This window comes from Mixophyes fleayi, chromosome 6 (assembly GCF_038048845.1).
Source record: "Mixophyes fleayi isolate aMixFle1 chromosome 6, aMixFle1.hap1, whole genome shotgun sequence".
Lineage (NCBI taxonomy): Eukaryota > Metazoa > Chordata > Amphibia > Anura > Limnodynastidae > Mixophyes > Mixophyes fleayi.
In genome coordinates this window covers 15241185-15529542 of record NC_134407.1, presented here as the reverse complement: position 1 = coordinate 15529542, position 288358 = coordinate 15241185, and the positions used below count along the sequence as shown (strand labels likewise).

At 41.0% G+C, this 288358-nt stretch overlaps 3 protein-coding genes across 11 annotated transcripts; 1 reads left to right on the top strand and 2 right to left on the bottom strand.

Annotated features, from left to right (window-relative positions):
* Positions 1–17995: 17995 nt before the first annotated feature.
* Positions 17996–42510, bottom strand: LOC142160859 (peroxisome proliferator-activated receptor gamma coactivator-related protein 1-like). The gene is made up of 13 exons (XM_075215895.1): positions 42380–42510; positions 36424–36573; positions 36014–36166; positions 31291–34336; positions 31135–31188; positions 29982–30039; positions 28745–28809; positions 27709–28534; positions 22932–23099; positions 22588–22645; positions 21472–21593; positions 19175–19326; positions 17996–18383 (listed from the first exon to the last, which is right to left on the bottom strand). The coding sequence occupies exons 1-13, from the start codon at positions 42458–42460 to the stop codon at positions 18280–18282; spliced, it is 5037 nt and encodes a 1678-aa protein (XP_075071996.1). The 5' UTR covers positions 42461–42510; the 3' UTR covers positions 17996–18279.
* A 14085-nt stretch (positions 42511–56595) lies between these two features.
* Positions 56596–74103, bottom strand: LOC142160860 (peroxisome proliferator-activated receptor gamma coactivator-related protein 1-like). Its single transcript, XM_075215896.1, has 13 exons — positions 73993–74103; positions 70813–70962; positions 70470–70622; positions 66010–69052; positions 65856–65909; positions 64727–64784; positions 63486–63550; positions 62450–63275; positions 59441–59608; positions 58976–59033; positions 58590–58711; positions 57059–57210; positions 56596–56866 (listed from the first exon to the last, which is right to left on the bottom strand). Exons 1-13 carry the CDS (start codon positions 74071–74073, stop codon positions 56763–56765), a joined length of 5034 nt encoding a protein of 1677 aa, XP_075071997.1. The 5' UTR covers positions 74074–74103; the 3' UTR covers positions 56596–56762.
* Positions 74104–74191: 88 nt separating this feature from the next.
* LDB1 (LIM domain binding 1) lies at positions 74192–273817 on the top strand. Of its 9 annotated transcripts, none has more exons than XM_075215901.1 (12): positions 74192–74396; positions 76814–76903; positions 255780–255882; positions 257622–257666; positions 259171–259246; positions 259517–259619; positions 260545–260717; positions 261834–261956; positions 263615–263698; positions 264149–264272; positions 264359–264507; positions 268466–273817. In XM_075215901.1, the coding sequence occupies exons 3-12, from the start codon at positions 255863–255865 to the stop codon at positions 268694–268696; spliced, it is 1128 nt and encodes a 375-aa protein (XP_075072002.1). In that variant the 5' UTR covers positions 74192–74396; positions 76814–76903; positions 255780–255862; the 3' UTR covers positions 268697–273817. The 9 variants fall into 9 exon arrangements, with proteins under 9 accessions (XP_075072002.1, XP_075072004.1, XP_075072003.1 ...); XM_075215903.1 differs by lacking the exons at positions 74192–74396; positions 76814–76903 and adding exons at positions 124313–124575; positions 267290–267338 and having other exon boundaries at positions 264359–264501; positions 268466–268588; XM_075215902.1 differs by lacking the exons at positions 74192–74396; positions 76814–76903 and adding exons at positions 124313–124575; positions 267290–267338 and having other exon boundaries at positions 268466–268588.
* The last annotated feature ends 14541 nt before the right edge of the window (positions 273818–288358 follow it).

Sequence of the window (288358 nt, the reverse complement as noted above, 5' to 3'; positions counted from 1 at the left end):
GCGGTATTTGGAGAGTGAGATAGGGTCAAGATTGGGTTTCTTGAGAATGGGTGAGATGAGAGCATGTTTAAAAGAAGAGGAGAAGATGCCAGTGGAGAGGGACAGGTTAAAGAGGTGAGCGAGCTGGGAGCAGGTGGAGGGGGAAAGGGAGTGAAGGAGGTGAGAAGGGATCGGGTACTGGGGACAGGTAGAAGGGGGGAGGATAAAATGAGAGCGTGGACTTCCCCGCCCGTTGTAGGGTGGAAGGACTAAAGGAGTTGGTGGCTGAGGGGACAGGGGGGTGAGTGGTGGGGGGTAGAAGACTGATGATGATGACCATTGGCAACATGTAGGACAGGTTTTGGGGAAAATTCAGCGGACAGGTCTGACAATCCAAGCAGACAAGGGCCAAAGGGGGATGTTCGAGGTACAGTACCTGGGGCATTGCATGGAGTAGCAAGGATTGGGTCCAAACCAGCAAAGGTAGAGACTATCCAAAACTGGCCACAACCCAAAAATAACTACTGGCCTTTTTAGAGACTGCAGACTTCTAAAGACATTTTGTCCCAAATTTTAGTACTGTAGTGAAGCCTTGACAGATCTCACTAAAAAACAACTCCCCAAGACAGTAAACTTGTTACCCGCTTGTGAGCTGGCATTCCAGTCATTGAAAGAGACCCTGGTGCAAGCCCCAGTACTGATTGCGCCAAATTATGAAAAGGATTTTATTGTTCAAACTGATGCACAACAGTACGTACTTGGGAGTAGTACTCAGCCAGGTGGGGACAGATGAGCAAGAGCTTCCTGTCATTTGAGCAGGAGACTGCTGAATCGAGAGGTGGGGTATGCCACGATTGAAAAAAGAGTGTTTGGTAATTGTATGGACTTCAGCCCTACTTGTATGGCTGGCATTTCACTGTGGTGATGATCACAATCCATTAAAGTGGCTACAACACACCTGAGTGGAGAATGGCAGACCGTTGTGTTGGAGCTTTGCACTTCACATTTATGACTTTCATAATATTCGCAAGGAAAAGCCCACAGAAATGCAGACGGACTGTCTCGACAGAAAGAGCTGGATCCTCCAGGGTCACTCCCGCTATACCCAAATGACTGCATGACCAGGAGCCATTTTGTGGGCCCGCATGGACAAAGGGGAAGGGAGGGGGGGGGGTGTGGGAGTGTGGCTGGATCACTTAGAAATAACTTATTTTATAAATTTATTTCAATTAGTGGTGCAGTGTGCCAACATATATCATTGCAAATCTACAGATTTTTGTATTGAAATGTATTGATTTCTGAGGTAGTATGCAATTTTGGAGGCAACTTGTTTTTGTAAAATGTTTGAAGACAGAAAACCCATGTTAATTAAGCTTTTGTTCTAAAAGTGATCAACACACTTGTAGCTGAATGCACAGCAGGGGATCGTTATACTTTTCATCCATTGTGTCCTGTTAGAGAGATAGAGGAACTATCTGAATAGTGAAACCACAAGTTGGTATCCAGTACTACTTGCTTTTCAGCTAATCCTGGTATCAAGTATCCCTTTCTATTCAGCAGATCCTGGTATCCTGTTCTGTTTGCTTCTCAGCTTATCCTGGTACCTATTTCGGTCACTCCTGTCAGTCTCACTTGTACTAACACAGAGGACCGCGACCTGTGGGGTGAAGCAACAAAGCCCAAAACTTCCTTGCGGGTGTCCCTGGTGAAAACCTTCATCTTGTTAGACTCCGTGCCTTCATGGTAGGTGGAGTCAACCCAAGCAGACTGCAAGAGTCCAAGCCGTCCCTGTGAATTTCGTGACAGACATGTTGATTTGCTAATGATCACTTATCTGTGGGCTATATTAGGCATCCTCCCAACCGGCATGAAAACATTCAAGGACACAAAAAAAACAACTACTAGCCGTATAGGCAAATTAAATCATTCTCCAAACCTTTTTCAGTGTTCAGAGAAAACTTTCTTTATATTTTCCAAATGGATTTACTGGAAGCAACAGTAAGAAAAAACACTCACACAAATTCTTTGAAATGTGGGAACGGTCAATTCACATTCTTCCATCTCTAAAGAAGAATGGTCTATAGGTACTTTTGACACACCACTTGGTTTATGCACACAAGATCCCCCTATATCTTGTAATGTAATCTGAATGGCATTCACTCATTTGGTCTCCCTAATGCCAGATAATTTTGTTACGCTCAAATGGTTTGATATGGGACACCTATATCCTAGCATTATATTCTACTGGTTTCTTTACCAGGTGTATAGATGTACACATATGTCTGCAATGTAATAACCTAGGTAACCTAGCGTTCAACGTATATTATTTTGTATGTGTGGTCTCCTGTAAAGCTTCCTATGACACATCTAGCATTCTCAAGAAAGAATATATGCCCCCTCCTCTTTGTGCTATATATATGTGTCAAACCTTGTGGATTGTGAATTGAACACTCGCTTCAATAAATAAGGACATTCTAAACATGAAGATAAAATGTACTTTTATTTTCTTTTACAACAGGTGAAATGCGGCGATACACTTATTTAAATACCTCTCTTTTTCTTTTTTTTTTTGAAGAATTGCAAAATCCTGACTTATTAAAAAAAAAGTTTGACAAAGAAAAAAATAAATAAGAAAACCTAAGAGTGCAGGGTACACACACACACACGCACACACAACGAATACTTCTCAAGTGCAAAAGCAGCTAATAAACCATCACAACAGTAGTTCAATCACTACCCAGTGTTCTATATGCTGTTCATTTTCCCGCCACAAGTGTAATTTGTTACTGTGGCAGCCATTATTTCAGAAATAAGGGTTTATGGACAGCATCCATCCTAATTACAAAAGATTTAAATGGGATCTCAACAGATAACCAATGAACTGTTATGTGTCACTTAGTTGACACATAACAGTAATATTTGAGAAAAGTTTCCTGTCTGATTTAATAGGTATCTTTTGTGGTCAACCTAAAAGCACAAACAATGGAATATCGAAACAAATCAGAACTTCATTTAAAAAAATGTTTCCAAAAACAATAAACTATTGGACTCCAAAAACACACTGGTAGGTTAATTGGCTGCTAACATATTGACCCTAGTATGTCTGTGTGTGTGTTAAGGAATTTAGACTGTAAGCCCCAATGGGGCAGGGACTGATGTGAGTGAGTTCTCTGTACAATGCTGTGGAATTAGTGGCGCTATATAAATAAATGATGATGATGAGTGGACATATCAAACAATTGTTTCCTAAAATATAATGGAAAAACAGTCTTATTATATGTATTTACCTTATCTGGGGTGTTATATTTGGCAATATACTTTTACAACTAAAGTAATGTGAAAAAACCACTTGAATCAATCACAAATAGCCCCATTACTGTATATTTTTAACTGTTTTATGTGGCTAAATATACCCTGCATGGCGCTGAGAGTACTCTTATGCTACTAATACATGTAATGGACTCCAATTTGCAGTGATCAGTGAAGCTGTCAACCACTTTTCTTCTTAAAGGCACATTTCCAAAATATCTGTTGTATGTGTTATCCTGGAAAGACAGATCTTTAAAAAAAACAAGACAGAAAAAGAACTTTAAATAAAAGAAATGAGTTAATCAGCATTGCAGGATCGGGCTTGGCACACCTTTCACAGAGGTAAAGACAGTAAATTATATTTTTTTGCCATTATATCACATACAAAACTTGTTATTTTTGCTTTTACAATAAGACAATTTAGTGGCAGAGAGGAAGCAGGGTTTAGGGTCTAGACCTACTAATCTGACAGATCACAGAAACACAGCTGTTAATTTGCCCAGCTGAAGGCATAATAGAGGGGAGGAATGTACACATTGGCTATCTCCTTAATACAGGCAAATATTGGAGGAGGAATTTCTGCAGAGCTGACTGGTGCTCTGTCTATGTAGATTAGTCATGTTAATGTGCAAATTGAAAATAATGTGCTCCTGCCGAATCTAGCAGTTGGATGATTGGACAACTCATGACATTCTCCTTAGATGCTGAGAAGAACATTAAATCCTTATTTAAAATGCAGGTATTGTGTAATTCACTTTTATTGGCATATCTATAAAGCCAAGCACAGTAATGAATTTCATTGCACACTGGTCAATTTGTGAAATTATTCCGCACAATATCTGCATAACTGATTTGTAGGAATACTCAATGTCAAGGCTGCTTTAAAGGTAATGTTACCACTGCTCTGGAATTTATTCACAACCATTTCATAGTCTCTCTGTAGTGTCAGACTTCTCCACAGGCAGCAATGTAGGCAATGGTTGAGGAATAGGGCATGCCTTGTGGAATTTCACACATTCACCAGAAAGGACGGCAGGATCATTTCTGACCTTTATTACGGCACATTGCACTTGAGAGATGGGATTCTGCCCAGAGTCTGTTATAAAATGAAGATAATAATCATTTACTAGAATGCAAAACATGCAGGAGGAAGGCATATTTTCAGTTGCACAAATAAGCTAGTTTGTCCCCTTTGCGCATATACAGATGCACACCCGCATTCCAGTTTCGGAAACTGCCTGATATCTACTCTTACAGGATTACCAGACCGACTGGAAACACTTGTGGTAGACAGAAAGAAAATGTCACTTCAATGTCCATCCTATCAACACTTTTGGACCACCTCCGTCATAAATGTAACCTTTACAGTTTTTTTCCTAAAATAATACTTGACATAGCTTTGTTTGTATCGTAGATTAATCATGACAGTAACAAGACATCAGGACTTTCTTTATTAAGTGTTATTTTTTAGTTAAAATTTTCTATACATTTTTCCTATATAAAGTGCAGTTTTACATTGCAAAAAGCATCAATTTGATTGTATAAGCTACAGCAAGGACATGGAAAAGTCCTTTTGCAAGCATAAGAATTCTCTGCTGCCTCCTACTAAATAAGTTACATCAGCTAACAATATACACAACATACACTGTTGCATGCAGTCAGTCTGGTTGCATTTGCTGACCATCCCAACTAACATGCGTTTTTTGGGGGTTTTTTGGATGTTGATCAGGATATGCAAGATAAGCTTGTACACGTTGTAATTTGTGGCCAAGTTGGGCATCAAAATCGCAGCATATAGAGGCACCTCTAGACCACCAATTGCTGCATCTGTGGAACCAAAATGACTAGCAACCCCAATCAACATCTGATGTGTACCATTCAAATGTTGACTGGAACTGACTAAAAATGTTGTTGGGAGATGACTAACAGCACATGCTGTCATTGGCTGACTGCACCAATTGTACATAGGATAATAGCTCAACTTTGCCATTATACCCTTTTTTTCATTTAGAGTGCATTAACAAACAAATAGGTAGTTATGCTAGATACAGTATTGTGGATCAGGGGTAGGAAGCACAGATTATTTTTGCTTCTCTTCAGATTCTGTTGATAGCTGAGGTTTGATGTCTGAATTCTCCATTCTGTGCGTTAACACACATTGATAGGAAGGCTTTTGGAGTAATAAGGTATTATGAGACAAAGATAAACTTGAGACTAAAGCAAATTGTGTGTGTATATATATATATATATATATATATATATATATATATATATATATATATATATATATATATATATACATATACATACATACATACATACATACATACACACACACATATACGATCAGCCACATTAAAGCCACCTGTCTAATATTGTGTTGGTCCCCCTCATGACGACAAAACAGCTCTGAAGGTGTCCTGTGATATCTGGCATCAAGACGTCAGCAGCAGGTCCTTTAAGTCCTTTAAGTTGCAAGGTGGGGTCTCCATGGCTCAGACTTATTTTTCCAGAACATTTCACAGATACTCGATCGGGTTGAGATCTGGGGAATTTGGAGGCCAAGTCCACACCTTTGTCATGTTCTTCAAACCATTCCTGAACAATTTTTGCAGTGTGGCAGGGTGCAATATCCTGCTGAAAGAGGCCACTGCCATCAGAAATACCATTACCATGAAGAGGTGTACTTGGTCTGCAACAGTGTTAGGTAGATGGTACGTGTCAAAGTAACATCCACATGTATGCCAGGACCCAAGATTTCCCAGCAGAACATTGCCCAGAGCATCACACTGCTGCTGCCAGCTTGCCTTCTTCCCATAGTACATCCTGGTGCCATCTCTTCCCCAGGTAAATGATGCACACTCACCCGACCATCCACGTGATGTAAAAGAAAATGTGATTCATCAGACTAACCCATCTTCTTCCATTGCTCCATGGTCCAGTTCTGGTGCTCATTGTAGGCATCTTTGGCAATGGACAGGGGTTAACATGGGTACTCTGACCGGTCAGCGGCTACGCAGCTCCATATGTAGCAAGCTGCGATGCAGTGTTTTGTGACACTTTTCTATCATCCGAATTAACTTTTTTTAGCAATTTGTACTACAGCAACTCTTCTGTGGAATCTGACCAAACTGGCTAACCTTTGCTCTCTATGCCCATCAAGGAGCCTTGGGCGCCCATGACTGTCACTGGTTCACCCATTGTCCTTCCTTGGACCACTTTTGGTAAGTACTAACCACTGCATACTGGGAACACCTCACAAGACCGGCCATTTTGGAGATGCTCTGACCCAGTCTAGCCTCAAAATTTGGCCCTTGCAATGTCACTCAGATCCATTTTTCCTGTTTTTCAAAATATCACCTTCAAGAACTGACTATTCACTTGCTGCTTGATATATTTCATCCCTTGCTAGGTTCCATTGTAATAATAAGAAAATCAATGTTATTCACTTCACTTGTCAGTGGTTTTAGTGTTGTGGCTGATCAGTGTAGATATAGCAGGTGTTGGGAACGTCCGTGCGGTGGGCCGTATAAGGCCAGCAAAATGAATTGATGTGGCCCTCTGCCATCCCTGCCTTCTCCGCCCCAAAAGAAGTAAAAAATAAATAAATAAATAAATAATAGAAAACGATCTGATAGACCGGACCGGTGCACTCTTCTCCCTGCGCGCAGAATGTTGGGCGTGATGTCATCATGCTCTACAGTTGCAGTGAGGAACCGTGGTCTGCGAAGAACACCGAGGAGAAGGAAGAGCTTGAAGAAAAGAAAACAGAAGAGAATAAAGAAAGCAATCGAAAGGAAAGTGAAGGGGGGGGAAAAAGCATGAAAAAGGGGTAGACAAGGGGGAGGAAAAAAAATCATAAAGCACACAGCATGAAAGAGGGGAAGACAAGGGGGAGAAAAAGCAGTATGATGGGTGCAGCATGAAAGAGGGGAGACAAAGGGGGGAAAAACAATGTAAAGAGCACAGCCTGACTGCTGCATAGTTTGCCATATTCCAGAGCCCACATTTATTTATTGTCTTCTACAACTCCAATCCAACCTTTATCCACACATCCACGATCAACAATCCTCGCTGGTTAGTTTTTAAAACTTAAGTGGTGTGACATCCTACAAATGGTGACTACAAAGAAAAGTTGCAGTGTCGATCTTTTCAAGAGAAATGGACAAATAATTACTTTTTTTGTTGAAGTCAAAGGCAAACCTGTGAGCCTAGTTTGTGGCGATGCGTTAGCAGTAATGGTAATAAAAAAAATCTCAAGTGCCATTATGGCTCAAAACATGCTAAACTCAATAAATTAGGAGGCCAAATCGCAAAGAGCCAACTGCGCTCCAGACTCACCAGTGCAAAACTGGAAAAGCAGTTGTGAGTAGCATCAGCATGAATACCAGCTAACATCGCACACCTCACCCAAGAGAGGCAGTTCCTGCCATCACATTAGGGGTACGTTAATTGTTTGAACAAATATAGCAGGCTAATTTTTAAGTTGACAAATTTGTATGGCACCCAAATGATATTATAAATATCCAAATGGCCCTTGACAGAAAAAAAAAGGTTACCTACCCCCGATTTATACCTATATAAATTGCTTTCTGTTATAAAGAGAATTACTTAAATTCAGGGAAAGCACAATTAATAACTATTACTAACAAATGTATACGTTCGATGTAAACAGTTAATTTTACACCCTTAACTGCTCACTGTTTTTCCTATGGTGGGGAGACATGGGCCTTAAACCCAAATGCGATCAAACCATTAGAACCGGTCTGTCAGTAGCGGATGATGTCAGCGCTGGTTTGCAGGGAGGCAGCCAGCAACTGTTACAAATGGTTTCTAAACACTTGACCATTTCTGCACAACATTCAGTATAATGTTGTGCAGTGTGTACAAGATGCGGTAGGGGACAAGACACTCAAAAATGAAGAGCCGACAAACCTCCCCCTTCCTCCCTGTAGCTTTTCAAGCACCTTGACTCCGCTTGTCATGTTCTCTTCCTAATGTTAGGTCTTGTGACAGAAGAATCACATTCACCTGTGCAAGAGTTATCAGTCTTTTAATGCTTTGAAATATTTCCCATATGTCAGAATCATGAGGAATGTACAGATTCCATATCCAGGATAATCAGATGAGTGACAAATACATGAGAATCATTACATGTGATATTTAAGGAATAAAACCTGGTGATAATTTTACTCCCTGATTTCATAGAACCTCCATAGAACAAGCCATGCAATTACAATTAAGCTTAACTGTAGCACTTGTGTTATAAAGAAAAGCAGCATTAACAGGGAGAGAGAAGTGTTAGAAGGGATTATCGCCACCAAACATTTTCACTCATAAAATTCTTACTTCAAATAATGTTTGCACAGTGATGTAGGCTTGGTCAATTACACAAAAGGGATAAGAAGACAGAATAATAAGCTGCCCCTCCCAAATTTCTTGGATATACAAACAATAAAAACACAAGAATAACAGCAGTCACAGGAGTCACCTTGTGAAACTAGAAAGCAGGTTTTGTGAAAAAGTGGTGCTCCCCTTGTTTTGTTTTTATCTCTAAATCTGCAGTCAGAGGTTGCTTAGGTTTGTAACAGGACACAGGTGGATAATCGCAGCAGCTATAATCTTTTGGCGCAGTCTGCAATTTTGTTCATTTACTTATTTTTTTTAAACACAAAGACTAATGAATTTTAGTAACCGATTTCTTACAAAAATCTATACATTTTTTTTTTCTAATGTGGACCACATAACACACACACACCATAAATCTAATATCCTTTAGCTCAGAGAAAACACTTGAAATTTGGTGGTTTGTGTAACCATGGAAACTAGCATGGTTCCAGAGGTCTGACACCTTGTTGCGCACTGTGTGTGAACCTAAAAGTCATTTACAAATTTCTTCCCAACCAATATGAATTCTGTCAGAAACAAAGCTGGAGCTAAACCTTAAAATAATAATAGATACTATTACTGATACACCGTACTTCAAGGTTAAACTACAGTCTCTACTTTAACATTTGTTTGAAAATTATTCAGAAATTACTCTGTGCACACTGCTATATTTCAGTTAAAGTTCATCCACATCCCAAGTCGCTCCAAGAAATATATTAAAACATGGGGAAAATTTGCATTATACCATAAAAACAGATGTTTGCTTTCGTTTTTCAAAGTGTACTACAAATATGACACCTAGAAATTGAATGTTTATGGGATACAATACCTTTTTATGTGCACCAGTAAGATGTGCTCAGACTTCCTATTGAAAAGCAGATTGTTATTACAAATTCCATTTACTTACAGTGTCACCCACTTTAAGACGGCACCATTTTAGTTACGTTGCCATGTTAGCTAGCAAATGCTGCCCACTGTGGGTTTTCTTTTGCGCCCAATATAATTTCAGATAGCTGTCTGTATTTACTTTACTGTCTGAAGCCGGCTTTCTTTCACACAAAAGCAGCATTCTTGCCTTTGCCGTCTTTATTAAATGCATATCAAGGTTGCGTGCTATGAATACTCTGAGTTTCTATGGCGAACCAGTTTTTAATATCAGTGAACACATTTTCCTTGAGTTTTCTGAGCATTTCGGCAAATCACAAAAGGTCAGGAATATTTTGATAACTGTATATTGTGAAGGTTTCTACATACCTACCACAGAATAATGGAACAGGGAGAGGGGGGAGAAAACCAGATAGATGCATTTCACTTTTGTCTAAATCAGTGGAAATTAAATAGTATGTATGCATATTGTACATGTACAGAAGTACACTATAATGATCCCTTTCTTCTGATCTGTGCAACTCATTTTCACACATCATGTACTGATTTAAAGTGTACATATTGAGATACACTGGAGGCAGCCATTTTGTATTGTGGACCACTCTTTATGACCTCGTTAGGATCTAGCAACATCACCAAACTCAGGACTCCATGGTTCAACAGATCCCCATTACCTGGTCTAATGTACCCTGGAGCCAGGAGGGGGGGGGGGGGGGTGGTTTTTGTCTGTTCAAGTCTAAGGGTCACTATTCCGTAATCACCCTCCTGGACCTCTTTGCAGCATTTGACACAGTTTATTGCCTTCTCAACACCACCGCGCTTTTATCCATTTCAAAACTAATATTAAAAAAAAACCACAAAACACTTGATCACATCCACTTAGTAATAACTCTGATCTGTGCTTCACCGTTTGTGACAATCATCTCTCATTCTCACCTACACAACTTATCCTGTGCAACTACACTCCCTAAACCTTCAAATCCTCTGAAAACTCACCTCTTCTATTAGAGTCTACTGTACTCCCACCCATACTGTTCACACTGGTACACCTCCTGTCCCATTATCACATCTGAGCCACACTCTCGCTACTTATTTCAGCTGTACCCTATACCCAATATTGCATTTATTTTGTGTGGCTTGTATATCCATTTTATGTATGCTCCTTTTTCCCCACTGCCCTGTGGAACCTTACAAAACAATAGGTGCGTTTTGTCTTAAAAATTTCCATTTGCCAAAACAGTTTCATCTATGTGCAAGTAGCAAATTGACTAAATGATCAGATTAAAAGCAGGGCATTCAATCTATTCAATGCTGCCTTAAAGCAGTGATGGGCAACCATATATTTTTTTTATGAAATACACTAATCTGTAGTAACATAGCAGGCACTCTAATGTAGAAGTGTTAAAAGCTATAACAAACAATTCTGACAATAAAATGTGTTCTCGGTGACCATATTTGCCATCAGCTTTTGAAAGTTAAGTGTAAGCCAGGAACGGGCACTATGTAATTCCGCAAGGTTTCAGTCGGTCAACTTATTACGCTTATTTTTAATGTGCCCCATGACAGACAATGTGTATGGAACCACAATATGGACAACTCTGCGGGGCCTGCCTAAAATTCCTTACCTGGCTGTAATGACATAAGCAGGAAGGATGCAGCTCTTCAGGAGGAAGATCAGGTGGTGCAGATAACACATCCCTCGGTATGTGCTGCTGGCACTGGGTGACCTCACTGTGTTCTGTTTAGGAGGTCACTGGAAGTTGGCTGCTCCAGGCAAGGAATAAGATGAAGTTCATTCGCTGTTTAATGATCCGCCAAACTACACCAACCACCACACAGTAACAGCTTGGGCTGTGTGTGAAGCACATACCAGGAGACAGGAACAGGTCATAAATCAGGAATGAGCTGAGGGCCACCTGTTGCCCAACCTGGTCTTAAAGCTTACCTGTAACCAACACAGTGGAGGCCATAATCAATATCCATGAGAACGCAGCCTAGCAATTCACTAGGAACTAGTGCGCTCTCTAAATTCCTCAGCGAGGGCACTAAGCTTGCAATTAGCTGTTTACTACAATCTTCAGTAAAGCACTAGTTGTATAACTAGGAGTGTCGGAAACCCCGGTATGAATGCAATGAACCAATTTTCACCAAAACATAAGAAAAAAAAAAAAGGGAAATATATTGATATCACTCATGAGGTCTGTCCTCAAGTCAAGTAATTCCATGACCAAATGTAGAAATACCTGAATATACAATATATACTAAAAGATTTTATCCAACTTCCTTTTTCCTTTCTCCCAGAGATTAGTTTCCACCTCCTCTCCAACAAACGGCTCTGGTTCTTGCAGGTAGTAGAATAGGACTCCGGCACAGAATCAAGCATTGATATTATAATGCACTGACAGTACATACCGTTGCAGAGAACCAATTTATATTTTACTGTAAGGAGTAAGCCAAGTTCCATGTTGTCGCAAGGGGCAAGTAAAAACAACAAGACAGGGGGTACCTGCTGCGATAATGTGTAAATTATGATGTTACGATGTTCTCGGTTGGAATGTTATAAGATTTTCAGAGAACTGTATGTTTATAAGCATTGCCATGTTACATGTCCCTTTAAGAGGTTTTTCTACTTTGAAATCCCATTCCTGCAAATTGTACAAAGTAGATTTGTATCATCATAGCTACCTCCAGTGTTTTGAGTTGTGTCCCAGATAAATAACTGTCTGATATAATGGTGGAAGCTAGAAAATTGTATTTAGTGAGAGCTGTACAAACCAATAAATACATGGTCTACAGGTGAATAATTACCTTTACAAAGATGTCTCATGTACCAGAAGTCCACCAGAGACCCCACTTCAATATGTACAGAGCACTGAAATGCAGTTAGACCGGGGTCATGTCCTTCCTCTACAGACCTGTGCAACACTGAGCAGGAAGCAAACTGTTGGAGACTACAAATGACCTATGTGATTATACAGCAGTAATTATTACAGTAGATCTTTGTTGCATGGCCAACATTGAATTCTGTCATTAGACATTTGCACCATTCTGCACATATCTACATAGTGGGAGACATTTCTTAATATTATCCAAACGACCCACTGCTGCCTGTAATAGTTATGAATATTGATCTTTAGAGTAATAGTATTAATTAGTCCAAGTACCAGCAGGAATAACAGTACATTAAGGTTGAAGTATGAAAGATGCTAATCACCCTTAGCTATTTTAAAATATGGCTATTATACATCAGGTTGATAAGCACATGATCTAAATTTCCTAGAATGTGCTCATTTATAGTGGAATAATGAACACGTTTTACACAAAATAAAAATCAAACCAAGACATTACAAAGACAACTAAGCTATAAGAAGCTGCTTCACTGACTGTTCTCCGGCGCCACCTAGTGATTCTAAAGTGGTAGTGTTCCCATAGAATATTTCAGTACTTAAGTCATGGAATGCACCCCCAGTGAAATCTGTTTTGTTCATTTTTTTCTCTAAATAACACCCCTCAATGTGGTCTTCTCATCACCACAAAAAACAACAAGTGTTTCTTAGATATATGGAACTAGAGTAACATGGGTACACGGATTTCATGTCATCGTGCTGGTAGCTTTCATACCACAGCAGTATCCATGGTTAGCTACCTTTCATTAATATATTCACCACCTTTCAGCCACATCCCTTACTGTTACAACACTAAACAAATGAAGTAGAAGCGCTCACTGCTTATTCTCACACTGTACACACCGTGATCTGTGACCTGGGGACTACTGACTCCAATGGTGACCCTATTCCCCATTCCAGCTACAACTGCATTAATGCTGGGCTGCAAAGTGGCCAACTTCAGTTACATAACTACATTTCAGCAAACATACCCGCTATTCATAGGAGTTCATTATACGAAATGTCCATTTCCTAATAAGCATTTGTCCGTTAGCTATGCACTAATATTTTTACCAATTGCTGTTAGTTGCTCTGGTCACAAAAGCCGAACGTATAGAAAATGTACTTGCACAATTACATTTCAGAAAGTACTTCTATAGAGAGAACAGTGCCCTCCAGTGGGCAAAGTTTACTTTGCGTTTCCAATGACAGCTTCCACACATTTCTGTTCCGATTCGCAAAATATTCTCCAAATGGTGTAATTTTTCTTTTTTGCATAAAGTTCTAGCGTGGTTATGTTCTGTATCTACAATCTTTTATACGTTTTAAGACATGAACCTTCATATACCGACATAATGATAAAACATTGTATAAAAGCAATCAACATTTGTTTATATTGCACCAGCAGATTATGTAGTGCTTTACAATTGGGAATAAACCGTAATAAAATAATACTGGGTAATACATACAGAGGTAAGAGGGCCCTGCTCGCAAACTTACAATCTATGGGACAATGGTTTGATACCCAAGGGTAAATGCTACATCATATTGAATATTTGTCCAGCTAGAATGCAAAGTTTACAAAGTATTTAGTGGGCTGTATGCTCAGTCACACAGCAATGTTGGTCAGAGGGTTGTTGTCTTGTGTTAGCTGTGAAGAGGGTGGTAATAGGGGTAACCTAGAAAGATTAAGAGGGTGGTAGAGGAATACTATAAGCTTGTCTGAAGAGGTGGGTTTTAAGAGAACGCTTGAAGGTTTGAAGACTGGAGGAAAGTCTTGTGGTGCAAAGGAGCGAGTTTCATAAAGTGGAAGCAGCCCCCCCAAAAAGTACTGTAACCGAGAATGGGAGGATGTGATGAGATTAGGAGAGACAGATCTTGTGCAGAACGGAGGAGTCGAGTTGGGAGATATTCTGCAACAAGTGAGAGGATGTATATTAGTGCAATTTTGCTGATGGCCATGTTAGAAGAATTTTATATTGGATTCGTTGAAAAACAGGGATCCAATGTAGAGACTGAGAGTGACTCAGCAGATGTAAAATGATCTGCAAGGAAAATCAATCTAGCCGCTGCATGCAAAATAGATTGTAGGGCTCAAATGATTTTGGGAAGACCAGTAAGGAGGAAATTACAATAGTCGATGCTGGAGATAAGTGCAGGAATTAAAGTTTTTGCAGTGTCTTGTGTGAGATATCTACATATTCTGGAAATGTTTTTTTAGATGTATGCAGCGTGATGTAAATATAGAGTTGATATGGAAAACAAAGGATAGCTGCGAGTCAAGGATTACACCTAGGCAGCGAGCAAAGTGATACAATATCACCAACTTTACAACTCACTTGTTAATTATAAAGGGTGCCTTAGTCAGCCATCTATAAAAGGAATATATACAAAAAGTGAATCCTTCCAGTGATCAGTTCATTACTGTATTTTCAGGGTCTTCATTTTGTATACTATTTAAAATTGTGAACAAGTGTGTTGTAAAGTTGGTGATATTGAATTACTTTCCATTCTTATTTAAAAACAAAGTTTGTGTTTTTATACAATGTTTTAGTGTCATTGTGTCAGTATCTGAAAGTTTATATCCTAAAACATATACAAGTCTGTAGATACATAACTACACTAAAACTGTAGCTCTACCTTATTGTGCCAAGGACTTCTGAACATCTATAACTTAACCTTGATGAGATGGGGACCCACAAGGAACCCACAGAAGGGACTACATAAACAAGAGGAAGCGTAGCTCTCTCCATCTACTAAATTCTTACAACTTAAACAGAAAAAACAAAAATCAACCTTTCATCAAGCTGTGTCATTGTACCCACTCATTACGTAGTAGAGCACAATGTTTTGTTTGGGATTTTTTAGGCACATTTAACAAATGGTGTTCCTCCATGAATCTGTATATCCAGAAGAGAGTATGTAATAGAGCGCACTCTCCTAGGTCATCTCCTGAACTTGCTACCTCTATACTGCTGAGAAACAGAGGAGCCGGCTCAGGATAAATGCACACACAACTCAATGTGGAAGTTGGGTTGTCATCTAAGAACACACTATATGAAATGCTCTCCGCCATGAAACCGAGGAACACCTTTCTTGCTTATAACAAGACAAATAAATATCACATGTAGAACTAAGGCAACAAGTTCTCTTTAATATATAAAGGTCATTTTTTTTCATCCAACTTCCACTCATAACATTCAAATAAAGTTATTTATAAAAAAGGGCATAGAAGGGAAGGGGTCTCACACTGGGGGCAGTCAAAGATTCACTGTAGTAATTCAATTTTAACATTTTCACTTTTTAAAAAAACATTTTAATTCCCACATTAGTCTTAAGTCTAGCAAAATATTAATATAAAAAGTTGTGAAAATATTTAGTGACTTAAAAATTACTACACAAGATCATGTAGGTGCATATTAAATACACTATATGGATAAAAGTATTTGGCCACACCTGACAATTATTGAATTGAGGTGTTTCAATCAGACTAGTTGCCAAAGGTGTATAAAATCAAGCATCTATCCATGCAGACTCCATTTGCAAACTTTTGCGATACAAAATAGGTCAAAGAACTGTGACTTCAAGCGTGGTACTGTGATATGATGCCACCTTTGCAATAAGACGGTTTGTGAAATTTCATCCCTGGTAGATATTCCACAGTCAACTGCAAGTGATATTAGAAAGTGAGTGTTTAGGAACAGCAGCAACCCGGCCACAAAGCGAAGACCACGTAAAATCACAGAGCGGGGTCAATGACTGCTAAGGCACATGGTGTGTAAAAGTTCCAAAGCTCTGCCGATTCCATAGCTGAAGAGTTCCTAACTTCCACTGGAATTAATTTAAGCACAAAAACTGTGCAGTGGGAGCTTAATGGGTTTCCATGGCTGAGCAGCTGCATGCAAGCCTCACATCACCAAGATCAATGCGAAGTATCAGATATGTGGTATAAAGCACAACAGTGGACTGTGGAAACATGTTCTGTGGAGTGATGAATCGGGCTTCATTGTTTGACAGTCAGATGGACAAGTCTGGGTTTGGTGGATGCCAGGAGAACGTTACCCACCTGACTGCATTATGCCAACTGTGAAGTTTGGTGGAGGAGGGATAATAGTATGGGGCTGTTTTTCAGGGTTTGGGCCCCTTATCTCCAGTGAAGGGCAATCTTAATGCTTCAACATACCAAGTCATTTTGAACAATGCTATGCTTCCAACTTTGTGGCAACCGTTTGGGGAAGACCCTTTTCTATTCCAACATGACTGTGCCCCAGTGCACAAAGCAAGGACTACAAAGACATGGTTTGATGAGTTTGGTATTGAAGATCTTGACTGGCCCGCACAGAGCTCTGTTCCAGGTCATCCCAGAGGTGTTTGATGGGTCTGAGGTCAGAGATTGCGAGCCAGACCTTCTTGTCCAACATCAGTATCTGACCTCATAAATGCTCTACAGAATGAATGGGCACAAATTCCCACAGAAACACTCCAACATCTTGTGGAAAACCTCCCAAGAAGAGTGGAAGCTGCTATCGCTGCAAAAGGGGACTAGCTCCATATTAAAGTATATGTATGTGAATACAATGTCATTACAGTCCCTGTTGATGTAATCGTTAAGCGTCCGAATACTTTTGTCCATAAAGTATATAATACATCATGGCAAAAGTATTTCAAACCCGAAACTTTTAGCAGCCCTCCTATGTATAATATCAATTATTTCTTGAGCTTTAAAATTAGACACTTTATGATCTTACTTTAGACAGGTAATTATTAATAGTACTGTGTATTATTCAAGATGTTAGTATCTTAAATTAAAGGTCTATGTCTCAAGTCAGTAGGTACATAGATTGCAGGGACTGACAGTCTCTCCCATTTAACACAGTCTGCACTAAGTTAGTTTCCAACAGACAATGCTTATGCTGTTAAAGCTGTCAGCTCACTTATCCTAGGACACAGACCTTAGCATGTGTATGTTGACTTCCAATTCACACTGTCTGCAGTCTATTTTTCACATGCACACGCTGACCAATAGCAGTCTTCTACATTAGTGTCCTTATACTAGCATACTGAATGAACAAGTGTAGCGCACATAGGAGACTCAGCACATATTACTTTCATTATCCTTGTTTATTGTCAATGTATAGCACTATATTACCGATCATGTTATAAACTGCTTCCACAATAGTGAGATATTTCTAATACCTTAAATGCTACTATCTGGTACACAGACTGACTTTCTGGTAGCTTTTACAGTCTGTAATGCAGGTAGACGTGCATTCTAGCACCTGTCCTACACACTACGGTCAGTACACTGTTAGTACTGCGCATATAAAGATTCATACAGTCTATCTCAATGCATAGCACATATGAACGGCAGTGATCATGATTTGTATTACTCTCATCTGACCATGTTATGCACCACTGCTAATAGGATATTCATACAGCTTCTGGTGAAGCTTTGCTTTGTCAAAGTGTCAAGTCATTTCTAACAAAGAAAAAAAGGGGGAGGAAAAAAAACAATCAGATTTTTTTTTTTTATATAGATTTTATTTAGATCTGCAATAATTTTTATCAGATCTGTGCAAATTATAGCAGAATGCAAATTATGAGCTTTTAAATAGGTTAGAAAAACAAGTGTCATTAAAAAAATTCTAACTGTCTTTAAACCTTTTTATAATTTTTTTTGCTTATTTTCAAAAAAATAAATAAAATCCAGCACTTCCCCGTTGCAGGGACTCGTGCTTGTCATTACTGAATGGCCTTTTCCAGTGTTCTGAGGTAAATTCATTGGGACATACATAATTTGAATCTAATTTTGATCTGACGCTTGGGCGTAGTGTTACCTCCTGAGACTTTTCTGCGCCTCTCTCAATAATGTTTCAAAGTCTAGAGTTTCAAGTTTACTTCTAACGGGCACTGGGTCAAAGTCCTCACGGTTTGGATCTGGAGAAAAGAAATGAAGATTTAAAAAAACAAAAAAAACAAACAAATTACATTGAAAATGTTCCAGACCAATTTCATATACACTTCACAGTATTTGTCATGGAAAACAGTGGGATAGTTCTTAATGAATTGAAATGAAGCAGAAGTAGGCAAAGTGAAAACTACCTCCCAAGTAGTATTTTTCAAGTCTAGGTAGGTATAAATCGGGGTGGCACAGTGGTTAGCATTGCTGTCTCAGTGCCGAGGCCATGGTTCTGACCAGGGCACTATCGGTGGAGTTTGCATGTTCTACCCATGTTTACATGGGTCTGCTCTGCGTGTTAAATTTTCCTCACTCTGACCAAAAACATACTGTTAAGTGAACTAGCTGCTGACAAAATGGACCCTAGAGGGTGCAGTTGTGTAGTAGGGAATTTAGACAGTTCCAATGGGGCAGGAACTTCCAACGTAGACAAGATAATAGTAGACATGACAACAAAGGGTAGTGAGGGCCCAGCTCATGAGAGAGATTACAAGAGTGGAGATTGGAACAGGTTTGAGGGTGTACCAGTGTGAGTAGGGTAAGCGCTAACAAAGAGATGGGGTTTCAGAGTGTGGGAGAGAGATTGGGCGTGGTAAGGATTGCATAAGTGAGTACCCGCCACAAGAGAAGTCTTGCAGGCGGGAGTGAGAAGGTTACCAGGGACAAAGTGAGGCGCAGGTTAGAGAGGTAGACGTATGAAGAGGTGTTGTTGAAATAAATAATATACACAAACACGAAAAAACAAAAAAATAAAAAAAATAAAAATTACCAAGATCTGCATAATTTCTTTTACAGAACTGTCTCCTGCCCCCAAAGCAGAGGTCAAAGGGCAGCTCATCCGGAAGACGCAGCTTGTGTCCGTTTTCTATAGCAGCAAAAGCTTCCCCAGTACAACGGTAGGTCACAAAGCCATAGTTATCCCTGTAAACAGTCAAACCAAACAGATTCATGTGTCTTTAATATTAGTTTAGTAGCTCTTTAAACAAAAAAGTAAAATACTGACATTTGCGCACAATGCTGCAGTGATTATTAATTTGAACTTCGGATAAACCATATGGGAGGTTTTGATCTATATAACGTTATTGAGCCAATGTGGTAATTTATTACTAAAATTGGTCAACTGTGGTGTGTGGCCCCATCCTAAGATAGCAGACTTCCATGAAACATCAGGCTGGCCAATGACAGTCATTTGTGAGATCAGTTGCGGGAAACGTGCTGCCAAATATACCGGAAACAGTGGCTCCAACACACATTCATTTTTCTTTGATTTGATCAATGATCGTAATAATATTGTGTGACCAATGGTCTGAGAATATCAAAAGCAATGAAAATAAGTGTAAGCCTTTCTTAAACAGCTGTACTGGGCTCAGGTTTGTGTAAGGGCAGGTCATTCCTATTTCATCTGAGAATTTATAAGTGTAAGATATGTTAATTGTCGTCCTGTAAGCGCCACTGCAGCCCCGTACAGCCACAATAGTGGGGAGGTCAGTTAAGCATCTACAGTGTCAGCAGGGATGCGAGTGTCTCCTGAACACCTTATTTTTCCGCTACTGAACCCACAAAAAATATCAAAATGCTCCGAGGCCCACTCTGCACCTGCATGGAAATTGGTAACATTTCAGATAAACATTCAAAATAGTGTTCAAAGAGTTAACACAGACAAATCAGCACTGCACAACTATGCTGGGTAAAGAAAACTATATTTTTAACCCCAACAATTCAAAAAAAACTTAAGGGGAGGGACTACAAATTCACAAAACAGTTTCCCATCTGTCTCTGCACGTAGTTACACTGCAGACATGTTCTGGGCACTCAGCGCTTACAGTCACTTATTTTACATATTTAAACATTAATAAATCCCTCAAGCAACTTTCTTAAAACTGGTTTAGCAACATGAGTTGCACAATGCTTACACTAATCCAGCCAATCTGCACGTAATTGGATGTCTACACACTATTTGAGATTTTATAGGAGTGTGTATACAGCACGTTGGCGAGACTGAAGATACAGCAACTATCTTAAAAACACATTAATAGTTATTTCCTCAAGTAGTAGAGAACAAACATTTTTTTTGCAAAGATATTGGGAAAGATACAACCTTGAAAAGGCATGTACCAGTTACCAGAACTATTCTACCTCTGCACTTGGCAGGGGATACACAAGTTACCAGAACTATTATACCTCTGCACAAGGCAGGGGATACACAAGTTACCAGTACTATTCTACCTCTGCACAAGGCAGGGGATACACCAGTTACCAGTACTATTCTACCTCTGCACAAGGCAGGAGATACACCAGTTACCAGTACTATTCTACCTCTGCACAAGGCAGGAGATACACCAGTTACCAGTACTATTATACCTCTGCACAAGGCAGGGGATACACCAGTTACCAGTACTATTCTACCTCTGCACAAGGCAGGGGATACACCAGTTACCAGAACTATTATACCTCTGCACAAGGCAGGGGATACACCAGTTACCAGTACTATTATACCTCTGCACAGGGCAGGGGATGCACCAGTTACCAGAACTATTCTACCTCTGCACAAGGCAGGAGATACACCAGTTACCAGAACTATTCTACCTCTGCACAAGGCAGGAGATACACCAGTTACCAGTACTATTATACCTCTGCACAAGGCAGGGGATACACCAGTTACCAGTACTATTCTACCTCTGCACAAGGCAGGGGATACACCAGTTACCAGAACTATTATACCTCTGCACAAGGCAGGGGATACACCAGTTACCAGTACTATTATACCTCTGCACAGGGCAGGGGATGCACCAGTTACCAGAACTATTCTACCTCTGCACAAGGCAGGGGATACACCAGTTACCAGAACTATTATACCTCTGCACAGGGCAGGGGATGCACCAGTTACCAGAACTATTCTACCTCTGCACAAGGCAGGAGATACACCAGTTACCAGAACTATTCTACCTCTGCACAAGGCAGGGGATACACCAGTTACCAGAACTATTATACCTCTGCACAGGGCAGGGGATGTAGTTCTGTAGTAATCAGCTTTATCGTCTGCATGGAAATCAAAGTTATCCTCACCCCTTTTCTCTAAAGTGAAGGGTGCATTCCTCTACCTCCCCGAAAACAGAAAAGCGCCGACTCAGCTCCGACCTGGTCATCCGACCGTTGATCTTACCGATGTAGACAACTCTTCTCTCCTCCTGAAAAGACGAAGATTCATTATAATCACAATCCGAATGTGCGGCAGAGTTTATGTCAATAAGGGTGAGAAATCTATAAATATAGGGGAAGCAGAGCGTGGAGGCAAATTATCTCCATATTCTATAAATACATTTACTTCTGTTTTAAAAAGCTGCAATGACTGATGCACAACGTAATATACTGCCTCCACGTATATACACCAACTATAGTCACTGATACAAAGTAACTCTGAGCCAAAAGCCACTTTATCAAATTATGTAAACAAGACTGAGCCAGGTTACAGGTATTTATTTTAGATTTGTCTGTAAGAGCATATGCCCAGACATGTATGTGTAATCTAGTATTTATACCCAAATACACTTGTCCCACTGCTACTGAACAGAGAGACCTCATAGGGTACATAGTCCAGTGAAACAAAGACCATTATTGTGACTGAAGAGATATATGTGTCTATAAAGGAATATGGCATCCTCCAAGTATATCTAGCTTCATGTGAGGGCATTCAGTAACTGGTAGGACATGGTAATGCCACACAAGACCTTGATGGCTCTGTGCTATTTTTCAGACAAGTCCATGAGAGCTCAATAGCTCCTGTGATGACAATGTTGGAGGTGGACGGGGGGCACCACAACCCCCCCCTCCAGATCACATGGGAGTGACCGAGAGCTGAAGACGCTGCATGCAACATTTTCCCAGCAGAAACACTTGTGACAGACAAGGAAACATTCTTCCATCACGTCAATGTGTCACAGCAGCACTTTAATAACTAAATAAGCGCCTATGGGGCTGCTTCTCAGATTTTTTTTCTTGTGTGATGGAAAATAGAAATAACTGGTAAGGAGAAGAATGGAGAAACAGGATGCAGGTCTGAACGGAGAGTAGAAGTCTTGCGGCTACAACGTAAGCAGCAGTAACATTAAGGGGTAGTGTGACTCTTTACCCCAACACATAATACAGCTAAATGTCAAATAGAAAGGTGCAGAGAATAATTACTATAGCTTGTTCTTTGCGATCATTCTTCTGCCTGTGATAACTGTCCCGGGACTTGCACCTGTCAAACAAAAGCAGCATCTTAATGGTCTGTAGGCAAAGTTTGAGAAATTGAAGCTATTTAGACAAGAATAAAATTGATGCATTTATCTCCAGTTGTGGAACTACAAGTTCCAACAAAACTACAGCCATCTCTGAAGGAAGTGGGGAGCTCCCATGTCAGCCCACATGCAGAAAGCTGGGCAGTCATGATTTAGATTAACCCAATTAACTTGGGATAGAACCATACAAATCAGGTCTGTATTTACACAGATATACCAACCCATGTGCTCCTAATACTCGCTTACCTCCTGCTGCGGTATCCCTGCCGATACGGTGATCTGGACCGTGATCTAGACCGGCTGGACGATGGAGAACATGACCGAGATGAACAAGAGGAAGATCTAGAGGAGCAACTTGTATCACAACTAGACCTGGAGGACGACCGTGATCTATGACGACTTCTAGATCTGCATCTGGGAACAGAATTTAGAGAACAGAGATAAGACCATGTACTGCAGTGCAGGAGATGAATGCTTCAACCGTATAATAGTCTCCAACTGTGAAACTTACATGCTGCCTGGCTGCGTAGGAATAGGATCACTTAGGCATACAGCTGGCAACTACATGTATTCCCATGCAACATGCAAACTGCGCTTTTCAGATTTGGGCAATGCATGTGATAATGTGTATATTTAAGTGGATAAATTGTATAATAAAGTATATATTTAAGAGATAGCATTTTTTTTTTTCATTATTAACGTTTGTTTTCTTTTGTATTTTTCCCCCCAAATTGCAAGAGCATTAGGCACTAAATTTATATCCTCTAAACTAAATGCCAACAGATAACTCTATAAAACAGATGTGCTAAATAAATTCAGTTTCTATAAGTCTGTTTGCAGAGTTGGCTATTAGTATAGTTGCATTGTTTACTTTCTATGAAACCCTTTAGCTCCTCCCAGAGCGCTCCTGTGATCTTCTTATAAAACAAGATCATGGGTGCACAGCCTATCAGCAAGGGATGTCTGACATGAATGTGACGGGTGCCATTGGGATCATGGCTGGGTCCAAAAAAGTCCCAAAATCTGACAGCAGAGAAAGATCTAGAAGTCCCCATTACCTGTACAGACTGATAACAAAACTAAGTGGGTAATTTAATGAAAGGTGAAAACTGGCATTTTGTGCGTGCGGAACGCCCCATTATCTGCTGCTGCTGAGCACTACGGCACCTTACAAATCAACAATATAATACAACTGGCACAATATGCCTGGAAGACCAGACAAGGTCTGTGCAGCCATCCTCATGGGCCTGTAACAGACCCAGCTGTACCAGACACTAAGCCCCAATTAGCAGACCTGCCAATTAACTATATATAATAAAATTGTTTATTTGTATAGCACCATGAGCAAGAAAAAAAAAAATAGATCATATAAACACAGATGAGCCAATTAGATTTTTTTGGTCATAACCACCATATTTCTGGCCATTCCCTGAGCTGATAAACCTCAGTCTTGGGGAGACCATGCAACATGTAATGTTTCTCTTGACGTCATCATTCACACGCCCAGAGATCAGTCAGCCATACAGTACGGCTGTATAGAGGGTGTTACGAGAGAGATATTACTAAAGTGTTCTTGCAAAAGAATGGCAAAGAACCACCGCAAAGAGCATAATGAAGTATCTTTTAAGAACATGTAAAGGGGGCTCATTTCAGGGTTCTCATTTCATAGTAAGAATCCAGAAGATGAGGGATCAGATCTGGACTTACTTGGGCAGAGCATAGCTATAAGTAACACATTTCAAGCAGTGTCCACTTATTGTAAATGATGGAGCAAAAATGTTTTACAAAACATAAAATTTTCTACAGACAAATATGCCATGCCTGTACGCCCAACACAGAAGGAGCTTAATATTATATGTGGAGGCCATATTTTAGACATTATTGATCGATTCCGATAGGGAATCCTTGGGGGCAATCATTGAGGAGATTGTGGAAGCCAGCTCTTCTTCCTTCCCAAAAAGAAAGACCACCAATTAGGATGGCTTGCATCTAAACCGTTATAAGATTTATAGACAATTGGACCCCAAAAAATTAATTCCAAAACGACATTGTGAGGGCTACACCAATATTCTATACTTGCCTATAACCCACTAGGAACCAGACCATCATAACACACTGGCATAACAATTCATCAAATAAAACATTGCCTTATCTTAGTCATGAAATAAGTAGTCAATGGCTCCTAGTAAATGGATAGTGTTCTCACCCAAGTTGATTCAGTCCTCAACATGGCTACTGCCACTGTGTGTATGTTCCTAACCCTCTCCACATCTACCAGTCGACATAATCACACATCTGTTCCTCGCGCACGCTGTCAGCCTCACCATTCACATCCAGTCCTGTGTCTTCCTCCTATCCAGATCCTCTCTACCCTACGTCTCAAACATCCAACCCTGATGTCATGTCTTACGTCAGACCTGCTACTTGTTCACTCGCATGGAATTCATACCTATATCCATGCTAGCTATAAGTGCTAGCTCGTGACTATCCAGGCATGCGTTTTTACACAACTATTCATGTATCTTATTATGTTTTTGTATTTATCCATGTTATATCTAAGATTGTTCAGTGCTACAGAATCTGTGGTGCCCTATAAACAAACACTGATCAGCTATTTTCATTCAGCCGTAACTGCTGTGAATACTGTAACCATATCGCAGGCAAATTCAACATATAGCACAAATAACGCAAGTCATCTCTAGGCAAAACACACATTTACGTAACATAGTAAAAAGATTCCAATATAAAAACTAACAAGAACTATATCATAACATGTAATTTATCGTCTAACATAATCAGCATTGTGTGGCACTAATAACCAGGCAGTAAACATGCCCTCTCTCCACTTAATCTGGGACGTTTGCCAGCACAAATTCACTCCAAGCTACTTCCTATTAAACAACATCTGCATTGCCCTACACTGAGACAAGTTCAATACATTGTGCACATGGCAAAAACAATGCATGCCAGGCTCCAAACACGGTTATTGGTTTCATCAAAGTGTAGAGCAAGGTACAAACAATTCTCTTTTAGAGAGTGTTTTCAGGTAAGGTAACGTCAGAGGTTTAATTATTTAAGTATGTCACTTTAATATTTGGCTAAGTATTCTACTTACATTGCTACTATTCTATAGGGGTAAGTGGCTGGCATTTCATTTCACTATACCTATCTAAAAATTAAGTTTGTGTGTTGCCTGCTTATGTAATAACCTGTTCGTTTTGGAAGCCAAATTAATCAAGCTACCTCAATGAAATGCTCACCCACAAGACCACCACTTGTTCTTGTCTCTGTGGGTTAATGTTAAGCCATTTGTAGAGAGAACAAGTTCCTACTAATGCATTAAATAAACAACCACTCTACCCAGTTTCTAGTGTTATTTTGTGTTTTGGAAATGATCATTCATTTCCGAAACACAAAATAACACTAGAAACTGGGTAGAGTGCAAAGAGATAGAAAGACATTTGTTCACCACGCCAACAATTTCATGTATAATAAAGCATGTTAATGATTCCTACTGCAAATTACTGAATGCTTTAAAAATAAAACATTGTTACAGATACAATGTAATCACATTACCCTTCTCTAAACCTATTAATACAAATACTTGTGTGTAGAACAGACCTTGAGTCCCCCAAAGACGTTAATGGGCAAAATATTGTGACAATATCAATAAATAGCAAGCACATAAAATTGAGTCACCTAGGTAAATGAGAACCAAACGTATACTTTTAAAGGGCCACAACAATACAGCCTGAATGACAATTAGGCTATTCTAATCAAAAGTTAATTGCGTGCTGTAATTTTGTTGGCATATTGTCTACCTGGCTCCTGGTATCTGCTGAGCCGTGGTACAGATGACTGATGATCAATGTCTATATGGACGTTATCCCAGTAACAGTTATCCAGACTTTTGTCACCCTCCTACAACTCTCCCATACAAGGAAAATACCCCCAAAAATCCATAAAATTTATGGTGGCTCTATCAAAAATGCAGCAGTGTCTAAAGCAATGTTTCATTTACGTTACAAACTTAAAAAAAAAGTCAACAGTGGTCCAATATGCATACCATAACAAATGGGGGGGGGGGGGGGGGTTATATCTGCGCAGGTACCCAGTGTAAATAGGTGATGACTGCCTGGATCCCTGATGAAGCCCTTTACCGGGCGAAATGCGTAGGATACCCATTCCAATCGGATTAACAGACACTCAGCAGCGCTCATACTTCTCATCGTCAAGCCGGCTGTAAGCTTACACAGACTGGACAACTACCGCATGCGCGAACTTCCAACTTTCACTCGGCAGCTGGATTCCCTTCAGCGCGGACAGAGATTCACACAGCGGCTCCCCCGAACGGACGTCTGTGAGATAGATTCTGCAGAAGTGGGGTGAGTCTACTCCGCTTATTGTTCCTTTGCCCTCATGTGGTGAATCGGAGCCGCTTGTATTTTCATTCTACCCATATTGACTTTCTCTTGGTGCAATATACACAGAGACTGTTTGTTTGCCATTTAAGTGACTACAACACCCATTGTTGTTTTGGGCCTATGCACATGGCTATTGTACCATTGTTTGGAACTCTGCAAATACTTTTGACTTTATGATCCATTCAGCATACTGCAGCCTATTCTCTTGGGAGCTTTACTTATCAGCAAGACTGCTGAAAGTTTGTTGTGTTTTCTCATTTTTTGTATATATATGTTTTTTTTATCATCGCAGCCATAGAAGGTAATATATTCTATGCCTTAATTTCATTACTATGAATTCATTTAAATAAATACCTATTTCGCCTACCAACCTCTATTGTTTTTATGTATAGGCGCCTGGGGACTACCCCAAGTTTTACTTGTGGTCCTTTGAGATGCATACCATAACGCTTAACGCCTTTACATGGACTCAAATAATGATCAATTCCCTGCAGATCATCAAGGTTACCTCCTTTACAACAAAGCAGAGCGAAGCATGAAAAAATATTTTATGTTGTATTTAACATTAATGAGAGTAAAAAGCCAAACCGGTGACTTACGTTCTTCTCCTCCTCTTGGATGGAGGCGATCTTGAGCGAGATCTTGAAGAGGATGCTGAATCAGAACGGCTACCACTAGACCCCTCGCTCCATGTGGCTTTCTGGGGACTGGGAGAACTGCTGTGCTTCCTATAGCAGCGCAAAGACCTCCGTGACACAGAGGCATTTTCCCTTTTTACATCAGTTCTGCTCTCTCCACGTTCATTGTGATCAGGCAAGGAGTCCGAGGACCTTAATGCTGAACCAGGTTGACTGTTAACCGCAGATTCTGGTACAACAGGAGTCCTGTGGTCGAGAGGATCATTACTATCTTTTTGGATACTATTACAAGGTGCCACTGGCTTCACCAAGCCACAGTCAGTACTTGGGGCAACAACTGAAGGTGCATTTGCTAGGGGCAGCTTTGGGGACACTATGTTTTGTGGTGTGTTGAATTGCACAATGGGTTTTATGGTAATATTCTGATGGTGCTTGACATTCCAGCGAGACCCTTCCTCGCACTGAGATGGTGCGCTCAGCATTACAGTAGCTGCCCTGTTTCCAGCAGTGGCAGGATCCTGCGCAGGGCGGGAGGATGAAAGGATGCAATAATCATGCTCGCCCGATGCCACGTGGACAGGAGGCAATGCCACAGGTGGAACAGACCCATGGTTCCGGTTTCTCAGTCTGCTCTGTGGTAACGGTTTTGCTTCAATGAGTTTTGCAGTCTTCAAGGGAGAAGAGCAGGTTCTGTCCTGTCCAAGCAAAGACTTGGATTTCCCCATCCAGGGCCCAGAAATAATGGTCTTGCACAGCTGATGCGGTGGAGCTGCAGAGTGGGAGACACCTTGAAGACAAAATGACATTTGCATCACAATCTGCTACATTATTTCCAAATCACTGTACATTATTTAGAACAGAGGCAATCTGACTCGTCAGCTGCTGCACAAAGAGCCCAAAACAATTACCCATCTCATATTACTGCACGGAATTACTGCAACAAACTCATTAATCAGCAGAACGTTGTGTATCGATATATAGGACACCGTCTACTTACCAGATGTAGTAACCATTTCAGGTGTCAGTTTATCATGTATCTTTTTCTCTACATGTGTTATGGACCTGTGAAAAGACAAATATTCATATCTAATCCTATTCACAGAACAAATGACACAAGCCTACACAAGCAGTTACGAGATAAATATAAACAAGGGACTAATAAATTGCAACATACAAGAGCAGTCTAGATTTTACCCTAATCCGTACAGACACAGGTCACGGTTGATGTATTTAAAGTTTTTCCCCATATGAATAAAAATACATTATTCAACAACTCCAAGAGTTTAGCGTAGTTTCCAAAAGCAGAAACCAGAATACAAAGTTAAAGTTTAGGATGCATAGATTTATATAACTTGCTGTATCTTCAAGTGCTTTATTTACAGGACATTAAACAGCATTTTATTTAGATACAGGCATTCAGCACATTCAAGGTAGTTGCAAACCTTTCCCATCCCTGACCTAAACAGTCCGAAAGAATGGTTGGTAATAGTAAGACTAAGTGGACCCCATAAAGACAATTCAGGGAAGCGCAGTTCACCAAGTCCTTATATTAGGACCAAGGAGTTCAAAAACATTAAGTTTTACTCTCTGTGCACAGACACAAGGATTTTGGGAACGCTCATTGAAACCACAAAAGACCAAAAACATTCATTGAAGTGCTCATCCCCTCCACACAGTCCAGGCAGCAATTTTATGAGCAAAAAAACATTATCCAGCCTAGCAATTCCCTGGGAACTAGAGACATCCGAGGCATGAGGTAAGAAGGGCCTCATGCCTCTGAGCTTCAGTGATGTCTCTAGGAATAAGTGAAGAGATGCGTTTCATTCTCATGAATGATGATTTATTCCAGACAATGGCAACCTCTTGTATATTCCATTAAGGAACAGAATCTGACATATCAATATTCTAAAATTAGAAGTAATCTGTGCTGCAAGTTTTCCCACCAAAACACTAATACGTAAACATAAGAGATTAAGACTACAAGCCATGTCTGCTTAAAGGGAACGCTCGACCTTCACTGAATTCTGATGTCCAGGCAGATTTATTTCACTCTTGCCAAAGATGCCAAACAAATCTACCAGGACAAGAGGTCCATGAAGGCGGAATGTCCCTGTAAATATGACACTGAACTAAAAAGTTACTTTTCTACATAAATAAATCCCACAAACATGTAAGTACATGGGAACACTTTCTGCCATACACAGTAGTTGGCAGCTGTAGAGTAACTCACTTACCCAGAGGCTCCTACAGCCAATTTATCAGGACCGTGAGGGAGGCATTCCTCATCTTTAGCTGAAAAGAACCACATGTGATGAAATACTGTATGTAATGTACAGAACACAAATAGATCACTTCCCACTGCAGGTCAGATACCTGTGCATAGCACTAGCAGATTGCTTCATATTACTCTATGCTACGACCCTGTGTCTGCAACAGTCGTGAATCTATCACGTATTTAAATAAATCCCACATAACACTAGAGTTGCCCAACACCCCGAGGCATCAATGAACAGGAAATAAAAAGTTGTTTATATGGAACAGCTAAATAAAAAATCAAAAACAAGCAGAAGTTACAGGTGTTTGATGGATGTAAACATGGTAGGAGTGAGTGATTGCTGATGGAGATTGTAGTGCTGCCACACACTGACATTTCACAAATAAGTCAGGTAAGCATTAATGCTTATGATATACACTTGTGGTCCTTTAAGACCAACTGGTCTTCTCACCCTTGAGGTCTCCTCTTGCAACATGAAGATGGAAGAAATGAATAGGTGACCTAACTCAGATCTCAAGACCTACCAACACTTAATGTTTTCAGGATTTCTTTAATCATGCACCAGCAAGATCAGAATCCTGAAAACATGACATGTTGGTAGCTCTTGAAAACTGGGTTTGAGCACAGGTGCCTCAAAGATACGTGCATACTAGGTAAAATGAGAGCACAGTTATAACCTGAGACGTCCAGGGGTACCATACACCCCCCAACACTTCTGCTATAGTGATCAATGATCTCTAGTTATGGAGAAGTGACGTCCATACTAACAGAGCGAGACACACCCGAAATGCAATATGTAATATTTTAGGTGCATCAATTAACCAGAGAGATCAAGAATCCACTTTTGCGGTTTCCACAGTGCAGTGGTTGCAGCTTATTTTACCCAGCCTGTACAAAATATGAATTTATGTGGTTTTCTGTAATTTAGAAACATGGAGAACAGCTAGGTGTTGGGGTATGTACACCAATAAGACACTGCAGCCCTATCTGTACATGTTGCAAGGCTAGCAATTCCCAGTAAGACGGGCCAGTACAAATATAGCATACTCTCCCCTGGTCACATGGTACACTTCCTGAAATCAGAACAAAGAAAAATCATGTCATTTGCTTACCCTCATATTTTTCAAACTGCTCCAGCAAGCTGGTTAGGTCTGATGCCTCAATACCTGAATAAATGAGAAAAAAAATACAACATATGGGTATAAAAGCACACACATAACATTACAAGTTACACTTTCCCCAAACACTGTATCCATCCTCAAACTTACCAGATTCACCAGTAAACCTCTCCTCTGGTTCTTTGTGATCAGGCACGGGTGGCAATACAGGCTGAATGCTTTCCCCTGATGTACAGTGATCTTCTCTAGGTGAAGGAAGGACAGGCTCTTGGGCTTTTTGGTTAGCGACAATACATGCCGTTAAAGGTCCATCTTCCACAGCCTCTTTTGAAGGGACACATTCAGTGGCTGGAAGTTTATCATCAAGCTTTGGTTTCACAGCAGGAACAATGGAAGGTATCACTGCTACAGGTATCTGAACATCCTGGGTGTTGACAGCAGCAAGAATAGTCTGCTTGGCTTCAGCTGATTTTAATGTAGCTGGGAGAGACGATTTCTCACCTGGAGGTGTAGTGGACAAAGAAACAGAAGACACAAGGGGTGGTTTTATCTGAAAACCAAGCTTCTGAGCCCTTTTTAAAATGTCCATTATTTTGAAGACAACCTGGTTTGCAGATTTCTGGTCAGGAGCAGTAACATTTGCCTTCATGGAATCTGCTAGAGGTTTAGACTGAGCCTTCTCAACAGTTCTGCTTGGTGACGACTGTAGATCGGACTTATCAAGGTTGGGACAGACTTGTGGACCAACATTTGAGGTTGCATTATCTAAACACTGAAATGCAGATTTGTCATGACCGACACTTTCTATGGTTTCAGCTATTTTGGACTCCTTTGTACCAATACCACTATGCTCAGGCTTCTGCACTTGTTTTTGGTTTGTTTGAATCTTAGCAAGGACAGCATCCTGTATATTGTATTCTATAGGTGGAAGAGGGTTATATTTGGGCATCTGCTCCTCAGGCAGTGTATTAAGACTTGCTGGACAAAAGGGAACAGAGTTTTCGACAGAGCTTTGCATACATCTGTTATCAGGAATCCTTTGGGAAATTTGAGGATTAGGCCAGTAAGGTGGCGGTGGTCCAGAGACCCAACCAGAAGGATGCACTGGCCCCACAGCAATAGGTGGTGGGGGAAATGAAGGCCATCTCGGCACTGGGGGAGGTGGTTGCATTGGTATTATAGGTGGCATGCAGTTTGGAAAATGAGGAACTACTGGCAAAGGTGGCATGCCAGGGTAATAAGCAGGATATGAAGAGACAGTAGGCCAAGTGGGTGGATAGAAAGGTGGTGGTGCATTTATCTGGGAAGCCATCATAGGAGGTGGAGGAATATCTGCAATAGTGGTGCATGGTCTTTCAATTGGTTTGAGTTGCGGAGCCTCATGACCAGACAGAGGTGGTAATGCCACTTTTGATGGAACAGAACCTAAACTTACAGGAACATCTAGCCCAGAGGAGGAGTTCTCAGCCTTATTTGGAATACATGTTTTTTCTTCCACAGACGTTTTATTTGATTTTGTTGGTACAATCAAACAAGGGAGTTCTGCTAACTCTGTTGGGGGCTCGAGGAGAGACGGCCATTTACTACAGGACACATTTTCATGTTCTTGCTCAGGGTTTGGTTTGCGGTGTTGAAGCCGCTTCCTATATTCACTTAGGCTGAGTGACTTGGGCTTGGTCTCTTTAGTACATTGTGTAGAATCACAATTTGTCACATCCTCACTTTTCAAGGGACTCATTTCTTCCATATTTGAAGTCTCCTTTTCATGGGTATCAGAGGCTGCGGAAACCATCAGGTCCTGGCCACTTGCCCTATCGGGCTGCATATCATCATCTACAACAGACCCTGGAGTCGCATCAGATTTTGCGCTCTGATCTCCGTCCAGTTTTGGGTTAATTTGTCCTAACCCACAATCCATTTCAGCAACATCTGCTATACACTTTGGCTGCTCTTCTTCCATAGAAGTAAATTTACCCTTTTTACAGGTGTCGGTTGTCATTTTCCTTTCTAGGTTAGAGCGGTCCAAGCTCGCTCGAGTTCTCCCTTTGGTGCGACTTAACTTCAATGAACGAAGCTCCATCTGGGAATCCTTTTTCACCTGGTCCAATGTTTTTACTAAAAAGTCAGACTCCTGTAATGAAGGGTTACTTACACGGCTTGTGGCAGGTTGGATAACACTTTCCTGTGTTACTGTATCCGCCACATCTTGCAATTTGTCTTCACTAGCGCCTTTATTTTTGCTTTTAACTTTTGATTTAGAGGCGATGGCTTGCTTATCTTTCCTAGATTTCTTTCCCTTCAATTGCACCGTTTCCTTAATGGTAACCGGTACACTGATCCCTGGTTGGTTATTTTTCTGACAATCAGGAACCATTCCCTCCAAGTTTGGATCACTATCATCAGTGATGCTTTTAGCATCCAAAGTTGTATCAACAGTTTTATCACTAATCAAAGGTTTAGTTGATATTTCCTCCAGTCCAGGCACATGGGTGAATGCCTTGTTCAAACACTCATTTTCCTTCATAGGGTCAAGATCTTCATCTATTGAATCTTCTTTACTAGAAACATGGCTTTCATTATTAATATCACATTTAGGAACACACTGCTCCGGTGAGGATTTAATTGCAGGCAATGACTGGGTTTCCACATCCAGTTCCTCAGAAGAGTCGAGTGTAGGAGGATTGTCTTCTGAAGACACTGCACTCGGCACATCCCCTGGGTATTCCACGACTACAGGTACTTTTATACATTCGCCTTGGTCGGATACGATCTCAAGAAACACAGCTTCGTTCAGAAGGCTTTCACTGTCTTCTGGCTCTAGGCACACAGTTATAGAAGGTAGGCAGTAAGGGTGCATGTACTTCACCAAGTCATGAAGGGTAACATTTTCTGTATTAATGATACAAGGAGTGCCCTGCTTCGAGAACTGCTCATGATCCAGTTCATCAATGTCCGCCCCAGTTTCAACGGAACAGCCTTTGTCAAAAGCTAGTAAACCGGGATTTGTCTCGATTTTTTTCTCTGGGCTCTGAACCTCGTCATCTTCTCCATCACTTCGCTGTCGGGTTGGCTCTTTTCGTCGCTCTCTGCGAGGTAAACATCCTCTTATACTTTTATGTCTGTTATGTCTTTTTGTTATAGAGCTCATACAGTCTGGAAAAAGATCCCAGTTTGGCCCAGAGTAGCGCCCATCAGTCTATAAAGGAAAGACACAAGATATCAATCAATGCTACTCTACAAACTTACAGGTGTCATATGAAGACGACCCATTCATACAGGAAACAAGATACTTATGGATCCTGTTAATCACACAATAATTCAACAGATATTAAGGAATCAGAAGACAGGGGAAGACAAATCAAAAAGATATGGGCAAAATATTTGGTACATTTAACCTCATTTCCTAGTGTGTTTGAATTCTACTTTAAATGAGCAGCCATATATTGGTCTCTGATGTTAGAGAACATCTCCAAATTAAAGGACTAGTGTGCGCAGATGAGTAGATATAAAAGTAAGTACTAGTCACACACAGGAGCTCCTGCATATTAAATAGACAAAAAAAAAAAACCACACAGTACCCATTCTCATTTTGATTTTTGTGCAGTTAATACTGTATAGTAACTACGCAGGATTTGGATAAACAATTGGGGAGTTAAACAAATAGATGAGGGATAACCAACGAAACCAAAGGATATCCAGGTCCCACAGAACTATATAAAGACTGGAGACCCTATGTGATTGAATTTTTTGAACCTTACCACTGATCTGACCTGGAGAAACATTGTTGACAATAGATCTTATAAAATATGAGAATCACACGAAAGTGGAATAGACTTTTTCCTGAATATAGCGCTTTAAGCTTATCTGTACCTATTGATGTTTTTGACAGAAGCCATCAGGAATAGAACACTACTGACTGTTATGCTGTATAAATAGTAACTGCACCGCCTGCTATAACAGGCTCATCACTGAAGAGATAGCAGGATGCTGTGGGTGGTGGCACATGCTCTTGCTTGCTACACTCCTGTTTATACAGGTAACCCCCCCCCCCCTCCAAAGACCAAAACCCAAATATTAAAATGTAAATTTTGGGTGGATTTACAGGTCAACTGAAGTATTATCTATAGAAAATATGCCAGGAACAGTGACAGAACATGTTGAGTTGTAGCTTAAATAACTTCACCAAGTACTAAAATTATACCTCCACTCCTTCCATCCCATAGACCCACAGAGAGATACCCAACACCTGACTAAAGGTTAAATCCCATGATGAATGAAACCAGGATAACTTTGAGGTCCAAATTCTAAGAACGTTAATATTCTCGCTTCTGATTCACCAAGGGCAACAGATTTAGTGAGAACACGTTGCTGTAATGGATTGATTGCATTTGCTGAACAAATTAAGCATTGGGAGTTTTGTATGAGTTGGACAAACAACGTCTCATGGTTGTCCTAGTTTCCCCAGTTCTATTGTACGAGCCGTAAAGCTTGCCGTAAGTGCTGCAATATCAGTCAATATTGGGCAATAGGTCACATATGAGTGTGCCCGGTAATGAATCTACCAAAATAAATAGGATCATTATTGGGCACTGCAGTATGAGCAGCCAGAAGGGGATTGTTATTTGCCTGTCACAATCGTTTCCCATCCACATAAACAGTGGCACCAATTGAATGGTCCTTCATCTCCGCTTCCAGACCAGGCGCTAGACCAGCCTGTGGGCGCACCATAAGAAAGGACATTTTATTTCAGTCATGCTAGACAATCAAGAGTGGAATTACATTTGGACTAAATTAAGGAGATACATTTAGTTTTCTTTACAGCTTGAAACTACTGTATGAACAGCAATAAGAATAGAAAGCAAGACAGACTTACTGAGCTAAGATTACGATCCTTTGGTGACACCAGCAGTTCTGTATCTGGAATCGTGTCAAACGGGGACATATTCTCATCATCCGCGTTGTCCAGAATCTCCGTTAGAGCAGTTAGGAGAGACAATTCATTCTCCTCATCAAAGTGGCCAATGTTCTTCAAAAAGGAAAATTACTTTTACGAATGTGAGCTGACACAGAATCCTTCTAAGACTGATTAAAAAGCTACTAGAAGACCACTTGCCTTCACGCGACATTATAACTCATCTATATTCAAGCAGTGTTCATGAACATAACTCAAGTTTACTGTGCTACAGCAGGGATATAGATAAATCTGACTTGCTATCTGTTTGAGGTATAAATTGAACCATCCAATCAGATGTTTCCATTGCTCATGGAGTGTGGGGGTCATACCTCAGCCCGTGCACCAGTATCATCAATGATGGAAATTAAGGAGTTATCAATGTATCCTTGAAAGGTTCCCAGTATTCCTCCTGCGTCCAGGGATGACAGAGCAAGGTCTGAGAGGCCATCATAGTTCTCCTCTTCCTCCAGGTCATGACACTGCAATAAAATAGATCATGTAATCAATAGCAGCCCGACTTAATGTACAACATCTGAACTCGCTCCAAACACAGGATAACCAGTATGTTGTACAGTGGCTTTGATCAAGTCCTAAGATAACAAGTCTTAGCAAGTTTCAGCAAACGTAATGCACTTATTTAAGCTTAATGCCTTGTACACACTGGAGCTAATAGGATGTTAAGGTATCCTTGATGCAGGAATGACTTTCAACATACTATGAATGTCAAGTGGCGGTGTTTCACAGACCGCCCCCACGTGCACAAGTGCCCATGCCTAGAGGGAGCATTACCCTACAGGTTCAAGACACCTCATTTTCTAAGTGTCTCCAACATGTTAAGTTCTCCCTCAGCTCCATGTCCCGCGGATGCTTCATTGTTGCTTATTTGTACATGGCTTTAAACCACCCAAATCTTAAAACTAAAATAGATTGTTCAGTGTTACCCTGTCATTTCACCGCATCTGTTTAGAAATTGAGACCGTCTCACTGTTACATACGGCTTAAGCCTCTTCTACTCTAGGACACTGTAATATTGGGGTTGAATACAGGTCATTAAGGGGAGTTTTTTAGATCGCATTTGGGCAACCCTTTTACGCAATAGCAGACAGATGCCAAGTCATCTAAATATGGCAACCTGATACAAAGGGGTGAGAGTGTCTGCACATACAGGGGCTCATTTAGCATCAGACAAAAATTCACTATGAAACTACAGAGTAAGCTTTTCAGTTCTGCACAAGCATAGTACAAAGGAAGTACATCTGTGTCTGCATGAGGACAGACGCATCAGTCCGTTGCTCCTGTACGTGAAGAGGTGGAACGGGGAAAGGGGAATGCAGCCAGTGTACAGCGAGGGTGTGTTAATATACATTACATAGTAAGTGCATATACACTTAGTAAGCATATCTGGAGCAAGATCCATGGCGATGATAATCCGCTAAGAGCTTGCCCAGCACGTTAAAGAAAAAAAAGAAGAAAATGAACCCCTCACCCCCAAAAGTAAAAGCAGCTCTAATGCTGATAGTCTACCCTGGTAATAGCAAAATCAGGGGAACCGAAAGTGTGATACCAGCACTGGGCTATGTCAGCCAGACCTGGTGAAGCTATATCAGGAAAATGCAGTTTGGTGTTCCTCTCTGCCATAGTAGGGGGGGAAGGAGGTTTCCAGGTTTGTGCAGTCAAACAGCTAAGACCGGAAATACAGGTCATGCATGAGACACCTGAATTTATGAACCAAATAAATTGCATGTAGAAGCTTCAAAATCCTAGCAGCTAATAGACATTTATAATCAAACAGAGGAATACAGTGGTTGACAATCACACTAGATTAATGTACATTTAAACTTTAGAAAGAAATAATGATAGAAACAGTTCTTTAATCAGAAGGATTTTACAATAGTATCTACAGCTACAAAAGCATCCCAGCATTCCTGGGAAAGCTCTGATTCAAATAGGAGGGATTTAATAACAAGTTAGTATATACAATAAGGCTAGTAGTCAAGGAGGAAATATATAGACATTATTTCTACTTGCAAGGCACTGCACCCTAGCATATCAGATGTTTAAAAATGCTGTGTTGGCAGGCTCACCCTGATTTTTCTCTGAAGGTTTATTAAGTGTAATGGAGTCATTCCTCCCAACACTAACAGCTAAAGTCTCTGCCCACCAATTTCACACAATGACCATGTACAAAATTCTCAATTTCCTAAACATGCTAAATAGGAGACTGTATACAACTCATTCACCCTAGTATCAAAACTTCTGAGTGATGGGGAGGGGGAACTCTTCTCGTTTTAATCACGACAAATGTCAAAAGGATGGGGGCAAACAACATGCTGGATATATTAAATCTATAATCTTCACTTTTTAGGAGTATATTTTAAAATTCCACAATATACAGCTCTGGCAAGGAGTGACATGGTAAAGCCCTAACTGCTAACATGATGTACAGGAGCACTGGAATACAAAATAAGACTAGAACCAATTCTGAAACTGAAAAGTGAGCTGACCCGATTTGCACATTATTCAACAAAATTATGCAGCAAATAATTTATTCACGATTCTATGACTACAAAGCAATCTAAGACATCTATACAGATGAGCAACTTTAAACTCCCTTTGTTAAACTGTTACAAAAAAACACAAAAAAAACACCATTCCAGAAAGCTGGAAAAAAACATTACGACCACACTGCAGGTGGACAAATATGTGCCCGTCTACACATTACAATAAGGCTTTTGATTAAGCTACCATTGAGTAGAAGAGATCAGTTTTATACTATTTGCTGTAACAACAAAAATGCCACGAGGTAAAAAAAAATAAAATAAAAAATATATTTCCAACACTGTAGTCCGACAGATGTTCACAGCAGGTATGGTGCAATTGGTATTAATTGCAAACGGATACAAAGTATTTTTATTTTAAGATTCTAATTATGAATTCTCTTTAAAACTATAATATGTTTCTAATATTACACTTACTGGTCTCACTGCAAAACTAAACAGACAATAATCAAGCACAGGTCTAGGTCACTAGGATTTTGGGTTACTTAATAGCCAAAGCCTATGCAAAATATGAACATATTAAGTGTGAGCTCTCCATGGCATGGACATGTGGGTTCCACAGTTTTTTGTTGTTTTTTTTTTTGCATCCACCATGCCAGACCAAGGCAAAAGTTTCCATCTGGATGCAAAAGACGCACATAATAGGCCAAGATATGGGAAGGTTTTGGAATAAACCTTATACTGCAGGTTTAGGAGAGCATGCATGGGGAGGTTGTCCCCAGTCCAGCTTTCTCCATAATCTCATAATTTCAGGGTAATACAGCCAAATATGCAGGGATATGCCATAACACCAAGTTCTAGATTGTCTGAATTTTTCAGCACAAGCCCAAATAACCTCAAACTGCATGTGGTTGAGGTATATTCTGACAGTCCTGTATTGGACCCCATATTCAAAAGAATATTAGATATGGGACAAGCATTAACTATAATCCGTTTATACTGAGCTATGAGCTTCCCTTTGGTAACATGAAAGTTTGACTCGATCATACACACAAGCACTGTGTGCATGGTAGAGCAGCATTAAAATAATTGGCAAAGGAGAGTTACCCACAAAAAAAAAAAAAAAAAAAAAAAAAAAAGACACCCCCCCAACCCAAAAAAAAATTCACCAATTGCTTTTTTTGATAAACAGTACAAACTTCTCCAGTTGCCAAGACAACACACAAAGCTTGCAGTCATGGCATCCACACCATGATTAAGGAGTCTGATCACACCAGTGACTCCCAGGCAATGTTTTGACAAGATTGTATTCTACAAGGATTTAGAAGTATTAGGTGAGAAGGCTTAAAAGAAAAACAAAAAGCCAAAATATACTATGGGGATGATGTGTGAAATATTTTGACAGTGAACAGCTAAATATTCCATTTGGTTCCTCATTTTCAACGATTTTAGTTTTATGAGCAGGACGGAATCAATTTCTGTAAAGTCAAAAAAAAATTTGGGTTGCAACTATGGCTATACCATATACTTACAAGGAACATGTAATATCCATTATTATATAGCAAACTGAAGAACATCCTGCATCCAAACACATATCACAATCTTCACACACACAATAGAACACCCTGGGTCCTCACTATACACAACCAGCATGTTCCCTCGATCACTCACTTCTACTCCACCTCCAAAAGCATAAGATTTAACTTGAAAAGTGTGATTCAATTATTACACATTTAATTAGTTCATAGTTTCATGAAGGGCACTGAACTATTAAAAGGAAATGACTCAAGAAAAGGAATACACATTAAAAAGGAGAAGCATATTTTTTTCTATCAAATAGAAGGCAGAAGATGATGATGGCATTTAGTGTCTGTTTAACACTGGCATATTTTTATAGTAATCTTCTGATATGGAGGTTGCCCTATAAAAATTATTTATCCGCCTCTAGGTGGCTGTTGTGTGCACTCAAATCTAGACGTTGTTGAAAAGTGAAAGTGGCACAGGCCACTTAAAGACTAGACAATAGGAAAAGATAATTACAAAATAGTTTAAGCTGGGTACACACTACTGATTATTCGTCGTCATATATCGCGCCACTAATTCCGCATTATGGTGTCAATCACATGATGAACGACTGTTAGGTCCGAAATTGCATTAGTGTGTACACTCCCACAATCATGTTTCATCATGCCAAAGCTCACAAGTTTAATTTGATAAACTGCCAAAAAATCACTATCAACGATGGAACAACATTGGGCAAACGGGGAGGTGTGGTATGCAGTCACATTGTAGGCAGATCTCTGTACAGTGTGCAGAGTTACAATCTTTTCAGCCGATGGTTAGGAGATGATGGTAACTGGTGTAGGTGTGTACACATGAATCGGCATGGTAATCAGGACTGTCAGTCATTGGTAAAAATGTTACAGAAATCACATGTACAGTATTTTTCTTAGGTTTATATCCAGCTTTACAGAGACACCAGTCTGGTTCTTCCAAAAATCCATCGATTAGTGTGCACTGGCGAAACTAGAGGCACAGATAAGATACACAGTAGCAAAATAATTTATAACCCTCACAAAGGGTTTATGTTTTTATCTTTCACAAACACATGGCACAAAATGTGGAACTTGCCGTTTGTTCTTCTGCACAATAAGGCCAGGTAGCCACAAGCAGTATACTCTTGCCAGAAAAACAAAACAAAACTTGTAGATAGGGCTATGTTACCTTAGGAACAAGTTTCTTTGATCAAACCTGTTTACTTGATGTACTGATGTTAAAAACAAACTATTAACACCACTGCACCAGTATAACTAAGTAATCAAAATGGAACTCTATATTTAAGGGAGAGATTTGTGGAAGTTTATAAAATGTGCAAAATATTTTCACTGCATGAACATTTTAATGGGACTTAAAAGTGCATCAGATAGCACATGGGCTCTCATTTGTTAAACCAAACCTTACTTATTACTATATGACTAATGTGAATAGGAGGCATGGGAGAAACTCACCTACCACCATGTGTCTCACTAAACCCTTTACACAGCTGTCCAGCAGTGTATGCATAAGGCCTGGGATACTCCCCACCCTGTGCATTCATGTGGCAGACTAATACCGCACATAAAGAGAAAATCTATACATCAGCAGTCTGCAGCTTGGAATGAAGCTTGCACTGAACACGTGGATAACACTCCCAGGACACCAATAGACAGGAAACCGGATAATATACATGGAAAAGCCGCTGATCTCCCCTCCAGCACAATCCCATGTGTCCCCCGACATGCATGAAATATGCAGAGACCCGAATAATAAGTGCAGCATGAAATCCCTGGTACCAATAATACAAACACAGCCTGCTGCACAGTGCTGTAATCCTGCACCATGACATCACTAGCCCCTGACTGCTCCCTGATATACACTGCCAGAAGTCACAGGGCTAGGAAGGCACTACATAGAGGAATGATCAATACAGATAACAGTTAGAGGCTATGAGGGGATGAAGGGAGAGCTCGGAGGAAGTTACAGGAGTTACTCAGTAACCACATGTTGCAGATACTTTGGGGGTCTCCTGTATCTGGGGTACCCTGTGTGGGGGTAGAGAGGAGGCTCCACATGTCGGGGGACCCCAGGAGAGGTGTCAGGACGAGTACACGGGCGGCTCCTACAGACACGCGTGTCTCTGCTATCCACGTGTCACCGGCAGCTGCAGCATACAGCGTGTCTGAGAGCCCCCGGTGCCCACTCCGGGTCTCGCCCGACAGTGCCGGAGATGGGGCTGCTGGTCCGGTACCTGGTGGCGGCCGCCGGCGGTGAAGAACTCCATCCCTCCGATGGTTAATGTCTCCTCTCCCGTTCCCCACCGCGCCGCCATCTTGGTCCTCGGCTCTGATACTTTGCCGGCTGAGACATCCGAGAACACGTGGTGCTCGCCGCATGGGAGGGGGCGGAGTTACCTGTACCAGAAATAGAGCGAGGTAGGGTGGCGCCGCCATCTTGGGAGTGGCAAACAGCCCCAGACCGCTCTAAGTTTGTATTTATATAATTCATCAACCATATTATTACGTTACTAACACCTTTTGCAGCGCGTATCACTAATAGACTACTGCAATTCAGGACATCGCGTCTTCCAGAAGCTTAGTGATTCTTTATCATACTCCTGCCCAGTTAGCTACATGTAGGTGTGAATCCTGCAATGCTGAATACCAGAAGTTACTTTTTGTTTTGAAACAATGTCGATTAACCATATACAGGCAGCTTGCGTGCTTCTAATTACAAGTTTAGGTTCATGAACAAAGTGATTTTATAAGAAAATGTTTGCATTTGTGGAATACTAGAATTCTGCATTTGTTACATAGCAGTGATATGTATTTAGCCGGGTAACGGTACATTGTTATATGTAAAGCACTTTATTTCCCAGTTGCACAACACTGTGACGGGGCAGCAGCTAAACCAGTCCAGATGGCGCGAAACCTGAGACATTGGCTTTTCCCGGAATGAAGTGTAGCGAGCGCTGATTGGCTGCCGCCCTCTGGCCACGCCCCGACGCTGGCTTTCCCGCGAGTCTGAGTGACTGTGTTTTCCAGGGTTTGTTTTCAGCGTGGTCACTGCAGCAGCGGAGGAAGTGACTGATGACGTAATGACAGGGTGATTGGAAACTTAAACATGAGCTTTCATGTGTTATTGATTTAGGTTGTGAAGTTTAGCGCTCAGTAACCGCAGATTCCCTGTAGGGCTCAAATAAGGCAAAAAATAGTTCCATGAATCAATTCCAACGTTTTGGGTGCATCTGGATTTATATTTATGAGAAAATCTGCATAGTCAGGTAAAGATTTCTAATGGGAAAAGGTTATAAAGGCCAGTTTACACTTTTTTTTTTTTTTTTTAAATTACAGTCATTTCCAAGGACAAATCCGGAAAGTTTATTGTCAATAAGTATGATTAATTGTTTGGCTAAGTTTGATTATATAAAAGATTGCAGACTAGCCTAAGAAACTGGGACACAGGAGCCCTATGTTAAACAGAAAACTGTAACTTTCCTTAATAAAATCAATATTATTTTGATAGAATTATATACGTCCACTTTATGTGAGAAGTAAAATATTAAAGAGTATTGCTAAAAACAAATATTGAAAGCATAATAATAACAAAGATATGTTTTGGGCGAGTTAAATAATATAATGAAGATGAATGTATTTTGTCAGAGTAAATTTTTTTTCTCTTTTGCATGTGACTGTAATATGTTTCTATCACTGATCTCAGACACCTGTCTGCATATACTCTCTGAATAATCTGCTTTGTTATGGGCAATAATACATATAATATAGTTATCTACATTGCTGGAGAGTCACAGAATATTGGGAGACCTTCCAGGAAAATATGCTAACCATCTTGCTGCTGTTTGCTACTAGAAAATGTCAGAGATTCAGCTCTAGATCTATGCTGTATACAGGATATTTCTTTTAGATGGAGTAGTACTACAAGAATATGGCCGCCTCTATAGAGCAGTGCTTCTCAATCGGTTTGCCACAAGATGTTGCTAACTGTGCCACGGCACAATGCCTCTATGAACCCTATTCTATTGAGTACTTGTGATGTTTCCGTAAGTGGTAAATCCTGCTTTTTTGCTTTTTTTTTTTTTTTTTTTTTTTTGTATATTTTTACTATAATGTAATTTCCCAACTCTAAATCACCAGGAACTGATAGGCTACCAACACAGTGGTACAAATCGCAAATAGCCAAATGTTTTGTGAATGACACAAATATTATTTTTCACAAAGTCTGCTGCCTCAGTTTTTATGATGGCAATTTGCATATACTCCAGAATGTCATGAAAAGTGTTTAGAGGAATTGCAATTCTTTTAAAAGTCCCTCTTTGCTATGACAATGAATTTTATCCCAAAAATATTTCCACTGCATTTCAGCCATGCCACAAAAAGACCAGCTGACATCAGGCTAGTGATTCTCTTGTTAACACAGGTGATAGTGTTGATGAGGACAAGGCTGGAGATCACTCTGTCATGCTGATTGAGTTAGAATAACAAACTGTAGGGTGGTGCTTGAAATCCTTTTTATTCCTCTGTTAACCATGGTTATTGCAAGGAAACACATGCAGTCATCATTGCTTTGCACAAAAAGGGCTTCACAGGCAAAGATTGCTGGTAGTAAGATTGCATCTAAATCAACCATTTATCGGATCATCGAGAACTTCAAGGAGAGAGGTTCGATGGTTGTGAAGAAGGCTTCAGGGTGCCCAAGAATGTCCAGCAAGTGCCAGGACCGTCTCCTAAACTTGATTCATCTGCGGTATCGGGGCAAAACCAGTGCAGAGCTTGCTCAGGAACGGCAGCAGGCAGGTGTGAGTACATCTGCACGCACAGTGAGGTGAAGACTTTTGGAGGATGTCCTGGTGTCAAGAAGACCAGCAGGGGCAGCACGGTGGCTAAATGGTTAGCACTTCTGCCTCACAGCGCTGGGGTCATGAGTTCAATTCCAGACCATGGCCTTATCTGTGTGGAGTTTGTATTTTCCCCCCGTGTTTGCATGGGTTTCCTCCAGATGCTCCGGTTTCCTCCCACATTCCAAAAACATACTAGTAGGTTAATTGGTTGCTATCAAAATTGACCCTATTCTCTCTCTCTGTCTGTGTGTGTATGTTAGGGAATTTAGACTGTAAGCTCCAATGGGGCAGGGACTGATGTGAATGAGTTCTCTGTACAGCGCTGCAGAATCAGTGGTGCTATAAAAGTAAATGGTGATGGTGATGCTGTGTGTTACCTATGATCTGGTAAATCCTGTAAACAAATATGCAGCAATGAGCATAATACCATTGGTAGAGCAACTTGTAGGCATTCTCCTTGATAGGTTTTCGCAATTCCTTCATGCATATCAGCCCAATAGTTCTTCATCATAGAGAGTGGTCTGCTCAAGAGGACGCTCTTAATAGAGTGTAAGAAATGCCGGAACTGCAGGATTTGGTGGGACTGCTGGGCAAATCCCCAATGTTTGAAAATTGAGGGAAAAGCCCCATTCTGGAAAGGTTGTGCAAGAGCAAAATACATACTCTGGTCCATACGGAGAACATGGCTAATAAGAACCCAGGGGGGAAAGCCGAAGTTACCCCAAAGGGAAATAATGGGAAAAGGGGAGGTGCCAAATTAGCCATCCTGCTACAACAAATCCAGATGGCCAGGGAGAGGTAAAGGGTTAATACGAGCAGGAAAAGGTCTCTGTGTTAGAGGCTACTATGATTTGGATTTGCCAACACTGACCTCATAAGAGACTGACAATGTTTTTTTTCTTGCTTATGTCAGATTGTTGAAGGGATGTATCAGGCTGTTCAGTAGGAACAGCTGTTCACAGACATATTTACAGTCAGTACCCTTCTCACTTCAGGTCAGGTATGATAAGCCTGTATTAAATCAGATGGTTCCTTGATAAATATGTACAAGGGAGATGGTGTGGAGCAATGTTTGGCAGGGTGTGATGTGAGTCAGGTATTATGAGACTTCAGCCACACCCAGGCTGAGTAATCTATTCAACCTGTTCTGAAAATGTCAATTTCTTTTCTATTTGGGTAACCACAACAGTGGTGAATATGAATTACAGAGGGCCACTTTACCACCTATATCACATCACCACTTTCCTTAAACAATAAATTGTGCACACTTAGTACCAGTCCTGGGTACACAGAGTAAACCACATGGGAGCACTGTAGCCAAAAGTAGTTTGTAAATAAAAGTAATGGGTGTGATTATACACAGGTCAGGGCAAACACAGGATTTCTAGAGAGGGGGTTTCACACCATGCTATTGGGAATGACCAGTATGCAAGGAACATGGCTTACATTTTAGACAGTGCTAGGCTATTCTCCAACCCCTTCCAATACTCGGGCAATGCTGCATGCACTAGTGTTATTTACCTAGAGCTCCCCGAGAGCAGAGCAGTGTGAAGAAGGACATACTTCCCAAACTTCATAGAAACATTTATTTTTCTTTTCTGTTTTTCAATTCTGTGAATGATCCATTTTTTCATTTAATATCAGTTTTACTTTTTTATTTTCATTTTATTTAATTTCTCTACCTTTTCTTTCCCACTTCCATTTGCGCCATTTTCCGTCTGTTATTTCATATTGTTGTTTTTTTCAGGGAATTTTAGACGTACTCACCAAGGACTTGTGGCTGCATTCCATTCTTTTTCCCCCCTTTTTTCCCTAGGAGCGCCTTCTGCTAAATTATTTGTACAGGACTGCAAAATGCAGGTGACCCAGGAAGCAGCCAGCAACAAACCAGTCATAAGCAAAACACACTGGCATGGATGGAATAACCAAGACATACTGGTAGAGGAGCCATATATGTACTGGAGGCAATAGGGTGGCGTGAAATGCGGGTGGAGTACAATTTTCCGATGTCGGTAATTCTGACATCAGTTACATCTACAAAAAAACCCCGAATTAAACAATGCCTACAAAACTAAAATATTGACTTACAACGAAAATGACAGTGCACATCCTCAGCATGCTTACACTGCATACCAATTTCTTTGAAATTACGGCACTCTCCATATCCAAACACATATCTCAGTATTTAAAGCAGCAATGCCTAAACCCACAACTCTCTGATATACACATTTGGGGGCTGATGTTGAGTGAGTACTATGCCAGTTTGCACAGCGTATACTGCGTAAAATCACTCTGTGAAATCTATCCTGGCCTTTCCAACTTGTGTTGGAAGTGTGGTGTAGTGGTGGACACACCTCCTTATATTTGGTGGGTTCTTCTAAATTACGCAACTTTTGGAGTAAAATTTCTCCCCACAAAAAAACTATATTAGGAGGGGAAATCCCAAAATCTCCATTTTTTTGGTGTTTCTACAAAAGACCGGTACACCAATACCGCAATACCAAAAAATATTTTCTAATTTGACTTACATTCGGCTTAACTGTGCTGCTAAGGCAGTAATCCCAGTTCATTGGCTGTCTCCTACACCTACTATAAAGGAATGGTTTACTAGGATAGAGTACTATCGGAGTATGAACGAAATTATCTCCTTCTCAAACAACAAATTATATACATATTGTACTACGTGGTGCTGCTGGTTAGAACGTACTGACTCGGCATTGTATAAGTCATTGCAATCTTCTTCATCTTAAACTGCTTGAAAGTCACATGTGTCATTGTTTGACTATGCAGGGCCTCAAGATAAGACAGCCGAGGCTTCGGTTCCGTTATTCATTCCTTCCTCCCTCTTTCCTTATGTCTCTCCCGCCCTTTTGATTCTAATACCGTTTTTTTTTTAAAGTGGATATCTTGCAGTGGCTGACTTCAAGTAGTATTTACTCCCCTGAGATCACTGGGGCTCATTCTAGCCAGTTTTGATATAGGGCCATTCAGCAACCCATTCACTTTGAACTTAACTCCAGCATTTATTCTACACTGCCTTTGTATTCTGTATTTTTATAATTGACTGCGATTTTTCAGAGTTCACCCACAATGTTATGATTTGATTTTGAATTTTATTTGAGCGTCTCTCAATAAAAAATGATGGGCATGTCCAGAAAGTGGGTGCACTTATATGTGATGAGAAAGCCATATTATTTGCAGATGGTCAGGGCAGGTGCAAATTGCGGATGATGATGATCTCTGGCACTAGCAAACCACTTGTGATTGACTGTGATGGCACAGCTGACACAAATTGGTGCTTTCTATGGAGCGCTGGCCTATTTATGCTTTTGTTTGCAATATTTTTAAAATGTATCATCATATTTATTCCTGTTCATTCTTTTCAGTTCTCATCGCCTTAACTTGGTTAGTGTGATCAGTTCAGACTCCATGCCAACTTATTATTTTTTGCTACCTGCATGCCACTCCTGACTCTTCACTCATATTTTTGCTTTTTTTTATAGCTCATACATCTTTCTCCATTGTTTCTCTCCCATGCCTCTCCTTGTCTCTTCACCACCCTTTCCCTCACCTACTCCTGCCCTATGGTTCCCTTTGCCTAATATATATTATATATATATACTCTCACACTTGACTCTACTGCCACCGCATCCTAGTCTGCCAATTCCTCTTTGTCTAACCTCCTCACTGGTTCTACCGCTCTCCACATATATCCACTTCCCTTATCCTCTCCCTCAACTCCTCATTGTGGTTACTAGGGGACATCACCTCCAATTCTAGGCTACATCCAATCCCTACTGTCATCCCCTCCCCCAGCCGCAAAGCCTCCCACTCATTTCGCACCTCCAACCTCATACTCGACCCTGCTCTCGCCCACCACCCGTTTTTCTGTGCTCTCTGGAACTCAAGATCCGTCTGCAACAAACTCACTCACAACCTTTTCCAATCGCCACATCCTCTGCTGCACTCGTCTATTGTTGTCTCTCCTTCACCCACACTGCTCATTTTAGTGACTGTCATGTTGGTGGAGTAAGCATTATGCTGTCTCCCACCTACATTATCATCCCCCCATGAACTCTCTCCCTTCGATATTCACCCCTTCTGGCTGTTCTTTCCTCTTTATCTCCGCAACCCGTCATCTACTGTCCCTCTGGTCCACCCTCCCAATTCCAAGCAACTTTGCTGCATGACTTTTCCACTTCCTCTGCACTGACCTACATATTTTTATTTTCTTGCGATTTCACCATCTCCGCTGAAACTCCTATAAGTTCTTCAGTCTCTACACTCCTAACGCACACCTTCCTCTTCAGTCTCTCCCAATAGACAATGTCTTTCACCCATTGCAATGCACTGCCTCAACTTCTCCCACCATTGTGAGGTCTCTCTTAATTTCTCCAATTCAGTCTTCTACCTCTGTTCACCATCTCCGTTCTTTCATCTTTTCCCTACCTTTGGCCACCCCACCCAAAGTGGCATGCATTCAATCATACCTTAATGCCCTAGACTCTATCCTCTTCTCAACCTCTCTAGTATCCCTCTTCACTCTTATTTCTTCTCTGTCCTGCCCAAACATTACCTTCTTTTTACATAACCACACTCTCTCTAATGCCCTTAATTCTGCAGCACCAGCCATCCCATTTTTTCTCCATCAATCCAAATCTGAATCCTAAAACCCCCCAAAGACATGCAATCTCCAAAAGTGCTACACCTCTGCTGATTGTCAATAGAGAAATTACCACTCAGATGCTAACCACATCCACTTTAATCCATTCTTCGTATTACACCGACCTCTCTAATGCTAAGCAAACCTACTTTGAATTTCTCATCTCCATCCTATCCAGCAACATCCACTGCCTCTTCACAAATTCGTTTCTCTGTCCTCACCACTTATCCCCTCCTCACAGCTCAAGACAAATTTTGCATTATATACCATGAAATCCCTCCAGATTTCTAAATCCACCTCCCTCTCTCCCTGCTGCCCTCAGTTCCTTCTCTCCTGTAATTGAGCCTGAAATCCTCACTTTCCTCTCTTCTTCTCCTTAACCTGCTCTCTCAACCCAGTTCCCACTGAGCTCCACAGCTCCCTCTCCTTGCTTGCCTGCACTATATTCACCTCTTTAACATTTCCCTTTCCACCAGTATCTTCCCCTCAACCTTCAAACATGCTCTTATCTCCACAATTCTCAAGAAACCCACTCTTGACCCTTACTCTCTATCCAACTACTACCCAATTTCTCTTCTCTCCTTTTGTGTACAAAATTATTTTTGTCTTCAATCTGAGCCACTTTCTCTCCTCCATCTCTCTTATTGGCAGTCTTCAGGCTGGCTCCTGCCCTCTTGACCCCACTGACAAAGGATCGCCAAATGCCTACTTTTACTAAATGATAATATAATTAGGCTAATCTTCCTCTCCTCACTCGCAACCCACTCTGTGTCACTGGCTCAACATTCCCTGCAGAATTCAGTTCAAGCTGCTCACCCTCACCTACAAGGCCCTCACTAACACTTTCCTTCCATACACCTCTGACCTTGACACGATACACCCCAGCTCAACCACTCTGCTACCCTCTGACCTTTTAACTCTCTTCCTGTTTTATAAACTCTTCCCACTAAAAGATGTCTGTCTCCCTTGCCACTCCCCACCATAGAAAGTCTTGTCTCGCCACAGAAGACTCTTCACTACACACTCACTCAAAACTTAACTCTAACTGTTGCCTACCCTACCTTCCCCTAGACTTTCATGAACATACATTTTCTCTGTCCAGCACATTAAATTGTATTCCATTTGCATCTACATTACTTCAGTTGTGGATCCAGTGGGGGATAGGGGGCAGCCCTGCATTACCCCTTCTCATGGAAAGGGTGCTCTCTACCCTATGTTACGTCAGTCTACCTTGTATGTCCTTGTATAGTGCTGAATGTTGCTTGCTGTTTATTTACTTATGTGCATGTGATTCATACCTGTATCCATGAATTATTATGCTTAACTGTATTCATGTATCGATTATGTTTTTTGTGTTCATGTATGTGTCACGATCTGCATCCTGTAGCTCCTGTCTGCCACGAACTATGTTGGACCTTTGTACAGTATATTGATGTATCCTGCCTGTAGTACCATGTTCCACCAAAGGGGCCACTGTGGTACTCAGTGCTCTCTCATGTGCCAGAGCTGACTTGTTATTCCTGGAAGTCTAAACACCTGCCTCTGGCCTATAAAGGCCTGCTTGTCCCAGCAACCTTTGCCAGATCATCTGTTGCATTTCCTGTGTTGTGTTGCTGTGCCTGTTCCCATGTCTTATCCTGATTGATCTTCAGGTCTACTCTCCTGTTCAGATGTCCTGTTCCCTGGCTCCTGCTTCCTATCTGTTCACATCTATCCGCAGATCATCTCAGCCACTGTGTCTACTCCACTATCCTGTGGTGACACTCTGTAGATTATTGCTACCTGTTCTCTGAGGCTCCAGCACATCTATCCGCAGATCATCACCATCGCATCCTGTGGCCGTTATCTTCAGTGCCATGCTCCGCAGACTCACACCTAGTGCATCATCTCCACGACCTCGTGGTAAAGTCCTGCAGATCATCGCATCCTGTGGCCGCTATCTTCAGTGCTTTGCTCCGCAGACCATCACACCTAGTGTGTCATCTCCACTACCTTGTGGTAAAGTCCTGCAAACCATCACCTTCTGCACTGAGTTCCTTCGCCATTTCTGCCATACCCCACCGTACTGCATCTTGAAACCTTTGTAACCGATGTTTAAAAAAAACACTTCATTCATTATGCTCTTTCCATGGTTTTATATTTGGAACCCTAACAGTATGTCATTTATGTACAATGATTGCCCAGCGCAAGTAAAATGTGTGACACCCTCCTAAACATTGTTGATGGGAAAATATGCTGCTCTGGAGAAGATCACACACTCTTCTACCAAACATCACATCTGCTGAAGTTTGATCATCAATATGATAATGCTTAAACAAAGTATGTACAGAGGACAATCCTGCTGCTTTGCACAATATTTCAGTAGAGGTAAATCTTCTCTGCCTAAGATGTTGCCTTGCTGCGGCTGAAAGTGCACTTATAAGCCTTCTAAATGCAAGATTTAACCCATCTAACAATAGTGACTATGGAGGCATATTGTCCCTTCTTTTTAATTGTCAAAATAAGCAATAGTTTTGTCTTCCTGTACCTTTCAGTTTGAGACCAATACATTTGTATCCTAACCAAGTTGGGGGCTTGGGCCCCAGGAAGAAAGAACAATGTCCTGATTTAAATTGAATTCTTACACTACTTTAGGAAGAAAAATAATTTTGTCCTAAGAACTACTTGATCTTGAAATAGATTAAGAAAAGGTTCTTCTACCCAAAGCGCTTGACGTACCGACACACTAATAATAAAAATAGTTGGAGATATTTTTTCTCAAAGTCCAAATGGGATTTCCATAAGGGCATATAAGACTAAGTTCAAAACCCGTGGTACAAGAGGATGACAAAATACTGGTCTTGACTTGTATGCCGCCTGCATGAATTTCATAACAAATTCATCTGCCACTAAGTTTGTGTGTAGTAATGCCCCTAGGGCAAAAAATCTCTACCTTGAGCATATTAACTACCAAGTTCCTTATCTAAACCATTTTGTAGGAACTATAAGACGTGCCTGATAAGAGGAATTTGTTGGTGGTGTTTTTCTCGTAACGCAACAATTACTCAGTTTACAAAATAGTATAATACACCTTTTGAGGTAGACTGGTTTCTAGCTTTCAGTAAACTGGAAATCACTCTGGTTAAGAACCCCACTCTATCGCAGGAGACTCCGTTCAGTAGTCAGTCTCCAGGAATCTGGACTCGGGTGCTGTGTTTGTCCTAGATGAAGAAGATTCATGCAAACATGAAGGTACCATGGCTACTTTATTGCTAAACTAAATTACCTCTGCAAACCATGGGCTGTATGGCCAAAAAGGTAGGATAGCAATTCCATTTATTCTGTTCTTTTGATATTGCTTAGGACTGTGGAAATCATGAGGATTGCAGGAAAAACATATCCTACATTGAGAGAGTATTTATTTCTTATGCTCCGCTGTCCAAATTCCATGTATAAAATGACTATACTTTATAGTTCTCTGCTGTTGACATGAGGTCTATTTGTGGGCATCCCAATTTGCTCACTAGTTGAAAATTGTTTAGTTTAGAGACCACTCTACCGGGCACAGTGTGCAATGTCTGAGAAAATCTACTTTCATATTGTCTTAGCTGGCTATGTAATTTTCCGGTAAATCCCCCAGGATGTTTTCTGGCCATTGCATTAATAGTCAAACTGCCCTCATGATAGCTTGTCTTTTTGTACCAACCTTGGTAATTGATGAATGCAACTATTGCTTGGTTGTTGGAATGTTGCAATGGTTTCCTGGAACTGGAAAAAAAGCTTTGAATGCTGCCAGCATCTCTGACATTTGATGGTAGCATGGCTGTGCATTACTGCCACAATCCTTGAGCTGTCAGATAAACACAAGGGCACCCCAGCAAGTCTTATTGGCACCTGTGGTAAAGAACTAATCATGGTCTGCAAAATATTTTGCTATGGTCAGCATGCCACCCATTAACCAAGACTACAGATTTTATCTTTCATCTCTTGTCAATGAAATCGGTTGATATGGGTTTTATACATCTCTTTTTCAATTGGCAAGAAACCAGTTTTGTAGATGCAACCAGTTTCTAACTTATTTCTAGTGGGAAAAAAAAGTTCTACTCTAACATATCTGTAAGGCGCTACCCATTGGTAAAGCAGGTGCAGGATACCGGGACCCACAGCTCACTAGTTCCGCCTCTGCCTGCAGCATTATAGTAAGCCACACCCCCTGACTGCATGCGGGAGTCAGAGTGCGTAGCAGGGAGGGCCTCTTAAGAGACCAACTCAAGCTGCTATGTCAACAAAACACATAAGTCTGCTACAAAGCTAGAGAAGGGGGAGGAGTCCCCAAACCCAGAGAGGGGAAGAACCCCACATCAATCAAGAGAACCCTGAGAGGGGAGGGGAACATTTGCATGGAAGACCGCTCAGGAATCATTGTGCATAGAGGAGGAGCTGAGAGAACACAGTGAAGAAAATGTCAGAGCCCAAGAGAAAAATCACCTCCGCAGAGTAAGGCTAAGAGTACTCGAGAGGAAGCGTCAGAGTCCCACCCAGGTGAAGTATTACCCCTACAGAGGAGGGGTGCGATGCAGTTGGGAGTACATAGAAATTGTGTCCGAACTGCAGAATGAGAGAAGATGCTCTAGATGTGGGAAAACCATTAAGAACTGTGCAGGATGAGACAATAGATGTATATATAAACTGTACATGTTTACTACATTGATGACCGTTTAAGAATGTGCTGGACTGAAGAGAAATGTATATAGTTTATTTTGAGAGACTTTACACCCATGAGCTAGCCAGGGGTAGAGACGACGGTGCACTGCCCAACCTGTGGCACAGTAACACAGTGGTAAGGGGGTTACATATCTCTGGGATGTGTAAGGGACGTCCCTTGTTGACAATCCAATCATGTTTTCCAGTATGTGTAAAACTCACTGCTGCTTGTGTTGACTCCTGTCTAATCTCTTTCCTTTATCAGAACGTCTTGCAGATAACATAGCTAAATACCTTCCTGTCTTAGTTTTGCAAGTACCACAGCCAAGTCCTCTGTGAAAGTCCTTATAGATCTTGACAAAGGAATGCTCCTGAACTGGAAATGTTAAATACAAATCAGAATCCTGAAGAATCTTTGATGTAGGCGAGTGATAAAGAGGGTGAATGAGGGTAGTGTAGGGGTGTTAATTTGTTGCAATTAAAATAATTTTTAAATAGGTATTTTATTTACATTTTTACATTTTACTAGGTGCACTACAGGCCCAGAGGGCCCTGGGTGCCAGGGCATACTGGCACTTGAAGCACTACTTTAATGGCACCCTGGACATGCGGAGACCCATTTGCTTATAAGCCAATATCACATATACCTTCTTTCCTCCAGCTTCACCTTACCTCACCCCTCCGCCCTGTACCCAAATACACACAGCGAACAAGAATCCTTATCCCAATCCACTTCTCATTTTCACTAAAACAGCTACATTCTCCTACAACTCCATTGTCATGCCCTGATCAGACTGCCTCTTTCTACAACAAAACATTCACTTCAGCCATAGACAATGCAGATCCAGCTACCACAGTCTCCAATGATCCAAAACCCAACCAGGGCACAAATAAAGCTCAATGGGGCAAATTGAAATGGGTGCGGGCATTGCGGTAACGCGCAGAGTGCGCATTACAGAGGGTAATACGATACTGCAATATCTGATTTTCCTTCGCAACCCCATGGGGTGCAAACGAAAATCAGCGTTATTGCGTGCCTCATTTGTGGTCCGTTCCAGCACGTAGCTGCGATGCCCGCACCTAATTGAATATGTCCAAAATAGAGCTCATCTTCACCTGCCCTCAAATCTCCCTCACTGTCAATAACACCACAACTTACTCAGTCTCCCAAGCCCGCTGCCTTGGTATCACACTTGACACTGTTCTCTGCTTTATTCCTCACATCCAGACTCTCTCCCAGTCCTGTCAACTCCCCTGAAAGAGCATTGTCAGAATACGCCCTTTTCTTACTCAACAAAACTCTTATCCATTCTCTCATCTCCAGTCTTGACTACTGCAATCTTCTGCTATCTGGCATTCCCAACAAAGATATATCCACACTTCGATCCATACTAAATGCTGCTGCAAGACTGATCTTCCTCTCTCACCGCTCCACAGGTGTGTCCTCCAGAATCAAATTCAAATTACTCTCTTACCTACAAAGCCCTCAACAAAATACATCTCAAATCTCATATCAAAATACTCTCCATCCTGCCCTCTTAAGATCTGTCTCTGATCTGCACCTTGTCTCGTCCCTGGTAACCACCTCTCTCACTCCCGCCTACAAGATTTCTCCTGTGCTGCTCCCCACTTATGGAATTCCCTACCAAGCTCAGACTTTCCCAGTCTTCAAATCTTCAGACGTTCTCTAAAAACCCATCTCTTTATTAGAGCTCATCTTATGCATCATAATACTACTCACACTAATGCACCCTGACAACTGTCCCAAACTCGCTCCTCTTGTTTCAGCTGTGCCGTCTTCAACTGACCATGTAAGCTCTCTAATGAGCCAGGTCCCCTCTATCCTTTGTTTTCATATCTGCATTTATTTTGTCTATTTTGTATGCCCGTTTTCCCTACCGTACAGCACTGTAGGACCCTACAAATCTACAACATATAGAACTCGGCAACAATTGATCTTTAATATATAAAGGTCAGGGCAACAGTGTACAGATTGCCAGTCCAGCTAATCTCAGATTATTTTAACATCAAAGTCTAATCGTAAACTATAACTCAAAAGTAATTTCTAAGAACGAGAAAAAAAAATAAAAATTTTCTTGTATATATACTTTATTTAGATCTGCAGTGATTTTTCTCCTAAGATCTGTGCAATTGATTCCAGAATACACATACTGAGCTGTTAAATAGGTTAGAAAAACAAGTGTCATTAAAAAAAATTCTAAATGTCTTTAAACCTTTTTTGGATTTTTTGCTTCTTTAATAAAAAACAAAATGAAAATAAAAATAAAAATAAAAAATAACTCCGCATTGTCCCCCGTTGCAGGGACTCGTGCTTGTCATTACTGAATGGCCTTTTCCAGTGTTCTGAGGTAAAGTCATTGGGATATACATAATTTGAATCTAATTTTGATCTGACGCTTGGGCGTAGTGTTACCTCCTGAGACTTTTCTGCGCCTCTCTCAATAATGTTTCAAAGTCTAGAGTTTCAAGTTTACTTCTAACGGGCACTGGGTCAAAGTCCTCACGGTTTGGATCTGGAGAAAAGAAATGAAGATTTAAAAAAACAAAAAACTAAGTTACATTGAACAAGTTCCTGACCAATTATAATTTGCACTGAGCTATTTCCAAGTCACAGTATGTATATGTGCTCAGCAAAATGTGGGTCCTCATACTGCCCAGTGTAAGAAAACAATACTATCTTTCTAAAAACATTATATTGAACTCACCAAGATCTGCATAATTTCTTTTACAGAACTGTCTCCTGCCCCCAAAGCAGAGGTCAAAGGGCAGCTCATCCGGAAGACGCAGCTTGTGTCCGTTTTCTATAGCGGCATAGGCCTCCCCAGTACAACGGTATGTCACAAAGCCATAGTTATCTCTGTAAACAAAGTTACAATATGACACAAACCATACAGATTCATTGTCAAATGCTGGTCAGCTCATCATTTTACATCTAAAGAGCAATGGAAATAATAGTCCGATCCAATACAAATAAGCTATTCTGGCAAAAAAATAAAAAAAATAATTATAAAAACAAATAAAAATAAAGTCCAAATCAGGAAAGAACTTGAGGTTATATTTCAGACAAGTACAAGCTATTGCTCCTGACATTTAAAACAGAAGGTTCGATGTCTGCCATTCAGGTTTAAAGACAGGAAATCTGCTGTACATAGAAAAATATATTTCCCCAAGGAACACAATTCTTTAATATAGAATAAGGATAGTCTTACATTTGTTGTGATATATATTATATATCACAACAAATGTACGACTTATAAATTTGTACTTCGGATAAACCTGGGAGATCTAAATCTTCAAGACGTTTCTACTTGGCCAAATGGGTCAATTGTTTACTAAATTGATCAACTGTAGTGTGTGGCCCCAACCTAAAATACCACATTCCATGAAACAACCAGCAGGACAGAAGATCAGTCTGGCCGCTGACTGTGTGCAAATTCTGTGATATCACAGCAAAGAAAATTCAGGCCCATTGGAAACAGATGGAAGCTTTCCTCACAGTGGCTTTACTGCGCTCATAAAACGTGGTTTGTGTAAGGTCAGTTCGTTTCTACAGTGTAAGATATGTTGAATAAAGCCAACGTTTGCATCATTACTGTAATGCTGTCCCTTAAATTTGAGCCCACAAAGAAACAGGAGGCAGCTCCATACCAACTGTATTGAATAGTTTTATGTGCACACAAGAGAAAATCTGCGCTGCTTAACTATGCTGGGAGAAGAAAAGAAGCTGCAACTTTTCATTCAAAATAATTTCAGGGAGGTAAAAGTCTAACACAGTCACAGAATCATCTCCCATCTGTATCTGCACTACATACACTGCAGAGATGTTCTGGGCATTCAGCACTTAGACACTTATTTTACATAATGTTTAAACTATAATGGATCATTTCACACTTTCAAACTGAGGAAAACTGCTCTAGCAACATGAAAGTTGTACGAACCTTACACTAATCCAGCCAATCTCGCAACTAGACATTTACACACTAGTGGGGATTTTATAGGAGTGTATACAACACGTTGGCGAGACTGACGATATGTCTACAACTATTTTAAAAAACATTATAGTGTTTTTGTCCAGTGGTAGAGAATGAACATTTCATTGCAAAGATATTGGCGAAGTTACAACCCTTAAAGGGCATGTACCAGTTACCAGAACTATTATACCTCTGCACAGGGCAGGGGATGTAGTTCTGTAGTAATCAGCTTTATCGTCTGCATGGAAATCAAAGTTATCCTCACCCCTTTTCTCTAAAGTGAAGGGTGCATTCCTCTACCTCTCCGAAGACAGAAAAGCGCCGACTCAGCTCTGATCTGGTCATCCGACCATTGATCTTACCGATGTAGACAACTCTTCTCTCCTCCTGAAAAGTCAAAGATTCATTATAATCACAATCCGAATGTGCGGCAGAGTTTATGTCAATAAGCGCGGGAACTGTATACAAATAGGGGAAGCAGAGTGTGGAGACAAATGGAGAAACAGGATGCAGGTCTGAACGGACAGTAGAAGTCTTGTGACTACAACCTTACCTGCAGCTTCTTTATGTAACATTACGGTCTACTGTGACTCTTTACCCCAACATACTATACAGCTAAATGTTAAATAGAAAAGTGCAGGGAATACTTACTATAGCTTGCTCTTTGCGATAATTCTTCTGCCTGTGATAACTGTCCCGGGACTTGCGCCTGTCAAACAAACATAATTTAGCATATATCCTGGTAAGTGCAAGACACTGGATATTACTAGGCCTCCAAACAGAGCTACATCATGGATACAGAACACTGCTGGCTGATCCCAGACAGATCTCGAGAAATTAAACGCTCAAGTGCAACTTTGCAAACAAAAGGTTTGAGAAATAAAGCTATTCAGTAAATGTAAAATTAGTTACACATCTTAAGGTGTTGTGGAACTACAAGTTCCAGCAAAACTACAGCCATCTCTAAAAGAAGTGAGGAGCTCCCATGTCAGCCCACATGCAGAAAGCTGGGCAGTCATGATTTAGATTAACCCAATTAACTTGGGATAGAACTATACAAATCAGGTCTGTATTTACACAGATATACCAACCCATGTGCTCCTAATAGTCGCTTACCTCCTGCTCCGGTATCCCTGCCGGTACGGTGATCTGGACCGTGATCTAGACCGGCTGGACGATGGAGAACATGACCGGGATGAACAAGAGGAGGATCTAGAGGAGCAACTTGTATCACAACTAGACCTGGAGGACGACCGTGATCTATGACGACTTCTAGATCTGTATCTGGGAACAGAATTTAGAGAACAGAGATAAGACCATGTACTGCAGTGCAGGAGATGAATGCTTCAACCTCACTACAAGTCTCAACACCCCTCCACCCAAGACACACAGTGCTTTCTTTTGGTACCATAGGTCAGTTAATATTTAAGTTTACAGGAAAGTATAAGAAAAAGACATTACAATCATTTACTTTTCGTTATTTCTAATGGTAAGGTTTTTGTTTTTTTTACAAAATCCATAAAATATACCCCGAATTTTATTTTATAAACTACAAAAGGTGTACTCTAGACTTGGCTGATGCATTTGGTCCATAATAAAGTCTATATTTAAAAGATAGTCTTAAGGTTATCGCTTTCTTTATTTTTATTTCGTATGTCTACATCTAAAACTGCTAGAGACTGGTATATTTTTATTTTCCATATAGAAAACTAAGGGTTAAATGTCTACAAAATATTTACTTGTCAAAATAGCTCAGTCCCATTGTTTGCTTTCTCTTACCTAAAAAAAAAATCTGTCATTCTGAGGTGTGATGTCCCAATAAGTAATACAAAAGCTGGTGTGCTATTGCTTTTTTTTTTTTGGGCAGCGATTTTTGTGAGTTTCCTATGCAATTGAAACTATAAAATAACCTGCAGAACGCTAGTAAACACACATGAAACGTCCTTCGGACACATGGTTTAATAGCTTTGTTATATAATGAAACGCTCCGCAATCTTTTCTCACCCTCGGCAAACCTTAGCCCTTCTCAGGATTCCGTGGCACACCAAAAGCAAAAATTATATATATATATATATATATATATATATATATATATAAAAAAAAGCAGGAATTATCGCCTGCGGGAACAACACACATTTGCGATATATTCATAAGGGTCACCCCCGTAGCACAACAACAAAAAAAACCTCCTTACTTCACTAAAATATTAAGAAACGATATGGAACAAATGATGAAATTATTTCCTTAGGTCCAGTTGACCATAGTATAACGCATCTACCGCCATAAATCTTGTGCTTTTTAGCATTGCGCTGCGGCACACTTAGCAACATCTCGTGGCACACTGGTTGAGGACCACTGCTATAGGGGGGGAAAAAAGCAGCATCTCAAACTCCAGTGGTATAAAACCTGAAGCACTGCCCAAGTAATAAGCGCTTGTTTTCAATAAACAACTTTGCTGTTGTCTTCATACATCATTTAGTCATTTCAGGACACATTACAGTGCCCCCTAGTACAGAATGCAAGCCCTTCCATCCACATAATGTAATCACACAAGAGTCTAAGACAAAGGGCAAGTTTAAGAAATAAAATGAACACAAATAAATTAAAGCTTTCATTATAAACACATAGGGGCATATTCAATGTCCGCGCAGGATTACTGTTATTACGGTAATCCTGCACGGAAAAAACGTTAATACGGTAATTTATTCGCTGGATTTCAGCTCGCAGCTCAGGGGCTCAGCTCGCAACTACTTAGTGGGGAGTAATGGAAGTCTCGTACCATGTCGTTTCTGGAAACGTTGCTTTGTCTCCTGCTACTGCTAAAACTTTATGGAGAATGAGACCTTGATCTCTGCTCTTCAATGTTTTACTGTTCAACCAAGCTCTAGTTCCTTACACATACTTTTTGCTAAAAATGCCAAAAATCTGTAACACAACCAAAACCTCTTCCAATACATGATAAAACAACCACAGTGCTTAAAATATTAAAATAATCAAAACCTTTTGAAGCTCTTGACCAGCCCTGCAAAGGCCATGATACCGGTGTGATGGAAAGCAAACAAAGCGCCTTCTGGTTCAGGTTTTGTAGGATAGATTTCTATAGGACAATGGAGGATCCTATCCTTTCCTCACAAGACAAGTTCACCTCTATTTGGTAGCTAGAGTTCAAAGACTCAGACAGATCTCTTACTTAAACAGTAGAAGGCATTTAATTTTGGGCAGGAGGGATTTAACTAGCCTTAATATGCCAACAATGCATAGTTAAGTGGATATTAATGTGTCACACACTTTTCCCCTCAAGAATTCGGTTCTATTGACTCAGCAGAATCCTGACCCAGTTTCCCGACCTTTCCTTCCCTTCCCCAACCTCGTTTAAAACGGCATAGTTTGTTACTGTGGTTCATTCATATATATGTTTCATGATGAAATCTATCAATTTTTTTGGGCGCAATAAATATAGAATACATAAAATAAATATTAAAATCACCACCTTATGGATAGAGCCAGCACCCATAGCCTTGTTAGTTCTTCTTTTGAATGGCTCACCCCTTTGCCCCTTCTTACACCTAATTACTGCTTGCGCCCTTTTGTACTTTCTGCCAATTTTAGCACCTGGATTATTACAAATGACTGATTTATTGTGGCTGTTACAACTGATAGTCATCCATGTGAACTGTTTGAGGTTTGATACCTGTATTCTCTTCCTAAACTGTGACTGTGTATAATGTCATGGTTTACATTCCTATCCCTTGTTTTAAAACAAATAAATAATAATTTTAAGGAGTAATTTTGTTGTCGTATCGGTCATCCATGGTGTAGATGATATATCTGAGCAACATCTATATGAATGTTTTTTTGGCTTTGTTGGACAGTAACAATTATGCAAACATTTTCCTTCCTCCAACACACGACCATTCAATGTTAAGATGTACAAAAAACATCCACGTTGGATGTAAGGTGGCTTTGTGCAGATATCAAAAAGCTGAAATGAAGCTGGATTCATTTTTATGGATTCAAATACAGATCAAGCCACTGCACAATGTCCTGTACAACACAAAGCAGAGCAAAGCACAGAAAAACATTTAGTTGCATTTAACAGAGTAAAAAGCCAAACCGGTGACTTACGTTCTTCTCCTCCTCTTGGATGGAGGCGATCTTGAGCGAGATCTTGAAGAGGATGCTGAATCAGAACGGCTACCACTAGACCGCTCGCTGCATGTGGCTTTCTGGGGACTGGGAGAACTGCTGTGCTTCCTATAGCAGCGCAAAGACCTCCGTGACACAGAGGCATTTTCCCTTTTTACATCAGTTCTGCTCTCTCCACGTTCATTGTGATCAGGCAAGGAGTCCGAGGACCTTAATACTGAACCAGTTGGACTGGTAACCGCAGATTCTGCTACAACAGGAGTCCTGTGGTCGAGAGGATCATTACTATCTTTTTGGATACTATTACAAGGTGCCACTGGCTTCACCAAGCCACAGTCAGTACTTGGGGCAACAACTGAAGGTGCATTTGCTAGGGGCAGCTTTGGGGACACTATGTTTTGTGGTGTGTTGAATTGCACAATGGGTTTTATGGTAATATTCTGATGGTGCTTGACATTCCAGCGAGACCCTTCCTCGCACTGAGATGGTGCGCTCAGCGTTACAGTAGCTGCCCTGTTTCCAGCAGTGGCAGGATCCTGCGCAGGGCGGGAGGATGAAAGGATGCAATAATCATGCTCGCCAAATGCCACGTGGACAGGAGGCAATGCCACAGGTGGAACAGACCCATGGTTCCGGTTTCTCAGTCTGCTCTGTGGTAACGGTTTTGCTTCAATGAGTTTTGCAGTCTTCAAGGGAGAAGAGCAGGTTCTGTCCTGTCCAAGCAAAGACTTGGATTTCCCCATCCAGGGCCCAGAAATAATGGTCTTGCACAGCTGATGCGGTGGAGCTGCAGAGTGGGAGACACCTTGAAGACAAAATGACATTTGCATCACAATCTGCTACATTATTTCCAAATCACTGTACATTATTTAGAACAGAGGCAATCTGACTCGTCAGCTGCTGCACAAAGAGCCCAAAACAATTACCCATCTCATATTACTGCACGGAATTACTGCAACAAACTCATTAATCAGCAGAACGTTGTGTATCGATATATAGGACAGTGTCTACTTACCAGATGTAGTAACCATTTCAGGTGTCAGTTTATCATGTATCTTTTTCTCTACATGCTTTACAGATCTGTGAAAGAAACAAATATTCATTTCTAATCCTATTCACAGAACAAATGACACAAGCCTACACAAGCCATTTATATTAGTCTCAAACTCCCAACAAAGAACTAATAAACCACAATGTATAAAAGCGTAAAAGCAGTCTAGATTTTACCTTAATCCCTTTAGAGGATACAGGTCACGGATTTCGCATTTTATTGTTATCCCAAGCAAAACATTATTTAACAACTGCAGGAATTAGTACGTTTTCAAAACCAAAACCACAGCCAAAAAAGTTAAAGTGTTACAGTCATTTCTATATCTTCAAGTGGTTTCATATTTATAAAAAAGAAACTTTCCCATCCCTGACCTATATATATATATATATATATATGAGAATGGATGGCAACAGTAAAAGTGCAATCTCTAAACCTTTATATTAAGACTGCGAAAATCACTGTAGACCATAAATGTTTTTGAAGTGCCTGTCACCCCCTAACACAGCGCTGGCAGCAATTTAATGACCAGAACCGATATCCATCCTATCAATTCACTAGGAACTAGAGGCCTGAGGCAAGCGATGGCCTACTGGTTACGGGAGATGGAGAGGAACAGGTCATTATTACTTTTGGAATGGGGTCAAGTACCAGCCTCCTATGCACTGTGGGATTCACATGCACTGGGTGTACAGCAAGCACGCATCACAGGCTTTCAATCAACAAAAATAAAAAAATAAGGATCTAGTGATCAGATGCGCTTCATACTTATGAATGGTTTAACCCAGACAATGGCTGCCATCACTGTGTAGATGACAGGTACAACACGTTCCATCCCGGAACAGAATCTTTGACATATCAATAATCTATGTGCAGAAGTAATCTACTACAAGCCATGCCTGCTTAAATAGAAGACTCAACCTTCACTGAACTCTGATGTCCAGGCGGATGTATCTTACCCTTGGATATGACAATGAGCACAGGTAGAAACCATTTTATCCAAGCAGATCTGTTGTTGTATTCAAAGATGCCAAACAAACAAATCTACCAGGACAAGAGGTCCATGAAGGCGGAATGTCCCTGTAAAGATGACACTGAACTAAAAAGTTACTTTTCTACATAAATAAAACCCACAAAGATGTAAGTACATGGGAACACTTTGTGCCATACTCAGTTGTTGGCAGCTGTAGTGTAACTATCACACTTACCCAGAGGCTCCTTCAGCCAATTTATCAGGACCGTGAGGGAGGCATTCCTCATCTTTAGCTGCAAAGAACCACATGTGATGAAATACTGTATGTAATGTACAGAACACAAATAGATCACTTCCCACTGCAGGTCAGATACCTGTGCATAGCACTAGCAGATTGCTTCATATTACTCTATACTACGACCCTGTGTGTACAACAGTCATGAATCTATCGGATATTTAAATAAATCACACAGAACCCTGGAGCTGCCGACGCCCTGAGGCATCAATAAACAGGAAATTTAATAAAAAGATGAATTACAAATGGGGGGGGGAGGGGGGCAGGGCTCTTGTAGGAGAGGGTGGCTGTACAGATATTTCTGGGGGGCACTACAAGGGTTTGCCCTGCAGATTAAACAATTGTCCTGACATTGGAAGGTGTCAGGCCGTCATTCGGCACCCTATGTGTCAGATATCCCAGGCTATGACCGCAAAACCACAATACCGGATGATCATCCTTTCAACATACATGGGCATAGCAGAAAATATGTTCAGAAGACGACCATTACCAGCCTAAGTGTGTGGTCACTTTACAGCCAAATTAACAGGCTGTAAGGATAGTCAGAAGTGATCATGAATGTTCTTTTGCTATATGACCCTCGTGTGTGACTAACTTAATGGCCTTGTCATTCGGTTCTCTGGACAGCAGAAGGTGAACACAATTAGAAAAGCTATCACTAGCGATCATTGACCACCATGGTAGAAGTGGCCTCCATACTCACCAAGAGCAGGACGCTCCTGAAAGGCAATATGTACTATTATAGGTGAATCCTGTTCAGCATAGAGGTCAATTAATCATTCTGGTAGCTTTCACCGGGTGGTGATTGCAACTGACTGCACCAGTGGGAAAATGCTAATTTTACCCAGACTATATAAGACCTGAATTGACATGGTTCTCTTTCATTCAGAAGCATGGAGAACAGCTAGGTGTATGGACATTAATAAGACACTGCAGCCCTCTAGGTACATGTGGCTGAGCAAACAATCCCAGTAAGAGGGGCCAGTACAAATATAGCATACTCTCCCCCAGTCACATGGTACACTTCCTGAAATCAGAATAACGAAGAAAAAAAATGTTGTACATTTACCCTCATATTTTTCAAACTGCTCCAGCAAGCTGGTTAGGTCTGATGCCTCAATACCTGAATGAATGAGAAAAAATTCCAATGCATGGGTATAAAGCACACACATAACATTACAAGTTACACTTTACCCAAACACTGTATCCATCCTCAAACTTACCAGATTCACCAGTAAACCTCTCCTCTGGTTCTTTGCGATCGGACACAGGTGGCAATACAGGCTGAATGCTTTCCCCTGATGTACGGAGATCTTCTCCAGGTGAAGGAAGGACAGACTCTTCGGCTTTTTGGTTAGCGACAATACATGCCGTTAAAGGTCCATCTTCCACAGCCTCTTTTGAAGTGACACATTCAGTGGCTGGAAGTTTATCATCAAGCTTTGGTTTCACAGCAGGAACAATAGAAGGTATCACTGCTACAGGTGTCTGAACATCCTCAGTGTTGACAGAAGCAAGAATAGTCTGCTTGGCTTCAGCTGATTTTAATGTAGCTGGGAGAGGCGATTTCTCACCTGGAGGAGTACTGGGCACAGAAACAGAAGACACAAGGGGTGGTTTTATCTGAAAACCAAGCTTCTGAGCCCTTTTTAAAATGTCCATTATTTTGAAGACAACCTGGTTTGCAGATTTCTGGTCAGGAGCAGTAACATTTGCCTTCATGGAATCTGCTAGAGGTTTAGACTGAGCCTTCTCAACAGTTCTGCTTGGTGACGACTGTAGATTGGACTTTTCAAGGTTGGGACAGACTTGTGGACCAACTTTTGAGGATGCATTATTTAAACACTGAATAGCAGATTTGTCATGACCGACACTTTCTATGGTTTCAGCTATTTTGGACTCCTTTGTACCAATACCACTATGCTCAGGCTTCTGCACTTGTTTTTGGTTTGTTTGAATCTTAGCAAGGACAGCATTCTGTATATTGTATTCTATAGGTGGAAGCGGGTTATATTTGGGCATCTGCTCCTCAGGCAGTGTATTAAGACTTGCTGGACAAAAGGGAACAGAGTTTTCGACAGAGCTTTGCATACATCTGTTATCAGGAATCCTTTGGGAAACTTGAGGATTAGGCCAGTAAGGTGGCAGTGGTCCAGGGACCCAAACAGAAGGATGCACTGGCCCCACAGCAATAGGCGGTGGGGGAAATGAAGGCCATCTCGGAACTGGGGGAGGTGGTTGCATTGGTATTATAGGCGGCATGCAGTTTGGAAAATGAGGAACTACTGGCAAAGGTGGCATGCCAGGGTAATAAGCAGGATATGAAGAGACAGTAGGCCAAGTGGGTGGATAGAAAGGTGGTGGTGCATTTATCTGGGAAGCCATCATAGGAGGTGGAGGAATATCTGCAATAGTGGTGCATGGTCTTTCAACTGGTTTGAGTTGCGGAGCCTCATGACCAGACAGAGGTGGCAATGCCACTTTTGATGGAACAGAACCTAACCTTACAGGAACATCTAGCCCAGAGGAGGAGTTCTCAGCCTTATTTGGAATACATGTTTTTTCTTCCACAGACGTTTTATTTGATTTTGTTGGTACAATCAAACAAGGTAGTTCTGCTAACTCTGTTGGGGGCTCGAGGAGAGACGGCCATTTACTACAGGACACATTTTCATGTTCTTGCTCAGGGTTTGGTTTGCGGTGTTGAAGCCGCTTCCTATATTCACTTAGGCTGAGTGACTTGGACTTGGTCTCTTTAGTACATTGTGTAGAATCACAATCTGTCACATCCTCACTTTTCGAGGGACTCATTTCTTCCATATTTGAAGTCTCCTTTTCATGGGTATCAGAGGCTGCAGAAACCATCAGGTCCTGGCCACTTGCCCTATCGGACTGCATATCATCATCTACAACAGACCCTGGAGTCGCATCAGATTTTGTGCTCTGATCTCCGTCCAGTTTTGGGTTAATTTGTCCTAACCCACAATCCATTTCAGCAACATCTGCTATACACTTTGACTGCTCTTTTTCCATAGAAGTAAATTTGCCCTTTTTACAGGTGTCAGTTGTCATTTTCCTTTCTAGGTTAGAGCGGTCCAAGCTCGCTCGAGTTCTCCCTTTGGTGCGACTTAACTTCAATGAGCGAAGCTCCATCTGGGAATCCTTTTTCACCTGGTCCAATGTTTTTACTAAAAAGTCAGACTCCTGTAACGAAGGGTTACTTACACGGCTTGTGGCAGGTTGGATAACACTTTGCTGTGTTACTGTATCCGCCACATCTTGCAATTTGTCTTCACTAGCGCCTTTATTTTTGCTTTTAACTTTTGATTTAGAGGCGATGGCTTGCTTATCTTTCCTAGATTTCTTTCCCTTCAATTGCACCGTTTCCTTAATGGTAACCGGTACACTGATCCCTGGTTGGTTATTTTTCTGACAATCAGGAACCATTCCCTCCAAGTTTGGATCACTATCATCAGTGATGCTTTTATCATCCAAAATTGTATCAACAGTTTTATCACTAATCAAAGGTTTAGTTGATATTTCCTCCAGTCCAGGCACATGGGTGAATGCCTTGTTCAAACACTCATTTTCCTTCATAGGGTCAAGATCTTCATCTATTGAATCTTCTTTACTAGACACATGGTTTTCATTATTAATATCACATTTAGGAACACACTGCTCCGGTGAGGATTTAATTGCAGGCAATGACTGGGTTTCCACATCCAGTTCCTCAGAAGAGTCGAGTGTAGGAGGATTGTCTTCTGAAGACACTGCACTCGGCACATCCCCTGGGTGTTCCACGACTACAGGTACTTTTATACATTCGCCTTGGTCGGATACGATCTCAAGAAACACAGCTTCGTTCAGAAGGCTTTCACTGTCTTCTGGCTCTAGGCACACAGTTATAGAAGGTAGGCAGTAAGGGTGCATGTACTTCACCAAGTCATGAAGGGTAACATTTTCTGTATTAATGATACAAGGAGTGCGCTGCTTTGAGAACCGCTCATGATCCAGTTCATCAATCTCCGCCCCAGTCTCAATGGAACAGCCTTTGTCAAAAGCTAGTAAACCGGGATTTGTCTCTTTTTTCTCTGGGCTCTGAACCTCGTCATCTTCTCCATCACTTCGCTGTCGGGTTGGCTCTGTTGGTCGCTCTCTGCGAGGTAAACATCCTCTTATACTTTTACGTCTGCTATGTCTTTTTGTTATAGAGCTCATACAGTCTGGAAAAAGATCCCAGTTTGGCCCAGAGTAGCGCCCATCAGTCTATAAAGGAAAGACACAAGATATCAATCAATGCTGCTCTACAAACTTACAGGTGCCATATGAAGACGACCCATTCATACAGCAAACAAAATACTTACAGCTCCAGTTAATCACACAATAACTAAAATCTGTTTTTTTTAGCAAGGAGCAAATTAGCAGTTAAGCTTTAATGCAGTGTTTTCCAAATCTGTTCCTCAAGTCCCCTTTCCTAACCATCTAGATTTTAAAAAGAATAGGTTTTAGTAAAGGTGACCTAATTATTGGCCAAGTTATATTGATTCAACAACCCGTGCTCAAGGGTTGCTATCCTTGAGATCCTTACTTCTAGGGGAGTTTGAGGACTGGAGTTGGAAACCACTATTTTAATGTGAATCACTTTGCCACATGTAGCCCAAAGCTGAACATTTACTGAAGAAGCCTCTCGATCATGTGGTGTCCTGGACAGACTAGAACAGTGTTAGCTAACCTGTGACATTCCAGGTGTTGTGAAACTACAAGTCCCAGCATAAACTTACGCAATAAACTGCTATATATTGGCAAAGCATGCTGGGACTTGTAGTTTCACAATACCTGGAGTGTCACAGGTTAGCCAACACTAACGAGGGCATTGTAGGAGGGCAAACTTAGTTGCCCTCCTACAATGACTATAAGCTGCCACCCTGTCAGGTGCTCACAGATGTTTTTTTGAGATTTAACAGAGTCAGTAACTTGCCTTTACTGATCATTATTACTGATGCCACTTGGCCAAACCAGGCACTCACTGCAAGTGGCCTATTACTTTACTTAATTCAGACTTAAAATGTATAGCTAAATTGATTACTAATGAAATCAACTGCCTTCTCTGCTACCTTAATAAGTATGCTAACATTTGGGAAGCTGCTTAATCGGGTAATCCCCAGACCTGGTCAATACGCCCTACATACTTCTAGCCTTAAGCTTGAAAAGGGCCTTTGGCAGGCTCTATTAGTCCTCAAATTCGGGGTTTGTATCACATCTTGGCACTCTTTACAACTCTGGCCATCTGTTTGTTAAAGGTTGGCTTTTAAAACATCTGTCAATACTGGATACCTCTCTAGATATTAGACAGTGGGGTCAAAAACCACAGATTAATATGAAATTCAAATATGAATCTAACAAAATAAATCAGATCATTGTTGGGCATTGCAGAAACCCCAGCAGGAAGACGACTTACTTTTCTTTGTCACAGTCTTCTATCCACCACACTACCAGGCTATGATGAAGCCAAGTCTGTGTGTGGAACCTTTAATATTCAGTCATATTGACAATTTCGCTTAAATTATGATGGAAGTTCAAGAGTAGAATTACATTTGGAATATAACATTGTGAATTAAATGCTCTTTACAGCTTCAACTACTGTACGAACCGCAATACAAGTCTAAAAGCAATACAAACTTACTGAGCTAGTATCTCGACCCTTTGATGATACAAGCAGTTCTGTATCGGGAATTGTATCAAACGGGGACATATTCTCATCGTCTGCATTGTCCAGTATCTCCGTTAGAGCCGTTAGGAGAGACAATTCATTCGCCTCATCAAGGTGGCCTTTGTTCTGGAAAAAGAAAAAATTCTTTAACATGTACGACTGGATGCTGAATTCTTAAGAAAATTATTAAAAACTAGTCTTTAAAGAACATAACTCATCTGTATTTAAGCAGAGGACATAACAAGCCATCAGTGATATAGATAAAGCTGAACCACCCAATCAAATTGTCCCACTGATGGAGCGCGTGTGGTCATACCTCCGCCTGTGCACCAGTATCACCGATGATGGAAATGATAGAGTTATCTATGTATCCCTGGACAGTTCCCAGTATTCCTCCCGCATCCAGGGTTGACAGAGCGAGGTCTGAGAGGCCCTCATAGGTGTCCTCTTCATCCAGGTCATGGCACTGCAATACAATACATGATATCTGAAATGACTCGGAACGAGACAACCAGAATGTGGTATGGAAGATTTGATCTAGTGACAAAACAGCAAATTTTAGCAAGTTTCATCAAATTAATTATACATTAAAGCCTTGTAACCACAGGAGCCAATAAGTCATCTGCGGCATGCAGTGGGCGATTTCAAATCACTGAACATTCACCAGTACCAATGTGTACTGACATTGAGGTGTACTGACTGCGCATTCAACAAGGGGCTCAAAAACAGATTGGGCCCTGGTCGGAATCAAACCAATGATGGCAGCTCTGATGGAGCAATAGCACCCTAGTGGCTAAGAAATGTTGTGTTTAAGCAGCCCCATCATGACTCTTAGCTGCAGCTTTATGAAGTGTAATGAAGCCTTTCATCTCACCACTAGCAGCAAAAGTCACTTCCCACAGCTTAACATAATGACCAAGTGAACAAAAAACCCTAATTCCATACTACAAGTCATTCAGCCCTAGCTTCTGAACTTCTGAGTGTTGGGGGAACTCTGCCTTGTGTTTTAAAGCTGACAATTGTCAAAAAGGATGGGTCAAACAGCATGTTGGATTTAGATCTGCGTTAAAGAGAAACTATACTTATTATTGGTATATTAGTAAGCACTAGAATATACAGAAACTGAAATGCCAAACATACTGTGAGCCAATATAAGCAAAGGTGATGAGTGAATGGCCGCGTACCAAAGTGAAATGAATGAGGCTTATCTGATAATAAAGTAGGTGTACGTCACCGTCTTCCTCAGCAATGATCCATATATGAAGAAATCATATAATAGCGCACTGAAACGCAAGCAAATAGAAATGCCATAGTGTAGTATATTATTTAAGAACCAGGTATATCTCAAATGTTAAAAAATAGTATATAATAATAAAAGATCAAGTAAAAATATGTCCGTACATCAAATAAATATAAAACAGGTTCCAATAAGTTGTCTCCACATCCAGCTGATGTGGAGACCACATCTTTTAAAAAAAAATAAAAAAATAACCCTTTTGAAAAAGTCATTCGACGAAAACGCGTCAAGGGGACTATGTGGAAGTCTTGTGCCCATTAGCTGGATGTGAGACCACTTCATATTAGAGTTTTTCAACTGAGACTTTGTTTCCAGATAACCTGTTTTATATTTATTTAATGTACGGGTATATTTTTGCTTGACTTTTTAGTATTAAATACTATTTAACATTTCAGATATATCTGGTTTTTAAATAATATACTATACTATGGCATTCCTATTTGTTTGAGTTTCAGTGCGCTATTATGATTTCTTCATATATGAATCATTGCTGAGGAAGACCGTAATGTACACCAACCTTACCTCATTCATTTCACTTTGGATCCCAGCTTATACATTACAAGAAAGCAAAGCTCTGTTGGTTTGTAATACAGGACTATAGCAGTTAAATATGAAATGTTTATGAGCTAGCAATGATGTTGTTTTAGAATATCTTTACATAAAAAGCAGTGGATATGCTGATCGCTGTTTAAATGTACAAAAGGAGGGTTATCCAAAGCTCCAAAACATGCACGTGTAAATCTAACAAACCCATGGCTTCAGACATATTTGCCATGGAATGGAACAGTCACACACCAAGTAAGAATGTCTGTATTTAAAATGAAAACCACCCACACAGATCTTCTCATTCATTAGTGGTGTGTGCATCAGTAATCTGGAATCCCCACCCATTAGCAGGTACACGCAGCTCATGGCTCACGTTACTAATAAATATATTTAAGCCAGGTGTCAAATGCAGTTTTTTTTTTTTTTGTTTCTTTCTTTTTTTATATTCATTTGTTGAGGGAGAGCACATGGAGAGAAAAACTATGTATCAGCAATCTACAGCTTTGATTGTAGCTTGCATTGATCATGTGGACAACATTCCCCTGCACCACCCTGGAGACCAATAGACCATTCTTCCTCAAAGTACCAAACGGAGAGTTGCCAGATATCCCCTACAGCACAATTCCATAAGTGTCATAGATGACATAACAACAAGCCCTGAAATATACAATGATCTGGACATTAACTGTAACATGCATTCCCTGTGATCAACAACACAAACAGCAATGCTGGGTAGTGTTCTAATCCTGTGCCATAACATCAATAACCAGAATGCTACCTGGATATGTAATGCTAGAAGTTACAGTAGTGATATAAAGAAGCTAAAGAGCAAATAACAGCTTTATTTCATAATTTACATCAAAAGCTGCATATCACTGAGCAGTGCATACACATCAAATAACAGGTGTGCTTAAACTTAACTATGTCCACCATGCTCACTATGTTGCAGATAGTAATACTGGGAGGGATGTGCTTCTCCAACTCAGTGGACACACAGTGAATGACAGCTGAGCAGACTTTCTTTGCACAAATGCACTATGTGGATTCACACAATGGGGTACAGCCACTCTAATGACCAGAATCTCAGTAACTTGACCTGCATGAGATCCCACCAGGACAATGTCCTAAGGTGGTGGGAGGAGTTGCAGATGTCTGCAATGGGGAGGGGAGATTAACACTATTTCCCTACACAGCTGCAGAGGAATCTTCATGGTAACCCTGAACACCTTGATGACATATGAAAGTTTCAGTTTTGAGGTTTAGTTGACACTAAAGTAACATTAGGGTGAAGTTACTTTGGTAGGAAGACATTAAATAAAAGAGGTGATATTTAATAAGTACAGATAACAGGCTGAGGGGATTAAGGGAGAGCTCGGAGGAAGTTACAGGAGTTACTCAGTAACCACATGTTGCAGATACTTTGGGGGTCTCCTGTATCTGGGGTACCCTGTGTGGGGGTAGAGAGGAAGCTCCACATGTCGGGGGACCCCAGGAGAGGTGTCAGGACGAGTACACGGGCGGCTCCTACAGACACGCGTGTCTCTGCTATCCACGTGTCACCGGCAGCTGCAGCATACAGCGTGTCTGAGAGCCCCCGGTGCCCACTCCGGGCCTCGCCCGACAGTGCCGGAGATGGGGCTGCTGGTCCGGTACCTGGTGGCGGCCGCCGGCGGTGAAGAACTCCATCCCTCCGATGGTTAATATCTCCTCTCCCGTTCCCCACCGCGCCGCCATCTTGGTCCTCGGCTCTGATACTTTGCCGGCTGAGAACACGTGGTGCTCGCCGCATGGGAGGGGGCGGAGCTACCTGTACCAGAAATAGAGCGAGGTAGGGTGGCGCCGCCATCTTGGGAGTGGCAAATCAGCTAAAGTATTACAAGTTTATATATCGTCTCAAAAGGAGTTCATTTGTATAAACAGGATAAGAACATTACTATTCCATCATTCCATAGTTGCCAGTCGTTCCTACGTTAAAGGGAGAGTCCCAGCTTTTCAAGTTATGTCCTCAGTTGTCAATATTGACAAAGTGTATAGTAACATTCTCTTTTTTTCTGCAGGTAAGGTGTAAATCTTAACACATATTTGTTATTAGGGATTTATAAATTGATATTTAAAATACAAAAACAGTATGTTATCATCACATTCAGGGAACATGGCACCAAGGGGGTTTGTACATTGTAGAGGTCCATACACTACCTGGAAAACATTTTGAGAGGTTGGCAAATATGTTGTTCACTATCAGTGCAATGCCCTTACAACAGGATTGAAATATATAGACTGACAGGGATTCCAAGTTTCGGTATACATAGTAACATTGGTCTACAAAAAGAAGCGTGTGTTGGGTACACACTACAGATTTGTTACCCGATTATCGTGACAATCACACAAAAAACGACTTTTAGGTCAGAAATTGCATTAGTGTGTACACTCGTTTTATCGCACCAAACCACATTGTATAGTTTGATTTGATTTTATAAACTGAGTAAAAATCACTATGAACGATGGAACAATGACGGTCAAATTCTGCAGTGTGTATGCACTCAGGACCAGCAGTGTAGGCAGATCTCTATGGAGTGCGCAGATTCATGATCTTTTCAGCAGATGGTTATAATAGATGAAAAACAATATATTGGGCGCTATACACCTTAATAATAATAAACAGTGCTAATCTCAGCTGCAGCTCTCACAAACAGGCTATGTAACCTGTAACAATCAAACATTAGCAGGAAAGCGCTAAGCTTTGAAGAAATATAAAAAAATTAATACATTATATTAATATTAATAAAAACATAAACAACAATAGCATTACTTATGGAGTTGAATCAATGTAAACTTCAGGTGCAGCAATAAATATTGTAAATATCTCAGACACTGTATAAAACACGGTCCTGATTAATGCATGAGATGGTCCCATATGATCACCACTGGTTTAGGGTCTGTGTATACAGTTCTCCTAGGCTGAAGCTACACTTTTCTCACAGCTGTGTGTGAATAAACTTTCCAGTGAATGAAAACACAGCACAATGCGCATAATCACCTGTGATGGACGGCATACTTGGTGGAGTTTGGTGCATTTCTAAACCCTGTGGTTATTTTCTCATTTTCTGCCAGGAGATTTTGCTTCATACCACTGGATCTGTTGTGGGACAGATCTCTACGTTTTCTCTATATATTGTTGGCTGAAGAAACGGATGAGTATTGTCTTTATTACTTGCAATATCTGCCCTATGCGCATTATGCTATGTTTTCATTAATTGGAAAGTTTATTCACACACAGCTGTGGGAAAAATGTCGCTTCAGCCTAGGAGAACTGTATACACAGACCCTAAACCAGTTGTGATCATATTATTATTTTTCTCTGGATAGTAGCATTTGAAGGTTTGCGACAATCTCATGCAATAATCTGGATCGTGTTTTACACAGTGTCTGAGATATTTACAATATTTATTGCTGCACCTGAAGTTTACATTGATCCAACTCCATAAGTAATGTCATTGATGTTTTATGTTTTTATTAATATTAATATAATGTATTACATTTTTATATTACATTTTTTATATTACATTTTTATAGTTCTCCTTCTTTTTTTTTTTTGCTATTGTTTAGTTATGAGAGGACGAGCACAGATCTGAAGGTAAAGCATGTAAAATCGTGTAAGTCTGTACGTGTGAATCGGCATGCTGATCGGGACTTTCAGTCATTGGTAAAATCGTTAAAGAGATCGGGAGAAATATTCTGTAGTGTGTTACAGCTTATTTCTGTCTTGCCTATGGTCAGGTTAAAAATTAGAATAGGGAATCATGTTGGTTCAAACAGAAGTGTAACATACTGAAATGTTTGTAATTAAAAACTTCAGACAGTTGTTCTGTACTGATCTATGCAGTCACATATAACAATCCACTTATAATCCAGGAATACAATATTGACTTCTTTTTTCAAGCACAAAGATTAAAAATGATAAATAATCTATACAATAAAATCAAAAATGATTTGACATTTGAAAGGTAGATGATAGGCCATGTGCAAAATGTTAAGTCATGTAATTAAACCATTTGTTACAGAACCTCTCTACACTTAGAGGTGTCAATCACTATCTCAGTTAATGTCAAACAGAACTGACTATTGCAATTGTATCCAAGAAGGTTTGCAGCAGCTGTGGTCTTCAGCTTCTCAGGCTGTCATGGGCATCTGTTAAATATTGTAACAGGTTGCCAAGATTACTGTCCTGAAATACTAGCACAAAGAAAAAATAGCAAACTGAAAGATATGTAGGAAAATACTTTAATTAGCTTAAAAAAATAAGGTTGGCAAAAATAAATGATTCCTTCGATTTATTGCATGGAGACCCTAATGAACTCTGCAGTCTTCAGTTTAAACCGTGTATCGTAGAATCTTTATTGAGGAGACTGGCACAACTTTTCTTCATCCATCAGAAAGATCCAAATGAATTTCTCTCTTTGTATTCCTTCTATAGCTTCTTCAGTCTCAGTAAGAAATAATTGATTCCTCCTTCTCAAGTCTCAGAAACCAAAACTAACTTTAGACCGTAGATGGCAGTAGTACTGTAAGTATAAAATGTGAATTATATGTGCTCTTAAATATGCATTATGATAGATATATTGTGCATTTCATATAGTACAACTATAAACAAAGCATAGCCTATTTCAGTCTGAGGCCATTCCATATCAAATCAGTACAGTTTTATAAAAAAAATTCTACCTTACATTCTCTAATTTCAATTAAATTTGGTATAACACATGCTGTCATTGGTATAAAGAAAACTCCCAAAATATTAGGCTGATATGTACACTGGTTTTGAAGTTATGTGCCTTTAAAGCTGAATTTTTTATTTTTTTAAAGTTTTGTCGCTTGACCAAAACAGACACTTTTGAACTGTGCCAACCTCAGTGGTTGAATAACACTAAGGGGTAAATGTATCAGTCGGAGGTTATCTAAAACAACTGATTTTCTGTGTTTTGCTGGCGTTATTTAAAACAACAATTTTATTAAAGGCCTTCATCATCATCATCATCATCACCATTTATTTATATAGCGCCACTAATTCCGCAGCGCTGTACAGAGAACTCACTCACATCAGTCCCTGCCCCATTGGGGCTTACAGTCTAAATTCCCTAACACAGACAGACAGACAGACACACACATTAGGGTCAATTTGATAGCAGTCAATTAACCTACCAATATGTTTTTGGAATGTGGGAGGAAACTGGAGCACCCGGAGGAAACCCACGCAAACACGGGGAGAACATGCAAACTCCTTACAGATAAGGCCATGGTTGGGAATTGAACTCATGACCTCTGTGCTGTGAGGCAGAAGTGCTAACCACTGAGCCACCGTGCTGCCTTTAATACAATTACGTTATAAATACCGGTGGAAAGACGCCAGTTTTAAATAATCACAGATACATGCACACACATACATTTACCCCTGGTTTTCAATTGTGTAAGTGATCATAACAATCCTTCTATTATATAAAAGCATAATATGAAAATATAACATAATATGTTTTGGAGCCATCAAACGCAGTCATTATGTATTTAAGATGGCTCCCTAAATATCAACAAACAGCAGATTAGTGGTCAAAGTGGAAATTTAGAAGTGCTGGTATGGAACTTCCACTTTGAAATTAATGGCTAGGGGGGGCGCCCAGGCCCCCTCGAAGGTTTAGGGATTTTGATAAAGTGAAATTAATTTTAGATGCATTTTAACACTATAAAGTATAGTATAAAACATACTAAATGATGCAAGGCTATCCACCCTGTGTCCCCCACCTCCCTGTGTCATATTACCTTTCCTTTGTGTCTCTCCACCTCTCACCTCTTCGTTAATTGATTAGCTAGGGCTAATCAATCAACAGACTTAATGCCTCTGCCTCACTCTCTGCCGCTGCGTCTATTATTTTGTTAATAAGTTTGACAGTCAGGGCGTGGGCAGCTACTCCTAATTAATCAACAGCCTTGTGCGGCTGATTAGGGGAGCTGATTGGTCCCTTTCAGTATTTAAGGCAGGAATAGCTTAGCCTCCCTATCGGTCATAGCATTTGTGCCACCACACTTGCTGAGCCGCTCCTAGATTCCAGTGGATACACTGCTTGTTCTAATTTATTTCTGTTGTGACCCTTGGCTTGTTTCTGGACCCTGCTTGAACTCTGCTTGCCCTTGACCTTTGCTTCTGTCTCCTGGATTTCCCTTACCTGATGCCATCGCCGATCCATATGGACTGTCTGTGACTACTCTGTTGACCCACGACATCTGGCTTGTCCCTGGTTATCCGTGTGCTGTGTCGCTATTTCCACTGCCTCCTACCACCATGCTACAGAGACAGTACTTTTACTACATTACAGTTAAGTCCTGGGGGCATCCGAGTACCTGCGAGTGCATCTAACTCTTAGGGAAAGTCGGCTACTATACGTGAAGACCTCTATGATCAGTTTTAAAAGGTCATGTCGGTTGCTGGTAAGTCATAACAGTCTCAAAGATATGTAGTTTTTGATTCATTATATTAACCATTATATTCAAATAACATTTTAAACACAAATATAATTATTTGACAACATATATTATAAAACAATATGGCATTTGAAAACCTAGTGTTTCAATTAACAATGCTATGCCCAAGAGGTGTCCTAAAATATTAAGACAGCATCTTACATAATGTGTTCATTATGATCAAAAATTTCCTTGAATTATCAGGGATACAGGTGTAAAATCTTCTTACCCGTTGTGTACATGTCCCTTTGCTGCTTGGCAGTAGAAAATACATAGACCGGGGCATAGATAAATATACTTATTATTTAAGGGTAATCACAGGCCGGTGCAAATGTCGATGGTAGTGATGACTGTCACCAGCAATAGTGAACTGCTTGTGATTGGCTGTTTGCGAACGCTCTGCTGATTTGTGTTCTTGTTTCATATAAACTTGTTTGTTAGCAATTGCTGTCTACATTTGGGAGCGGCACAGCTGGTGGTGAAAGTAGCAAAGGCGCAGGGAGAGCATCTACAGATCACAAGTAAGCCTCTATAGGATGCCTGACCCAGAGGTGAGAAGTCAGTTCAGGCTTCCGCCTGACATCCTGGAAAGTCTGAAGATTATGCAGAGTGACCTTGTGTATATGATAGGCATCTGTACAGCAATACCACCACTGACCTGTTTGTTGTCTTTGTTGCATTTCTGTGCATCTGGGTTATTGCAGACCGCTGTAGCTGTGGCGGCAGGGATGTCACAGCCTGCTTTTATTAGTGTACTAAAGTATTACACGTCATAAGGGCATTCCTGCCACACATCAACCAATTTTACAATTTTGCTCATTTACTACATGTAATAGGGGCAGTTGATGTAAGACATGTAGCCCTTGTACCACCAGTAAGAAATTAATCAATCTTTCATAACTGCAGATGTTGCCATTCTATCAAAGTGCAAATTATATGCGTCTGTCCTCATCCTTAGCCTAGTTCGGCGGGTTCCAAAGTGTGTGCCAGCCCTAGAAAAAAGAGAGCAAACAGAAACTTACCAATCCGCCGGGCGCCGGGACCCAGCAGCCTCCTCTCTCCCGCAGCTGTCACTGAATATCGACGTCAGTGACAGCTGCGCGAGAGAGGAGGCTGCAGGGTCCTAGCGCCGCGCGGATTGGTAAGTTTCTGTTTGCTCTCTTTTGTTCTATAGCTGGCTCCTGGCACGGGGCAGAGGAGAGGAGCAGATGGCAGAGGAGGGGGACAGATGGCAGAGGAGGCGGACATCTGGCAGAGGAGGCGGACATCTGGCAGAGGAGGCGGGCAGATGGCAGAGGAGGGGGACAGATGGCAGAGGAGGGGGACAGATGGCAGAGGAGGAGGGCAGATGGCAGAGGAGGCGGGCAGATGGCAGAGGAGGGGGACAGAGGGCAGAGGAGGGGGACAGATGGCAGAGGAGGAGGACAGAGAGCAGAGGGGGAGGACAGAGAGCAGAGGAGGGGGACAGATGGCAGTGTAGGGGGACAGAAAGCAGAGGAGGGGGACAGAGAGCAGAGGAGGGGGACAAAGAGCAGAGGAGGGGGACAGATGGCAGAGGAGGGAGACAGATGGCAGAGGAGGGGGACAGATGGCAGAGGAGGAGGGCAGATGGCAGAGGAGGGGGACAAGTGGCAGAGGAGGGGGACAGGTGGCAGAGGAGGGGGACAGATGGCAGAGGAGGAGGGCAGATGGCAGAGGAGGGGGACAGAGAGCAGAGGAGGAGGGCAGATGGCAAAGGAGGGGGACAGATGGCAGAGGAGGGGGACAGATGGCAGAGGAGGAGGGCAGGTGGCAGAGGAGGATGACAGTGTGAGAGAGGGCAGAGGAGGGTGACAGCGTGAGAGAGGGCAGAGGAGGGTGACAGCGTGAGAGAGGGCAGAGGAGGGTGACAGCGTGAGAGAGGGCATAGGAGGGTGAGAGAGGGCAGAGGAGGGTGACAGCGTGAGAGAAGGCAGAGGAGGAGGGCAGAGGAGGGGGCAGAGGGGGCAACGTGAGAGGGGGCAGTGTGCCTGGTTGCAGAGGGGGCAGTGTGCCTGGATGCAGAGGGGGCAGAGGGGCATTTTTGCATACAACTAAATAAGTATTTCTGTCATGACCTAAATACTTATTACAATTTTTTTACCCAACTACATCTAAAACAGGACTGCTCAGTAATTATTTTGGAGGGGTGCCTTGAAAAAATTTGGAGACTCTAAGGGTGCCGCAAACTGCAAAAGTTTTGGAACCACTGGCCTAGTTGTTAAATTTACTGGGAGTACCCAAGACTTGTTCATAATGAGACATTCAGAGATATGGCAAATATTATCTGAGTCAAGGTGCACATGAGTGGCTGTTAGATAAGTGGAGAAGATTCTATCACCTATAGAAGAGATAAGTGGAGAAGATTCTATCTCCTATAGAAGAGAACCAGTATATCATGATTCTGAACTATGGAAAAAGGCCGGATGATGAGGGACGATGTTATCCAACCATATTTCAGTTAAATAAAACATACTACTACTTTGTAGGTGATGTGTATCCAATATGTGTGTGCATAACAGTTCATAGATATTATATATCTTCCTACTAGGACCATGAATGTGTAGCAATGCCAGGGTTACCAATGTGAGTAATACATTCAGCCCGCACAATACATGCTGCCTACAAATACTGGCCAGCTGTGATTTAATACCTAATAGGTCAATAGGCTTAGATATTGTCACCCTCAAAAAAATTTAAAGGACGCACCACATCTGCCCCCCTGCAGCCTAATATTTAGTGTAAAATCCCAGATATTTGATGTGCACCTCATACTTTATGACCTCTATTATTTCAGTATATTTGTTTCTTCTATAGACTCTATAGATTGAAGAAGACATATTTTCTGGCTTACAACAGATTTTTTCTAAAGTAAAACAGAAAAAAAAATTATATATAGAGTCTTCGCAATTAGTAGGTGTCACCATGACGCGGTGTTGCTTTTTAAGTAAGACTGTCTTATATTTATGCCAGTTTTATAGTCATTTATGAGCTCGGAAACCATACCCAATCTGAAATTTCACAAACCGTCTTATTGCAAAGGTGGCATCCAATCACAGTACCACGCTTGAAGTCACTGAACTCTTCAGAACAACCCATTTTGTATTAGAAATGTTTGCAAATGGAAACTGCATGTCTAGTTGCTTGATTTTATACACCTCTGGCAACGGGTCTGATTGAAACACCTCAAATCAATAATTAACTGGTGTGGCCTGTCATGAACATAGAGAACTTAGTTATTTATAAGGGTTAACCAGTCACATAATTGTGGGGAATAAGGGATAAATCATAACTGCAGTGTAAATATGTTATGTCAAATGAATCCATTGAGAAGTTTAGCTACTAAAGTGTAAAATGTGAAGACAGAATGTCTGATGTAAATGATGGCTTTGCACATTCCAGTGTGAGAAGATAGGAGTGTCACCTGTGACAGCTTCAAAGAGCTCCTGCTGAGAGATATAGCCTGGCCAGGGAGGGAGTTGTGACACCTGAATAGACTCTTAGGAACAACTCAGCATGTTGTCCGGCTCAAAGTGGCCATGTGCTGACGTTGGCTATATGTGATATAGTATATATATAATTCTGTTTTAAAATATGCCACTTAAAATCAATAAAAGTAGTGATCAACCATATATTCCTCCATAGCAGGATGAAGAGCAGCTCATATATTAATTTAAGAATTCTGCCCCACAGAGAACTTAAGGAATTGAGTATAGTATATGATTACACTGTATCTGTGTTTGATATCAAAAGATGGACCAGTTCATATGGGATTTATTAATGATAAAATTGGATCTGTGTGATGCTCCACAGAAAAGTTAGGTCACATAGTAGAATTGGTTAGTAAATCAGGCAACATGCAAATGGTGATTGAAAAAAAGTGTCACAGGCCACAACCCCCTGGGGTTAGAAAGAGGTGTGGAAGTGTCTGTAAAAGGCTGAAACCGGATACAGCAAATTGTCAGACTTGTGGGAAATTAATTCACATTGATAAGCTGTCCATCTTCCAAACCAATTTCCCTTGGCCATAAAAAGAATGCAACTCATGTAAGTGCTACTCTGAATGTAACCTCTTTTATTTTTAACTGCTTTGCTTGTGTATGTTATCTCAATCTATTAAATGTTTATTAATTATTTTTACATCTGAATGCCCTGTACTTTTGTATATTAAATCTATAATTTAATATGTTGCGTCCTTGATACTCTAACAAATCCATTAGCCTGTTAAGAAGAAATAGCTCGACCAAGTTAACCCTTTGAATGCAGTGTGTGATTTGTGATACATTTGATTAACATGCAGTGTGTGCTTACATTTACATTTGTTTAACAGTCTGGACTCGTGAAGAGTTAACCCTTTGTTTGCTGGTGTGGGTCTTGCTAGTCTATGGGCAGCTAAAAGCCTTGTGTACCAGTGTGGGACAGTATATTGGAGTCCTCTTGTCTTGCTTAAAAAGTTGCTATGTTTGACTGTTCACAACCCGGTTTTTAAAGCAACCTTTCTTTACATTCTACAGTTGTTTTGTAAACTTCACAAACTGCTAAAATCTGGTGTTATACATGTCTCCACTAGGTGGCAACAAACACAACAAAAATCCTATAGCAGAGTTTCTCTACTTTTTGGATCACTCCCTCACTCAGCAGGAAGGGGGTGGTGATCATGTGTGGAACTGTTGTTGTGTTCTCTCACCTTCGTACATCTCTGATGCAGTAACTCCAACTGAATAGACGCTGGTGTTGAAGGATTCAGAAGGAATTCTGGGGTTGACTCGAGAGATGCTTAAAGCCTGTGACCAAGCTGTAGATCCACACACAGGCAACAATATATAACACCCACCAGGGCACAGTTATTAAAGAGATATAAGAGTAAGGCTGGGTGTTTTTGTCCAATTTCGGGCAAATCATCCGACATACGACCGTTTGGTCGGAAGTCGGGTTAGTGTGTATAGTGACACAATGGTCTAAAGTCGTGCCAAAGTGTCGATTATCGGTTCATTTGGTTGGTCGTACTGTTTAATATTTTTCAACCAATCTACCTAACGATCATGTAGTGTATATAATTTTTCAATCGATCCGCGACCAAGTTCCTTCGAGCTGCGACTCATTTGGGGGCGTGTGTATGTTCATTTCTGATACCTGTACCAGTCCCACGTGGTGCGGTGTCCGCACGTCACTCATTTGGTAATTAGGTGCTTCTAGCGGTAAAGCAATAGCAGGTGTCTATCGCATTAATGCGTATCGCATATGTCTGCCAGCTTAATTATAAACCTTTGTCAGTGTAGTCTTATAACAAACAGCGTTTTATTTGTACGTGTATTGCTTATGTCTGCCTCCTTAATTATAGCTATGTGTCACTTTATTGTACACTCAATACACATTGATAAAAAGGTTAAATATGTGTATTACATTTGTCTGACTGCATAATTATATACAGTTTTGTATATAACACTCGTTTGTGTGTCCCTATAGGTGTGTATTTTATATATGTCTGGTTGCATATTAGTACACCTGTGTAAATTGTTCTGCTTCTTGCACCTGTGTTCTGTAAAACCCTTTACATGTACATTTAAGTTGTTTTGTAATCGTACCTTTGTTTACTTGTTAATGTATATATTTGTAAAATACACAGAATAAACCACACATTGTACATCCAACACATTTATTGTTGAATTATGCTTCAAAAGTAAAGTGATAAATAAAACATATTTGTATTATTAGTATAACATTTGACTGTTTAATGCTGAGAGTGGCTAGTGCTTTGTGGCATAAGCTCCTGAAAAAAACTGAAACATCTCCATGAAGTTTCTTTTCTATTTTTTTTATTTTTTTTACATCATTGATGTTTGTCCTCAATTCTTTAAAATATTTGTCAAGCTTTTCCATCTTCTCTACCACACCATGCAAAGGACTACCAGCATTCTTTTCTCCCTCAGAACTTTCGTCTCATATGACGATTGTATCTACGACAAAAGGAAAAAAAAAAGTTTAGCATTTAACTTCTCGATCCGTAATAAAGTTTAGTTCTTTTCTAAGACCAAGTAAAGTCGCAATGTGCTCACCTTCTACACTGCTCGTAATAACTTTATGTTGTGGCCCTTCTTGCTGCATCTCTGCGAAGGTGCCGTTTACCTTCATAGGTTGTGTAAAACAGGTGTCATTTTGGTTATTATAACGGTATACGTTTCTCGCCAAAACATTTTACAGTTTCCACATGTGACTTCAAATACCTTCTTTTAAAACATCTTTTTTTTCTTCTAATTCTGTATCTTTTTTTAACTTTCATAATTACGTGTTCAGCAGTTACATTTTCGGTACCTATGTAGCACATTTTTAATATACTATATACTATTGTCAGTTGTTTATCTACAAATTCACCTACAAGTCCTTCAAGCAGTCAAACTCACTTTTTTTTAATGTTTCTACGGATTCGCTTCAGTCTCCGTTGTTCTTTATTTTTTAGATCTGACCAACGCTTCTGTACTTGAAATTTATTTGTTTTCTTTCCAAGTTTCACCTTAATTTGTTTTAGTAATTTCTGAATTATTATTTAATTCCTGGTATTAACTCTCCGGTATTTTCTCTTTTGGCAGTCATAGTCGTACTGGTCCAGTACTTTTACCATCATCTCCACCTTTCATGGGCTCATTACCTTTGCTCTTTTCATGCCCGTTAATGGTGTTTCTTCTTCTTCTCCATCCCCTTCCACTACTTCTACAAATTTTTTTCCTTACTTCTGGGACCCCCACCGACACCTGCTCCTCTCCCGCCATCTTCTTACGTCCCTCGGTAATTTTATACACTCAGACATGGGCGTTCGTTTCAGTTGTGGACCAATCAGTGGTGGTACCTCTACAGAATGGAGCATTGTGGGTGAAGGTCAGTCGTGTATAATAACCTTGTGTTTAGCGAATATATCAATATATTTAACCCCTAGTGGTCCGAGAAAAACAAACGGATACTACGAGCATTTTACACCTTACATCCATTGCCATACAAGGTAAGTTGTGATTATTAATTTTTTCTTGTACCAGTGTGGTTATCATAACAACTGCATAAATATATATTTTGTGACTGTTAATATGTGTATATGCAAAATACTTTTGTTAGACTTACTAGTATTTATGATACACTAGTACTAGTACATAAAATTATGCTGAAAATATTTTATAAATATAGTACCATATATTGAATCGTTTTTTGATATTATCAGTGGACAAAAGATGGCCATGACTCTTTCTTTTTATTTTTAAACAGAACCTGAAAATGTCATATGACCGCAATGTGGAGCTCATGAGGGATTTCATTGAGACTTATATTGCGCACGCTTGTTTGTGGAAATTTAAATCAAAGGAATATTGTAACAGAATGCTCTGTAATGTGGCTATGCAAGAACTTGTGAAAGTGTGCCTGCGACATTACCCTGGAGCAATGTGGAATGGACAAAGAGCAAAATACAGAACCTTCGGATTGTATACAAGAAAAGAACTAAATAAGGTTAAGGCCTAAAAAAATCAGTGGCAGGTGCAGATGATGTTTATGTGCCAAAGCTGTGGTACTTTGACCTTCTACACTTCATTCGTGAAAATGAAATTACACGCCAGTCCAACTGCAGCCTGGATACAGACAGTAGTCTCATCATCATCATCACCATTTATTTATATAGCGCCACTAATTCCGCAGCGCTGTACAGAGAACTCATTCACATCAGTCCCTGCCCCATTGGGGCTTACAGTCTAAATTCCCTAATATATACAGACAGACAGAGAGACACAAACACAGACAGAGAGACGCACAGACACAGACTAGGGTAAATTTGTTAGCAGCCAATTAACCTACTAGTATGTTTTTGGAGTGTGGGAGGAAACCGGAGAACCCGGAGCAGTACAAATACATAACAATAAAGTTTGCACACATAACATGCTTATGCACAACTGTTACACACAATCATTCTGCCGTGGCACAGCACCTTCCCCATTAAACTTGAAGGTTTGCCTCCCTGTTTAATTTTGCACTGGCACTTGCATTTCTAAGGTGGTCTGATTCTAGAGGTGTCAAGCCAACTACCTCCATTTCCTCAACATTGTTGTCCTCATAAGTATGTGAACTGTGTACGCAGGAGGTTTTACATCTTAGAAAGTTATGCAGAAGACAACAGGCCATCACCACTTTGTCTATATTGTCCAAACGCAGATTAATAGCAGAAAACTCTGAATCTGTTACTGAGAATTCCAAATGCATTTTCTACAACACGCCTGGCTCGTGACAGTCTATAATTAAATATATACGCCTTTCTGTAGACAGATTGCGTTGCGGGTAAGGTATCAATACGTTGTTGTGCAATGCAAAAGCTTCATCCACCACAAACACAAAATGTAGTCCATATTTTGTATTACTTCCAATTGGAATATTAAGCTCATAGTTTTTTAATTTAGCATGAAAGGGAGTCTTCTCCAATGCACCACCATGAGACACTGTACCATTTTTTCCAATGTCCACAAATAAGAATTCATAATTCACATCCATTATGGCCATTAGAATGATGCTGAAAAAACCTTTATAATTATAATAAAAATATCCACTGTTGGATAGAGGCATAATTCTGACATGTTTCCCATCAATGGCACCACCACAGTTTGGAAAATTCAAGTGCTTATCAAATTCGTCCACAGTAATTTGCCATTGTTCTACCATTGCAGGAAACTGAAACATAAAGATAAGTGAAAGAGTTTAATTACATGCACTTAATATTTTACTTTTTTTTGTTCTCATTTCTCGAGTACTCAGCCAGCTGTCCTGTCACAAGAACTCATGATGGAACTTAATGACCAAGAAGAGACAACTACAACTATTGTACAGGGAACCCGGGTGACAGTCAACAACCAGGATGTACCTGAGGTTGTAATTCCACCACAAATGCAACAAAAGAGGTAAAAAAAATCCTCCGTGAGGTTGATGAAAGTGAAGCGCTAACTACAAAGATGGTGGAATGCGCAAACACTTTGATGGCCAAAAAACCTGAACCGCACACTTTTGAACTACTTGGAAAAACGCTAGCAGGCAAAATGAAAAGTGCTAGTAGACTAATACAAGTGGAAATGGAGCGTTTGGTGTGCGACCTCTTGTGTAGGGCTACCAAGGAAGATTTGTACCCGGATACAATTCTAACGCCAGCAAACCACAGCCAGACACCATCGTACACATTATGGCAAACAGAGATGCAGCATGGTAGTATGGGAGGACAATATTTAATACCAAAACCATTCCTGACTTCTACCCCTATACCCAGCTCAAACATGCAACACTTCAGTGGAAGTTCCTCACAAATGGATAATAGCGAATTGTTGCAATATGAACAACTATAAACTGTTTATTTGGCTGCTTTTATTGGTTTGTACTTTATAAATTTAATATAGTAACTTTTATGTATGTAAATAAAATTATACATTTATATCTAAAAAAGACTATTTATGTTTACCAGCCTTCATATACTGTTCATGGAGAACTTCAGTGATAGCATCACAGGTCTCAGGTATTATCAAACCCAGAGCTTGCGGGTGACATTGCTGTGCTGTATTTCAGATCAGCCAGTGTCCTTCCTGTTGCCAGAAATTTTAGGGTAGCAACTAGTCTCTGCTCAGCAGATATAGGTCTCCTGAAACGGGTGTCCTCCTTCTGGATGATGGAGGTGACTAGTTGGAGCAGTTCCTGGAATGTTGGTTCATTCATTCTCAGGAAATTCCTGAAGTCATCGGGGTTGTTGTCCCGTATCTCCTGCACCAGGGGCATACAAGAGAATGAGTCTCTCCTCTTGAACCAGTCTTTGGTCCAACACGATCTATTCTTTCTCCTTCATTCCCTTTGGGTCTGTACTTGCAATCTTCTTGCCACAGTGAGCAGAAAAAGAGAAGTTGCTTGTTGTTCTTCAAAAGTATCCATATTAGTAAAAATATTTTTTTTATGTGCGGTTGACAACGAACGTACAATGTACACGTGGTAGCGAATGTATGAAGAAAACGTGTCATCTTCACTTTTTTATGAGGTTTGAGGTGGTTACTATTGAACATGCTCTGCCCCTTATTTCAATTTCTTGGGGAAATCGTTACGTAGTCGTTTAAGTAAGTACAAATTTCTAAGCTTAATATGGCCGTGAGAAATCGCCTCCCGGAAAGTCAGTCTTTTGTTAATTGTCTAAAACGTGACTAGTGTGTACGCATTAATCGTTCAAGAGATCGGACCTTCGGTCGAAGGGAAAGTCATTGTAGACAACACGTTGGTCCAAAAATTCTTCAGTGTGTACCTAGACTAATGGTGGACTGATAGTAAAAAGCAATTGTCAAAAGTTAAGTGTAAATTGGCTGTAAATAATGCAGATTGTAATTAATAAAATGGTAATCGCAACAAGTAAATGGGATTATTGGTTTCACAGGTCTCTATGTCAAACACCTTGTCTATCACAGCAGCAGGCACATTAACAATATGTAAATACAGTCCTAACTAAACAATTTGAATAAAATCCTATGTATACAGTGAAAATAGTTGGTACCATTGGTGCACTCAATAGTCGGTAACTCGGCTTACAAATTTCATATTGTTAGACTGGGTACACAATACAGAAAATTTCACCTTTTATCCTCTTTAACGATTTTACCAACGACAGAAAATGGTGAGTTCTATGGAATGATCTATTGTAGTGGATTGGAGATGGCGGAGATGACATGCAGTTGAAGCAGAGAGAAAAGGTGGCTGGATTTAGGTACCATTGGGAAGGTAGGCAGCTGTGTAGATATTTTATACACTCTCAGATGTGCATTCTGTGTCCTTCATCCCTGTCCGCCATGGAGGGAGGAAACCTGTGTAATGTGAAGCTTGAGCAGAGGCTGCATATGGTCTCTGCACTATATGGCTATCGCTAATTGCATTGTATTGTTGTTTCTTGGATATACTCTGTATTGTATACCGATCACTAGAATGCTCCCTGTATTGTATATTGGTCACTTGGTGTCAGGCGCTGTCCCTGTGTTTCCACTTCCACAGAGGGAATGGCGCCTGCCTCCGGTGACATCATCATCATCATTTATTTATATAGCGCCAGCAAATTCCGTAGCGCTTTACAATTGGGAACAAACAGTAATTAAACAATTCTGCGTAATACATACAGAGAGGTAAGAGAACCCTGCTCGCAAAGCTTACAATCTATGGTTCACATCAGGCAACCAAATGCATAACTTCCGGCAGATTACCGGGTGATTCTGCACATGCGCGTCCCGTTGCTAGGCAACGGGACCCTATTCCTGACTCTGGCGGCGCTGATCCACGGCACCACCGTCGGTAATTACGTCCCCTCTCTCCTGTATTTATTCTCAGCTCTGGCACGTATTGGGTCCCCTTATTCCAGCACTTCCTGTGTTTTCCATTCTGACTGCTCCTGTGTTTGACCTCAGCTTTATACCCGACCTGCTCCTGGTTCTCCCTCCTGGCTTTGGTGATATACATATATTCTGATTCCTGTGTTTGACCTCGGACCTCGGACCGTCTGACTACGCTTTGGATATTCCCTCGGTACCTCTCTTTCTTGCGTCTGTCTGTCCCGGATTGCCTGACACCCTCTTCCATATAATTGTTTCTCTGATTACTCACTTTGAGGACCGCAACCTGCGTGTCTCCCGCAGCTAAGCCCAAACATCCTTGCGGGGGTCCCTGGCGAAGAACAGAGACACGTTAGACTCCACACCTCTCTGCTTAGTAGTGTCAAAATCAGCAAGCATTCCTCCAATTTCCTGAATAACGTGACACTAGGATGCTCTCTGTATTGTATATCGGTCAGTAGGATGCTCTCTGAATTGTATATCGGTCACTAGGATGCTCTCTGTATTGTCTATTGGTCACCAGGATGCTCTTTGTATTGTATATAGGTCACTAGGATGCTCTCTGTAGTGTATATCGGTCACTAGGATGCTCTCGTTTATATATATATATATATATATATATATATATATATATATATATATATGTGTGTGTATAGAGAGAGAGAGAGTTATCTAGTACAGGGCACATTATTATGTAGAAAAGTATAACACCTGCTTTGTCTTACTTGCAATACATCCCTGTTATTTTTTCTTGAGGATGCTATATGCAGTCTCCTATCTATATTGATATAATTTACTCCTCCCTAATTTGATTGACACCATTTTTATATACAGTCTCTTGTCTATATTGACTGATACCATTTATATGCAACTTATATGCGTCATTTAGGGTCAGTAAAATAACATAACTTTACCTCTTAACTGCAATGATTCCACCAGAATAGTCACAATTTTGGAGGACTGTCCTGCTCAGCTAAGAACTCCAGGAACAGTTTCCTTAAATGTTGTCTGAACCGGTTAATGGTGTGTGCATCATGTAAGGAGGGGGGGATGGGGGTGGGTGAGAGAGGCGTTATCCATGCCCTCCATTGTGCTGGCTACGCCCCCTCCGATGACTTGGTGCTGCTCACAATAGGCTCTTCATAATTTCAGCTCCAGGCCCATGTGGCCATGATCTAGGTCCTGACATGTCAGTGTTAGTAGTGATAATATTGCTCTGTTCCCGACATTAGAGCAAATAAACCCCTGTACTAGGAAAATGTTTGAGTTACATATAGAAGTAAAGTGGTAAAATGCATTAGAGAAATCTCCAATGCCGGCTGTTATATTACTCACATGGAGCAGCCTGGTAACAGAGTTATGTAATGCGCTTTCATGTAACACTGGTGTTTACCCAAAACAAGCATTGACACTTTATTGTAGTAGGAGTAATAGCACTGAAGGCAATTGGCTTACCGGGATCTGCAGGACGTACGCTGCCCAGCTGCCATCACGGCACAGCATCATGTCCCATCAGATTATTGTGGCCTGTGACTGGGTGAAGATTGGCACTCCACAGTGGGGAACCGGTTATTTGGAAAATAAAATATTAGTGTTAACCTGTCTTCCAATGTATTGTATTAGTAGGATTGGTAGGTAAAATGAGACACGTGAGGCAGTCATCCTGAGGAATCATTTATAATGCACCCACATATTAATAGGCCTGTTTAAAAAGACACTATGATCCAAACTGTGTATAATGACCAGCGATAAAGCCTTAGGCTGGATACACACTGCAGGGTTTTTAGCCGATTATCAGGCAAAACACAAACACACGATAAACAACCGTTCAGTCCGATATCACAGTAGTGTGTACACTTCAACGATGAACGTTTATTGTTCCATAGCTCATCGTATCGTTTTTATTTGAATTTTAAACCGGACTAAAAATCTCGTTCAACAATGGAACTATGTCGTTCCAATCCTGCAGTGTGTAAGCACTCAGGACCGGCAGTGTCCATAGATCTCTATGGAGTGTGCAGAGTCACCATCTTTTCAGCTGATGGTTATGACAGATCTGATAATAAATCGTGTAAAACGTATATATTGTGTACTCAGGAATCGGCATGCTGATCGGGACTTTTTTTTTTGTTGTTGATAAAATCGTTAAAGATGTTTCATCGGGAAAGAAATTCTGTAGTGTGTGCCCAGCCTCAGTCTCAATGTATATGACTTTTCACTTTACTGCAAAAAATAAGTACTTACTATTATCTCTAACTGATTCCGTTGTCTGTATCCCAGCCCGAGCTACGTACATGAGTGACTGGAGTAAGAGATCTCATAGAATGACACCCAGCTTACACAGTGATCCCAAATCAATACAACAGAGAGAAAACATCAACTTTAAATCTTATTGATAAAACAATGACAGCAAATTGTGCCATAAAAAGCATAAAAGATGAACAATTTACAAACGTCCCTGGTGCTTGTAGCAAAAAAGATACTGTAACCCTCAGCAACCAATTCATTGCCTGTTTTGCAGTAGACTAAAGCCTGTAACACAGCAACTAAAAATCTAGTATCAATAGTTTCATGGTGCCTTGTAGTCAGTCCTCTACTGGCTAGTCACATATTGTCTCTGTGGGCCCACCAAGCATACAGATACCACTTATACTAATAGATAATGAACTGTCATGGTATTGGGGCTTCCTAGAGACTTCTCAAAACACAGCTTCTGCTGTTTTGTAATTTATGTAAATTAACACATATATTTAAATGTATTTTATTCCTGCTGTGCGATTTTAATATAATAAAAGTGTTTGCATTCCTATCAAGGCTGATAACCACTAAACATAGATTTAATGGCATGTTTCCATACCTTCAGTTAACTGACATTATATAATTAGGCAAATCAAATTTTTAAATAGTAGTAGAAGAATAGAAAGTCTTATAATAAGTATCTATTAGAGGTATCGTTTATCTGGCTTTCTGTTACAGCATTGCTGCTGGTTTGCACGATGTGACACTTCCTAATCCATTAGGAAAGATGTCTCTCTACTGTCGGCAGTTCCCATTGATCATGTAACCGTTTTCTTACACACACTGCATGCTGCTCTAGTAATTTATTAATATAAAACCTGACAGTTCCTCTTTAAGAAAGAGGAGCCCGACCATGCATGCAATCGCATAACATCATGTTTTTGTAAACAACAGACAAGGTCACCTACAAGTAGGAACTATGCATATGGATAACATTGTTAGCAATTTTGGGAATATTTACAAATAACATGCATAGTCATTTTTTTTCAGTTTCTGAAAACAAAGTTGGTTGTAACAGAGAAATAGATATATATTGAAAAAAGATTGGAATAATATTTTGTGAATTACAGAAAATATGACTGATCCGGTACATTGTAAGTTCTTGAGAAGACTAGTGGTAATACCAATCTCTTCCTAGAGGTGGCAGCTCAGATAGTTACATTTTATTGTGATCTGCTCAAAGTATTTATGGGAAACCCATTTACAAAAAATTACCTGCCCAATATCTTCTGTCTAACTTTACCGAGCACTAATCTTCAAATATTTTGTTTTTACATATTTTCTGAAATTGGAGGTCCATTTACAAAAGTGTAAGCATGCAGGCCCATAGCAGAAATGTTTCTTTATAAATAAGGCTGGAATGAGAAGTATTGGAACAATAAAAGAACAACATTGCATTGAACAAAGAGGGGCTTCTATAGTGCTAGTAGGACTTTTGAAGTGACGTTTTTTTTTACGCTTTTCACTGTGTGCATTTCCAGCAAAACCAGCAATCCTGTAAATGTGGATGTGCAGCTTTGTATGAACAAAGGGCATTAATAGTGCACAAATACAAATATGTTCCAGAGCACATTTCTTTAGCTTTGTAATGGGACCTAAATAGTCTTGAAAGATTGAAATTATATTCAACTCAACCAATAAAAGGTTTCAATTCTAATACAGTTGTCCCAGTTCTTTTACAATGACATACTGTTATGACCAATGTAGCACAAATAATATGTATGGTTAATAACATAATATGGACAATCGTATGTCCATATGTATCACAGACAAAGAATAGTAGTTCCAGTCCTTTACGTAAGGTGTTATACCGCAGAGAGACTGCATAGATATTGACTGATTGTTCTCAGTCCAGAGGAACCTTCTCTTGTGTGTGGAGGTAGCTGTTTAATACTGGTTTCTTACTTATTTTTATCATGCACTCCCTTACGCCTTTAACTTATGCCTGTAAATGTTTAACAAGTATTTCCATGTGTCCACAGTTATTTTATGTTACTACTCCGACATTTGCATTTTCGACAAATAATCCTCTAATTTTATGGATATTGGTGAGGAGGGCAGAGACCGATTCAGGACATGGAAGTATAGGAACACCTAACAATAACAGAGGAATAAGAGGGTGGAGGGTAAGAGACGAGCGTGAAGGGACTATGTACAATGTAAACACTATTTACACCAGCAGAGGGCAGCTCAGAGTGACACAACATAGTACACACAGAGGTGAGCTTGGCCAGTGGGAATAGTGACATTTATCCGTTGGGTTGGTTGTATATTAGATTGTTTGGGCCAGTCATTAAAAACAGGGAGGATTCGGGTGTCCTAGGCATTGTTGAGGGGGTATTAATGTTATGTGGGAACTAGTATGTGTGTGGGAATAATGTTGTATGGGGAGCATTAATGTTATGTGGAGGGTAATAATATGTTGGGAGTGGTCTGTAGGGGGTTAATATTATTTGGGGACTAGTATGTGTGAGGGGTTAATGTGGAACTGGGGTGTGGGGAATTAATGTTATGTAGGGACAGGTGTGTGTTGGTAATGTTATTTTGTTAATTTATTGTTCTTATTCTATGTATGTGTAAATTCATTATTTACACAATATAGACATTTAGCCAGGGTCTGATTTAGGGCTGAATTTTTAAATTAGTTTACTCAAATTTAATTAACGAATTAACATACCTTATACAGGTAGGGTGCATGCTGGGGTTGGTTTTAAAGATGCAATGATAGAAAATTGGGATATGGGGCAGCACAATAAAAGTCTCTTGGGGACAAGTAATATAAATCGGGGCTGTTTTAGCTTTAGTTAATACAGGAAACATATTGTTTTTAGCACGATAAAGTACCCTTTGAATTGTGTGAGGTATTCCTGAGGGGTACACGTACCACACAACTAAAAACCCAAACCCAAAGCAGTTATTTTGTGGTAAGAGGTCTGAAAATTTCTCAAACAGCTGAACCGATCTCTTTCCGACTATGAAACCAGAATTCAAATATTACATATTAAAAGTGTTACCATTGGCTATGACACTGCTATCGCAGCTGTACTTCCTGATGAATTTCGCATGGGGAATTATCTCGGACGGTCAGATAAAAATAATTTTTTCCAAGGTTTTTTATTATTATTTCTTCTTTTATTTATTTTTTAATCTATTTTTCAACTTTTTTTAACAAGTGGAACAAGAAGCCCAAATTCCACTGCACATATCTGTAGAGACTGACCCAGCGAATCAGCAAGTGATCCCTTACCGCACCGGGCCAGTATCACTCTGCAGCCCAGCGATATGCTTTTGATCAGTTGTGGCGATAAGGAAAATGATGCCTTATCACATCAATCAGGGAGCCATGAATAGATAGGGCCCACAGTCACAGCGTAGCAGTGATAATCAACTAGATACACTTCGGGGACAGCACGGTTGATTATAGGCTCCCGTCACTTACCCAGATCATCTTGTATTTAATCCATGGCCCCAAAAATCTGGTGAAGTTGGAATATAACTAACCATGTTCTCAGCAAAGATACCTTTATTTTAACACAGGAAAACATTAAATTGTCATCTAAAATATATTCAAGTATCAATCCCATTAAAAAAAATCAGGTATGTTTATTATAACAGAATCACTCTGGCAGGCTGTAAGAAGAATGTTTCCCTTGTTTTTTATCTTCAGGTTGCTATTAATGATTTATGATTTTAGTCTAGCATAGCAACCACAGTCACATGGCATGTGATGTAGTGAGCAGAGAGGCTTTGGAACACCTCTGAGCACTGTCTGCACTCCTTCTCCTCCCTCTTTTGTCACATGATATGCCAAGAGCTATGAGCCTGTGTCTGTGTAGCAGAATGGCAGTGTCTGGCAGACGTTTTTGTTATCCAACCAGAGAGCTTTTGAAAAGACGATAATGATTTGTAGGAGGATAGCTAAGAAAATTACTCTCAGATGCATGCTTAAAAAGTGTACTTTTAAAGTACACTTAAGTTTTAAAAAGTTCTATGTAGGATGGCCGGTTTTATATTCTGTTATCAAACAAGCCATCTATAAAGCTAATAATACTGCCTTGTAAATATGTGCATGGTAGTTTCACTGTTATATTTACCAGACTCTTACTTTTACAAGACTTCTTATAATTGTGCATTTTTTCTGATGTCATAAATGGAGCTAAAGTAACATTTATAGTTGACTTAGAATATAAGTTGGGAATGCAGCAGACCTGGGATGGGCAAGGGGTAGCGTGGGGTTATCAAATTATCACCTTCTAGCCAGTGATGTTATCCTAAAATAATCCGGAACAATAGTCACAAAGGTCAGCATTTTGTTACAGGTAGAGCGTGTGTCATGCAGAAGAGCTGTGCCTATGATAAATAGTGTGTGTGGCTACAACAAATTGTGGATTTGGCTTAGTTGAAGACTTTAGTGGACCCAGAAAAACCATACTTGCCAACGTTTTTCTATCCCTCTCCGAGTGATCCCAGAGGGGAGGTTGGGTGTGAGGATGGAGGGAGGTTGTCAGGCGCCGTCTCCGCACTGACACTTGGGGCAGAAGACGGACGCCTGCACCTGTTGCCTAGCAGCAGGACGCTATCTCTGCTCACCTGTCTGCAGCCAGCATGTGTTACCGCCAAAATCTCCCTAACCCTATCAGGAGGCACCTTAGGGTATATAAAGCAGCCTCTGACACATGTCTAGTGCCAGAGTATTTAGTGTCTAGTGCCCCTCCCACATTCTATCACAGTGTCCCAAGAGACCGGGAAACGCCAGATCCTAGTCGGTGCCGGGAAGGCCGGTCTAGGGCTGAGTACATCTTCCCCCAATTCTCCAGACAAAACTGACTTTTTGATGCCCATCATCATCCATGCTTCCCAGGGTCCGGTCTCCCTTCAGGCCTTCGTGGATTCGGGGGCAGCTGGAAACTTTATTTCTGCATCCTTAGCAGCTAACCTTCATCTACCCCTGGAATCATTATTGCAACCCTTGGTTCTGACAGCAGTGGATGGTAACAGAGTGGCCAATGGATCTATCTCTCAGGCCACCCGGCTAATCTGTCTACAAGTTGGTCTCCTCCATTTTGAATGGATCTCATTTCTAGTCCTTCCACAGACTGTTAATTCAGTAATATTAGGACTATCCTGGTTAAGGGACAATTCACCCCAATTTGATTGGCAACTTGCTCAAGTTACTTCCTGGGGTCCGCTCTGCACTGATCGATGCCTCAAGACCCTGCCTATTAGGTGTCACGCTCTCACACCGTCTTGGGTTGCCATCTGAATACACTGCCTTCGTTGATGTCTTCAGTAAAACTGCCGCTGAGACGCTTCCACCCCACCGTCCTTGTGATTGTTCCATTGAACTTATTCCTGAAGAGAAGATTCCTCTTGGTAGAACGTACTCTCTTTCCGTTCCTGAGACTCGAGCCATGACCGAGTATGTATCTGAAAACCTCGAACAAGGATTTATTAGAAAAACGTTCTCACCTGCCGGTGCAGGATTTTTTTTTGTAAAGAAGAAGGATGGTTCTCTAAGACCATGCATCGACTACAGACTGCTCAATGCCATTACCGTGAAGAACAGGTACCCCATACCCCTGGTTTCCGAGTTATTCGATCTGATCAAAGGTGCCACGATTTTCACCAAACTAGACCTCAGGGGCGCCTATAATTTGATTAGGATTCGTGAGGGCGATGAATGGAAGACTGCTTTTAACACTCGGGATGGCCACTATGAATACCTGGTGATGCCTTTTGGCCTTTGCAATGCCCCAGCGGTCTTCCAGGAGTTCATTAATGACATCTTCCGAGCCCTACTCTATCTCTCAGTCGTTGTCTATCTGGATGACATACTTATATTCTCCAGGGACTTAGAATCCCATCGAGGTCACGTCAAGGAGGTTCTCTCTCGACTACGTTCCAACCACCTTTACTGCAAGCTGGAGAAGTGTGTCTTTGAAGCATCTCAGGTCCACTTCCTGGGATATATTGTGTCCGATGCTGGTCTTTCCATGGATCCTGGGAAAGTGGCTGCCATTCTCAATTGGCCACAACCATTGGGTCTCAAGGCTATCCAACATTTTATTGGCTTCGCCAATTATTATCGGCACTTTATCCAGGACTTCTCGACTCTCATTTCTCCGATTACTGCTCTCACCCGCAAGGGAGCAGCAAAATCATGGTCTGCCGAAGCCCTCAGTGCCTTTCAGTCATTAAAGAGGGCATTATCCTCCGCCCCTATTTTGCTACAACCTGACTTGTCTCGGCCGTTCTTTGTTGAAGTTGATGCATTCCTCCATTGGCATAGGAGCCATTCTTTCACAGAAAGATTCTGATGGAAAGTTTCATCCCTGTGATTTCTGCTCCAGAAGATTTTCCCCCAGTGAATTAAACTACGGTATCGGGAATTATTGTCTCCGCACTGACACTTGGGGCAGGAGACGGACGCCTGCACCTTCAAAGCAACCACACCCTGTTGCCTAGCAGCAGGACGCTATCTCTGCTCACCTGTCTGCAGCCAGCATGTGTTACCGCCAAAATCTCCCTAACCCTATCAGGAGGCACCTTAGGGTAAATAAAGCAGCCTCTGACACATATCTAGTGCCAGAGTATTTGGTCTTCAGCCTTGCTCCAGCATTTGTTCCTGTGTTGCTGTTACTTGGATTCTGACCCGGCTTGTTCCTGACTTCTCCTTCGGTTCCTGATTCTGGCTTAGACTGATATTTGGTATTGACCCAGCTTCCTGACCATTCTCCTGCTTCTGATTTGGCTATATCCGTTCCTCTGGTTGTGACCCGGCTTGTTGACTACTCTTCCATCCTGCATCCTGGTGGGCTGTCACCGCTGCCTCAATTGTTACCTCGCCAGCTGACTGATACTGAGTGCCGGGACCTGCGCGTCCCTTGCAGCGAAGTCCATACCTCCTTGCGGGGGTTCCTGGTGAAAACCAGGGGCGTGTTAGACTCCGCGCCTCAGTACTCAGTAGCGCCAACTGCTGGCAGGTATCATCAATTCCACAGAGTAATTCTGACAGAGGTGAAGTGCGGCGAATATTGTTATTTTACCACGGGGGCAGGGCCAAAATGACTCGCAGAGAATTGTGTCTTAGAAATTTCCATCCTGCCCGCTTCCCTAGGAAGTGGACAGGACGCGGGAGAATGGCCTGCTCCCCTGGGAGTCCGGAAGACCTACCCATGTTTAGTAGTCTCCTGGAAATTTCGGTAGAATGGGCAAGTATGATTTAAACCAGGAGATCTTGGTGGGACGTATAATGGCGGTCCTGGTAGTCCCAAAACGAATGCAATAAAGTGTTACAAATATACTCTCAGCTGCTTACCTGGCCTTTGCCTTGGCACAATTAAATTAGTGATTCTAACTTCGTTATAAATTCGAGCATAACTAAATAAAGTATCCACAACTGCTGTAGAACTCTGTCCAGAAAATGCTGATGAAGGTTCTGCATACTTACCAATAGGCATGTTTACATGCAAGGGCAGTACTACTAGGGTGCAGCTGCCTTCCCCTCCGAGACCCCCTCTTGGCTCTCAAAAGAGCAGTGCAAATTCCTCTTCTGCAGTCGGCTATGCTCTTTTGAGGCTAGAAAGTGCCGTCAAATTTTCCTAAGGGCCCGGCAATGCACTGTTCTGCCCCTGTTTATACGGATTGCAAAATGCTGTGACCAGGCAGATCAGGGTGTGGCTTAGGTACACCAGGGGGGCATGGAGAGGTGTTTCCTGATTTAAAAATCAGGTATGTTAGGCACCACGGCTCAGTGGTAAGCACTTCTGCCTCACAGCACTGGGGTTATGAGTTCAATTCTTGACCATGGCTTTATCTGTGTGGAGTTTGTATGTTGTCCCCGTGTTTGCGTGGGTTTCCTCAGGGTGCTTTGGTTTCCTCCCACACTCCAAAAACATACTGGTAGGTTATTTGGCTGCTATCAAAATTGACCCTAGTCTCTCTCTGTGTGTGTGTGTGTGTGTGTGTGTGTGTGTGTGTGTGTGTGTGTGTGTGTGTGTGTATGTTAGAGAATTTAGACTGTAAGCTCCAATGGGGCAGGGACTGATGTGAGTGAGTTCTCTGTGCTGCGGAATCAGTGGCGCTATATAAATAGATGATGATGATACACTATATGTGATTTTACATAGTCTTCCGCTTCGTGGCTGAGTTGCTGTTGTTCCTAACCGCTTCCACTTTCTATTGATATCACTCGTAGTTGATCGTGGAATATCCAGCAATGATGAAATTTCACGAACCGTCTTATTACAAAGGTGGCATCCTATCACAGTACCACACTTGAAGTCACTGAGCTCTTCAGAACGACCCATTGTGTATCACAAATGTTTGCAGATGGAGACTCCATGGCTAGGTGCTTGATTTTATACACCTCTGGCAACGGGTCTGATTGAAACACCTCAGTTCAATAATTAACAGGTGTGGCCAAATACTTTTGTCCATAAAGTATATATATATGTATATGTATATGGTATTCAAAGGCTTTTACTTTACAAGTTGCATTATTAATCCCTAAATGAAGCCATAACACATACAACACTTAGGTATCTTACAATACTGAACAGGTTACTGTCGGTATGCGAGAAGCATAATGCACAGCACAATATATTTGTACCTCCTGCTGAGACCTATTATGCTTCTAATTCATTATTTAGGATTCTATCAGCTTCATTTCTGTTTATCTCTTTCCCATCCAGATTTATTCTCACAATTTGTGTCTTTACAGATCGCACTGCCAGTCAGTGCTGCATTATTTGAATGTTTATTTCACAATGTCTGGTATAGGTGTTCTTCTACTATAATCCACAAGTAATGACAATATGTGTACAAATGCTGTAAATCATACTTTGTAGTCCAGCCCTCCAGCAGATGCAGAAGAGGGATTGTCAGCGTTGGCTGGTTGGGATGATGCGTATTGTGTCATCATGTCCCAGCTCTCTGTGGGTCATGTGATACACAACAATAGGCTGCGATGGGACATGTCACCATGTTGTGGTCATCATGTCTTCGTCCCCGTCTGCTTCTCCTGTCATCTGGAAGAACTGCAGACATTGTAAGCTGTAAATAATATCTGTAAAAATGGTGAGGTCTGATGTCATCACTGCTGTTCATTAGGAAAATGTGTGTATTATAAGGAATAGTGCACCACCTACTGTAATTATCTTGGATATTAGAAGTCACATTGGATTTATGTGACCTGTATAAAAGTACTTGGCCTATAGCCGTGTACTTTTATATGGTTTATAGAACTTCTAATATCCATATAATTTACAGTAAGATGTTCATTATACCATACTGTATATAATCAGTAATTTCTGATGTTGTCTTCATTCTGAAAGCTTGTCTATTATAAGGAATAATGCACCCAATGCTGTAAACCATTATGGATATTAGAAGTCACCTGAGATTCCTATGACATGGAACTCCTTAGTGACATCTAATGTTCTTATAATTTACAGAAGGGGGCCTGCCCCCTACCCTCACCCCGCCATGTAGTCTGTCGGAAGGAAAGAAGGATCACTGCCCAAGTCACCTCACCTGATTCTGCTTTCCTTCTATCACATTGTGGGACAGAAAAATCACTCAGGTAACCCAGGCAGTGAATCTTTTTTCCTTCCGACATACTACACCGTGGGAGAGGGGCAGGGCCCTCAGGCAGTGGGGCCCACCAGGGATTTTGATCCAGATTTTTTTTTTTAGAATTTCATCTGTCTCTTCCTTGCTGTCTTTCACTGCAAGCTTCTCTTTAGAAGGAGAGAGACAGATTCAGTTGTGTTTTAGCAGTTTAAAAATGATTGTTTGCCTACTGTGAACACACTGAAGGTGGCAATTTTGTGGGTTGAATCAATATCCATTAGAATGAAAAATATCAGTTCACTAGGATCCAGCTCATCATTGAGACACTTTGGGTTCCAGTGACTAGTTACCCGTAATGTCACCTATCATCAATGGTACAGCCTAATTAAAATGACTTTGCATGGGGAAGACTATTTAACAAGTTTTTTGGTGGTAATTGTACCGCCACAGTACCTGTTCAGTTAGTGCCATCGAAGGACGACGATAACCGATTTTATATATATATATACACAATATTTATATATTTTTTTATTTTTGAAGACTATATTTATTAAGTTTTGTCACAAACAATACAAACAACTGACATGGTCAAAAGGTAATATAAACAGGTGATATCTATCAGTAAAGGCAAGGTGAGGTGACCAAATTTGATTAGAATGATTGCATGGTGTGAACATATATAGTAGGTACAGTAGCACAACATTGAAAATAGACCTAGGAGAGGAGCATAGACGTTTTTGAATAGTTTAAAAAAAAAAAATGTAAAGAAATTTTTTTAGAAACTTTTTTTTTTCTACATTGATTCAACTGTAAGCTTAAATCTTGGATTCCAATTCTACTGTGCAAATCGGCTCACACATAAGCACATCTGCTAGGACAGGCCCAATGATGAAGTAATGATATGTTGAGTTAACCCTTAACAGCTCTGAACCAGTATCTTCGAGTCGGCTCATTGTCGTTCAGCTGCCCTATTTTTTTGTTAAATTACGGGGCATTAAAAAAACCAACCTAATCGTAGTAGGATTGTTAGTTCTTAAAAATGTATCTGTAAAGCCAATCAAAAATGTTTGCTTCTGTGGCCTTCTGTGCATCCTGTTTCTAGTGAATTGATCTACGTATTCATGGATATTGGTACTATTTCTGCTTTATGATGTGTGAGGTGCTCATACTCATACTAACCAGCTGTCTGCTTTTGTTTTCTGAAATATACTAGAAAAAAACATCAGAATGTGATTCATTGATTTATAATATACGAATATAGTCAAGAGCAGACAGACATAAATTGCATTCTAGATCTGACAATTGTAACTTTTCCAGGACATGTAATCCATATTATTTTACTTAAGCGTACACGTGTTATATTTCCCCTGTGAGAATATTGATTATTAGTGAAAGGGTTTGCTATCAGCAAATGGATGTTTATATGCTGTTGGTATGAAAGATCACACCAACCTCCACCGATTAGCTTGTGGGCAGGTTATCAACAAGACAGCTGGGAGCAGTTCTGTGGTGTAATTATACATCTGACGTCTATAAGATAAATCAAATATCTTAGATCCAGGAACCTTGGATAAGAGCACAGTTCAGGAGCCAATATTAGGCTTCCCTATCCCTAAAGTTTTACCATAGGATTTATCTAACAGAGTTATAAAGAATTTTATTCAATATACAGAAATGCTTTCTGCACATGTAAACAAACAGCCCATTTCAAGCAAAAGGGATCAATATAATAATAATATGAATATTACTCTATAAATAATAAAAAATAAGTTGATTTCTAAGATGATCACAAAAGTTCAAACTACGATGTTATACAACTTTTCTAATCTATAATATAAATGTCTAGTGGCGTGTGTTAGTCTGTCTGTGTGTGTGTGGCAAAATTAAAACCAAGCTGCAGCGCCACCTGCTGGGCGGAGTTATACACTGAACTACTAAATTCTTAGTGTGTGTGGGAAAAAAAATTCAGAAAGGGCTGAAATTTGGTATACTAAGATGTTTTTAATTTGTTAATTTAATTTGTTAATTGTTAAAAGTGTTTATAAAGATTTAAAAAAAATATATATATATTTCTTGAAGGAGAAGTGACAGTTGGGAGTGGTTGGTGGTTGCCGGGGGTGACAGTGGGGAGTGGTTGGTGGTTGAGGCCTGGGCTATGGCCCAAATGCATGACAAGAACCTTTTTAACACCTTAAGTAGCTTGATTTGACTAGAATGCATCAGTATCATGCACGGGTTAACTTGTAGTATTATCAATGTCTAAGTGGCATGAGTCTTCAGTATTAAGGATGCAGTACTCTTATTTCTATTCGCAGTCCTACACAATATGCATTCAGAACCACAGGTCCTCTGATAGTCCTCAATTAGGTTCTGAGTATCACAGTTTTGTTTGAAGTCATGGACCCTCATTATTGAGTCGAGTCTCTATATGTGGTGCAGTTTTTACTAATATCGGTGGTCTCTCCTTGGCTGCTATGTGTACACTGAGAATATTTTCTCCTGGCCAGGGCTCATATGTACAACTTAAGATCTTTGGAAGTCTTTGAGTGTTGCCACTTGTCTCTCTAGCGAGGTATAAATGATCCCCAGGTATTGGCACCCTTTTTCCTGTATCTCTCTGTAGCTGTTGTACCTGTAGTTGTTATCTCTTCATGAGATATCTGTATGTATTGTTCAAGGAGTGATTACAGCACAGCCACGTTCTACAGATCTGTAGGACTACTTGTAAAATAACAATCGGCAGGTTGCTAGCACAAAAGTAGAAGACTGCAAACAAACAAAGACTATGGCATAAGAAGTTAATAGTTAATTTTACATTCATTTTAGAGAAACCGGAACTTGCAGCTCTGCAAGTGATGTATGGCATAAAGTTATAACAGCAATATGCTCTATGATTATTTATTTTGAATGTGCTTGTTTTATACATCCCAACATTTTCCCATGCAAAATCAAGACAAAATAAACTTACCCGCCATGATCTGCATAAGTGGCACCCCCAATTCACACAAACGCCACCCCAATCTGTACAATCATGCCCATTTTCCAAACAACCTTGTCCACTTCCTGAGGAAGCTCTTGGCAGACCCTGCCTCTTTCAAGGCCCATGAATTGGGATGGTCCTGTAGAAATCGGCTCGGTTACCGGGATTTTTCCCCCTTTGAGCATTGATCAACCTCTGGAGAAGATTGACGATCACTGTTTTTTCCAGGAACCTGGCACATATTCAGACTGAGGACCAGAACCTGTATTTGATATAACATCATGAATATATTCTGTGATCAGCACCCTCTTTCACCTAGAATACCCTGTTGTTTTCAGGCAGTGTGTCCTGCCCATAGCGCTAGAAAATAAAGTGATAACTAGTTTGTTTCAGGGAGTGGTTCATCTCTTTTAAGACAGTGAAATATTTTGGATGCGGTCACAATTCCGACAGTGGAAATGACAGCAATTAACCTGACAACACGAATAGCCGCCAGCATTGATCTTTTAATGTTAGCATTATGATTGTCGACATTGTGAATGTTGCCAATCACACTGTTGACATTTTCAAGCTGTCCCCACAATGGAAGTGTCTGCATTTAGCCTGCCGAAATTTTCACGTCAACAGGTTAGCTGCCGACATTTCCACTGTCGAAATTTCGGTCCCTACCCAAATATTTTAGGAAATATGTGCTAGATCCCGTATTGATTCATATTAATTTGATTTTTCTAGTTATTATTGAATCTGGCGGTTTCAATGTCCAACATTTCTGCGTGTGTGGTATAAACTACACACCCTGCAGTGACAAGTCTCTAGCGCCCAGGGGAAGAGTGCGTGCCAGACAGAGAATGTTCTACGGTCATTCTGGGGATTTTTACGAGTTTTCAGATTTCCTGCACAGAAAGAATTTTGTCTCTAGACATAAACTAATTTCAATGGCAGCGATTGAAGCCTTTCTCAGTAACCCATATAAAATGATGGCACACTGCAACGCAGCTTCAGGAAACAATGCACACTTAATTTACTTCAGCATTAATGTGAATTGTTGCTGTTCAGTACTCTTACCTCCCGTTGGCTCTTGATAAATGACCCCCCACTATGTGTTTTACCTGCAGTCCCTTCTTTCCTCGGCATCCCAGTCTCCATGGTTACTGGGATCTGATACCCACAAGGCGCTTGCTGTAATTGTTAACACTTTCTGTCCCGATGGACCCGATGTCTTTTTATCTTTTACTCCCAACTTAATTCTTGCTACAGCCATACAATGAAGAGACTCACCTGACAGCAAAAGGGTTAATACATGCATTTGCTTATTAGTATAGAAAACAATATAGCTTATATGTGTTTTATATTTTTGTTTGTATAAGTACGGAAACAAGTTTTAAAGCGGTAATAATCTGTTAGTACATTAGGACTTCTGTAAATACATTAGGGTCTCCTTACCCATTGTGGGCACCTCTGTAGCCTATCCCACGAAATGGTTTACTATACTCAAATCAAAAGTTTAAATTCTTGGATACTGAGCATTCCAATGGGGAAAAAAATCAGAAGTGTCCTAGAAGCACCGCATTGGGACCCTTTAATTCTGTTTATTAGAAATAATAATAATGTTTAGTGGACCTGTCACGACTGAGTGTAGCGTACCTGCTATCGTTGACACTACTCGGAGGAAGGTGCGGAGTCTAACGTGCCCCTGGTATTCACCAGGGACCCCCGCAAGGAGGTATGGACTCAGCTGCAGGGAACACGCAGGTCGCGGTCCTTCCACGAGTCAGATAACGAAGCACGAGAGGAATGTCAGCCAGACCGGTTCGGCAATGGTGCGGGCAATGCAGGTACACAAGGAGAATCCGAAGGGGCGATGAGTCTAGCCGGGTCGGTAAAGTTCTGACAGCGAGGTACAAAAGGGAGATCCAAAAAGTAGTCAAGGCAATCCGGGTCACAAAGGTCACAGGCAAACAACAATAATCAGGAGGAAGGCAAAGGTCAGGAAATGGGCAATCACAGGAATACACTAGAAACGCTGGAGGACAGGAGGACCTGAAACTCTGGCACTGGAGGGTGGACCATGGAAGGCTTAAATACCTCTGATGCCCAATCAGCTTCAGCGCCGCATCGCTGTCATCAAATTAGCGCCGTAGCGCTTCCTGAATGCAGCGTCCTGTTGCCTAGCAACGGGAACACTTTCAGTGCTGTGGCCGAGCGCGGCAGAGGTGACGGGTCTGGTTGCTAGGCAACCAGATGCGCTGAGCAGCACAGCGGGACATCCGTCCCGATCTCACAGGCGGCGCCTGACAGGACCACAACGGGAGAAAACCAAGTAATAAGTTATGCAGTGCCATAGTCCTCGTTTAGATATATTTTGACATAACCACTATGACACTAATCTTTTTAAATGATCTGGAAGTTGCACACATTTATGTCCATGTTCAAGTACAAGCGGATCGCAAGACTCTGGTTATACGTTACTTGCCATATGTAGACAGACAGCACACAGGATACACACACATGCATATGTGCAATATAGTCCTATCTGAATGCATGGATAAAAAATATATCCCTTAATTCTATAATCATTAAGAAAAATACTTTTATAAAAAATTTTTTTTTACATGAAATACATAAATCTGGATGTTATTAATATGTACAGTACATACAATGCATTTTTACAGTTTTTCTTACTTGCAAACACACGTTCTGGCATGAATAGGTATTAGTCGGCACTTACACCTGCCCCTGTAGCTGGTATAAGTGTGACGGCTAAAAAACACGTATCTAAGATTTCCCAGGAGCTTGAATTGGACAAACGTCCACCCTACGTGTGGCGCTCCTTCCCTCTTAGGCAGTCGGAAGTGTCATTTGCGTTTGGTGATGGAAAGGATGTAATTGCGTTCACTGGTGTAAGGTCTGTTCCTGAGCGATTTCATGACAAGTTATGGCACGCAATGGGATTTACGTCCGAAAATGAATGGTCATCTCATTCTCTTGTGCATAAATAGTGACTAAGGGTTGCAACTAGAAAGTGCTGGGTTCCAGAGCAATCTATAGCACTATTGATCTTATTCTTGGTTCCCCCTAGACACTGCATTGTGAGCTAGGCTACAGTTATAAGAACTTCACAGATGACACCAGGATTACAGCAAGATAAAAGTGGTGTGTTTGGTGCCCCCATCCTTCACAGTGGCCAAACAACTTTCTCTACTGCTGAAGATTACTCTCAGCTTTGACAACTACCTGTAGTATCAACTACATTTTCTAGGAATTGCACTGTGAGTTGCCAAATGCACACCTAAAAAAAGTCAACAAAAAAATAGTTTACATTATGTTTCTCTTAAACAAAACAAAAGTTGCATGTCAGTGCTAGACCTTTGCCCCATGCCTCCTCTGCTAATAATCCTTAGTTCAAGTTCTTATAATCATCTATAGCTCTATATTATCTTCGTAGCTATTTGGGTTTGTGTAAGATAAGTAAGTTCTGATAAACGTTTGGGTAGGGAAAACCTGTTGCACCACCTGGAATTAGATAATGAAACGTTAAAAATAAGCACAGAATCAAAAAGGTAAGAGTGGGAGTTTAAGTCTGTCCTAAAAGCCATATAACATAGATGTCAGCTATACAAATACATGTGGTGGCTCTTAAATTTATTAAGTAGATCCTGATGCTTTCAACAAATTTGAACATTACAAAAGTAAGTCCATGCAACAGGAATAGTCCTAAAATTTAGCTCCAATTTCTGCCCTATTTGGCAATATAGTCTTCTTTTACTTAGTTAAGAAAAAGTACATGAACTCAAAATACCACATTAAAAATAACTGCTTGTTCCCTCTCTCAGCCCCTGTAAGAGACTTACCTGATCCTCGTTCCGGCTCTCGATTTCAAATTCCCCTCTGTTAACATTCGGATGGGTGGCTTGGTGCTGTGGTCATGTGACTCTGGGGCGGGTAATTTGAATTCCCCTATCCTATATAAGAAGCACTCACACACTTCCTGTGTCAGAGCAGCAGGTTTTCAGCCTCACTGTCGGGCTCCCCTTATGTCCTGCTACTGCATGCATTCCTGTCTCTCCGTGTATGACTCCTGCTTTGTCTGACTCTGCTTTTGGGTATCCCTTGTGCTGCTTGACTCCTGTGTACCTTTATCCATTTTTGGCTAGATTTCTGGGGGTAAATGTATTAAAGTGGGATTTTCACAAATCGCTGATATTCGGCGACATTTAAAGTGGCAATGTGATTAAGGGCAAGTTTTTCCTTTAATCACATTACCGCTTTAAATTTGGCCATCAATGTTGCAGAATATCAGCGATTTGTGAAAATCGCACTTTAATACATTTACCCCCTGGACTTTCCCTCTGTGCTGCGCTACTTCTGTGTACCAAACCCAGCTTTTCCATATAGGCAACGGCTTTGGATCTCTCTGTGTACACTGCTACTCCTGTGTACCAGACCTGGCTTTCCTTCTGGCCATGTCCCTGTGTTCCTGTACTTATTTGACCTGCATCTGCTCTGTTGCCACTACCATCCATCTCTCACCTATCGCATCAGTGGGCTAACCTAGGGTTGGCGACCTGTGAGCCTCCAGCAGCAAAATCCATCCTGTGTTGCAATGGTTCTTGGTAGAGACTGGGGGGTTTGTTAGACTCCATGCTTTAGGAAGGCTAATACTAACCCTGACTGATAGAAATCTCCTGGTGACTGTAACAGCTCCTCTCTTACATTCTACTGCAAAGGTTGTCACCACTCGGCCTGATGGTCAGTCTGATGTTGGCAACCAGGGTCATAGGGAAAGCTCATAGTAGCAACGACGCTGCTTCAGCAGTGGACCCCAGGATGTCCACTCTCTCTGCAGCAATGGGTATGTTGCTGACCTTCTTTGGCTCATATCATCACCACTGCTTTCTTCTTATAGTTTTATACCTAGTTCACAACTGTATCTTCACGTGACACTGACCATTGTCTCATTTTCAGTCTTTTAACCTGCCCTGCTTGTCCTCACTTCTGGCCTGTCTCTGACATCATATGAGTCATGTTCCTGGTTCCCTTTTCCTTTCTGTGTCAGCAGCTGTTTAGCTGGGCAAACCAAAGTGCCAACAGTGGGTTAGCTCATTGCAAAATCTATAACCATTTTGAAGTGGCCCTTGATGAAGATCAAACACCCATTAGATTATGTGCCTTACAGCGTGTGACTACATTATTCAGTTCTTGAAGGTCTGTCTACCTACATGGACTCATTTCAGGCTTTACTTGCCAGTAGCACCACCATTCCAAGTGCTAGCTCTAGTGTTGCACCTGCCCAGCCAGTACTGTACCACCGGTCTCTACAGCATGCAATTCAATTGGGTCCTCTAAGCGGGCCTGCATCTTCTCTTTATTTACAGGTGAAGATTGTAGATTTTTTTTTTAACATACTTTTCATTAATAGTAGCTTCCATCACAGTACTTATTAGAAAAGAAGAAAATCCTTGAGACTGGTCATGAAGCAGTTGAGGTCTTCCAAACCTTGAAAGAATCTTTTAGCTGAGCCCTAATTCTAATTCTTCCAGATCCCTAACATTCTTTCTTTGTATAGATAATGCCACAGAGGTAGGAGAGGAAGCGATACTCTGACAGATATCCTTTGTCTACAATTAAGTACATCCCTGCCCCTATTTCACCCAGAAGTACTTCCCCACTGAATTCATATATGTCATAGAAAAGAGAAAACCGTTCTCCATTAAATAGAATTTTGAGGAATGGAGACATTGAATAGAAGGGACAGTTCGTTAAATCGCAGATCATACGGATATGGAGTTCATTGAATGAGCAAAAAGATGCAGTTCCACAGATTGGTTATATTCTTTATTTGTTTCAATGTTGTTATCACTTTTCGGTACTAATGATACCTTGTCTGATATTTTTTCACAAGAACACTATGATCCTCCTCAAATTATTCCGTTAATTCTGAAAAATTAGATCATGGCCAATTCTATAAAATGTGTTGGAACATCCAAAAGCCTATTTGTTGCTACCAGTCTCTGGCAGGTATGTCCAAGGCACAAAATTAGAAAATGGCAGGACATTCAAGCATTAGAAAGACTATTGAAATTCTTAGCAGATCGGATTGATGGCCAACTCTTCAAACAGATATCAAGACCTTCGTTCAATCTGACACATATGGTATAAGAATTAAATCTTTAAAGAAGCTCTTTTGGGTTATCTACTTCCTTTGTTCATTGAAAACAAGCTTTCGACTCATTTTTTTCATGGATTTTATTATAGACAATCTAAAGCTGGGTACACACTACAGAAATTTCGACCAACTTTTTATGCCCAGCGATTTTACATGCGATCGATGGTCCGATCGCTCGGTCCATGGACTGCATACACACTAGCCTTGTTTAGGACGATAAAGGGAAGAGCGGACGTCCCTTTAGCGACTTTTTACAGCCATGTTGTCGTGAGCAATGACTGTAATTTCGTACTCACTGTTGTGGATCGGTCAGAAGTTTATACACACTACACAGCGGAAACGAGATTGGAACGAAAATATTAAATGGTACGACCAACCAAATGAGGCAATAATCGTCCATTTGGGCAGACTTTCGACCATCGTGTCACTGCACACACTGACCCGACTTTTGAACGAGCGGTCGTATGTCGGCTGTTTGAGCCGATTATTGGACGAAAACAGTGTAGTGTGTACCCAGCTTAAGTCAGTGATATGAAGATAATGAAAAATGTTTACATTTAGACCGGATTTACCACTAAACGCGTGTCTTTACAGGATGCCGATATATAGGCCTGAGACACATGCTGGGTTTCCTGGGTGTGCTGTTACTTGTGGTTCTATGATGTTTTAAATACATGGTAAGCAGCACTGGTATGCATAACACTATTCATATTATAGAACAATAACTTAATCTCCAATAACCAATCTAAAATATTAATATATTAAGATAGTGGTTTGATAATATAATTACATTTATTAATATAACATACCAAATATGAATTAGAAATAGAATAGTTAATTATTGGCAATTAGGTTTGTCAGAATATTCATTCATATACCATTACAAAAATATCTGGCTAAATATATTTTAACATATAAAATTCATGGGGGTAAATGTATTAAGCTCCAGTTTGTGCAAATTGACGATGTCAGCAAAATTTAAAATGGTAATGTCTTTAAAGGCAAGTTTAAATTCTGCTGACAAAGTCGTTGAATATTGGCGATTTGCAAACATTGGAGCTTAATTCCCTTCCCTTATGGAGTGATTTTGTTCCCCAACAATAATATTAGTTCTTATATCATGGAGTAGTTATATTCCCACATATAGCAAAACCTGTAAAGCCATGTTCATAACATTCAGAGGAACAGAATCCTCTGAACTGATATATCCAACTTTGGATATAATGTGATTGATTAATATCGGAAGGTGGTTTGGTTGTTTCTTGCATGGAATGTAACATACTCTGATTCAAATGGGGATCCAAGGGGCTCGGGAAAACCTGTTAACATTCAAAATCCAATTAGCCAGCAGTAGTAACATAACACAGTGACGAGTGATATAAATGGGATAACAATGTTGCTGATGCAACACTATTACCAAAGTGTCCCCAAATAAATCACTTAAAGCCAGATTAATAGAAAAAATGTCCAACAAACACAGCCTTATGCGTTTCTCCTTGTGAATCGTGTTTTTTTTCAGAGGCGAGAAATCTTCGCGTCAGCTTTGGACTATTATCCTAGTTACTGTTTTGATGCTGCATCTGTCTGACTGTTGCTGAACTTGGCCTGAACTTGGTCTTGTCTTCTGTGTTTTTTTATTTAAATCCTGCTATTTCCTTGTGGTTTCTTAAGTGTGGTACCCTGTATCCCTGGGGGCAACTGAGAACCAGTAAATAGATCTTGTGTTAAGGGAACATGACTGCTGTAGATGAAGAGCATGGTAGCCTGATCACTGATGTTAATTGACAGGGTGTGGGCCCAGACATGACATGAACCCTTGCGATTGAATCAATTTTATCTATCTGAAGTTGAATGCATTCATAAATGATTCTTAGACCCGGCTTGAGATGCAGACACATTTTTATCATTCATTTCTTGCCTGTTAAGTTATCTAAAGTTGAAGTATTTTCCCCGACATATTTTGCAGACAAAGTCTGCCTTGATGCCGACCACCATGTATTGAACCTCACTTTTTGCCATGACCTGTTATCTGGATATGGTTACCGATTCTTGTTGCCATCCCTGAAATTGGCCTGTCTCTTGACCTCCTCTACCAGTCTTGCACAGCCCTTAGTGTAAGTGTTATCCAATCTGTCCCCTTTTCTTCCTTGCCGGGACCTCTGGTTTTCAGTTGTTCCATGGTCCCTAGTATTCTCTTGCCATTGTCCTGTCCTCTGTCTCTTGGCCTTGTCTCCATCTACTTCCTAGTGTCTAAGGCTGGGTAAACTCTACAGGGTTTTCAGCTGATAAACAACCGTTTGCCCCAATATCACATTAGTGTGTCCGCTCCAACGATGAACATTTATCGTTCCAAAGCCCATTGTATCACATCAAAGCACCACATCATATTGTTTCGTTTCATTTTTAAATTGGACTAAAATGTTATTCATCGATGGAACAATGTTGTTCCAATTCTGCAGTGTGTATGCACTCATGACTGGCAGTGACCATAGCTTTCAATCTTTTCAGCCGATGGTTATGACAGATGAAGAGCACAGATCTGAAGGTAAATTGTGTAAAACATGTATAGTGTGTACACATGAATCGACATGCTGATCAGGCCTTTTTTGTTGTTGTTGTTAGTAAAATCATTAAAGATGTTGCATCGGGAGAAATTTTCTGCCTAATGCTCTCTGCTGAAGTCCTGGGGCAATAAAGTATCTACTGCAAGGGAGAGGGGACTGCTATGGGTGCATTGCACTAGTAGCCTGGGTGTTAGGTGTTCAGCTTAGGGTTCAAGTGTTCAGCATTATTCTGTTATACAAAGGGTAACCTTGCCAAAGCCTAGATGGTTCTGGGGAGGACATTGTAGGCAATGCTAGCAGCTCTCCAATCAATGTGTCATCTAAACGGATCCTTCCTGTTTTGATCTTACACTGAAGTGTCTTTTCATTCTGTTGCTTTCCTGGATTCAGGAGCACATTGTACTTTCATTTAGCATTGATCTGGTACAAAAGTTACTTGTTGCTCTTGAGAAGTTCCTGTTCATTATTGCTATTGATGGAAATGTGATCCTCAGGGTAGCGGTGTCACGACTCTGAATGGTTTTGTAGATCCCTTGCCTCTGTCTATATAGGACTTGCCCAGGAGTGCGGAGTCTAACGGATAGGAGGTATTCACCAGGCATCCCCGCAAGGGAATATGGACTCCACTGCTCCTATTCCGCAGGTCGCGGCCTCCCAGACAAGACTTAACAGAGGCTACTGGAGGCAACACACAATGAAGCAGAGGATGTTGATATCACAGGATTAAAAGTTCACGGCTCACAGGCTTAAGTAATAATAGTAATAAAACACTGGAGATAGTAGTAATGCTGCAGAATAATGTATTGACTGATGGTACAATAGAAATGGAAGAATATATATATATCGGCAGATACTAAACACACGGCAATTTGGACAACAGGCAGAATGCAGATCACATTATGCTACTTCATAGTTGGTAACTCTTGACAACTGCATGGGATGAGTAAAACGATAGTTCAAACGTAAAGATGATAAACGGAGAATGCGTGGATCCAATAACAAAACAAACAGCAAGTAAATGTAAATCACTGGTACAGCAATAGTCCCGACAGAATGATAATGTAGAACTGCTGATCCAAAGACAGAGATGATTCTACGTAGCAGGTGGGTTACAGGTATCACAATGATTCTCAGGATGGAAAAGCAATAATTGTTGAACTAGTTGGTTCTACAGATAACAATCCCAAATGATGAAAATGAACAGAAGAAACATCAAACAGTTCGTTACCTAGAAGTAGCAGAGGAACGAAGAGTATCCAAGCCGTGCGTAGAACTACAGATGACAGGTATCTTCAGTAATAGAATTATCAATGAAGAAATAGCAATGTTGAATCAGCCGAGTAGACATAGAAACTTGGGCCGTAGAACTAGCCACAGATGCAGCAGACAACTCACAGAAGAAGTTCAGCATGCAGGTAACAGCGGAGAGGAGTATCCGATGAGCCCAGTGTGGAACTGCAAGTGACAGGCACCCTTGACAGCAGACCGTAGTAATTCAGCGTGCAGATTAACAACGGGGAAGAGTCTCAATTGAACCCAGCATGGAAGTACAAACGACAGGTGTGAAGGAATAGCCACAGTTGCAGCAATCAACTCACAGTGGAAGTTCAGCGTGTAGGTTTGACAGCAGCGAGGAGTATCAGATGAGACCAGCGTGGAACTACAAGTAACAGGTACTTCGGCCGTAGATAGTGGTAGTCCAGCGAGCAGGTAACAGCAGCGAGAAGTTCAGCAGACCAGCGTGGAACTACAAGTAACAGGTACTTCAGCCATAGATAGCAGTAGTCCAGCGAGCAGGTAACAGCAGCGAGGAGTATCAGATGAGACCAGCGTGGAACTACAAGTAACAGGTACTTCGGCCGTAGATAGTGGTAGTCCAGCGAGCAGGTAACAGCAGCGAGAAGTTCAGCAGACCAGCGTGGAACTACAAGTAACAGGTACTTCGGCCATAGATAGCAGTAGTCCAGCGAGCAGGTAACAGCAGCGAGAAGTTCAGCAGAGGACAAACGGGAGGTCAAGTAATGGCAGCCAGAACCTAATGCAGACTGAGTAACACAAAGAACAGGCAATGAGCCAAGGACCATGGATAGTTTAAATAATACTCCAGATCCAATGAGAATCGGGAGGAGATCCAGAACAAGGTAGCAAGGAACACCTGTGTAAAAGTAGTGTCTCAGTAACAGGAGTAGACTCAATCACAGTTCCTAGAGGAAAGTCACAGTGCCGGCACCTGTCTATGGGACCGGCGTGTGACAAGCAGTCAATCTGTTTTCAAAATAGTTTCCTTTAACTTTTTATATGCCATTTGAAAGTGTCTATATCCAATTCTACTATGGCTACCATGGCCCCAATAACACTTTTCACTCATAGATTAGAAGTACAGTAAAGTCCTTTGTTGCTGTTCTTTGTGTTTTGATAAGATACACCCTGTTACATCCATGTTCTTTGCAGTTTTGGGTCTTTAGTGCTCCCCTCCTTTACAATTTAAAGTTTCCTGAGCTTTTTCTTTATAAATGCAAGACTGAAGCCCATGTGTATTCTTTCTGCTGGAGCTGAGTTATTCGTTTTAGGATAAAGACCATTCTCTGAGATCTTATGTTGACAACAGGAGCCTAAACAAAATCACCAAAATTATTGAATTTGTGAAGTCACTGTCTTTTCAAAAATCTATTTACGGGCCTGTATACGAGGTGTATACAATATTATCTGACAAGTGGAAAATTGTGTTCAACACAAATGATGGCCAATACTAATATCTCACCATGACTTGTAGTGCAGTGGATGTTTTTCAACATTGTATTAATGCAATTTTACTTGTTAGCGTTTATCTAAATGATATCTTGATTTACTTCCCAGATCTGGTTTCACATCTTAGTAATGGCATTTTTTCCCTGAATGCCTCAGGAGAACGGTTTATATGCCAAACATTTAAAGTGTGTTTTGAGCAATCACAAGATCCATTCTCAAGTCGACCCATGAAAAGAATCTTCGTTTTGGAACTGGCCACAACCCATGTGTGACGGCTAAGCACCGTTTTCTTTGCCAACTACTGCTGATAGGTATTCAAAACTACTATCCCATTATTTTCCACTATTCCATTATTATCATCATCATCATCATTTATTTATATTCCCACTACAACTCTTAGTTTAGGGTAAATCTTAAGTGCAGCCTCCAGAAACCATATCTTTCTTGCAAACTCACATGGATTTTTTTCCCCAAGAAATTATACGTTATTGAAAATAGCTACTCCACTGGAGAGAGAACTTTTGACTGTTAAACTTGCCTTAGAGACATGGAGACATCTCTCGGAAGGGGCACATTATCTTATTACAATATTCATAGATCATTGAAATCTCCAGTATTCCAATGGACATCGTCTTTTCATGGTTCGACCTTATGTTAAAACGGAAGCTCCCTCACAAGTCTTTGATCTGCTGGACCAAGAGAGCCGTTGCATGTCATAGATCCTTCTTGTCTTGTATTCTGCTACATCCGTAAGTATCCCAACAATTGGCTACATTGGTATTTTAACAATTCACTAGCTGCTGCAAATCTTTCTTCTTCTCATCTGGGCTCGCAACTCTCAAGTTTTGGGGTCATCCTGACATTAATACAACTGCGGGATTGATCACCTGCACTTATTGGTGGCCCTGTCTAAAATAAGATGATAGATTTAGTCTCAGTCTGTTATAAAGTTACAAAACTTGAAAATGGACATCAACAGACACCACTTTTACATCCAGATAATTTTTTATGGGGATTTTCTGTCATTTATATTTTAGCTTTGGGGTTAGTCAAGAATTGGGAGGTGCCTGCTTCCCGTTCTTTTATTGTTTATTACAAATTGCAAGTGCTTTGTAAATGTGAATCTCTGCTGAGCAGGTCTGTTTAAAAGTATTGGCTTAAGATGGAGAGAGTAAATTTGTAGGCATACACTAAACGATGTCATAAAAAGCTTCACACATAAAGTTACACATAAGGACAGTCTCAATGTCCCCTCACTTTCAGGCCAAACCAAGCAGTATTTCAGGAGAAAAAGTAAAAACATAATTCACTTGAAAGAGGTGGTATCAGGGGTGTAACTCCCCTTCTGAGCAGACTTTAATTGTTGAGCCCCAAGAATACTGACTTGCAGGAAGGCTCCAATGAATGAAAGGTCTGAAAGTACAAAACTCATTTTTGACATGAAGTAAAGATTTGTCTCATTGTGCTGTAAGGACAGAAAGACGTCCGTCTCAGGCAGCAGGTGTTCAGGGGCAGCAAAATGTATAAATTAGTTTAATAATTCTTGCTAATAATGCCTGCACTTTGGAATTAATGTAGCAACAGATATAACAAATAATGACACTTCGGGGCTGATGCAGAGTTGGGTGCAAAATAGAAGTAAATTACTCTTAAAAAAGGAGCACAGAAAACAAGCGTATGTCCGCCCCTATGCTTCCATAGCATCGGCATCATATGCACCTGGCTTATCATAAGTCATCACCGGCTAGGTTCAGAAGATACGCTCATAACCGGTATATTTGTGTGTCTCAGCAGGTCTGTATGAGTTACATTTATGTAAATGTCTTTAATGTACTTACCTACATTAGAATTCCCCTGTTCTGCCATTACAGATAGAATCGTGCAGGTCTGCCTAGGCGCATATGCGTGCGCCTGCTCTCTGAAGAGCGATTTATACTGTGCATCCTTGCATACATCCCACTCTGCATCAGTCCCTTTGTGTTTTACTTTAATACAAAAATTTTCTGTTGATTTGTATGAGTGATGGGATGGGCACAATCCTGCTTCTTTCTTTTTACGCTTCTATAATGACTACTTGTCTGGTTATCACTTCTGATTTGCCTACAGTGTTAGTGGCACTGGAGGCTGTCAGCAAATTATTAACTATTATGGTTTTGCTTTTAAACTACTAAACATATAATAAGGAGTAATTAAAATTTGTATTTCTTCTATTTAAAAAAATGCTACATAAATGGAAGAGTTGTTCTTGGTCGGATGTGTCACTGAGTGCTTGAATGTGAGGATGCATACTGTGACTTCACTTGCAAGTTGTACCTTGCTCTCTATACATCATTGATCCAATTCTTACTTGTAGTGTAGAGCGGATGCTCACAATCAGCAATGTTCATCAAAGCAACATGTACTCATGTTAAAGTCATAGAGAGGTAATTTTTTACTCTTAGATTTCTTATTTATCCCCAGTATGAGACTTGCGTGTCTTTGGTTGCAAGTCGTTTAGGTTTAACTTGTCCTTGTTAATGCTAGCTTGGGGGTTGGGGCTAGAGTTGACATACTGGGCTTGATTCATCAAGGCGCATATCTGCCAATTTTGAGTGTATCGTGCGCCAAAATCACTTTACGCATGCCTAGAACCAGGAGGTACGTCCGTCAACGCAGCCCTGTCTGCTCCGTCTTCGAACACAAAGAACACTTACTTCAGCCTATGATTTCAGGGAGAGAACAGGGCAGAGAAGGGGTGTTTTGCTGTAGTCCATAAACAGTAGGAATGTGCCAAACTCAAGTGCACGCAGCCACGTCTGAATCAAGCTTTCGGCATCTCAAAGTTACTTGTATTTGGTCAATCAGATGTCCAACAAGACTGAAGGGAAATCTACACAAATCAGGGCTGTTTTAATAAAGGGGATTAAAGAGCATTTGCCTTCAGCCTACAATGACAAGGGGACCACCACTACATTTTCAATAATGAAGCTTCATTATATGTCTGGCCCTGTTTTCCTAAGAAAACAAAAGACCTTGCAAGAGGAAATCCCCTCTGTAAGATGCATGACCTAGGTGATCCTAAGAGATCCTTGATTGAGTCATAAAATACAATGATTTACACCTAATCCATGTGATTTTAGCAGTAAACCTAGATCAACCTCCAAAACTAGTCTTTAGTAGAACGTACAGGAAACACATGTTGGTCCAGGGAATAATCTAATCGCCAGTAAGGGATCCAGAAGAATTTTCTCCTTCTGAATGTAATTTGGACTATAGGGCTTTGTTTTCCTTACTCAGGATCAACTTTGGATCAACTGGCTTTTTTTCAGGATAAAAGGTTGAACTGGACGGACCCATGTGTTTTTTCCCCAACCTAAACAACTATGTAACTATATGTAACTAACACGACTCTGAACTTCTCCGAGGCAGCTGTGAAAAGGTACAAAACCCTCACACAGTATAACTTGTACCAGTAGAACACAATAGAAAATGTAATTTGTATTGTCTTGTGTTCCTCCCGCAGAAAATATGATGCACTTTTCATTACAGATCGAGTTGGCCATAAAGGGTTTGTGAACCCACATATGTACGGCGCTACGTAACCCTTGTGGCACCTTATAAATAAAAGATAATAATAATAATTTAATCTTTGCCCTGGTCCTACTTATAACTTACAGCAGGCTTAATACTAACAGACCCCCATGTGATCCGATCGGTCCTTCCTGGGCTTGCTAGAATTTGTAGTTCTTACAACCACTGGAAAAGCAAAGGTTGTATTCACCTGATATATACTGCATAAAATCATCCAAATCACCCCTATGGTGTATGACTGTTTTGCTACACAAATAATGCACCAGCTACCGCGTACACTAATAACTTTTTATTTGCATTTTGGAAGCACCTGTTTATGAAGCCCATTGTGCACATAGCAGCATCTGCTTTAAGACATATGTGCTCTTCATCTATAAGTACTGACTTATGCTGCATCAATGAACATCTTCTGATGCCCGCTCCATGTCTGCACATTCCCCCCCTTCTAATCGCCGTTGCAAGAATGACAAGAGCTCCTGTCTTTTGTGTCAGCAAGCTCTCTCCACTGTGTTCTTCTACTGCTCCTCTCTATCAGATCTTTCCGTGCTTTATGCCAGTTAAAACAGGTCATTGGACAGAGTTTTGCTCTAATTCTCTCAATCTTCCGCAAACCCTTTACTGTCAGATGCAAACCACTAACGGATTGCAGTGCAGTCTTCTCTGACAACAAAGGGTTCATTTTCAGGCAACAACAAAACCTGTATATCTAATTTAATAAGTGCTTAGCATTTTCCATCCCAGACCCCCTGATTTAAAATCCACAGCATGCCGATGAGGATGACTAATTATGGCAGAATTTGGACACTACTGTCCTTGTCGGGAGACACTGGGTTCTGAATGTTTTAATGCCATTGATGACAAATAAAAAGCAAATGCTGTATACTTATATGACAGATTGACAGATAAATGTAACTGCATTTCTCTTGTTCCTATAATTGCTCTCATGAGAGGAAGGAGGGGAAAACATGGCCCAGAAGATCTCATTGGTTTCAAGCAGTAACCTCACCTCTAAGCTGTTCCCTCTGTCTCAGAGAAGCAGCGGGGGAGTTAGAAAATAATTAGCCCTGCCTTTTCCCAATGAGATAGCAAGGCAGAGGGTGCCTTTAGGGATTTACTGAGGTGGCTGAATAACACAAAGCCTTGGCAGCCTAGTGCAGATGTTCAGAGTTATCAGTCCAGCCAGTTTTTGTGCTTGCACAGTCCATCTATATGCAGTTTGTGCAGGAATGTAATGTTTTCAGCAGCTCAGCACGCAGATTCATTCCTGTAGCCAGATCTGCTCAAATATGTAGCCACGAAGGAGTCGGATTTCAAGAGTTTAGGAACTGGGAGGTTCACTGAGTCAGGATCTAACTATTTTTTTCAATTATTTTTTTTTATAAGAACTAAGTAGAGTCAGTTGGGTTGATCTTCGAAATCCATGCAACACTATTGGTATACTTACTACACACTTCATAAACACACAGAATGCCATTTTGTATAGTAGATCAGTGAAGAGTGGATATTGTAAGATGCTAAGGCTGCACTAAGTAGACAAAGGACTAGTTATGGCAGTAACTGGATCTGACATTATAACATTATTGCAGATAAGTGTTCGCCCTTCCTCCGAACCAGGTGTAGATATTAACATAGGTGCAGTAACGCATAGCAACTAGTCAGGCACTTTGTTTCATAAGTCAGTTACCTTGCAGTAGAATGGACAAAGCTAATTTTTGATTTGCTTCTATGAATTTTTGCACAGTTTATGTCTGTATGAACTTACTAGAATAGCTCCTGATACTTGAAATAGGACTTCTGTCTGGAATCGCCTGCTAAAAATGAAGTAACACACTATTGCTGCCATTTGACAGAAAGGTTATTAAGGACTAATGCTCCTAAACAAGCTCAGCAACCATGGAAACCATCAGGGTGGGCCACAGTTTGTTTCCATGGTTACACATGTTGCTAAGGACTGTCAGTCTAGCAACCGCTCTATCAAGTGGCAGCAACAGTGTGTTTCTTCATTTTTAGCAAGTGATTTCAGGCAGAAGTCCTATTTCAAGTATCAGGAATTCTTCTAGTACATTTTAGTAACCATCATAATGACTTATAATTTGCCCATTTACATGTGTGGACAAACTAGCAACAGATGCAATCATTAGGTGTTCCAAGCATGTGCCAAGATGTGAGGGTAAATGTATCAATCTGAACACTCTACAAGTCGCCAAAACTTGTCTTTAAAGACACTGCTGTTTTAAATCTGCCCCGCAGATTGATACATTTACCCCCTGGTCTGCTACCTAAGCATAATGTGGGTCTTTATCAAATTGGTTACTTAAAAACAATGAAACACTTGAAGAGATGGAGTGAAATTCAGATTTTCTATTTAAAAAAAGATTTTCTATTTAATGTTATAAATAATTTTACTGTGCTTGAGGTATGGACAAAATAGTTGTAGCTGCAAGGTAATGCCACTGTGTGTAAATGATTGTATTTGACGAGAATGAATCCCAGCCATAGTATATGTATTGGAAGTACAGTGATGGTTAAAGCTACAGAGAAGACTGATTTGGGGGTTCAATATCAGACAATTGTATGTATATCATTGAGTCAGCAGCAGGTAAGACTAGCAGAATTCCTGGCTGCATAGGCAGGAGGATTAAAAGGATGGAGGCTTTGGTTCACTGTTTAGATAATTATCTAGATCTCTCTTAGAATATTTTGTTCAGTTTTGCAGACCTCACTGTAGAAAGTAATTGGTAAAATTGAAAAAAATCCAGATAAGGGCTACATATATGATGAATGATCTTAAAGGGTAACTCTACCCACAACTGAAATTCAGTTTTGGGGCAAGACCACAAGTGATATACTGTGACAGAATGTTACTTATCTGGGTCTGTCATTCCAGCCTACCTGGCTGCTCCCTCATTATATTTCTCGATCTAGCGATCTCTTATACAGCAATCTCGGTCTTATTTTTGATTTACAACATGCTGTTTGTCCGAAAATGTCCTCCTAGGCAGGAGCTAGGACATCATCGCTGGAATTCAGAAGACATCAGGGGAACTGCGGGATGGGGTGGAATGTCCAAGCCTAGACAAAAATAGAATGCTCCGAAATTCCTATAGGGATGAAAAATAGAATGCTTTGAAATTAAAAAAGAAAATACATTTTGCCCGGTTAGGCTGTAGATATTTCAATAAGTTTTTTAAGAAACAAAAAAACACCACATAATGTGCATACAATAGTATTGTGCTGTGGGATGACATAACAATACCACGCGGGGATCGTGACCTAGGTTTACCAAGACTGGAGATATGTATCCAGCTTCTACAAGCCTGCACTGAGTAACATCCTATGCTCTGGAGAAGCGTTCGTGTCCCCATGAAGACTAGTTCTCAGAGTTCATCTGCATCTCCTGCGCCAGGCAACAAAGTCACTTTGCTGCAATGCACGTGACCACCTCAGGAGATAAACATTTTGGTGATGCCGTAGATGACGAAATTAACTGACGTCAACCTGCTCCTTTGGGTGCGATTGGGAGAAGAGGGAAAAGATGAGGAACAAGTTGACATTAGCCCTGAGTGCTGTGTTTGAGGAGTTTTTGGTGTAGCACACCTTGGGCACCATTTATGTGCTTAGAATCCTTAATGTCTGTCTACACTACTGACGTGCACTGCCACAAAGTCTAAATGCCATCAGAGCAGCCAAAAAAATGACATGGCACAAGTATGGCTTGTCGAATATATATATATATATAAGTGGTTCATGAAGCACTGTTGCATGTATACTATCTACAGCGGTGCTTCTCTTTTCTCTCATTGCTGCTGCGTGTGTACTGCCTGTCTGTGTCTGTCAGCCTCTATTACAACACAATATGGAACTGAGGAGAACACAGTCTGATGCAGTATGCCTTGTCTCATTGCAGGACACCCTCATCCACTTCTCCCTCTGTTTCTCTCCCTGTCTCTCTTCCGTCCTCTCCCAAGTCTCTCCAATCAAACATGTCTTGGTTATCAAAGGGGTAATCAGCATGTCAAAGGGGTTTTTTCCCCCCCTCTATTTTTTCAGTATCATTATATATATCTGCGTCACATACTTGTTATTCAGTGCACCCATTCTATTTTCCTCTCTCTCTTCCTTCTCTCTCCCTCTCTCTTTCACTCAGGTCACTTTGACAAGCTCTTTCTCCTCCCACTAGCATTGCAATTAGCATATTAATAAACCACAGTACTGCCAGCAGTGAGAGAGAGAGGGAGACACACATACACACACGCACACATACAGACAGAATAAAATTCCTTCTGCCTGCTTCCTCTGAGGCCCAATTTCTGCCTTTTAGGGGGGCTTGTTTTGTTCTTAGAGATTTCACAAGGGCATTTTATGCCAGGAGCCTTAGCTGTGGACAACCAGTACCTGCACGTCTCCAGACCAGGCATGTGAAGATGTCAGTGGGTTGCGCATGTCCTGGTAAGTGCTTCTTTTTTTCCCCTGTTAATTAACTTGAAATCAATTAGCTAAAGATACGTCGGGGTTTGGTGCAGGAGACTGGGCCTTTGTATCTTCTTGGCATGGAGTCAATTTATTTTGCTGCTTCAAAATTTGAGCAAAACAAAAGTACCTGCTTTTTGTTTAGTTTTTATTTATTTTATTTTTGGACTAGAAGAGGGTTGGTGGGGGGGAAACGAAAAATTCCCAGAGTTCCTAAATAGGAGCCAATCAGAAGTGCCTCTGGACTTTTGACCTTAGGTCATAGGTTATAGCAATTGACTCATTAAAAGAACTTGACAATGGTTATTATTTAGTGTGAACAAAAAATTGTCATAGTGCTTGTTGTAGCCTTGACTGACGCACATGATTATGTCTCAGTGTTGCATTTGTCTGGTCATATAACCGTACAAGCGCAGGTCATATTTCCCCCAAATCCTGTGCCCCACTGGAGGTTACTAAAGGTTGTTGCTGTTCCTAGAGCCAGTGAAAGACCCATTTTGGACCTGGTTTGAATGACATGCTTGTACGTTCCCTTGATCTCTCCTGTTCCTACTTAACTCTTACTGTGCTGGAGAGGCAAGGTACCACCAAGTTATCCAAGTGCTGGACTGCCTGTTGATCGCCACCGTGCTCAAAACCCTAAAATGTTATTAATACAGGGGTTACTCTAAGGCTGACATTTGTTTGGAAGAACACTAAAGATACATTTTCAAGTCCCTTTAGCCGCCTGGCTGTTTGAGTTATAGCAGACCGGGGCACACTGTGTGCGGGTAAACATATTTCTTACCACGATTAGTAACAAGGACACCTTTCCAGCGTGGCATGTGCTGTGCTTGTGTCTGCAGGGACCCATTATCCACCTCTGAAGGAAAGACAAGGAGACATTATCAGGTTATTTAACGCTGTGGCTGCTGGGTTATCTGAGCAGCTAACTAGGTATCCTACACACCTCCTGGGAAAGGATTTTTCAGCAGTTTGCATTAACAAATTTTCTGTATGTTTGTTTGGGGAGTCAGTGTGTAGATTGTGCTAACTAAGGTTTTCTAAAAGGGTGATGCATATTGTACCAAAATATTTTATTAATCTATATTTCAATTGTTTACTTTGTGTAAGGCACCTGTGTAAACAAACACAAATTGTTGCCATTCCCAGTGTGTTACTTTAGTTCAGACCAAAAAACTGTGACTTATACCGTAGTGTTACTATATCGCTTAACTACAATACCTGCGTCTACGGGAAGTGTTAGTTTACAGTGTTACGGCGTGATCCAGAAGAAATGTGCTCACACCGCTCACACATACTATTACCTCCTTGGTGCTCTAATAACATAGTATCTTACTAAATAAGGGAAATCATGTTTCATTTGTAGGGGGGGGGGGGGTTGTTTCCTGATAAAGTGCTGTAACTGTGGATTAATAATCAGGGTCAGTGCTCTCCTAGTAACACAAAGGCATTGCCTAATATACACACAATTTATTACATATTTAATGAAACAAAGATTCATTATGTTGTGTTAATTTCACAACAATATGCTGCTTGGCACCTTTCAGTGAGAATGTTTGTGTAAGTGTTTATTTAAAATAGGAAGGATTAAGTAAATAAATGGTTATTTTGCTGCTGCGGTGCAGGTACTGAAAGCAAAGGATTTATTTATGTGTGTATAGTCAGAGTAGTGTTGTTTATTACATAGTAATGGGACAAATGTAAAGAAGTATGTGAAATACTGATTCAATGAAATCATGTACGATGTGATGTGTTGAATAGAAGTTATAATATGTAGTGATTGCTGTAAACAAGGAAGTGGGATCTTCAGTGAAAGCAATAAGAAGGTTTGTTTGCTTTGCTCGCTGTCATGTGCGCAGATATTAAACCTCCATAAGTAAACACTGGCTCTGTGTTCCTGCCCGCTATTGGGGAGTACAAGTTTAAGAATCCTGCAGGCACTAGATTCTTGTGTTGTGTTTACTATGGAGAGCTGTGGCTGATTACTGATAAATAATGACATGTTTGTGTTCTGCGGGGATGTCCAGCCTGTGAGCGTGTGGGTTTACTCTGGGTATGGATCTGGTCAGGCTGTGGGTTAAACATCACCTGCCTTCCAAACTCATGACATAGGTATTCTACATTCAGGTGACTTTAACGCAATGACTTGTACGTGTCCTCTCAGATCTCACTAAATACGCTGCTTTTCTAGCTGCCTTCTGTGCATCTCAATCATGCACTTATATCATCTGTATAATCTGAGTTGTTTATTCTTTGTTGACCCATGATACGACACAAAGCTGCTCTCTGGCTATAATTATATCCAATGTAGAGACTTATGTTATATCCCAGGGCAACACAAATAAACAGCACTGCCTGATATAAATGCATGGCCAAAAGGCACAGAGGGAAGCTAAAGCTGTACATTTAGTTAAAGTTGCACGAGGGCATATGCAAGGCAACACATGAAAGGCATCAGAAGGTGAAAAAACAGTTGGAATAATCCTGCAAAGTTTTGTTGGCAATATATAATTTGGGGATTAGACCGTACTGTCCGTGGTTATATAAAGAACTGTCACTGCCTGATGGTTTGTGACATTGCAGCAGCCAGTCATACACCACAGACTCACCCGTGCCGCTGTACACGTCAGAGATGTGTTCACACCAAAGAAGTGGGCGGAGTCAGTTTATTGCGTACAGACAATTCCAGCTAAAAATTGCCAAAAGGATATTCTCATGTCAAAACACAAAAAGTGATATATTATCTTTGTAAGGCAATATATATTTAGAGTAACATTTATTTGCACTGTATCCCTGTGCATATTTACATCTGATAACAAGAGAGAGCATCTATGCTCCTTTCCTGGCTTCAGAGAAATAATGTATCAGCCATAGACTTCATCGGAACTACCCCTAACAGCCAATCAGAGCATTGGGTTTACCAGGATGTAACTTTTCAATAGAACATCTCTCAGAAGTGGGAATACTATTGTTTTATTCCAGAGATAACCGAGCTCTGTCTTGTTCTCAGCATAACAGTTAGGTAACACTACCTAATATCTTGTAGAAGTGGTGTTGTATCTTTATATAAATTAACACGAATAGTAGAAAAATGTAAAACAGGCTGTTTTTAGAAACAAGACTTGGCTGATAGAGGCCTGTACATTGTCATCTGGATGGTTAATCTATGGCAGGGCCCACAGACGCCTCTCTTCTCACTGTCCCTCATACACACTGGGCTTTGCTTCACTTGCAGTTCTGGCGGAAGCTTTTATGGATCCTATTTTAACTTGTGCTTACAATGTCATCCTTCAAGGATGTTGTGTTTCAGTCATTTCTTTTACAAAAACACTGTGCATCCAACTAGACTAACAACAGTCCCGATACAGAAATAACGTGCATTATCTATGGTAGGATAGATTTTAAGAAACTTATTTATCTTCAGATTTACAGACACCAGCGTGAGCTGCCAGATTCCTGGGTGTAATTAGAATTTAGGGTCAGCGGCTGTTTTTCTATTCATGAGCGATTTTTGAGCAATTTTTTACAGCAATTTTTCTGCAGCTGAAAATAAGTACTCTAAATACAGAGGGGTATATTTACTAAACTGCGGGTTTGAGAAAGTGGAGATGTTGCCTATAGCAACCAATCAGATTCTAGTTATCATTTATTTAGTACATTCTACAAAGTGACAACTAGAATCTGATTGGTTGCTATAGGCAACTTCTCCACTTTTTCAAACCCGCAGTTTAGTAAATATACCCCCGAGTGTCTTTCAGGTGATTGTGAGGTTTGACGTGCAGTTACAGATGGCTGCTGAACAGTTGTGGATGTCTGTGCTCCCGGTAATAGTCAGATATCATTGGTTTCAATGCAGCTGCATTTTCCAGTAGAGTTTTATCTGCTGGGCTAAATCGCTGTCATCAGCAGCAGCCAGCAGATCGCTACAAGAGAATCGCAACTGTAACCTCCTTCTATAACAATAAATGGATAGCTATGGGAACATATTTGCTGCAATTGGCAGCTGTGATTGTTACCAGTGTGGTATTACACTAACTCTGCAAGGTCTGCTCCATTACAGAACATTATTATTATTGTTTATATAGCTCCAGTCATATTATACAGAGCTGTACAGAGAATATGTAATCACTCACATCAGTCCTTGTCCCATTGGAGCTTACAGCTAGATTCCCTAACACACACAGAAGTGAGTTACCCTTACCAGTATGTTGTGGACTGTGGGAGGAAACCAGAGCACCTGGAGGAAACCCACGCAAACATGGGGAGAACACACAAACTCAACACAGATAGGGCTCTTGTCGGAATCAAATACATGACCCAAGCACTGTTAGGTAGCAATGCTAACCACTGTGCCAATGGTATACAACATTGCAACGCATTTGTACCACTCGGCACAATTGTCTGTAACACATACATTTATTATAATCTGCTGCTGAATCCCCTAATACGGAGGTAGGGGTGTAGCCGGTGCCAGAACTAGCAGTACTGCAGGGGCTACTGTCGTTATAGGGCCTGGAGGATAGGGGCAATGCCAGTCTACCCGTTCCTATGGTCCCTGCTCTTCTCAACATGTGTGTGGGGGTCTGCACCTGCTCAGTGGTCTCTCCCTTGGAAGGATGAATCCCCAAAATACATTGTCTTCAGCTATTGTGAAACTATAAATGCCAGCATAAAAATCCACCGGCTTCTGGTCAGTCACATGGGCTAATATGGCTATTGTTTGCCCTTGTTGTTTACTCTTTGAAGGTAAAACTAAGTTTTATGTCGCATTAAACCTTTTTTTTTTATTTGTTGCAAAACCAGAATCCCCAGAACCAACAGGACTGGAAAAAAAAGAGATTTTGTGTTGTAAAAAATTAACTATTTAACTTCCCAATTATGAAGGAATTAATAAGCAACTACAAATGTGCAGCAACCAATCAGCAAAAAGGTTGATCCATCTAGTTCCAAGTTAGGCAATGAAAGCCAATGTTTGGTTGTTAAGCTTTTGTATTTTTATATTTACACATTTTCACTTTTTTAGATTATTAAATAGCCACCAGTATTTTCATCCACATCTCTTCAGGGGAAAATTATCTTTGATTGGAAGAGGAATTTAATTTTCTTCTTTTTTCTAACATATATTATTATTCCATTCTGCATACAATAAACATTAGGGGCCTGATTCATTAAGGATCTTATCTTAAGAAACTTCTTATTTAAGTCTCCTGGACAAAACCATGTTACAATGCAAGAGGTGCAAATTAGTATTCTGTTTTGCACATAACTTAAATACTGACTGTTTTTTCATGTAACACACAAATACTTGATAGCTTATTTGTACACTGAAATTTAAAGTTGATATTTGTGTGAATACATGTAAAAACATGCACACACGTATCAGAGTGAGACCTTGTAACTCATAATAATAATCAGTATAATAATACTTTTATTTTTTTAGGTGGTGGTATGGGGGTTTATTTACTAAAATCTAAATAATTTCAAATGATCATATCAAACCTGCCTCACAGCGCTGGAGTCATGAGTTCAATTCCCGACCATGGCCTTATCTGTGAGGAGTTTGTATGTTCTCCCCGTGTTTGTGTGGGTTTCCTCCGGGTGCTCCGGTTTCCTCTCACACTCCAAAAACATACTGGTAGGTTAATTAACTGCTATTGAATTGACCTTAGTCTCTCACTGTCTGTGTGTATGTTAGGGAATTTAGACTGAAAGCTCCAATGGGGCAGGAACTGATGTGAGTGAGTTCTCTGTACAGCGCTGCGGAATTAGTGGCGCTATATAAATAAATAGTGATGATATCTAATTGTAGGCTCAGTGTCCGAGTCTGGGACAGAACATTCCTGACAACTATTGCACAAGTCAAAAACATAGAGTATGGGGTTGTACAAGGAAGACTCGGTAAATACGTCTATTTCAGGTGGTCACGCATTGCACATTCTATGGGCCTCATGTAGAGTTGGGTACAAGTGCAAAAAGCGAAGGATCCGTCATAGTCTGCACTCAGACTGAGGCGGATCTCGCCCTTGCAGCTCTCTGCGCTTGGAGAGGTGGAACGAGGAAGTTAGTGGGTGAGCCTAGCAATGTAAAGTGAAAGAGAGTTGAAAGCAGCCACAGATAGGACTCTAGGAGATGTATCTTTTGCAGGGGCTTTCTCCTGGTGCATCAGACCTTGCTGTATTAAAAGAAAGTTAAAAAATAATTCAATTTTTTTTAAAAAAAAAGCGTGTACCCCTCCTAAACAGCTTAACCAACCCGTGTGCTGTTTGGTGGGGAGAAGCACAATATTTTTTACATTAATTCATTCATTTATCTGCTTTACAGGGCCGCTGTGACTAAGTTTATAATGCACACCGGACCATAAGGCAGATGAAGAGGTGTGTCTGTGCAATTTGCAAATCCTGTGTTAATTATGGGATGCAATTTACACTTACGATTTCAGTGTAAATTGCAACCAACTCTACATCAGGTCCTATGTATTTATTTCATGCTGTGTTCCAGTCTTTCCATAGCTCAATGTGTTAAACTCAGGGAGGGGGGGAAGAGCAATTTTACTAAGCAACCTTTTCATAACACACCCATCCACTTTATATTGAACTCCATAACTTTATTAAGCTAAATGAAGCCAAACAAAAAACAATTTAAATAAATAAATTTCCCACTATCGGCGGTACGTCCGGTAAGACAAAGTCTTCATTTCCAGTTTATTGTGATTCCTCTTGAAAGTAGGGAGGTGGAGGAGAGCAAATAGCCGCTGCCAATTTAGCACTGAAATTCTTTTCTGTGAAAGACAAAAAAACAAGCTGATCCAGTAGAAATTCCACGAAAATCACACACTAATCAATCCCACCGGGACACAACATTCAAAGAGACTCACGTCATAGACTTTTCCTCGCATATTGCTTTAAATCACATTTTGTCTACGAGCAGTAACTAATCTCTGATGTTTGAAACAAAAAAAACTTTGACTCTCAGGATGGTCTTTACAAAAATGCAATTTTTTTTTTAATTATTCATTTGGAAGATGAATACGGTATTAGACTACATCTGGTATCAGGCATCTTGGAATGGCTCGGCCAACAGAGAATAGTTTGTCATTCCAGTCCAGCAATTTAAGAGCAGCTCAGCCTGGCAGCCATGCTGTTTTATCCCCAGACATCTGCACTGTCGCCAAGTTAACATTTTTTTTTTTATTGTCTAAAAAAGATATTATTAAAGAGACATGCAGGTGTCCCCACCTTCACACATCTTTAATTTAATGGTTTGCAGACAACTAGTAGGTATAAAGGCTTTGGCAAAAACTCAAAGGCTCGGCAGGTAAAGCAATGTATTTAATAAAAGTTTCAGGAGGACGCACATGTAATATGGAAAGTCCTCAGATATTACATGAGGATAATCAAGTAAACTGAAAAAATATATTTATTATCTTTATTTAAGACAAGCAAGTATGTGTCATATATTATGACAGGGATATCTTATCACTACTATGCTGTTAACATTTAGCTGCTCTGATTGGCCACTGGTTGGCCTAGCCCCTCCCACTGTCTCTACACAATGACAACCAGAAGTTGAGCTGAAATATTTCTTGTTGCTCTTAACATTCTAATGCTCTGATTGGCTGCTTGTTCTTACTCCACCCATTTCACCTTCTGCATATCTACGTGTCCTCTGTTTTGCAGAATGATTACAATAGGTGTTCTGATCCTAGTTATATGCACCTAAAATTTAAACAAGCTTTAAAAGCAAAAAGGATAGGTGACATGTTTGTTCTATAGGGTAACTTTTTTTTTTGGTTGATAAAACAGTTTTGTTAACACGTAATGTCCCTATTTCCTAGTAAATTAATAGGCCACATTCTTGTCAATAATTTTACAGTCCACAAAGGGCTGCCTCCTCTGTGTGTAGGTGATAGCTTCACGTTAAATGTGGTTTTCTCTGTTGTCAGCACTGATCAATTTCTCACAGTCACGGCTATTTGATGTTTGAGGTCAGATTATCTATACCGGTAGTCTTTTCAGTTCTAGCATTCTCAATACACTGAATAGGAAAGGGGGAACTCAGTTCCAAGTATCTATATATATCTCATCAGCTGATGGTGAGTGAAAAGAGAATCGAGACGTTCCGTCTGATGTCCCGCTTGGCATATCTGTAGCACAGAACTACAATATACTGTTGGAATTGATTTAAATCTATGGCAAATTCGGTTAACATTTAAGACAGAGGAGAGATGCTAGAAACTGTTCTGTGTCTCGCTCTTTTCTATAGTAGCTTGCTCTTCTGTGTAACTTTGCAGCCATTGTTAAGGTAGACTCATCGCCTACAAACCGGACACAATTTGTGGCTAAATCAGTAGTCATGAGAATGCAGCCTGTAATTCAGTAGGAATTAGTGACATCACAGAGGTTTGAGGCCACTAGGTCCTAGGGAATTAAAACTGAAGAGTAGTTATGACCCTTAGATGTCTGACTCCTTTGTGTGCAGGCGACAAGTCTACATTAATTATTCTGTTATCAGCTGGCGAATGTTTTAAATGGATTAATCTTAAAGTGGCTAAAACAAAGCCTGCATTTCATAACAGTCTTTATGATATGGAAATACATTTGTTACCTCTCATCCTCAGGCCATTGGAGGTAAGAACTGGATTACATTGTTGGTTTTCCTAGGTAGCACAGTATTGTTGAGCTGATGACAACACAGCATGATATGCTAACATAGTCCTTTAAGGATTCCCATATAAGTTACATGTGCCCCATGTAATATTCTGATTATTTACCACTGGAAATCATAGCTACCTAAGAATGAATTTTATTGATTAGTCTGGATTAATAGGATTACTGGGAATGTTCTGCACCCAGAACCAACTGAACATTTAAATATCAGTCACATGAGTCTTCTGGCTCTCGTTCATTGCCCAAAATTATATCTGACCTCTCTACTTTTCTTATTATGGAAAGATGGCCAATCCTTTGGAGTGTCAATTACTATCATGTAAAGGACCAAATCCAGTGTTCATGTATTTTGTGTATAAGCTTCTATCACTGTAGGTTTGTGAGATGCATATTTAAATGGGGTTTCAATTTATATTTCATTTCCTAGTATACTCTGTGGCATTAGTTGAAAGGCAGGATAGTTACACTACTTGGGACTGCTAATCACCCTCTTCTCCTACACACCTTTCACTCCGTTGGCCTACCTAACATAGTACTTTTCTGTTTCATTAATACCTATCCATTTATTCCTTCAGTGTCGCTACCTCTGACACATCCTCCCCTCCACTCCCACTGTTTGTTGGAGTCCCACAAGCCTCTGTTCTCGGCCCTCTGCTTTTCTCACTATACACCATTTCTCTTGGGGAACTAGCTTATTCTGCCTCCAGTACCACCTCTGCATTGACTTCGACCTCTACTTTAATCCTCACATCCAGTCTGTCTCCTAATCTTGTCGCCTTCCTCTGACAAATATTGCAAGAACATACCCTTTTCTTACCCCAGATGCAATCACAACCTGTATTCATGCTCTCATCTACTTTGACTATAGCAACCTTCCCCTAGTTGGCATCTACCTTACCTACCTTAAGTGTAGCAGTAAAGCTGATCTTCCGCTCTTGTTGCTCCCTCCACATTAGTTGCACCGCTCTGCAAATCTCTGCACTGACTCTCCGTGTCCTCCAGATTCCAATTCATATTTCCCTCACCTACAAAGTCCTCAACAACGTACCTGCCAAACCTTATCTCAAATCCCCAATTGTCCGGTGCTGCGGAGCTCTTTGGAGACTTAATAATTAGCAATATATTTACTAGATGGTTTCTTATGGGGAAAACTGCATTTCAATTGGAGTTCTTCTCTAAACCTAACATTGTATCCACTGTAAATATTGCAGACATTTCATCTGACAATAAAACACTGCTTTGTGTGACAGATGTATGAGCCCTGGCAGATCATCCATGTAAATACACAGTGTGGTTGTATTGTTATGCTTTTTAACCATGTAAGACACACGCTACCGGATCTCATATATCTGAAGTCTGATGTACCACCTGTCATCTCAATGCGAGCTAAGGGGATTATCAAATTCTGCAAACCATGCCAGCTCCCTTTCCTCCTTTTATCTGTCTGAAACTGAGCCAGCACGTATCGGTTGGAATTAAGTTTAGAAGTTTTGTGTGGTCCAGATTGACGTGTGTGTGATATGACCACAGCTTTGTTATATGTAAATATAAAATGTATCAGTTCTATTCATTTCCTGAAACGGATAAAAATAGTCTAGTGTCGATCGGGGAGCTGTGCCGGGAATACACTATATACTTTAGGAAACCATTGGCTATGAAAGAGCCTGCAACAATTTATACCGAGTAAACCTGACGGTGACTAACATAGATAAATAGGGACACAGAATAACATCCATATACATAAAAGAAATAAGCAACAATGAAATCAATACATATGTGTAGTAGAAAACAAATCACACCTAGGAGACCTATAACTGGGTACCACTGAATAGTACAAAGAGGTTTAAAAAGGAAGGCACTCTCTCTGGCCAGGTATGTGCCAATGCTGCCTAGTCCCCCAGCCAAGTGCTTTAAATACTGCAATCCATCCCCTTCAGAACAGTGTAGTAAAGTGTATATATCGTTGTAGGTAGGGTGTGAGTGCCTGCTGTGTTCTGTATATTTGTGTGCAATCTAGTTTGTGTGTATTGGGGGGAAGCGGGTAGTATCAGTCTGTACCAAATCACAGTATAGCTTTCAGCTACAGACAACTGCATGATTTTATTATATTGGATTAAACAGCTAGCAGGTTTGGATGGGCTTTGTAAGTGCTTGTACCCATGGGCAATTTTACACCCAGCCATGGAACCTTTTCAAGAGTTCTATTTCACCCTTCTTTTTGTCAAATGCCACATGCCATCTTTTATATATAGTTATCAAACATATAATATATACACGTTTATGGTATATTTGAATCCTGCCCTTGTCAAGTCTGCTAACTACATTGTAAAATAGATATATGGTTTGATGGGCTTTGCTTTGCCCCCTTGTGGTCATACACTGCACTGTTTGTTTATTACTGTGGATAATATTTATTGCAGGATCCCAGACACATGTGATTACCACCTCCCTCTTCTAAGGACAGCAGTGCAGTACTCAGTGTTTACATAACGTATAAATCTCATTCAGCATATAAAGAGCGACACGAGATTCATAGATTCAGCTCGTTATCGTTTTACTGCTTACGCCTTGTAAAATGTTAAAATATAAATTGGTGATAAAGAATTCAATGGCACAGGTGAGGTTTATAAAAGGAAAGCTTTCAATGTTGTGTAGGGGGTTGACTATGTTATTGAACATTGTGATGGTCATTTACTAGCATTGCAAATTTGCGCTAAATCATAGGAACCAGAGTTAATGTAGTTTAGTGCATCTTTTTTTAACCGCCTGCTGACTTATAGCGTAGGGGTGGCGGCCTGTTATCTCTGCACTGCCATCATTAAACAGCATGCATAAGATGTCTGCAGTTCATCTGCCAATGACAGTAGTCGGATCCAGTAAGGCTGCCAGGACCTTAACTGGTACCTCGAGTCCCAACCGGAGGACAAACAATGTACTGCTTTGTATGAACATGCTGTGATGTCACTGCAGTGATGTTACAAGGACACGCCCCCACAGAGGGCAGACCTAGAGCAACGTGTATCCAGGGGTGGGCAAACCTGTCCTCAAGGGCCATATCCAGTTCATGTTTTTAGGATTTCTTTAATCATGTACAGCTGAGTTAATCTATTTGGCTGGGTCAGTAATTATCCCACCTGTTTCTACAGACAGAAATCCTAAAAACATGAACTGGATATGGCCCTTGAGGACAGGTTTGCCCACCCCTGTACTGTATACTGTCCACATCTCACTTTAACCAAGCAACATAAGCCCCTCCCCTATCCATGCAAGTCACACCCCTAGTTCACCCAGTCGCACCATCCTTTCTACCAAAAATGCTCACTTTCATGAATAGCCCCCCTGCTTCCCCAAAGCCACACCTTTTTCAACGTCCACGATTCGCGACAACTGGCTGAAATTGTTACAGTTGAGAGGTTTACATTCATATAAAGTGGATCTAACAAAATCACCTATTACATCCAGTTTACATTGAATCCTTAGGGTAGACGTATCAAACAAGCCATGGTCTCCCCAGCTTAAAAATAAGTTGATTTTTAAAAATATTAAAAATAATTTGCATTCTTATCACCAAATCTAAAGTAAACTACACATATTATATATGGCTACAAATGATACTTATTCCAATATACTAGCAAAAGGAACATATATCTCCTGAGAAAAACATTATAACATTTATTTTGCTAAATTAATAAAAAAACAAACAAGTAAATCCAGAAGAAATGGACACTCTCCAAATCTGAAAATTGGTTTACGCGGGGTACACACTGTACAAAATTTCTGTTGATGCGATATCCTTAACGATTTTACCTTTAAGCAACAATTTAAAAAAAAAAAAGTCCCAATCAGCAGCTGATTCATGTGTACAAATTAAACACATTTTACAACATTTACCTTCAGATCTGTCAGGACCATCAGCTGAAAAGATGGTGACTCTGCACACTCCATAGAGATCTATGGACACTTTCGGTCCTGAGTGTATACACACTGCAGGATTGGAACGACACTGTTCCATCGCTGAACGAGATTTTTAGTTCACTTTAAAATTCAAATGAAACCATACAATGTGCTTTGGAACGATAATCGTTCAACGTTGGAGCATATACACTAATGTGATATCGGGCCGAACGGTCGTTTATCGTGTGATTGGCCCGTTAATAGTCTGAAAACACTGTAGTGTGCACCCAACCTTAGGAAGGGTGGGGTCACAAACTTAGAAATGTCTGTCCCGCAGAGCTTGTAATTTAATCAAAACTAGGATGTCGCACAGGCAAGACAGAAAGGTTGATCAATCTGTGAAATATATGCCTGTGTAAGATAATAATGAATTGTCACTGTCTGTTAAATAGGGAGATAAAATTTACTTCAAGGTCAGCAGGAGAAGCCGTTAGTACACATCCTGCACACTAATGACATCAAGCGCTCCTAAATGGCTGGGAAGATAGGACTGTCAGATTTAGTCATTCCTATGGATATTTACAGTCCCTCTGAACAATGGACACTGGTCTTTAATCTTTGCTTGCTATCGGCTTGCAGTACAGCCGCAGACTGTATGTAGTGTTAGCATGAAGGTTGCAGCCTGTTCGTAGCTAGTGTACCTGATGTGATACGATTGTGAAGTCTGCTGAGGTCCAGCGGAAACATCATATTGCATATCAGATGACATTATCAAAAGTGTCTATCTGTACGAAACACTTGGAGCTGCGCAGCAATAAGCAGAGAGAGTTAGCATGATCCCAACGATTAGGAGATCCTGAATTGAGTCTCGACAGAGCTCGGCATCCAAAACCCATTTGTCATTCATGGAATTATTTGAAAGCATTAAAATACACATATGCAATGCAGGATCATTTGTGAGTCATGGATAAGTATGAAAGTAATAAAACTAAAACACGGAAGAAAATATGGCTCATTAAATCAGCAAATTGTGCGATTGAGGATGTTCAGCTGGGGGGCCTGATGCAGCTCTCCGGGGCTTGTTCCTGCTCCTATCATTGTGCACAACATACATGGACTTTATTTTATGACATTTGGCCCAGGAGCATATGATTATAACATATATGCAACCATCTAGAAATAACTTATTGCATCACTAGTATAATTTATCCTGCTGTGCTGTTCTTGTTCTTTGCTGCAGTCTTTGTCGGGAATTTAAAGGGACATTTTACCTATTGTGAACATAACACATATTTTGTAGAGCTGCTCATAGGTGCCTAGCAAGTGCTGGGGTGTGACCATGGCAGGCATTGTGCAGCGAAGGTGGGGACATGAGGATGAGAATCGTGTAGTCAGGACCCGCCTGACAATGCAAATCACATCATCAAAGCCCCGCCCACTACTGCAAAAGATTCCATGCATGTTATTTACATAGATTGACAGCTCAGTGTGTAAGCCCCACTCATAGTAATATATAGGTCACCTGTGCAAAAACTGAATGAAAACATTCTAAAAATATTCACTTGTTGGTTACTGGTCAGATTTACCCCAGTGCTTTAGTGCAGGCACAGTAAAACAACTACTTACAGTTAGAGTTTTATAGACTGGCTGGCTGGAGAAGGTAAGACCATACTTGCCAACTTTTCCTCGTTGGCTTCAGGGAGATCCCAGGGGAGATGGGTGTACGGGGGCGGGGCTTGATGAAGTGCATCATTTTGGCCCCACCCCTAAACTAATATTTGTGTCATTAAGCCCCCCCCCCCATCGCCACTTATCTATTGTGGAGGCGAGAAGCAGGAGGTTGCCCTACTCTCCCGGGAGCCCAGGAGGTCTCCCAGAAGCCCAGGAGGTCTCCCAGAAACGTGGGAGTCTCACAGACATTCCAGGAGAGTAGGCAACTATGTGTTAAAGAAAAACAGCTAATGAATCTCTAGAGACTGAAGTGTCTTTTACATTTCTGTCTCCATTACTGAAGTCATGTTGTCTTACCTGTCAGTCCTTCATTAAATCTTGGTCTTCATGAAAATGACCACCTCCATAGGCATCAATACATGGAGATAGGACACAATTTCTGAACTGTGTCATCATGCCACAGATGGCGAAGCCAACCACGTCTTGTACTGGCTCAGCATCCGGGAGAATGCCAGACTCTTCAGGGAGTGAGGGAGATTACTCCTATTTCAGGGAGTCTCCCTGACATTCAGGGAGAGTTGGCAAGTATGGGTAAGACTCAGTCATATATAGAATTATATGTTACTACAAAAGAATTGTATACAAATCCACAGGATTTTATGGGGTTTATTAACCTTGAATTAATAATTTATAATTCACAGGGCTAGTAAAAGATCACTGAACCTTAAATACTAGTTATTTTATGTAAAAGAGCTACTAGTAACATTCATATATAATATATATGTAAAAGTCACCATACCTTGCAGTTGTGGGAAATGCATTCCCCTTGATTACCTGACATTTTCTGCCAAAGTCAGCTAAAATAGGCTGCTGCATTGATTACTGGACAGGAAGTCTTCTGTGTGTAGGAAAATAGCTTCCCCCATGAGCCCTTTAGATATCTTCAGTTTTGATAAGCTTAGATCTTTAAGCATAAATCAAACACCAGTAAGTATAAAGCCTTGTATAAAGAAACCTGTACCCAAACAGACATCTTGGGTAGATGTTGGTGAGAAGAAGTCTCAGAAACTCTGCTATATATGGCTGAACATATACAGTATGCTCAGTATGACACATGTACATTATTCACTATGAAATAGACCAGAGTTGTTTGCTCTCCCGGAGACTCCAGAATTTCTGGGAGTCCTCCCAGACTCCTGGGAGAGCGAGGCAACCTCCTGGATCCCTGCCAGTTGACTAATTTGAATGGAGGGGGTGTGACTTAGTGACGCAATTAACGCATAAATGTGGCCAAATAACGCAAATCTCTGAGCCCCATCCTCATTCGTCCATCTGTCCCCCGGACCTCCCGGAACAATAATTTACAATGTTGGCAAGTATGAAATAGACCCCCATACAGAGGATTTCTACCACAAATCTCTACCACTGGAAGCTTCAACAATTCCCAGAGAATCACATTAGTCAGATAATTGTTTGATCACAAATTGTTCCTCTTGTTTCAGCTGTGCCCTCTTCCACTTAGAATGTAAGCTCTCTAATGAGCAGGGTCCTTCATACACTTTGTTATCATGTCTGTGTTTATTTTGTCTGCTTTGTATGTCCCTATATTATGTATGTTCTGTTTTCCTACTGTACGGCGCTGCGGAGCACTGTGGTGCCTTACAAATCAACGATAATAGTAATAATAAGAAGCACACATACATACATAATCAACTACAAAATAATCTCCTATCTGGGAACTGAAGGTCAAGTGGCAGGTGCCAGGGAAGTAGTGTAACAAATTTGGGTATTTCAAGTCAGCTCCCTGCGGTGAAATGCTGTGATCGTGTCAATAATTACGTGACTTGCAGTAAATTGCATCATTGAGGACCTTGTCCCCCCCTCTTCAGAAAATGGTCAGGATCCGGAAGATATCCCTGCTGTCCTGGGGTTCCAGGGGAACTACCCACAATTTATGGGTCTCCAGAAGAGTTGGATATTCTGGGAGGGTTCGCTAGTATGCAAAGCAGAAGGCTTTAAGTGTGCGTCTGCACTACATTTAGGGCTCTATTAATCCTTACTCCAGCTTTGAGTAGGATCTTTCTATCGCCACTTGCTACAGCGATCAAAAAATAAGTTGTTGCCACAATTTCTAAAAAATATCTCACCGGGCAGCTGAGAGATAGTGCAGTACTGACGCAGAGCAATAAGAGTTATCACACCTCTGCATGGGGCCAGTTGCTGCACACCTTAAACATTAACCTTACAAAATCCTTTATTCACATAACACAACATTGTTTAAATGACATTAATCTAAGATGGCGATAACAAAACAAGTACCACTAAAATTTATTGACCTTTTAGAAATCTACGAATGATCAATATAAAAGTCTCCTGCAGACGTTTTCATTAGCAATGTTTAAACTAAAGGCGATGTCTTTTAGATCTGAAGATATCAAGATTTTGACTTGAACATAAAGGGTTGTTTACTGTAAAGCTGGCCAAACAGACTGAAAACCAGGGGCCAGTTTGGTCACAGACGTAAGGGCCAGATTGTCAGAGATAAGCCTGGCGGGTTTCACACGATGGTCACTTATGTCTAGCTCGGTCAATTCTTCCAATCTGATTAGACTGTTTGGGGAGGGGGGTACACAATGCAGTTTCAGACTGATTTTGTCTAAAGCGACGCAATGGATGGATAAAATTGGCGCATATGTGCGCATCTGAACAGTGAAGGTGGCAGCGACTGATGCGGCAGTTTCCAAAAGCTTTATATAACTGTTTTACTAAATACAATATATAATGCTAATACTATGGGGGAGATTCAATTTGACGCAGTGTGTCTCCGGAACGCCCACGGAGAAGCATTGCACCAATGTTCTAGAGGGATTCCTTAATGTAATGGCCGGCATTGTGCGCAGTCGGACATCGCGGTGTTGTGTCCGGCTGCACATCGACGGCAATTGAATTCCCCCTTGCCCCCCCCCCCAATGTATGCTACATTGGAATCTCGGATCGAAACCAGTTTTGGAATCTTGAAGGATATGAATATAGTTTGTTTTCTTTCTTCTAGATCAACAGAATTAGGATTAGTAGAAAGTAAACATTTGAAAGTGGTGGACTAGTTCAGGGTCAGTTACCGCGTGTAAGAGCTTTGGCGTGTAACCTTTGCCATTGAATCTGAATGCTATCATTGAGGGAATTTAATTATGGTTTTGATTTTTGGGGGCATAGACTTGCAGTGACCATGTTAACAGATTACAAAGTGTATGTAAAACAGGTGACTGTCATTCATAGACATTGACAGCTCTTCATCACTTATTCGCCGCTCTTACTAATTTGCACCGAGTGATGGTTTTTTAACCGTTTAGTGTATGTTCTAATATTTATGTTTCCACTTGTCACTTTACCCTGAGTGATGCTTTTTTTGTAACCGGTTACTGTTTGTGCTGATATTTATATATCCCCTTGTCACTCCACTCCATTTATAACTTAGCCACCAAAACTGCATTTGTAATTGAGGCAAAATTAGAATTATGTATCACAGTGATTGTCAGCCTGCCAACACCAATGGCACTGCGTTCATTTTGTTGTTGTTGGTATAAAATAAAGTCATAAATAAAACTGAGTCATGAATAAATATGAGTATGTCTGAAAACTAAAGTGAATTGCAGCTAATTTATGTTGTTAACAATTAAGATATAGTTCATACATAATCCCCATAGCATAATGTCAACCTATTGTAATGGTTTATCAATTAAAGGTTAACGGTTAACTCCGCCCAAAATGAAACAACTAGGGGGGATTCAAATTCCGGGAATGTGGCGCGTGAAAATCCCGCAGCGCACATTGCAATCAATTATGGTAGAAACTTCCACTGGTTTTTTGAGGTGCGTTAAATAAAATCCTCAGTTTTTACTTACCTGTATTCCGTGTCCATGTAGGAAATTGTCTCTCATGCTGGGTAGGGCTTCCTTTGGGTTGGCAAAGACCCTATCCCATGACCCACCCATTTAGAAGCAACAGGTGACATGGCAGATCTGAGTTCAGGTAATTAAGACTTAGAAAGCACAAAATTGTCCCGGTACACTGTTTGGGAATCATTAATGTGTCAGCATTATCTGTCTATAAACTAAGGATACCTCATACTTGTCAATTTTCCTTGTTGGCTTCAGGGAGATACCGGGGGAGGTGGGCGTGCAGGGGCAGGGCTTGACAAATCACATGATTTTGGCCCCGTCCCTAAACAATTGTCACAATGTAGGCCAATTACAGCAGGGGCGGGGCTAAAATGTTGCAATATTTGCATCATTAAGCCCCCCCGCCCTACTTATCTATCGCGGGGGCGAGAACCGTGAGGTTTCCCTGTTCTCCCGGGAGGTCTTCCAGAATGCGGGAGTCTCCCGGACATTCTGGGAGTGTGGGCAACTATGCGTTAAAGAAAAACAGCTAATGAATCTCTAGAGACTGAAGTGTCTGTTACATTTCTGTCTCCATTACTGAAGTCATGTTGTCTTACCTGTCAGTCTTTGATTAAAATCTTGGTCTCCATGAAAATGGCCACCTCCATAGGGATCAATACATCGACATAGGACACAATTTCTGAACTGTGTCATCATGCCACAGATGGCGAAGCCAACCACGTCTTGTACTGGCTCAGCATCAGGGAGAATGCCAGACTCTTCTGGGAGTGAGGGAGATCACCCCTAGTTCAGGGAGTCTCCCTGACATTCAGGGAGAGTTGGCAAATATGAAATACGTTATAGCTGTGTTTGGGCTTATTACTAACCCAGATCACAGATCACAGAGGCCTCTCCTTGTAGCTAGCACTCCGAGAACACCTGTCTCACGCCATTCACCTGGAGCTCTCTCTCCTTGTGATTCTCACTAAACACTTTATAGTATATGAAAAGGTTGCTAGTAATATTAACAAATATACATGCATCCTTTCAAGAACTTGTCAGTAAATATTTGATACTGCATAGAGCATTTGAGATTTTATTTCTACTCTAAAACGGTTTTATTTTTATAATAAACTGTTCCAGAGGCATCTATTAAAACTCCTGCTCCAGAAAACAAGTGTAAAAATGCCGCATACAACACAAGACATATTTATAATGGCAGATACTTATTTTTTTCCTTGCTTTGTAACTGACGTGGCTTTTTTCAGCTTTCAACATTTTCCTTTACTACAATTTTTATTGGAATTTTCAATAGGAAGGAGGCTCTGCGAAGCCCGCAGTACAAACCCTACTGTTACATAAAAGGAGGTACTCTCAGGAGAGGTGTGCAACATTTAACACAAAATCCGTGCTGCATTTTTGACCCACAATTAATGCCATTATAAACCTGGTGGAAAGCAGGGGAGCTTTAATCAGAAAAAAATGTCAAATCTATAGAAAGTGTTTGACATTTCTATAAATGGCATGCCGGTTTTAGTTCTTTACATGTAGTCATTTTTTCTAATAATTTATAAACGGATAAAATAGCCATAGAAGGTTTTACACAGAGCATGTTTTTTCACTTAGGAAAGCCTTTCCTTGACTCACAGAGGAAGATTATATACAGGATCTACTCCAGGGTTTTTTAACCTTTTTGTTGCCATGCAGTTAGTCTGGGGAAGCCTTTGTACCCCTTCTGGTAGCCCGCACATCTATCCCCGTTACATACAGATATGATGTGACATTATCTGTGATAAAGTCACAGGGACTACTTAAACTACTGTGGTGTTGCCTACATTCATAATTGATGGGAATGCAGCATTTCAGTTACAAGTTAGTGAAAATAAAGATGTCTTTTTTTTATCCCCATCCAAGTTCACGGACCCTTTGAAATCTATCCGTGGGCTAAGAACCCCTAACTATTGCAACGTTCTCCATCATCGGAATTTTTGGGAACAGTGAATGTCCCAAACATGGAACTATTATTGTTCTGTTAATTGCACAACAATTCACCTCCCAAGTCCCTAATGAAGTGCATACATTTATTACAGTTTGTGCTATAATGATAAATGTTCAGATACATTTATTACTAAGATGTGGTTGTGTTTTCTTATGTTTTTTTTCGGGTGATTTTAGGTTTTTATGCACAGGATCCCAGTAAGGCTGGGTACACTCTACAGAAAACTTCTCCCAATACTGTATTGTTAATGATTTTACCAATGGCTGAAAGCTCCGATCAACATGTTGATTCATGTGTACACACTTTACGCGTTTTACACAATTTACCTTCAGATCTGTGCTCTTCATCTGTCATAATCATCAGGCGCGGGCTGGCAAAGATCAGCCCGGGGGGGCGCACAGGCGGCCGCATGACATGACACGTGATGCATGACGCGGCCGCATCGTGGGTCATGTGATGCGGCCACCTGTGTGCTGACTCGGCCGCATTGCGTGTCTTGTGATGCGGCCGCCGGTAATATTCAGGAAATATTGTATCCAGGGGGGGGCGGCCGGCCCACACAGCTGTCAGACTGAGCGGCCCGGGGGGCCTATGCCCCCCTGCCCCCCGGCCCAGCCCGCCCCTGATAACCATCATCTGAAAAGATTGTGATTCTGTAAACTCTATTTAGATCTGGTTGTGAATGCTTACACACTGCAGAATTGGAACAACATTGTTCCGTCGTTGAACGAGATTTTTAGTCTGGTTTAAAAATCAAATGAAACAATACCATGTGTTTTGGAACAATAATCGTTCATTGTGGGAGCGTATACACTAATGTGATATTGGGCTCAAAATTCATATATTGTATGATTAGCCTGATAATTGGTTTAAAAACCTGTAGTGTTTACCCAGCCTTAGGCAGAATTTATGTTTTCTCATTAATTGACTAATCTCTGTGGTTGATATTTACAAGGACTTTACACCTTCAGGTTACTTTAATATAAAGCCTATACACACTTTCAAGCAACTTTTACTAAATACATTTCCCTATCTTACTAGCATCCCTCTAAGTTCTATAGCTTCTGTTTATTCAGGCAGGGGTTCTTACTACAGGACATGGCACAGCCCTGCAGAGACTAATGCTTTGGATATAGTTGTACCTAGACAGCAGCTATTTGGCGTATCCACGGGTAGCAAAAATAGCCAGCACTGATGATATAAATATATGACGGAAAACCACAGAAGACAAATAGAAGGATAACATAATGTACTTAGTAAAAGTCGCAAGAAGACATGTACAGACCAACAAGTAAAACACTGTTAATGGTGTTGATGAGTTTCCTTTGTGCATGACTTACATTGTCCGTGTGGATGAGCGCTGCTAGTAATCCCTGTGTAGCACTGTGCTCATGTTGTACAGATCAGGTGAATGGAATGTAACAGGCCTGTATGCTGTGAGCACTCTGCACATGGTCCAGCCACTGTTCGTCATAGTAAACGTTGGTCAGATGGAGTGCAGATGTCTTGTAACGTTTCTGGGGATCTGTACCTATATCATTAAACATGAGCAACAAACTTTAGAAATGCAGATGTGTTTTAGTCATAATATACTAGAGATGTTCACTGAACCCCATGTTTTGGTTTTGGTTTTGTATCTGGATTAACTTCAAAACCGCCCTTGTGTATTTTGGTTTTGGTTTTGGATCCCTATTTTGTTTTTTCTAAAATCACATAATTTGGCTCTTGTTTTGTTCCTACATTATTATTATTAACCTCAATAACATTAATTTCCAGTCATTTCCAGTCAATTTTTGTCAAGTGACAAGAACACTGCTACCCCTCCTGTTTCTGTATGAGCAGTGGCACTGAGAAATGTCACTGTAGACTGGGATAGTGTAAGGTCTAATATTAATACTATCATGGTAAGAATGAGCTAAGTAACTTTTTAAAATTTAACCCATGGGATACTGGGATCACATTTTCGAGCTCCCAATTGAAATAAATGGTTCCTAGAAGTGAAGGGGCTTCAATAAAAATTAATTTAGGGTCTCTTTTGAGTCCTTTTTGTTAAGTATACTTATTTTATTTTTGCGTGTTGAAAAGCCATCATTTCCTCATTTTGATCGCCTGTACTTGGCGTGTTTTTACAAAAACTGTTCGTAGGAGTTTGTCAGCATTTGTTTTAGAATCCGTCCTGAATGCCGAGACTAACCTTCCTCTCCCATCTCCACATCCACTGCACCATTCTGCAAATCACTTCACTGGCTCCCGTTCCCTCCAGAATTCAATTGAAGCTGCTCTCCTTCACCTAGAAAGTCCTCACCAGCACCTCCCCTTTATAGATCTGTGACCTCATCACAAGATGCACCCCAGCACGACCACGTCATTCCACCTCTGACCTACGCATCTTCTCCTCTCTAATAACTTCCTCTCACTCCTGCCTCCAAGACTTCTCCTGCGCTGCTCCACACTTATGGAACTCCCTGCCCCGCCTGAACAGCTTCTCTCCCAACCTCCAATCTTTCAAGCACTATCGCAAAACTCATCTGTAACCTACCTAAACCCCTCCTAGACTACTCCCCCTATATGCCTTTCCAGCACATCCACTACTGTCTCTGATTTCCCCCTCCATATAGACTGTAAGCTCTTATGATTAGGGCCTATCTCTTCTATGTCTTAAGTCTGCATGTCCTTTCTATACCTCAAATGTACTTGTTATGTTTTTATGTGTAACTTGTATTTGAGTGATTTTTAGTTTTAAGTTGTACTTGTATATTTGCTACTTATAATTGTATTTGTATGCTTTACATTTGTACTTTGTACTTGTTTGACCTGCTATTAAGTTTAATTTGTATTTGTGTGATTTGTGAGCTGACTGTCCGGTGCAGTGTAATTTGTGGCGTCTTCCAAATTAATGATGACGATGATGAAAGGGAACGGAGATGCATTTTAGCAGACTATGTAAAGCGCCAAAGCACTTCAGATACACTCTAAGAAAAGCATGTACCCAAAGATAATCCTTAACCCTTTGGCTGTCAGCACTGTAGGATTCTATGTTAAGTGGTAGCATGAGGTTATTGTTCCTGAGTACTGTCAGTGGTCTGAGGGGATGGGACCTGGCTGACATACAAGGAAGACACCCAATCCCTTCCACAGACACAGTGATCTGTATTATAGGGAGTCCCCTCAGAGGTCAGCAATAACTCCAGTGACATCATCACCAGAGTTTTCCTGCAGTAGGGTTACACCCTGGATCTTATAACACCAAAAACAGCTCTTCGACCGTGCCGCTATTGTCAGTGATATCTAAGAATATTTTCCATATAAGTTTGTACTTATGTACACCAAGGGTCTGATTCACGTTCAGACGTTCATCCGTTTGCATAGCTTATCTCTGCACGTGCTCAGAAAATGGATGATATGCCAATGAGTGCAAATGCAGGCAATTCATGGCCGCACGCTACTGACACTTACGACTGTTTATGACTTGAGAGATGGAATGGGGGAGAGAAGGGGAGACTAACATAGACAATAAGTGCGTTCCAACGCAGATGCAGCTGATTCAGGTCCTGTGTTTATCATAAGTACTCTTGGTTTCAGCTGTATCCTTTGCCCCAGTGTAAATGCTGACTGATAGTGATGACTGTCACAGCATAGACTTTGAATTAAAAGTTATATGTATGCGTGCCACTAGTGATCACAGAACAGCTGTATGTAACTAGACAGGCTATATAAACATATGTAAATATAAAAAAGTTGTGTTTGAGAATAAATGTTTATAGAATTTATTATACTGCAAGTAATTGTTATTTTAATTTATGGTAAAATTAAAGTTTTTCTCGTTCTGATGGGAACTTTTAATGTACAAACGCTTGTGTGTATACTGCAGTCTGTTCTGTCTGTCTACTTACAGCAAGTATCGTTTACACAGAGCCAATTTCCACACAGGTTCAAATTGTAACGTATCTCATATTTGCCAACTTTGGCATATTCTTCTCCGGGAGGTCCAGGGGGCGGGGCCCGGCAAATTGCATCATTTGGCTTCGCCCCCTAGACGTGCATCACATATTATGGGCAATTACAGAGGGGGTGGGGCCACTATGCCCCGCCTCGTCAATTAACTACTGCAGTGAACGGGAACCGGGAGGTTGCCCTGCTCTCCCAGGAGTCCTGGAGGATTCCCAGAAATTTGTGACATTGCGGAATAGTAGGCAACTATGACGTATCTTAAGATATGCTAGGATTTGAATATGGGCGGATCTGTGCACAACTTGCATGCTCTTTTTAAACATGTAAATTATGGCCAAGTTGTATTCGGACTTGAATCAGGCACCAAATCTCTAATAACGTACCCATATTTTGTGTCCCTATAAACATTAGAATACAGAGAATAAAATTAGGGGTTGAACTGAAATAATTCATATTTGCCAACTCTCCCAGAATGTCCAGGCAACTCCCAAATTCCAGGTAGGTCTCCTGGACTCCTGGGAAATTAGGGCATTCCCTCACATCTGCCCACTTCACTAGGATTCGGTGCCTCCATGATGTGATTCACCGAGCCCTGTCCGCACACACCCACCTCCCCCTGAGATCTCCCGGAGGCCAACATTCTACAGTTGGAAGGTATGAATTAATTGAAGCAACTTAGTTAAGAGTAATAAGCTGACATGTCAAGGGTCTTTCCTCAGTTGACATACATGCTTAACAACACGGTCAAGCCCCCCCCAAATGTTGCATTTACATTTGGACAATTATTGTGGGACTTTTGGAATTCTTCTCTCCTATATAATGGGCAGAAATGAAAAGCACTTGATTACTGTATTAAAAAAAAGCCCTGTTTGTCCTGAAAAAATAAAAATAAAGTTCTTTTGGGCAGAGGATGAAGTAAAAAACCCTTCCTGGCAAAACTGGCGCAGCACTAATAAGTGGCAATGGTCTGGTGACCTGAGGTACAGGGTAGACGTACGTCTCTGGCAGCTATAGGGTTAGAGTTATGTCCTCAATATAATACAGACACTGTCGACTGATAATCAGGTTGTTGTGAATCGAGGTTGGTTCCTCAAGGCTGCGATGACTTGTATACACACTGTTATCCAACAGTAAAGCTGTAGATTGATGTATGCTGCTGTCCCTGCAGATATCTGTAGTAAAACTTTGCTTAGTCTATCGTCATTGCTTCTTCCACAACCCCCGCACTGTACTTGTACGGCCATCCTCCCACAGGTCAGAGTAAATTCAATTTCTCTGCTGCACAATCTGCCCAACTCCCTCCCTGAAGCGCCTGTCGCACTGAGTTATGTGCGGCCAAGCCTGAGCAGTGGATAAAGCACCAGGGACATCTAGCATAGACTGGACTGGAAGCAGCCATGACCTCACCTTAACCCATTGTTTTCAGCAGTCTGTGATTTCAGCATACTGTACTGAGAAGTGTCTTCACTTTTCTGACTGTTGCTGTGTCTTCAGTGCACCTGCTCTCAGGTCTGTTATCACATTAATGTGTGGTTTGTCAGCTTCAAGAAGGATCTGAGAGAGCTGTTGTTGACAAGGACCTCTCAAGCCTGTCCTCATGCATTATCAACAAGGTATGTTTTGCGGATAATCTCCCAGAAGCACCGGCGGATGTATCATGTTAGTTTAACTAGTGATTAATTCACTTGTACTTCTGGGAGGAGATTCACAATACATGTCCTGTTGTAGAGACTGAAGGATGGGCCTGGAAACCCCTGTGTACTGATTGTGTTTGTGTATAATATTCCTTATAGCAATGAGGGGCAACATGAAATAACATGAGCGGACCTCCAGCCTTCAAAGAGGCCACAGAGAGGAGGAAGGGAGAGCACAGGGCACTTCCTACCCATCCTCCGGCTATGCTGCTTGACCTCCCTGCACAGTGTAGAGGAGGTCACGTGAGACGGAAGTCGTTCTGATAAGATCGGAAGCAGTCGGCTGGTGGGCCGCAGTCAAAGGCTCGACTGATAATATCGGAAGCAGTCGGCTGGTGGGCCGCAGTCGTAGGCTCGGCTGGCCGCCTGTTGGCCACCACAGCCTTAAAGCAACTAACATAGCTCTCTTTATGTTCTCAGTGATGTCACTGGTTCCTGGTAAATTGATTGGCTGATGAATATTGGTTCAGCCCACAACATGGCTGCCTTTACTATATGTAAGTGACAGAAATACTAAACCATAGGACGCAGCTCTCTGAGTGTTTGTGCTGCTACCCATGTTTATACATGACGTTTTTCATTTACTTGGAGGGAATAAAGTGAACACCTGCAATACTTTTTAAAAGTTGGCTCCTATGTACTGAACTCCATTGAATACCTACCCAGTGTGCATAGTGATTATGTAAAATGAAATAATATTTCATTGGTATTACAAGTAAATCCAGTCCAGCTTTTAGTGCAGGCCAAAGGGAGTGTGGATAATTAGTGTAAGGGTGTGACCTACACAGCAAGTGGCAAATTGGAGTTTTAAATCATGATCTTTGGTAGGTATGCAATAACGTTTAATAAAAGCAACTCACAGGCATGGGGGTATCATTCTTTTAATAAGTATAAGATAATTCCACAGTGGATGGAGAATGCATACTGAACAGAGAGCAGTGAGGCAATGGGTACACTTTAAGTTCTTATTCCACTACAAATTAATAAAAATCATTTGGGGGGATAATTCATCTTTAAAGAGTCTGTCCTCATTTCACCAACCTCCCAAGTTAGATAGTCCTATCCATGTGGCCCTAAAGTGGCGGTGAGTCGGTGATACTCTTTTTCTTTTCCTGTATAAATATATCTTTGTTACTCCACCGGCCACCCTCCATGACAAAAAAATATTTATTCAAAGCCATTATGTAAAACGGCAAACATGTACGTACCTAGCATGCGTATGACGCACTGCACAGTGAAGAAATAAATGCTTATTGTGCATGCCGTGACAAGTGTACAGACCCAGCTGTTCAGGATTGTATATAGCATCATGTGTAGTATATTAACACAGCGTGGAGCTCATTCTATGCGGCCCCAAGTGCACCGTACACAGTCCCATTCCAGCATAGCAGCTTTATTAAATAGCCGATTGTTTTCCATCCACCCTGTATAGTCTTTTTAGTGGCAAATATAGAAAGCAGAGCCAATTCCAGTGGTATTGTGTGTAAAGTGCAGAGCACATTGTGATGGCTGGCATACAGTGCAGAGCACATTGTGATGGCTAGCATACAGTCCAGAGCACATTGTGATGCCTAGCATACAGTGCAGAGCACATTGTGATGGCTGGCATACAGTGCAGAGCACATTGTGATGGCTGGCATACAGTCCAGAGCACATTGTGATGGCTGGCATACAGTGCAGAGCACATTGTGATGGCTAGCATACAGTGCAGAGCACATTGTGATGGCTAGCATACAGTGCAGAGCACATTGTGATGGCTGGCATACAGTGCAGAGCACATTGTGATGGCTGGCATACAGTGCAGAGCACATTGTGATGGCTAGCATACAGTGCAGAGCACATTGTGATGGCTGGCATACAGTGCAGAGCACATTGTGATGGCTGGCATACAGTGCAGAGCACATTGTGATGGCTAGCATACAGTGCAGAGCACATTGTGATGGCTGGCATACAGTGCAGAGCACATTGTGATGGCTAGCATACAGTGCAGAGCACATTGTGATGGCTGGCATACATAGCAGAACACATGTTACAGTGACTCACCCTCCTGATATATGATAACCAACATTATTTATTTGTCTAAGCCCGCAATAAACTCTTATTGAGAAGAAGCAGCAGCACATTAACAGTCAATGATGGCCCAGGATTCTAGATGTCCCTACACCTACTGACAGACATAATTTGTCCTGCCCTGTGCCAGAGCAGTGAGGTCAGCAGTGACACTAGCTGGCAATGTGGTCAGTAACATGCCCAACAGTAGTAATATGAACGATAATATGCCCAATAACTGGTCCAGCCAGTGAGGGAACGACCATTGGTGTGGCAGGTGCCGTGCATCGGGGCCCATGGAGATAAAGGGGCCCGTGGCAGATGCAGAGGGTCGGGGGCCCCAGTTTCACCCTCCCTGCACCGGGGCCCACAGCTCACTAGTTCCACTTCTGGGTTCAGCTATACTACTATGGCCAGTAATTGCCCATAAACAGTAATATACCTACTAGCTGTAATGCCACTCAGTGGTAATAACATGGTCAGTAATATACCCAACAGCTGACACATTGCTAGTAATGGGCCCAGCAGTAGGTATGGGGTCAGTAATATTCCCAGCAGAGGCCAGATGCTACCTTCTCCTGGCTCTCACAATTAACACAGTAGCACGGCCCTGTCAGCATAGAGTGTTACACATTACATCAATTATAGGGCAGAATAAACCACACAATGAATTACCTGCAGGTGTTTATATGGTGGCCATTCACAAAATGATAAGGTAATTGATAACAGAGAACAGTAGAAGCTTGTGTACACAAACTCTTTATTTAAACACTGTTCATTCTCTCCATTAACACAGCTAAACTTTGGGATCATTGATCCCCTTAGAAACTATTGTGGAATGTACATAGGTTCTCAGGAATGCAGCATGCACAACGTTTTTGTGTTCTTGATCCGTTATCCATGTATTGAGAATATTACACATTGGACATCTACATGCTTAGCGCTGTGTAGTAGAGTTCATACCTATGAGCCCTAAATAACACTCATCCAGATAATAGAGGTACATGCAATTTAAAGGATCTTGGGTGCAATCAGTACAAGAAATGATCCAGATACTATTCTGTATGCCGCAAGATTCCTCTTCAGATTCCACCAATTTGCATTTTTGAAGTTTAGTAGCTCTTTAAAGTGTAGTGATTCCAGTCTTTCCCCTGAACCCCCTGAGAACCACCTCCTCTCGGACACTACCAGACATCGGTGCCTTTTGCTTGTCTACAGATCGGTCCACTATATTGGGACAGTGTAAGATGGATGTATCATCGTGGCCGTTCCATCCGGTATATGAGAACCCCTTCACAGCGTCACTATGCTCCCACTTATTTCCTATTTATATCCTTCAGGTGGGATATTTATTTTTAGAAGATACCTTAACCCCATCCTGGCCATGTAGCTTCTGGCATAGAACAATTTAGCTTGTCAAGACTCTATAGTGTTATCATTCATTCCATGTCCTGCGTGTTGGTGTACTTCATCCGTCAGGGGTATTGCAGGGGCCATCAATATGGTTTTAACGTTCAAACTATACTGCACAGAAATTCCAAAACCTTGTGTTTATAAGATAATGCAATCATGTATCAGCCATGCAAAACAAATCTGCTTTAATCAGGCCATGCGTCAAGAACCTTATACCACAGCTGCCATTCCCATGGCTCATAGCCTCTCTACCTCTGTATATGTGCAAGTCGTGCCCTCTCACCTGGACCCCCACCACCTTGGATCTTGCTGTACAGCTAACCCCAATACAAGACCATGGGGAGTAGAGCATTAGCTTCTGTTATTGACCCTCTGACACCCAATGTGTTCCTGACAAGGTTCTGTGGAGCACTGCTATGATTCAGCATCCCTATCCATAACAGAAAGGGTTTTTTTTCTCTCTCTCTCTGCTCTGCTCCCATTAAGCTTAAGCTGCCCCCTTCCCCCACCTTCCTCCTACTTCTTTCTCCCTCTGGAAGCTGCCAGCTCTCTGCTTCCTCAAGCAGAAAGTCACGTGACATTTCTCGTGAGCCAGGCCAAAATTTTAAAGCGCAAGCATCAGCCAAAGGAAAATAAGATAGATGGCGCTGAATTCAGTGTTTGTTTGTTTGTTTGACTCGACATCCAATTTTATCTCCTTCTTTGTGACGAACAAATGATACATTAAAGGCAGCAGGAAAATAATAATTGTAACCGGTCGTTATACATAGGAGTGTTGGCATTCCCGGCGACAGGGCCTCCTCTGGGAGGCAAAGGGTTAAAGCCGAGTCCCACATGCAGCCCTTATTTTAGTTTTTGGGAAGGCGGTAGAGGCGGGCTGTTGTTTTTGTCTTAGTATCTGAGCTAGGAGTTTAATTACTGCTGATGCAGGTAGGATTTCTGGTTCTCATCCTCAGTACAAGGGACTTACAGAACTATGGTTGGACAGGACTGTATAGCATATTCCATATGTGTCCTGTATTCATGGCAATATCTGACCCAACTAGGTGGCCAGCCGTGGCTTGTGTATTATCAGAATTGGTAATAAGAGCAGGGTTGCCAACCCTTGGAAATATTCTCCGGTGACAATTTTATTTGAATAAATTACACAAGCATTTTACTGAAAGTAGAAGCAGCATGTACAATAAAAGGGGTACACAAAACCTACACAATCTCAAAATCAGTGCTGTGTGTTCATTACTGCGTAATTTTCCTCAATCACGGGTGAAAATTTTCTGGTTTTTTTTACTGACTCTCAGTAAATTTACTGGCAACCCTCTACATAAGCCTGATGTGTCACCGGGAATTACCCAAACTTATACAGTATACAGTGTGTAGTTTATGTGTCAGAAAGAAAGCCACAAATGTATTTATTTTGTATTCAGTCTACTTAATATGTAAAAGCTGGTACACTATCAATATGAATTTACTGTCATTTAGAACTGAGGGTGCCTGACATGGGCATACAGTCTGCATTATTCCTCCACTTCAACTGGTTCCATTCAACTGCTATTAACAGAATTTAAAAAGCGATTATTGTGCCCTATCTTGATCGCAAGAGCCATTTACAGCCACTTAGGGTAAAGGGGGGAATGTGTGACGTGGCATAGGCGCATCTTTGGTATTTTTTCCTGCCTAGCATTCACCGTATTTTGCCCCAAGTTTCCCTGTTAATGGTTCCATTTGAGCTGCACTCTGTTCCGTCAATAGCAGTAGAGCGGAGTACAGCTGTGGGCAATGCCCAGCTAGATCTATCCTTAGAATTCTGTGGGTAGATGAAATTCCCATCTAGTCTTTCCTAGGAAGTGTTTTATTCTCAGGACTGACCTATATTTTATTCTGAGTTTTCTGAACTGCATTCATTGGACGTTTGTTCCATGTACCTACTTTTGTCTCCGTAACATAGTCATTTTTAATGTTTCTCCTAATCTTTCTTTCCAAGACCAATTATAAGTAATAAAAGTAAATTATTAATTAGCCCAAATACGCCCAGGGCTACCATCAGAAATCTTGGGGTCCTGTGGATTTTCTAAGCAGTTCTTGCTCAGGGATAGTCTACAAAGCAGACCCCAATCTAGTGCTTAGTGTATAAACAGACATCCCATCTGGTGGCCATTGTATGGTAGGACCTACAATCTGACAACATTAGCAAATCAGAGTGCTGGCAGGTAAGTGATGAGAGGTGGTCCCAGAACTACCTTCCATTGTCATTGTTTCTGGCCTGTATGCTACGCTATCCTGACTACAGTTCTGAACATGTCTCCACATTTCAATTATAATTTAGTGCCCCTATTGTGCCTATTATTTTTGCAAGATGCATTTGTTTTTACATGAAGCAATTGGACCCGCAGTTTAAGTAGGTGGTGTCTGCAGACGGTGCAGCGTGTTTTATCTTCTCATGGGTGGAGCTGTGTGAGGTGTTCCTAGCTAAATGGTGGATAGGGACAGGGGCACCAATGAGTTGAGCAGGTACAAAGTACTGGGGCCGTGGCCTATCTTGTGGCCGTAGCTTGTCTGTGTAGTGGGTGGAGCCACAAGGCTGGTGTGACCACGCCTGCTTTGGTGGCTATGGAAAGGGCACCAAGAAGTTGCTGTATCGGGGCCCAAAATTCCTCTTTGGCGGCCCTGGTCAGGGACACTTGTGCCACATAATAGACAAGATTTTATTTTGTGTGGTATTCCTACTCAGTGTTGTCATTAGTTCCTAGTGATTTGCTAGGCTGAATAGTGATTCAGTATAAAACACTGTGACAGGTACAGCTTAAATGGATATTCTACCTTTATTGAATTCCACTGTCCAGGAATATTTGCTTATTTTCATTACCATTTGATACAACAGTTAATCTGTGAATTTAAATGTATCTACACAGAAGAGATGTTGTTATGTGAAGACCCCCTTTAATGGAGCTGGTTATTGTGTTCCCAAATAATGAGATGCCCGGTATTCACAGACATAGGTTGGCATTGTCATTAGGAGCTGGAGTCAGTTCTCTGCTGATCTGCTGGGTATGTTTCCCTTACATCTTGTCCTACTGTCTGTAACATTTCTTTTCCACTTCCACCTCCTATGATTTAATGATTTTCTGCCTATGACCTCACAACTCTGTTGCTGTGGAAATGGTGCCGTTATGGGGCCGTGCTTGAACTTCTCGTAGCCCCAATGCTGTCCTTCACAGCAAGTAGTTTAGTGTCTATTTATAGTCTGACTAAACACAGGTTGAATATTTTCATACTGCTCTCCCCAGACAGAGCTTATCATCTAAAGGATTCTAGTCTGACCCTTCCTACACAATAAAACTGAGCTGGTAACTGTCAGCCGTTGAGGCAAGAACAGCCAACTTGCCTTTATCAAATCAAAATCACTGCAAAACTGTTCCCCCTAAAAAGATCAATCTATAGCTGAGAGATAAAAGATTCATTTATTATCACTCTGAAAGGCTGCATCGTGAATCTGCTGTTTAGTGCAACACCGCACAATCTGTTTTCCTTAGTGTGTACTATTCTATTTCTTTTTAGATTTAGATTGAACATTGCTGGTCAATGTCCTTTTAATTAGTCCAGCCTATGGCAACTGTCCTTATAACTCTGCATTGACCTCCCCAACAGATTCTTACAAGGTGCACATAGAAACATAATAACTTACATTAAGAAAATCCTATTCCTGTATAAATAGGCAGTCAGGTGATTTCTTAGTTATATATTATAACCCTTACAATAGTGTTGATATAGATAGATATGCACTGTGCGTATGTATGTGTGTGTGTGTGTATATATATATATATATATATATATATATATATATTATTTGGTAGCATTTATATTTATTTGCAGACAAAACCTAGGTATAAAATTGCTATAAGGCATTGAAGCACAAATTAATTATTAATCATGTTTAATGCCTTACTTCTTGCTGTGTAGCAATTTGCTGAGGGTTCCTCTACTAGAATGCTGCATTGTCTCCTAACTATGAAATGGCCCTGATCCTGAGCCATGTGAATTACTGAATTGGACTTTTGAACTCTTTGAAAAAGTGATTCAATAACAGTACAAATATCATAAATATAGTACAACTTGTAGAAGATAACCATACATTTGCCTTAAATACTTTATTAAATCTAATCGTGTTACAGTCATGGCCAAAAGTTTTGAGAATTACACAAATATTATTTTTCACAAAGTCTGCTGCCTCAGTTTTTCTGATGGCATATACTCCAAAATGTCTTGAAGAGTGATCAGATGAATTGCAATTAATTTCAAGGTCCTCTTTAACATGACAATGAACTTTATCCCAAAAACAACATTGCCACTGCATTTCAGCCCTGCCACAAAAAGACCAGCTGCCATCAGGTCAGTGATTCTCTTATTAAAACAGGTGAGTGTGTTGACAAAGATAAGGCTGGAGATCACTCTGTCATGCTGATTGAGTTAGAATAACAGACTGGAAGCTTTAAAAGGAGGGTGGTGCTTGAAATCATTGTTCTTCCTCTGTCAACCATGGTTCACTGCAAGGAAACACATGCACTCATCATTGCTTTGCACAAAAAGTGCTTCACAGGCAAGGATATAACTGCTAGGAAGATTGCACCTAAATCAACCATTTATCGGATCATCAAGAACTTCAAGGAAAGAGGTTCAATAGTTGTGAAGAAGGCTTCAGGGCGCCCACGAACGTCCAGCAATCGCCAGGACTGTCTTCTAAATTTGATTCGGCTGCGGGATTGGGGCACCATTGGTGCAGAGCTTGCTTAGGAATGGCAGCAGGCAGGTGTGAGTGCATCTGCACGCCCAGTGAGGTGAAGACTTTTGGAGGATGGGCTGGTGTCAAGAAGGCCAGCAAAGAAGCCACTTCTCTCCAGGATAAACATCAAGGACAGACTGATATTCTGCAAAAGATACAGGGATTGGACTGCTGAGGACTAGGTTAAGGTCATTTTCTCTGATGAATCCCCTTTCGGATTGTTTGGGGCATCTGCCATCAGTCCTGTGTCATGCCAACAGTAAAGCATCCTGAGACCATTCATGTGTGGGATTGCTTCTCAGCCATGGGAGTGGGCTCACTCACAGTTTTGCCTAAGAACACAGCCATGAATAAAGAATGGTACCAAAACATCCTCCAAGAGCAACTTCTCCCAACCATCCAAGAACAGTTTGGTGATGAACAATGCCTTTTCCAGCATGATGGAGCACCTTGCCATAAGGCAAAAGTTATAACTAAGTGGCTCAGGGATCAAAACATTGAAATTTTGGGTCCATGGCCAGGAAACTCCCCAAACCTTAATTCTATTGAGAACTTGTGGTCAATCCTCAAGAGGAGGATGGACAAACAAAAACCCACAAATTCTGACAAACTCCAAGCATTGATTAAGCAAGAATGGGCGGCCATCAGTCAGTTTGTGGCCCAGAAATTGATTGACAGCATGCCAGGGTGCATTGCAGAGGTCTTCAAAAAGAAGAGTCAAACCTAATTGTTTTATTACTACAAAATCAGTTATCATCATCATCATCATCATCATTTATTTATATATATATATATATATATATATATATATATATATATATATATATATAGCACCACTAATTTCGCAGCGCTGTACATAGAACGCACTCACATCAGTCCCTGCCCCATTGGAGCTTACAGTCTAAATTCCCTAACACACACACACACACACACACACACAGACAGAGTAGGGTCAATTTGATAGGAGCCAATTATCTCTGCAATTTCACAAAAACTCTCACCCGGAGCGATAAGGATTACTTTATATCCTCGCAGAGTCTCAGTAGTTCACATACACATTGGAAATATTTGGGCTTTAGATCTATTGAAATAAATAGATAACATTTATTTGTAAATAAAAAAAAACAATATTGAAAATATTATTGAATTTAAAAACAAACTGTATTCTGAGAATAATAAAAAATGTTAAGGATTTTGTTCCGTTATCGCTGATGGTGACAACAGGACAGGTATTTTGGTGGTACAAGCACCGCTGCAACTTGTTAAAAAGTCTTCCCTGCTATCGTGGCTTATTTACATATTAGGTGACGCGATAACAAGCTCTATTGCTAGATGATAATATCCTCTATATATGTCTATGGGGGAATACTGACAACTAACCAGGGAGACAGTTATCAGGGGATGCTTTAACTCAATTACTGGCAACTCAGTATACTTAAAGGGTCATATGTATGGCCCTGTAACCTCCGAAAGTGTCCCACATGTTAAAACTACATTTAATCAAAGAAAGAGACACAAATGAGTAATAAGATATCAGGCATTTTAATGTAAGATAAGCGATAACAAATGCATCTAACATTTCAATCTGACTTCTGGGTGAACAAGTTTTCCACCAGTTTTTGGGCCTATTTATCAAGCCTTAAACCATGAGGAACACTGAGCTGTATCCACATAGTATGGGTGAAGTTCATTTGGGCATAAAGCAGAGAATAAGAGCTGGAGATGACCGATGGAGCATAAAGCAGGAAGTAGCTTGGGGCCACAGTAGGAGGCTCAGCGGGCCCTTGAGCTGCCTGTTTCTCATTACTGGTTAAGCTGGAAGTGAAGTGCTCTATGGCTGGATCACTTTGAAATACATTTTACACATTAAGTTATTTCTATTAGTGGCAAACTGTGCCTATGTATATTGTATGTATATTGCACATGTACTTGTTTTTGTATTGGGAATGTATTGATTTCTGAGACAGTAGGCATATGTTGAAGGAAATGTGTTTTTGTAACTTTTGTAGAGGAAGTCCCATGCTAATTAGACCTTTTCATCTGTGACCAACATATCTTTTTGTCTTGAATGCACAGGAGGGGTTGTTAGCCATTCATCCTGTGTCTTGGAGAGATAGGCTGAATAATGTAACAGCAAGTAATTTAGGAAATCAAAGATTCATGTGAATTTTGTTAAGTTTAAATTGCGTTAAATCCAAGTTTAGAGAACATATTACATCCTGATGCTAAAACATTCAATGTAATATTGCAGACCTTGTGGTGCCAGGTAGGAAGGGGGCTGGGTTACCCCCTGCCAACATGTGTGTCAAAAACAGTATATAAAGCTGTATTTTTGTATTTTAACTGTATTCTACCGTCTGTATTTCTGGAAGATCAGTAGTACCTCTAACTAGTGTGTAATGGTCCTTGTAAAGACCCCTTGAGCAAATAAAAATCACTGCTTGAAGATTGTGCCTGACGCCTATTGCCTACTATATCCTGTGACCAACAGATAAGAGCTTACACTCTAATCCTTTCACAGGCTGTGCTGTGTAGAACCCAGCGTCTCTGGGTCAACGCTCTGCCAGCTACCCATCAGTCCTGATCCATAGTAAGCAGTCAGGAGGTACCAGCCAGCCTACAGCAAAGAGGCACTGGAGCAGCTATACCAGCTATCCAGAAGTAAGCGGTTCCAGATGCCAGGGAAGGAGCCTAGTAGTGTCAGCGAGATTCTTCTACAACTATTGCGCAGTTGGCATTCGCAGTCAGCGAGTGTCTGGTGGCAAAGTGACACCAGTAGGAGTGGTCAGTAACAGTTGTTTACTGATGGTAAGATAGAAACCCAGATAAACTGTGTAACATCCCTTCATCCTTTTTCCCCAACAGACCGGGGGGCGATGTAAGCCCATCCGATCACAGTCTTTCATTCCCTTTTTCCTATTTATTCCTTATGATTTTTTTTCTCCCTTGTACCAATATTAATAGTTACAATTCCAGTACCGGGTGGCTGTAAAGGTTTTAGTTGTCTCTATTATGCAGTACAAGTGGCATAAAGCTATTGAATTTGGCATTCTACTTCATGCCAGAAGATATAGCCTTAAAAACATGTCCTGAAATTTGTTCTCTGCTGCCGAGGTTAAGGATATTGTAAACCATTATCCTTAATCATAAACAATAACATTTCATCTTTTCAGTTTGTAGATAGACTTCACATCGCCTCGGCTTAGGCACCCAAGTCTGCTACCGAGGCCATGAGAAAGCTAATTTTACTTAGTAGATGAAAAGACTTTTTGCCATTTATAACTTAGTTTTTCATGTTAATCAGTACGAAACATGTCCTGCTGTAGCTGTTAAAGTCTGCTACACCTCTACTTCATGTTATCTGTAGGACGTAGAAGGGTACTTGTCTGTGTTTAGAAACATAGAACACTGTCAATCACTAAGCAAATAGGCCCATTTAGGCTTCCCACTTACTGTATGTACTGGTTCAGATCAAATATTGAACTGACTCTTAAATCAGCTTTTCATATGGAAACAAAGTAGCAATTAACGGCATCATATGTTGACTCTGTATATTGCGCTCTAGAAGAGGAATTGGACTCTCTTGGCCAAGTCATAAATATTTGACCAAACTCAAATCTTGCTATAAACACTTGATTTGGGTGAGTCTTATATGTAATACATCTGTATTATGGCTCTTTAGTTTATTTTTAGAACAGACCTGTGCTTATACCAAGCATTTTTACATTTCTTTTACTCTAGTATTTATGGCCAGTACTCCTGAGAATCTGTACTAAAGGTCTATTATTCTTTCAGTTCAGTAATGATTTTCGGAAAAGACGAAAAGATTTTTCCTTAAAAGGCACCTGCCATGTGACACAGTGGAGGCAGCCATTTTGAAAATGCCTCAGTGATGTCACTGGTTCCTGCTGAATTGATACATTCTAATGAGTATTAGAACAACAAAATAGTTTCATCCATTGTGTTTAGGCGATAAAAGCACTTTACTGTGTAACTTAAGCTGGGTATACACTTTCATCCAAACATCGTGCTAATCACACAATAAACGACCGTTTGGTAAGATATCGCATTAGTGTGTACACTTGTATTATACCAAAACACATGGTATCATTTGATTTGATTTTATAAACTGACTAAAAATCACTTTAAACGATGGAACGATGTCAGGCAAATGTGGAAGTGTGTACGCACTCACGACCAACAGTGTCCATAGATCTCTATGCAGTGTGCAGAGTTACAATCTTTTCAGCCGATGGTTATGACAGATGAAGAGCACAAATCTGAGGGTAAATTGTGTAGGTCTGTACACATACATCTGCAAGCTCATCGTGACTTTCAGTTGTTGGTAAAATAGTTACAGAAATCGCATCTGAAGTAATTTTCTGTAGTGTTCACCCAGCTTTACTATGTACAGTTCTGTGGATATGTCAATATATTAATAAATTGTTGTCTCTTTGGTGTAAAACAACATTGAAGTTCTGTTTTCAAACCACTTTCTCATCAAATACATGGTATATTTAAATTATTAAACCAAACTGCAATACACCTCTATTGATCAGTCATCTAAAAGTGTAAAGCTAGTTGAAATGACTTGTCCATTGATTGTGCAAATACACTCTTTAGGCAGCTGCCACCGAATGCCTACTATATAAGACTACTCCTCAAATAAATGAAGGTAGATGAAGTGGAGCTATAATGATTTACGCATTTAAATGGTGAACCACAGCATTGACATAACGTTTTAATTATTATAAGCACAGTGGCTTAGTGGTTAGCACTTCTGCCTCTCAGCACTGGGGTCATGAGTTTGATTCCCGACCATGGCCTTATCTGTGTGGAGTTTGTATGTTCTCGCCATCTTTGCGTGGGTTTCTTCCTGGTGGTCCTGTTTTCTCCCACACTCCAAAAACTTACTAGTAGGTTAATTGGCTACTAGCAAATTGACCCTCTTCTCTCTCTGTCTGTGTGTGTATGTTAGGGAATTTACACTGTAAGCTCCAATGGGGCAGGGACTGATGTGAGTGAGGTCTCTGTATAGCGCTGCATAATTAGTGGAGCTATATAAATTGCTGATGATGATAACTATCCACGTGATGAATGATAAAAGCTACAATAAGCTGCAAATTTGTTATGTTGACCACATGCATCAATTTCTTTTGTTTCGGAATGAACAATTACATATCCGCACAATTGTATCATTATACCCATAAGACACAGAAGTTGCGATAACATCTTTTTTATTATTATTATTATCGTAGATTTGTAGAGCCGTACAGCAGAGAAAACAGGACATACATAAAACAGGATGTACGTAAAACAAGAACAGACAAGGCAGACAAAATCACTGAAGACATGAAAACAAAGGGTATGGAGGACCCTGCTCATTAGATAGCTTACATTCTAAAGAGAATAGGGCACAGCTGAAACATAAGGAGCGAGTGTAGCTCATAGTGAAGATTGAGACAGTTGTGAGGGTGCATTAGTGTGATCGAGGATAAGGTCATCTCTAAAAATGTGATGGGTGAGTAATTTGAATTTGATTCTGGAGGACACAGGGAGCCAGTATAGGGATTTTCAAAGTGTTGCAACAGATATGGAGCCGTGAGAGAGAAAGATCAGTCTTGCAGCAGCATTTAGGATGGATTGAAGTGTGTATATATGGGTGTCAGGAGTGCCAGATAGCAGGAGGTTGCAATAGTCAAGACGAGAGATGATGAGCGAATGGATAAGAGTTTTGGTAGCATGTTGAGTAAGAAAAAGGTGTATTCTGGCAATGTTTTTAAGGTGGAGTCGACAGGACTCGGAGAGATTCTGGATGTGAGGAATAAAGCAGAGGGCGGAGTCAAGTGTGTCATCAAGTTTTAGTGTTATTGACAGTGAGGGGGATTTGAGGGCAGGTGGTGACTCTGGCAGGAGGAAAAATATTAAGTTCTGTTTTGGACATGTTGAGCTTTAGGTAGTGTTTGGACATCCATGTGGAGATAGCAGAAAGACAGTTGGTTACACAAGATAGTATAGAAGGAGAGAGGTCAGCGGAAGAGATATAGATTTTGGTGTCATCAGCGTAGAGGTGGTATTGGAGGCCGAATAAGCGAATTAGTGCCCCAAGAGAAGAGGTGTACAATGAAAAAAGTAAAGGGCCAAGAACAGAGCCTTGTGTGACCCCAACAGATAGTAGGAGTGGAGGGGAGGATGTTCCAGATGTAGAAACACTAAAGGAGTGGTTAGATAGCTAGTAAGTGATCCAGGAATGGACTGTGTCATGAAGGCCTATGGAGTGAAGGGTGTGTAGGAGAAAAGGGTGATCAACAGTATCAAAAGCAGCAGAGAGGTCTAGGAGAATGAGTATGGAGAAATTACCATTTGATTTTGCAGTAAGTATATAATTGGTCACTTTTCTGAGAGCAGTTTCAGTGGAATGTTGGGGGCAGAAGCCTTATTGCAGAGAGTCGAGAATAGAATGAGAGGAGAGAAAGTGAGACAGGCGTTTGTACACTAATTGCTTAAGTAGTTTGAAGGCAAAGGAGAGGACAGAAATAGGGCGGTAGTTGGAGAGAGAGGCTGGATCGAGAGATGGTGTCTTTAGAATAGAAAAAAAAATGTGCCAGTGGAGAGAGACAGGTTAAAGAGGTGGGCATGCAGTGGAGGAGAGGGAGCTGAGTAGTTGGGAGGGAATAGGGTCAAGTGGACAGGTTGTAGGGTGAGCTGATAAGATGACTGCAGAGACTAAATCTTCAGCTACTAGAGAGTATGAATTAAGGGTGGATTGGGGAGTGTAGGTAAAGGTGGGTAGAATGAGTGGGGTGAGTGGAATTTGGCATGAGGAAATATCTTGTCGAATGGTGTCAATTTTGTCTTTGAAATAGGTGGCAAAATAATGGGCAGTGAGGGAGAAAGGAGGAGAAGGAGTAGGTGGGCAGAGAAGTGAGTTGAAGGTGGCAAAGAGGCAACATGGGTTAGAAGACTGGGTGGATATTAGAGATTTGAAGAATGTTTGTTTGGCAATTGAAAGGGCAGTGCTGTAAGATGAAAAGATGAATTTATAGTGGAGGAAATTGGGATAGGAACGAGATTTCCTCTAGTGGCGCTCAGCAGTGTGAGAGCACTTTTGCAGGTAGTGGGTCGGTTTGTTGTGCCTGGGGTTTGGATTGTTGGAAACTATATGCAGTAGCGGAACTGCATTGTCTAGGGCTGAAGTGAGTGCTTTGTTATAGAAAGAGCCAGCCTGATTAGGACAGGACAATGCAGTCATTGGAGAAAATAGTTGGTTTAGTGAAAATGAGAAATGGTTTGGGTTAAGAGTACTTAGGCTTCGTTGTGTACGTGTGTATTTGGGTGCAGGGAGAAGGGCATGAGGTACAGTGAGGCTGAAGAAATGGAGGTTGTGGTCGAAGAGTGGGAAGGCTAAATTGGAGTAATTAGAGATGGAGCAGTAGCGGGGAAAGACAAGGTCAAGGGAGTGCCCATCACAGTGAGTGGGAGATGAGGTCCATTGGGAGAGACCTAAGGAGGAAATAAGTGAAAGAAATTTAGTTGCAAAAGAGACAGTGGGATTATCAATGGGGATGTTGAAATCGCCTAGTATGAGTGTAGGCAGTCAAAGGATAGGAAATAAATGAGCCAGGCCATAAAGTTGTCAAGGAATTGGGAAACTGGACCTGAGGGGCGATAAATGACAGCAACACGAAGGTGGAGAGGATAAAAAAAATGGATAGTGTGAACTTCAAAGGAAGAGAATGAGAGGGAGGGTTCAGGGGGTATGACTTGGAAGGTGCAGCTTGGAGAGAGTAGAATGCCTTCTCCACCAACTTGTCTGTTTCCAGGTCTGAGAGTGTGGCTGAGGGAGAGTCCCCAATAGAAGTGAGCTGCTGGGGATCTAGTGTCATAGGAGGTGAGCCAAGTTTCTGTAATGGCAAGGAGGGTGAGGGATATAGAAATGAATAGATCATGGATGGATATAAGTTTGTTACAAACCGATATGGCGTTCCATAGTGCACAGGAGAAGGGAAGAGATGGTAGTGGAGATATGTGGATATGGTTGGCGTACGGGATGGATGGAAAGGTTTGGGGTGCAGCGAGGAGCGTGAGCAGATAATGGGGATTGTGTGGGGCCCAGGGTTAGAAGAGATATCACCAGCAGCCATGAGAAGGAGCAGGGTGAGAAAGAGTACATTCAAGGAGGATTTGTGGGTGTGAGGTTTATTTCTGTTTATGTAGGCTGGTGAGTGTGGTGGGTGCAGGAGACAATTCATGTGTACAGTTCATGTGTACAGACTAGTGAGTAGGGAAGGGGAAATCATAATTGGGAAGGGAGGAATAGGATGATGTAGAAAGAAATGGAGTTTGGAGAGAAGTATGATGACAGTAAATAGGAAAGACTGTAATTTGAGTAGGTGAATGATGGAGAGATGTGAATGAATGTGTATTAGTTAGGGTAAGTAATGAGAGAGTAGAAAGGAACAATTTGTCCAAATTGTGTGGGGGCAATGGAAGAGGTGAGGGATACTTTACCGCCCCCTAACTGGGGTTAATAGAATAGGCAGTTTCTGCCACTCTGACACGACGAGGTCCAGGAGGATGCTGACAGTTGGGTGCAGTGGGTCCAGCAGCCAAACAGAGATGGTAACAGCAATCACAACTGAGTTCAGTGAGTAGCTGAACGGATGTTGAATCAGCAATGACAGTTGAGCTCTGTGGGACCCACAGCTGGACAGAGATGGTAGTTATGTAGATCTTTAGCAGTTCAATCTTTTTTTATTCAGATTATTCTTTAAAAAGCTCCACCCATATTGAAATTTTTATCTGACAGAGTAAAAAGACACAATGTAGGACAGTTGTAGGACTGCTGACATTAATTGTGTGGACACAATGCCCTAGAGTTACATTCAGTACTATTGCTTTAAGATGAAAACTAGTGCAATAGGATTATTGATTGATTGGCCGTCAACTATTATTGTATTCCATTGGTTACCGGTTACATTACACATGTTATTTCTCTAACAAATCCGAAATCGTAACTGATAGCAGATACTTAGCCCAATATTGCAGTGTGTGTGTGTCAACCCAACATGACCACATTAGTGACCACACCAAAAACAATACATGAAAATAGAAGAACATAAAAATAATAAAATCTAAATAATAATAAAAATTGTCTACTTTACCAATTATTTTTATTAAAACTCATACCAATTAGATGAGCGTTATTCCTAATGACTTTGCCTCTTGTGGTGACTTTAATGGTGATATTCACTAGATTAACATTTTCACTTGTATCATATTATATTCTGTCTATTTACTGCTGTCAAGATTCTAAACAACATTACATCAACATGAATCTATACGAAATAGCCCAGAGGAACAACCTCAATGCTCACATTCTATAGCTAATGAGCAGTGTAAGATATTTTACTTCATGGCTCATAGATTTATCCAGAAAGTCATACCCGAATGGCAGTGATTCTGAGCATAAGTACATTGTAACAGACGTTAACTATCAACATAAACAGGGGCTAAATGTATGTAATACACTTCTAGGATAAATACAAGAATCCAGCTAGAGGGTGTAAATGTACACCTGGACAAACCATATTGCAATGCGATGGCTATAAATACAAATGTTTTTGCATGCAGGGAAAATGCTGCCTGACTTTGCATGTAGCAGACAAATCCTAGGCAGCATCATGATTACACTGTAATTTAGAGTTAACCTTGGATACGCCGCTTTTCCAACTCTAAATCTGTCTGCAGATTTGCACAGTTTAAATCTAGTCTCATATGATGCTCCCCACTTACGGAACTCCCTACCGTGCCTGTCCATATTCTGCACAAACCTTCACTCTTTCAAGTGCTCTCTCATAACTCACCTCTTCACTATAAACTATCCTACGCCTATCTCTCTGCATGTTCTACCAACTACATTCCCATATCCACACTAAGTCCCACTAACTCCTTTTGTCTCAGTATTGGACTCTCCATCTCTAGACTGTAAGCTCTCATGAGGAGGGCACTGTCTGCCCATTGTCTCTCGTCTGCATCTCTTTTGTTAACTTCTCATGTACTTCTTCTGTTTTTATGTAATCTGTAACTCTTACTGTCCAGTGCTGCAGAATTTTTTGGTTCCTGACAAACAAAGGATGATGATGAACCTCGGAATGCTACTGGCTCCTAGTGAATTGATGGGCTGCATTCTCATGAATATTGATTCAGCTCACAAAACTGCTGCCTCCACTGTGTGTAGGGGACAGATTTACATTTACTCATCCCTCTCAACATTGGACTGTCAAAAATTGGGACAAACACCTGAACAGGAAGTGTGGCTAGGAAGCGCTAGGCCACTCTCAACCTACCCCCGCTCTCCTGAAAATACGCTTGAGTTGGAGCGCAACATGGTGAGCAGGGACATACCTCCTAACCTCATAGGAAACAAGACAAATATGTCGTCTGGTGGGATGGCGGGACAGCCCCCTCAAATGGGGGCCGTCCCACCTAAATTGGGACAATAATAAGGATGCTCTACTGTATCAATTGTGCACAGTGATTATGTTCAATAATTACTTGGCATCGGTAACCAATAACATACCCCCAAAAATGGATTTTTTTTAATAGGTCCCACAGCCACAACTATAAGCCATAGTGGCTGAAACTGTTAGCTGACACCTTGATGATTGTGTATCGGTAATCCTCAATCTAGGACTGTGTCAGAGCTGGGGGATCATTCCTTTCAGTTACCTATGTGCAGGAACAGAATATAGATGCTGCTGCAATTTATTTAGTCATGGATTTTTAGTCATGTGACTAAAGAGATTCATTACCTAACAGAAATTGATCATTATGTAACATGTGCACCTCAAAGTGCCTTAGATTCCCACTGGAGTGTCTGGATGATGGGCCCAGTGCACTCTATGTGTATGCCTACCCTCCGATCTCTGCAAATTGCAAGTGCGCCAAGTTTTATGTAGAAGCAGAGGCTCATTGTGCAAAATTATAAATGTTACATCAAAGTCAGACCTCCTACCACTTAAGTACCACCCCTTCCATTAAATTCATCTTTTCAGTTTTTATTCTAAAATACTGCTCGGTGTAGCTTTATTTGTGTCTTTTATTTCAAGTTAATACTGAAATAAGTTAAAATGTATTAAAAAGTACTAAAAATCAAGTCCTTTTAGAGAGAGCAAATGACTGTGCTCCATTTAAAGGGTAAGGAATGCCCCTACAAAATGTGCCCCTCTATCTCCGTATTCTTGCTCAGCAAAATTACATCTCATTGCTGCACCGACTCCGTACTTTGCAAGGACAGCAAAAAAGACCTAATCCAAGATCTGCCTCTAAAATAGTAATAATAGCAGACGTCTTACTTGCATAGGAGTAGCGTATAATAAAAATTACAATAACACATCAGCGTCGTCTATGTTCTGTGTCTGCACATAGGTAGCTGAAAAGATTGAACCCCTATCTCTGATACAGGCACAGATTGCGGGTTACCAAGACACATTCAGCTAACGGATTCAGCCATATGGGTTGTAGATATGGCTGCACGTGTTGTGATACACATGGTAGAATTAGTAGATATATGTGTAGGCCATCCACCACATATAGGTACTTCTGCTGATATCATTGTGCACTTGTCCCCTTATTTGAATTATTTGCTCGTTATTAATTGAGGAACTTGCCTTATTTCCTGTATTTAGTATGGTCTAGAGGGGCACTACAGCTTCCTCAGGGTAAGTATGAAGCTCTCATGGGATATATTACTTGTCTGGAGGGCTGGGCTACCTACTTGCCTACCACCGGTTATAGCCGTATCTCCGGTGAGAATGGGTGTTCATGTGATAAATAGGCCTCTTGTAACAAAATACGGCGCACACCACTGTACACATAAACACTTTTATTATTCCTGAGAGATTCTGTTACAAAACAAACAGTAAAACAGCTTCCATCCCAGGCAAGTAAGGAAATATTCCCAATGGTTATGTTTATTCAACCTCTCTCCTGTGTATTGTTTTGTCCCATGGTTATCAGCGTGTCAGCAGGTGATCGCGACCTTGAGAAAAGAAAACAGCTCCTAGTACACAGATAGAGAGCGACACCTTTATATCCTCAGAGGAAGATCAGCATTAGATGTATGAGGACACTACGGTACATGTAAGAGCACTGTGACTCTGCCGTGAATGCATGAGCTCATTATTCAATCACACACCCACGCCTAGAGCTCCTTGCAGAATAAAACCCCTGTATAATGCCAAGCTGACGTCAGAGACAGATAGAAACAGACTAACCAGACATGTAGGAGCATTGAGCATTATTTCTAGGAGAGCCTCATAATGCGTCTTCCCCTTTAACTGAGCAACATATAAGAAACATAGGTACATGGTTTATTGCATGTAGAAAACATACACAATGTTTCTCTCTTATACAAGTATGTACTTGGCTTGGTATGAACTGATATTTGAATTTATCATGACATCTAGACAGCAGTAGCAACAGTGCCACCTTGGTGCTGAGGGAGTAACACTGTTTCAGGAAATGGAGAATAGGAAGTAAATCAATCATCCTTGCCCTGTTATTGGCCCCTAGGGTTACTGTTGTGCATAGACTCCTGTAACTATCATTACCAGCTACTGTTTATCCATGTTGGGTTAAAGTTGAAGTCATAGTTTTGTCCCTACTCTCCCGGAATGTCCGGGAGACTCACAAATTTCTGGGAGTCCTCCCAGACTCCCGGGAGAGCAGCGCAATCTCCCGATTCCCATTCACTGCAGTAGTTAATTGGCAGGGATGGGGCATAGTGACGCGATTCACGCATTATAGTGGCGGGTCACATGACACAATTTGCCGTGCCCCACCCCCAAACGCCTACCTGCTCCCCGGGCCTCTCTGGGAGAAGAATATGTTAAAGTTGGCAAGTATGGTTAAAGTATGGTAACCAGACCCCCTGGTTTCCATGGAACAGTCCCTCTATTGTTGGTTCTGCTGGACCTTGGCTTGATTATGCCTCCTTTGTTGTTCAAGGCGCCTGGAAGGTGTTGTCCATAGCAACCAATCAGATTCTAGCTATCATTTATCATTTACATTGTAGAACATGATGGCATCTGATTGGTTGCTATGGGCAGCACCTCCACTTTTCCCGTTTTAGAAGGTTGGATCAATCTACCCCCTGGATTCACAACATAAACAAAACCTAACACACAAAGCAAAGTAAATGTGATTTCTCCTAATTTGTGCGATGATACCATCAGGTGAAACAGTAAATAAACCTGAGACTAGATCATCAGCAGCAGCTATTTATATAGCGCCACTAATTCCACAGCGCTGTACAGAGAACTCACATCAGTCTACCAGGACACTTGGCACCAGTGTGCTTCCTTATTCTATTAGGAAAGGCGTTGTTTGAATAGTATATAAGGAAAACCACAAATATGAGGGAGCCCTCTCAGACTTGCGCAACCTTAAAATATGTCCCTTGCTTTCTGCCAAGACAAAAAAGAGTGGCATTCACAAAGCATAACATGTTACCCATGTTTCATTTAGCAAATAATTCACAAGCAATGAAATCTCTTAAAAAAAAAAATAAGTCTGGAAACCGGTTATCTAGAAAGTTTCGAAAATTGAAAGAAAAGTCCATTATTGTTGCTGTTCAGTGACTTCGTCATGCACACAAACATGATGCCTGAGTGTTTCTTCCTACAGGCACTATGAGGAGCTCTGCTTAACCAGTGAAAGAGCAGGTTAATGATGGGGCAGTGTGCGGAAATGTAGGGTCATTTTTTTTTTTCAATTAAACAAGCCTTGAAATTCTAAGGTCACTCTTGAAATCACAAAGTGTTACCGTACTCTTCCAGTGTAAATGCGTTATCTGGTATGAGCACTGCAAGGAAGCCGTCTCTGTACACCAGATGCTTCCCAGCTCGCAGACACGCTGGCTCCAGCCTCATGTTACCATTACTAGGGAGAGCACATAAATCTGGAATCCTCTATAGTCATCTTCTGTAGGTAATGTACTATATATATCACAGTTGAGTTATGCATTGTATTGTAAAACACACATTCTAACTTTGTCATGACACATAAGAGGGAATAGCCTGTTCTTTGAGTATATGCAGACCAGGGGCGGGCTGAGCAGGGGGTCACCTGTCTCCAAGGCCGGTGCCATAGTGGGCTACCTTGGACTGGGTCAATGGGTATTCCTGCATTTTTTTTTCCTTTAAAATAGGCTGCTGAGTCTAGTCTTGCCACCGGGCTACAATTTGCCAGCCCTCCCCTGATTTAGACTGACTGAGTTAGAGCAATACATGTGGAAAGTATAGGAAATTTATTGTTCTCTGTATTCTGTAGGACACTCAGCTGAAATCTTTATCCTTGATGCACCTTCTGGGACATCCCCCAGAGCCCTCTCCCTCCTTTTAGGTCAACACTGTTCATATCCAATCCACCTTTGTCTTGTGACCATCTACAGTCTCGCTGGTCCTATCTCCTAATTCATTTATAACTTTGCCACCTGGTTCCTTTACTCTCTATACTTTGACCGACCGCCCCTTATACTAGGTGATCACAATATTCCTATTGATAACCCCATGGACTTTTCCATCTCCAAACTTCTCTCCCTCTCTTCCTCTTTCTGCCTCTCCCAATGGACTTCCTTTTCCCAAACACTGTCATAATCACTTCCTTGTGCTCATCTTCCTCTTCATCTCACATCTCTGTTTTATCTACTATTTTTTTAATTCACCTTCTCACTCTCTGACCACAACCTCTTTTTCCTTATCTTCTTCCTGCCTACTGCACACCTCTCGTCACCCAAATCAATGTGTACTTGGTGTCATCTTGAATGATCTGTTCTGAATTTGTCCCCTTCTATAATCACATTCTCACTTCAGCCCTGGACACCACTCACACTAAACCCCATGCGTGGCACTCCAAGCAGTAATCTTGTACCGCTGAGAATCGCTGGAGGAAATCTTGTTCTAATGCTGACTTACAGCAATTCAACACAACAATTTTTATTACAGCTCTGTTCTTCTATCCTAAACAAACATATTTTTTTCATTATTATTTTTATTAAAGGTTTTAAGATAAGGGGAGGGGGTACAGAAAAAGGGGGTAAGATGGGGTACATAGTGGACAAAACACTGTATACTGAGCAGCATAAATTAGTATAAACAACCCTACTTTAAGTCTCTTATTTCCACCATCTAACCCCCTACTACCAATAACCACCAGCTCCTCCTCCCTTCATCTCCCACAAAGTTCCATCCTCGGCTCTTCTTGCTGTATACTTCCTCCTGGTGTTTCCTTTCTAGTGTGCCCAATTGTCTCTCTGCCATCTCCTCATGCTACCAAACACTCTAAAACTGAGCTCATTATCTTCTCTCCTTCTAGAATCTGTGACTCTCCCCCACCTAGGTGTCACCATTGGCTCTACCCTCATCTGTATCCCCAGCCTGTGGTTTCCATCTTCGAAACATCACCAGGTTATGACTCGTACTCCCATTAGATGCTACCAGAACTCACATCCACTCTCATTATCTCCTGCTTCCCTTCTACCTGTCCCTACAATCCATCCTCGTGCTTTGAAGATACTGAATTTCCTCTTCCACCACTCCACTCCTTCCTCTCCACAGTGCCAGTTCTTCCACTGGCCCCATTTCCTACATTATCTCACTTACATAATCTCTGCCAATGACCACAGCCTCGAATCCCATGCAATACACTTCCACAGCCAAGACTATACACAAAAGGTTTCAATGCTCCTTAACCCACCTGTGCATCCTTGTACTATGCACCTTGCATGCTATGTACTCTGCTTTATGTTTGTTCTGTACCTCGCCTATTACATATTATATCCGATTTTCTAGTATCATTGCAATCATGTTCTACAAACTACATTCGCTCATTCTGGATTTCGGTCCAAGTGAACATATAAAAAATGTTATAAATAAGATACAGTTATCAAACATTTTGGTCAATCTAAACTTAATAAATCATCTTATTTATAAAATATCAACAGACTCTTACCCACATTTCCATAATTACAGATATATTTTAAACACTGACAGCCAGTGACTTTGGATGTCTGACATTGAGGATCATGTAGAACTTGTCACACTGTGTACAAATTGCTGTGAGAGGCTAAAATGTATTAGCAACAGTTATCACAGCAACTTCATGAGGTCCCTCTTATAGTTGAGCATGGTAAAAAACTTTGCGGTGTCGCAAAAGTGGGAGTGCTTGTACAATTGGGGGCGTGTCTAGCAGGTGAAAAAGAATAGGTCACCCTCCTGCAGAAAAATGCATTACTCACACATGCCCCCTCTACCCACATGCGTTAATCACGCATGCCCACTCTTTGTCCAACACCTATAGTCACTCATGCCCCCTCTCTGCCCAGCACCTTTAGTCACACATGCCCCCCTTGATAGTGATATCAGTTACTGGATGATGTGAGTGAGTTCTCTGTACAGCGCTGCGGAATCAGTGGCGCTATATAAATAAATGGTGATAATGATGATGATGGACACTGATAACCATCATTGTCAACTCTGATTTCATGCTAGCTTTAGTTGATAAATGACATTATAAGGAGTTTCCAGAATCTTGGTATTTAATAAAGCTTAAAAAAAGGTAACTATTTAAAAAACTAAAGAAAAAAAGGTTAAGGGTCTGATTCGTACCGAGCACAACGTGCGTTGGTAAATAGGCTCTGCGCACTCCAGAATTCATTAAGGCAGGGATCTTAAGATACAGGCGCTGATGAATATGGGTGTATGTTTGCTGTGTTCTACTACACAAGACGCTGCGGGATACGTCCAGTACCTATGTGTATTATAAATTTGCATAAGGAAAAAAAATATAGAATTAATGCCACCTGGTAATAATAAAGGCATTAATGATAAAACACTAAAAAAAAAGAAAGCAAAAAATATTTTTTTTACATCCACGCATGAAATACATTTATTAGGATGTTAATGTCTACTGAACATAAAATGCATTTTTGCACTAGTTCCAGATTGCAAACACATGTTATAGCATGCATACAAGACTGTCACCACTACTGATCAGGACTTAGACTAGCCCTGTAGCTGGAGCAAGAGATACGGCAGGGAAAACAAATAACTTTGAGACTCTCAGAGCGTGATTCGGACGTGGCTGCGTGTGCTTGAGTTTGGCACGTCCTTACTGTAAATTGACTACTCCAAAACGCCCCTTCCCCACCCTTTCACTCCCCGAAATCGTAGGCTGTAGGTAATGTCCTTTATCGTTTGAAGATGGAGTGGACAGTACTGTGGTTACTGGCGTTTGTCCCGGTTCTGAGTATGCACAGAGTGATTTTGCTTACGATACGATCATAATCGGCAGATACATGTCTTGCTGAATCAAACCCTAAATGTTTAGTAACTGTTACATTCATTCCATATTTGGTGTATTTACTTGATTGCGGCTATATGTATCTAGCAAAACTGTAACAGCCTCTGGCTACCTGGGCATGCCGAGACTTTTTGTTCCACACCTGTTGGCGAGCCACAGTCTTTAGTCTCTAGAATCTAGGAGACAGAATTCCTCCTTGTTGTTGAGCCGGCTTCCACATTTCATATCCGTATGATGCTGCTTTCTGACTAGGTGCACAAGTTCCCAGGGCCGACGCACCAGCTGTAAATCCCAGGGATTCATAGAGCTTTCATACAGCTTCCCAACAAATTCTGACTCATTTATTTACTATCTTACGGATTATTTTTCTTTTCCAAACTTCTGTTTCCTTGGCATGTGACAAAATAGTAAAACCTTTGCTATCCTGCACTGTAACACCAGCTATAGAATGTTCAACTGTTCATTTTAACACACTTAAATGATATTAATTAGGAGGCTTGATGCCAACCCGCAACATTTAAAACGTCACTTTAGTCTGGAGAGTGAGGAGATTTTCTTTATCCCAGCTGCAAAAAGAATCACCTGAACAGAATATATTATATAAAAGTACGGCACTGGCGAGTGAGTTGACACTCGAGTCAGGTCCCCAATATAAGCTATCTTCCCTATATCTGCTATTGTCATTGCGCACATTTAAATACAAAAGCTATCATATGCTTACATGGTGCCCCTCTTCCTGGTAGAGCGGCAGCAGTGACTAGAAAAGGAGAGGTGAGATAAAAGGACAGGTCACATCAAATTGACCTGGGTATAATGCTTTTTTACCAAAAAAATAAAAAAAAATATTAAGAATATGAGACCAGCGCAGGGATTGTCAGCGCAGTGCTGACAGCCTCAGGTGGAATTAAAGATGGGAACAGCACAGAATGTGTACACCACTCAGAGGTGATTTACAAATTGCTGCTATTACATACACGATCAACAGTTTAAGTGTACATAGCAACAAAGTTAAATCATACAACAGCTTCCCTTCACCTCCTTGTACCCCTATCCTATTCCTCTACTCAACACTTCATTGGCTGGATAACATCCAAAGTTAATAGATCAAGTTAAAATTTACGCAACTTGTTTTGTGCAACACAAAATTTGTCCTCATTTTCATCTTCCCAGGGTACTGACTCTGGTTCATTGTAATTGTACCTGGTGCCCATGTAGAAACCCTTGACTCTGTAGCCCACTCCTATGGCCAATACTCTAACAAGCAGTGCAGTGATGTATCTAGGAATTATTGAGCTGCATTGCCCCTTACTCATTATAGCTGCACCTTCACAATGACTCACTCATCAAGTCAGACTAAGAGATGCAGCAAATGTCTATGCGTTCATCTGGATCCTGGGCCCCCTGTACTGCAGGGCCCCACACCAGTGACATGGCCTATTATGCCCGTACCTCAATGTAATGTTTACATTCCTCAGTAGACAATTATTTAAACTCACAGAAGATATAGTCCATTTTCTGTTAGCTCTCACCAGCAGGATCCTCTCTACCTCCCATTTCCTGTCCCCACCTGTCCTCTTATAAAGATCTCTTTATGTTGTAAGCTGTGTCTTCAGCTATTGTGTGTTCTCTTGCTCCAATATTAGTATTATGTTCTGTTGGTGTGTAGCTGACTGTACAAAGCTGCAGAATCTGGGGCGTCTCATAAATGATGATGATCTTCACTGGCAGATAATTATCTTTACACCACTGGGGTTCCAAACACCCAACCTGAGGATATCGTTCTGTCCAGTGATAGATGGATAAGGCTGCAGTTGGTGCAGGAAGCATTCACCCATTCCGCCACAGTTCCTATACAAACCATTATAAGCAGACTGCAGCCAATATATTCCGTATAACCGAGATTGCCATTATATAGAATCTATTAGAAAATGTACTGTATTTGTATGCATTACATTTAGCATAGAGTTCCAGGTGGGGGTACAAGGATAGCTCACTAGGATCCTGATCAAGACTCCTAATTTCTCTCTCACCTTTACTACTATTACTATACATATATAACCTTATCTACAGAAGAGGTAGGGAACCCGTGGCTGCCCAGCCATTATGTAACTACAAGTCCCAGTATGGCCTGCTAGTCAAAGGCTGAGACTTGTAGTTTTCCATAAACTGGAGAGTCACAGGTTGCCCCAGCCAGGTCTAGAGGCTCCTGCACAACCCTCACCTTGCACATTCTCCATATCAAACTACTAACTAACCCTCTGACATCATATTACAGGGAACGAGTCAGTAGTCAAATATCTCACAGTTACCCACACTTAAGATTATTTCCAGGAGCAGTTTGCTGCTGAGGTAGGACATCTCGACACATCGTGTCCTGATAATCATTCAGTGACTGCAATCAACATCATGGTAGGTTTAAGTCTCCTATTCAATATTGAGTTATATGGCCTAGAGAATAAGAATTGAATTCAGAAGGTTAATATGAGAAATTGACGAGGACCAAAATTTCCAGGGACATATCCTTAAAACGTGTGAATTAGGGAAAGGTGGTGACTATGTCACTGTCCTCTTAATAGACTATTACACCCATTCCTAGATCTTCTTCCTGCCCCTTACACTCTCTCAGCCCCGCTTCTCAAATGATTCCCCTTTGTCTGACAAAGTACAGTTTCTGCTCACATTGAAATCCCCCTGAGATTCCCACAGAGCTGCAAATCAAATGCAAGATCCATTTACTCACCCTCATGGATCTCACACATCTAAATATTCTGCGCTGTTGTGGCTACACGCATCCCCCATCTCTTTCCATGTTTCTCTCCACTGCTGCTTATATCTGCAGAAACTTAAAGTTTAAACCTGATGATGCTGATACCCTGTGTTCCAAGAAAACTTTTATTATAGATTGAGGCATCCCCGGACTGGCAATTCTGGCACTTGGTCACTTCTGTGACTTCTGCACTCCTCTATAGAACCTGGTGGGCAGTGAGACCGGGAGACAAATACAACCACATGGTATCCAATGAGTTATGGAACCTTCTCTGACATCAGTGAGCGTCATTTTTTTTTTGGGGTCTATACACAAATGATGGCTGTTGTTATTTTTTTAGCCACCCCTTATTTGTTGTCGTAGACCAGCCTTGGTTGGAGGGCTCTTTGGCTTCTTTTTGTGCTCCTGCCCTCCTAGAAATTGTAGTGTGGAAGACTAAAACGTAATATCGTTATCCGGAAAGGGTGATAGATACATGTAATAGTAATGAAAAATAATACCAACAGCTCCACCGACCAAAAAAACAAGGACAGTCCACATTTATTTATATAGCGCCAGCATATTCTGTAGCACTTTACAATTGAGAACAAACCAGCTATTACCATACAGACAGAGAGGTAACACGACTCTGCTAACGAGCTTACAATCTGTAGGACAATAGGATTTTATTACATGAGTTTAAGTGCTACATATTGCATATTGGTCCAGCAAGGTTGCAAGGGAAAAAGTACTTTGTGGGGCACCATAAAAGATCTTCACTATACAGTCGTAGGAAAGGTTATATTTTATTCAAAGGCTAAAATCAAGGGAATTTCAAGAGACCTTATATTTAGTAACTAGCTACTGTTCACTGTATACCAGAAATAGTAATATATCTTACATAAGCTTTGTATTCTCATTCATATGCTAGCATCCAGAAATTGACTTACAATATGAGCCACTAGAAACAGATAGATATGTATTATATACTAGTCACTAGAAAGGGGTATATTTTGTACAATGACTTTCATATTATTTATATTATCCAACAGAATTGGGTCCGCCCTGTATATTTGCCACAACACTGGACTTTGTATCCTAGGCTCTGCTTCTTAAAATGGTAACCAGAGACTACTTTGCATTTTGACCACCAGAATGGACTCTGTTTTATATACAGCCCAATTGTCAGGCGCCATCTCCGCACTGCCTCTAGTGCCAGAGATGGCCGCCCGACTCTCCCCGAACACCCCATCCTGTAGCCTAGCAGCGGGACGCTTCCAGCTCCACGTATGGCCTCACGCTGCTCGTGCATGCACAGTGAAGCCTAGGCAACGGGACTCACCTGTCGGCGGTCAGCGTCTCTGACTGCCGAATTAACAGGGGCCAATGGGGTTTGATTAGCCTCTATTTATAGCTGTATTGGATACAAGCTCCAGCATCTTGTTGTCTCAGTGTCTGTTCCTGTTGTGACCCGGCTTTTCTCCTCTGACCTCCGTTTTGATTCCGTTTTGTACCTCGCTACCTGTTCTGGCTCCTGACTCCTGGCTTACCTTTGACCATTCTTCAGATCTTCCCTTGTACTTCGCTGCCTATTTGGTTCCGACCCGGCTTGATTGAATACGCTCCGTCCACTCCATTACTACACTGGCGGGTGACCTGGAGAACCGCAACCTGCGCACCCTCTTGCAGCAAAGTCCAAACTCCCCTGCGGTCAACACCAGGGGTGCGTTAGACTCTGCACCTCCTTGCTCCAGCACAGATAGCAGCTAGTGGCTATCCCACAGCTTCTGACAACATGACACCAATACTGTTTTCAATACCAGCCACTAAAATGACCTATATATTGGTTATCTGATGTGGCTAGGCACTGTATGAGGCTCATCAGATGAAACATACTAGGAACACTAGGACACTGATGAGTACAATATGCTAAACACTAATGAGTATAATTTACTGGACACTGCTAGGTAAAGCAAATTTAGTGTAATCTGCTGTTATTTACAGTAGATGCCAATACTGCACAGCGCTGAGTTCTCTAATGACTTTTACTTTGCAGAAAATAATGTTCCTGGAAGGTTTTTTCCATGTGTTGGCAACTAAGTATGTGTTGTAGACTCCGGTATACCATAAAAGACCTGCAAAGTAAAGGAAGATGTTGTGGGGAAGTCCTGTGTGTGTCTGCTCCTTTCACAAGGTTTTGTTTGTTGTCTCGTTGAGTTGTCACAGCAGTCAAGTTAAGTTTACGGCACATAAAATTAGCCTATTTACAAAGACGAATATCCCTGGATGCTAGAAGCTGCCACTACCTGGAAGATACGCAGATAACAAGCCACAGTAAAATAGCAGAAGAAGCGTAGTAATGCTGTCTACAGGGAATGAGCAACGTGCACTATACTTAATAGTGATTTGCTTGTAGTTATTAGTGGTATAATATTACATTGCGGTGTGCAACACTATAGTATATATTTGTCTAGGCAGAGGTCCGAGACTGGAAAGTAATTGCATGTGCCTGTTAACTGACAAATACAATATACAGTAGTAACTGCATAAGGTCTCAATCAGTGAGATACAACCTCATACAAACTTGGCTGTAGGATTCTCCTACTTCAGGAAGCTATCGTTCAGCACCTTCTATTCCATCCAAAGGTCTGCTTCAGACTTCAAGACGTTTGACGAGGAGCTGTGTCCAATTCACTTATTGGATCACCACTGCTTATAACCACCACTGGTCTACTGGCTACGGAATGGTGCCCAGTCATTATTGAATGGAAAAGAGTGAATATTTCTCAGTCCATTAGGAATTAATAGGAAATGTGCGGAAAGAAAAAAATGAAATTTAATTATATACAATGCACATGAGCTGTGTCGTATCTAAAGGCAGCAAAAGTAGCAACTCAAGCTAAGTGATATCTGGGCCAACATGAGCACTCTGCTGAGCACCCCACCCATCCCTCGCTTCTTTCCTTAGTTGGAGCGAGTATGGGAAGGTGTCTGCACGGGTGCAAAAATTTGCACCAGTACGGAGAAGAGTTGGATGAAGACGTTCACTGCTGAATGTGGATTAGTTTTGCACTGAAATGTAGAATGAGATTCCTTTTTGAGGCATGGGATTATTTAAATAGATCATTTCATACAGCCATTTCTTTATGTAAAATGACTTATATTCTACACTACCTCTGAGGTCTCATTCCTACAGAAACACCGGGATGCATTATGTACTCACAGCTGCATCTCTGCAGGAACCTTCAAACACAAAAGTGATAAATGTAATAAGTTAGTCCCTTTGTTACTCTCATTATTAATTTAAGACAATTCTAAACTGAGCGGTAATTTTTGAGAAAGAGAACAGTTTAAATGAATAAATGAGGATAGTCCTAAAGTCTTAGTAGGTCGGACTTTGATGGGGGTTTCACTGTTCCTGCCATGGGCATTTTCCCAAGTACATGCAAAACTAGGTGCAGACTGATTTTACACAGGTGTTTCCAAAGACCTGACATGGACATGTACCATGACTGCTGTTTATGACACTGGTAAATTACACTTAATGTACAGCATAACATTGTGCAGTGGAATAAAACAAAAAAAGCAGAAAAGTTTACCAATTCGTAGCTTAATTTGATATCAAGCAGGTGATTCCTACAGCGAGTAGCAGGTGCCTGCAATATAAACCATTAAATAAAGCTTCAATAGAGCAAAGTTCTCAATCTCCTGCGTTGTGTCACTTTGTGCACTGCAATGAACATGGTGAAAATAAAGAATTACCTGAGGAGGACAGACAGAAGATTGTCTCAAGGCTACAAATCAATCTCCAGACACCTTGATGTTCCCGTTTCCAATGTTATTATAAAGTTTGAGGCCCCTGGCACTGTTGCCAACCACCATGGATGTGTCTGCAGGAGAAAACTTGATCAGTTGCAGCATCTGTCGCCAATTCAATGAAAGGGGTTTATATGGTAGGATGCCCAGTAGGGCCCCACGGCAGGTAGAGAGACATAACTGGGGCTACAATACACATGAACAAGCCAAATTTCTTCTGGGAACATGAAGCTTTCAAAGAAAAGAGTCAAACATGGAGGAGGTTGAGTGATGTTTTGGGGCTGCTGTGCTGTATCTGGCACCGGGTGTCTTCTGTGTGTGCATGGCAGCATGAAATTTGGAGATTACCAGGCCAATTGGCAACGCGACGTTGAACCCAATGTCATCAAGCTGGATATATGTCAATGGGTCTTCCAGCAGCCCAATGACCCCAATCACACTTCGAAAAGCCTCCAGGGCGTAAATGTATCAAGCCGCGAGTTTCCGGCAGGTTTGAAAAGTGGAGATGTTGCCTATAGGGGTGGGGTATGGAATAATAATGCTCATTATTCCGACAACACTTACCCCGACGTGAAGACAGCGAACGGCTCCATGATGCCTTCCAGTTGTTGATGAATATCGGTGCTGTTAAGGGAGTAATGTAAGTATGCGCCCATGGACAATGTACATCGCTTTGCAAAGTACATTGTCCATGGCCGCATACTTACATTACCCCCTTAACAGCACCGATAACAACGCCTGTAGCCGGCTTCTTCATTCATCGCGATGCCTTCCAGTCGTTGGTCACATCAGTCGGGAAGGAGCCTGGTCGGGATGGAGCAGTTCGCTGTCTTCACATTGGGGTATGTGTTGTCGGGGTAGTCAGCATCGATATGCTGATATTTACCCCCAGGATTGGTTCAAGGCAAGACGCTGGACTGCACTGAAGTGAGGAGTCCAGATCTAAATCCCATAGACACCTGTGGAGAGATCTGAAGACTGCAGCTGGGTGGAGACACCTTTCAAATCTGGGACATCTGGAGCACAAGAAGAGTGGACCAAGCTGCCAGTAGAGAGAGGTGCAGGAAGCTCATTCATCATTGTTAGAAGCAGCTGATTACAGTTATTTGGATCAAAGTCTGTGCTACCAAATATTAAGTCTGCAGTGTCAATAATGTTTTCAGTGCATTTACTTTTCGATTTCTGATTTAAAAGGATAAAAGATAAAAAGGTTCTGCATATCATCAGAGAAAGAATAGTGGAGATGAAATACCTTTCTTAAATTCAACTCATGTTTAGAAGATATTGAGTTATTTGAAAAAGTGCTAAGGTGCCAATACATTTTACCACAATTTATGTACCGGTATATATATATATATATATATATATTAAAAAAAAGTCTAAATCAATATCTATATGTCTATATCTATATAGATATATATATATATATATATATATATATATATATATATATATATATATATATATATATATACACATATACATAGAAATATCTATTTTGCCAGGGGTACATGTTTAGTATGCACACTGCATCTCTGTATCTGAATGAATTCTTTGGAGCAGTCTGTCTCCATGGGCACAGTCAGTGCAGCGGTAGCATATGGATATGTTTGTGTAGCGCCTTTGTGTGTGTGTGTGTGTGTGTGTATGTGTGCTTGTGTACATGTGTCTGCAGGATCCTGAATTCCCTGGCCGGCCATGACGAGCGCTGGAGAGGTTTAGTGTCACACCGCTCACATGCATCTGGCATGTGACACCACGAAGAGAGTTAAGAATGAACTCGTGCCCCATTTTATAAAGCAGGATGACCAAACAAAAAGACGCAGAGAGGAAAGGCTGCAGTCTGCTCTCCCTTCTGCAGACACAGTCTCTGAGATGAGATGGAAGGGAGTCAGCTGCTGATGAGTCTGTTTACCATAGCCAGATGTTTTTCTGTGATTACTGTGGAGCGATGAACGTACATACTAGTACAGTCTTAGATATGAAGCTATTTTTTCATGAATATACAATGATGTTAGTAATGGTGAATTGGGCAGGGGGATGGGGATTATGTATGAATTAAAGGTGTTGAGAGTGAAGCGTAACAAGATAAATGCCAAGAATTAGGCTACAGTCGTCACATCCTTAAGTAGCTCCTATTCTCTTGAAGCTTGGTATGCCTGTACTAAGTCTTGTGAACAAGCTCACGGTATTCACTAACAGGGAATCAGACAGCACAGTAATGATAATCAGTATGCCCGCCAGCTAACGGCAAGATACAAAATTACTATCCAAGGCCAGGTTAGGTCCAAAGCACAGGTCAGGCACAGTCTGGAAGCAAAGTACAGAATTATTAAAGAATCAAAAGTCTCACACTAATGGGTCAGGGCCGGCAACAAACCGTCAAGGTCAGGAAACAACCGGGTCAAAACAAAACAAAATGTTCTGTAAAACATCAGATTATCTATTAGCCAAGGACAATGGGAGCCACAAATGTGTAAAGCATGTAGCAGCATTCCCTGCAGCACATAGGATGGTTTGTGACTTTATGCATCAAATGTGCCCATTATTCCAGGGGCGCATAGCAGCGCCTGCATTGAGTGCAGGAGCCGGGCGTTATTAGGGTGTTATATACATGCAGACTGGGCGCAGTCATATGATTCTAATGATTATGCTCAAAATAAGATTTTGTATTGCAGTACCAGATTGCGATTGTAGACAATGCATTAGTCAGCGTTACTGGGATATCGGGTGTCCTCTCTCCCCTGCACAAGGTCTGTTTGTTTTCTGGTGGGTCAGATAGTACCGGCAATTAATAGTTGTCCTATACAATGGGACATCATTCTTTTTAACCATCTATGTCAGAACTGCGCAACCTGGTACACTTCACGGGCTGCATGGTGCAGCCCTCTCACTTCAACAGGGTGCAGGTACCATTGAGCTCATACTTGCCTACTTTTCTTTTTTTAACTCAAGTGGAGAGGGGAGCATGGCTGGAGGGAGGAAGGGGGTGTGTCGCAGGCAATTGTGTCCCTTTGGCCCTGCCTCCCACGGCAAAAATCGACATTAGGTCGGGGGGCGGGGCCAAAATGACGCAATTCCCCACGAATCTTGTCATTTAAGCTCACATACTGCCCATTTCACTAGGATGAATTGCCTGTCCGGGAGACCTACCCGGAATTCGGAAGTCGGGAGATTGTCAAGTATGATTAATCTCAGTAATAAAGTAAAACAATACATGTAATTAAAGAAAGAGACCCCTATCTGTAATAAGATATCAGCAGGCATTTATACAAGTGTTACAAGCTATAACAAAGCTGACAATAAAGCAAGAAGGAGCTGGGGGCCACAGGTAAAGGCTCGGAGGGCCGACTGTTGCCCATCACTGATCTAGATGTATTTCATGAAGGTAAATGCATTTATGAGTGTACACAAACTCTGTGGTAATCGTTTTACGACATGGAGAAGCCCAACAAAGAAAATCTGAAATGATGAAACACAGATTGGAAAATAAACAGACTTACCTTGAACCTGACGCTGGAGATCTCTGATGAAAGCACCATGCTGACAGCAAGTGATTCTGATTGGAGAAGTGTTCGGCATTGCAGGCTGACGTCATTGCGACGTCTGTCAATAGAAATTTAAAGCGGCAATGTGGGGACCACTAAGGTTAAGTGTTTAAACACTTAACCTGACATGATTTGATGATCATTTCCATATTCAGAATTTGGGTATACACCGCCCTATTAGTCCACCCAAAAAAATAACTGCCCTCTCTGTGTATGGGTGACAGCAACACTATAATATAGAGGTCAGGTTTAAATGTACAGAAGTTGCTTTGTATTACATTCATTCTCTATCATTTTTACATCACAAGTATCCATTTTATTTTTTTACAACTATTAAACATGTCGTGTGATTAACTTGGCAAAGTGTAGTTATTAGATTGCAATAGTTATGTTAGGAACCCCTCCAGCCGGCACAACACAACCCGGAATCTACTCTGCCAGTCAGGTGTTCACTGGAGCCCCTGATGGTGGGGACAGACTGGGCCGCAGACTGACAGAGGGTCGTGAAGTGCGTACCAGCTGGGGAGAACCCAGGCAAGAGGAGTCAGGTCCACGCAGAGGTCAAGGGCCGGCAGCAGACAAGAGTATAGATGAACAAGCTGAGGTCAGGGGTCACAGGCAAATAGCAGAACGGGTAAACAGGCCAGAGATCAGGGTCACAGGAAACACGAGCAAGGTCCAAATCAAAGCCAAGGGTCATACACGGGGAGTCAAATAGCGATATCAGGATACAGGACAGGAACTAGCAGGTTAGCAGACTGGAACACAGGAGCTTTAACCGACAATGAGGCAGCAGACCTCATTGCCTTAAATACCCAGCTGAACCAATCACAGGTTGAACACACTCCTGCAGGTTAATAAAGCAGTCACTAACAGAGCCAATCAGGGCTTGCCCCTGGCCTGCACAGTTGCAGGCTAATGCCTGTAATTGCCTCCTATAATCTGCCCATATTAATTAGCCCACAGGCTGTAGAACGCTGCGCCCGGCCTCCTCCTATTGCCGGGACGCAGCTCTGAAGCGTCTACTGGTTGCCCCGGCAACGGCCGGGTTATGGCCGGAAATGACGTCCCGGTCGTCATGGCGACGGCCGGGACGCGGGTGAGTGAGTCGCGGCGGCTGGGCACCGCCGTGGCTCGTAACAGTACCCCCCCCTTGAGGAGGGGTCGAGGGACCCCGACATCCTGGTTTTCTAGGGAATTTTTTGAAGAACTCCTTCAGTTTCTTTGGGGCATGGAGTTGTCTCCGCGGAACCCAAGATCTCTCTTCCAATCCGCGATTCCTCCATTGTATGAGGAAATGCACCTGTCCTTGAACTTTTTTAGAATCAAGGACCTTTTGAATCACAAATTTTTGTGGTCCACTGGAACCTCTCCCAGGCACACTTGAAGACTGGGTTTGACCAGGAAATAGTACCGGTTTCAACAGAGAACAATGAAATGTGTTGGGAATTCTCAATGACGCCGGAATTTTTAACCTAAATGCGACGGGGTTCACCTGTTTGATGATAGGAAACGGCCCGATGAACTTAGGGCCCAACTTCTTGCAAGGCTGTCTGAGCCTGATATTTTTTGTAGACAGCCACACCTTCTGGCCAACCTTAAGGGAGCAGGTGGTACGATGTCGGCCCGAATTTTTTTTTGCCACAAGTGAGGCTTGTCTCAATGATGAGTGAACTTTCTTCCAGATAACTCTGAGATCTCTTGCAGTGGAGCGGATCTCCTGGATAACAACGGACTGGAGTGAATACAGGGAGTTAGATCTGGGGTGAAAACCATAATTGCAGAAGAACGGAGAGATTTTTGTAGCTGAGTGACAGGAATTATTACAGGCGAATTCCGCCCAGGGTAACAGGGAAGACCAATTATCATGGAACTCCGATGTGTAACATCGCAAAAATTTTTCTAGGGACTGGTTAACCCTTTCAGTTTGCCCATTTGACTGAGGGTGGTAGGCGGATGATAAACTGACCTTGATTCCGAGAAGGGTACAGAAGGACCTCCAGAATTGTGCTATAAACTGAGAACCCCGATCAGAGACGATGTCAGTAGGGAGTCCATGGAGCCTGAAAATATGTTGAATGAATAAGAGAGCCAAATCCCGAGCAGAAGGTAGTTTGGTTAACGGAATGAAGTGTGACATTTTGCTGAACCGGTCTACCACGACCCAAATCGTGTTGTGTCCTGCAGAAGGTGGTAGATCCACTACAAAGTCCATAGACAGATGAGTCCATGGTTTCGCAGGAGGGGCCAAAGGAACTAATTGGCCTACTGGACGGATCCTAGGCACTTTGTTTCTAGCACAAATCTCACATGAGAGGACATGCCTCTTGACGTCAGCAGACATGGATGGCCACCAGACCGTGCGGGAAAGGATTTCTAGCGTCTTGTAAATTCCAGGGTGCCCAGCAGCCCTACTGCAATGTGCTTCCACAAGAACCGCCTTTCTTAAGTGGACTGGAACAAAAAGTCGTTGCTCCGGAGTAGCATCTGGGGCTAATTTCTGGAATCTCTGCAGTGTGACATTCAGATCTTGGGTTAACCCAGCATGGATTATGGAAGGAGGAATAATAGACTCTGGGTTAGTAACTGGAACATGGTGTGCCATGAAACTCCTGGACAGGGCATCTGCCCGGACATTCTTGGAACCTGGTCTGTAGGTGATCAGGAAATTGAACCGGGTAAAAAATAATGCCCAGCGGGCCTGTCTAGGGTTTAAGCGCTTGGCTGACTGTATATATTGCAAGTTCTTGTGGTCGGTAATGACAGAGATCTGATGCGAAGCACCCTCCAACCAATGCCGCCACTCCTCGAAGGCCCACTTGATTGCCAATAGTTCTCTATTACCGACATCGTAGTTGGCTTCTGCTGAAGAGAACTGACGGGAGAAATAGGCACATGGGTGTAGACGATTAGTATGAGAATCCTTCTGTGATAGAATGGCGCCGGCCCCGACGTCCGAGGCATCGACCTCTAGAACAAATGCTTTAGCTGGATCTGGATGTTTAAGGACCTCAGCTGAGATAAAGGCCTTTTTCAGACTTTTGAATGAGGCTACTGCTTGAGACGACCAATTAGTTGGGTCCATTTCTTTACGGGTCAAAGCCACAATGGGAGCCACAATGTCAGCGAAGTTGTGAATGAACCTTCGATAATAATTGGAGAAGCCCAGAAACCTCTGTACCGCCTTTAGATTGTTGGGTTGTACCCAATCCACAATAGCCTGGACCTTTGTTGAATCCATAGAAAATCCCTCAGAAGAGATTACGTAACCTAGAAAGGATACCTTCTGCACCTCAAACTCACACTTTTCCAGCTTGGCGTAGAGATGGTTTTCCCGCAATTTTTGTAAGACTTGTTTGACGTGAGTCTGATGTGCGAGTAAAGATTTGGAATAGATGAGGATATCATCTAAATAGACGACCACAAAACCACCCAGGAAGTCTCGGAGGACCTCGTTGATCAAGTCCTGGAACACTGCAGGCGCATTGCTGAGGCCAAACGGCATGACCAGATACTCGTAGTGGCCAGAGTGCGTATTGAACGCCGTCTACCACTCATCTCCTTCTTTGATACGGATGAGATTATATGCTCCGCGAAGGTCGATTTTAGTGAAGACAGTAGCCCCTCTTAGCTGATCAAACAATACCGAGATGAGCGGAAGGGGATAGGTGTTCTTGACTGTGATATGATTCAATCCCCGGTAGTCAATACAAGGTCTTAACCCTCCGTCTTTTTTTGATACAAAGAAGCATCCTGCTCCTACGGGAGACTTAGATGGCCTGATGAAGCCTCTCTCCAGGTTTTCGTCGATATACTCCTGCATGGATTTTGTTTCTGGAGCAGAAAGGGAATACAAACGCCCCTTAGGTAACTTGGAACCAGGAATAAGTTCGATGGCACAGTCAAAGTCACGATGTGGCGGTAAGGTATCAGCAGCCTTCTTGGAGAACACGTCCCAGAATTCATGATACTGTGAGGGAAGCCGCTCCGGAATAGGCTGAATCATACGCAGAGATAGTGACAAACAAGACTGTGTACAATAAGTACTCCACTTGACAATCTCTCCTTTTACCCAGTCTATGACAGGGTTATGACAGGAAAGCCATGGGTGGCCCAAGATCATAGGAACCGATGAACAATCGATCAGGAAGAAGGTGATTGACTCAGAATGGAGAGCTCCGATCTTCAACTGTAGTGGCGGGGTCTCCCAGGAAATCTTGCCACCAGGCAACGGACCTCCGTCTAAGCCACAGACAGTAATGGCAGAGTTGAGTTTTACCATCAGAATTCCGGCAGAGCGGGCAAACCCAATATCAAGGAAGTTGCCTGCAGCTCCGCTATCAATGAAGGCCGACAGGTCCACAGAGCGAGCCCGGAAGGTGAGCTGTGCAGGGATTAATACAGCATTTTTCGGGGAGATAATTTGCAGACCTAGGTGAACTTTCCCCTCATTCCCTAGGCATGGTCTTTTCCCGACTTATTTGGGCAAGAACGGGAGAAGTGGCCTTTTATGCCACAGTATAGACATAGACCTTGCGAACGTCTCCTGTCTCTCTCTTCAGAAGAGAGACGATATGCTCCTAATTGCATAGGCTCCTCACCATCCTGGGAAACAGGAACGAAGGCGGATGGAGGTGATGATGTTTCCTTTTCAGTTTTCCGCTCCTTATATCTCCTGTCAATTTTAATGGAGAGGTGCATCAGATCCTCCAGAGAACTAGGAGACGGGTATTGCACCAAAGAATCTTTAATCTGTTCAGATAGGCCGAGACGGAACTGACTTCGTAAGGCAGGGTCGTTCCATCCACTATCAGGTGACCATCTACGGAATTCAGCGCAGTATTCTTCTGCCGACCGTCGGCCTTGTTTCAAGGACCGTAGATGAGCTTCCGCGGAGGCCACTCGATCCGGGTCATCATACAGTAGACCCAGTGCCTCGAAGAAGGAGTCTACGGACTGCATGGCCGGACTGGTCTGCGGCAAAGAAAACGCCCAGGACTGGGGGTCACCCTGTAGAAGGGAAATAATAATCCCAACTCTTTGCTGCTCTGAACCGGAGGAGCGGGGTCTCATCCGAAAATAGAGCTTGCAGCTCTCCCTGAAGTTCCGAAACAGGGTTCTATTTCCGGAGAACCGATCTGGTAAGTTCATTTTGGGTTCACAGATGGGACCTAGAGTCGGTTGTGAAGCTTTTGTGGCTTCTTCTTGAACAGACATACGCTCAGCCAATCCCTGCATCATCTGATACAAGGACTCAACGTGGCCTGCTAGGGTTTGTGCCGGAGACGGTGTGGATCCACTTGTATCCATTCTAACCTTGTCTCCGTGAGTGGGCCGGTTATAATGTTAGGAACCCCTCCAGCCGGCACAACACAACCCGGAATCTACTCTGCCAGTCAGGTGTTCACTGGAGCCCCTGATGGTGGGGACAGACTGGGCCGCAGACTGACAGAGGGTCGTGAAGTGCATACCAGCTGGGGAGAACCCAGGCAAGAGGAGTCAGGTCCACGCAGAGGTCAAGGGCCGGCAGCAGACAAGAGTATAGATGAACAAGCTGAGGTCAGGGGTCACAGGCAAATAGCAGAACGGGTAAACAGGCCAGAGATCAGGGTCACAGGAAACACGAGCAAGGTCCAAATCAAAGCCAAGGGTCATACACGGGGAGTCAAATAGCGATATCAGGATACAGGACAGGAACTAGCAGGTTAGCAGACTGGAACACAGGAGCTTTAACCGACAATGAGGCAGCAGACCTCATTGCCTTAAATACCCAGCTGAACCAATCACAGGTTGAACACACTCCTGCAGGTTAATAAAGCAGTCACTAACAGAGCCAATCAGGGCTTGCCCCTGGCCTGCACAGTTGCAGGCTAATGCCTGTAATTGCCTCCTATAATCTGCCCATATTAATTAGCCCACAGGCTGTAGAACGCTGCGCCCGGCCTCCTCCTATTGCCGGGACGCAGCTCTGAAGCGTCTACTGGTTGCCCCGGCAACGGCCGGGTTATGGCCGGAAATGACGTCCCGGTCGTCATGGCGACGGCCGGGACGCGGGTGAGTGAGTCGCGGCGGCTGGGCACCGCCGTGGCTCGTAACAAGTTAGAAGACTTTTGATACATCTGCGGCTTGTCAGAATAGATTCTGGCAACCACCTGCGGAGGTGTCACTGACGTGTAGGAGTATTGTTTGTGTCAGTGGCCAAATACTCAGTAAAAAGGCAGAATGTGCTCCAATGTGGATCCACAATGTGACACTCAATTTTGTCTTCTTGTATAATTCTGAGACCCTTATTTAGGACAATGTGTGTGTGCTTTTATAAAAAAATATATACTCCATATTTATTACCAGATTTACATTACATTTAATAAGTCATTATGGGGGAAATGTTTGACTTGAGCGCAGAGGGAAGATCCAGAGGGCAAGTGCATGATGCAACCCAAGTCACCACGGACCAGCCCCCACCCGCAGGCGCATCATCTCACAGTGGTGGGTGGGGCAGATCGGGCAGAACTACTCTGTCAGGGGTCTGGGAGAAGTCCCTGAAAGTCTGGAGTCTCCCGAACATTCCGAGAGTGTCTGGAGTCTCCTGAACATTCCGAGAGTGTCTGGAGTCTCCCGAACATTCCGAGAGTGTCTGGAGTCTCCCGAACATTCCGAGAGTGTCTGGGGTCTCCTGAACATTCCGAGTGTGTCTGGAGTCTCCCGAACATTCCGAGAGTGTCTGGAGTCTCCTGAACATTCCGAGTGTGTCTGGAGTCTTCCGGACATTCCGAGAGTGTCTGGAGTCTCCCTAACATTCCGAGAGTGTCTGGAGTCTCCCTAACAATCCGAGAGTGTCTGGAGTCTCCCGAACATTCCGAGAGTGTCTGGAGTCTCCCGGACATTCCGAGAGTGTCTGGAGTCTCCCGAAAGTGTAGACAAGTACGCTATAAGAGCTCAGTCCACATATTGGTTCTGGAGAGCCATGTATAACATGATGAGGCTGTGGGGGTGATGCAGATGCTTAGAACACAGTAAAGGTAATTTTCTGGATAGTCCGCCCATCACACATAAAGGTGCACGCCGACTCTACGCTCTTGGGAGATGCCTCCACCATCTAGTGCGTCTAGGTGTGCGGAGAAGATGTTGTGCAAAGTGTTAGCGTAACATCAAACTCCGGCCACTTTAGTACTACCCCTGTCATTAGATAATGTTTATTCCTAAAATGCTGCTTAGGTTGGCGTCACCCATGGCTTGTTATGTAATCATGAGAGTGAGGGGACATTGGGACTGTCTTTACTACATGTCACAGGAGCGTGACGCTTTTTATTACGTAGCTCAGAATGCACCTAGAAAAGCGCTTCACCGCTGAAGGGCAACATGAAGGAGCAAGAGTGCAAAAAGTGCCATAACGCGTGATGCCATCTTGCTGAACAAACCCATGCGATACAATGAAATTGTCGACACACTTGGGCTCATTGAGAGGCCAAAGATGATTTTATGTCTTGTGCTTTGCAATTTGCCTTCTGTGTTAATAAAATCTCTTTGAGAAAAACCAGAAATGTTTTAATAGAGAGTGTAACCTAAGCAATTAAAGCTAACAAGTGGGTAAGTAAAATTACCCTTATGGGTATATTCACTAAACTGCGGGTTTGAAAAAAGTGTAGATGTTGCCTATAGCAACCAATCAGATTCTAGTTGTCATTTTGTTGAATGTGCTAAATAAATGATAACTAGAATCTGATTGGTTACAACAGGCAACATCTCCACTTTTTAACCACGCAGTTTAGGAAATATACCCCTAAGTGTCTTATCACATTAAATCAATACAAGCCCATTAAAGGTAGGCCTATCCCTCGTGATTATTATTTTTGGCAGAGTAAGGTACCTTGCACCCAATACCTAAACTGTAGGGTTCCCTCCTCTGAGACCCCATCCAATGACAGCTTATTTGAAATAGCAGAGCATTCGATTATCCCTGTCTCCACTAGGTGCTGATAGGTGGGGACTGGGACTCCAGGCAGGGCCATCTTTTCATTTGGGCACGATGGGCAGGTGCCCGGGGGCCCCACGGGCAAAGGGGCCCCATAGGCACGGCTCTTAATGAGAATAAATAATCCTGCAAAAGAAAAAAACCTGCAAAAAAAACCTACAAGGGTCACTGAGCAAGTACATCTATCTATCTCTATCTCTATATATCTATATCTGTATCTATACATCTATATATCTATATCTAGGGGCCCCGGTGCACTGCTTTGCCCGGGGGCCCATAATGTTGTTAAGATGGCCCTGACTCCAGGGGTAATATGATTGCACAACGCAGGATAAGACCCCTGTGGCACTGTAACATGTAATACACTACATTGCTGGACCGCATCAGTATAATCCTAAACTCAGCTGTGGGACTGATGATTGCTGCAGAGTTTACATGATTTATGTATCTAGTAAATATTTTAAAAGGTTGAATTTTTTCCATCTAGTGATTTTTATTGTAGTTTTACAAGACTGTGCATATTTTCTTCAATGACGTCAAACAACCAATATAAAGATCTACAAGATAACATGATACAATAAGGTCCTCTACACAGGGCGTTAGAATCAGGGGTTTAACTTGTGTTCTTACGGCTTCTTAAATGTTCTTTAATGCTGAGAGCCCAAAAAAATAACATACGTGTATGGATCTGAACACTCACACTGTCGGACAAGTATACACCTGGCGGCATCTCCAACATTAACTGCAGAGTTCAATGGTACTTATGCCAGTTAATGGAGTTCTATGGGAGCGCTCATTAAGTACATCGTACACTATGCTGCAGGGAGGCTTTGAGAACACACTTTGAATACTGTTAAAATTGATGACAAAGTACAAGGTTATGGGGTATATTTACTAAACTGCGGGTTTGAAAATGTGGAGATGTTGCTTATATCAACCAATGAGAATCTAGTTATCATTTGTTTACTACATTCTACAAAATGACAGCTAGAAACTGATTGGTTGCTATAGGCAACATCTCCACTTTTTCAAACGTACAGTTTAGTAAATATACCCCCCTGTTTTAATTTTTTATCAGGTGTTGTTTTTCAACACCCATGTGTAAATGACCTTAAGAAGGGGAAATATAGAGTAGGTTTGGATAGGAGATATTCAAATTCGTCTTCTAATGCAGAAAAAGGAAGCATCACTTTTTTCCTGATTCTACATTTTGAACCTGCCATTAGCTAGAGCGCCGATTAACCTGTGAATAGACCCTTTGTAGTTTGTTTTAAAAAGAAAGTTATCACCCAGCGTGCTCCCCCCCTCCCCTTCCCCCATATACACACATGAAATTCTGTATAAGGCATTCTATCTGTGCTTTATGAATATTGTGTGGTATTTTATTCATTATTACTTACTAAAATATGAAGCTGTAGAGATCAGTTCTGGACCTTCTAAGATACATATATATTCGTAGCTCCCAACATTTAGACATGCAAAATAAGCCCATGCTTTGGAGTCAAGACAGGCAACTTCTGGCCTCATCAGTCATGAGTGCCTCAGTGATGTCACTGGTTCCTAGTGATTTGATTGGCTGCATCATCATCATCATCAACATTTATTTATATAGCGCCAGCAAATTCCGTAGCGCTTTACAATTGGGAACAAACATTAATAAGACAACACTGGGTAATACATACAGACAGAGAGGTAAGAGAACCCTGCTCGCAAGCTTACAATCTATAGGACAATGGGAGTTAGAAACACAAGGGCATGTGCTACATCATATTGCACAATGGACCAGCCAGACTGCAAAGGTAAAAGTACTGAGTGGGCTGTGTGTGTTGCAATGTTGGTCAGAAGGATGTTGTCTTGCGTTAGCTGTATAGAGGATGGCAATAGGGTAATCTAGGGATATTAAGATGATGGTTGAGGAATATCATAACCTTGTCTGAAGAGGTGGGTTTTCAGTGAACGCTTGAAGGTTTGAAGACTAGAGGAAAGTCTTACTCTGCGAGGGAGGGAATTCCACAAAGTAGCCCGGAAAAAATCCTGTAACCGAGAATGGGAGGATGTGATGAGAGTGGAGGAGAGAAGCAGATCTTGTGCAGAACGGAGGTGTCGAGTAGAGAGATATTTCGAGACAAGTGAGGAAATGTATGTCGGTGCAATTTTGTTGATGGCCTTGTATGTTAGTAGAAGAATTTTATATTGGATTCGTTGAAATACAGGCAGCCAATGTAGAGACTGACAGAGTGGCTCAGCAGAGGAATAACGGTTTGTAAGGAAAATCAGTCTAGCCGCTGCGTGCAAAATAGATTGTAGGGATTCAAGTCTGACTTTGGGAAGACCAGTAAGGAGGGAATTGCAATAGTCAATGCAGGAGATGATGAGTGCATGAATTAATGTTTTTGCGGTATCTTGTGTCAGATATGTGCGTATTCTGGAAATGTTCTTTAGGTGTATGTAATATGATTTAGATATAGAATTGATGTGGGGAATAAACGACAGTTGTGAATCAAGGATTACACCTAGGCAACGAGCTTGCGGGGTGGGATTTATGGTCATGTTATCGACAGAAATAGAAATGTCAGGCAGGAAGCTTCTGTTCTTGGGTGGGAATATTATTAATTCCGTTTTTGAAAGATTGAGTTTGAGTTGGCGAGAAGACATCCAAGATGAAATGGCAGAAAGACAGTCAGTAACGCGAGACAACATAGATGGTGAAAGATCAGGAAAGGATAGATAAATTTGTGTATCATCTGCATAGAGATGATACTGAAATCCAAAGGAGCTTATTAGTTTTCCAAGAGAAGTGGTGTAGATAGAGAATAGCAGAGGACCTAGGACTGAGCCTTGTGGAACTCCAACCGATAAAGGAAGCGGAGCAGAGGTGGATCCAGAGAAATTAACACTGAAAGAGCGATTAGAAAGGTAGGATGAGAACCAGGATAGGACAGTGCCTTCAAGACCTAGGGATTGCAGCGTTTGTATGAGGAGAGAGTGGTCAACAGTGTCAAATGCAGCAGAGAGATCCAGGAGAATTAGAAGAGAGTATTGGTTATTATTTTTTGCAGTGATCAAATCATTGACAACCTTGGTCAGCGCAGTCTCTGTGGAGGGTTGAGAGCGAAAGCCTGACTGAAGATGATCCAATAAGTTGTTTGCTGTAAGAAAGTGTGTGAGGCGAGTGTAGGCAATTCTCTCGAGAAGCTTGGAGGGGCATGGGAGCTGGGAGCTGGGGCGGTAATTTATGAGAGCGTTAGGGTCAGAATTATGTTTTTTTAAAATGGGAGTAATCACTGCATGCTTGAATATAGATGGAAAAATACTAGTAGAAAGAGATAGATTACAGATTTTAGTTAGAGGGGGAATGAGCACAGGAGACAGGGACATACCCATTTGTGAGGGAATGGGATCAAGAGGACAGGAGGTAGAGTAGGAAGATGAGAAGAGAGTAGAAACTTCCTCTTCATTTGTGGGTTCAAATGAAGAGAGAGTGTCAGAGGGTGCTACAATGGAATTCTCATATTGGTCCAGCAACACAATGGCTGCTCCGCTGAGTGTAGGTGATAGGTGCCATTTAAAGACTTGGAACATTTCTCTGATTAAAACACAGACAAGAACAAATCACAACAAATCAAAGAGTTATTGAAATCACCAAGTTCAAGATCAAGATAATGTAACACTGAGAAGTCTCTCACTGAGACAAAAAATAAGTCAAAAAACGATGTAATTTGTATTCATTATATTTTAGTTTGGACTAATTATAGTTTGTATGGATCTGTTGATGTGGCAATCGGCAAATTAATAATATAAATAATATAGGCTGCACAGTGGCTCAGTGGTTAACATTGCTGCCTCACAGCACTGGGGTCATGAGTTCGACTCCAACCATGGCCATATCTGTTTGGAATTTGTTTGTTTTCCCCATGTTTGCGTGGGTTTCCTCCGGGTGCTCCAGTTTCCTTCCACTCTCCAAAAGCATACTAGTAGGTTAATTGGCTGCTGAAACACTGGACAATTGTGTGTGAGGTAAGGAATTTAGATTGTAAGCTCCTATGGAGCAGGGACTTATGTGACTGATTACATATCCTCTGTACAGCTCTGTGTAACATGATTGGCGCTATATAAATACATAATAATAAACATTACAGAATACATGTTTTCTCACCTATTAGGCTTTGTGTAAGAGACTTGTCAGCTCATTGTGTGTGGCCAGCGTTCATCCAATCCACCATTCTCCTGTGTATACTGTATGTAATAATTGTTCATTACCTGGAATAATAAACATGTGCACTATTCATAGCTGGGGAGACAAAGCAGGGCTGTTATTTCATTCCCTTGGCCCCTCACCTATAAGCAGGTATCTAAGCAACTGTCTACAACAAGGAATTAATGCTAGACAGCAACCAGGCACAATTATTTGTCTGCGTGTCTCTGTTGTAATGTAAGATCCCTACTGTCAGCGAAATGACTGGGTTTGGAAAGGTGCACTATTATTACACCATGTGGTTTCCAGTAGAGGATGCTGGGAGTTGTTATCCACAGTAGTGATAGAAACACAGGTTACCTATTTCTAAAGCATGGTATTTCCACAGGTTTACCTGAAAAACGCTGATAGTGAAGGAAATATTAATCTGACAAATTGTAACAGCTGCAAACTTCCAGCAAAGGTGCTCTTGTAATCGACATACAGTGGAGGCTGCCGTGTTGTTGTCTGAACCAATAATCATCATGCCTCAGTGATGCTGGTAGCTCCTAGAGAGTAATAAGCTGCGTTTATATTCCTGCTAGTCTACATGTGAAATATTATTTCAGGAAATTGTGTAAGTAACGTATAGCTGCCGTGCAAAGGGGGCGTGTCCTGCACCACTAAAGGGGCGTGTCATGTGCCACTAAAGGGGCGTGTCTAGTTCAGCACTTGGGCATATCTAGTGGACCCAAGATACATGTCCAGCACCACCAGGTGGCATCTATAGTATTGTGTGCAGCATGCCGCCAGAGGGGATCTTGGTATGGGTGGCACACTGTATAGTGTATCAGGGCTGAAGGGAAGATTATTTGTATTTCATTATAATTGTTATGGCAACACCAGCGACAACCAAGCAGCGGAGCAATGAAATTACTGCCGCACTGCTTGATAAATACTGAGACCTCGCAGGCAGGAGCACGGGAGCCCAAACGCTTGTGAAAATGAGGTTAAATAGAGCGTAGGAAGAAAAAAAAAAAGTCCTACTGCTGGGATAAATGATTTATAGCTGTGTACACCGACCAGACACAACTTAAAACCACTGACAAGTGAAGTGAATAACTTTGATTACCTCGTTACAGTGGCACCTGTCAGGGGGTGGGATATATTAGGCAGTAAGTGAACAGTTAGTTCTTGAAGTTGATGTTTTTGGAAGCAGGAAAAATAAGCAAGTGAGAGGATCTGAGCGACTTTGACAAGGGCCAAATTGTGATTGATAGACGACTGGGTCAGAGCATCTCCAAAACATCAGGTCGTGTGGGGTGTTCCCGGTATGCAGTGGTTAGTACCTACCAAACGTGGTCCAAGGAAGGACAACCGGTGAACCGGCAACAGGGTCATGGGCACCACAGGACGCCTTCAGAGGTCTTATGGAGTCCATGCTTCGATGGGTCAGAGCTGTTCTGGCGACACGAGGGGGACCTACACAATATTAGGCAGGAGGTGATTTTACTGTTGTGGCTGATTGGTGTACAAAGCGTTGATAGGGCTTGTAAATATGCCATAACTTCTTTAGCTATCAAACATGTATCTATCCAACTGTAACAAATACATAGTGGACATCAATGAAATTATGAAATAAATAAAAAAAAATATACACAATGAAAAAAAACTTGTAATACAAGTTACAAGAATCCTCATTCTTCTGGCGGTTCCCTGATATACGCACTTCCTGGCTAATGTGTCTGTGCTAGCCCGGACATGTGCACAACGTTACATCATCACGTGCAAGTCAGCAGCTCTGCAGACACTGTGGGTATCTGGGAGGTTAACCCGCCTTCCCAGGAGGCCTCCCAATATTTTTGATGTCTCCCAGATATTTCAGGAGAGCAGGTATCTATGACTGACTGACGCCTTTCTTTTATAGTTTTAAGTGTTGGAGAGTGGTGGCCATTTCCTTGTAGCGCACCTTTTTCTGTGTGCTGGAGAGCAGCGGCCATTTTCTTGTAGCAGGAGGTTATCCTACATTTCCAGGAGTCCAAGAGGTTTACCAATATTCCTGGAGAAGGCATGTTTTCATGACCGTTCAGCCTACATAACGGCTGCCTCCATTAAGCCTCATTTATCCACCAAAAAATGACAAACCTGCACTGCTTTTGTGTTTGGGCAGATAAAGCCACTTGTCTTCCTATCGCTTATCACTTTTGCTTGAGGATTTTTTATTACATCAGTCGAAGTGCACCTAGAAATGTGTAACTGGATGTATTTGGTTTCACAGGGAAGAGCATGATAATCAGGGGAGAGCTGGTAAATTTTAGCCTGGGGGACAAGTCTCGAACGAGCAGCCTATTTTAAAGGAAAAAAATGCAGGTGGTCCAGTGACCCAGCCCAAAGTAGCCCCCTGTGGGACCAGCACGGGGGGCAGATGTCCCCCTGCCCCCCAGCCCAGCCTGCCCCTGATGATAATGCGTCCCACGATGGTAGCGGCTGCGATGGTGTAAAGGTTTGCACCGCTGATGGGAGGAGTTTGGCAGATTGGGGGCGGTTCTTGCTGAGTCTGTTAGGATAGATCCACCTATATCTGACATTTCCATTTACAGGATGAGATTCTTTAAATGAGACTAAGGTAAAGCCTTCTACTTCCGCCATTGTAATTAAAACCTTCCAACATACAAAAGTGACACATGATGAAAATAATCTTTCTTGTTGTGTGATCTCAGGTATGAGTGCTCACTCATTTCCATATCTGGCAGTAATGCTTTTTTATTTTCAACAATAACGTGAAGGGTAACATACCAAAAGGAAAATAAATAAACAAGGAACAAATAATCGGTACAGTAACAGAGTCAAAATAGCATTAAAACTTGCACATAACATCAGACCAGTTCTATATGGACACGTCGAGGGCAGTCCCAACATATTCCCTGCATGGAATGTATGTTCCCGGATGTGGTTTAGTGTCTGAACAAGAGCCAATGTAGAGAGTCGTAAGATTGGAACCTGTCAGTAACGCTTTATATATAAATCACAGATGGTCAGCATATGTCAGGAAACAGCAGTCTAGGCGCTGGTTAGTCCAGAGATAAACTGTCAGGGCATGCTGGCACTTGTAGTTCCACAATCTACAACGCTTGACCATGTCTGTGTTAGAGCACTAGTTTACAGAGACCCAGAGACACAGTGTCATAACAGCAAAACATTTTCTTACAGTTATACCAGGGAAAAGATGACGGTTATGTTTTAATGAAGAGTATGCTGCCCTCTAGTGGTAGATATGAGATGTTATTTGTTACAGACTCGGTCACAGAAAATGTTTTTCAAAGGTAACTGAGATTGAAGGAAATTACTTGGTGCTGAAAATAACATGAAAGGTTCCTTGTGAAGAGGGACAACACATGAGTGGGACTTTTTTGTATCTCTACAGAGATAATATCATAGAGAATAAACTTCTACATTAAAAACAAACTCTGTATTAGTACAAATTTGCTTTAAAAAGGATTTCATAGTACAGGGTGAGTCAAAAGTCGCAGTACACCCTTTTATTTAAAAAAAACTCTACAGGAATTGGGAAACCTGAATACTCCAGTAAGGTATGGGTGACGTGGTCTATCTTTTACGGTATGTACCAAACATGGGCGCCATCTTGAAATCGGCCAATCGGCCCAAAGTCCTGTAGAGTTTTTGAAATAAAAGGGTGTACTGCGACTTTTGACTCACCCTGTAGAAGTATCCAGCTTGTGCACAGATCTGTCCACAGACCTGTTTCTACTGGAAATGCATTCATTCATTCAAGGGGAATTATCTATTGGGGTAAAGATTGGTTTGCTAACTTTGTAATACATGGTGGTTTGATTTCACGTATTCTTTATTGATAAATGAATGAGCTTGAATGGGCTTAATACTCTGTACAGTGTTTTTGTTAACTTCAGACAGAAGGAATGAAGAAGTACAGTAGGTTCTAGGAAGCATTTTATAGATGTTTCTTTTGCATCTTAAATTGAATTCGCCTACAGCATCATTACTTTTAAGGTTCCTGATGTGGAAACTTAGATAGAATTGTACATGCCATCAATCTGCCCAATCATACTGCCTTGTGTACTGAGGACATACCTGATACATCTTGGCCAAGTCCTCGGCCAGCCATGACCTTTTCGGATGCCATGAAAAGAAGATGTAGCATCATTCCTCATTTCATCAGTCACTGTCCATAGTTGGCCACACACAGGCCGATCCTACTGACAGGCTCACAGGTGATGGACAAATCACTGGGTCCTATAAGTGGGTCAGAATATGACTGCACACATCGACCAATAGCATTCATCTTGTAAGACCAAAATGAAGGCCTGACTGGGAGGTCACCCCAAAAAATGAGCTCATGTCCTGCTCCAGGCAATTCATGGTTTGTACAGCTCCCCTCCATAATAAGACCATTCTTATGTCACATGTTCACAGCTAGTATATAACTGGCAGTATTATTTAACAGAACCAAAGAGTGAATGACAAGCATAACAATTGATCTTTAATTGCTTCTATTGCCCATGTATTCATAACTGCAGGTGTACTGCAGACTGCAGGCAGGCAAATCACTATGTTTTACCTCCTGTAGGTACTTTATAATGATGCAGTGATTGACAGTCCCTTGCTCTTCCTCTGCTCCCTCTGTCAGTCACAGTGATATGTGTCACTATGTGCTTCCTCCTGCAGCTTTTGCTTGTAGTAGCTGCTGCTGATCACTGGGGTGATATTCAGGGGATTGGAGATCTGTGATCTTCCTAAAATTATTGTCTCTGCTGCTCTTAAATAATGATACTAAGACAGAGCCGTAACTTAGAATTCTAGCGCCCGGGGCGAGAAATACAAATGCCGCCCCCCTAGCCCTCAATTTTAACCAAATAAACCTAAAACATTCCTAAATTGTGCCCCCCTTCAGCGTTGCGTCCTGGGTGGTCTCCCCTATCGCACAGCCCTAGTTACAGCCCTGTACTGAGAAGAAACTCTTGCATGGCCTTAAGGTACGAATGACCATGCTTCAGACCAATACTAAGGCTGTTCTGGGTGCAGGGGAACAGGAAGGGCAAGTTCTTGCTTACAGAAGAGGATAGATGGTAAACAGCCCAGGTAAGATGTAGGTGGCATAGTTACTGTTACCAGCAAACCATCCGGATACTCACAACGACTATACAAATTTTCTTATTGCTGGCTAATGGCTTGTATACAAGGGTGTCCCTATATTGGCCCAAAGCATTTACTGCATTTTTAAAGGTAAGGGGAGTGAAGAAAGATGCTCACATGGTTTCAAGGTCATTGGACACAGTCTTCCTAACAAAGTGGGTGATGGAATGTGGACAATAGGAGATGTCCGACCTTCTGCCATCCATGCCATCACCCGTTTAGGATGCCAGGGCGCACTGACTTCCACAGTCCAAAGATCCATGAGTCTACCATCTAATGCATTTGAACACTGGTCCATTGGTCCATCGTGCCATGTCCTGGCTGATAATGTTACATAATTGAATCAGGGACTGTCCACCTTCTGGTGACTTTATTTTATTAACCTGCTAATGCCTTTCTGCAACATTCACTGAATATATTGCCCCAGATACTGCAAACACTTGAATGAAATCAGAAAAGGTCATTAATGCTTTTAAGGTCTCCTTAACACTAAGAGTTTATGTCCCAATGTAAGCAATGTCCCCCTAATTTCAGTTTAGGTCGTGCTTCGGTGTTAATGAAAACTTAAGAGACCTTAATGATCAGAGGATGCAAATATACACAGTAACATATTTGTTGTTATTCTCTAAACTCTCTTATGCTTAATGCAAGATCAATAAGTTGAACAATAAAGAAACACTCAAAAAAAAAATTATATATATATATATATATATATATATATATATATATATATATATATATATATATATACCACACATTCACTCTCCTAATTGTCATGTTCCCCTATGATCATCATTCACTCCCCCTACAATTTATTTTCATCCTCTCGTACAGTTATGTCTCTCTCATCACCCCCGTCTTCCTCTCCTTTTATCATTCAAACCCTCTTCATCACTCATTCATATTATCTTAATGTGGTTAGTTTCGCAGCTCTTTCTGGAAACGGGGGTGTGTTGCAATCAACACAATGAACATTTTTAGCTTTTAAATAAAATATGGTTAAACAATGACCATCATCCAAATATAATTAATATTATTATTACTGCTGTAAGTGCTATTTAAATTTCATCTGTTTATTTATTTTCTAGTTGCTTTCCCCTTAATAGTATTTTATATTATGATTATTTATTTCCACATGTAAATAACCATTTCTAGAAACCTATTTTATGTTGCTGTTTCAATTTTAGCATTTTTTCGATACAGCCATCATGACTTGAAGCTATTAACTACGAACGCAAAAAAAAAAAATCCTTTAATACACTCTAAAGTGCTATGAAATGTCAATGTAGTATAATAAAACAGTTGTACTGTATATAATGGTAAAAATAAAAGTTCAGACTCAGGTGATAGTCACTAAACAAACGTGTTACGATCATCAGCTTGTCTGTCATAAGCTTGAATCAATTTGTGTGTTTTATTATATACGTGTATAAGAAGTATAAATTATTGCAGCTATGGTTTCTGATTACAATGTATAATTATGTTTGTTATTGAACCCATGACTGGTTTCTGTGACAGAATAAAACATTGATAATACACAGTAGATGGTAATATATGTATAAACACCTCTATATAATATCTCTGAACGGTAAGTTCGGATGTCATTGTTTATATTTGGTTATTAATGATATCATGACTTCAGTGATCATTAGGAAACCTTGTCTATTATAAGAAATAACACATCTCTTCCTGTAAATTATGCCGTCATCTGAGATCTGCCTGACCTGTATAAAAGCAGTAGGCCTATAATCTTGTGCCGATGGCCACCAAACTCCTTTGTGACGTCTCATATATACTATAGCTTACAGTAGCGGATACATTATCGCATATATTATCACCTGGTCCTCAGGCCCCCACAGAATATGTACATAGTGACATTTCTTTATATCATTTACCACAGAACCTTCCACTTTAAGACATTAAGCAGGTCCGGCGGTACCACTAAGCGACTCTAAGCGGCCGCTTAGGGCAACAATACGTTAGGGGGGCCTCAAACACGGAATGTGATATAATGTCGCCCCTTCAATGTGTTTATTTCCCTGCGGGGCCCCCGCACTGATCGTTGGCCGCTGAAACGAAGAGAAGATGCCGTCGAAACTCCGCTCCACACAAGACGCAGGGGCGTGAGGAGGGCGTGAGGAGGGGGAGCAAGAGGCGGGGGTTAGGCATCTGACGAAGGAGGTCTGCACCTGTACCAGCCCAGAACCTGAGGTAAATATTACATTAGTAGGTCTTAATACCACTTTCTAAAACATGAGGGGTAACTTTTAAGTGTATACCAGAAGTAATATTTACATAATTAGATTTAAGTTGGTCATATTGAGGCTTTATTAGGACTCACGATAGTGTTGAGCTTGAGCTAGGTTTATAGTTAGACTATGCATAGACAATTGGAATTGGCATAAAGCTAGGGAGCAGGTTCTCATTTAGGACGTAGGGTAATAGTATGTAAGTGCGGGTAGTAAGATTCCTAGATGAAGGGTGATATTAGTATTTTTATATTATTATTTTTAAGGTGTGTTGGACCAGGTCTTGTTATACGTTTTGTTATAATTCTTCTACATGTCAGTGGCCCCACGTTTGACATTATATGGTGAAGGGGGAAGGGTGGGCTTCTGTTATGCTGATGCAGGAGGATCGGGCAGCGTGGTGGAGTCTGTATGTTCTCCCGTGTTTGTGTGGGTTTCCTCCGGGTGCTCCAGTTTCCTCCCACAATCCAAAAATATACTGGTAGGTTAATTGGCTGCTATCAGATTGACCCTAGTCTCTGTCTGTATGTGTTTTAGGGAATTTAGACTGTAAGCCCCAATGGGGCAAGGACTGATGTGAGTGGGTTCTCTGTACAGCGCTGCAAATTATATAAATAAATGGTGATGATGATTGTGGTGTCAGACACTCAGACTTGGACTGTAACTTTTTTCTTTTTTTTGTAAAATAGCTGCACCATCTTATACCAACTAACATCAAAGCCGTCCATTTTCCATGTGTTTCTAACGCTAGTACAACAGATGGCAACGTTGCAGCAGTTTTCTGCACAGTAATAACAGCCAGTGAATGAGGAAGCCATTGGTGATATTGTTATTAGAAAAACTTTCTTGGCTTTGGGTGTATACAGAAACGTGGGCTGGTAATCTCTGTATACTGGGGCTGTTCATTAGTCCCAGTTAGACCCTGTACACTAACACAAATGTGATGTAGCTTACTTGTTTTTATTTTTATCCTATATTGAATTTAGACTGTAAGCTCCAATGGGGCAGGGACTGATGTGAGTGAGTTCTCTGTACAGCGCTGCGGAATTAGTGGCGCTATATAAATAGCTGCTGCTGATGATGATACTATATGAGTACTTTATAAATAAGTACATGTTAACCATAATCCTTCCAGGCACTAAACGCTGAATTATCTGTTACGTCCCCTCCTGTCCGTCGACTACTGCGCTTCTATTGCAGAGGTGCGCAGAGACTGATCATGTAATTATTCTCATCACTGGCTGAAAGTAAATTATGATGTAGATCAGTGTTACTAGACATATTAGGTCATATGTTCCATAAGTATAAAGATGATAAATGTGTCATCCTTACAGAGCTGGATTAAGACCCCATGGGGCACTAGGGAAGATAGGGGTTAGCGCCCCCCTTCTCTTATCAATTTGTCAAAAGAAAACAAAACATAAAGACTAGTTAGGGTAATCTGGAACGCACACTTGGCCCTAGGCGGAAGCTTAGGTTGCCTAGTGGATGATCCAACTATGGTCTTTACTGCAGAAAAAGACAACCGCAACACCATCAGCTGATAATTAGTGGCTAAAACATTTGTTGCAAAATTTAATTACATTTTTAGTAAGAAAGCGCTGAATACATAGTTTAGACCAACCACCTTTTTAATATAGATTTAGCAAAAAAAAATGAAATCCAAACTGTTATATAAGCTTAAATCACATAAAAACAAAAGCGCCAAATATATGGGGGGGATTGAAATCAGCGCGAGGTGTCTCCGAAAACACATTGCGCCAATGTTAGGACAGGAATCTCCGCTTGTTCTTTCTCACACCCCATAGAGGTGCGCAGAAAAATGAGCAGAGATTCCTACCGCAATAGCCGGCTGGACATCCTACGCGGTTCATTGCAAGCAGTCGATTCTCCCCTATAATATAATATGTGCAATTCAAATAATGTTCAAAAACTGATTCAACTCAAAAATAAATAAAAATGTGGATTATCAGAATAGGACCAAAGGAATCAATATGGAAACATCCTCTTCCATATTAGGTATGGTCATATATATTAACGCATTCCTAATATTTAACTGTGAAACCAATCTCATCCTAACTTTCCAGTGCAGCTAAAGTACGATGGCGTTACAAACAGCAGGCAATGTATGTTAGTTTGAGTAATGGATTGAATAGCACAATTTCAATTTATTCTTGTATGGGTCGAAAAGCTCAAATAACAAAACAATAGTTATCCAATGCACTGGCATCCCTGGACATGTGCAGAACCGTAACTCAACATTTTAGCGCCTGGGGTGAGAAAGATAGATGCCGTTCCCCCAGTTTTCAATTTTAACAAAATGAACCTAAAATATTCATAAACTGCGCCCCGCTGGGTAATCGCCCCTATCGCACAGCCCTACTTACGGCCCTGGACATGTGTCTATATTTGCCTGACTACCTGCCCATTTCTGTTATCAAGAACATTGAAGCCAATCACTCAAACTTATGCAGTTTCAGGCTTCTATGCACGTCCTTCCCCATTCCAGAATTATGTGGGATAAATCAACTTCACTTTCACAAGAAAATGAATGGGACAAAGAGGCTGCTGGACAGATTTAGTTATATGTAAATGAGTCAAGTGTATAATTTCAATGTAATCATGCCTATTATAAATGGAACAATTGGACCGCCTTAGGTAAAATAATGTCAAATTCAGGAGTAGTTGACTACAATGTAGGAATCCAAAAATCGGCACATTTAGTGGTGCAGAATACAACCAATTACCAATAGTACAACACATTAATTTACCTCTTCCTACACACACTTAATATGTGCAGGACTTTTCCTCTACCTTGGCTTTGAGATGGGAAGTTATTTTCTAAAGAGTTCTTGTATTCTATAGAATATAAAGATTATTAAGCTGGAAGCTCTGATGCCATGTAGGCGTCATATGGGTAATTCTCCAAAGGGGATGAATAGTTTTCTTTAAAATTAAATTATATTCCATCAGAATCATTTAGCCTCAATTAACAACCTTTAAACCTCAAACTTCAAAAAAATAATTTGTCTTTTCAGCCGCCATTTGTTCTGCTAATTGAACCGACGTGTCTCAGTTATACAACACTCGACGAGTAATTTAATCACAAAACAGAAAAAGTGATCTATTAATCAAGGATTCTTATGTTTCTCACTTGGGTGTAATTAAAGACCTTTCAATCAGCAGTCAGTAAACCTGGTCACACAGGTTGGAAATGATAGTGAACAGCAATCTGTACAATTTCCACACATATAACTGCATAGATCTGATGATTTATATGACTGGATATCAACAGAATTGGTCTCATCTCCTCCTCTGCCATTGCTGGATTGTCTGAGCACCTCGCACACTCCAATGTGACTTACTGTCTGTCCTGGGTTTCTTGCTGATGTATGAAGTAGTTTAGGATAGGTTTATACACTGCGCAGTGATCAGCCAATCAGGTCAAACTGACAGAATCTGCGTATTTGTAACTAGCTTATGATACATTAAATACAGAGGCGCATCAATAATGCAGTTTCTGCTCCTTTCCTTTTCTCCATCACGCGCCTGTTTTTGAGCTATTGTGACTTATGGATAACTTACGTATTGTGACTTATGTGACTTACGTATAGATGAGCTCATGAAGACAGAGGCCACTGCAAGAATGCAACAATTAGCTCGTCAGTGACATCCTTGTGGTAATGTGCCACTTACTGTTCAAGATGCACAAATGAGGCATCTTTTATCTTTTGCATAGTAAATATTAGATGTTGTGAAGTAGGTGCATCGGTGCTTTTATGTCACTGCAAAAACCCCGTTGCATAGACAACCTTATAATAAAACACACACTAATGTTTTAGATGCGTTTTTATTAGAGCTAGTAAAAACACATATCAAACACATACATGTTTGATTCCTGTTTTTACTAGAATTTTTATTGCCATTTATATGCTTTCCAATGCATAGTGGGCAGCACGGTGGCTTAGTGGTTAGCACTTCTGCCTCACAGCACTGGGGTCATGAGTTCAATTCCCGACCATGGCCTTATCTGTGTGGAGTTTGTATGTTCTCCCCGTGTTTGCGTGGGTTTCCTCCCACACGCCAAAAACATACTGGTATTGGCTGCTATTAAAATTGACCATAGTCTCTTTCGGTGTCTGTGTATGTTGGCACTATATAAATTGATGATGATGCTTAAACACAGAGATGCAAAAAAACGAACAAGTGGCGTTCTAAAACATGGTACCACAATGCAACGTAACAAAGCACAACACAAGCAGCAATGCTGATGTTTTTGGTAACACTAGGAACAATGATTTCTAGTGTCTTACCCATTTATATGCCTACATGTTACAAATATATGTAAACTGCACTAATATAACGCCAGTGAGTATGAGCCCTAAAGTTTTATTTATACAACAGAGATCAGTTAAAACACAAGATAAAATCCAAAATCTAAGCAATGTGTCTTTAAAGGGACTTTACATTATATGACTTTATATAATGTCTTATACAGAGAGAATCTGATCATAAATGGAATTTGCCATTTTGAATGATTTCTTACAATTTTCAAACAATATATTCAGAACAATATCCTTAGATCTGAGAATGCATTTGTGTCACTAAATCATTCAAATTTCCCATATGTACATTGGGGTGCCCCAGTGCTTGAGATCATGTGATTGATTTTGTCTCCCACATTGATACATTCAATCTTTGCCTGAATGTTCCAGTTTTTATGAGAAGCACCTTGATCTGCATGTCAAGTTCATCCAATCAGAAGATGTGTCTGTATATGATGCAAAACCTTGCATCTTCTGATTGGATGAGCTGGGTGTTTCTGGCTAAATGTGGCTAGGGTACACTCAAGATTTCTTTCTGTAGTATTTAAATTAGCTATAAGCGATGAGGAGGGCACATTTATGTGGGTGTTCCTGGGTTACCGGTTGGCTGCAGGCCTGAATGGATTCACTTACCTGCCCCCGCTCCGGGCTCCATCTCGTCGCCTCCTTCTTCACTCTTACTGGCTGTTCTCTGGTAGAGTGGCTTCCGGGTGATGTCACGGTCATGTCACCGTTGGGTAATGAATTTGAATCTGCTTGTACTTAAACTGGCTCTGAACACTGAATCAGTGTCAGAGCAACAGGATTTCTTCTCCATTGTTTGACTCCTATTCTATTCCCGTGTTATCTGGCTGTTTCCTTGCTTGTGCCTGATCCTGGCTGACTATTGTTTTTGGTGTTCTCTCTGTACCGCTTTGCCTGTTCATGTAGCAGACCCAGATTGCTGGCTACAACATTGGACTCCCTCTGTACCACTTTGCCTGTTCGTGTACCAGACCCTGATTGCTGACTACGACATTGGACTCCCACTGTACCGCTTTGCCTGTTCATGTAACTCAGGGGTCAGGGAACTTTTTTACCTTTTACCCCAAAATATATTTAGATACCCTGACTTTACTCCCTTGATTTGAAAGGAAGGAAATCATATATTATTAATTATTGGAATTCAAAATTTTATTGAATCTATTCAAAATTTCTTTGAAAGCTTCAACTTCAAAACTTCAGGTTTTGGTCAAATGATGTTGCTTCATTTTTGATACGAGAGCATCAATATTGGGGCATTTTGATGTCAGAGCAATTTGGATACAGTCTTCAGCGTCCAATCTATTTCTCTGCTTTGTTTTTATGTTCGTTAGAGTGGAAAATCCTTGTTTACAAAGGTAGGTTGTTGCAAAAGGCAGCAACTTTTTGACTGCTTCCTCATGTGCAATTTTGATGCCTTTGCAGCTGTTGACAACCAAAAATATGACAGATCTGCTTTGTTTTCAAATGCAATACGTGCTTCATTATTGCATCAAAGCTCAAGAAGTGCCTCTGCCAACCCTTGAGGCTCTTCTGGTAAAACAGCAATTTCACATTTAAAGGGGTCTACAATCCAACTGACAGCATGTGAATCGGTCGCATTACCCCCAGGAATTTCATTTTTACCCCATTTGGGGTAATTTACCCCTGTTCCCTGACCACTGATGTAACTGATCCATATTGCTGACTACGACATTGGACACCCTCTGTACCACTTTACCTGTTCATGTACCAGACCCGGAATGCTGACTATGACAGTGGACTCCCGCTGTACCGCTTTGCCTATTTCTGTACCAGACCCGGGTTGCTGACTACATTTGCGGCTCCTGCTGCTAATTCCCTTATCACGTCAGTGGGCCATACTGAGGGCCACGACCTACGAACCTTTGGAACTAAAGTCCATACTGCCTTGTGGCGATTCTTGGTGAAGACCGGGGAGTTCGTTAGACTCCGCACCTCGGTACAACCGGTGCCAACTCTGTCTGATAGTATCCTTGGTTCCGCCTCTTTCTCCCTGCGGAGGGATTGTTTTTTTTATGGGCTCACGGGAGGGCTCAACCATTGGTGGTCATTACTATACTGTAAGAGGGACTGCTTTTGTGCTACCCAGTCCTGTTTGATGCAGCTAAGTGCATTTATATTCATACAAATACTTGTGTAATAAACATATTCACAGACACAAAAGGGACTCAAGTAATAAAACCAGTCCTTATGCTCCCTCACTCTTATGATTGATTTAAGACACAAATTATGTTCTCGGTTATATTTAATAAAGGGGTGGTCATTAATACAACTAGATGTACCCACAATACCACAGACTCAGAGTCATTTTACAGGGTCAGTTTCCCAGACCACAATATGGGCACTTCTGTGAGGACAGGAGGTGGATAAATAGGCGCATTTCTGCTTAATAAAATTTATTGCACATCCACATTTTTTGAATGGCTCTTTCACTGTCTGCCGCTTCCTATTAAACACTCAGAAGGTGGTGCCAACTGGAACCCAAACAGTTGTTTTCATTAAATAATATGTAACAACATAATTTTATCAGATTTAAAATTATGCTGATAGGATAATTTAAAGCCATCAACCAGGAGAGATTGAAGTAGTAAGCATTCGTGGCCAAATGGGGTGTCACATTATTGTAAGCTCCAGTCTGTAATTTCTCACGAGCAGGGTCCTCTTTACCCTATGCCTCGTTTCTGCACCCTATTTGTTTACCTTGTATGTGCTGGATAGATTTTACGTTGATATTTGTGTGAGTGTTATACTGTTTGTTCATCTTGTACATAGGGAATTAGTACTAGTATGTGGTCTACGTGTAATTGCTCCCATATGACTCACACCTGTATTTGTACCACATATTTTGTTATAATGCTTAACTGGCATTTAGGTGATGGTATGCTGACCTTCCTTTGTTACAGAATTTATAGCATCTTAAATAGATAACTATAATAATGATTGTCTGATGTTCAATCATTTGGCTTTGACCAGAACTACCCAGGCCTTCAGTCTTTCCCAGCTGATTCAGGGCCGGATTTACCACTAGGCAACCTAGGCAATTGCCTAGGGCCCAGCAGTTCCCAGAGGGCCCTCCCAAGGCCGGAGGTGAGACCACCCTTTAAAAATGGGCCGCTACTTATGGGCCAGTGCTATATGCTTGCCCCCCAGGCTAAAGTCTGCCAGCCAGCCCCTGAATAGGGGTATATGTTATGCTAAAAAAAACTATAGTGCTATAGATGTTTTCAGGGAGGGGGCACCAAACCAGTATCTTGCCTAGGGCCCCATCAGGTCTAAATCCGGCTCTGAGCTGATGGCATTAGTAATCCAAGCTCTTTAACGTTGGCTTAATAAATTCTGTTTCCGTGCTTTAGTCAAATTGACATTAGTTAATTATTAGTTTTAAGCTTGTTTAAAGAGAATGCCATTCAGTTAGTTTTCGAGATCTCAGTGCAATTATGTTTGATGTCTTGGTGGCAGGTAGATGGATAGAGCCATGGTTAACCAATCACATTCCACCAACCACCAAGACACCACACTCCCTTCTTTAAAATATGTGCCAGGAATACAATAGGTTTGTGGCCATTAACCCACACTGATCGAGCTATTCTGTCAGACCATTTTGTTAAATTGGACCTTATGACACACATCAGCACCAGATATGCCATATACTCTATTAGGGACCACATCTTTTCTGGTTTCAGAACAATGGAACCTAGATAATAAAAGAAAAGAGTGTGCATCAGTGTTGTATTAGACAAGGGCTAACTGAGGCTTGAAAAATTCGATAGGACTTTAGCAACCATTGGTGACAGTTGTTTAAACGTGAAGTGCAGTTAAGTGTCTATAGTTACTAATTTCAACCTGTAGCACAAGCAGCTAATTTCATCAGAGAAGGTACAATGAGTCTCTACAGGGCAGGATAATGGCAATGCACAATTACAAGGTCACTGGTGCAAGGAACGCAGACAATGGACCACCGAGCAGTGGATGAAGTTTATATGGTCATATGAATCATCCTTCACTATGAACAGATTAGTGCACATAGGACACCAACCTAATGAACTCTACAATCCTGAGAGTTTTTCTTCAACATTGAAAGGTTTTCGTGGTTCTGTAATGTTGCGGGGTGTATATTCCTGGCATGGTTTGGGTTCAGTCATTCCATTACAAGGTCAATGCTGATCGCTAATACTTAGTGATCATTTTCAGCCCATCATCATTTTGGGCAATGAGTCTTTGAAGATAGCAATGCCCCCATCCACAGTGCATGTGTAGTCACCCAATTATTTGATGAGCATGTCACTGATTTGCTCAATATGTCATGTTGGGCAGCATGGTGGCTAAGTGGTTAGTACTTCTGCCTTACAGCGCTGGGGTCATGAGTTCAATTCCAGACCATGACCTTATCTGTGCGAAGTTTGTATGTTCTCCCCGTGTTTGCATGGGTTTCCTCTGGGTGCTCTGCTTTCCTCCCACACTCCAAAAACATACTGGTAGGTTAATTGACTGACCGTCTGTATGTGTGTTAGGGAATTTAGACTGTAAGCCCCAATGGGATAGGGACAGATGTGAGTTCTCTGTACAGCACTGCGGAATTAGTGGCGCTAAATAAATGATGATGATGGCGATCTAAACCCAGTTGAACATTTATGAGATACCATTTTCCACCACAATCAACTAGGTGTTTTTGTCCACTAACTTATGTTGTCAAATGCAAGTAGCACCTTATAAGTTTGCCTAATGCTGCTACCAGTTATATGTACTTGTTAAACAGGCCCTGCCCACTTGTGGCACATGTGGAGAATACAAACTCCGCGCAGACAATGCTCTGGTCAGGTTCCGATCCAAGGCCCCAAGCACAGAGAGTCAGTAAGGCTGACCACTGAGCCACCACAGTACAATTCAATACAGCATGATTCAACAGCTTACATCACGACTGTGTGATTTAGGCTGGGCGGTCCTGATTTGAGAGGACTCTCCCCCTTCCCTGACAATCGGGTCCATTGCTCCAGCTGCCGGGAATGTTGGGAGATAGTGCATAGCTGCTTACTCTGCTGGAATTTCCGGGAGGCTCCCGTAAGAGTAGGCAAGCTCCCGGACACTTGTGGAGGTGGGGCTTATTGACGCGATCGCACCATTAAGCCCTGCCCCCGCCATTCAATGGTGCAATTTTTTTATAATAATGGGCGGGGTTATGGTGAAGCGACTGCGCCCCCCAGGAGATGTTGCTTGCCCCCACATGAGGTGACCACGTCCCTCTTGTGAGCATGGTTGTTTATTTTTTTTTAAAGGCTCATTATAATGAAATATTTCTTGCAAGAACCACACTATCCAATATGTACAACTCTTATCGCCGTATAAAACAAGGATACATTCATGTTCAAAGTTACTGCCAAAGTATATTTCTATTTACGTTGGCTGAGCAAACAAGGTGACAGCACCGTTCATGTTTTTACCTGTAAACAAAGAAAATGTGTTTTGTTTTGTTTTTTCAAACCGCGATGTGTTTTACTGAACATTCCTGGAAAAGATAAAATAAACACATATACTCCCTTAAATTGTGGAATAAGATATACAGATGCAATTGTGGAAGCTTAGGGGGCTGGAGCAAGGTGCCGGCTATGGCAGATAAATGAGAGGTCCTTGCTGAGAACTAAGCTCCACTGAATTGACCTGCAATGTCTTTATGAACAGAGATGAATGCACAGAGTATTGTGCACATTTGTCTGGCTCTTGTTATAGCCCCCTGTGTATTATCCTTAGTGCATGACCCCCCCCTAATCTATTAGTATAGGAAATATCATGAATGGACCTAAGCTTTGTACATAGGCTGGGGGGGGGACTTCAGTAGCTCTTATCATCAATGTAGCTAATGCGGATTGCTGACTCTGTCCCAGGAGAGTCACTTCCCTCCCCCACCTCCTCCTCCTCCTCCTCTGCTGGCTGTGCTGAGTGAAGCTGGGCCGCTATCAGCTCTCCCTCAGGTTGGGGAGATGGTTTCCTGTGGTAGAGGGCGGTGTTCTCATACACTACAGAAGGCGGGCTTGGCATTTACTCATCTTCTATCTTTCTATTATGATGGTCACTTGTGCATGACAAAAGCAGAGAAGTGACACGAGGGGGGAATACGTGTGTCTGGGAATAGGATTCCCTTCTTCCTGGAGACCTGTGTTGTGGTGGATGAGAAGCAAAGTGCAGGAACCTTTAACCAATGGCTGAGGACTTTGACTTAGCAGGTAAGAAAAGTGTCATTACCCTGTTCAAGTGTCCTAGAGGTTCAGCAAGGGCTGCAAGACCGCAGTGGCTATGAAATGGTTAATTGCAGTTTGAGATTACGCTAAATTATTTTATGGGTTGTTGTTAGTATTGCGGTGCACATTGTCCAGTGTGGGCAACCTGACATGTAAAACTCATTCCTAATGCTATCCAGGAAAGGGTTCATAAATGGAGAAACCAATATATGAACCTTTCAAGAAAACCAGGAAGAAAGGGTTAATGTCTAGAACCTTGTGTGATCCCATTACTATGAAGAGGTTCTAGAATGAATCCGCCATTGTTGTTCTAATGACAAGTCACATGGTTACTTGTTTACAAAGCGATTGATAGTCATGGAGTGTATTATAAATGGATGTTACATGGCTGTGAAAGTTGTGTGTCTAGTATGTTGGATGTATTCGTTATGGACTTGGGTCCGTGGCATGTGCTCAGTATTTACGGGGTACACTGTAATTGACTTCCACTCGGTAAATAAACCACAAATCAATAAACAGCTGAATTCTCATTTTGCTGAATCACATTACATCAGTACATAAAAAGAGGAAGGAAATTGTGCAATATCTAATTATAAGCTATTGGATCGTAAAGCAGTATCGGCTCTAACACGAGTAGGAGAGAATGCTTGAGGAAGATTGACTTTAAAGTTGCCCATACACTTATAGATCCTGTCACTGGGCCCAAGAACTTAATGACCGAATTCATGTTCAATTTAGCCATACATGGAGCGTTAAATTTGGACCAGTTCAGTCGTTTGGCGCTCAGGCCAAAAGACTAGGGGGTAAATGTATCAAGCTGAGAGTTTTCCGGCGGGTTTGAAAAGTGGAGATGTTGCCTATAGCAACCAATCAGATTCTAGCTGTCATTTTGTAGAATGTACCACAAATCAATAAACAGCTGAATTCTTATTTTGCTGAATCACATTACATCAGTACATAAAAAGAGGAAGGAAATTGTGCAATATCTAATTATAAGCTATTGGATCGTAAAGCAGTATCGATTCTAACATGAGTAGGAGAGAATGCTTGAGGAAGATTGACTTTAATGTTGACTTTAAAGTTACCCATACACTTATAGATCCTGTCACTGGGCCCGAGCACTTAGTGACCGAATTCATGTTCAATTTAGCCATACATGGAGCGTTAAAATTGGACCAGTTCAGTCGTTTGGCGCTCAGGCCAAAAGACTAGGGGGTAAATGTATCAAGCTGAGAGTTTTCCGGCGGGTTTGAAAAGTGGAGATGTTGCATATAGCAACCAATCAGATTCTAGCTGTCATTTTGTAGAATGTACCACAAATCAATAAACAGCTGAATTCTCATTTTGCTGAATCACATTACATCAGTACATAAAAAGAGGAAGGAAATTGTGCAATATCTAATTATAAGCTATTGGATCGTAAAGCAGTATCGACTCTAACACGAGTAGGAGAGAATGCTTGAGGAAGATTGACTTTAAAGTTGCCCATACACTTATAGATCCTGTCACTGGGCCCAAGCACTTAATGACCGAATTCATGTTCAATTTAGCCATACATGGAGCGTTAAAATTGGACCAGTTCAGTCGTTTGGCGCTCAGGCCAAAAGACTAGGGGGTAAATGTATCAAGCTGAGAGTTTTCCGGCGGGTTTGAAAAGTGGAGATGTTGCCTATAGCAACCAATCAGATTATAGCTGTCATTTTGTAGAATGTACTAAATAAATGATAGCTAGAATCTGATTGGCTTTTCAAACCCGCCGGAAAAATATCAGCTTGATACATTTACCCCTAGATCTTATGGGGTTCATTTATTGTGTTCAGGTGATTAAATCACCGCCATTGTCTGACTGTATTTTCTGCCAGTCCCAATCAACATCTAATCCACCCAATAAGATAATTATCAAGATTAACGGTCATTTGTGGACAAATTTGGGGAGCTGAAAGTGTGCTCAAAAACGTTACAATCTTTATGTATTTGCCTTGACTTTTGAATACAAATTACATAAAACACTTTAATATGCAAATAAAAATAAAGAAACAGAACAACAAAATTGGAAGCCTCAATGTTTCCAGTACAGTGCCACAAATACAACAGAGCATACAGGACAGCAAGGGGAATAGAAACAACGTGGGTTTTCTCTTTTAAGTGAATAAATGTCGGAGTCCTCAGTAGGCAGCTTTTCAATAGGTTTATTAGTGGTCCCATTCAGCTTGGCATAAAACAAACACAGGAGAGACTCGGACCTATATGCACTGGCCTGAGATAAGACAATGCACACAGTCAACAAAAGTCCAATGCGCCATTCAAGATACTCATGGAATTCAAGTCCCCCCACAATACCGCCGTGGAAAACCTATTACCGTTAATTCGATAATTTTAACCCTGTTTTCCTGTCTCCCTGAGCTGCCAGCAAAAACCCAGTGGTGAAATTACCGTATTAAAGGCAATTATACGCACTATTACCGTAATGTCGGTATAATGCGCGAGCCGCATTACTTTTTACAGTAACGCAGCCAATTGAATATGCACGATTTTGTGGATGAATCCCAGGAGTCTTCCTCCTTAGGTGAATTCTACCTGGTGTGCTCCAGAGAGAGAGGACCACATTTCTGTAATATGGGAGAAAGGTGCTAGCAGAAGACCTCAGTTAATATTGTAGAACAGCGTTTATCACAGTTGCTTTTTCAGTGATAAATATTTGACTTAGGGGTCTATTTATGACTCCAGCACGTTAGACCTCAATATGTACTGACATGCAGCCGTAGGTTTGGGCTACAAAAAGTAGTAAAAGGAAGAGACAGGGGCACACACCAAGGCCTGGGGCTTCAGCAAGGAAGTCATGATAATTCCGCTGTAAGCTCACCTACTGCCTCTGTTAGTCATTGAAATGGACCAATTTCCCCATTATTTTATGTTCCTCATATGCAGAATATTAATATAAAAGTAAAATTCCACTACACTAAAATAAACATCAACGTTTAGATCCAATAGGACGATAAGCAGATTAAAGGTCGGTCTTGTCACAGAGAAAAGTAGTCTTATTGTTCACCACGGTTTCTAAACTCAGCTTTTCCAAAACAGGTCATGTCACATAAATTAATCTGTATGGTTGGGTCAGTATACGCCTATATGTTCTCACTGAGGGAAATCCTCAAAACATGTCCGGCTGGTGATATCTGAACATGGGATTCAAGAAACCATGGTTTACATTAGTGGTGCTCAGTTATTTTAGGACCAAAAGCATCATTGTGCCATTGTTCTGTGTCCCATTAGAATGTATTGCATATTTGGCAATAAGAGGACCCAAAATAAGTTTCTGGCTCCTCCTGACCCAAAACTTGTGCACATCTGATCTACACCATGAATCTTCTCCTCTGGTAATCTGCTTGTACAGTGGCTTTCTGCTGCCTGAAGCAGAACTTGAACCAACCCCCCCTCACACCCTGACTCTCCAGTTATCGGTTCCTCATTAGGAGTGAGCTGATTGACAGTGGAGCAGGGTCAGGACAGGACAGAATACTTCCTTTCCCTCTCCTGTGCCTACTCATCTCATACTGTTAGTCACCACTCTACAGTGATTGTAGCACGGTGGCTAAGTGGTTTAACTATTCTGCCTCACAGTACTGGGGTCATGAGTTCAATTCCCGACCATGGCCTCATCTGTGAGGAGTTTGTATGTTCTCCCTGTGTTTGCGTGGGTTTCCTCCAGGTGCTCCCGTTTCCTCCCACACTCCAAAAACTTACTGGTAGGTTAATTGGCTGCTAAAAAATTTACCCTAGTCTGTGTCTGTGTGTCTGTGTGTCTGTGTGTGTGTTAGGGAATTTAGACTGTAAGCTCCAATGGGGCAGGGACTGATGTGAATGAGTTCTCTGTACAGCGCTGCGGAATTAGTGGTGCTATATAAATAAATGGTAATAATAAAATAATAATAATGGCAGGCGACTCGTGTGAGAGTATTTCTAAGCTTGGCAGGGCTGAGGAAGGCTGTCAGATTAAGGGCCTTGTTATTCAATATTGACCAACTGCACAATACAATTCTGTATTCTCTTGGTTTCATGTATTTAAAATTAAACAATTATATTATAACCAAGTTCCTTAACACGTCCTGATGGGCTTTGTAGGGCACCTGTACAGTATAGCGGACACTGTGCTTTCAGGCATTGTGCCAACAGCAAAGTGTTCCTGGAAATTATTTAAAAATGTTGGTAACTGTGTAATTTTCCCCAAGTTATCCCACTCCAGTGGCAGACCACACCCCTTTTGGATAAAAAGGGTGTGGCCTACGGGATATACAGATATGGGCGTGGTTTGGGTGGGTCAGGGGCGTGGCGTGATTTGTCACATTTTTTTTCCATTCAGGGTTGTTGTGAGGTACACATAAATTATTATTAAAAAAACTTGATGTACATTTTGATGTGCATTGGTGGGCCCTGGCTGCGTGTGCTCCCACCCTCTTATCAGCGCATGAGGGGTATCGTGTAACTTTGCAACAAATGTGTTTGCAGCACAACATCAACACAAACATTATGTATTCTGTAGCCATTAGTACATTATGTGCTGTTTAGTCAATCTGTGGCTCACCAGATCTGTTGAACTTATAGAACTACAAGTCCCTGCAGGAGCAGCTTTGGGATTTTGGGGGCCTAAGTAAAAAGAATTGTGGGGTAGACCCCCAAAAAACAACATAAGCAAGGAATGTTACTATACATTGCACAAATTGCATTAACACAGGATACACATAAACAATATCTTTATCTGAATAAATAACTGCTGAAGCCTGCAACATAAATAATTATATCGGTGCTGCTGGCACCCCTGACTGTATCCATGGCAACCAGATGCTGCCCTTCAATTCACTACCCACAACCCGTTCTCTAGAGTCCCGCTCCAACATACCACACACACATGAAGCCACGCCCCTTTCAGGATCCGCAAATTGGGACAATCCCGCTAAAATATAGACTGGTGGGGGGTATGCACACAAACCAGAAATCTGAAAGACATGTTCAATACTGGAGATTACTTGAAAGTCTGGGAGATTTGGCATGTCTTAAAATCTTCATATCCTACCACTATTTGGGTGTCCAAATCATTGTCTTATTTTCTCCTAATAAAAACGTCATATTTATTTTTTTTACCCTCGCACCATGACCATAACGCGATTAGGTAGACCTCCTTTTCCACACCTGTACCTGACAATTTATAACACTCACAATGGTTTCATTGTCTTTTTTTTATTATTCCTGTTCAAGTGAATGGAGACACTTTTTAGGAGCACGTCTCAAGCTTCAAATATGGTCCAAACAAAACATCTGTCTGGACATAGCCTGTAAAGGAACTTTACCATAAGACGCTACATACTTGACAAACACGTTTTGTAGAACCATCTTTTTTTTAAATGAGAGTATCGTGAATGAGCCGTATAAATGGGGTTGCAAGTAAGGCCAATAGGATTATTTATTGATAATTTGACCAGTACAGTGAGATCTATAAGGACCAGCTGATGAACATCCCGACAGTCAGAACATGTCCCTACTACTGGGGAGTTGAAAGGGAAGTCTCTGCTCACTATGGATGGGGGCAACCTAGCCGGACGTGGCAGACCCCTAGGACGGCCTAATATAATGTATTAGACTAGTAGCTGTCCTACAAAATTATTCCCACACTCTCTACCTGTGAGAGGCGCTTTCCAGCCCGGGCAGTGTAGGTCTGATGAGTGGATGTGGACCACTTTGGACTCTATGAGATGAGGCTCTGCTTTTGTGACACTAGCGAGACTAGAAGCTCCGCAGGCCCAAGCTCTGTGGGAGTCTGGAGTCTGCGTATCCAAATGCAAGTGCCCCATTCTGATTTGCTTCCAGGCTGCCTTTTATTTATTGGTGGACCTCAGATGGGAGTCTGGAGCACTGCCGAGGGATATCAGGGGAGTCCAGCACTGAGTGCCCTACAGTTTACATCACTTATATGGTAGTGCCGCTCCTAAGTCCTGGCGACAAGGAAGTTGTTCAAATAGTGATTTCTTTAGAGACGTCCACAATGTTAGTCTGATAACATGAGCCCATTTGCTCATGTTATAAATGTTCCTGGATACCTCCAATATAATGATTTTGTTAAAATGTAATTTTCCAGAAAGATTGTGCAGGGCTCCTTCAGTCTACAAGAAGCAGAGAACCTTGCAGGTGCCTCTTGTACGATATGTACATTTCAGACGCACTATCGTAAACATCTGCTGCTGGGAGATAGGCGTGGACGTGTGTTTTCAGCAGCTACTGATCCTTCCCTAACGCCAACAGAACTGATTACATAAGTCAGAGTGTATTTCCAACAACAATAATTATATGCAAAATAGTTTCTTATCCACCCAGAAATCAATAAATGTTTTTACGGAAGTATTTGTTCCATAATTTGTTTTCTTGAGTACTTTCTATAATCATAACATTGTAAATTAGCTTTGTCCCAGTTGTCGATCTATATAATCTGGACATCAAAAAACTGAGTGTCTATCTGCGCAGCTTTACTAATTTGAAACAAGGATATATACTTCCTATACAGTAAACAAAAATGCAAATATGGTAAACCTTCAAGTGCTCTTAGTGTTCTAACATATATGGAAAATACAAGAAATACTTATATTCATTGAAAATCAAATTCTTCTTAGATGGAATCATTCTCCATGAATGGAATCATATGGAAAAGACAAACATCAAATAAACAACATAGTGTGATATTGTCTGAATAAGGTATATTGATAAATATATAAACAATAACTATATGATGTTATATGAATTCTCCTGGGATAAATTCCTGCTGGAACCCCTATTGGGAATACACTTACTATAATATTAATAAGTGTATACTTAAAAACATAAATATTCAGAAGATCTTCCAGGCAACTTCTTCTAAACCATAAAATATAATTTCTTGCTTCTCTCCCCTCTCGGTATGTACTTACAAGATATCCATGATATCAGAAGCGTTGTATAAATATTTTCTTGTATTTTCCATATATGGTAGAACACTAAGAGCGCTTGAAGGTTTACCATAATTGCATTTTTAATCTATATAATCTGGTACAGACTGAGCACTTCAGCCAGGACTCGTAGTTCTATGTTAACATACACATGCAGCATCTATTAAGGCTGTATGTATTATATATAAGTTGCACTGCACTGTAATGACATAGCGGTAGAGTTATCAAGCCTTCTAAAAAGGAAAAATGGAGGTGTTGCCCATACCAACCAATCAGATTCCAGCTATAACTTATCTAGTACATTTTAAAAAATGATAGGTAGACTCTTATTGGTTGCTATGGGCAACACCTCTTATTTTCCTTTTTAGAAAGTTTTATAAAACTACCCCATAGTGTAATGGAGACTGCACTGGTGATTGTTACTATTATTATTATTATTATTATCATTTATTTGTTGGGCGCCACAAGGTTTCCGCAGCGCCGTACATAGTACAAACAGTAGACCATACAGGGTTAAACAGTACAGAACGATAAACACAAAGTACCAATGCTTCAGTAACTCCGGGACAGACCTATGGAGTAAGGACAGAGCAGAAGAACAGGTATGGAGACACGAGGGAAGACGGGCCCTGCTCATACGAGCTTACATCCTAAGGGAGGGTGGACAAATCAGGTATGAGAGGGAGCTGGTGATGCCAGGGGAGAGAAGAAGGGGCCAGGGGAGAGAGGGAATGGCGAGCAGAGTAGATGAGGGTTAAGTGGATGGCTGATAAGCTATGAGGAACAGGTGAGTTTTAAGTGCACGTTTGAAGGAGCACAGATTGGGAGCGAGACGGATGGAACGAGGGAGGTCATTCCAGTGCAGGGGGGCAGCTCGGGCGAAGTCTTGGATTCTGGCGTGGGAAGTGGTAATTAGAGTGGAGGAGAGGCGACGGTCATTAGCAGAGCGCAGGGATCGGACAGGAGTGTGAATGGTGAGGAGGTTAGAGATATAGGGAGCAGTAGACTGGGAGAGAGCCTTGTAAGTGGTTATGAGGAGTTTGAAGAGGATTCTGTAGGGGATGGGGAGCCAGTGTAAGGAGGCTCAGAGAGGGGAGGCAGAGGAGGAGCGGCGTGAGAGAAAGATGAGTCTAGCAGCCGCATTGAGTAAAGAGCGGAGGGGGGCGAGATGAGAGAGGGGGAGACCAGTGAGGAGAAGGTTGCAGTAGTCGAGGCGGGAGATGATGAGTGCGTGGATGATGATTTTGGTGGCGTCATGTGAGAGGAAGGGTCGGATGCGGGCGATGTTGTGCAGTTGAAAGCGACAGGCTTGAGCAAGGGATTGGACATGGGGGTCAAAAGAAAGAGAGGAGTCGAAGGTGACACCCAGGTAGCGGAGTTGGGTGACAGAGGAGATGGTGGTGTTATTAACAACGATAGAGAGGTTGTGGTGAGAAGGGAGTCTAGGGGGAGGAAAGACAATGAATTCGGTTTTAGAGATGTTAATTTTGAGAAAGCGGGAAGACATCTAGGAGGAGATGGCTGAGAGGCAGTCGGAAACTCGAGAGAGGAGGGAGGAAAAGAGATCAGGAGAAGAAATGTAGAGTTGAATGTCGTCAGCGTAAAGGTGATACTGAAGACCAAAGGAGGAGATAAGAGCACCGAGGGAGGAAGTGTAGAGCGAAAAGAGTAGGGGGCCGAGGACAGAGCCCAGGGGGACACCTACCGAGAGAAGGGAGGGGGTGGAGGAAGAGCCAGACATGGAGACAGAGAAGGAGCGGTTAGCAAGGTAGGAGCAGAACCAGGCGTGGACGGAACCAGAGAGGCCGAGAGAGAGAAGAGTTTGCAGAAGGAGGGGGTGGTCCACTGTGTCAACGGTCGCGGAGAGGTCAAGGAGGATGAGTATGGAGAAGTGACCCTTAGATTTGGCCGATAGGAGGTCATTGGTCACTTTGGCCAGGGCAGTTTCAGTAGAGTGTAGTGTGTACTACTGCAAGTTTATGTGTAGGGGGTATAAAACATACTTATAACATACTACTCTCTGGGATTCACTACTCTCTGGGAACATTTTCGGTGGCTCATAAATTTTGGGGAGTTACCTGGGGTCCTATTAGAGTAGGTTATCCTCCTGGATCCCACATCACTTCCTTCGGAAGTGGGCAGGAACCTTGATGACCTACTTTAAATCCCGTCATTATGGCCCTGTCCCCTTGCTGTGCAATGATGTGAAACGCGTCATTGTGCACCTGGGGGGTAGGCCGTGAATGTAGTCAAGTATGGTATAAAATGTAAAGTGTATTTACAATGTATGTACGGGTTGCTGTGTAATCTGCGTGTGTGGTGCTGGTGGCCTGGTGTCACGTGTACAGCGACGAAAAACCCTCTTTTCATGACGTGTGAGAGTAAGAAGGTGGGTCACATGGGGCGAGAATACAACTAAAGGAAAGAGGTGGTGTGGCCGTAGTGAGGGGGTCTGAGGAGTACAAGTGGTAGCCATGAAAGCGACATAATTGTTATATTAGAGAAGAAGAGTAAAATCAGGAAGGCAGAATTGACAATTATAAAGAAATGCCAAAGGATCTAAGAGGAAGAGTGTGGAGACTGTAAAAATTAAGGGGTCCATTTATCATTGGTGGTTAGTGGGCAGCAGGAAGGATCATTTTGTATCGCTAAATTCCGCCCTAGCAAACCTCCGTCCCCCCCACTCCTGAACTAACTAAAACCTCCTTCACGGCAGACTACCACTGCCTACAAATGGAGGATCGGACCCTAGTGGATACTACACATGCTCGGCTAAGGTCGCACATGCGCATTGCAATAGAACCCCGGCACTGGACGAAGTGAGGCTTCTCCGACGGCGTCCAGAGGACTCCATTGGAACTTCTGTAAGGCAAAAACGAAAAACTATATAGTTCTCTACGGCAATAGATCAAATAAATAAATGGTAAAATAGCTTAGAGAGACAATAAAGACCTTAGGTCTGAGTTATTAAGGAGAGCAAAGCATAGAAAAGGAGTAACTTTGTACCTGGGCCAAACCATGTTGCATTGCAGGGGGAGGTAAATTTAAAATGTAGGGAGAGATTTATAGTTGGGGTAGGGCATGTCCTAAATCAACTTTAAAATTAAGTGTAAAAATAAGTATTTGTGTGCTACATGAAAAAACATCCAGAGTTTATCTTATGTGCAAAATAATAGACTAATTTGCAACCCTTGTAATGTAATATGGTTTGTCCAGGAGCTAACTTATTCCTTTTTTTGTTTTGCTTTGCTCTCCTTAATGACTCCAGCCCCTTGAGTTTAAAGGGTCTATTTATTAAAATGCAGAGATAAGGTTGATAATCGGTGATAGAAAATCACCTATCACTGGAATTTACTATTAAAATCTCAGCTGACTCTGCAACACCTGGCCGGAGTGATATGGGTTAACTTACCGCCTCAGCGAGCCAGTCTCAGGGGATCTGGCCAAGTATGACCCAGCGAGCCTGTGTACGCATGTGTAGTGGAACTGAAAGACCAGAGGACAAGAAGATACTGCCAGAGAGGTCGCACCTGAGCAGATGACTAGTAATACATGTGAAATCCTAGTTCTGAGAGTGTACAAATACAGGAACACATAGCCTGGAAATCGATCGATCTGTTCAGCGACGGTGTGTGGACAAGCGGATCGGTGCGGTTTGGTGTCCGTGTGCCATGTGTCATATTACTCAATTACCTGATTGTTCAGCAGTTTTGTTTAACAACCTGTTCAAAATGTTTGTTGGCAGCTTAAATTATTTCCATTGCATGTAAGGTAGACCTGCTGGCTGACAGCATAAAGTATTAGTATGGAATATGAACCTAGACCATTTATACCAGCTCACAGCTCACATGCAGGATTAATTTAACTAGTCACCTTTATACAGATTTTAAAGCTTCAGTCAGAAGAAATGCTACATATCGTTCCCTTGTCCATTGCTGTCCATAGACAACTTTTTTTTTTAAGTCATCACCCAGAAGTCTCTTCTCCTTATGGAGTGACTGATAGGGACAAGTATAAGTGAATAAAGATAATATTATATAGGTTGTCAGTCTGTTAATACCCAGTCTTGTCCCCAATTTTTTGGCGCTACGGAATATGCTGGCGCTATATAAATAAATGCTGATAATGTATAGAGACAGCGACATTTCCCCTCTCACACCGTCAGCTGCCCTGATATTTGTATGAGCACTAAGACAGGGGAGGGGACAGACTCTTTTTTATTTATATATTTTTGGGAATGACCATCTGTCTTTCCTTGTAACCAGATCGGTTTCCCTCCTCTGCCTCTGAACACGGATTACTGATGACCTAAAGGCAAATCTGTTGCAGGGGTTGGGATGGGAGGCTGAATAACAAAAGATAAAAGTGTGTCACATCCGTCTGTCTTCACACAGGACCATTCGGCTTCTAACCTGGTATTGCTGTGTAATATTCATACTATACTAATCTGCAGTATTCATGTATGTGCTCATCTCAACTGGGCTTCCCATACAAACACGCCTATGCCTATTCCTTAAATGTTCAAGCCATAATTTAGACAGATTATTAACGTAACAATGTACATTACTCAGGGACCATTGGGACTTTTTACATTATTGCCACCTTTATATGACTTTTATTTACTGTTACTATCCTGCAACTTTCACTAAGTATAATCCATTGACTTTCTGGATCGTTTCTGTCTTTTTCAGCCATGGACTTCTACAAGTAGCTAAAGGGTCACATTCATCAATATGTTCCTGATCTCCTATTGCTGGCATATATAAAACAATATAAGAGAGCTAGCAGACCGTCACACAGCTGCCCGACACTGGAGCAGGAGTGCTAGGAGTTAATTTACTCCGTCGCCGCCGCAGTCTATGTAGATTGGCCCATGAGCGAGCCAATTTGCAAATTTGGGTCCCATTAACAAAACCAAAAAAAGTAAAAAAATAAAAGTACATTTAAAAATAGTGCAGATTTGTTTTAAAAATGTAATAAATAGTTTTAAACATTATTGCATTTAAAAATTCTTTATGCATTGCAATACTTAAATAGGCTTTCCCATGTAAAGGCAACAATGTTATCCCCAATAGCAATCCATTTCTTGTATTGGGCAAAGTAATAAATCGCTCTATAACCGGCAATAATATCCACAATAGGGCTCTTTTCCCTTTGATAAATATGTTCCAAAGTCTTTTAATTTGATTTCCCTTGGATATGACACAGATCTGTTGCGATGTATTTAGTAAGTGTTGCAAAAAAAAAAAGTTATTTAACACATTGATAAGACCAGTTGTAGAACAAATGTTTCTTTTATTTCACCGGCAATTATTTGTCAACTTCAGATATCCGTTGTCAAGAACAATGTCTATCATGAGAGTTAAATAGCCAGGAGCCCATAGGTATCACATAGATCTCATACTCTGTGTATAGGTAAATGTTGTCATTTAAAGGGATATTATATGAAAACTTTATATGCTTTATAAAGAATACATGTGTTGTAGGTCTATCATTGCTAGATCAGACATAGATACTCCCTCATTTGAGTATTGTTGAAAACTGACCAATGGTTATAACAAGATGTGGCCAAATTGATTAGCATATGGTACCATATGACGCTAAATTAACTTATAGCCGTTGGATATCCAATCTCAGTTTGATAGTGAATATTGAGATTATAATCTTAATGAGCTGAATCCGGGAATGGAATGGTGCACAACAAATAGTTATTCTGAATCAATTCCACCAATGAGGTACAATGGACCCCGATATCAGTCCAGATGATAGAAGGATAGTGTATCAGTTTACGCTAACAGACAAGGCTGTTAGTTGCATCATGATTATAGGAGAATCCACTAAAAATGTTATGCGCCCCAAAAAGCAGGAATAATTGCTTATATCTTCTACTTGGAAGGGTGTTTGCAGCGCCTTACAGTTTTTTGTATCCGTGTTACCATTAGGGCTGTAATTGGCAACAGGCGGCCCACTAAGCCTTTACCTGCGGCCCCCAGCTCCTTCCTGCTTTATTGTCAGATTTGTTTATAATGTCTGCTGATGTGTATTACAGATAGGTGTATCACTATTTGGTTAAATGTATCATTTTAATTTATTACTGAGAAGCACGGTGGCTCAGGAGTTAGCACTTCTGCCTCACATCACTGGGGTCATAAGTTCAATTCCTGACCACGGCCTTATCTGTGTGGAGTTTGTGGGTTTCCTTCTGGTGCTCCGGTTTCCTCCCACACTTCAAAAACATACCGGTAGGTTGATTGGCTGCTATCAAAATTGACCCTAGTCTCTCTGTCTGTCTGTGTGTGTGTGTGTGTGTGTGTGTGTTAGGGAATTTAGACTGTAAGCTCCAATGGGGCAGGGACTGATGTGAATGAGCTCTCTGTACAGCGCTGCGGAATCAGTGGCGCTATATAAATAAATGGTGATGATGATGATGACTAAGGGTAATGTGCGCCCCTTTTGCAGGTTAGGGGTCACCCCATGCATCCCCTGAAGTGTATCAGGTTGCCTATCCTTGGCTTAGGGGTCCTACTCAGTTGAGGGCAACCTGCTAGACATTCTAGCACTTTAACCAGAATATGTTAGGAATCCAGGTGAGCCAGGTATAAAGGGGCAGAATCACCATCTTGGCTTCCATTTATTGGGAGCCAAGACATTCACTAAAATATGTAAAGTCCTTCAAGCAGGTAAAAGACATAGACAACACAACCCATCTGAGTAGGCCAGTTCTTGTGTAGTAGCCCCCCTATAGAACCACATGAGAACTCCATTATTAAAGTGTCTATTTTTAGATTCTTCGTTCAAGTCTTCTGTCAGAGCCAAGATGTGTGGCCTTATCGGGACACACTACAGAGCTCTGTGTACTTAGCCACACAGGGCTCATTAACCTCACAGGTCAGCACACTCTCCACTAAGCTTACCTTTACTCCCATTAAACATACCTGTATCAGAGCTGCCAGTATCGCCATTTTTGGTAACACATTGGGGGTAATTTAAGCAGCACACCTGATGTGCCCCAGCCAAACACCTTGGTTTTGCAGCAGTGCACCAGGATGGACTCCCATAGTACTTCCAGATGTACCCCTATCTTCTGCTCCCGGGAGAGGCCTCCACAAGAGGTTTACATGGTGCAAAAGTGTAAACGTCTTGTCATAGTCCAAATATTGCGTCCTCCCACAGTAGACGTGTGGCCTGATGACACAAATTGCATGTCTAAAACCCCATCCACTTCACAAGAAAGACGATCCAGTAGGGTGGCCTACTATGCCAATAGTCTGAGAGAAGTCCCCAAGATTCGGGAGTGTCCCAGACATTTGGGGAGAGTAGACAAGTATGCTAGAAACACATGTACAAATTGCTGCACTTCAAACCTGTAGATCTCGCTCTGTAAATCTGTGTTCCCCGGTGGAAATCTAAGCGTGATCCCATTGTTCGCTACCTGCATAAGTGATTGTATAAACTAATAAAATAATCATTTGTAAACGTGTCACAGATTAAATATATTGTGTGGAGAATGTATAGATTTATATAAGTGACAGTAGATAAACTGCACTCTGCAAGTTCTCTGCATTTGCAAAAATTGCATGATGTAAAAGTAAACGTGAGTTAGACTTCAACCTTATGTTCTGTATTTATAACATAGAATGTGCATGTAGCACATGAGCAAAATGGTCACTTACTATACAACCAAAGGGTTAAAATACCTAAATATCCGACAGTACCGCTGAGTCTGATTTCAGTGATTCTCTTTACAAAGTTTTAGTTGTGCAGCTTTTTATTACAAACATCCCCTTATGTGTAGGTGTATTTATCAAACTAATTATAAACACACATGTGACGTACAGAACACAGCCAGTTACCCAGATGTTGATGTGCGTCATTGGTTATCTCCCTGTCTTACTTGTACATGAATATTACAGGTGTAATAGTGTGCACTATGTCACAGAAAATAACAGGGATTCGTGCAGGTCTGTTTATACCACGAGATCTGGGAGGTTGTTTGTGCTTCTCACTAAGAGGGTAAAAAAAATTATATTAACTCGCATAACACAGTGTTATTGTCAGCATTGCCTGCCTAAGCCCTGGTCCCCACATGTATGTACTCTGTACCCCTTAATCCAGCGGAGGCACAGTCAGAGCCTGATTATCCAATAGGCTGCAGCCTAGGGCGCAACATTTTTGGGAGTGCAAAATTGTGACGGAGAGGTGTAAACTGAAATTCAAAGTGGAGCCGAGTTTCCAAAACATGGGAACATAAACATTGGGATGGGGGGGAGTGAAGAAAGCCGGATTTTAAATTAAGGATGAGGTCGTTTTTCACCTACGATGTATTAGCCTGGGGTGAGAGGCGAGGGGGTGCTAGGAGCACGTTAGCCTAGGGCGTCTGAACCCTCACTCAGGCTCTGGGAACAGTACATTGCTGGGTCTGATAGTAAAATTTTATAAGGGACCCACCAATGCCATCCTTGCCTCCTGCCCCCCCCCCCCCCCCCTCCTGCTCTCAGGAGCATCTCTCCTGAGCATGTGTGGTCTCAAAGAATTCAAGAGATCCCACCCCCCTGTACTGATCTGTATCTAAAGGAATATGGAGTGTAAATCTGGCATCACGCTGACAATTATTCAATCTAAATCATTCTGATCATTTGATCATAAGAAGCCAATCATAGCTCATAGTAAACATTTTATTAACACAATCTTTTGAGAGAATATTTTCTACATATTTTCATCTGATGAAAAGAAACACGTAATTCATACTGCATGCGACCCAGCTTGGTTCCTGCCAGCCTGGTCTCTCTTTCCTTTTATCTTGTGCTTTCTTAGCCCCTGTACTGACTCCTGTATTACATTCGTGTTATACTAACCTGGTAATTGGGGGCCTCAGTGGGTGGTGGAAAGGAGAGTCTAGTGGAAGGAGGAGTGATACTTGGACCGCTTGGAGGACAATATAATAAGGGCCACAGAGACTATGGGGAAAGGACTGATCAAATATTCTAAAAAGCAAAAGTGGTGGAGTTGCCCATAGCAACCAATCAGATTCTAGCTATCACGTTCTAAAATGTACTAGATAAATGATAGCTAGAATCCGATTGGTTGTTATGGGCAACACCTCCACTTTTCCTTTTTAGAATGTTTGCTAAATCTACAACTACAAGCATGTATTGTAGACAATAAGTTACCCACTGAGTGGAATAAACCAGTGTACTACACCTTTCTAAATAGACAAATGGAAATGGGATAGTGTATTGTCAGCTGGCTGACTTAAATGGCTATCCAAATCATAGCATGTATTGGCATCTTTAGTCATATGGAGACAGGGGTGCCAAGAGAGGGGTGTAGTACCTATTAATGGTACTGACTACCTCGACACAGAATAGAACGACATGAGGATTCCGAATTAATAGTACACCGACCTGTGAAAAACCTACTTACCGGAATGCAGATTACTTCAGCTCATGACTCCGTGTTGCCGTCTGGAGAAAATGATGTCATCAGCAACCGCTCCTTTGGTTATGGCGGCGATGGATGGAACCGCCTGTGATTGATGTAATGTAGGTACTCTTTTAGGGGTTAGGGGTGTTAGAGATATTAGGGTTAGAAGTTAGGGTTAACCCTAACCTTAACCCCCAAAATAGTACTTACATTACATCAATGACAGGTGGGTCCGTCACTCGCCGCTTTAAGCCAAGTCGCGGTTACTGATGATGTCGTTTTCTCCAGCGGGCAACACGGAGTCGTTAGCTGAAGTAATCTGCATTCCTGTAAGTAGGTTTTTTCCCATGTTGTTCTGTTCTGTGTCGGGGGAGTCAGTACCGTGACACTGACTACCACCGCCACTATTACATCTTTACTCTACTGTCAATCAATGTCACATTCCTCATACAGTTACTAATGCAGAAAACACACAGCGATTAGTCTTTTCATCACTGTGTTTCCTTATTTTCCTAAAGCCTGAGGTGCGTGTGTTTTTAGATAAAGGGAACAAAAGCCCATGAGATTAAATCTTCACAGTTCTACCTCCAATACTTCTCCTGTGCTGGTCCCCAGCTATGGAAGTCACTTCCACGCCCAATCAGACTATCCACCTGTCTCCAAGGCTTCAAAATCTCATCTTTTCCTCAATGCCTACCAGTTCTTCTCCTAACTCATCCCCCACTGACCCCGCACACTCACTCACCCATTCTGTGTCACCCTCCTTTATGTTGGTCCCTCCCCTTTAGATTGTAAGCTCTCACGGATATAGCCGTCTTTCCGTCTGTCTTCCTGCCCATCCCTATCCTGTCAGACTCCTTCTGCCTGGTCCCTGTCTCATGCTCTGTTTGTTGCACCTATGTACCTGTACACAGGCTTGTCTCACACTGATCTACCGTCAGCTTGTCCCCATCCCCTGCTCTGTACCATGTAATTCGTTGTTGTTTTGTTCTACTCCTCATTGCACGGAGCTGTGGAAATGTGTGGCGCAATGAATAATAATAATAATAATAAAAGAGTTTGTCTGCATCCCAGGTTTGAAGTGAAAAAATATATATACACAAAACAAAAGTGAAGTGCAAAGAAAAAGTGCAATAATTATTATTATTATTTTTTTTCAAAGTGTTAATAAGTCCCAGCATTTTGGGTGGAGTTCTGAAAACTATAGTATGGGCAAAAAGCTATTTGCATGGTGCAAAGTAGCGTTGCAGTGCTCAGTGACCCTACTGAACTCTGCTCCTAGGGCGCGCTCAGTTTGGCATCACTGGGGGCACACAGCATCTCGGGCCTTCCAGCAACTAGCCCGGATGTGGAGTGAGAGCCCTGTCTGTGCTGCATCTGTCATTCTTGCCGCTCCTCATGATAGGTCAGCCCCCGAACCCCAGTGATGTTTAGCAGAGGGGGCCGCATGCATCGTTCCCAGCCTGGAGGATGTACTGTGCAGCAGGGTGGCACTATGACAGTGTTGGCTAACCTGTGACACTCCAGGTGTTGTGAACTACAAGTCCCAGCATGCCCTTCCAGCAATAAGATGTTATATATTGGAAAAGCATGCTGGGACTTGTAGTTTACCCACTTTCCTTGTGTGCTCCTTCTACTGTTCCTTCACCCTCTGTACCTCTTGGCCTGCTTCCCTAGCCCTGTTTTCCCTGTCTTCTTAAGCTTTGGCCTTCTTCTCGCTGATTTGTACCATCCCTTTCACTAGCTTAACCCTGTCACCTGTGTTTGTATATATTTTTGTATCATGTTGTGTCTTGGTTCTGTTTTCTGTATATGTAATGTACGGCGCTGCGGACCCTTTGTGGCACCTTATAAGTCAAAGATAATAATAATAATAATGATGTGTAGGATTCCTCCCACTAAAAAAACATACAGGTAGGTTAATTGGATTCTGACAAATATGGACATGTGCGTGTGTTAGAGAATTAAGTGTGTAAGCTCCAATGGGGGCCGGGACTGATGTGTATAATTACATATTATTCTCTGTACATTGCTGCGTAATGTTTGCCGCTATGTAAATATATAATAGTTATAACTTAGTGCCTCATGCCTCTGCAATAGTTCCTGGTGGATTTGTAGGCTGCATTGTCATGTATATTGATTCCAGACTAGACCAGCTAGACTCTTACGGCTTACTTCATGTTCGGATGTACGTACGCTTGCGTAGCGTAATTTGCGTGATTCCACACTGCACATGCCCAGAAAACACTGAGCACAATTGCAGGCGATTCAGATCTGCAGACAAGTGACTGTTTGGATTTCCTACAACTTGAGGCAGAACCGGGCTGCGAAGGGGCGGACTAACGTAGGCCATGTACAATAAGGACGTTTCAACGCAGAAGCAGTCGATTCAAGTCCAAGTGCGCTTGTTTTCAGTTGTATCTTTTGCTCCCACTGCAGGATAATAGTGATGATTGACACGGTATAGACTTTTAATTAAAAATTACACTATGCGTGTTAGTAGCTATCACAGAACTGTATGCAACTAAGATATAATATCTAAACGCATTGTATGTACTGTGCGCATTGAAGTCCTCTTTATTTATGTAAATTACATAAAAATATTACAACAAAAATATTTTAAATTATTATACAGTTGACAGTTGTCATACACAAATACTTGATAGCTTATTTGTACACTGACATTTAAAGTTGATATTTGTGTGCTACATGAAAAACAGTCAGTGTTTAACTTATGTGCAAAACAGAAAACTAATTTGCACCCCTTGCATTGTAACATGGTTTTGTCCAGACTACTTACTCAATTTTTTTACTTAACTTCCTTAATGAATCAGGCCCTAGGACTTACCTCCAAGTTCAGACATGAATCAGGCCCAATGTGTTCCTGATAAGAGTGAGCTCTGCACACATTGATCTGATGTTTTCCCTGGTAGTGATGGGAGACGTTTGGAGGGCTGTATTATGACTTTATAAATACTATATAAATAATGTATTTGATCTAGACTAAAATCTCATGATCAGGGTGGTCCGATGTGTGTGGTCCAAATAAAGTGCAATGTACTATATATTTAAGGCATCTATATCAATCGTTAATGACGTAATTAGTATAAAACAACTCATTATTACATTCCTGTGTCTGTCCTATATTTATTAAACTAACTTTGCTATATATTAGTCTGACCCATTAGCCCTCCAAGGACAGAGACCATTAAGAGCGACTATATCTTATAAACTGATGATCACGACTTTTATGGTATAAAGAGTCACTGGACGACAGGGAATCTATACATTTTATTTTATTGTATTTTGAGCCACAGCAGTGTAACAACATCTTCATACCAAATGTTACACCATTTAACCTGACAGACTTCTCAATGGGTTACCATAGCAACTACACTGATTTGCATCGAGTAAGAGAACTGGCATAAAACTCACTGGAGAGAGGGATCAACAATCGCTGCAGTGAATATATAATGTACAGGACTACTCCTGCTTTTTATTACACGCGTTACTGTGCTTTTTTAGATGCTACAAGCAGGGTCACCCGGCTTTGTTCGGGTCCAATTTCTAATGTGTAGCAGTTTTTATATATTAACAGATTATTTGGTAAATAGACTAAAAATGCTATTTAAAAAAATTCAAAAGCTCAGATTCGAGAAATAAAACAATATTTTAACTAAACAAGATTTTATTTCACTAAAATGAAATTAATTTTATTGCGACTACGATTTATTTTATTTATACTTTCACTTAAAAAATTCAATTGTCGCAAGATTTGTTGCGTTGTCGTTGTCGTGTCATGGCGAGGTTTCTTTCCAGCAGTCAACACAATTGTTTACAACCAAAAAATGATGTTTTCAATATTCGTCGCTATGTGGTCTAATAGGTTACATTTTTGATAATATATAAATATGTCGGCCAACTTTACCTTGAGAGCTGTGGAAGATATTCGCCAACAAACAAAATTCTTCTTTTATATATAGTGATATAACCAATTTGGGGGATTTTTATAGTGCCAACCAACATTACTTAAGGAAAGGTTAAAAGTAATTTACAAACCTGAAAAAATGTGGATTCATACATAGGTGCAAGCTGACTTTCTATTTATTGCCAGAGACTCCACGTAGACATTTTGTGCAAACATTTGCAAAATAGGAATAGCACCTACCTGCAGAAGTGAAGACATCACTTCAAAGTCCCACTCACCATCAATTTAGCCACCCACTTAATTAATTTCAACTTGTCCAGTAATCTCTTAAACATACCTGCTGACTCTCGCAGGTGCGGATGGTGTCATTAATCCCCGGCCATACCCTGATTTGACAAAGATCTCGAAGGGGAATTCTGAAAAGTTGACCAGGACGGTTTTAAAATGCTGCTATTTTGAAATCTTTAGGGGTCTTTGGTTCAGTTTACAGTTTAATGCTTTTATTGCATTAATATTTAAGAGCCTATACTGTACTTCCCTATATATAGGGCATCTGGATATCATAAAATAAGTCTTATTGAAAGTATTGGCCAAAGCACAAGCACCAGCAGGGGTATACCAGGAGTATAAAGATTAAGGGGTATATTTACTAAACTCCAAAAACAGACTAGTAGGTTAATTGGCTGCTATCAAAATTGACCCTAGTCTCTTTCTCTCTCTCTCTGTGTTTGTGTGTGTGTGTGTGTGTGTGTTAGGGAATTTAGACTGTAAGCTCCAATGGGGCAGGGACTGATGTGAATGAGTTCTCTGTACAGCGCTGCAGAATCAGTGGCGCTATATAAATAAATAGTGATAATGATGGTGAACTGCAGGGTTTGGAAAAGTGGAGATGTTGCCTATAGCAACCAATCAGAAATCTGTATTTATACTGCATGCCGGTATTTGTTCAACTTTTTATATTTTTTTTGTTTTACTTTTGCTCCTACTTTTAAAGCCAGCTAGCAGGTCTAATGTTGCATTTTGGCAAAACCATTTATTTGCACCATTTACATGTCAATGTCTGTGTCTTTATGTGGCCAATTACATAAATAATGTGAACAGAACTGGTCTTATTGTGTTTTTGTGATAGTCCAATTTCTGCTGTCATTGCAGGCTGCAAAGAGCATACATAGGGACACTATAATGTAAAATGCAATTCTAGATTTTCACAAATAACCATTTGGCACTCAGTGCACTATAAAGAACATGAGGGGCATGTATAGCCTGTGCTCTGTATTTCATAAAATTGCTGCTGAATTGTGTTATTATTTTGTTATCAGTGGTCACATTCTGAAAAAAGGTCACCAAGCTCCTCTAGGGTGCGATTCATCCTCGGACGTACGCCCGTTTGTGTAGCGTATCTTGCATGATAACGCACTGCGCATGCCCAGATATGGACCTAACGCTAATGAGCGCAATTGCATGCAATTAATGTCCGAACGCAAAAGACACAACTGCATACGACTTGAGAGATAGAGCTGGGGAGGGAAAGGACGGACTAACATAGGCAATGTACAGTGCGCAATCACGCTCGATTCAAGTACGCTTGTTTTCAGCTGTATCTTTTGTACCCGCTCCACGGCAGGTGTCAACAATGATTGATAGTGACAACTGTCATGGCATAGTCTTTAAATTGAATGTTACATGTATACATGTCACTAGCTATCATCATCATCATTTATTTATATAGCGCCACTGATTCCATAGCGCTGTACAGAGAGCTCATTCACATCAGTCCCTGCTCCATTGGAGCTTACAGTCTAAATTCCCTAACACACAGACAGACACAGGCAGAGAGAGAGACTGGGGTCAATTTTTGATAGCAACCAATTAACCTACCAGTATGTTTTTGGAGTGTGGAAGGAAACCGGAGCACCCGGAGGAAACCCACGCAAACACGGGGAGAACATACAACTTCTCACAGATAAGGCCATAGTCGGGAATTGAACTCATGACCCCAGTGCTGCGAGGCAGAAGTGCTAACCACTAAGCCACCGTGCTGCCCATATCACAAAACAACTGTATGCAACTAAGATAGATTATAAAAATGCATTATATGTACAGTACACATCGGAATCCTATGTAAATAATATAAAAAAAAAATGAAAAAATTATACGGTTAGTACTTGTTTTTTATGATAAAATAAGTTTTATGCATTCTGATGTGAACTTTTATTGTCTAATGTCTATGTATGCCAAATACTGTTTAGCTAGAGTGTACTTCCACCCAGATTCAAATCGATACATATATTGAGATACGCTTGGATTGGAACATGTACGGACATATAAATATAATAATAATTATATAATACAAAAATTTCAGCTTTATTTGTAACTTGCACTCAAGACTTTCTGATCTATGTTTTGTGGCAAACTCTTAGTGCATTTTATTAAATGTTATAATGCAACACATAGAACATAATACAGTAGACATCAGCGAATGCAACTTTGTCATTTCAGCAATTATTTCAACACATGTAGTAGGCTTAAACCTACAGACATAACAAGCATAGGCAAGAACAACAAATTAGATAAATACCAGCATGCTTTTGTCTGTTAATATAGAAACTTTTCTTGTGTTTTCTGGTTGGATTTGTACTGTAAAGTTTGTAAAGTGCAAAAATTAAACAAACATATCTATTTTAAGCTGCACATATTAAAGATAAAGACCCATCATACTGACTATAAAGAAAAAGAAATGTTGTTTCTGAATAGATAGCTGGATGATAGAGGATAATAAGAACATAACAGAGATGAACATTAGTGATGGGAGATATTATACAGTGCCACACAGACCTGTGGGCAGATACTGAGGGCACTTGGTGCCCTGTGCCAGGAACCATCCCTTACCCCCCCTGTGTGTACACAATGGGCAGGCAGAGGAATAACCCCTCTCTCATGTCTTTTGTTGTCCTCCCAGCCTATGGCTGCTCCCTCCCAGCCTCCTCCTCCTCCTTCCCCGTATTCATGAGAGAGAGAGGAGGGGGGAAGGGTGCAGGGACAGGACACCTCCTGGGCCTCTTTGTGGGAGACACAGAAAAGAGGGGGAGTGTGAGAGTGAGTGAGAGAGCCCACTGCAGCCTCCTGCACTCACACCCGGCGCTCGCAGCCATTGTGGTGAGGAGAAGATTACACAAAGCTACACCCAGCCCACATCCTCCTGTCCCCCCTCAGGCTGCCATTCCCAGCTAGGCCGCAGCCGGCAGCTTGATTTCCTTCCTGCCGGGACCCTGGCGCACAGACATGTGGTAACTCCCCCTGCACACTCCTAGCTTCACCCCGGAGTAGCTGCTTTGTTTCTTCAGGTGAGTGCATGCATGCTGCCATTGCTTTGTATGTAGTGTCTTCCAGGCCTCTCTTACATTGAAGTAGGTGTTTCATTTTATTTAAAGCAACAGTGCCCACTGGAAGCAGAATAATGTGTGGTTAGGAGTGGGGATACGTTTATGGGGATGTATTGTTGTCTATATATAGGACTGGATGTATCTTATATCTGTATATGCAATTATCTTTTATGTCTAATTGCAATATCCTATTCATATTATTTATCTTTATGATCACTCTTCTGTGCATTCTTTCTTGTAGTGTGTGTATATTGCATGTTCTCAGTTCAGGGATCACTAGGCCCTATGGCCAGTCCAAGTCTTCTCATTGATCACCTCAAACGTGAGCTACCTAAGGCAGATATAGATCAGGCTATATACTAACTTATCTCATAAATAGGAAGCTGTTCACAAATATGATGCTGGTTATGAGTATTTAGTTCCTAAATACCACTCATTGTTATTTCTGTCTGTACAGCCATATGTCAATATGCACATGATTCACAATACACATTATCTCCTAGCTGTGTGCCAGGCAGGAATGTGTTAATAAGACAGGCCAGAGGAAGCTGCTGATGGTACCCCCCCCCCTCGCTTTTTCAACCCATCCCCCCTCTTCCCAGTTCCTTTACAGCTTGATAATCTCTGCTTGCTAAAACAAATGATCACTTCAAAGGAAATAAACAATTGTATCCTGCTTCTGAAACTGTATAATTATGCTAATGAATGGCCTTAATATTGTGTTGTAATATTAATTTCTGATGTGACTTGTAGATCTATTTTTAATGGGTGCTAATCTTGGGCATGAGAGTACACTTGTTTATATTCTTTTGATATTATGACTCTTTAAACCCATTGTAAACCAGCAAATTGCTATTTTTTATTTTTATTTTAAATTGGTTTATAACTTTTCTGCATTTTATTGTTAATGTAATGGTGATGCAATGTAATACCCTTTAATATATAACTTATTTTTAAATATTTGACTTTATAAGAACAGCATTGTTTAAGTTATTATTACTTATTGATAAACCCAGTTTCACAAGTGTTTATATTTTTCATAAATATACATGTCAAATTCCTATCTAGCTTTGTGCTAACAAGAGATGGGCACTATACACAAAATAAACAGCAGAAACACAACACACAGTTGTCACGTGTGAGAGCTTAGTGATAATGTCTTTAAAGGTAATATGATAAGCTAAGAATTCCGATACGAAGTATCGTACTAAAAAATCCAGAAATCAGATGATGTCTAGGATTTTTTTTCTTCCATGAATGACGATAACAAGCCTTTTTGTATGTCTTACTTGTGTTGCACTTTTCTCTGGCCTCTTTAAATTGTTGCATAATATTTTAAAATGATAAGTGCAATATGCATGTTTGGTGACAGTGGTGCTAGTTGGTAATCAACAGTGAACCTGAATCTTTATTCATCTCCTTTAATATATAGTTCAAACGTCTACATCATCTTCCAGGTAAATTTAAAATGTATTTATTTTTGTAATAAAAAAAAACCATTTTTCAAACCCTGAAATCCAATACTTGGGATTGCAAAGGAGGTTGCTTTTTTTTTTTTTTTTTTTTTTTATACTGCTCACACCCGCTGTTGACTTGCATGTAAACAAAAACAGGATTTCCTGTCAGCTAGGAGTCTTATGGAAGTAGTCACTGCATTATGCCCAGGTCACTGAACAGGGAATCTCCTCTCAGAAAGAGTCAAAGTTTCTGAATGTTGTTCTGATGTAGGTTTTTAAGAGCCACTGGATTGGGGGGCTTCACTCTGCAAGTCTTGCAGTCTTTTGGGTGTAGCTCTCCCTGGGAACCACTTGACTGCTTGTCTCCATTCCCTTGCACCCGACCATTAATATCTAGCATGCATTATGAATGAGTCATCCAATTCTGTGCTGGGATTGTTTCTGAAACTCTGTCTTTGAAATTACAGGAATATGCTTTTCAACAGCTAGGATATTGGCCATCTGGTGAGAACACCTGCCTGCCCCCTCTCCCCAAAATTTAAAATGACAAACCTGACATTTAAATGGTTTAGCTCATCAAGACCCTGACTCCGATCCTTTTTTTGTATGGGTGTAGCACAGAATACAGGTGGCCCCAAGTACATAACAAAACAGCATCCGTCTTAATTTTTTATCTATAAAGATTTGCTTTGTTGGGTACACCCTTCAGTAGAGTATCTAAGGCTGCCCGCATTGTCCAGTCTGGCAAAAGTAGATGGAGTACAGACAATTTTGGCATCACTGGCTCGGTTACTATGGTTGGAAGGTGACCGCATATGCAGGCTGACAGTAGTCATCTTCCCACTTCACATTAACCAAAATGATCTATTTGTATTAGATGGGAGTGTTATTGGGCATCCCATTCTCTTCGGGCCATGCTCTCTGATAAGGCTCATTGCTTGATATTGGCAGCAATATCTCAGTGTGTGTGTTATCATGGTATGGTATGACCTATAACTATATCGGTATAGAGCAGGACTAAGTGGGGTACAAGCATTAGAGCAGTATAATAATTGGAATAAGAGATAAGAAGATCCTGGTAAGCTGCATGATTTAAGAGACTTAATTGATGATATAACCTCTTAATATGGTTATTCAGGACTGAGGTACAGAGATTTTTTTTTTGGAAGGGACAGGAGAATATAAACCCTTATAACACTTGTGAAACTCTTGGTTATCAATCTTGTAGCCATCTTGACCTCTTATTTCTTGAACATTATACCATCTACCATTGCATATTGGCAAGATATGAATTGCGCTTACTAGAATTGAAATAAAAGTTGTTTTTAATCACAGCGGTGATTTTGTGGCTTTGTCTTGCAACATATCACTGAACTTGGAACAAGTTTTGATAACACTGACTAATGCAGTCAGGAGAGATTAAGGCTTATGCCTTAGCCTAGTTCATGTAGGCCTAATGTCTGTTCTGGAATCCTGTTTTTATTTTGCTTCTTGGAATGAGCAATACTGAAATTCTCCTTGGGTAGTAGAAAAGGTTTTTTGTAACCCAGAATCCTGTATCTCCCATTATTAATTTTTTTTTGGTATATATACAAATGGGAACATTTTATATCCTCAATCATTCATCCAGCTTTTTCTCCTGCACCTCATCTTATATTTTGTCTTTCATAGATTTAGAAATAACCAGGGTGTATTGTGAAAGAAGCGGAGTAGCTAACTCTGGTCTCCATTCACTTCATTGTTAAGTACTATGTTTTGCACAAGTCCTGTACTCTTTGATTATATTGTACTACATCTGTTGTATATAGACTGACCAATAAGTGTAGAACATCGGTGCACAAGGTCTTGCACGACATGTTGGGATTTGCTGTTCTATAGTTGGAGAGTCCCAGTCTGTCTTCTTTGTAGACGCCCAGGAGATCCATGTTGGCTGCTTCTAGAATAGTGAGGTGCTGGGATTCCATATTCAGCACCTCACTAGGGCAGCACGGTGGCTAAGTGATTAGCACTTCTGCCTCACAGCGCTGGGGTCATGAGTTCAATTCCCGACCATGGCCTTATCTGTGTGGAGTTTGTATGTTCTCCCTGTGTTTGCGTGGGTTTCCTCCAGGTGCTCTGGTTTCCTCCCACACTCCAAAAACATGCTAGTAGGTTAATTGGCTGCTATCAAAATTGACCCTAGTCTGTGTGTGTATATGTTAGGGCATTTAGACTGTAAGCTCCAATGGGGCAGGGACTGATGTGAATGAGTTCTCTGTATTGCGCTGCGGAATTAGTGGCGCTATATAAATAAATGGTGATGATTATGCCAAGCATAGAACTGATAATGGTAGGCGCAGCTCCTACACCAGTCTTGTCCTGTGCATGATGGACATGCCATCCAGGTTGTGGCTTGAATTTGGTGTTCTACACCACAACACCACAGGCTGTCTCTGGTCTACCGTCTACGTAGCACATTGGTGTTCAGTGTTTGGTGTTGGTCATGATCTTGAGCTTCATCCATCGAAAACCTGGTATATTGACGGATGACTTTTCATTGTCAGTAAAATTTCCATTTCACAGAAGTCTACGAGCTTACTGACAATATTTATTGCAGGCACTGCTATAGGCTGTTTGTCATGTAGTCGGTAGAGATGATGGCCAGTTTATGGTGGTTCTGCTACGAGGCTCGATCTTCCAAGTACCCTCCCTTTAGGTGATGGGGTTCCCAGATTTTTTTTTTTTTATTCAAAATTATGGAAGTGCTTTATAAAGGTGATTGAGTATTTTTCCTCTGACAGCAGAATGAAAGATTTGGGTGGGGGATGGGGAATAAATTCCTTTAAAAATGATTTTATTTTACGTCTGGGCAAGGTTGCATTTAGTTAGTGAACTAGCAAAATGGAAACTGCTAGTTCTAGCTTTCACAGCAAAGACATTAAAAATAAAATGATTATATTTACATTTGTCTCGCCGAAATGCTGTCTGAGAAGTAACCTCGTGTGCTTCCTTATTTGCATTCCCCTAATTTTCGGTGTAGGTAAGTTAGTTGGTATCTAGATTTGGAATGTCCACATCAGTATATTCCATGTGGAACGTATAAAAGTCACGTGACACAAGAAGGTTGAGACCTTTGGTGGTCAGAACCCTGAAACACAGTCTCTTGTCCTCTCGCCAGTTGGACAACTTATGTGTATTGTTAGGGCTTATCCAGACGTGAACCTGACTCTGAGACTGATCTCAAATACAGCAAATATAATAATCATTCATCTGTAAGCAAATATGCACCTGCTGTGCACTTGGACATATACTGAGAAACAAGTATAGTCCAGAATTGTACATGTGCTATTTATTGGTTTTTTAAAAAAAAAAAAAAAATTCAGAGTTTGGTTGGTGCAATTAACCCTGTGTTTGCCACTTTTGCTAAAGAGGAAAAACATTGAGTGGATAATAGTAGTTGAGTTTGAAGTGCTCTTGCTGAGCAGAAGGCCAGCATCACAGTGCGCACAAAGCTGGATTTGCTTTAATTAATATTTAAAATCCTTTTCTTCCTGACAGATGGACAAGGCATCATATCTAATAATGGAAACGCTTGTTTTGGTTGAAGTGGGAATGACTTGTGTTGTCCTGACCTGATGTACCAAAGATATCCAGACATTGAGAACTAGAACTGTAACTATAGAATAGGTTGCCCATTTCTCTATCTCTTACCACCGTCAGAGGCGTCCGTGTTGTGGGCTTAGCCCAAGCAATATGTCCCATAGATGTACTAGAAACAAGTGACCGGTTAAGGCAAGAGGAACACGTATTGGAAACCCATTTTGTGGGCTGGACCAACATCAAAATGCAGTAGAAACTAATGATATCCCTGTAGAATGAGGCATTCTATGTCTCATGCCTCCATGGTCTAACCAGTTCCTAATGAATTGAATATTGGTTTAACCCACAAAATAGCTTCCTCCGCCACTGTTTGTAGACGACTGGTCCACGTTAAACTCCTGTGAGTTGGGCTTTCTACCTATACATTCGACAAAAGGTTTTCGCTATGGGATTATAGGGGCTTCGTTCTACAGTTTTTGTTTCAATACATTATTCATTTGTAGTCGGAAATAAAAAAAATTAGTGTACATGAAAATGTTTCTTCCCCAGCAAAGTACCTGAATTTAACGTTTCTGTTTTCCATATTTAATGTACTTTGTGAAGTACAGTGTATTTCACATGCTGATAGATTATCAGTGACCTACAGACATCAACTGAATACTATCTACAGTCACTCTACAATTTGTGTCCTGTGCACATCCAACATTTCATTCGGGCAAAAGCCTACACCCTGTCTTCTGTTTACTGTGCTCTGAGGGGCAATTGGCAGTGTATTGCAGGTTTCTTAAATATTCAATATGGTTTAAGCAAATTTGGTAAAGTTGATAATACAGCGGATTGTCTGTAAATACATACCTAAATGCTACTTTTACTGTAATGGTTACATTATTTTTTTTTTAGCTAAACTTCTTGTTTATCGTGATTTTTGCGTACAAAATTGTCAGACAGACAGAAATCCCTGTGATATATATATATATATATATATATTGCTGATCTGACGGTAAGGGCTCATTTTGCTCCGTGAGCTCTTAAGAGCTAGTATTGCATCGTGTATCAGGGTTGTTTATTTTGCCAAGATTAGGATCCCTTGATTTATTAGAGTTGAAGAGCCTGGATCTAATTGGTATATAAACAGGGTGAACGAGGGTAGTGTACGGGTGTTGTTATTTCAGATTGTTAGAATGGACACGATCTCCCTAGGTAATCCAGGACCACGGTTACCGACCTGGTTCTAATATGGCAGGGGGGCCCCATGGTGCGGGTTTCCCTGCTACAGTGCCACCAGCCCAGACTGGCAAAGCCTAGTGCTGGTAATAGTAAATTGGGGGGAGAATCCACGCCTTTTACTAGTGCCAACATAGATTGGCAGCACTGGGGTTAGGTTAAGCTGTTTTTGTGGGAGTGGGGGGACGGGTTTTTTTCCCCGTTTGTTTTTGTTTATTACATCGCTGTTGTTTTTATTTTGAATGTTGACATTATGACAGTGTGTCAGATGTGTAGACATTTTGCATGTATACATTATGAATATTGCATTTCATTTCCAACCGTTTACATACCCGGTAATTTATATTGGGCAGTGAAGCTGTATTATCAATTGTGATAAAAACATACGTTATATACCGTATGGATTCTGCTATGGAGCAGGACTCTGAGTGAATATATTACTAACCAATCAGCCACTTTATAATGTTTACATGAGTTAATATTAAATAGGTTCTACTAAGTAGCAAAAGGTAATATTTACTTTGTAGCGGTGATTCTTAAAGCTGTACTACCACCTCCTAATAACTTCATTGTGTCACTCGCTCACACTCCCTCCTCCCTTTGCTGCCAGTTAAAGTGAAGTTGAATTTATTTGCCAGTTTTGTGTTATGGAACCGGCAGAGCTCCTGGGGAAGAAAACGTTGCATGTAGCAGTCCCCAGGGTCCACATAGTGGGAGGGACGCCGTAGTGAAAACGTTTTACTTAGGTAAAAAGCACATCTCCATGTATCAACTTTTCTACACTTGGATTCAATGATTCCCTAAATTGATTGCTGCAAAATTACTCTTTTCTTGAGAAAAAGGACTTTGTACTGGTATAAAGGCGACATTGTGAACGAGCCTTAATGGTTCAGTAATATTCAGACACCAGCTGGATTATTTGAAATAATCTTGGATGGGGGCTTCTCCCTGGCTCTTGTGACTGCTTGGCTTTTGCAGTGTGTGATAAAGCGCTTATACAGGTAATTTCAATGTAATGTTTATCCTTGTGCTTTATTATTACTCTTAGTTTAATTACTTTCATTTGCCTTACTGAATGCAAACATAGGCTGAAAATAATTGCAAACTATTACTGACAGGGCCAGCAATACTTTAGTTTACTGAAACAAACAGACAATCTCCTAAAGGAGGTAACCATGTTTATACCAGGGTTATGTGCTTTTATGTAGTCATATTGGCTGGTGTTTTAGTCCCACACCAAGATCAAAGTCAGAAAGTCACCAGCTCGGGATCAATGACTACTATCAATCATCCCTCTCCACAGTTCTCTGCATGTTTAGACTGTCCTGTCCCCTCTGTAGTGATAACAAGGTTTCTTTCACTAATTTTTCTGTTTTTATAATCAAATACATTTTAAGGTGTTTTTCAACTATTCACCTAGATTTCGTTCCCATCATTTTGACTAAAGATACCTCAGGAGATAGACACCCTTATTGCCATCCCTTAATTCTCACATTAAATGCATTTGTCTCCTCTATTCCTAAATAATGGCTGAGCAGTGATGTTCCATATTTGTGAAGTTCATGCATTGATTTTTTTTTTTTATTGGTCTGCTCCCAGTTTGTGTGGAAACTAACGCAAAGTCTGACAACAAAGTGACTTTATAACTGCATTCACTGTTTGTGGCCACTAATCTTATACTGTGCCCATAACCTGTTATGTGCAGACATCAGATGTATTTACAGATCGGCGTTAGGTGTACTGTGAAGAATGATGGCCCAGATCAGGGTGACTTCTGGTTAATCACTAAGTGCAGCACTTAATCCCTGGTTCTGGGAGCTATTTACTGCTCGACCTCTTCATTGCATAATAATTAGGACATATAAACAGGAAGCTTGTAACACATCTTATAACCACTACCCCTTCAGTTTAATTGTCTCTCTTCCTTTATTATTGTGTTCTCAATATAAGTCATGGTGCTGGATGTATTGTCAAGACAATATTTAATGTATTGTGTAATTTGAAATACAATTTTATTTTGTGTTAAGTTTTTCTCATTTTCTAGTGTATTGGAATGTTTTACTTTGTTTCTTTGTTACAAGTTGTTATGCTTGTATTTTGCCCATTGTTCTGTAGAATTAAAGATCAAATGTAAGGGATGCGTGACCTCCGCATAGACAATGCCAATGTTTGGTAGACTTGTGTTAAAGAAGGAAATAGCTTTGCGGGATAATTCTGTGTTGTAGAGAAAGTCGAACCTCTGAGTGTGTCGCCTCCACATACCAAGCAGTTTGTAGTTTTTCACCTGTGGAATATCACTACTACAGGTAAAGAGGAAAATGGAAACAAGCCATTAGCCTTATACTTGAGGGGGAATTCAAGTAGCCATGCTGTGCCATCGAACATTGCGGTGGCGAACATCTCTGTGGAATGTCTCCGTGACCATTCCGGAGACACTCCGTGGACAATTGAATCCCCCCTTTGAGCCTAAAACACAAAATATACTTAACGAAGTTAATTATATCTAATAAGGTTTAAAGGTCACAAAAAGTTGGCAAAAAAAATATTTTTTTTAATTTTATTTAAGTGATTTAGTGTTGGAGGTGGATGAGCTTTCAGTTACAGCTTGCTTTTGTGCCTAGGTGTTTGGGGCACTTTCATAAAAACTTTCTGGGTCCATCTGTTCCTTGACCTTACTTAAGACCGTGTTCTCCCCAAATTTGAAAAATGTTGGAGGTTATTTCCCACACCTGCCAGGACTGGTCATATCGGTGGTCCGAGGTCTATCACACACTGCTGGCTGTAGTGCTCACATGGGGGTATATTTACTAATCTGCAGGTTTGAAAAAGTGGAGATGTTGCCTATAGCAACCAATCAGATTCTAGTTATCTTTTATTTAACACACACTACAAAATGACAGCTAGAATCTGATTGGTTGCTATAGGCAACATCTCCACTTTTTCAAACCCGCAGATTAGTAAATCTAGGCCATAGTGTCTGTTCTAATAGGAAAAAACAATGTTTTATCCTATTATAAATAGGACTTTGTTGGGATCCAAGAACTGGGTGGTAAGTCCTGAAGTGCTGTAACTTTTTTTTAGGAATGGGCTCAACATGTTTAACCTTTTAGTGTTGGCTGCTGTAACGCTTTCTCCCGGGACTCTAGCTTTCTCCTGTCACATTTATTTTCAGACTTCCTATCTTTCCATTAATGACAGCTGCAGTCCTCGCTGCTGGCAGCAGGATCGCCCATCTGGTCAGAACTGTACCCAGTAGAAGGGGCATCTGACGTAAATAAAGTTGTCTGATTTTTGGAGCTTGGACAGTCATTTAGCTCTTCTTTTTTTTTTTTTTTTTTAAACATAATAAAAAATATATATTCATTCATTCATTCATTTTGGGAGCTAATTATGGGAATGCAGTGGCTCACTGAATAGTAACTGTTAATAAATGGAATTATCACCACGTTCAGTAAATGTCCTCATGAGAATTGTACTGCACCAGTGTCCAAATAGACAGTTCTGAGCATGACTGGCGTAAATGCACCTGAGGAACAGCAATCTGAATGTACATGGATAAAACCTACACTATTTTCAAGGTGCTTCTGCTAATAGTATAATTCTAACACCAATCATTGAGAGTACCAACATTGGGTCACAGATCACTTTCATAGCTATGGAATTTTAAAATTGAGTGTAACTCCAGGACCCTCCAATAGGTAATGCAGGAGCCTAATGTCCCTGTTAATAATTGTAAAATATCAGCAACTGTGGCAGTGTAAGTTTTGAAATGTTTGTATGTGTTCCTTTAAAATCTCTGTGATGCATACATCTGCTGTGTCTAGATGTGACAACGAAAACTGTTTTAAACATATCCCGTGTGCCACAATTTTTCCTGTCAAGTTTCAGGATCTGTCTTTGCTTTGACAAAAAATTACGGTATTTTCAGTTTGTATTGTAATAATTTGCAAAGGTCATTCTCTGTACTAGTTTAGCTGTTTTTTTTTCGTTTTTTTTCTTACCCCATTCTTAAATTTGAACCTCTTTCCCATATCACAAGTTCCACGTTTGTTTTGTGGTTCAGGACTGTGCACTAAGATGTATTTGTGTGTGTGTGTGTCTGCTTTGCTACACGTTGACTTTATATAGAGTCCAGAGCGTAAATGTATTAAGTTGCGATTCTAGCAAATAACCAATTATCGTCTGACTTTGCTGACATAATTTAAAACGGCAAAATTTGCCTTTAAACACATTGCCGTTTTAAATTATGCCGGCAAAGTCACTGAATATTGGCTACTTGCTAGAATCGCAACTTAATACATGTAGGGGCCTATTTAGGAAACCTTAGTCGTCTGTTAAATCCCTGAAAACGCAGCAGATTTGTTATTTATGATCACTGCATCACAGCAGATATCATAGATATATGCTGCTTTGCATCTGTCTTCGTTTTACTGAGCGGTCACCATAAAAGTTTATGGGACTGCTCAGTAACGCTATCAATAGTCGAAATTAAAAAAAACAAAACAAAAAACCCCAAACAAACCGTTTTAATGTACACCAGCTGAAGCTGTTCCTGTGGTTGTTTTTAGATAAATATGAAAGATCTTTTAATCTATATCTATGTGATAAGGATTGAAAAGTATCTTTCATATCATGCGGCGAGCATTAAATAGCACCTTACCCCCAGATGTATATTCTCAGTGGCTGTTAATTTGCTGGTTGAAAAGCACGAATACAAATGAGCTGTTTTGTATACAAACATTTGTTGAAGGGCTGCACCTGCTGTGATCAATGGGAAGACTTCATTCATGAGTTGTACAGACTAAATCTTGTACTTTCTGCACTCTGCGGCACTGGTTAGACTTAGACTAGTTTAATGATCGCAGCCTTATCAGTTGCAACTTGTATATCTTGCTGATGTTGAGATGCAATTCCTAGATGTCAGGATCTGAGTGTAGTTTGTATGATGTATAACTGTGTGTATCTCTCTCTCTCTCTGTTTTCCATTTCGAAATCTATTCAGCAGCAGTTGATTTAGTGGGCTAAGGGGGAACCCCAATTAGTCATCAGAAGTGGAGGGTAGGTCAGAATGACCAGGTCACACACAGGCCATTACTGCACCGGACTGGGAGAAAGGATAACGCTCTATATCTAGTGTAGCAACGGTCTCTGTGTCGTCACATAGCTGACTGATCCAGGTGTTTTGGTTATTTGTACTTACTGGGGGGAATTCAATTGACTGCGAGATGTTTTTTAACACCGCATTAAGTCATTTTAATGCTGGTTTGTTTTTTTTTTATCATTTTTGAGCGGGTTAACTTTACCTGCGATTCAATTCCATTTTCAACGCTTATTTTTTTTTCATGAAACGGTCCTCTCGCGCTCCAGTCGAAGGTCGATTGAAAGTATAGGATGGTTGAGAGCCCGTTAAACAGGCCAATATGCTGTTTTATCTCGCACCTCTTTGCTGTATGCTAAAAATAAAAAACCTAAAAACTATTTGAAATCATGTAATAATGAAAAAGAAAAGAATAAACTATGTTTTTATCAGTAATGCATAACAAGATAAAGTTGATTTTTTTTTTGTGAAAAAAAAAAAAATCACTAAATATATTTATGTATGTTTTTGGTACAAATAAACATGTACTAATGTGTTTTGACATGGTATAGATTATTCTATAGTAAAAAATAGTCATACTTTTATACTCATTGTGTGCATAGAAGACTGTGTCGGCTGACAGCGCAGGATGGTAATAATTCCCCCCTTCTGTTGTGTGTGTTGTCACCCTCTCCTACCCGGATCTGTCCTGTTTCCTACAGGTTGTGTTTAGTTTAAATGTCCAGAAACCACATATTGTTTAGGTTTTAAAAAGCCTTCCTGTGGTCATAAGGAAATGGACAACCAGCTAATGAGATGCCGTTTCCCCGCGGAGTGTAGGGGGATGTGTGATCGGAGTGTCGTTCTGTAAGTGTGAGTCTTTGGAGATGTCTTTCCTGTTACACGCTGGATGAAATGACAGAATTCTTATTATAACTCTTCACTACAGAACAGTATCATTCCTGCTGTTTGTAACTCCCATTCTAAAATGTTCTGTGACCACATAAGAATCCTGCCCATGACACCACTAGTAGATTGGCAGAGTTCTCCCCACTCCCCGGGGGCTCTCTCTACGTTTGGGGATTCTGTATTTTCCAGGCGTAAAGGCCCAGACAGCGTTTAACGTAAGCGGATCTTTTATTTTGAAAATGATCTTGTTTGAGGAACGCTTAATTGTAAATATGTTTTATGTAAAATAGCTAATGCACTGATTGTAGGATAAATTATTATATATTAATGGTGGCATACATAGGAGAGAAAGTACAGGGGGCTGGCCTAAATTAGCATTACATTTAAATTGCTTTAAAATATCAGGAGTCAAGAATACAAGTGTGGGCACCGGGATGCTGGGAGCCTCTCTGATAACAACATAGTGCAATAGTCTGTATGCTGTACAGTATAAATACCACATTAATTCTCTCTGTTTGCAGCATATGGTGCTAAGAAATAAAATCAAATGACATCTGTGTCTTTTAGATGTGAGACACCTTCACAGATATATGGCACCATGCATGGAGCACAGTAGCTGTTTTTACATTCTAAGAAAGACAGTATGTTACAGGACAGGTCAATCTTCTTTTATAGCCAACCTATATTCTCCATTCATTTCTCAGAAATCCCGTTCTCCAAAGCTAGAACTGCCTTTCACAGAGTGAAAAGACTCCGCTCTCTCTGCAGACAGTTCCTTGGGTGTATTATAAATATTTATGCCCATGTATTTTGTGGTTGGTTTGTTACTTAGGTGTATGTAATAAGTTTGTGCTGTATTTGTTTGTACTATGTTTCCAAAGTAGCGATGTGAATTTCCATCAGTCTGCGGCGTGTTACAGTTAGTAGGTTTATAATCACTGTGACTGAATACCTGAAACGGATTCATCACTACCTTCAGTTTAACATTGGCTGGTAGACCAGGTGACTGCTTGTTCCATGTACTGATAGTAAATATAAAGGGGGGAAACTTGTCAGTCTACGTGACCAAATGTTGAGTTTTGTTGCCTTTTTTTAAGCCCCCCCCCCCCCTCTTTTTTACTTTTAGTACCATATGCCTATACCTGACATTTACTGAATGGTTTAGTATTTTTATTTTTTTGCAGTACACTGATATAATGTTGGCTTTTGATCAATGATAACATGGGACCTGTCTCGTCCATATTGATATATTTTTAAAAGAAAAATCAGATACAATTTGTTAGAAGCGGAAGTTGTGCAATTTGCTGTTAAGTAATGCTTTAATATTTTCATGCAAAAGGTAATTTGGCTATCTGCACCATATCGGTGTAAATCTGTGTATATCTAGCATAATAAATTTCTATTGTGATCAAAACATTTAGGGCTAGATTTACTAAGCTGTGGGTTTGAAAAAGTGGGGATGTTGCCTATAGCAACCAATCAGATTCTAGCTTTCATTTATTTAGTACCTTCTACAAAATGACAGCTGGAATCTGATTGGTTGCTATAAGCAACATCCCCACTTTTTCAAACCCGCAGCTTAGTAAATCTAGCCCTTAAGCTCGCAACACAATGTAAAAGGGCCTTATATCTTGTGAGTACCTACACTCACATCTGCACTAATAAAAGGGCAATAAGGGATTGTAGCAATGGGTTGCAAATGTTAAAATACAAACACCTAAATAAATATAATACATATATATTTTTTTTTCTTCGTGGTTGGTACCCTAAAAATACTGAGCTTTTGCATATTTCTTTTATATCCTGCTTAAATATGTAGAGGCACCTGAACTGGTAGAAAAGAAGTTGATGTGTGAATTATTATTTATTATTATTATTATTTATTATTATTATTATATTTTATTTTTAATTTTTGTGTGTGTTTACTCAGGATGCTTTGGAGAAGTTACATTTGGTAGAAAATTTGACCTAAATCTAAACTCAAAATTTTCACTTAATTGTGAACAGGAATATTCCTTGTTGATATTACATATTGGATGCTAAAACAATGAAACTGACCTTTGTATGAAAGATACAAAGTAACCAGAGAAGTAGACTAAATCCGGTCTGATTTTCCTGTCCTTAGAGGTGCCGGCCAGACGAGGGCTCAGTAAGCAGAGCAAGAATTACAATTCTGTGTAAAGACTGAAACAAAAGACACAGAAGGACTGGTGTCCTAACAAGCTTCCCTGCCAGGGAACAAAGGAAGAGGGTCACCTTGCTTTGGGGGAGGGATAACCTCCGCCTGTCTCTCCTCCTTTTTATAAGCAACACGTTCTAGTTTCTGTCAAGGAAACGGGAACATGTTTCTAGAATGCTTCGTATCTACAGCGCTGCGGAATCAGTGGCGCTATATAAATAAATGGTGATGATGTATATACGATGAAATGTTCACAATGCTCAGACAACTGTTTAACTACAATTATTACATTGAGTCTTGTTTTCTGGTAATTGTGAATGGAGAGAGCATATAACGCTGCATCCTACAGTACTGCTTATGTAATTGTTCTTCGTAATATCTCTCTCACTTTGAAATTGTGGTGCTAAAGGAAATGTACTCTATTGTAAGTGGTTTTTGTACATTCTGCTAATCTAAGTGGGAGGCGAGGGGTTAAACACCCAATCTCTCCATAACTTCTCCAAGAATCAGTGTAGAGGAAGCTGTGCAGTGCCCCCCTCCCCCACCCACCTCAAATCTGTACATATTACAAGTTATCAGTGCAACATTATAGCTAGATATTATCTGTTCTTGATGTATAAATGTGATCATATTGTACACATGCCCTTTAAGCCTTGCTCCACCCATTTAGCTGTTATGGGGTGTCCTCCCCTGGGACCCTCTTTTGCACTGCTGTGGTGCATGATGACTTTGGGGGTCCTATATAGGAGAGGGCGATATGCGAGAATGCCCCAATATATATTCCTCATGACCAGACCATTATGCACAGAAAGAATTGAGGATAGACTGTCGTTCATGTTCTGTGTACCTTGCTAATCCAGTAATCATTACCTTGCCCACCAGGGGGCACTGCACCGTGTTTGCCAAATATGGATGTAAACTTCCCTGTACAAACAGACTGACATAGTCATAAAGGCGGATAGGAAAAGAAGTGGGTTGTATATAGAATGACTTATGATGATGTTTTGATGAGTGTTTTAAAAGAAAATAAGGTGGAATTAAATTGTGCCTTAATTGTGTATATTGTCACCTTCACATAGTATAACTTTCCATATACCGTCGATGGTATAAACATATGGACTACATATAAATGCAGTGGTGGTCTAAATAGCCATAGGATGGGTGATCATTAATACATGGGATGATGCACTCCCTTCTGTATATTATATTGATATTGGCAATCACAGGAAATCCCAGGTGACTTCTAATCCTCAGGTGAATTATTCTTTAGAATGCAAAGGATTCCTAATGAGCAGTGTAGTGAGGATCCCAGTTCCCTGTTTGTGTAAACCTCTATGTATAGCAGCATCACTTGTGTATTATATGTGGTTTACAGCTTCATATTGAATCCCATTTCATTTCTCTTTTTAAACAGGCTGTTCCTCCAAATCATTCAAGCTGTACTCTCCAAAGGAGCCCCCCAACGGCAACGCCTTTCCCCCCTTCCATCCAGGCACAATGTTGGATCGAGACGTGGGGTATGTACTCTCCTTTTGTGCCTGCTCTGTAAAGTTATACATCAACTCAAGGGGCTGTCTACTTTCTGGGTCTATTCCAACATCTCTATGACTAGTGCAACGGCTGGGTCCTTCATTTGGAACCTGTCACTAAGATACAAACTATGTAAGGCAGATGCCGGATGGCCTTGCGGGTTTGCAACCTCACTTGTATGGCTGCCAAGTCCTCCCAGTCAAGTGTCTTATCACTGAGGCGTCGTTTACACGCGTGTGTTGGGGAAAATGGATGAAATGAGTAGAATTTAACATGCTTTAGATCTGTGTGCTGTTGATGTCTGGAAATCTATTATACTGGTAGCACTCGTTAGCGCATGAGTAAAATTTTACAACACAATGCTGGGAACAAGACTATAATAATTCTCTTCCTTTTAATATAATTTCAGATGTTAGCAGATGAGGAGCACAGTAATAGTGGATAGGTGTGATCCTATAGTATATTTTTACGTATATAGCTTCATTCTGAACCCTAACAGAGCAGGTATTTGTATAATAGACCCTCCCTGCAAGGTGGCCGGTAGTTGGACCATGGCCAGTGGGATGGGTTATGTCCTTTTCCTGCCGGCCCAGTTAGAACATTGTGCCTTAGATTTAATTGGACATACACGTTATTTGCATACAGAGTAACCGCCTCTCCCACAGGCATAAAACCTGATTTCTCCATTCTCCCAATGAATTCTTCCTGATTGGAATGACTGGGTATACTAGAATTAACAAACAAAGTTTTGAGGAGTTTTTTTTTTATACATGCATTGAAGGAATTTTTTGAGCAGAAAATATATCTGGTAAATGAAACCACACGCAAAATAAAAAGTCTAGTATTGGGCGGAGCTTGTTATATTGACATACAATGCAAAGATTATTCACGAAGGGCCCGGGCTGCTTTGCTGTTATACTACTTCCCCTGGCCTGTTAGAGAGGGACAGCAACACCTCTTCCCATTCCTACTTTGTTCCCAGTATGTATGAGTTTAAAGGGAAGGGACATCAACAACACTGCAGTCTGTCTGATACACCCCATGGGAAGTAGTATCCGAGCAGCCATGGAAGGCTCCAAGGACCATTGGGAGTTGGGCGACCATGACCCGTCTTTGGTATTCTATCTATACCTAGTGGACTCCACATAATGCTACATGTTTAAGCTGTAGGTGGAGTTACACTTTTTAATTCTGGCCACGCGCATCTAGCCCGATATCTCCGCTTATGTCTTAACCAAAAACGCCTATAAATGCCACCATTGGGCTGTGTCGCTAGCTTCCGCCCACACTATCGGGTTCCGGTGATATCGTAATTGATCACTGTAACAAGTTCTGTCATGTTATAGAAATTATCTTTGAATATTGCAATATAGTGTTAGGTGCACTAGACTAGAGTGAAAGCACCTGCTGTATCTGTTTTTCAAGATAGGACATATAGACAGGTGAGTGATAAAGTGAGCAGTGACCACAATCGGAGTGTTATAACAGTAGCACAGAGTATTTCAGCTTAGCCTTCATCTCCTATGCCTGTAAAGGCAAATTTGAAATGGGAGGGGCTAGGTCAACGTGTAGCCAATCTGAGCATCCAACGTTTAACCAAAGCACAGAGCAGTAATGTGCGGCTCCTGGGAATTTATTTAAAGTGGCAAACCCGTTTTTTGTTTTTTTTTATTAAATATGCGGTTTTGCCTTTGTGAATAAAGTTTTGTTTCTTATGTCTCTTCAGACCGACCCCGATGTATCCGCCAACATACCTGGAGCCTGGGATAGGGTAAGCATATCTGACCACCGTAACACTTGCATATTTCATTGCGTGTACTGCCACCATGTTACTGCAGCCAAAGGGAACAATACATTTACAGGATTCACCTCCACAGAGCGGAAGCAGCCATTGCCGTTACTGGTGATTTAAATCACATGATTATTTTAAAAAAATAAATCATTGATTTAAATCACCATTAAAAAATCCAGGGTTTTAACAAACTTTTAATGGTAATTGGCGTACTGTGCAATATGGACCATAGTCCTTTGACCTTTGATTAGCTGCTCTACTAATAAAAGGTCTGTATCTCTGTCTATTGCTTGCTGACCTAATTTAATTGTGACTCGTGTGATACAAAGAGGTGCAGGCAACGGACAGGTCCAGACAAGAAACAGACAATAAACAGACAATTCCAGAATCCAGAGAGAATGACCAACACCAACACTACACCAGTGTTTCAAGTTCAGAGAAAGAAGTAACTTATTGTAAAAGCGACCCCGTTTATTGACCACGATGTTGTGTCAACAGTGGCACCAATAGACTGGTGATAGTGCACATTGGTTCAGAAACTGTAGCTGGTAATAAACATATCATGGTAGCAGTAGAGCAATCGCCAACAGCTGCAGCATCACCAGATTCAGTAGAAAGAATATTTTCCACATCTGGTTTGGTGCAGTCAAAACTGAGAAACCGCTTGGGTACTGACAAAGCTGCAAAACTTGTGTTTCTTTTTAAGGCGTTCAGTAAAACTAATGTGTAGGCTCACTCAGATTTACAAATCGGGCAATTGCCAACTGTTGTAACTTTTATCATCATCGCGGTTTCTTTTCTTTTGCAGTTTGTGTTGTGATTTGTGTGTAGTTTGCTGTGTCATGATTGGTGACACTGTCAAGTCATTTAAATTGAATGTATTAAAGATACAGTATTTTAAAAGAACTTTGTATTATTGTTTTTACTGGGTTTATTTGTGTCCTTGATCATTTGTGTAAAAATCAAAAAAAATCTGATTTAAATCAAAATATTCTGATATTTTTTATTTTTAAAAACAAAATTGTCATTTTTTTTCCACACGCTGGTTACTGGCAGGTGAGCCATAGAGCCTTTCATAAGCACAATGGGAGAACGGGTGGTTGTTTTACTTTCCTTCTTCCTTCTTCTTCTTCTTTCTACTTCTTCCTCCTCCCCCCTATTTTATTTGATGACCAGCATTATTCTACGCATAGCATTGAACACACAGAATAGTCTGTATACAAAATTGAATGCAGTTGTAGCCATTTTGTAAAATGAAACAATTTCTCATTGGAATGTACATCTGTTCTCTAGGGTCTAGTGACACGTTTGAGGCATGAGGCACTGGGCTTCGTGCCTCGGTGATGTCGCTGCTTTATAGTGAACTGATGGCCTGGGATTTGGTTTGGGAAATGTCTGCCTGCACTGTATGTAAGGGATGAGCGTATATTGTAACTGTAACTTGTTAGTTCATTGTGCTAACGGAGTCTTGGTTTCCCTACAGGAGACACACGCCGTATGGGAACCAAACAGATTACAGAATATTTGAACTGAACAAACGTCTGCAAAATTGGACAGAGGTACGGTGATATCTCAGTGTGTTTTTATTTCCCTCTATACAGTACAAGGTTTCAAGTCATATAGGGGATTGGTGTTGGCTGGTATGTGGGAAAGATCAAATGATTAAATGATTTAAATGATTAAATTTAAAAAAAAAAAAAAAAAAAGGATATAGTTTTGTTTTCTTTACCACTTATTGTACATGCACTATCTCTACATTTAATGAATACAAAGCTTTTAGAGTATGTATATATGTATTACATGTATGTGATCGCGGTTTCTGGTTGCAGGAATGTGATAATCTCTGGTGGGACGCTTTCACTACAGAGTTCTTCGAAGATGACGCCATGTTGACCATCACCTTTTGCTTGGAGGACGGACCAAAGAGATACAGTAAGTCTTTCCGCTTTGGTTGGACCCATTTGTGATTCTTAGCATCACGGAGTTGTGACTTCCACAGTGAGCTTTGTACGTCTGGTTCCTCATCTTATCACCGCACGTCTATAAGACAGTGCACGCAGCTGGCTGCGTTCTGTCATTATTCTTCTATCCCTAATTTACCCAGCCCTTGTTAAACTAGGGTTCTCCTCATGTTCTATAACCCAATGCATGTACTGTCATTGTGTTACATGCTGTAGATCTGTCAAAGATCATTGCTGATTGGTCGTCATGGTTGCTATTGGTCACTGCGCATTTAGTCTGGAACCTTGAAAATTATCTTGAAAAAACTGTAGAGTGCTCGTGTTTATTATATATGATCCTTTGGTTGTGATATTGTTGGTGTTGTATAAATAGAGAATGTTTGCTCATTTACATCAGTCCCTCTCTGTGTAGCCTTATGTCTCATTTAACTACTCCACACAAGCCCAACACTTCACCACCATCATGACTAGTTTAAGCTACTAAACCCAGCATTATTTTAGGAGAAAAACTTAGACCTTTTATTTAATTGATGGTTAATTCTAACGAGGTACGAGGTGGGACTTTGAGACCTTTACAGGTTTGCACAGTGAACACGTCTATTTTGTGGAGGTTTTTCCAGAGACCAGAAGGCAAGCGTGCACCTTGAAACACCCTGGACATTATAGGCTCACTGGTGCAATATTGAAGGACTGTTTGCATCCAGTGTGCTTTGTAGTAGGCAGCGATCTTGCCCACTGAACCAGCATTCATGAGAATGGAACTTAGCAGTTCATTGGGAAACAGACCTCATGGAGACTGCAAACAGTGTAGACATTGGTTAAACCCTTTAGTATAACACACAAATAAATGACCGCTACCTGCACTGACTTTAACCAAGGTTTGCGTTTCTCTTCAGCCATCGGACGGACGCTTATTCCCCGGTATTTCCGCAGCATATTTGAGGGCGGAGCCACAGAGCTGTACTACGTCTTGAAACACCCCAAGGAGTCATTCCACAATAACTTTGTCTCCCTTGACTGCGATCAGTGCACGATGGTCACACAGCACGGAAAACCCATGTTCACACAGGTAAGTACGACTGCCGTGTGCACACAATGCTTCATACAAAGTAATACAAGGGGATTTCATCCCCACTGGTGGAATGTGACATTGGCACAGAGAAAATCAAGAAATTGATTCTTTATTCTTTTACCTATAATGTGCATTTGGTGTAAATAAAACCAAACAAGTTTGTTGCCTTATTTAAAGGGTATGTCCTGGTTCAGATATGTGGTAGGGGGTGGATGTTTAGCGGTCTGTTCCTGAGACCGGTTTCCTCTGTGCCATGGGTACCACAAGAGAGGATCATTTGCTGCGGAGTACACTTCAGGAACTGATCCTTGCTGCATCCCAAATGTAATTTGATTTGACCACTCCTGTAGATAGCCAAACTGGTCAGATGCTGTAGTTTGAGGGTTTTAGTGTGGTCTGTCTACATCAATGCACCTAAATATTGTGTTGATCAGTCCCAAATTAAATCTAAACAATTTTTCTACGATTTGCTGGTTGCTTTCAAAGACTGTTAAAAGCATTAGCACAAGTCTGTGTCCTGCTCGAAAAACCCAGCTTGTGTTTCAGTTAAGCAGAGGGCTGCTGTGTACACGATTTTACCCAGAAGTCCTTCATTCTTTTGGAGAGATTTATTTGTATATTTTCCCCAGGGATTATAGCCTGGAATTCTCAGCAAATCCTAATGTTCTCTAACAAAATCCATCTGTAAGTAGCTTTATTATTTTATGCTACACTCTATTCTGCTTTCAGGGCTTTGCACCTTGAGGTATGATGGGTATATTTTAAGTCGCCTGTAACACGGACCTCTACAACGGTGCAGCATGCATTCCCAACATCTATTGACACTTCATTCACACAGCAGGATATGACCTGACGGAAGTAAAACATTGGCGTCTATTACTCCGTATTAGAATGTTTGCAAGAGGAAATTATTCTTGTAACAAATGCAGATAGTGCCATCTAGTGGTGATGGATAAATAAGGCAACTTTGGTGCTGAATTTTATATATAACTTCAGTATATTTGTTCTGGCTTCATATAATATTGAACATATTTTAAGGTATTTCTCCTTATTGTGATTATAATTGGGCACATTAGTGCGCGTACCTTGACATGTCCGCGTTTTCTGTTTTAGGTGTGCGTAGAGGGGCGATTATACCTCGAGTTTATGTTTGATGACATGATGAGGATAAAGACATGGCACTTCAGCATCCGGCAACATCGAGAGCTCATTCCCCGCAGTATTCTCGCCATGCATGTAAGACAGGCTTATTATAATACCCGCCTTAGAAGTTTAATACTGCACTTTTATATTGCACCCATTTTCTTCTCACAGAGACCGCCAATTTGTAGCTTGATTCAATAATTAAGAGAATGCAACCTTCTGCTGCACCACCATATAACATGTCTTTATTAGATCACTACTGCCTAATGAATTGACAGGCCAAATATTTGTCAATTCTACAAAACTATGACAATCAAACGAAAAAAGTTCCTAATGGCACCTGCAATATTAAATTGCAATTATATAGGCAGCTGTCATAAGGAGACTGCAAACCTTAAACAAAAGCAATTCAGGACTGCACTCAGTATTGGTATTAAAAAATCAATAAACACTCATGTCTGTGATAAATATTATCAGAAATTTGTAATGCGCCACAGCGCCGTACAGTAGGGAAAACAGGACATACATAGAACAGGGACATACAAAGTAGACAAAATAAATGCAGTCATTAAAACAAAGGTTATAAAGGAGCCTGTTCATTAGAGAGCTTACATTCTAAGTGGAAGAGGATGCAGCTGAGTGAGTGTGGCTCAAAGTGGAGATTGGGACAGTTATGATGGTGCGTTAGTGTGAGTAGTATCATCAGGAATAATTTCAGGTCTAATAAAGAGATGGGTTTTCAAAGAGCATCTAAACAGTTGAAGGCTGGGGGAAAGCCTGATCGGGCGTGGTAGAGAATTCTATAAGTGGGGAGCAGCACGGGAGAAGTCTTGTAGGCGGGAGTGAGAGGTGGGTACCAGAGACGAGACAAGGCGCAGAAATATAATATAAATATGATCAATTCTTATTTATTTTAAAAGAAAAGCACATTTAATCATATAAACTATGGTAAAATCACACACTGCAGTGGTCATGAATCGTTATTGACCTCCAAAGAGAAAACACAGATAAAGTCCAGACTACAATATAAACGTATCCTTTAAAGCAAAAAGTTTTTTGGAAGTGTTTGAAGTAATATTATATTTCAGTAGTTTGAATGGGCAATCGTCTATACCAGAGCCAAGCGTGTATGTATTACAAGTCGTTGTCTGGATTTTTTTGGTTGCAATGTCCAGTCCTTGGCATCTTAATATTATGTTGTCACAGATTGCAATATTGGAGCCAGTTGTAATGTATTGGGGTCTTGGAATACTTTTGAAAAAACACTGTTCGCATCAATTTCTGACGCGTTTTGTGGCTCTGTTAGCTTCTATATCAAAGGGATCCATAGAATATTTACTGTGGAAGTTACCCGCTCTATAAAGCATACTAATCCTCAATGGCATCAGCTGAGTGACCGGTAATGGTATCACAGACATGGTGTATTAAAAGCGTCTTTCCAGTTGCTTCCAAATACTATTATTCATTATGAGAAGATAATCCTGTATGGTAATCGGCAACCTTGTTCACAAATACTTCATAAATAAACTTCATATCCAATGTTAGAATATTATGATTCAATATGACTAGCTGGCGATAAATCACCAATTCAAAGATTTTAATTCATAGAATTCATCCACATAAACAATGGCATTTTTTTCTCTTTTGCTCATCCCACAAATTGGATGCCTCTACTATGTGATGTCAACTTGACCACTGTAACATTTACCATTATTCCACTTAAAATCTAAACTTTATTCTCAACTTTTCAGGCCCAGGACCCCCAAATGTTGGACCAGCTATCAAAGAATATCACAAGATGTGGACTTTCTAATTCTACACTTAACTACCTCCGAGTAAGCGAGCTGCGACCTATGTACTGACTTCCAGAATGTTGTGTGTTGTTCGTTCAGTTTTCTGGAGCAGATTGTTGAATGGTATTCCCCTCTCCTAGATTAAATCTGGTCCTACACAGGCTGCTGCATCAGGCTTAACCATCCGTGTACATACATTGTATCCTCAATCCAAACCATCCAGCTGTTCCATGATCTGGCAAAGCACTAATTAGCTTGTTAATACAACGACCGCATACACTGTCAGATGTTGTAATCGTCCCACCACATTTATTGACCTTCTCGATAGCTGATCACAATAGTTGATTGACTGGGTTGGTGTTTCTCTTCCATCTGTACACCATACTGATTTGCTGCCAGTTCGTTATAAAACTTCTTAATCCGATTTTGTTTTTATTTTGTATACTGTAATCTTGTTTAAACTTATTGGCGAAACGCGTTTCCCCCCCACAGCTGTGTGTAATTCTGGAGCCGATGCAGGAGCTCATGTCCCGACACAAGACGTACAGTTTAAGCCCTCGCGATTGTTTAAAGACGTGTCTCTTCCAGAAATGGCAACGGATGGTAGCGCCACCCGGTAAGGATACATGACTGTCACGGCCCGCGCCGCCATTGGGGTGTCGTGTCCGTGTAAATCTGACTTCTGCCGTCTCACTCCTACAGCCGAGCCAGCCCGACAGGCCCCCAATAAGAGGAGGAAAAGGAAGATGTCTGGGGGGAGCACAATGAGCTCTGGAGGGGGCAACACAAATAACAGCAACAGTAAGAAGAAAAGTCCCGCAAGTACCTTCGCCCTCTCCAGCCAGGTACCTGTAAGCATCATCTTTTATTTACTATTTTACCTCCATCGCCCCACGTTTACCCCCGTGTGTGCAGATCAGACCTTAAAGTGACAATGGCGACTTAATTATCATCATTCACGGCTACATTCACCAAATGTCGTTTATTCCTGCACTGATATGTTACACTGAATGACAGTTGCCGTTGCCTCTTTAAATCTTAGAATAGAATGATCACTGGACGTACAGAGAGATTTTTAAAGGGCTCGTGCCACTTGGGAAACTGAAACGTTATCGTGCAGAAAACAACTGAAGCATTATTACTATCTTTCTTCTTTCATCACTATAGTAAAGGTTCGGCCTTCATCCAATGAGATGTTTATATAAGGTGCAATACTGACTGTTCTGAGGGCTGGGGCTAATTGTGCATATTGGTTCTCTCGTGTCTGGGCTTGTGGAAAGGGTTAGCCAAGGTCACGGCTGCAGCACTAACCCCTTCCTGATCACCGAACAGCTTCCATGCATAAAATTGAGGCTGGATTGGGGGCTATGCTCCATTAAGCGCTGGAACCAGGACCGTTTCATAGGTTGTCAGGTTGGTAGCTCTATTACTCAGTGCGCTAATGGGATTGCCCCAGTCCACAAACATCACTGGGACTCCCTGCAGGTTATGGTTGGCCACGTCTGAGCCATCTCTCCCATGTAGCTGCATAATTAGCTCACTATTGCAGCACATTTATTCTGGTTTAATCTAATATTCAGCCAATATATTTAATTAGAGGAATTAACTAAGTCCCACATCCCTAACATATCCATTCCCTAAAATGCTTAAAGAAACAGTTTCCATCCCCGTGGAAGAAACCTTTACAGCACCCCATAATGATGTCGCCCATTCTGTGTCATTGACGAGGACTTATGATTATGTGATTGCAAACCTACTACATAAAGGCACCACATCCTGTCCCCACTACAGTGTTCCACCTTAAGAGTTTGTGATTTTCAATCGTAAATGAATAAGAAGGAAAAGCTTCTAAAACTAGTTTTAGGAAGTATCATGGAAGTGGGGGGTTTTTTTGTTTGTTTTTTTTTTAAATATTTTTTTCCTGCCAATGATATTATTGGAATTGATTTTATTCCAATATCCTACCAAAAGAAATTCTCGTCCTAGGGAAAAAAAATTGCTGCAGGAGACAAAAAAATGTACCTGTATTTTCTGAAGGTAAACATTGGTCTGTTCATAAACCCTACATTTATTAAGTGACACACTTATGGAGCAATCGGAGGCTTCTAAGAGAGAAAGTTGTAGTCGGAATTACTACTAAGCGCATATGACCAACATGTTTTCTGTGAGAGTTTTAACCGATTGGAGCACTGGACACGTGACCAGCCGATATGTAGAAAGCTCTGCATTTCTAAAACTCCACATCGGCGGCTGGAAGATTGGACGTTAGTCAGGCGTTGGAAAGATGGGCATCTCCAAACCTGCAGGAGTCTTGAGTTGCTGCCTTTCTTAAAGAGTTAAAGGATATGGTTGGTAGACTTCTTTACCTGCTCAGGACACCGTTCCGTTAGGCAACATTACTGGGGAATTCTAGAAGCTAAAATCTGGGTGATACTTTTGAAGGTCTTTTGATTTAAACTGTTTTTATATTGTTGACCTGTGAAGTGTTTCTCTGCTTCTTCTATACAGTTGTGTGTTTGGTTACAAGACTGATAGTACTAGAAAAGAATAGTTCACATGCTACGTATATCTGGACACTGTGAGCCATAGATCATAGGAATGTGACCTGTGGCTCTTCAGCTTTTGTGGGACTACAAGTCCCAGCGTGCCATTGGATGAATAGATCTATAACAGGAGTACTGAAAGTTGCCTACCACAGATTATCCAGTTTCTACATCACGGCTTGCAGCGATGAGTGCAGTCTCACACAGCTAAGTGTTTCTGGGAAGACTGATATCTGGAGTAGGGTGAAGCCTGGCTGTGTCTGTGCTGAAGCCAGATTTAGGGGTATATTTACTAAACTGCAGGTTTGACAAAGTGGAGATGTTGCCTATAGCAACCAATCAGATTCTGGTTATTTAATACATTCTACAAAATGACAGCTAGAATCTGATTGGTTGCTATAGGCAACATCTCCACTTTGTCAAACCCGCAGTTTAGTAAATATACCCCTTGGTGTCTAACTCCCATCATTGACACAGAAACTTAATATTATATGTTTCAGTATAAAAACTAAATTGGTTTTGTCAAAACAAATACTTTGTCTAATGGTGGCACGGCCTCTTTAAAATTTTACCTGTTTTCTCTTAACTGAGCAGCCTAAGTATATATGACAATGTTTAGGCTATTAATGTATTTATTTATTTTTTTTATAGAAATTTAATTTTAAAACCTTTTAAACCCCTGCCTGCAAATGTGTGTAATGCTCTCCAGGGCCAATACTAACACACACAGAGTACAATGCGCCTCTGTAACGCAGATCTAAGCTCTCGCTGTGATTTCTAGTCTAAATATGCCCTTATCACAGAGAACTGGTCGACAATTCCTGGAAACTTATCAGTTGTTTCCATTAGACGCTTACCGTTACCGTTTTGAAAGTCTTTGTTGTGTTAAGGCTCCTACGAGACGTCATTATATTGCTTTGGCGTACAAAGTATTATAATCTTTCTGGGATTCATGTCGAAAAATACTAAACATTGTGCAGTAAATGAACGTCTGCTGTAAGTATTGGTTCTGGAGGGTTTTGCAGCTTTATATATACATTCATTAGCTGCATAGTATGGAGTAAACCATTATTTTTACTTATATTTGTAGGGGCAAATGTCTAAACTTACTGAAGAAGCATGACACGGCTGTTTTCTAGGTGTGTTTTACCACAAGCTCGAGCGTCCTGTTGCGCTCGGCTATCAGTTTCCCTCTGTGTTCTCTCTTCCACCAACTTCTGTATTCTGTCACTGGCTTAGATAGTTTTCTATAATGTGAGTGAAGGCGAAAACACACCTAGATGTAGTATGATCAGAACCGAAAATCTTATTTGTATTTTCTGCATTTGAGCTGCTCTCTGTTTCCATTGAGTTTCACACAGAGATCGTGAACACCGTTGAATGCAAACAATATTGTTCCTTGGTGAGGTGTTTAATAAAACGAGGCACAGGGATGTGCTGTACATTGTTATGGGACATTTATGAAAACCATTGCACAGGTGACATAGCAGCCAAGCGGCAGAGAGGACAATGAGTGACTGTATCACGGGACAGGATTGGGTACGTGTAGTGACATACATCGGTGCCATCACTCGTCTTATTCCTCTGCGGTATGGAGGGTTAGCCATGAATCCCTTTAATGGTGCACACACTTTCGGGGGAAGGTTGTTTTTGCATAGTCCCTATTGCCATAGCAACCAATCACATGATTTCTTTTGGTCTTTTAAATTATACTAGAAAAATGACAATCCGGTTGCTATGGGTTACAGCTCATTTGTCCTGCGAACTGGTTTTCAAAAATGTCTCAAATATATATTTACGTCAGCTGCCTGCGTTGAACGCTGTTAACGGTCTAAGTGCATTTCCACCAACAGTCACCGTTTTCACAGCCATAAGGGGTGGGGTTTCATGGTTTGGGGGTGGAGCCTATTTCTTTAGGTGCTGTGGTTTTTTTGGGGGGAGGGAGGGGGCAGGGCTTAAATGCTCCGATTTCCCAATTGGTTACTGTTGGGTGGAGAGCAAGTGTGGTCCAAATGGAGCGCTGATCAGCTGATCTTGTGAAGCGACCCTACACTTGTTTTGGAAGTCTTACCTGATCCGTAATGAGTAACACATGCTTCTTTGTCATGACGGTAGGGCTTTAATCCTACATCCCTTACGTTACATGCATTTTTGCAGGCCTCCGCTTCCCCCTGACCTCCGAGAAGCCGCTTCTGACCACGCGTAGTAGTGGAAGGAAGGGACACGCCTCTGCCTTGATTATGTTTCTGGAACTCTTCCCTTTCAGGATGTAATGGTGGTGGGCGAACCAACCCTGATGGGAGGAGAATTCGGGGATGAAGATGAGCGACTGATAACCCGCCTGGAGAACACTCAGTTTGATGCTGCCAATGGAATTGATGACGAGGACAGCTTCAATAACTCCCCCGCGCTAGGCGCCAACAGCCCCTGGAACAGCAAACCACCCTCAAGCCAAGAAAGCAAATCGGAGAACCCAACCTCACAGGCTTCACAGTAAAAATACAAAAACAAAAAATAGATTAAGACAAATATATATATGTGTATAACAGGCCGATGTGGAGGAACAAAAATGTTGTTTTAAAATAAAAGTCAAGAAGAAAAAAAAAAAAGAAAAAAAAAAAAAAGTTGACACTTATCTACCTGTAAATTGAAATAAAAAAATGACATTTTAAAATTAACCCCTTTGCTGCAGGTCATACCTTTTTAGGAAGGGGGTTACTGTGAGACGGACTGAGGTACTGTGGACTATTAACTGCATATGGGGACTGGAATGTACCCAAGTCAAGAGCTAGAACCAGTCTCCAATATCCAATCCAATCTCTAGCCTATCCATTCACTAGCAGCTAGTGACATCCCTGAGGCACGAGGCACTTGGTGCCTCACGGATGTCACTAGTTCCTGATGAATAGATGGACTTCCATTCTCATGAATATCAGTACAGCCCACAGATCAGCTGCCTCCCACCATCTCAAGCCATGAATTATATTTGTTTCCATTTAAGAACTTACAAACCTATAAACGTTCTCAGTGCTAATAGCTATAGGAGGGATCAACGGATTTGCACACACACATTATATATATATATATATTGTATGTATGTACGTACGTACGCGCATATACATCTGGATAGAGCTGGTTTTTGGGGACTTGTAAGCAGAGAACATACCCCATGCCTAGAATGCCAGGGACTTTGGGCACATTCAATACAGTTCACTGCCAGCAATCACCTTACCAGGAGATTGTGTAGTCATCACCACAGTTTGAAATATCACAGCAGCTTAGGCAGATCAGCATGTCATTATAATTATACTGACCTGCTGTTCTGACCATTGGTTAAAGGGAACTCTGCATTCAGAGATCTGTTGTCCTGGCAGACTTTTTATTTTTTTTATTTTACCATCAGCCTGTGTTAGTGCATTATATACAATGGTATATACACGGCAGATCTGTTTCTATCTGTTTAGTCAATAGAATGCTCTGAAGGTGGAGTTTACCTGTTTTAAAGAGTGTTTTAAAAGGTTATTCCACATTAAGAAAAAAAAAATGTATTTGCAAGTGGGAACATGCAAACTACTAAGAAAGACTTCTAACAGTCTATTGTCTCAGGAGAGTTTTTTTAATCTTCTCATCTTTGGAAACAACACGCGTTCAAATCTAATGAAAATTAAAATACAAATCTACCTAGATGATCCAACGACTGGTGGTAAACGCAGGAAGCAGTTAAAAGGATAAATATATTGTATGGAGGGTATAGACAAACCAATAAATCTGCATGTGGGAAATCTTCCCCATTAACGTCGGTTTATGGCAGCATAAAGTACAAAACCTATATAGTTCTCCAAACGGGGCACCCTCTGCCACGTGTCGGAGCTGTGATCAAACCATTCATATAAGGCGATTATCGGGCACATATTAAATGTAATGCACTGTATTCCTTTTTTATATTCCAGATCATTGTACATAATCATTAATACCAGAAAACGTTGTAGTTTCAGTATCCACAGTACCTCATTCTTGATCACTTTTCTATTTTATTTTTATTTTATTTTTTAATTGTTTTTTTTTGTTTTTTTTCCGTTTTTGGTTTTTTAAATAATATTATTAAAAAAGTAAGTTAAAAAAATGCTGTCCTGATTTTGTACTAGCTTATTCTAGATCTCTCTGGGGAATCTTGTTTTCTACAGTTCCAAAAGCTTCAAACCAAGGAAAGACTTTGCAGAATTCCTTTGTAATCCGTCCAAGTGGAAGAGAGTTGTTTCTTCTATGTAAAATCGTGTGCTACTCTCTCCCTGCTCCCTGTTCTCCTGCTTGGGTTTGTGTATTTTGTGCCTGTATATTTTCCGCTTGGTAGAAGCAGTGTGTAATTCTAGTATTAATATATCATCATTTAGAACAGATGACTTTTTTTTTTTTTTTTTTTTCTTTTTTTTTTTTTTTTATAAATGTATAGGTAATATGATATTTGGGATCGGGTTCGGGTGGATATTCCTATGTTCCCATTTTTGTAGGGGTGCGGAATATTGAGGGGTGTACAAACTGGGGTTGATTTATGGTCACCAGTTCACTGTAATAATGTAACTCTTAATGGTCTAGTTTGGTTTAATGTGTTTAGGCGTAAGACCCCCTTTTACACAATCTGGACATCCCAGTGCAGAGTCCAAACTTTGTTGTAAGCAAAAGAGTGAAAGGGTGAATTAATATTCATTTATTTGGAAAAACTGCTGAAAAAAAGAGACCTTCATATGTCCTAAACTTAGTCATTTCCCCCCCCCCCCCTTGGACACCACGCAGACCTGCTATGCATAAAATCTGATGTGCTGAGCTGTGTTGTATTCAAGGGCAAACCAGGAATGACCAGTCTGTGTTTTAATGTGCTTGTTTTGTATATGCAGTCTTCATGAGTTAAGTTGTTTTTTTTTTTGGGGGGGGGGGGGGGGGGTATTTTTTTATTTCCACATTTAGTGAAGCAGATTTATTATTTTTTTTCATTTGAACAAATTCTTCATATTATTTAGGCAACTGGTGGCTCTCTGGCTGTTTTGGGACAGGTTTCACAATTCCCTGCCCATCTACAAGCATGTTGAAATGTTATTTTCACAGGAGCTGGAGAGCCACAGGTTGTCTACCTCTGTTTGAGGGAATATTCATACCTTTGTGATTAAGTAAGCGAGCAAGAAACTGCACGTTGGGGGTGTTAGATGCGTTTTCATGATGGAATCCAACAAACTGCTTCTAACCTGCCAGATAGAAATCTCTGTGAGCGTCGGCTTGCAGAAAAGCAAAATCCTCTTCCAGCGGGGTTGGTGGGGGGGTGTACCCAACGGTGCTGCTCATCTCAACAGAATAGTTTCCTTGCTCCACTTCTGAAACAATAGACTCAAGACGAAAGAAAATAATAATCCTTTATTTCCATTCACTTAAATCACTCTCTAAGGTTGACATGAATTTACCTAGATGGTTCCAAGTGGTCTATGCAGCCACTGTAATCTCATCTGAGTGTAGCCGCAACCTTGTCTTGGATTCTGTCCATGCCTTCTGTAATTTACACTCCAGCATTTGTATTCCGGTATGTAGAGAGAGAATCCTCTATACCAGTGTTAACTCTAGTCCTCGCACCTCCCCAACAGCTCATGTTTTCAGTGTTTCATTAATCATCCACAGGTGACTTGATCTACTTGGCTGGGTCAGTAATTATCCCACCTGCTTCTGCAGACAGGAATCCTCAAAGTATGACCTGTTGGGAGGTGTGAGGACTTCAGCTAAGAAACACTGCTCTATACCCTCCCTGAAAAATTTGCCCACTTGGTAATGTTATATATGACATGCCATTCTCCCTGGAGTCAAATACTGCAGCTAGAGATAATTTTACACTCTATAGCCAAGCGGTGAAAGAGACCGTTTCTAAGTAGTTAAAAGCTTTCATAATTTAACCAGCCCCGATCGCACCTTTCAATATGAACACTTCACCGCTGATAATTTATAGATGGGATGTTCATAGCCTAAAACGCTGTTGTCACATGACCATTGAGGAGCTTGGTTACTGACTGGTTCAGGCTAAGATCAGGTTAGAAATGTTTTCAGGAGAGAGACACAGATTTTGCAAAGGGAACACTGAGTTTTATAGGCATACCCCCTGAAAAAAATGTCTTCCTTTTTTTGTTATAACCTTTTTATAATGAAGCAATTTGTGGGATCACAAACTACAGAAAGAAATCAACATAAAATCTGTATATTTGTGTACTCAACAACTTTACAGATTTCGCAGTCTACCACTAGGGGGGAGCCCAACATTTGCTATGTAGACTAAGTGTAATACATAACTTTGGCAGAGGCATGGGCTGTACTGTTTTTGTCCAACCAACCTTTATTCACCGTTGGTTCATTAATGCAGTCTTCTAAAGGTAAATATGTTCCATTTAACTAGAGGTGAGCGAAATTCTGTACATTTAGATCAATCTAATGACCATCTACAAATTTTAAGGAACCGGGAAGAGAAAAGTGCCCATTTTAATGTAGAGAAATTATTCCAAGTTAGCCTAAAATTACTTAGGTGCTCTTCTAAAGCTTGCTTCTAGTTTATGTACTTGTTTTAGAATATATCTTACATATTTAATGCTGACTTAAACATTGTTTGTCAGTTCAGTATTTGTTAGTTGATGGAGCAAATTTAGGGTTTAAGGCTTATTTGACTTTAGGATCTGAATAGGTTCCTGGGTTTATATACCTGTCTCTTACTGACGGTGGACTGAACCAATATCTGTAAGCATGCGGCCTATCCAGTCACTAGAGATAGGTGACCTCCTTAATGCACATTATAACAAGTGACAGTCACTGGTTCCTAGTGAATAGGCTGCATGTTCATGAATACCAGGTCACCCCTAAACAGCCACCTAACATCCGCTTTAAATTACTGGTCTCTTAAGTAACACCTATTCTTCTTTAATTTATTTTTTTTTGTCAATTAAATATTTGAATTGGTTTTGTGGGAAAAAAAACACTTCTTTTTCCCCAGAGTTCTGTTAATTAATTAATGACACTGATAATGTTAATACTACCCAAGTTCAGTCTTTTGCTTGTACCAACTGTTTTCACTCTTTCTTGCTCTCTTTCCATATAACCTACAGCGATGCATTCATTATAACCCTGTGTCCTGTTTCTATGTAAATCTCAGCCGTGGGAGGTAATGTTGGAAACTTTTAGAATATATATATGTATATATAAATGTGTGCGTACCATATATTTTTTTCTTTTATACTATATATTATTATTTTGTTGTTATCAGAAGGTACAGTGTCTGAGGGGTCTGAAATACCCCATGCACCCCTCCCTGTTTAGGATTGTTTTATTTTATGTTGTGAAATGGTGACACATATGACCCTTACCCATCGCCCTGTAGACTTTGCCAACGTAAGAGCAATCAACATGACATTGCATAGTTTGTGCCATTAAGTCCTGTATGGTACTATTAAAACGCCAGTTCTCGGTTTCATAATGTTCATTTGAATCATTTTATTCCAACCGTGTTCCCTCCATTGTTAGGGTCTCCAATCTAAGGTTCATATTCTCTGGTTTCTTTATAAATATATTGTATAATAAACTCTAGATGGGTTTCTATGTCTGATTGTTTTCACTCTTCCTCTTTTCTTGCAAAATTGTTAAATACTTGGTGATCATAGCACAACTCACACCCCATGATGTATCTAACTGACCACTGGACATGATCATAATACAATTCCATTACACTGTATACCGACATAGGACACTACACCTCCAACATGACCTGACCACTGGACATGATCATAATACAATTCTATTACACTCTATACAGACATAGGACACTACACCCCCAACATGTCCTGACCACTGGACATGATCATAATACAATTCTATTACACTCTATACAGACATAGGACACTACACCTCCCAACATGACCTGACCACTGGACATGATCATAATACAATTCTATTACACTCTATACAGACATAGGACACTACACCCCCAACATGACCTGACCACTGGACATGATCATAATACAATTCTATTACACTATATACAGACATAGGACACTACACCTCCAACATGACCTGACCACTGGACATGATCATAATACAATTCTATTACACTCTATACAGACATAGGACACTACACCTCCCAACATGACCTGACCACTGGACATGATCATAATACAATTCTATTACACTCTATACAGACATAGGACACTACACCCCCAACATGACCTGACCACTGGACATGATCATAATACAATTCTATTACACTCTATACAGACATAGGACACTACACCTCCCAACATGACCTGACCACTGGACATGATCATAATACAATTCTATTACACTCTATACAGACATAGGACACTACACCTCCCAACATGACCTGACCACTGGACATGATCATAATACAATTCTATTACACTCTATACAGACATAGGACACTACACCTCCCAACATGACCTGACCACTGGACATGATCATAATACAATTCTATTACACTCTATACAGACATAGGTCACTACACCTCCAACATGACCTGACCACTGGACATGATCATAATACAATTATATTACACTCTATACAGACATAGGACACTACACCCCCAACACGACCTGACCACTGGACCTGATCACATAATACAATTATATTACACAAAGTAGGGTAGTACCTTGGTTACGTATTTATCACAATCTAAGTTGCCGGATATTTTGTTGCATTATGGGATTGGAACTGCTCGCAGTGCATCATATACAGTACAGGCTCTTGTAATTTGACTATCAAACTTTGCCCTTATGGCTATTTCTTTTTCTTTCATTTATATGTTTTCTTGGGTGAGTTTTTTTTTTTTTTTTTTAGTTTTTTTTTGCACTTGAAAAAACAATGCTCATTTCGGTTTTGTTTTCACATGCATCTTGGAAAGGTTGCCTTTTTTCACCCGATAGCAATACAATGGGGGAGATTCAATTAGAAGTGTTGTTCTGTTGTAGTAGGGTCTGTCGTAACAACTGCATACCGCGAACACCCCACAACACCTGCCGTTTTGGAGATGCTCTGATGACGTCATTTAGCCATCACAATTTGGCCCTTTTTAAAGTCACTCAGATCCTTAAGCTCGGTACACGCTTCAGAAAAGTTCTCCCGATGCAATATCTTTAACGATTTTAGCAACGACTGAAAGTCCCGATCAGCATGCCGATTCATGTGTACACTCTCTATACACATTTTACATAATTTACCTTTAGATCTTTGCTCTTCATCTGTCATAACCATCGGCTGAAAAGATTGTGACTCTGTACACTCTATGGAGATCTGTCTAATTTGCCCGACATGGTTCCATCATTTATAGAGATTTATAATCTGTTTATAAAATCAAATCAAACAATACGATGTGCTTTGGTACAATAACACAATGATTGTGGGAGTGTACACACTAATTCAATGTCGGACCTAGCAGTCATTTATCGTGAGAAAAACCTGTAGTGTGTACCCAGCTTTATGCTTATCCGTTTTTCCTGCTTCAAACACATCAACTACACAAATACTGGTCAGTTGCTGCCTAATATATCCCACCCCTTGACAGGTGTCATTGTAACAAGATGATCAATATTCACATCACTTGTCGGGGGTTTTAATGCTGTGGCTGATTGGTATGTGTAAGTATGTTGTTTCTGCTGGCATGTCTGCTGTCGAAAACCTTATTTGGATATGAAAATGAAGGTGATCTGTTGAAGTCGGGGTAAGATCTGGAAGACCCAAATAAAACTCTGATAGAACTGTTTGTAAACTGGTTCGATATGCAAAGTAGAACCCATATATCCCTGCACGGGACCTGCAAAGCTTTAGCGGACAATGGAGTAGTGAGTCACTGATACACATATAGCGTTGCTTACACAGAAATGTTCTGGAAGAGTTGTAGACCTCATCCTAAATGTTGTACGCAAAACAATTCTTGTTCCAAAAACTTTTTGAACACAACGGCAAAAACTCCAGTTGGAGTAAAACAAGTGAAGTATATGAAGAAGAGGACACCTCGTGAACCGCTAAGCATGAAAGTGGATGTATTCCGCTATGGGGACAAGTGGTCGCCATTGGCACAGGAAATATTGTCTGGGTGGGATGAAAAAGAATGCAGCTCCAGTTATAACGTTTTTACAGTTCAACTATCACTGGAAGAACCAGCTGAGAGCCGAACTTCCGGCCTGTGCATGCTCCGTAGACCGATGCGGATGGCTGGAGGATGCCCCACTTCCTGTCCTTAATAAACTACTGGGGATACCACTACCAAGGTGGGAAACGGTGCGTAGTGCTCCATGTTAACCTGTATGACACAATTTCTAAAAATGTCGTAGTCTTTTTATTTCACGATTATGTTCAGTGACATCTTAGCTACAGATTTAAACAATATTTTTCACTGTGCCTCGTCCTCCCAGCCACATCTCGCACTTGGACATGGTGAAAACTTGAATATTTTTAAATTAATTTCTCATTGCTAAACCCACAAAATCTGCAATCTGGTACAGCTGCCTTACAGTGGTGCTTGAAAGTTTTGGAACCCTTTATAATTTTCTGTTTGCATAAATGTGACCTTAAATGTATTCAGAATGTTAGCCAAATCTTAAAAATAAAGATTACCTAATAAACCAAATGACACGTAAGAGTATGTACTCTTTTATCCTTCATTGATTGATCAAAATGATCCAACATTAAATTTCTTTGATTGAAAAAGTATGTGAACCTGTAGGATTATTGCTCAGTTAAGGGGATAAGTACATTCAGGAGCGACAAGCAATGGGATGATAATGGATTGTCCTGCTCTATTTAAAAGAACATAAACCTGAGTCTTCACCACACAGGCTTGTGATCGCATGCCATGGCCCGGTCAATGGAGGTTTCTAAGGACTTCAGAAAGAGAGTTGCCAATGCTTATCAGGCTGGAAATATTACAAAATGACTTTAGGCTTCACCAATCCACGGTCAGGCGGATAATGTACAACTGGAGGAAATGCATCATTGTAAATCCACAGAAGTGATTGTCCAACAAAAATCTCCCAAGAGCGAGGCCTATAATAAATCTGGAGATCACAAAGAACCCCAGGGTACTGTCAAAGCATCTGCCGGCCTCTCTTGCATTGGATAATGTCAGGGTTCACAATCGGGCAAAAACTGAACAAGAGTAGTATACATGGCAGGATTGTAAGAAAGAAGAACACTACTCTCTAAGAAGTTTGCAAAGATCATCTGTGGATGAGTCTAAAATAGAAGTTTTCAGGTTAAATGAGAAATGTTATGTTTGGAGAAAACCAAATACTGCATTCCAATTTGAGAACCTCACCCCAACGGTGAGACACCTGGTGGCAGTATTGTGGTTTTGGGGCTGTTTTGCTGCACAGGACTAGGACAGCTCGGCATCAACTATGTTTGTACCAGGAAAATGTGATGGTGTCCATCCATGAACTGAAGCTCAACAGAAGGTGAGTCTTGAAGAAAGTCAATGACTCTAAACACAAGTTAGTCTACCAAACAATTGGTTGAAGAAAAAGAATTTGGCATTTTGAATGGCTGAGCCAAGGCATCGGCCTTAATCCAATTGAAATGTGGCAGGACCTAAAGCAGGGTGTTCCTGTAAGAAAGCCCATCAAATCCATGATTTGAAGCATTTCTGTAAGGAGGAATGGGATGACAATCCTTCAAGCCGATATGCGGGACTGATCACCAATTACCACAAACATTTTGAAGTCATTGCTGCTCAAGTGGGTCGCACCAGTTACTGGAAGCATTGGATTGCCTACTTTTTCCAATAAGAGATTTAATGATGGATAATTTTGCTCAATAAATTAATCAAAAAGTATATATTTTAGTGTTTTATTTGATTTATTGGGTTCTCTTTATTTTTTTGACCACTGTATGTGACCTTTATTATAGACACTCCTTGCTGCCATTTAAAATGATTGTATCCACTTATCTCGGCACCAAGGGAGCCCCACCTTTTCTCTCCGTGCTGACAATTGTGTAAAAACAAGAGCGGTCCAGGGAGAATTGCGCTTCTCATTGTCGATCCTCTGGTGACTCCACTAGCACCTATTTCAAGAGTATTATTTGTTGAGCCTCTTTGTCAATATGTGATGTCGTAGATCTTTCAAAGGCATTGCAAACTGAGTTTTGGTAGAATATTTTTAGTTTTTTGATTACTTTTAAGGCATTTACAACTGTTGCATCTATATACCTTTTGTGTACTATTTAGTATTTACATCTGCATTATTAAATTACCCCTGGCCTTTTATTCTGATTCTACAAAACTTGGTGTCTTCGGAGAATTGTATTTCCTGGAACACAGTGAAACAGAGAAACTATAATGAGCATTTATTCTCCAGAGGGTGTATTAGCACCAAGGTGAGTTGGCAATCAGTGTTTCATGTACGCAGGTAAAGGGTGTCTATGGAAACCAATCAATCTGTGTGTGTTTACTTTTAGCAGTTACTGTTCCTATCACAGTCTCTGCATATCTTCCACTACACTAGTGATTACCAACCTTTTACAGTCATCGACTCCTTTGGCACTTTTATGAAAGCGATGGACACCTTATTGGCTAACTGTTTAGAAAAGCACATACACGATGTTTTGCATACATTTTTTTTTCAAGGTGGACCTGTCATTAACACACAGTGCAGTCAGCCATTTTGTGGGCTGAACCAGTTGCAGCCAATCCATTTACTAGGTGTCCGTGACATCACTGCCTTACTGATATTTATCATGTAACCAGTCCATAGTAACCAATACCAACAGGTACAAAATGCTGTACTCCTAAAATTCCCTTTTAGTTTATTGTTTTGGTGACCTGAGCTGAATCTATTAATGTTTAACAGACCTCTCGTTAATTTAATTCAGCATTCCGGTAACTGTAATAGAAAATTCATTGGGAACTTCAGGATCAGTGCATTTTTTGTAGCTGGTGGAAGGGTCTATAGTGGACGCCCATACACTTGCAGAGTGATCCGACGCCAGAGCAACCAATTCATTGAGACATTTGGTGACATTTGGGCCCAAATTGCAGTGATCGGGTTGTTGAGGGACTGCGCTGAATAATCAGATCACAGTGTATTGTTCCATTTCATTGTCTGCACTGACCCCACACACTCTTTGATGGAGGATTATTTGTTACATCTGGTTTTCCTTGATACCAACATATCCAGCTTGTTAAGAAATCGGAGCTCTCCTGTTTGAGCTATCATCTGTTACTGCTAAGTGTAAGCTCATTCCTGCAGTTCACTGATTCCGCTGGTTGCTAGGCAAATAGTTACAAGCTTCATTCAGCTCTGTCTGGCAGCCTCAGGTGTACAATCACCTACCACAATCATGCAGCTAATCATCCTGCAGTTGCGATTGGTGCTGCCTCTATAAACCTCTGCCTGGCAGCATACCAATGCTGGTGGTAGTTCCTGCTTGACCTAGAGTTGGCAGTTTAACTCCGTACATAGCATTAAATATATATTAAAATAGAGTATAGTTTTCCATTCATTAAATGTTACATAAGATCTAGGTTTGTGGTTTAAGTCTTATAAACACTGAGGTTTTCGTACACCCGTGTTCCATCCTATGTCAGCTGTGTTCACCACACAGGATGACTCATAGACGCAAGGCAATAGAGCATGCTATATGATTCATTCACTGTGAACGCTCATCGATACTGCTGGTGCATTCTTCATAGCGCCCGATCTGCATACTTGGTGCCAGTTAAACTGTGAAAGTAGTCATGTTGTAGGGTCTATGGATAGTTATACTGTCAGGATCCGCTGCAATACCAGCCACAGGTGTCAGAGCAAAGTCAACACTGCCAGCTTTTTTTGATTGAAAAATGCAGAGGAAACACATTCAAGTGTACTGTGTGGCAGTGCAACATCAACCATTCTTACATTATAGTGCATTACAGGACATATGGCATATGATGGTACTTTCTACTATACATCATTGCTGCACTATTCATTCAGCACTTAAACAAGACAACTATTTCAACAAGGATCAAGCTGTGTGATAGGGGAAAAGAGGAAGGGTGATACACAAGCTCAAAGCTTTATGGAAAGACTGACACATACAAGAGAAGGGGGAGAATGAGACGGGAATTTAGTCCCCTTCTCTCAGGACAGTCTAAGATGGAATAATATTTTGGCTCGCTGTAAATCAGTCCACAAGAGTCTTGGCTCAACGTCTTGCTTTTCAACACAAGGCAATTCCTGGCAAGCCACAAGGCGGCCTTGACACGTTTCATAAAACGCCAGCCTTTCTAGCTTGCCCCATAGGTATGAACGCTGGGAAACTACTTGTACACGAGTCGGCACTAACGGCTGCAAATATGTTACGGACGACAGGTAGCAGATTATCACACTGTCAACTGCACATTCCTTTTCACTTACTGCAACCAACACTAGAGGTCAAGTCTGTTAGGAATAAGAGACCACACCTGTATGCATCCGTTTTAAGGATCTTAATCCTACTAATCTTTGCTTGAGCAAAGTTGGAATTTAGTTTCTCTGCTGGTGCTTCAAGAGTTGCTTTGTTTGCATGTTTATCAACTTCTGCTTCACCCTTTACAATTCGATATTCTTTAACCCATCCTCACAGCTGCTTCGTCATGGAATGTCTCTGCCGGCTCCCCGAGCCTGGGAGTAATCGGCACAGTGACACACAGCCTGTAAGAGGGACTTGCACCTGCTTCCCATAAAGAGGTTTAGACAATTGGGATTTACTAGTAAGGTGCAAAAGTGCAGTAACTTCTAGTAACCAATCAGGTGGAGGAACATATTTGAGAACAGGTGTGAAGGAAAAAGTATATGTTTTACTTTATTTTTCTAAACTGCACCAGAAAACTGACTGGTTGCTATGTTTACCTTTGCACTGGTTTCATAAATGCCCCCATTGTTTACAGTACACTAGATCAAGCAAAAGTTATTTATAGTTGCTATGGGTTACTGCAGTTTTACACTTAACTAGTGAACAGTTTCAAGTGACTGCAAAGTGTTACCATTAGCAGGATCAATAGGTGTTGTAGGGGAAATATCATGCAGGAACTTATACAACAGGGATGATGTGCGAATTATAGATCAATATAAACAACGTGTAAAAAAGAAATACAAATGATTTTTAAATAAAAATAATTGTTCAGTTATCTTTCAATTACAGTTTGTTTTCCTCTCCATACAATCACTGTTCAGTTCCCATGCACTATATCGACCAATATCCAACCTGTGATATTTCTCTGGGGTTTGCTTGCTTGTTTTTCTTTTAATCTCCCCCCAAATTTCTTCATTCTGGGAATAAATGTACAAAAAATAAAATTGTGATAGCATTTGTGTGTATTTTCTGTACTTTTGTTTTCAGAACACGCCCCCACACCCCCAATCACACAATGTTGTGCAGGGGTGCAGTATACTATACTAACCAATCCGATATCTGCTTTCATAATAACAGTTGCTCTACACTGATGAAAGCTTCTTTACATTTGGTTGATACAGATTGCCACACATTTGCACTTCTCTTGAACTGAAATCCCTGTCTACCTGCAGGTGACAGCTGTCTAAAACTGCTCTTTTTAGCCACATTTTGAAGGATCGTATCAATTTATAACTAGGGCATTGCAGAAGATATCTCCGATACCTGCTGCGTTTCCAGTCTCTTTCGAATGCAAAAGCAGTCCCCATAGGTTTCTATGGGGACTGCTATTTGGTGTGATTTAAAAAAAATTAAAGATTTACTTGTGCCTGATGGCTAAAGCCATTGAAGCCTATGGGTCGAACATTGCGATAGAGGAATCTTCAGATCCCTCACCTCTTCTACCTGCCCTACCCTCCCCTCTGGTTACTATCGCAAAGTAGACACATAGAGGAGATGGGAAATAGGTAATCTGTGTGTCCGCCAGGACAGCCACTTATCGTGACTGCTGTTCAGGCAGAACACTTTTCATAAATGGTCACAATCTTTCATGCCTCATCCTTGCCATAAAGAATGAAAATAGTCGTGTAAAAACGTGGTGATTGTTACTTATGCCCCTTACGTCTCACGTTCATAGGTACTCCAAATGTGATTCTTTGCATGTATTGTAAGCTCTTGTTTATATCGAAGTGCTTTTTGTCTACCTGTCTTTCTATACTTCTTTTGGTGCTGAATAAATATATATACAACTTCAGTGTTTGTCTAGGAAGTCACAGTTCGCTTCTTGTTCTTTGTTGTATTTGCAGACTTTAAATATTTCATTTCTGTTTATTTAGCTGCGTAACTGGAATGTCCTAGTTTACATCTGTTATGTATTACTTTCAATACATCTGCTGCTTGATTTTTTTTTTCTTTGTATTATTATTATTTTTGTGTAAAGAAAGCTGTAACTTCTAGCAATCAACACAAAAATTAAAAAAAATGTCTAATTGGGTTACAGAACCTTTTCTCTGTGCTCCAGGTGTCATAAGGGTCCATCTATGTTCCAAGCTTATACACATAGGGGATCTTCTGACCCGGAAATTTTGTCAGTGGCAAATTCACGTGCGTATTAACCTCAACGCACCTGGAGGGAGCAGCGATTGTCATACACGTACTGGATAATTCAGGTTAAAGTAATATTAAATAGTGGCGCTACTTGCTCTCGAAGGAAGTGATGTTGAGGAACAAAAAAATTTTCTTTTTCTGTCTTTTCCATTGTTTTAGAAAAAAGATTTTTCTAGGCTCTCTTAATAAAATAGAAGTCATTCTTTATTCTCTTCCAACCTGAGGAATATCTACAGACATTTTTGCTTCACAGAATCCCAAATAAACAGTATTATTAACTTGCTCGTCTCCTCAACTGCTGAGACAAATGTAAAATCCTTGTGTTAGTTGAGGAAAGGGGCCAGATTCCATTCTGATTCTAGCCCAGCGCAGATCGTTCCTCACCATGTCAGACCCCTCAGGTGTTAAACTGTGCGCACACTTACCTGGGGTATCCTGGTGTTGCTTGGTACCCCACTTGCTGTCTCCCACATCTACTGCTCCGGCTGTGGCGTGGGTATGTCGTCCACCACCAGGGGTTCCCCTGAATACGGAGGGATTTCGATCATAGTTCTGTGGCCACTAGTGGTAGTGCAGTGCAATGTACATAAAGATTGGGCGCCAGGCCATCTATGCTCAAAAACAGAATAAAGCTTTATTGAACTCGTCTTCTCCTCCAGCACAAAAGAGCATAACGGTTGCAGGTAAAGGTTATAAGACCACTTCAACTCCTCCAGCACACACTTTGCAGCAATAAAATATTTCTGACAGTGCACGCACCTGCTGTTGTAGGGAAAGTCATTGCACAGCATCAGCAAAGCCAATCATATACACAGACAGTAAGCATGGTCCAGAGGTTCTCCACTGCGCTCGTATGCACCTTCCCCTCCATCAGGGACCCTCTTTTTTTCCAACTTTTAGCCATGCTGCTGTCACACAGCGATTTCCCCCCTCAAGGTATGTGGGTACTTTCCAAGGGGGCTCCTACTGCTACTGTATTGAGCAATTCCCCACTAACCAAGGACCTCCCTTCACACCTCTGCTGAACCTGCGTTTAACTATTTTGGTGAACACTTTTGCAATATTTTACAGATGTTCACAGTACTCGCCTAAATGCAGGGTCCAACCGTACTGCTAAACATGGCACTCTCCTTCCTGCTTAGGGACACACAACTCAGTCTCACAGGGCATCTGGCCATGAACTCTTTCCCCGGGACTATTATAGCCAGGGACTCTTTGCTCCCTGTTATCACACAAAAGTTTTTCTGCAGCCGCTGCCACTCGCTCACTCTTTATAGACTCTGGCTCCCACCTGACTCTCCATGTTTCCCAATGTGTATGTGCTGGTAACCACGCCCACAACAGTTATTGGCCACGCCCCACTGATGCGTCACCAGGGGGGGGGGGGGGGGGGTTTGAGGGTTGCAGTTCTTGCAACCATGAAAAATAATCTTTGTGATCTTCACAACCATGATGTTCCCATGTCAGCTGAAGATTATGGAAGAAGACAAAGCTATGGTGTTCACTCCCGTGGCTGAAATTGAGACCGTGCACTTGTGTTGTTCCCACTAGAACGTATGTTCAATTAATATCAGTGATTTATTTAGTGATTATATGAAACAACTAGCAATACAAACAAACAACAATTAAGCCATCCACATACAGACGTGGACAAATTTGTTGGTACCCTTATAGCTCATTGAAACAATCCTTAATTTCTCCTGAAAAGTGATGAAATGAAAAACTATTGTCTCATGAATGCCTTTGTTAGTACATAGAATAAAGCAAAGAAACAGTGAAAAGAGATAAATTATTTCTTATTCTCCAAAGATATACTAAAATGGTATGGTCAGATTTGTTGGTGCCTCTTACAAATAAATAATTGGATTATAGTGATATTTCAAAGTAATAATTTTTTGAATTAGCATCAAACAGGTCTTCAATCTTCTAATCAGTCATTCGACCTATTTATATGGATAAAAGTGGTCACTCTGCTGTTTGGTATCATCGTGTGCAACTCAAGGTCAAGGCCAACGTATGTCAGTGTCTGATCGCACCATTCAACACTTTCTGAGCAACAGTGAGCTCCGTGGAGAAAGACTGGAATTTACTAAAATGCATATTGAGAAGTCACAATGCTTCTAGGAGAGTGTCCTTTGGACAGATGAGTCAAGCATGGAGCTTTTTGGCAAGTCACATCAGCTCTATGTCCACAGTCAAAAAAAATGAAGCTTTTAAAGAAAAGAACAGCATACCTACTGTGACTCATTGAGGAGGCTCGGTTTTGACTATCAAGACATTCCGGAGCGAAACATACTGCCCAGCGTCAGAAAGCTCTGTCTGAGTCGCAGGTTCTGGGTCCTCCAACAGGATAATAACCCAAATAGTGCAGCTAAAAGAACCCAAGGGTGGATAAGAACAATACATTGGACTACTCTGAAGTGTACTTCTATGAATCATGATCTGAATCCTATTGAAAGAGCTGAAACATGTAGTCTGGAGCAGTGGTACTCAGCATATTGATGCTGACTACACCAACGACACTTACGCCGCCATCTTCAATCCGGACGGCTGCGTCCCGATGAGGATCCATGACGACTCTTCTGTGAAGCGACTTCAGCCAATCACGATGAAGGAAGATGCTGGGGGACTTGATGATGTCACTGACATAGGCGACACTGTTAATGCTGCTCTTAAGGGGGTAATGTAAGTATGTAGCTATGTACACTGTACAACCCTTTCTAAAGTACAACAAAATATTAGAATACGGGTCCCATAATTTTTTGTCCATTTTCATTTGTTTTATTGTTTAAAATATTCTGTTGAACCAAAATCCAAACGCAAAGTCCGATATCTATTATATATGAAATAAACAATGATGGATGCCAATATCTTTTGCCAGTTTCAAGTTATTTCAGAGAAAACGATGAGTTCTTTTTTTTTTTTTTTGTGTACGGATACTAACAAATGTGTCCAGGTCTGTAGGACATATATAGGCCGTCAGAGAATATATACATTTATGGGTGGGGAATTGCCCGTGTGGAGGAGGGACCTTTAAACATCGGCTCTGGGACCTTTAAACATCGACTCTGGGACTTTCCACATATTAACATCTTCTGGCAGGAGATAACTCGGACAATGCAACTGGTGCTGGACCAGTTCATACTGATGAACCTCAGTGACTGTCTTTTGGGCCTGGGCATAAATGATACAGCTAGGTATCTGGAGTATAGGGAGATGGTTACAGCGCCCTCTGTCTTATGGAGAGTAAAATATTTGCCTGGTGTTATGTCTCACACATGTGTCCCTATGCAAAGTAACTATTTCATCTTGGATGTTACGTTACATACTCTGTACAGCGTATTCAAAACTGCATGAATCCTGCTTGTCAAACTCTTACTGGTGATATGAGCACAATGTACCCAGACACAGCACTGCTTGTGACTCAGCCATGTAACACACACTGGGGACTTGTTTTGCTATTGTTCATTTTTATTACGAAAATAAATAAAAGCATTGATAAAAAAATAAAGAAAAATGCAGAATAATGACTCATTATGATATTTTATTGCGGCATTAACGAAATAGCACCCAGTTTTTATTCATTAGTATACTAGGCTGCGGGCCATAGAAAGGTTGATAGAATATAGAGTAGATAAAGGATAATCCTGACCCCTAGTTAAGGAAGAATTTCCATTCCCAATGTTTATAGAATTTCTCCCATAGTAACTAATAGAGTTTCAGAAGTAATGCCCACATATGTTGCATTATAGGATATACTATAAATTTTATACGCTGATAAGTCTATAGTTTGAAACCTGCTCCGTATAGTCTCTTATAATAGGACTGGATTTGCATTATACGTAAACCATACTGCCCCCTGCTGCAAACGTGTTTGGTACTGCAGCTCCATACGTGCAGCGGGACAAGTATTGATGGAGGGGAGAGAAGTAGCCTGCTCCCACCCTCCATAAATCACCAATTCCCTGGTCATATGCTGATACAAGAGGATGGTTAATAGTGATCACTGTTCACTTCAGGCTGCATTCAGTCTACAATAGGGTAAATGTTTCAAAGCTTGTAAAAAGTAAATTAGAGATGTTGCCCATAGCAATCAATCAGATTCTACATTTATCTAGTACATTCTAGAGAATGATGGCTATAATCTGATTGGTTGCTATGGGTGACACCTTCACTTTTCCTTTTTGATCAGAATGGTATTGTGAGTGTAATGTAAATAGACCAGTTTGAACCAGCTTTCGGCTGGAAGATTAGTATGCATCTGTTGGAGAGCTGACCCCCACCCTTGGAGGGCGTTGTTTGAACTGACCTATGAACTGCATTATACTAGACTGTCCTGGAGCCTGAACCAATGGAAACATGCCAAGTCATCTGTATTGTATTTACTGTAACACCAAATGTATATATACTGCTCTCTGGGACCAACAGTCCGTCTATTTGACTGCAGACTTTAGGATTGAATGACTGTAAACTGGATCCAGAGCGCCCGCGTATTTAACCGGCTGTACTTATTTTATTGAATTGTTATTCTTTTGCTTTTGTTAATAAATCGCATTGTGAGTTGGAACCACACAAATCGCTTTATTCGATTAATAATTTAACTTTAATACAACCCTCTCCCAATAGTTGAAAACTTTAAAAATAAATTCCCATTTATCTGACACCTATCTCAACTTAAATATCTTGAAATTCAATTAACCAAAGACCTTTCTCAACTCTTTTATTCGAACTTCTCGACTATCATTTCGTCCATAAAGACTGCCTTGGAAAAATGGCATTTTAAAAGACTATCATTGATTGGTAGAGTTAGCGTTATTAAAATGAACACACTTCCTAAAATCCTGTATAAAATGTAAACTCTTCCGATCCATGTTCCTTCAAAATGGTTCCAAGACGTTCAAGACTTAATCAGACATTTTATTTGGGGTAAAAAACCTCCCTGCATTAAACAAGAAATTTGATTCAGACGTATATACTTAGGAGGACTTCAACTCCCGCACATATCTAGTTATTATAATGCTATTATGCTAAATAGGATCTTGGAATGGATTAGATCCAAAGATAGCAAACAATGGGACTTTATGGAGAAAGAATTCCTACACCTCCCAATTGAGATTGTGCCTTGGTGGCTGAGCCTATTCTCAATTTCTCACCCAACTATTTCACCTATACTGAATTGTTGTAAATGATTATGAACTTTACCATATATCTCTTCTAAAATTTCCCCACTTACCTTCTTCTTAGCAAATCAGGATTTCCTTCCAGGTACTCACCTTCCCTCTTTCAAAAAATTGTATCAGGCTGGAGTCTTCCGGTTGGGACAGCTGATGGATTCGAGAGGTGTCCGTCCATTTACTAATATCCAGTATAAATAGGATATACCCAAAGCTGATTTCTGGAAATTTCTTCAAATTCGCCATTTTTTACAATCAGCTGAAAGAACCCAACTAGTATTTAGAGAACTTACTGATTTTGAAACCCCAAGTACATCTGTTTCTGAACCATCCCATACAATTTTACTGATATATAGACTTATTATTGAAAGTTTATTTCCCTTACTTCCTCATTTCACTAAACGTTGGGAACAAGATTTACATAGAAATGTTTCTCCAGAAGAGTG

What these genes read in the sequence shown, in the direction of transcription:
- LDB1 (XM_075215897.1), top strand. Translation starts at nt 124,551, where the DNA reads ATGTCAGTGGGTTGCGCATGTCCTG. An exon ending in GAAAACCCATGTTCACACAG is followed by an intron (nt 260,718 to 261,833) that starts GTAAGTACGACT and finishes TTTCTGTTTTAG; the next exon opens with GTGTGCGTAGAGGGGCGATT. An exon ending in ACGGATGGTAGCGCCACCCG is followed by an intron (nt 264,273 to 264,358) that starts GTAAGGATACAT and finishes TCACTCCTACAG; the next exon opens with CCGAGCCAGCCCGACAGGCC.
- LOC142160859 (XM_075215895.1), bottom strand. Translation starts at nt 42,460, where the DNA reads ATGGCGGCGCGGTGGGGAACGGGAGAGGAGACATTAACCATCGGAGGG. An exon ending in ATACTGGTGCACGGGCTGAG is followed by an intron (nt 36,167 to 36,423) that starts GTATGACCCCCA and finishes TCCTTTTTGAAG; the next exon opens with AACATTGGCCACTTTGATGA. An exon ending in TGAAATGGTTACTACATCTG is followed by an intron (nt 28,535 to 28,744) that starts GTAAGTAGACGG and finishes TTTGTCTTCAAG; the next exon opens with GTGTCTCCCACTCTGCAGCT.
- LOC142160860 (XM_075215896.1), bottom strand. Translation starts at nt 74,073, where the DNA reads ATGGCGGCGCGGTGGGGAACGGGAGAGGAGATATTAACCATCGGAGGG. An exon ending in ATACTGGTGCACAGGCGGAG is followed by an intron (nt 70,623 to 70,812) that starts GTATGACCACAC and finishes TTCTTTTTCCAG; the next exon opens with AACAAAGGCCACCTTGATGA. An exon ending in TTGGCTGAAGGAGCCTCTGG is followed by an intron (nt 63,551 to 64,726) that starts GTAAGTGTGATA and finishes TTTCTTTCACAG; the next exon opens with ATCTGTAAAGCATGTAGAGA.